The sequence below is a fragment of the Dendropsophus ebraccatus genome, chromosome 2 (assembly GCF_027789765.1).
Source record: "Dendropsophus ebraccatus isolate aDenEbr1 chromosome 2, aDenEbr1.pat, whole genome shotgun sequence".
Taxonomy (NCBI): Eukaryota; Metazoa; Chordata; class Amphibia; order Anura; family Hylidae; genus Dendropsophus; species Dendropsophus ebraccatus.
In genome coordinates, this window is record NC_091455.1 from 85,792,776 (window position 1) to 86,081,133 (window position 288,358).

Genomic DNA, 288,358 nt, shown 5'->3' on the forward strand with positions numbered 1-288,358 from the left:
TTTTAAATGCCTCAGTTTTCTTGAAATAATTATGGCAGCCATAGTTACTAATACTTTTCTTAGGGAACCCCTGCAGGGTCAAGAAATGCACGTTAGGTGCATAAACCCTTCTGGTTTTTGCACACTTTGATGGAGTGCTGCAGTTCTTCTGAATGTTTGTGTGGACTGAAACCTGAAACTGAACACCTGTTTCCTTTGGGTCATTGCTTTTGGTCTTCCAGTTTAGTTGTTTTGCTGTTCTATGTATTTATTGGTTATTGCATTGCATATGTTCCTATATTAAGAAATTATCTTTAAGAATATTTAAAATACATTTAATATGTGTTGAAAAAATATTCCTGATTTTAACTTCATTAAAGAATGCAATGGTGAAAATCCAGTCAGCAGAATCACAAGATGAACAGTGTACTTTAAAGAAATGGTGCATACGCTGTATGTGTCAAGCTGTAGTGTACTTCCATGATCAGTATTGCAGATACTGTGCGCACATGCTCATGTTATGGAGCTGCCACAATGTCTTTTACTGGTAGACCTTTAAGGATGTCAGACGCATTTTGCACAACTTTTTCAGCAATTCTTCTTCTTGTTTTATCTGTCCCATTTCCAATATGTGGTGTCAAAATAATATTCTTTGCCATCAACAAAGGATGATTTCTTGAAAAAAAAAAAAAAAAAGAATGGGCAAACAACTTTCCTTTAATAGCCTTATGTGATTCCTAACATACTTGTAGATCACTTCATGTGCTAAAATGACTTTAAATCAGAAAAAAATGCTTTAAATTTATGTCACTATGTGTCTCCTTTGCCTGAAATCTGCTTCTTGTTAGTGGAAATCCATCTCTAGTTACATCATGAACAATACATAACATAGGATTGGGGCATACCATGTACCCTGTGCAGGAAAGGGGGTGGTAGAAAAAGAAAGACTGTGTATCTGTCTGTGGACCATCTTTACTGTACACACAAGGCAAAGACTTCCCTCTTATCTTAGCACTAACAGGGTGTTTTGTAACTAGAGATGAGCAGAACTCGAGCATGCTCAAGTCTGATCGTTCAGTATATGAATAGCAGTGGCTAAAGAAGTTAGATACAGCCCTAAGGAATCCTGGAAAACATGTATACAGCCTATGGCCATGTTCAAATGGCGTAAGACACCGGACGTTCTGTGGCCTGGCCGGGTCACAGAATGGCCAATGTCAGAGAAGATCATTCCAGCCGGTACTGCAGTACCGGATGATCTTTATTTCTGATGAATTGGGATGCGGGCGCATCCGTGTGCACCCGCATTCCAAATCACCGCTGCACACAATGGAGCATGTGGCCGGAGCCGCACGCTCCATTGTGTAAAATGACAGGTTCTCTGTGGCTGTTATTTAATGAATAGCAGCGGCAGAAAACTGACATGTCATTTTTTTGCGGCACCACAAGCGATCCCAGCTGCAGTTTATACTATGTGAATACGTTCTATCTGGGATTCGATTCGTTCACATACAATGTGTGTGTTATATAAATCATGGCCATTGCTTCAAATTGCAACAACGGCCGTGATTTCTACAACACATATGTTGTGTGAACATGGCCTATGGCTGTATCCATGTTTTCCCGGACTCCCTAGGGCTGCATCCAACTTCTTCAGCCACCGCTATTCATATACTGAACGATTAGACTCGAGCATGTTCGAGTTCTGTTCATCTCCAATTGTAACCCTTTGCTTTTATTACTGCTTTTTCTGCACACTCAAGCTCCTATAGTAGTGTCAACGTCGGGTATGGCAAAAGGCAGTCTAACAAGACACGGACAGTGAGCCCTAAGCTGACCATGCCCACTGTCCCTGTCTACTTGCCACAAGGCAGTCCTAGGCGACTGTGGACAACCACGATGGCAGTCCCCATACTCAATAGGGTGAAACACAGAACAGCAATGAACAAAATAAATCCAAGGTCAACAATCCGGGTCTGTAACGGTGGGCAGCAAAAGTACAAAATTGGCAGACAAGTCGGGTAAACGAGAGCAGGCTATAAGACAGGACAGTTGGCAGACAGGATAGAAAGGGAACAGGCAAGGGGCAGAGAAACACACAGCAGATACCAGAGAGAGTATGCTTAGCCTACATTGCTCTAATAGGGTGGGTTCACACTACAGAATTCTCACGGATAAACTGTGCGGAATTCCGTCGGCTGTCCGTGCGCACAGCCACGTGCCTTTCCACCGGCTCCATAGACACCATTCTATGGGCCGGCGTATTTCGCTATCCGCCGAAAGAAGTGACATGTCACTTCTTTAGGCGGATAGCGGAATACGCCGGCCCATAGAATGGTGTCTATGGAGTCGGCGGAAAGGTGCGCGGCCGTGTAAGCGGACAGCCGACGGAATTCCGCAAAGTTTGGCTATGTTCACACTGCGTACGAGTCCAGCCGCATTTCGTATGCCGCCGTACATGTGCGGCTGAAACTACGGGCGTGGGAAAAATAGACATGCGGCCGGATGCGTACGAACCGCGAACATACGCCCGTAGTACAGTTATGCTTCCCTAGCTTGTTTCGAAGCGATCTGAGGCAGGTCATTTACTTGGAAATCTGCGCCCAGCCCCGTAAACCACACAGAACCTTTTGGATCGAAAAATCAAGTTCAATTTGGCTGAAATAAGTACTCCGTACGGGACCGCATTGAAATCCACGGCCGTGAGTTTCAACATTTCCGTCCTCAAACAATGGTCTTGTTCATTTTTCACGGCCTTAAGCTCATACGTACTGTGATTGTGCATTGTGCGGGCGTATATCGTATACTTTCAAGCGAAAGCATCAACCTCAAAACTACATGCGTATATTCGCGGTTCGCACTACAGCCGGAAACATACGCAGTGTGAACATAGCCTAAGGGTACAAACACACACGGCATATACGCTGCGTATTTACTGCTGCAATACGCAGCAGATACGCAGCAGATTAGATCTAAATAACTGAACACAGCATCAAATCTGCTGTGTATCTGCTGCGTATACGCTGTGTGTGTTTGTACCCTCAATCCGCGAGAATTCCGTAGTGTGAACCCACCCATAGCCAGCAACTAGCTGCTGGCCATGCTTACTACTAATGAGGACCAGGAGCCCGGTCCAGATTCCCATTGGACCGGTGCTCAGATCCACAAAGACCCTAACTGGTAAAGACACCTGCTTGTCAAGGGAAACACCACACTGCTCAGCTGCAGGAATCAAGCTAGCAGAGTTATGGTGCGTTTACACAGGCAGATTTATCTGACCAATTTTGGAAGCCAAAGTAAGGAATGGACTTGAAAAGACAGGGAATCTTAGACTTTCCTTTATGACCTGCACCCTGTTTATAGTCTGTTCCTGGCTTTGGCTTCAGAAATCTGTCAGATAAATCTCTCTGTGTAAATGCACCATAACTCTTGCATTGCCAGAGGCTAATGGTGTGTTTACACAGAGAGATTTATCTGACAGATTTTTGAAGCCAAAGCCAGGTACAGACTATAAACAGGGTGCAGGTCATAAAGGAAAGACTGAAATTCCCTGTCTTTTTAAGTACATTCCTGACTTTGGCTTCCAAAATTGGTCAGATAAATCTGCCTGTGTAAACGCACCATAAGAGGCAAAGCGGGTGTGGCTGAACAAATAAAAACAGAACTTTGTTCAGACCAGGTTTAGTGCCTTCTGCGCTGCACAGCCTGAACTGAGGAGCGCAAAGGCACATTCCTGACAAGTAGTGTACTGTAAAAATCACCCCCCAGCATGGGACACTGCTTGCTGTGATGCTAATTATTTTATTTCTGCTCACATAGCACTTTACAAAGCTAGTGCAGTCAGTAACCCCCTTTTCCTTTCATAGGCCACCTATATCAACATTAATATTATACTGGGGTAAGTGTAGATTCCCACTAAAAATAGTTGTTACATATTTACAGAGTGGCTAAGAATAGTCCGATTAACATTGGACTTTATTCTGGATGTATGGACAGAGTATATTTGCAGAATCTTACCTTGGCAGCGGTTCTGGGAACGTGACATCTAAAGCCGCAGCCTTTATTATTCCTTTATTCAAGGAATCTGCCAGGGCATCTTGGTCAATTACCTGGCCTGAAAAATAGTTATGTAGATATTTTGCTTAGAGTGAGATTCTTTTGATTCCGTTATAGATTATGAAAAGTCAGACAAATCAGCAATAGTTAAACATAGTTTATTGAAAATATAATATTTCACTTACCACACTGTCACACTTCATTGATGATTTCCGAAATGGGTATCTTCAGGAAAATTTCACCAAGCCTTAGCGAGAGGTCACTTCAAGCAGCTTTAGGCATCCCCAATCACTGCTGTTAAATGATGTACACAAAGGCGTGGCAATATTTAACATCTGATGGGGCATTTACACAGAAAGATTTATCTGACAGATTTTGGAAGCTAAAGCCAGGAATGGATTTGAAAAAAGGATAAATCTCAATCTTTCCTTTATGACCTGGTCCCTGCTTATAGTCTGTTCCTGGCTTTGGCTTCCAAAATCTGTCAGCTAAATCTTTCTGTGTAAACGCACCATTATATACCCTTATCTGCGTCATTAAAAGTAGGCAGTTACAGATGTGTTCACATCTGGCATGACTTATTTTAATGGGATGTTGTCCAGCAAAATGGGCAAAATTCCACTGGTTAGTTTTCCAGAAGAAATACGCTTCCCAGAACATGTCGTTTGACAGAGTGCAGATATGATACTGTATCCAAGATATTGCTTAATATATAGGTGAAGTTAAAGGGGTATTCCCCCCAAAAACCTAGCTAGCCTTACTCGCCGAGTCCCCCTGAGTATTTTGAGCCATCTCCCATCTTTCTAGCTGCTGCTGTTCCTGAGTTTTTCTAAAAGATGGTCTATAATCAAGATAGGAAACTAGATTTCCCATCATGCAAAGCTAATGCCTGATGATGGTGAAGTAGCAGAGCTGAGATGATGATGGCGATGATGATGGTGTAGCAGAGCTGAGATGGTAATGATGGTGTAGCAGAGCTGAGATGGCGATGATGGTCTAGCACGAGCACTAGTGACGAGCGGATGAGCCCAGCTGGGAGGGGGGGGGGGTACTGCGGGTAAGCGTCGAGAGCGAGTCGCGGGTGAGGGGGTGCCGCGGATGAGCCCAACAGGGGTGAAGCGGGGGGGGGGGGGGGGGTTAGGGGTTCCCGCGAGGGGGGGCGGTCTGCGGGTAACTGACACACAGTGGAGGTGGGGGGGGCACAGTCAAGGGGAACAGTGTGGGTGAGCGCATGGGGGCACAGAGTACGGATGGCCTCGGGTGAGCTCTGGGGCTGGGGGGGCACATGGTGCGGGTGATGAAGGGGGCTGCTGTTAGTGAGGGAGACACCGACAGCTGCACTGATCACTGTCTCCCTCTCTAACAGCAGCCACCCCCATCAGTGTCCTCCTTCACTTCAGTTTGGCTGCCCGGCCGCTTCCTGGTCTCTGACGCGGGCTTGAGACGTGATGTTTCAAGTTAGCTAAGCCAGTCAGTGACGGAGGTGGGATCCCACCTCCGTCACTGACTGGCTGAGCGGACTTGAAACGTCACGTCTCGAGCCCGCGTCAGAGACCAAAAAGCGGACAGGCAGCGGGGACCGGAGCGCCGCGATACGGGACCCGCCGCTAGAACCAGGGAGGTGAGTGGACGTCGTTACCCTCAGCCACCTTCTCCCTGGCCAGATCGGAAAAAAGCCCCCCCACCAGAGTACCCCTTTAAGGTTACATGAGCTGGCTTCTGAATCGCCCTGTTGTCTTACAGCAGCCATCTCTGTATGGTTCGGCGCCATTTCGTGTTGGTTCACCGCCATTTTATTTGGTTTGGTGGATATTTTGTGTGCTCCAACAGCCATTCTATATGCTACGGCAGTCATTTTAGCTTTTTTTTTTTTATCTCAGTAGAATACAAGTTCAGGTTATTATGAACAGGAAATTCAGCTAATTTATCTCACAACCAAAGAAACTAGTTAGCTGTTTTCGGTATCATTTTATGTATTGGAAGACTAAACAAGAATGGATTTGTTAGCTAATGGTCTAAAACAAAATGTCACACCATCATGTGAGCAGAACAATGAAAATAAAAGTGTCAGGGGATTTGTTACACAATGGACATAAACTACAACTGACAGACGTAAAGGGGTCTATCTAGTTTCTGGCATGGTGCCTAGCATTTCACTATACCAAATATAGCAGTGTTCAGGACTAATTTGTCCAGGATTTTGACAGAAACCAGGGTGAAGGACCCCAGCACAGCCGTGAACCTAGCCATACTATTACCTATAGTCAGGTATTGAGAAGTAGGGGACTGCAGGACAGGGTTACACACAAGTCTCTAAATAGCTGTTTACACAGAATCTTTGCATATTTTAAAGGGGTAGTGCGGCGCTAAACAATTATTCACTTAATAACACACATTACAAAGTTATACAACTTTGTAATGTATGTTATGTTAGTGAATCGCCCCCTTCCCCATGTTTCCCCCCACCCACACCAGACCCGGAAGTGTGGTGCTCTATACATACCTGCCTCTTGGCGACCCCCGTCCGCCATCTTGTGCCAATGATGTCATCTTCTGACGGCTGGCCGAACCGCTCCGACCGTCCTTAGTGCCGGCCGCCCTCCGCCGCGTCATCAGCTACTCAGCCGCGATTGGCTGAGCATAACTGTGCTCAGTCAATTGCGGCTGAGCAGCTGATGACGCGTGTCACGTCATTAGCTGCTCAGCCGTGATTGGCTGAGCATAACTGTGCTAAGCCAATCGCGTTCCTTTCCTCCTTGTGCATAGCACTTGCATTTTTTCACCTAGAGACCCACATGAGCCCTTATTTTTTGCGCCACTAATTGTACTTTGCAATGTCAAAACAAAAAAAAAAAAAAATCAATGTGTGGTGACATACAAAAAAAAAAAAACGCATTTTGTTTATTTGGGGGGTATGTGTTTTTGCACTGTTCACCCTGGTGTAAAACTGACTTGTTATATATGTTCCTCAAGTCGTTACGAGTAAAACGATATGTGACATGTATAACTTTTATATCATGAGATGGCTTGTAAAAAATTCAAACCATTGTTAAATATATGTTCCTTAAAATCGCTCCATTCCCAGGCTTATAGCACTTTTATCCTTTGGTCTATGGCGCTGTGTGAGGTGTCATTTTTTGTGCCATGATGTGTTCTTTCTATCGGTACCATGATTGCGCATATGCGATTTTTTGATCGCTTTTTATTACAATTTTTCTGGATTTGATGCAACCAAAAAAAGCTCAAATTATTATGTTAATTTGTTTTCCCTAAGACCCATTGGCATCACAACATATGGGGTAAATTCGCCCCTGCGAGCCCCTGGGACGAAGGAATATTTAATGAAAAAATAACAATTAAATTTTAATCCCCTCCTCCATGAGGTATAAATAGGCTCCACCTCCCCCTAGACCTCAGTCTTATTATAAAGAAACATAAAACACAGGGAGGGAGTCTTGTGATGCCAATGGGTCTTAGGGAAAACAAATTAACATAATAATTTTAGCTTCCCTTACGTCCCATTGGCATCACAACATATGGGGAATTAGCAAGCATTATCCCCAATGGGCGGGTTATTTATTACGTCCGCATTAAGAACAGATCTTGCAAAGGTTGTTCTTGACAAGAAAGAAGTATCCAGCCTGAAATATCTCACAAAGGTAGTCAAAGACGACCAGGTAGCTGCCTGGCATATGTCCTCAAGTGGCACAGCGGCACTCTCTGCCCAAGTGGAGGCCACAGCTCTAGTAGAGTGAGCCCTGGTAAATTCTGGTGGATCCAGATCAGCAGAGGAGTAACATAAGGCAATGGAGTCACAGATCCATCTGAATATTGAAGGTTTTGAAGCCTTTCTCCCCTTGTTCTTTCCTGTGAAAGGGATAAAGAAATTCTCGTCTTTACGAAAATCACCTACTCTATGTAGATAGATCTTGATAGCTCTGGATACGTCCAATAAAGAAAGATCCAAGTCTTCTTTAGATGATCCAGTAGGAGAAAATACAGGCAATACTATTGGCTGGTTGATGTTGGCAAATGAAGCCACCATAGGCAGGAATCCTGGAAGGAACCTAAGGATAACTTTGTCTTGGGAAAAAATCACGTATGGAGGTGCGGAGTCAAGGGCTTGAAGTTCTCCAACTCTCTTAGCAGAGGTAATGGCTAGTAAAAGAGAAACTTTCAATGTTAACTTGAAGTCTACTTCCTCCCAAGGCTTAAAGGGAGGAAGACACAGGCGTCTCAACACAAAGGATAAGTCCCATGGGTCTACCTGCTTTACCAGGTTAGGCCTAGTCTAGCCTTAACAAAATTCTTTACCTCCAAGATCTGAAAGAAACGTGAGTTTAGGTGTGCAGAGAGGGCTGCTATCTGCACCTTGATGGAACTAGGTTTTAATCCTTTATAGAAGCCTTCCTGTAAAAACTTCAATGACTGTGGAGTAGAAGGTTTAAGTCCATCAATACTCCTGCTTGCACACCAATCTTGAAAATCTTCCAAATCCGTGCATAAGATTTATTTGTAGTGCAACTACGAGCGTGAGAAAGAGTATACTATACCTTCTCAGAAAAACTAGAGTCCAATACGGTCCTCTCAGTCTCCAAGCTGTCAAGCTGAGGCTGGAAAGATTCCTGCACAGATGTTGACCCTGGAATATTAGATCCGGATGCAGAGGTAATCTCCAAAATTCCCCTCTGCTCATATTCATGGGCAGGGTGAACCATGACCTTTTCGGCCAGAAGGGAGTTATTATTATTACTGACGACTGATCTAGACTGATCTTCGTCAAACTGTGGGAATCATGGCTATGGGAGGAAAGATATACGCCAGCTGGTATGTCCGTGGTATTGTCATTGAGTCCACTACCGTGGGATTGTCTGCCCTGTAAAGGGAACAGAAATTCCTCAGTTTGGCATTGCTTGCTGATGCCATGAGGTCTCTCTGAGGAAGCCCCCACCTCTGGGTTAACTGAATGAACACTCTCCTTGAGAGAGACCATTCCCCCGGTAATGTCAGGCCTCAACTCAGTCAATCCGCCAATATATTGTCGACACCCCTGATATGAATCGCAGAGAGTCTGGTTATTCTGGTTTCTGCCCAACAGAAAAATCTTCTCTACTTCCCTGAGGAGAGAAGGGGATCTGGTACCTCCCTGTTTAGGTACGCCACACAGGTCATGTCGTTCATCTGGATTCTGACTGCTGTCTGTAAAATAGGAGGAGAAAAATGAAGAAGAGCTAGGTAAATCGCTCTAAGCTCCCTCACGTTGGACGGCAGAGCGGATTCCTGTTGACTCCAAGATCCTGCAGTCGTGATGACTGTCAGATGAGCTCCCCAACCTGTTCCTGAAGCATCTGTCGTGATGGTTATCCAGTGTGGTTCTGAAATAAAACTCCATGTTTGACTTGTCTCCACCACATTAGAGAATGTCTTGTTTGAGTCGATAGAACATGCATCGCATCCAAGTCCTTCAGTCCTCGGTTCCATACTGTTAGTGCTTCTCTCTGAAGAAATCTCATATGCCATAACGCCCATGGCACCGCGTCCGCAGCTGAGGCAAGGAGCCATAGAAAGCGCATTTATGTTCTTATGGATACCTGACGAGGAGGAATTAGGAATTAAGTCTGATTTCTCTATGTTCATAAGCCAACCTAATTGTTGAAGTATGTCCTGGACATAGTTCAACTGAACTCTCAGAAGATCCTGAGTCTGAGTCATAATCAACCAATCATCCAGGTAAGGGATAACTTTATCCCCTGTAAACGGAAGCGAACCATCATGGTGACACTACCTTTGTGAAAACAAAGGGTGCGGAGGTATTCCGGATGGAAGGACTTTGAATTGTAAGTGTCTTACCTTCCCCTGGATTTGGATGGCGAAGGCTCTCCTGTGAGCCTTCAGAATCGGTACATGAAGATATGCATCCGGTAGATCTATGGTGACCATAAAATCTCCCTCCTGGAGGATAGATTTTACCGATCTTATGTTCTCCATGTGGAACGTCTTCTTTACGATGCACCTGTTGAGATATCGCAAATCTATAATAAGCCTCCAATTTCCGGATGGCTTCAGCACTAGTAACACTGGGGAGTAAACTCCCTGACCGATCTCGGAAAGAGGAACATCCTCTAGAGCCTCAATGGAAAGGAGGTAAAGAATTTCTGTCTCTAGGACTAAGTGTCTTTCTGGCTTAAGATTTCTTGACAGAAGAAATCTTGGAGGAGGAAGAGATGATAAATGAAGGACATAACCATTTTGAATAATATTTAACACCCAGTGATCTTTTCTTAATTCTTCCCAGGCAGGGAGAAACAAACTCAGACGTGTTCCCACTGGACAGCTTCTGCGTCAGAAGTCTGGTTTCTTGTTGGTGTCCTTATTCTGCTGCTTCCCAGAACCTCTTCTGGAATAGTTTCTTCCTCGACCTCTGTACTGGTATCTCCCTTTGCCTCGCTGAGGAGATTTTGCTCTGCGAAAGGAATCACCGCTCTTATAGGACAATGGTAGGGACTTCCCCTCCTTGTCAGACAATTCCTCCATTAATTTATCCAGCTCAGAGCCAAACAGCCTACCTGGCTGGAACTCCATATTACAGAGCTGAATTTTGGAGTTAGCATCTCCAACCCAGGGTTTTAACCATAGCGCCCTTCGGCAGCGGTTGAGAGCGTACTAGTTTTTTTTTTTTTTACGCTAACCTGGTTCCCTGAGATGCATCATCGCAGAGGAAGTCAATGGCCATAATGACCTTTTTTAAGGAGCGAAGGACCTTGTCCCTGCTAGCTCTACCTTCCAAATTTTCCTGGACCTTGGTCAGCCATCTTCTTAGGCTTCTAGAAACCTCAAAAGAAGAAATGGAGACTGCCCCTTGGGCTGCCGCTGCCGTATATGATCTCTTGAGGGCTACCTCCACCCTTCTATCCATCGGATCCTTAAGATTGGATCCGTCCTCCGCAGGCAGCACAATACATTTCGACAGTTTGGCTATGGCCGGGTCCACCTTTGGAGGCTCAATCCAGTCCTTACATTGTTCTTCCTTGAGAACATATAAGGTCTTAAACCTCTTGCTCAAACCCGGAGCCTTTTCCGGTTCTTTCCATTGCGCCTGTAACATAGACAATGAAGTCTTACCCACAGAAAAAGCCCTAGGCTTTTTTGAGGAGGACCAATCCTATCCTCTTCTATTTCCTCAGGGTGTATTTCAGCTTGCACAGCTTAGCAGAGCTTGTGAATTCTATCAGCTGTGAAATACCCCCTGAATAATTCTTTCTCATCTTCAGAAGTAGAAGAGGTTTCAGAAGAAGATGATGAGTTAACTTCATCAATCACAGTAAAACTGAAAATGACCATAATCCTACAGCCATAAAGTAATATACTCACAGGCTGGGAGTAGAGAGAGAAATACTCCATTTGGTCTTTAACTTAGGACACGGGCGGCGATTCTCATTAGCCGCTAAAGTCTTTTGCACATAGTACTTGACCCATACAACTACATCCTGAACATCAGGCTCCTCATAGGTTTAGGTCTGCATGAAGGACAGCGTACTTAGGCATTATAAATATTTTTAGGCATTCATAAATATTTTTATGAAAGAAAGGATGAATCTTATCTGGAAAAAATGATCCTCCTACAGTATCCATAGCCGTCAGGTAGTGGAGTCTCACACTCGGCACATGAAGTGCTTCCTTAGAAGGTCTTTTACCAGCAGCAGGACTGGTCTCCATTTCAGACATCTGCAAATAATCAATGTATTACAATACATATAAACCACTAGCCTGGCTAGAGTGATATCGGAAAGAGACACTAGGTGGCAGCAACACTTACTTTTAAGTATATAGAAGAGAGATCACAGCACTTTGCACTCAGATGTTTTCTATTAGATCCAAATGAGCCACAGAAAATCCTTCCAGAGGAAGACAGCCAGACCTAGAGGTAGCAACAGCTTACCTTCTGCCTTGAACACACAGCTAATCCGGCATGCAGAGAGCGCGCGCCGCTGCCGGCCCCCGGAAGTGACATGACGCTGATGCCGCAGTGCTGAGACGCACGCAGCGCCGATGCGTTCCACAGTCGAATGCGACTGGATGAAAAGCCAGCGGCTCGGGTGACACGTAGAGTGCGTTCCAAGACGCACTAGGTAAGAAAAACTTAAAAGCTAAGACCTGCAGAAGCAAATATCAGGATACTACCTGGACACCGGCTCCAGCGGCATCCCAGCAATCATTACCTGGAGAGAAAACCTGAATGCAACAGGTTAACAAAGCATAAAAACGGAGGCGGGACAAAGTCCCCTAGGGCTAACAGCAACGAAGTAAAAAAAGACTGAGGTCTAGGGGGAGGTGGAGCCTATTTATACCTCATGGAGGAGGGGATTAAAATTTAATTGTTATTTTTTCATTAAATATTCCTTCGTCCCAGGGGCTCGCAGGGGCGAATTTACCCCATATGTTGTGATGTCAATGGGACGTAAGGGAATGCGCTTTTTGCGCTTACGCCGTTTACCGGGCGAGATCAGGAATGTGATAAATTAATAGTTCGGGCAATTACGCACGCAGCGATAGCAAACATGTTTGTTTATTTATTTATTTTTATTTATAACATGGGAAAAGGGGGGTGACTTTTATTAGGGGAGGGTTTTTTTTTCTAATATTAACACTTTTTTTTTCTTTTACACTTATACTAGAAGCCCTCCTGGGTGACTTCTAGTATATGCACACTGATCTTTCATTGATCTATGCTGTATATAGTAATACAGCATAGATAGATGATATAGGCACTCGATTGCTTTCGGCTGCTGCAGCCGGAATCAATCATGTGACGAGCCAGGATCAGCGCCATTACGGCGCAGTCCCCGGACCGCAGCAGATATGGAGATCGCTCCTCCAGGACAACGTCCCGGGGAGGGCGATCTCCGCCACTAGACTCCACCAGGGATAGGGCTGCATAAGTAATTAGATGCAGCTAATAGCCACGGTCCCGGGCTACATGCGGCACCCAGGACAGTGGCGGTTCAGAGCGGGGTCGCCGCGCGGCCCCCCTCTGAACTCCCTGAGGCGACCACAGTGCGTAAATATACGCCCTGTGTCGTTAAGGGGTACTCCAGCAAAAATCTTTTTTTTTTTCAAATCAACTGGTTTCAGAAGATATATAGATTTGTAATTTACCTCCTTGGCTTTTAAGGGCTATAGAGCTTTTATTTCTCCATCTATTTTTTTTTCAGGAATAGGTGTACTTTGTAATGGCACCTTTCAATTTACGATAAAATGTATGGCGGAACCCCAAAAATATTATTTATGGGCTAAAATTGTGAAAATAAATGCAAATTTTTTACATTTTGGGGGTTCCTGTGTCTATGTAATGCACTTTACAGTAAAATCAACTTGATATCTTTATTCTATACATCAGTCCCAACACAACAATATGCATATTTATATGGCTTTTCTTTTATAGAAAGCTTTTTATTGTTTACACATAATTATTAGTAAAATGGCTCTAATGTGACTCTATGTGACCTATGGGGCTGTTTGCGTCATGATCTGTAGTTTTTATTAGTACCATAGTTGTATAAATCGGATGTTTTAATCGCATTTTATAATTTTTTTTAATATACTGTATATAATGTAAATAAAAATTTGCAATTGTGGTGTTTTTTTTCCTCTTTTGGTCTACGCCGTTCACCGTTTGGGGGCAATATTGTTATATTTTAACCGGTACGTCATGCGTCCGCAAGGGGTGTTCAGAGTGGGGCCGCACGACGACCCCGCTCTGAACCGCCGCGATCCTGGGTGTTGTTATTAGTAAAAAGCCTCCTCCCCTAATAAAAGTTTGAATCACCCCCCTTTTCCCATGTTTTAAATAAAAATAAATAACTAAAGAAAGAAATAAACATGTTTGCTATCGCAGCGTGCATAATCGCCCGAACTATTAATTAATCACATTACTGATCTCGCACAGTAAATGGCGTAAGCGCCAAAAATTGCAAAATTGCAGATTTTTGGTCGCATCAAATCCAGAAAAAATGTAATAAAAAGCGATCAAAAAGTCGTATATGCACAATCAAGGTACTGATAGAAAGTAAACATCACGGCGCAAAAATTGACACCTCACACAGCCCCATAGACCAAAGAATAAAAGCACTATAAGCCTGGGAATGGAGCGATTTTAAGGAACATATATTTGTTAACAATGGTTTAAATTTTTTACAGGCCGTCAGATAAAAGAAAAGTTATACATGTTATATATCGTTGTAATCGTAACGACTTGAGGAACATGCATAAAAAGTAAGTTTTACCCCAGGGCAAATGATGTAAAAACAAATACCCTTCAAATAAAAGAAATGCGTTTTTTTGTTCAATTTCACCACACATTGAATTTTTTCCTGGTTTCGCAGTGTACTTTATGCAAAAATTCAGCTGGTCATTGCAGAGTACAATTAGTGACGCAAAAAATAAAGGCTCATGTGGGTTTCTAGGTGGAAAAATGCAAGTGCTATGGCCTTTTAAACACAAGGAGGAAAAAACGAAAACGCAAAAACGAACCTTAAGACGTTAATAGATCGGAAAATTACAATCGCTATGATATATAAAATGTTAAAAAAAAATTGTTTTATTTGTGTAATGGGTAAGGGGGGATTTTATTGGAGGAGGGGCTTTGAGGTATCTTTAAAACCATTTTTACTTTTTTAAATCCCCCTGGGGACTACTACATTTATTTACTACATTGGTAATACTGGTTAATGCTATGCCATAGCATAGCATTATTTAGTGTTATCTGCAATTTTCTCATACAGCCTGTCTGTAGCAGGCTTTATGAAAAGATTGCTCATCGGACCGCACAGAGGTGAGCAGAACTTCTCTGGTGGTCAGGCTAAATGAATGGGACCCCTGCAGTTACACTAATAGCAGCCGGTGCCCACCCGCCATGATACGTCCTGGGTAGGGATGGTCCGAAACTGCCAAACACTCGGCATCAGATTCCCGCAGTCTGCCCGCTCCGTGCAGCGGGTGGATACAGCGGGAGGACAGCCTGGAAAACTGGGATACAGCCTATGGCTATGGCTGTATCCCAGTTTTCTAGGCGGTCCTCCCGCTGTATCCACCCTCTCCACGGAGCGGGCAGACAGCGGGAATCATTTCCTAAAGTTCGGGTTCGTACGAACCCGAACCGAAGTAGGTTCGGACCATCCCTAGTCCTGGGTCATCAAGGGGTTAAAAATCTCAAGTCTTCCCATAGTTATTTGCTGCTGTATGTCCTGCAGGAAGTGGTGTATTCTTTCCAGTCTTTTTAGTGCTCTTTGATGACATCTCTGTCCAAGACAGAAACTGTCCAGAGCAGGAGCAAATCCCCATAGAAAACCTCTCCTGCTCTGGACAGTTCCTGTCTCAGCCAGAGATGTCAGCAGAGAGCACTGTGTCAGACTGAAAATAAAACAACATTTCCTGCAGGACATCCAGCAGCTGATAAGTACGGGAAGACTTGGGCTTTTAAATAGAAATAAATTACAAATCTATAGAACTTTCTGAAATCAGATGATTTGAAAGAAAGATTTTCGCTGGATAACCCCTTAAAGGGGTTGTCCGGCGATAAAAAATTATTCACAGAATAACACACATTACAAAGTTATACAACTTTGTAATGTATGTTATGTCTGTGAATGGCCCCCTTCCCCGTGTCCCACCACCCCCACCCGTGTACCCGGAAGTGTGGTGCGCTATACATTACCTGTCACGTGCCGACCACGGTCTCCGATCCTTAGCAGTGACGTCTTCTTCGGGAGGCCGGCGGATCTTCCCGAGTGCCGGCCGCCCTCTGCAGCGTCATCCGAAGCTCAGCCGCGATTGGCTGAGCATAACTGTGCTCAGCCAATCGCGGCTGATGACGCGGCCACGTCATCAGCTGCTCAGCCGCGATTGGCTGAGCACAGTTATGCTCAACCAATCGCGGCTGAGCTTCGGATGACGCTGCAGAGGGCGGCCGGCACTCGGGAAGATCCGCCGGCCTCCCGAAGAAGACGTCACTGCTGAGGATCGGAGACCGTGGACGACACGAGATGCGGTGAGTATAATGCACCACACTTCCGGGTCTAGCATGGGTGGGGGGAAACACGGGGAAGGGGGCCATTCACAGACATAATATACATTACAAAGTTGTATAACTTTGTAATGTGTGTTATTCTGTGAATAATTTTTTATCGCCGGACAACCCCTTTAAGAGGGAAGCTTTGTTCTTCAACTGTTATTTACAGCTTGATACAGAATTTTGAGGATAAGGAATAGCTGATCTTCTGGAGCACATATATACAATAGTTTTTCAGCATATTCCATATTTTACTAAAAAGAAATACAACTTACAGTTTTGTTACAATGTATCAACCACTTTAGTTAAAAATATCATTCACATTTTTGACATTATGTGTGCATTTTATGTATACCCCTATACTTGTGGTATAGGTAGACTTTCATACCTCTGCTAATGTTAATGAGAGTGGCTGTGGGCTTCATAACCTGAAGTTCTTCTCTTCCGATCAGATTGTGAGTGTCAGGTGTCAACTTGACAACTATCATTACAAAATCAGACTGCTGAAGCAAATCAGTCATGTTACCACAGTATTCAGCACTTACTGCCCTTTCATCTTCTACAGTCCTGTTTGAGAATCATTGGAATACATATATATATAAATGGTATTAAGGACACAACTTCAAGTCAGTAGGAGATTTCACTTAATAAATAATAAATAATACAATGCAGCCTGATTTAGATGGGTCTCCACAATATTTCACATGAATAACAGGAAACATACCAATCACTAGAAGGGTAAATTCACACGGGCAGATCCGCCGGGAGTCTTAAGCACGAAATCCGCCCGTGTGAATTTACCCTAAAAGCAATATCAGTAATGTTAATGTTGTGTCTAAATGTAGAACTTTTTAAAATCGAAAACAAAATTGAATACACTGTGAGGCTATGTTCCCACTACGTAAAAATCACGGCCGTCATTTTAGTGCCAAATGATGGCTATCTATTGGAACATTTTTTGTGACCGTCAACACCGATAGACAGCCATCCCTAAAAACGGCCATCATTTTTACATAATGGGAATATAACCTGAGACTTTATTTACACACCATCTTTTTTGGGAAGTTTGATGGACGGTTTTAGGATGGCAATTATTTGTACAAGTACGGCCATCATTCTAAAATAGCCATTAATTGGCATCAAATGGCCATGGCCTTATTGAAAAATTGTTATACCACACCCCTTTTATAACTCCCACCCCTTTTGCAAGCCAAATCCATTTGGGCGTACCACACTGCAGAATTCTTGTCTCAGTCTTTCAATCTTTCTCTTGGTTAATTGCACTGGGATCCCAAACATATACAGTGTATGTAGGCCATAACCCGGGCAGGTGCTTGGTACGCTGTCATGTAAGATAACAACAATGTTGTCTACACAATATGTACACTATTGTTATACAGGGTTAATGACGTCATAACGTCTGGTTATACACGATCACGTATAGACACATGTACTGTGTATGTGACTGTCACCATGGTGTCATTAAAAAGTGCTAGAAGTAATGGAAATCATCTGTTCACAGCACACTGTATCCATACTAGAAATACACAGTACATAAACAGTGGTTGCACCCCATGGCTTCCACAGTGCAGTGTGGTGTCCCATTAGGGGTGTTGCAATTATATACACCCTTCGCAAAAGTCTGTATTTATTGTATTCTTATTGTGATGAAAGTAGTACTAAAGTTCACCACTAGATGTTGCAATATTTTGTATACGTATATGGGAACTGCACAGCTGAAGGAAAGCAAAGGGTTATTGTTTTAGTGTGTGACCAGAATCTGTAGACCGGTAGAGTTCTGCTTTGTTCTTTCTTATCATCTCTCTCCTTTCTTCTTCTGTTGCACTCTTTCACCCACTCACAGTGCACCATACACGCTGGGGAGGAAGTGAGTCACACAAGAGACAGGAAGGGAAGAGTCTTTTCGTTCTGGACATTGTGGAGAAAGGACACAAGCTAGATAGCTCTCCACAGTGGTCCTATCTCGGCCCTGGTCCTCTGCCATGTCCCTGTACCCAAGTCAGTGTTAGTACCCAGCATGGGAAGGACAGCACTTCTCTCACAACTTCATCACGTTACACTCCAAAGCACTATGCACTGTTAAACTCTTAGGAGAGGACAAGCAAGAGGCAACCTCAAGCCACGCCAAGGACTAGGAGAGTCACAGAGCAGGACAGTATCTGCAATAGAGCCACAGAGCCAGTAACTGATCCGGATAGAGCAAAGTTGCAGTAAGCCTAGGAACTCTCGCAGCATGGGTCTCGCAGCGCGGGTGTCAGCAGGGAACCCTCACAATTCTGCTCATCCCAGGTAACAAGGTCTGGGGCCTGTGTCACCCATTAGAAAGGTTCAGCCGAGTCTAGTGGGCATAAGGTGGTGTGAAGACTGAAGTCAAAGGTCAATACACGGCACAGGTGTTCTTCTTATTCTTCTCCTTCTAAGTATTCTACCTCATCCTCCAACATCCTGGCAGACAACAGTACTACATGGGTTGAGACTCTCACGGCATCCTCCTCTTTGCTACTCTACTTCTTGTATTACTCAGCACAACGCAACCAACACGATATATACCCTACACTGCACTTATACTACAGATCTGGTCGTTCTATAGTCAAGTGTTTGTTTGAACATTAATGTGTGTTTCAGAGACTTTATCCAAGGAAACCTCAGATTGTCTATTTTGTATTACCTGCTGCACATTTACAAATAGTAAACCAACTCAACTTTATTCTCAGCCTCTGTGATAATTCGCCACCACCGACACACACCGCAACCTTGGGACATTCTCCCCTTTTCTGTGGGTGGTGGGTCCTACTATCCGGGGGGGGTCACTACACCGCTCTGGCCATCCGTGACTACACAACCCCAAGGGACCCAGTAGTAACCCAGTAGGACACTGACCACAGGGGAAGAGGGTACCGCGGACCTGATAAAATAAAAGCAGGCGTGCCATCACACCTGTGTACCCACCAGGCACTGGCGTCACGTGACAACATTCCAAAGGTCCGGTTGTATCTTGACCATCCACCATAGAAGTGGTGTCACACTACAACACCTAGCAAATGACCGGCAGGATTGGGGTTCTATGTTTTTTTTGTGCTTCTACCCCAAGAAAGAGTGAATCAATGAAACCTATTATGGTATTGGGGGGTGTTACCACACACTGAACATATTTTTTCTTAAAAAGGAGACGATGTACGAAAAAAATTGCTGTGTAAAAAAAAAAAAGCAAAGACCCGTTGTTACAAGGGTCAATAGGTAAACCCACATTTTAGCTTCAGTATTGCAGATGGAAGACCTGGCTGGACCCTTTGGGTCTGCCGATTGGATGCCTCCATAGGCAACCACTAACATATCTACAATGATCTGTCCTACGGCATTTTTAGAAAAAAGTTGATAAGCTGCTGTGGTGAAATACCTTGGCTCCCCCTTATAGGGATCATCACAGGATCACTGTCCCTGATACCAGACCATGATCATCACATCATCATTACCTATGCCATGTCTGGCCTGCTGATGGCCAACACACTGCCTGGGATGGGGTGAGGCTGGTTCCAGTTCTAGATATGTATATACCCAGAGTCCACACTCCGCACAGAACAATGAGGCAATGTTGCAGGAAAATGAATGGCACCGGACATGAATCCCAGAGCAGAGTGATGGGAAGCCTTGGTAACCGGATGCAGGGACATGGCTTGTTTATGAGCGGAATGGAGCGGCTATCGCGGCTGCAAATCGGCAACACAGACTGGATGATAAATGTCTCAGCCCAAGGCCAGACTTCGCTTACTTTCTTTATGCACCATCTTACCCCCTCCTTCAAACGACTGGTACCAGGAGACCCGAGCCCACTTAGTGCCTCCCGGTCCGTCAAAGGACACCCTTCCTGCACCAAAAGAAAAAACTGAGGGCCGTCCTAAAAGGCAGCAATCAAATGGCCAAAAAAAGATGTGTGTGAACATAGCCTTCAAACCGGCTATATATAACCATTGACAATGGACAAATGACAAACAACCTTTCTGGCAATATTCAGGAAATATGCAGAGTAATTTTTTCACAAAAGATTATTTTTTACTTAACAAACAATCTTTTATCTGACTGTCACTCAAAAATTTAAAACATGGCTGACTTCTTTTCAGAAGATAACAGTTGTAATTGTTCATTTAAAACTATTAGTGGTTAAAGAGGTAGTTCAGAAAAAAAAATCTTTAAAATCAACTGGTGCCAGAGATTTTTAATTTTCTTTTATTAAAAAATCTCCAGTTTTCCAGTACCTATCAGCTTTTTTATGTCCTGCAGGAAGTGGTATTCTTTCCAGTCTGGAGGACAGGAGAGGTTTTCTGTGGGGATTTGCTACTGCAAAGAAAACACCACTTCCTGCAGGATGTACAGCAGCTAGTAGGTACTGGAAGACGAGATTTATAATAGAAGTAAATAAAAAATCTTTGGCACTTTCTCGCGCCAGTTGATTTGAAAGAAAACTTTTTTGGTCACCTGCCCCTTTAAATACATGTGATGAAGGATTGTTTGGGTTAGAATCATTCACTTTGATCAACTTTAATCTAAGCAGTATGGGCACTGTATATCTGTATGTGGAATCCACGTTCAGATGAAAGGCTGCTTTGTTGCTTGTCTACATATACAAGATTGGGGGGAAATAACACAAAGATTTCCGCCAGCAACTTGAGTATCTGAGTTATAACGTGTTAACTTGCAGTTAGCCAATGAAATGGTTGTTAAACTGGGAAAATGAAATGGTAGCCAAATTAGACTTACCTTCTGTTCCTATTGTGGTAAAGAATTCTCATCCTGAAGGCTTTAGCTCGCTGAGCTATACAGTAGCCAATGCTTCCCATTCCAATGATGCCCAGTGTGGACTCTGTTATATCATCTCCCACCCAGTTGAAATCAAACTCTTTGGTGTCTGGTGAACATGATATTCTATTCCCTGTAGGAGAAAACATTTATCGAGAATAAACACGGATCCTTTATAGGACTAACACCACCCACACTGCTCGGTTTAATTATTAAACCTCCAACCAAGTGAATCCAACATGCCCATAAGAGTTGCAGGTAGGTGCCTCCATGATCGAATGGGGGGGGGGGGGGAGTTGGATCAATATTTAATTTAGTAGACAGTAATAGATTGTTAGTGAATATTATTAGGATGACTAAATTATGGAAAAACTAATAAAATTAGTACAGCCAAAAACCAGCAATGGCTGTATCAGCCAATGGTTGATGGCATCATCTCCACTTTTGAAGGTCTTTAGCTTTAGCCCAAGATGTGTTGCTACAAGTATGTTACAACAATAAATATTTATTTCCAAACTCGATTCTTTGGTCCTGCACTTATTTCTTACTCCATATGCTTTTTGTAATCCCAGACATGTGAAACAGAATTAGATATATTCACCTAAACAAATCAAGATATGCCTGAACACAGCTGCAATAACTTACCTACTACTACATTTTTGGCAGATGCCAACATTAGAGCCATTCCCATATCTGCAGTGGCATCATCTCCAATGCCTGGTGTATTACTGACTAGTATGCCGTAACTTGTGATCAACTTTAGGTCCAGATGATCTACCCCTGCTCCAGAGCTTGATATTACTTTAAGATTGGTAAGAGAATCGAGAAGTTCCTTATCAACAACAGGCAGGTGCCACCACACCAAGACAGCCTGTATCTTTGGAGCATACACATTTTTATTTTTGTAAAATTCTTCCATGTAGAGTATTTGGAAATTATTCTTTACAATAGTTTCATATATTTTTGGAAATCCCCTTGAACCTCCACTGTATGACATTAAAACGTACGGAAGTTCCTCCATGTTTTCTGTAAAATAACGAAGTGTATTATTGGCATTATAAAACATAATGGAAACAAGTGCACCAACTGGTGGTATCAAAGCAACCCTCTCCCCCAACCTCAAGTTGCCCAGAGAGTATGCACTGTGCATAGGAAGGAAAGCGTCAGCCAGGGTGGTGTAGACAGCAGCTAATGAATACGCCCGACTCAGACAACATATCACTTTCCTTCTATGCTGGACGAGGGATCAGTGGGTGTCAGTGCTGTTCACTAATGAAAGGCAATTCATGATGAGCAAAAATGATGGCCACCATAGGAGGGCGCTATGCATCAGCCACTATTTCCTTTGGTGGTGGTGTTAGTGGTGGTACAGTGTGGGCAGCGGTCTGAAGTCAGTACTGCCCTACAGTATAATGTATACAAGATCAGGTTGGCACAACCCCTTCTAAGGCGTCGGGCCCGTGCAGTCAACAGCAAAGATGGAGTGCCAATCTCTCAGAAGCAATAGTCTCTAGTGAACATAATTCCCAATGAAGAAATGAAGGAGGTGGCACTCACCATCGGATGAATTTATGGACTTTATTTTATCGTTTAAAAGGACATAACAGATGCAAACAACGATCTGGCAGACGCCAGCAGGTAGGTGGTAACAGTCTGTTTCGCGGTGAAATCGCTTCTATGGACCGCCTACCAAGCATGTGTCGTCACTCGGTTAAATAGTCATGTGACCGGTGACGATCATTAACAAATCATGTGATATAAGATACATATAATTAAGACATATAACAAGTGCTATACAAAGTTTTAAAACTAAATACACACGTACAAATATGTAAAATACATGAGACACACTACAGAAACTTAAATAAAAAAATTGCGATCTATTTTTTCATTAAGCCCGGCCGGGCCTTCTGCCTCTAATCGCAAGATCCATTCCGTTTCTAATCTCATGAGCATACGGTGTCTATCTTGCCCTTTAGAACTGTGAACTCTTTGTATACCAGCAAATTTTAAGCAAGAGGTATCGCCTTGATGCACGTCTCTCATGTTCAATGAGTCTAGGAGCTCCTGAACCCGTTTTAACAGAATAGAAATGTTCCTTTATACGTAAATACAAAGCTCTTTTTGTTTTTCCCTCATAGAATCTGCCACACAGGCAGAATATATAGCATATACTATGTGGTTAGTTTTACAGCAAATAAAATCTTTTACCTGTATGTCTAAACCATTGACAGTGAGAGACGTGCCTCTTTGCACCTGTTTGCATACTTTACAGTTCCCGCAATGAAAATTCCCGATTAATTCATTTCTTAGCCACATTGTCTTCCTATTTTTATTTGTAAATCTGCTACGAACCAAAATATCTTTTACATTAGTACTACGTCTAAATGTTATGAATGGCTTAGTTGCAGACCAAGCACCTAGAGCTTTATCATTTTCCAACAAGCTCCAGTGCTTGGAAATAACTTTACGTATCTGTGACGCCATAGGAGACAGTTTAAATGAAAAAGCAAAATGTTCACATGTAGTCTTTTGTTTGGGTCTAGTACTCCTGCGCAGTAATTCATTCCTATCTTTTTCTGCAGCTCTCTGTAGAGCGCTATTCAGACTACGTTCAGGATAACCTCTATTCAGCAGGCGAGTTTTTAGCTCATGGGCCTATTGCATAAAGGAATCAACTGAACTGTTTATACGACGCAAGCGCAGAAATTGGCCATAGGGAACGGCTTTTTTGGTAGCCTCAGTGTGGTAACTTTCATAATGTAATAGAGTGTTACATGCCGTGGGTTGTCTATAACCCTGAGTGGTGATCATTCCATTCTCTTTATGCACCATAACATCCAAGAATTCCAAAGAAATAGAATCAATCTTGTATGTAAAAGCCATATTCATAGTATTAATAGTATTGAGATGGGCCACAAAGTCTCTGAATTCATCGCTAGTTCCTGACCAAACTATGAATATATCATCAAAAAATTTGAAAAATATTGGATAAATTTTAAGGAACGGATTACTAACAGAGAAGATGTGGCGCATCTCAAAGTATGCCAGATACTGATTAGCAACACTGCAAGCCACCATGGCCACTCCAGAGACTTGCAGAAACCATTGGTCATTGAACTGAAAGGTATTGTTAGATAAGACCAACTTTAACCCTTCACGTACAAAAGAAATAAAATCTTCTCCTTTCTCTGCCCTCCTCAGAAAAAATTCTATACATTCAATGGCCATATCCTGAGGAATACGTGTTGTGGACAGGTCACTGGTAAAGTGCTCGAGGGGATGTACATCTCACCCAGGTTAATACATAGCGTGAGATGGTGAGTCCAGGAGGCATCTGTGCTCAGCAGTGTTATGCTGCTGAGCTATTATTTATTATTGCCGGGCCTGGACTTACATGGAATGGCAGGTAGGTTTTGGTAGTGGGACTTGCCATTCCCTTCCCCCCGATCCAGTATGGGTTTTGGGATCAGGTGAGCTCTGATCCCAATCAGCCTGAGAAGGCAAAAGGTGTGCTCAGTGTACAGGTCCTTGCTCTCAGCCAGGAGTGAACAGCCTGTGTGTGTTTGGTGGAAGCTGCGAATGCAGCCACTGCTGGAGCTTATATACACCCTGCGATATCAAGGTGAAAGACGCACTGTGATCAAGTGTCAGATAGGTGAGAAGACCTGTTAGTAAGCGCCCAGACGGGCAAGACCTTTTTGTTTGTTTTATTCTTAAGGGTACAAACCCACACACCGTATACGCAGCAAATACGCAACAAATACGCAACAAATACGCAGCAGTTTGATGGTGAAGATTTAATGCTGAGTTCAGTTATTTAGATCTAATCTGCTGCGTTTTTGTTGCGTATTTGTTGCGTTTTTGCTGCGTATTCGCTGCGTATCGCAGCAGTAAATACGCTGTGTATACGGTGTGTGGGTTTATACCCTAAAGCACGGTGCTGCTGTGTTTTGTTCTCTGGATTGTTTATGCTGCAAATAAACGCCAAGCTGTTATTTTACAAGTCCAAGTCTGCTGTGAACTGTGTCCAAACACACCATCCCCCGGGAAGATCCCTACAGTGTATATAAAGACTTCACGTCAATAGACGCAAGTAAAGAAGAGTCATCACATACACAATCTCCCAGGCTGACTAAAAACTCATTTGTGTCTTTTACTAGGGTAGGAACGTCCCTCAACATAGGCCCTAAAAGCCAATCAATATATTGAGATAGGGGTTCCAACACTGAGCCTACACCAGACACAATAGGTCGACCTGGGGGGTTGTGTATTGTTTTGTGAATTTTGGGCATGAAATACCAACATGGAATTTTATATGTGGTGGGGAACAGTTTGCAAGCTGTGTTTTCCGATATTATTCCTTTTTCAGTGTATATCCTTAGGAAAGTTTGTAATTTATCACATATTTTATTAGTGGGATCTGAAGATAATTTTTGGTAATTCCTAACATCATCTAGCTGTTTGTAGGCTTCAGAAATGTAATATTCCTTGGTCATTAGTACAATCCCCCCCCCCCTTTATCCACACTTTTTACCACTATATCTTCCCTTTGTTTCAAGCGTTGAAGAGCTGACCACTCCTCCTTTTTAAGATTATGGGAATCTACAGGGTAAATAAGAGCCTTGATATCCTCAATCACCTTCTTCTGAAAACAATCTAAATTGCTACCTGGTATAATGGGAGGGGAGAAAGTAGATTTAACCGTTTTGGTGAAAGCTTCGTCGTCTTAAATGAGATTCGGGACTGATGGAGGTTCACCTCCTGCTAATTCAGATAGAATGGCCAAACTAGCCCTTTCATCTGCACTGTTTAGATCAGGTGGAATAAAGCACAAGGGACCAATAGATATGCGTGTCTCACCTTCCTTTTTACCTTTATTAGTTAAACATTTATTTGCAAAATATTTCTTTAAGTTTAATTTACGCATAGCTTTTACCAGGTCAGCTTCAAATTCAACAAAATTAAAAGGTTTAGGAATGCAAAAGTTTAAACCCTTAGATAACACAGAGATAGTGGGGGGGGGGGTCTAAGACCAAATCAGTTAAGTTCACGATGTTAACTGTAGTACTGTCATCAATGAGTCCCACATTCAGTGTCTCCACGAGACATTTTTCCTCTTTCCCCTCGTATCTTTTTGCCAATGTCTTCCTTCTCCTCTGTTAAAACGGGTTCAGGAGCTCCTAGACTCATTGAACATGTGAGAGACGTGCATCAAGGCGATACCTCTTGCTTAAAATTTGCTGGTATACAAAGAGTTCACAGTTCTAAAGGGCAAGATAGACACCGTATGCTCATGAGATTAGAAACGGAATGGATCTTGCGATTAGAGGCAGAAGGCCTGGCCGGGCTTTGTATAGCACTTGTTATATGTCTTAATTATATGTATCTTATATCTATTTAACCGAGTGACGACACATGCTTGGTAGGCGATCCGTAGAAGCGATTTCACCGCAAAACAGACTGTTACCACCTACCTGCTGGCGTCTGCCAGATCGTTGTTTGCATCTGTTATGTCCTTTTAAACGATGAAATAAAGTCCAGAAATTCATCCGATGGTGAGTGCCACCTCATTCATTTCTTCATTGGGAATTATGTTCACTAGAGACTATTGCTTCTGAGAGATTGGCACCCCATCTTTGCTTTTGACTGCACGGGCCCGACGCCTTGGAAGGGGTTGTGCCAACCTGATCTTGTATACATTATACTGTAGGGCAGTATTGACTTCAGACCCCTGCCCACACTGTACCACCACTAACACCACCACCAAAGGAAATAGTGGCTGATGCATAGCGCCCTTATACAATACTGCCCTACACTTTGGAATGGTACAGGGACAAGCCCATATAATAGTAACATAATTATTTCAATCAATGTGCCTCTGCATGAGCAACACAGGCCTAATTTTTATCTTCATGGATGACAATGCTGCAGCTCATCCAGGTCCTATCATTAGGGAATGGCTGCTGGAGACCTAAGTACCTTAAATGGAGGGACCTTCACTTTCTCCAGACCTAAATCCCATAAAAAATCTATGTGATCAGCAGAGTCACTGTGTAGAGGCTGGTAACTTTGTACCCCACAACCTCAATGACCTGAGGGCAGCAGACAATCCTCAGGGCAGTAGCCTCAGCAGACAATCAACCTGTGAACAACTTGAGATGTCATTGTCAAGCTGTAATTGATGTTCAAGGGTACATGACAAGTTATGGAGATATTAATTTGTTGGGCTATACCCACCACTGTTGTCAGCTTTTGTTTCTATAAATTGTTTAAAGCGATTCTGTACCCACCATCTGACCCCCCCCCCCCCTACCCCAAACTACTTGTACCTTCGGATTGCTGCTTTTAATCCAAGATCTGTCCTGTGGGCAGTTCGGAAGGTGATGCAGTTATTGTCCTAAAAAAATACTTTTAAACTTGAAGCCCCGTGCCCAGGGCTGATTCTAGCTTTTTTGCTGCCTGAGGCGAGAACTGACAAAGCGCCCCCCCCCCCCCCCCCCAAATCCCCCCCGGGCGATATGGCCAAAAAATAAAATCTCTATTTTTTTTATTTTGAGACAATTCTCGATTTTCTATTTTTATGTTAAATAAGCAGAAAAAATACACCAAGACACAGATGAAGCAGAACTAGCAGCTGTACTTGAATGAGCTGAAAAATTGCATTTTAGCATTATATCCCTGTTCCCCCACATTCCCCCTACAAGATTATCATGCCCCCTGCCCTCCCCACATTCCCTGTAATATCACCATGCCCATAGTGCCCCTCACATTCCCCATACAAGAACTCCAGCACTCCCAGGTCCCCTCATTCAACATGATTAATGCCTCAGCTGAGTATGCTATCCTGTGACTGATAGCAGTCTAAACTGCAGGGACCTCAGAGCAATAGTCAGGGAGAGAAGATCCAGGACAGGCACAGTGCAGCATCGCAGTGTGTATGGGACACCACTATAGATAACCTCTGACCTCTGACATCAGGAGCCAGAGAAGAGCCATAAAACAGGCTGCTCTGTTAACTCTTTTAGTACTGCAGAATGTAGAGTATTACTGTGCATCACTTCCATTCCACTTCCATTAAAATCTGAAATCCTGGAGAAAAGAAAAAAACAAGTACATAACCTTACTCTGCAAGAACAAAAGGCTATTAAGTCACTTAAAGGGAATCAGGACATAAAAATAAAACCTGCTGATAAAGGGGGCGCAGTAGTCATCATGAACACCAGTGACTATATCCAGGAAGCAAACCGACAACTATCCAAACCCGTCCACTACTCTAAACTTGAAGGTGATCCCACAGAGGCCTACAAAAAACAACTCAAGGACATGATCAAGAAGTTTCCTAATAACATCCAGGAACAAATTAAACTACTCCTTCCAGAAGATCCCAGACCAGGCTGCTTCTACATGCTCCCCAAGATCCACAAAGAAGGCAACCCAGGTAGACCCATAATCTCAGGCATTGGGACATTGACAGAAAATATCTCTGGTTGGATAGAAAATATCCTAAAACCCCTGGTCAGAGACACTCCCAGCTACATCCAGGACACTACTGACCTCTTAAACAAACTAAAAGCCTTAGGCCCACTACCTGACGACACCATATTGGCCACCATGGATGTGGAATCCTTGTACACTAACATCCCCCACAAAGATGGAATTGCAGCATGTCGAAAATACCTGGAGAAACAAGACCTCCCAATAAAACCAATCACACAACTCATTCAATTCCTGCTAACCCATAACCATTTTGCCTTTGGAGATGACCTATACCTCCAGCAAATGGGGACATCAATGGGCTCAAGATGTGCACCCCAGTATGCAAATCTTTTTATGGCAGAACTGGAAGGAGCATACCTATCCACATGCACCATCAAACCTATGACTTACCTTCGATACATTGACGATATCCTGATTATCTGGACTGCAGGTGAGGAGGCCCTGCTTAAATTTCATGAAGACTTCAATGACTTTCACCCCACCATAAACCTTAAACTAAGCCATTCCCATAGTGAAATCAATTTTTTGGACACAACTATATGCATTAAAGACCACCGGATACTAACATCAATATACCGCAAACCGACAGACCGAACTGCTTACCTGAGAAGCGACAGCTTCCATCCCAAACATACAAAACAATCCATTATATACAGCCAGGCTATTCGATACAACCGTATCTGCTCAGAAAAAGCAGACCTGGACCAGCACCTCCTTAATCTTAGGACTGAATTCCTCCAATTGGGCTACAAACCAAACATGACGGACAAACAGATCAGCCAAGCAGCAGCCATCAACAGGGACACTCTCCTTACATACAAGGAGGCCCAAGATGAACCCCGAGTGCCCCTAGTTGTCACCTACAACCCACAGCTGGAGATCCTACGAAAGATTTCTAGGGAACTCCAATCTGTGCTACACAAGGACAGCAGACTAAAAGAAATATTCCCAGTCCCCCCACTGCTTTCATTTTGGCAACCACCAAACCTGCGACAAATCATTATCCGCAGTGCTCTGAAGGCCCCAACGGATAATGGCACCTCACCCTGCCTACAAAACCGGTGCAAAACCTGCACACATATCCATATCTCTGACAGTGTACCAGTCCCACAGTCACAGGAGGTACACACAATCAAGGGAACATTTTCGTGCAGATCTTCCAATGTGGTGTATCTGATCATGTGTGTGCGATGTCCCACTACAGGCCTCTATGTGGGGGAAACAGGGCAGAGACTGAGTCAACGTATGAACTCACACCGATTTACTATTAACAACGGCCGGACAGATCTCCCTGTGGCTGCACATTTCTCTGGAGAGGGACACACAGTAGAAGACCTGCGGGTTACAGTCTTAATGGGACATTTTAAGACACAAAGAGAAAGAAGGGAATGGGAATATAAACTAATGCTCAAATTTAAAACTTTGCAACATGGTCTCAATATCCATGCCAGCTTCATGTCGGCCTATGTGTGACCTGTTCTGGCTATAAAGACCATTAATTACTATTAGGCCATTAATCTGACAACAATCAGATAGCAACAAGAGATCACCATCCTCTTGTCACGCCTCATGAGCTATAGTTTATGGACCTGTTGTAAATAGCAGACCCTGTGTATATATTACATTTTGTTAATTCCAAAGTTTCCTAAAATCCTTTGATGAGTTCTGTTTAGTGTGTATATAAGTCTGTGATTTTTTTCAGTTCTGTATAACATCTTGTCTGACGAAGGGAGCTAGACTCTCGAAAGCTTACACTCAAATATACTCAGTTAGCCTCCAAAAGGTATCGCCTGATTTCTTCTCTATTCTACTGATTTCTATGGCTAACACGGTACAACAATACTCTACTAGTCACTTCCATTCTGCAATACAGAAAGAGTTAACAGCAGAGCAGAACATTACTTTTATGCCTCTTCTCCTGCTCTTGCACTATGCTGAGGTCAGCTCGGAGTTCGGCAGTGCAGAGAAGACATAATATAGCGTCCCCGCTGCTGTTAACTTTTTCTTTTCTACAGTGTGTAAGTGATGCAGAGTATAATAACTCTGCATTATTGAAAGGGTTAACAGCAGGAGACACTATATCTATGTTTTATGTGATATGAATACGAGGCTTCCAGTGCCTCCTCAGCCCTTCTCATGAGGCAACTGACAGGAAACACGGCCGGGCACTGAGCCGTAACTAGTTGTAATGACAAGGACACAGGACGTTGATGCCGCCCCCCTCAAGGGCTGTGTTATCTGCCGCCTGAGGCGAACACTTCACCTCGCCTCATGACAGATACGGGCCTGCCCGTGCCAAACGGGAGTATCTGTGCCCTAACTTTGCACAACCTCTCTGTCCCTCCTCCCCACCCTCCTCATCATTAGGAATGCTCCAGGCAGATTGCCTCCTATTCCCCACCTGTTCAGCATGGAGATAATGTTTCAGTGGCATCCCTAATGATGAAGAGCCAGAAAGAATTTTGGAGTTAACGTGTGCCTAAACTTGCAATAACCTTCTTACTCAACATAGTAACATGGGGGCCTGGCTGCCGAGGTCCCCACCAACTTTACAGCATTAATAATATGTTTACTGGTAGAGACAGAAGTGGCACTCACCGCTTAGGGCCAAACATCATCTTTATTGAAGTTGTGGGACACTCAGCATGGAAGGGGAAGATGGATAAAATCAGGTGTCTCTAAATGTTTAGAGGTGCACCTGCTTTTATCCATCTTCGCCCTTCCATGCTGAGTGTCCCATGACTTCAATAAAGATGATGTTTGGCCCTAAGTGGTGAGTGCCACTTCTGTCTCTACCAGTACTCATACTGTGCATTCAGCTGCAATTTTTGTTGTGCACCCCCGTGGGTCCACTCCTAGTCGTGGTTATACCTGCATGTGTTTGTGCTGCATTCACCTCCTGTTGTCTATAGTAGTGCCGGCTACCCACCGTCTCACCTATCCATTAATAGTATGTTACCTTTAGTCTATTGGTCAGTGTGATATAAATCATGCATTTTGTTAGGTTTTACTACTTCTCCATTTAAAAAGTACTTGCTATATTTGCTATATATTTTTTGAAGCCACATTCTGAGAGCCGAAACTTTTTATTTTTCTGGTAATAAGACCGTGTGAAGACTGACGTTTTTTTAGGTGAATGAGCCGTAGTTTTTATTGATACCATTTTGGAGTACAATATATAAAAAATATATTTATTTTTAATACTCTATTCATGTTAACTTTTTTCTTTTCCTTTTTTTTTCAGACGACCATGGGATCACTTTTTACCAAGTAGCATATTTCTCAATTGCAGTGTTTTAAGCTGTCAGTGTAATGCTGGCATGCATCCTATTAGGCTGACATTACAGCACTGAGACTCAGACTGTTAAAAATTATTAAAATGTCTGTTTCAAAGGGGTTTAAAGCACCCCCATAGTGCCACCGCTCACAGTCACCCACTGATCTCCTGTATTTCCTGGTCCTGTGATGTAACAGCCCTGTTTAGAAATGCCCACTCAGCCAATCAGTGACTGAGGAGGAACACCTATGCAGTCCCAGACTGGCTGAGTTGGTAGTTCCTGTGGTGTTGTGACAACACAGGAACCGGGAGGTACAGGAGACCAGAGAGTGACTGTGAGCAGTGGCTGTGTGGGCACTGGGATGGGTATCACTTCTTTATTTTGTTCACATGACCCCAGCCTTCCTTGTTTTTTTATGTTTGCCCAGACTACCCCTTTAGTGGCAGTAATGCTTTAAGTTATGATATGTTGTACACCTGTGTGATTTCACAGTTATTTATTGTGGCTCCTATGAACACCATAATCTAGTAATGCTGACAAAGAGCTGCAAAAGTACAAAAATAAATAAAGTCATAGAGACCCAGATGATAAGTACTTACCACGTTCTTCGTTCTTCACTCTCACTTCTCAGATATGGACTTTGCTGATGAAGTGGAAGAAGTTAATGAGTTGCTTGAAGAACCAGTTTAATAAATTAGACTATGGAGACTGGAATGTAGGTAGGTCACCTTGTCTTCAACTCAGCAGACCTAATGCATTCATTTTTTTTTTAAATGCAATGTTATAATATATATTTTTTCTGAAAGCAGAAACAGGTGTAGAAGAAACTGGTTTAACAAAAACATTTTTAGAATAAGCAACTTCCTGCGATAAACTCATGCAGATCATGGATGGTTCACCCTTCTCTATAAATATCACCTATGCCAATAAAACATTAAGGGTGTGTTCACACCTACAGGATCTGCAGCAGATCTGCAGCAGATTTGATGCTGTGTTCAGTTATTTAAATGAAATCTGCTGCAGAAAATCAGCTGCAGATCCTGTAGGTGTGAACGCACCATTAAGGAGTATTCAGCTCAAAAATAAGTTTTGATATGTTGCTGCCAAGGGGATGGCATTCTTACCTTTCCGCGCTCCTCCGGTGTTCTTCTATGGCATCTTTGGGTCCTAGGCGAGATGATCTTATCTCCTCCCCTCAGCCAATCAGTGGCCATGGCAGCACAGCGAAGCAAGTCTGTCTTGGAAATGAAGGTGGGATTGTTTTGGCAGGGATCCGAAGATGCCGTAGGAAACCACCGGGGGAGTGCAGAAAGGTAAGAATACACTGTTTGTTATTTTATGCCCATAATGTTATGTTATTTTTTAGTGGAATACCCTTTTAAAGGAGAAGTCTGGCTGGGGCAGAAGGGAACATAAGAAACAACTACTCACCTCTCCCCTTGCCTGCGAATCATCATGTCAGAAGGTCCGTGACACCTGCTAGAAGGGATTTTCCCCCAAGTTATGATGACGTGACGACTCAGGAAAATGCCTGACCCGAATAATAGGCGCCCCATCAGCCAATCAGTGACTGCAGCAGTGTCCTGCCCTGCCGGACTTTTCCCTTAAAGGGTCACTGTCTTTATAACTTTCAAAATCTAAATCAACAGTAGATGTGATATAAAGCAAGTTTTCTATTCATTCATTCAGTCATTATTTTTTTTATTAGTTATCACGGAAAACACGGCACTTCCTGTGTTCTGACTTTTTTTTTTTCAAAGAGTCTAAACAGAGGAAGTCTCAGGTTTCCCAGGTCATCTGAACACTCATAGGGAAGGCAGTGACTGTCATGTGACTAATGGACACATTGAGCCGTGACTCTCTGTAGTGGCTGGGACTTCCTGCATTTAGTCTTTTTTTCCACCAGCACAAGTCAGAAAATCTGCCTTCAGGAGAATGGACCTGGATTTCTGGTAAGTTCAGCTTTGTTTTACAGCAGGATAACTAAACAAATTGATTAAATGTAAATTGCAAACTTGCTTTATATCACATCTACTGTTGTTTTAGATTTTAAAAGTTATAAGGACACTTTAAGGGATTACCACACACCAGCTTTTTTTCTGGGACCTCAGCAATCAGGATCAGTGATTTCCTGGAGAAACCATACATATGGCATCAGTGAAGCTTCAGTTTTTACAGATCTGCAAAAATGGATAGGAGGGTAATAAATAGCCACCAGAAGAACCAGAGTTACCAGGCAATGCTTTAATAAGTATGGATGGGACCCATATGGTCAGTCCATTCTGCAAAAACAGACTGTATAAGTGAAGACCCTACTTTTATGCAGATGATCACTCTTCCTAAGAGTAGATTCACACATACTGAGTTTGCAGCGAATTGCCCACTCAGCCAATCAGTGCTTTGTCCCACCTCGTCACTCATTGACTGAGTGGGCCGTCAGTGAGGTGGGAGTCAGAGAAGCAGGCCAGAGTGCGGGCAGGTGAAAATAATCTGTTTAAGGCCCAGCAGCTACTTAGTTAAATAGGCAGTGACTGCATTCTTGCAGCAGAATGAAAGTCTACTGGGAGAATGCAGAGCCATAGGCCATACTGGGTATCATGGTACGTGTGGCTCTACCCTATATCAGGATCCTGATTTATGGATAGAAAAAACTGATATGTGGATGAGGCTGAATACACAAGGAGGGAGAGAGATACTGAAACATGTTCTATTTCATGATTGTAATTTTCTTCATTTTATTGTAGTACATTATTATTGGGTTAGCCAGGTTGCCTGAGCTTTTAAATGGGTTGTCCAGGAAAAACATACTTATGAGCTATCCACAGGATAGGTCATCAGTCACTGATCTGCCAATACAGGACAGTCCCACCAATTAGCTGTTCAGCAACCGCACTACACAGTTAGCCTGTGCAGAAGTGGGAACATAGCCTAACATTGGTTCACATCTGAGCATGACCCTCTGCATCACAGTCATTTCTCTGTTCTATTTTGCCAACAAAGAGATGAAAATAAATTGATGACTTGCAAACAGACATAAACAGAAAGCCTCTACATTTACGTCTGGTATCATTGATATCAATAAGAACTGATGTGTATCTCCATTTGTGGTACATATGCAAGCATGGATTAAAAACAGAGGACAACTGATCCCAATACAAATCCATTTCAATTTCATTTCCATTTATCTGTTGCCCAAATGTGGGATTAAGGCAGAGGGACAAACAGACATAAAAATGGCAAAAAAGGTGTCAGGAAAGTGTGCGGGGGCCCCTAGGCGTTTATAACTTTCCATATATTACTGGGGCTGCAGAGAATGTTAAACTCATTTGGCAGTGACAGCCTGCTCAGCCAATCACTGACTAGGCACTGTCCCACTTCAGTCAGTGATTGTCTGATCAGGCTGCTACTGCCAAGACAAGTCCAGAGGTAGTGGCCAGTAGTTCAGCTATGAGAGGAGGACTGGTGGGAGCAGGGTAGGTGAGTATAGGACGTTAATCATTGCCTGTGCACCCCCAGCAGTCTATACAAAATATGAATTTCTGACCAGAGTGCCCCCCCTAAACAGCAATCCCACCAGCCTAATGTGTGTTGGGGAGGGAGCTTGACAGATTCAGTAACTATAAGATGGCATTTCCTGAAGGTAAAATATCTATCTATCTATATAATGGGAACATATGTTATATGACCTTAATTCTGAATCATAACGAAGCCAGTAATTCAGCTTTTTCTTTGGCCCCGTTATAGCCGCTCATGTATACAGTGACAGTCACACACGTTATAGCCGCCCATGTATACAGTGACAGTCACACACGTTATAGCCGCCCGTGTATACAGTGACAGTCACACACGTATATAGCCGCCCATGTATACAGTAACAGTCACACACGTTATAGCCGCCCATGTATACAGTGAGTCACACATGTTATAGCCGCCCATGTATACAGTGACAGTCACACATGTTATAGCCGCCCATGTATACAGTGACAGTCACACGTTATAGCCGCCTGTGTATACAGTGACAGTCACACACGTTATAGCCGCCCATGTATACAGTGACAGTCACACACGTTATAGCCGCCCATGTATACAGTGAGTCACACACGTTATAGCCGCCCATGTATACAGTGACAGTCACACACGTTATAGCCGCCCATGTATACAGTGAGTCACACATGTTATAGCCGCCCATGTATACAGTGACAGTCACACACGTTATAGCCGCCTATGTATACAGTGACAGTCACACATGTTATAGCCGCCCATGTATACAGTGACAGTCACACACGTTATAGCCGCCCATGTATACAGTGAGTCACACACGTTATAGCCGCCTATGTATACAGTGACAGTCACACATGTTATAGCCGCCCATGTATACAGTGACAGTCACACACGTTATAGCCGCCCATGTATACAGTGAGTCACACACGTTATAGCCGCCCATGTATACAGTGACAGTCACACACGTTATAGCCGCCCATGTATACAGTGAGTCACACATGTTATAGCCGCCCATGTATACAGTGACAGTCACACACGTTATAGCCGCCCATGTATACAGTGACAGTCACACACGTTATAGCCGCCCATGTATACAGTGACAGTCACACACGTTATAGCCGCCTATGTATACAGTGACAGTCACACATGTTATAGCCGCCCATGTATACAGTGACAGTCACACACGTTATAGCCGCCCATGTATACAGTGACAGTCACACACGTTATAGCCGCCCATGTATGCAGTGAGTCACACACGTTATAGCCGCCCATGTATACAGTGACAGTCACACATGTTATAGCCGCCCATGTATACAGTGACAGTCACACACGTTATAGCCGCCCATGTATACAGTGACAGTCACACACGTTATAGCCGCCCATGTATACAGTGACAGTCACACACGTTATAGCCGCCTATGTATACAGTGACAGTCACACACGTTATAGCCGCCCATGTATACAGTGACAGTCACACACGTTATAGCCGCCCATGTATACAGTGACAGTCACACACGTTATAGCCGCTCATGTATACAGTGACAGTCACACACGTTATAGCCGCCTATGTATACAGTGACGTTATAGCCGCCCATGTATACAGTGACAGTCACACACGTTATAGCCGCCCATGTATACAGTGACAGTCACACACGTTATAGCCGCCCATGTATACAGTGACAGTCACACACGTTATAGCCGCCCATGTATACAGTGACAGTCACACACGTTATAGCCGCCCATGTATACAGTGACAGTCACACACGTTATAGCCGCTCATGTATACAGTGACAGTCACACACGTTATAGCCGCTCATGTATACAGTGACAGTCACACACGTTATAGCCGCCTATGTATACAGTGACGTTATAGCCGCCCATGTATACAGTGACAGTCACACACGTTATAGCCGCCCATGTATACAGTGACAGTCACACACGTTATAGCCGCCCATGTATACAGTGACAGTCACACATGTTATAGCCGCCCATGTATACAGTGACAGTCACACACGTTATAGCCGCTCATGTATACAGTGAGTCACACACGTTATAGCCGCCTATGTATACAGTGACGTTATAGCCGCCCATGTATACAGTGACAGTCACACACGTTACAGCCGCCTATGTATACAGTGACAGTCACACACGTTATAGCCGCCGGTGTATACAGTGACAGTCACACACGTTATAGCCGCCGGTGTATACAGTGACAGTCACACACGTTATAGCAGCTCATGTATACAGTGACAGTCACACACGTTATAGCAGCTCATGTATACAGTGACAGTCACACACGTTATAGCAGCTCATGTATACAGTGACAGTCACACACGTTATAGCAGCTCATGTATACAGTGACAGTCACACACAGGATCGGTTATGCCGCAGCCCAGGAAGCGGAAGCACTTGCACTATTTTCATTACATCCATTGGATGACGGCTCCAGTGTGCCCTCTGCTGGCCGCAAGCATTATAGCCTATGCGCTGTACGATCTTCTAGTTAGGTCTGAGCAGTCACAGCAGCCGATTGTCTATTCCCAGCAAAGCAGGAGAGCCATGAGGACGTGTGCTGCAGTTGTGTCCGGTCTCCTCCGTGTCTCCGCCTGTCCGCACGCTGCTAGGTCACTATGCCCCCGCCTTCTCTGTAATACAGACCGGCCATCCGCACAACAGCACAGGAGATGTGTTCACCTCTCTCCGGTATTCTCCGCCAAGTCCTTGCTGAGTAAATTCGCAACCAAATCCAAGTAAGCAGAGCGCCACCTGCCGGTGTCCGCGAGTAGTGTACAAAGCATTTCTGAATTAAATGTTCTGTTGCAGAGATGGGGAACCTTTGGCCCTCCAGCAGTTGTAAAACTACAATTCCCATCATGCCTGGACAGCCGAGGCTACAGCTTTGGCTGTCCAGGCATGATGGTAATTGTAGTTTTGCAACAGCTGGAGGGCCGAAGGTTCCCAATCCCTGTTCTATTGCAGTGATCTTTTTTTACCTATGTGTCTGAACAGGAAGAAGCCCTGGTATGACACGCCATCGTTTGTTAGGCCGGTAAGTACTGTGTGGCTGATCTTCTTTTATATTTACAGGGCGCCATAGTATTTAGTTATAAGGTTTTTCTGCTCCTAAGCTTTAGCTCCCTTAGCAGTACTTGCACCAGTGCTTCCCACTTTGTGTATTTGTTACACATATTACTATGTATTGCTAGGTCTGTTTAAAGTTCTCTGTTTAATAATCAGAGTAAAACTACAACCACCACCATGCCCTGGCAGTCTTTTTGGGGTATGCTGGGAGTTGTAGTTTTCCAGCAGCTGTAATGTCACAAATAGGGGAACAAGGAGCTTCAGCGTGGACATGTAGAGAGGAAGAGAATCCCAGTATCTCGGTACTACAGCATCCACATTATGACTATTGAGAACTCTGGGGTTGTAAATAGCCATATTACCGTTGTTGCTTAGTGTCACCAATTTTAACATAAACCTAAACATGTATCATGTGTATAGCTAGGTCACATATGTAGAAATTAATTAATGGAGACTGCTGCATCTCTAAAATCTGACTCTGGGTTACAGGGACCTTTCATACTTACCCTAGGCTCAGGCCTCTTATGTGTAATTAGTTATCCAGCCTGGATTGTATGTGGCTGATTTATTCACAATGTACGTGCTGGAGTGTCTGGTCTACAATTATTCCCTTTCTGTATCTAACTTTATAGTAAAGTTGCTTAGTGTACAGTATTAGTAAATGTACAGCGCCGTCTGTCCTCCACTACTCTTATATATGTCTATAGAGTACACAGAGGGTGAGGCATGATCTCATGCTCCTCCATGGTCAGCCATCTTCTAAACAGGATCGCTGTTAAAGGGGAACTCTGGTTAAGAAAGATTTAACCCTGTTCATTCCCCCCCCCATATTCTAAGCATGTTTCTATTAGGCTTCTATTATATGAATTGGGCTGTTTGTCGGCAGCACATCCTGACTCACACCCTAAGGCCGGGTACACACGGTGTATGACACCAGCTTTTCTGTGACCCGGCCATGTCACATAACAGCCGTTCTCAGTGAAGATCATCCCGGCCGGTACCGCAGTAACGGCTGTAAGATCTTCATTTGTGCTGAATTGGGATGCGCCATCCATGTGCACCCGCATCCCAATTCACCATAGCCGTCATCCGGCCACTATTCAATGAATAGTGACTGCACAAAACTAACATGTCAGTTTTCCGTGCGTCCGCTAGGAATCCCAGCCGTAGTGTGTACCATGTGTATACACTCCAGCTGTGATTCCCTCAGAAACCCTTAGCTCTACGAGGTACACCGGGAGCTTCTGTCAGTAAGTGCTGTGAGTACCCCTATTTATACTGTACGCTGGATAATTTTTATATAAAGTGGCCAACCCCTTCAATCTTATTAAAATTTACTTTTTATTATACAAATGGAAATAATTAAAACAACCAGGGGGAACTCCAAACCAAAAGAGGCCCCAAGGAAGGGTGGGGGGCACAGGGAGGGGGGGGGGGGAGTGTGTCTAGCCTGGTAAGATAAGGTGAGCCTTTTATATTCACATGATTCTACATATTGGATCGAATAAAACCATGTTTGAAGAAATCAGTCTTGGCGACTGTACAACTGAGCAGTTACGGAAGTCCTCCATCCGCTAGCCGGAGACAGTGGTGGGTTTCTGGTGCCTCCACAGTGCGAGATGTAGTCCAAGATATGTAGCAAAAAGAAGGCCGAAGAGTAGGGTGTAATCTGTAAAAGAGGGGGATATCCTCCGCACCTCCTGCCCTGACACCTCCAGCTTGAAGGAGAGACAGATGGGTAGATTCTATACAAGCACTTAGGGATATCGTACCATCTCAACAACAATTCTTCCATGTCAGTTCCAATCTTATAGCGTCACTGTAAAACTGCAAAACTTTTCACATGTCAGAGATGTTAAGTTTTGATCGGTCTGGGTCTGAGTGTTCAGACTCACACTGATCATGAGAACGAGTGGGGAGAGGACCATGCTGCAGCGCGTCCTCTCCCTGCTCTGTGTCATGTGATATCAGTTGGGCTCCATAGACTCACATAGGCAATCAGACAGAGCATGGCTGATCACGTGACACAGAGCCGGAAGAGGATTGTGCTTAGCGTGATCTTCTCCCGGCTTGTTCTCACTATAGGTCTGGGACCTATCAAAACTTTTAACATGTCTCTATGACATGTCAAAATTTTTTTTAAAATGACAGGTACACTTTAAATTGAATCTGTCAGCTGACATTGTTAGCTAGCTGTAAGGTCAGGAAGATGCACGGTACCTTTCATATACTAGTCTGTGCTTCCATAGAAGATGCTTTTCTTATCCAGTATTAGGATAGGGGTACTCTGGGCACAATGTATTTTTTTTTAATGTTATTACTTATGGGAAATGCACATATAGGGCTATTTCCCTTAATTTAGAAGATCAAGCAGGCTTACTTCCTCAAAAAAAAAATGTGACGTCACGTCTCAAGTGTGTGCACCAGCAGGGGGCGCATGTAGAAGTATAGAATTAGACGTAGATGAATCAGTGCCTTTCCCTCCCTCCCTCCCTCCCCATGCTTGTAATGTTCCTCTGTCCCATCCCACTGCCTGTCTCCCTTTGTGCTGCCCGGTCCTGATACACCCGTTCCCATGCAGCGGGGTGAGCGCTACTTATCTGCTGCTCACCCCCTGCAGAGGCCCCTCCTGCACCTGTCTGACTAGCTGCCCGAGCGCTCACCCGAGCGTTCCTGCACTCCTCCAGCTGCCCGTGCCCTCATAGTCATCGGAGCGCTCCCCCCGCCGCCCGGTCCCATGCAGAAGCGCTCACCCGGTCCGGCGGGGTGAGCGCTCATGCTCCTCCTTCAGCCATCTGCCCCTGTCCTCATAGCCCCCGAGCACTCAGGTCCGGTCCATAGCCGCCCGTCGTATGCAGCAGTGCTCACCTGGTGCCGGTGGGGTGAGCGTTCCTGCAGCTTCTCCCTAGCAGTTGCCCGTGCCCGTCCACTCTGAGCCTCGGTGGCAGATACACAGCACCTCCGTGCCTCGTGGCTGTGTATCTGCCGCAGCGGGGCTATGAAGACAGGGGCAGCTGGCTGAAGGAGGAGCATGAGCGCTCAACCCGCCGGACCGGGTGAGCACTTCTGCATGGGACCGGGGGGGGAGCGCTCCGACAACTATGAGGGCACGGGCAGCTGGAGGAGTGCAGGAACGCTCACCCCACCGGGACCAGGCGGCGGGATGAGCGCTCAGGCAGCTAGTCAGACAGGTGCAGGGGGGGCCTCTGCAGCGGGGTGGGCGGCAGATACACCCGGTCCCATGCAGCGGGGTATCAGGACCGGGCAGCACAAAGGAAGACAGGCAGTGGGATGGGACAGAGGAACATTACAAGCACAGGGAGGGAGGAAGGGAAAGGCACTGATTCATCTACGTCTAATTCTATACTTCTACATGCGCCCCCTGCTGGTGCACACACTTTAGACATGACGTCACATTTTTTTTGAGAAAGTAAGTCTGCCTGATCTACTAAATTAAGGGAAATAGCCCTATATGTGCATTTCCCATAATTAATGTATATTACGGATTTGCCTAACTTTCCTTATATAATAACATATAAAAAAAATACATTTTGCCCAGAGTACCCCTTTAAAGGCAGATTTCCTGCTAGCTGCAATGCTTTAGGAGCTTGGGAAAGTCTCTTTGGACTGGCACTACAAATTAGAAGCACAGACAGATCTATATAAGGTACTATATGTCTCCTTGACCTAACAGCTACTGTATCTATCATTGTCAGGAGTTTGGAACCTGACTGGTTCTCTTTAACATCAGTTTATTTAGTACCAATGGTTGCTAAATACACACAACAAACAGAAAAGTCCACAGTTACAGACACCATAAAATATGAATGTATTCACCACCTATGTGGCCCTTCCTCAAGGAATTGAGGCACCAAATGATCATGGCCTTAGAGTCAGCACTTCTCTGTGTTTTAATCTGAATACAGCACTGTCTTATGGTGTGAGACTTCTTTTTGGGATATTTATTCTTTACCACATTGATAGCGTTCTGCTAGTAAATAACTCTCCCTACTGATAGATACATTTTGTGTCTGAAATATTTTACATCCTGTTGTTGTGTTGCCCTGCAGGATGATAAGCCGCATGGGTTAATGAGTCTGATGAAGGCACAACAGAAAGAAAAGCGAGGAAGTAATGCACGTGTGAAGATTCTGAATTCAATCCTGTACAAAGCGCTGACCGGCCTGCTGAGCACGGCAGAAGTCACTGAGGAGGTGTTAGATCTTCAGATTGAACTATCAAAGGTAAGAGTGGTATTCTAAGACCTAGTGAGAGAACGGGGTACCACATCAAGACAATGGGGGAGATTTATTAAACTGGTGTAAAGTATAATTGTCTTAGTTGCCCCTAGCAACCAATCACATTCCACTTTTCTTTCCTCACAGATTCTTTGAAAAATGAAAGGTGGAATCTGATTGGTTGCTAGGGGCAACTAAGACAATTCTACTTTACACCAGTTTGATAAATCTCCCCCCTATGTTCTCATGTAGTTTTTGGACTAATTCATAATCATGACCCCTAATTTGGCATAGAAAATACAGTGTCATAGTTACATACCTACCTACAGGTCAGTCATCACCAGCTCAGACTCCAGCCTGTGTTTCACCACATGCTTTTTAAGAATCTGCTGATTTTCTTCCGACCAGCCAGACCTTTTTACCTGCAGCTGCATAGGAAAGGTATTACAAGGACAGCTCGCATATAATATACAGAGCAGATCTCCACTTAAAGGAGAAGTCCAGTGAAAATTTTTATTAAAGTATTGTATTGTCCTCCAAAAGGTATACAAATCATCAATATACACTTATTACGGGAAATGCTTATAAAGTGCTTTTTTCCCCTGCACTTGCTACTGCATCAAGGCTTCACTTCCTGGATAAGATGGTGAAGCCTTAAGGCAGTAGTAAGTGCAGGGAAAAAAAGCACTTTATGTGCATTTCCGGTAATAAGTGTATATTGGTGATTTGTATAACTTTTGGAGGGCAATACAAAACTTTAATAAACATTTCTCCTTTAAAGTGTCACTGTCGTTATAACTTTCAAAATCTAAATCAATAGTATATGTAAAATAAAGCAAGTTTGCCATATACATTCATTATTTTTGTGGTTGTTATCATGCTGTTAAACAAAGTTGAACTTACCAGAAATCTAGGTCCAGTCTCCTACAGGCAGATTTTTGGACTTGTGCTGGTTGTATAAAACAGATTAAACACAGTATTTCTGGCCAGTACAGAGAGTCACGGCTCAATATGTCTGTCAGTGACATGACTGCCTTTTCTCTGTGATGGCCTGGAAAACTTAGGACTTCTTGGTTTCTGGCTGTTTCCTGTTCTTTGAGAAAAAAAAGAGTCAGAAAACAGGAAGTGCAGTGTTTTCCATGATAACTAAAAAATTGCAAACTTGCTTTATATCACATTTACTGTTGACTTTAGATTTTGAAAGTTATAATGACAGTGACACTTTAACCTACCGGTACGTCATGCGCCCGTAAGAGGTGTTCAGAGCGGGGCCGCGCGGCGACCCCGCTCTGAACCGCCGCTGTCCCGGGTGACGCTTGTAGCCCGGGACCATGGGTATTAGCGGGCACGGTCCGATCGCCGCTAATACAGTAATCAGATGCAGCTGTTAAACATCACAGCTGCATCCGATTACCAGACGCAGCACTTCCCTGGTGTCTAGTCTCCTCCATTGTCCCGGAGGAGCGATCTCCGTTACTGCTGCTGGCCGGGGACCGCTCCAAGATGGCGCCGTCCCCGGCTCGGCACTCGTTTGTTTTCGGCTGCAGCAGCCGAAAGCAAACGAGTGCCGATCTCATTGATCTTTGCTGTATAAGTATACAGCAAAGATCTCAATGAGAGATCAAAGTGTATATACTAGAAGTCCCCCAGGGACCCCCCCAGTATATGTGTGTAAAAAAAAAAAAAAGTATTGTTATTAGTAAAAAGCCCCCTCCCCTAATAAAAGTCTGAATCACCCCCTTTTCCCAGGTTTTAAATAAAAGTAAATAAATAAATAAACATGTTTTGCATCGCGTAATCGCCCGAACTATTAATTAATCACATTCCTGATCTCGCACGGTAAACGGCGTCAGCGCAAAAAAATCCCAAATTGCAAAATTGTGCATTTTTGGTCGCATCAAATTCAGAAAAAATTTAATAAAAAGCGATCAAAAAGTCGTATTTGCGCAATCAAGGTACAGATAGAAAGTAAACATCATGGTGCAAAAAATGACACCTCATACAGCCCCATAGACCAAAGGATAAAAGCGCTATAAGCCTGGGAATGGAGCGATTTTAAGGAACGTATATTTGTTAACAATGGTTTGAATTTTTTACAGGCCATCAGATACAAGAAAAGTTATACATGTTATATATCGTTTTAATCGTAACGACTTGAGGAACATGCATAACAAGTCAGTTTTACCCCAGGGTGAATGGCGTAAAAACACATTCTCCCCAAATAAAAGAAATACAGGTTTTTTTTTCAATTTCACCACACATTGAATTTTTTTCTGGTTTCGCAGTGTACTTTATGCAAAAATTCAGCCTGTCATTGCAAAGTACAATTAGTGACACAAAAAATAAGGGCTCATGTGGGTTTCTAGGTGGAAAAATGCAAGTGCTATGGCCTTTTAAACACAAGGAGGAAAAAACGAAAACGCAAAAACAATAATTGGCCCCATCCTTAAAGGGTTAGGGTCCCCATACACCGTATACTATTGTTGGCTGTACCTGCTGCTCACAGTGGGTTTGACCATCAGTATAAGGTGTATGGGGCTCCTCCAACTGACCACCGATGTGGGAGGAGATGGGGGTCGGGTGTGATGAAAAAATGCTGCAACCAGAGCTCTATTCAGTTGCAGCTTATCCCTCCCTTACCTATAGAGAACGCAGGTACGCTTGGCTGTGCTGAACAATCATGTGTATGGCGAGAACACTGGCTGGATAACGAACATCTAAACAATTGTTCGGCTGTCGGTTATTAAAGGTGTATAGTTAGGGGCTTTTGGGGGTCCTATTGGTGTTTATGAGCTTACAGAAAGAACCCCCTTCAATGTTTAATCATTGTGTGCTTTATTTCTTGATAAATTTAGGTGTCTGTAACAGTGGATTTTTCAGTCTGTCGTGCATATTGGTTAACTAGCGGCAATAAAGAAACTGATGTGAAGATTGAAACCATTCTACAGCAATATGCTTTTCGATTTCGGTATTGTATAAAACTTTTCTGTCATTTTCATTAAAGGGGTACTACGAAGAAGAAAAACTGTTTGTAAATCAACTGGCACCCGGAAGTTATACAGATTTGTAAAGAGGTGGCAACAGACTGGAAAGAATACACCATTGTCCATGTCAGGAACTGTCTAGAGCAGGAGAGGTTTTCTATGGGAATTTGCTACTGCTCCGCACAGTTCCTGTCAAGGACAAAGGTGGCAGCAGAGAGCACTGTGTCAGACTAGAAAAATGCACCACTTACTGCAATACAGCAGCTGATAAGTAATAGAAGACTGGTTATTTTTGAAGAGAAGTAAATTACAAATCTGTATAACTTTCTAACACCTGTTCATTTAAAGGAAAAAAAATCCCTTAAATTATCTAGTGCCAGTGGCACTTGCCAAAGGTTTGGGTATATTAGGTAGCAAATGAACTGTCAGTTCTTTAAGTTGATGTGTTGAAAGCTGGGAAAATGGGCGAATTTAAGCATCTAAGTGACTTTAGTAAGGTTGGCTGAAGGGGTCAGTGCTTTTTCTTTTTACTTTTTACAACAGCAGATCTTATAGGGTGCTCCTAGTATGCCTTAGCCAGTACCTACCAAAAGTGATCCTACAGAGGACAACTGGTGATGGCATCATGGGTTCCCAAGGTCTCTTTCAGGATGATATTGTGCCCTGTCACCTTGCATGAATTCATTAGGAATGGTATGAGGAACATAACAAAGTTCAAATTGTTGATGTGGCCTCCAAAATCCGCTGATAAGATGGAAATATACCGTAAGTCTCTTAAATTGCCCGATGGGGCCTCCATGGTTTGACAATTGAAGGATCTGCTGCTAACATCCTAGTGCCAAGTACTACAGGACACATTCAGAGGTCTTATGGAGTCCATGCTTTGAAGCCTCAGAGCTGCTTTAGTGCCAGGAAGAGGACCTATATAATATTAGGCAGGTTGTTTATAATGTTATGGCTGGGTTTGTGTACTTTACTGATGTAGGTACTGGAGTCCAAATGTAAAAGGTTTTCCCACAAGTATCATGTATTGCTACAGGATCCTCATTAATCACAAAAACAGGGCTCCCAAATCCCCCATCCTTTCCTATTGTATGACCTTATGATGGAGCTTTGGCCAAGTGTGCACCCCCATTTAACATGTTTTGGGGCTGATAATTGTTGTGTATAGTTGTTGAATGTGGGGAAAACCCTTTTAGTATTTGGAAGTAGCTGATTTATTTGTGCTGTTGTGTATACATTTTACACAAAGAGCTATTGCTGGGGGTGCACAGGGACATTTTGCAGCATATACACAAATAATTTGGAAAATTTAAAAGGTTTAATTTATGTTTTCAGGCATCTCCTTATTACTCATCAAGTTCTCGGAAATGTCCCAGTAATTGTGTTTTTAAAAGACAAAGAAGATGCTAGAAGACAAGAGGTATTATTGTGTTCTTGGAGTGTGGGAATTAAACACCTTACCATGGCAGCTAGCCTTGACTTCCATGGATTATTGATTTTATTGTGCTTTTTTTTTTTTTTTTTTTTTTTTTTTTTCATCCCCACCTTCCAAGGGCATTTTTTATTTTTCCATTGCCAATGTCATATAAGACTCTGTTTTGTTTTTTAATATGCTTGCACAAAGGTTTTTTGGGTGGAAAAGTTAACATTTGCACTACTATGATTTTGGGGCTCATATGCAGTTTTTTCTTTGAGAAGCAGGATGAATGAGATCTCCAATTCTGACTGAAGCATACTAATTTTATAGTGCAGATTCTACAGATGTGGATGCAAATTTTAGAGATTATATTATGTGTTTTGGTGCTGTCATAAGATTTCATGGGTGGTAGCTTACAGAAGTTTTTAGTTGGGAGAAGACAGATGAGAGATGTTGGTCTGAAACACTCTGCCACAACATTGGGAGTAGGAGCCATATCTATAGGAGACAGTGTGCCCTTATATAAAAGGCTTAAACTTGTGCTCTTTTGATCACCGAATGGTAGGGGACCGTAACCTGGTAGTGCTGTGTGGTGTACATTTGGGTGACATCTGTAAGTATAAAGCCAAGGATGGTCAAGAGGTCACTCTGTGTGGTAGTGGCCTAGCCTATGGGGGCATAGGGTGTAAACTGATCTGTTCACAGGATAACCATACAGAGTTTACCAGATATTACCAAGGCAGTGCAGAAAACTATACCAGTTATATATTGTTAGCTTTCACCAGTTTCAACATGTAGCCTATTGAGAGAAATAACCTGTGACTGTGTTACCAACAGTCAGAAAAATCTTTTTTTGAAATGTTCAGTCAAGAAAAATAAGATGTTACACATGAAATGACGTATTATTTGCTTTACAGTGTGCATCCTTTCATAGGTATGAATGTGAAATGTTAAATTTGTTTGCCCATATAGATTGAAGACCTATTAGCAACTCTAGATTTTGGAGACAGTGGTGACCCGACAATCAACAGTGAGGCCATGCCCAGGTACGTTCTTAGTGCTATATGTTTCTGAAGTTACTTAGTATATGATGTGCAATGGATAGAGAGATGTAGAGAAATATGTATGTCTCTAGATTTAGAAATAAACTAATTATCAAATTTTTGGTCAACTACTGTGTATAAAACTTTGCTTTATTGCTGTATATTCCTCTTGTTTACATGTATCTAAATGGTCAATTAAATCTGCTTCGGACCCTGTATATGTGAACGCACCCTTAGGCCATATTCACACAACGTAAGCTCCGCAGTAATCACGGCCGTTGTTGCAACGCCAACATTGTTGCCGTACACTCCAATGTGTGCAGTGGGGAGTTCTGATGCAGGCGCGTTGAAGATCATTCAGCCGGTACTGCAGTACCGGCTGGGATGATCTTTTCTGAGATCGGTCATTCCGTTACCCGTCCGGGCCATGGAACACCCGCTCTCTTACAATGTGTGAACATAGCCTTAAAGTGTTTACATTTTGCTATAGGACAAAACATGTTCACCTTATTGAACTGCCAGACAGTCAGTTCAGACTCATGTCATAAGAGGAACCCCCTCCCCACACCTGCAGGATTTGTTTAGTCTATCCTGACACACACACACACACACACACACACACACACACACACACACACACACACACACACACACACACACACACACACTATATCTTTGCCTTATTCACTCAGAAGTCACCCCAGGATCAAGTAGGACATTACAAAGAAGCTGCTGAGCCAGATCTACTTTACACCAGTGTGATAAATAAGTCCCCTGGTGTCTGGCCATTTATGAAGGAGCTGAAGTTGGGAGAAGGAGCTGCGACCTTGCTACCCCAGCCCTGCTACTACCCTGTGGCCACATCACATACACGCATGCTTACAATCTGCACCATTACCAGTGAGGGTTCATGGAGGCATCAAAGAGGGTCACAGAGTTTGTACAGTTGTGCTTCTGCCTATAACTTATAGTATGAATACCTCCCTAACTCATCATTGAATTGGACAATAGTCAACCATAAATACAAAAGTGCCTAGTGACTAACCGGTTATAAATACCCCTCCCCCAAAATGTTATACTTTGATCTTTGTAGAAGAAGGGGTTCAGTTCCAGTTCTGTTTTTCTTTAATATATTTAATGTATTTTAGGAACCTGGATTCTACATCCCTTGCTAATTTATCAGCACCTTCAGCTTCTAGTATGTTTGGAATTGATCATATAGAATTTAACAAGAAAATTGCGGAGTATAAGAAAAGAATAAAGGAGGAGCAGACAGAAAGTGAAGCCACCGAATTCTCACAGAAGCAACAAGAACAGCTGGCAGTGATTAAGAAGCAAAGACTGCTGAAGATAAAATTAAAAAAGCAAAAGAGGGCTAAATGCAATCCTGTGGACCCTAAAGACTATTTATTGGCCGCAGACAATGACTTGGACTCTGACAATCAAGAGGAGTATGATACAGAACTTGAGGACACAGAGGAGAAAGATGATGGGAGCAAGTTAAACTGAGCATCTGGGAGTGCATGTTGTTGCATGAGCTGTGTATAAATAAATGTATATGACTTTCATACTATGAATATTTTGTAATTCATAGTGAAAATAGATAAAATATTTCTTAATTATTGTAAAATTTTAGGTCTATTTACTTGAAGGCAGATTTCTGAGAACTGAAAGCACTTAAATGGGCACTGTCATTACCAATAAACAATGTGAAATCATCAGGGGAGGTGATATACTACGTCTCTGCTACTTACTTGATTTGTTTTTTTTGCCTGTTTTCTATATGAAATACTGTACAATGTTATAAAATCAGCCACTAGGTGTCCCACTAGCTGGAAAACTAGTGAGGCTCTGTCACTAAGGCCAATTGGTCTTTTGTAACAGCAAAAAAAGACCAAATGCAGGAAGTGATGTTGGTTGTCCCTAGCTGACTAAACTAACTGATCTAAGGGCCTTCCCACCGCCTCAGTAAAACTCAGAAGCATGAGCAACACAATTTTGATGAAAACAGCTCAGAGGACTTGTAGTTTGGTCAACATGAAATTAAGCAATCCACAAAATCCTGATATTACATTACATTTACATTACATTTAATATTGGGTAGCCCCCATTGATTTATACAGTCTCAGCAGTGTTCTCCATGTTAAAAATTGCTGCAAAATGTACAACTTAAAATGACCTCAGGATACAATATTTTCAACATACAATGTTCCTTTCTGGACCATCGTAACTTGAGACCAGACCCAACATACAATGCTACAGTCAGTCAGGATGTTTGGTACATGTGAATAACTAGATGATCAACCAATGAAACTGGCAATTTTACTGGTGAAATGCCTGCACTGCTTGGCTGTCTAAAAGTGATTCTCCAGAGTATAGTGTGATACTACATGTCCTGTACGGCATACAATTTTGGCCTCAATATACAAATATTTCAACATACGATGGTCGTCCTGGAACCAAATATCGTATGCTGAGGGACCACTGTATTTTTATCTAAAAAATACTGTAGTCAAATTCAGTAATTATTTGATTGTTCTAAAGACTGCACATTCTCAGGTGTATATATGAATTCTGTGGGGGTATTTATTAATAGTGCATCTGCAATCGCAGTTATAAAAACACTTTTGGCAATTTACGTCCTGCTCGTCTGATGGGTGGGAAGGAGGCAATGCGCCCTCCTTCACCTGACTTTCACATGATTTATTTAGCCTTAGCAGATGTAAATCATGTGAAAATCTACACCAGCTACAAAGCCGTGTAGATTTCTGCGCCTGCTGCAGATTCACTGGATTTACTGAGAGGCGTGTGCATGGCGGCTGGTGATGTATGTGAGACCGTCATACAGTGCACCGGCCCAGATAAGTTCCCCCCTATGTGTCTGTGAAAGGAGCAGTACACTCCAGAGCTCCAGGTTTATTATGTGCTATAAACAATGGGCTTGGCATCCTAAAGTACCAATTCATTCCTCTTTTGTTGTGGTGAAAATGTAGATTGTTATTTTGTTAGTATTATTTTCTTTAAAGTGGTACTCCAGAGTTAACACTTTTTTTTTTTTTTTTATATATGTTGCCGTAGTTAGCGGATGCTATCTCACTGCGCCCCCAGGGGTCTTCCTGTCATGTCTTTGGGATCCTTGCTAAACAATCCTGCTGCTACTTCTGAGACTAGTCTTGACAGTGACAACCCACTAATTAACAAAGAAAAAAATGCCCAACACAAAAAATCCCAACGCACAATTCAATATACAAACAAAAGGGAGGTGTTTATAGGGAAAATATGAATATTCTTTATTGGTTTTTTTTTTTTTTTTTTTTAAAGTATTAAAAACACACTCACACAGACACCAACACTGGGGTCTGTGTAATGTCACATGAAAAAAATTTTGTTACAAAAAGGACACTTGACCATCCCATACAAATGCAAAAAATGGGATCCCAGAAGACCACCAAATGAATATATCTAGTGTAGTGATGTTGCCATCATACAATGTTACCCCTTACACATAGTATACATACAGCTAAAGTGCAAGTGCTCAAACCATCTAACACAGCTCAAATGGTTAATACAACCAATAGGCAGTAACATGAGGGGAAAGGAATACACATAAAGTATGCAGCATCACAAGGACAGGGGGGGCTGACAGTAAGGCACCAGTATGCCTATCATACATCCCTTGTCACAAACCTGTGAAACCAGCAATGGAGGGTCTCGGGTCCACAACCCGACGCATGTTTCACTACAATAGCTTCTTCCGGGGTGACAACCCACTAAGCCAATCACTGGCTCTGGCACTGTCTGGTCTCGGTCAGCGATTGGTTGAACAGGCTGTCACTGCCAAGACGAGTCAGTCTTGGAGGTGACAGCAGGATCATTCAGTGGGGTACTTGCAGACACCGCAGGAAGACCCCAGGGGAGCGCTTTGAGGTAAGTATAGCATCTTCATTTTTTTTTTCCTATATAACTAGCAAAAAATATAAAAAATTATCACGACGGACAACCCCTTTTTAATAGTTACGTGTAAACATCTAGTTCTCTTTTTGGTGCTGGTGATGGGCAGGGTTGATCGAAGGCCCTCTTCTGCCTGAAATGAACTATAGAAAAGTTCCTGCGCTGGAACACAGAATCTAAAATAAATGTGTGTATCTATATATTGATAAACACATGTTTTTTTAGGCTCCTTTCTCCAGTGTATATAGTGCTCCTGTATAGTATTATGGCCCCTCTGAGCCAACAAATAGTAGCAGCTAGCCCTTCTTTGGACTCCATAATAGTAGTTAGGACCCTTTCGCTCATCTCTACTGATGATTACTGGCTTTTTTTCTGGTTTTACAGTAGATGGGTAGACGTTGTGCTGCTACCATCAGCTTGTTTTCTGTGAAAATAATAAATCAAGTCCTCAAGCAACATCTAAGAAACGATGTGAATGCCTTTCAGGATAACTGGTCCAAGCTATTACCTTGAGTAGTATTTGTTCAGAACAACCATGTCTTCAAATCATCTGATAAATCTCAATTTGGATAATTGGAAAATATTCCAGACATCAAGATGGAAGTTCACAAGAATTTGGGGGCTGCTAAGAGTAGTGTTCATCACCAAAACCCAAACTTGCTTCAGGGTATAGATTCTTGTTGTTAGGCCCCGTGAACACAGAGCAAGAGCGGTGGAATTGTCCACTGTGGAATGCCGCCAGCCTCCGTGTCATAATGACACTGTATGGGAGGCTCGCGCGTTGCATCTCTTGGCGCTAAAGAATGAACATGTTCATTCTTCGGCGCGGAAGGATGCAGAGCGAGAGCCTCCCATACAGTGTCATTATGACACGGAGGCTGGCGGCATTCCACAGTGGACAATTCCACCGCTCTTGCTCTGTGTGCACGGGGCCTTAAAGGGGTTATCCAGCGTGGGGGCACTTTTTGGGGGCGACCGGGGAGGAGGTGGCTGAAATAAAAGGCGTCCACTTACCTCCCTGGCTCCAGCGACGGGTCCCGCATCACGCCGCTCCGGTGCCTGGTTCCTGGCCGCTTCCGGGTGTCTGACGCCGCCCGAGACGCTACGTCTTAGGGCCGCTCAGCCACTCGGGCGGCGTCTCAGCCACTCGGGCGGCGTCAGACACCCGGAAGCGGCCAGGCACCGGAGCGCCGTGATGCGGGACCCACCACTGGAACCGGGGAGGTAAGTGGACATCTTTTATTTCAGCCACCTCCCTCCCGGTCCCCCCAAAAAAGTGCCCCCACGCTGGAGCACCCCTTTAAAGTGGTGTATTCTTTCCAGTCTGACACAGTGCTTTCTGCTGCCATCTCTGTCCATGTCAGGAACTGTCCAGAGCAGTAGCAAATTCCCATAGAAAACCTCTCCTGCTTTCCAGACTGGAAAGAATACACCACTTCCTGCAGGGCATACAGCAGCCGATAAGTACAAATCTCTGGCACCAGTTGATTTGAAAGTTTTTTTTTGTTTTTTTTTGCTGAACTGCCCCTGTAATTAAGATTATGCAATAAAAAGTTCTGTCTCAGCTTGTTTGTTGTGCCTATGAACTATTCCAGGTACGACAGAAGATTACCTGTTTTCTTCTGTCTCCAGCTGGGTTCACACTATGTTTGGATGGTATTTCACAGAAATATGTCAGAATACCAGCAAAAAGAGTTACCAATATTTGCAGGGGCATAACCCAACACCTCAATTACCAGAAGCTAGTCTTTTAGTGACTATGTTAGGTCCATTTTCTCGATGTAAACAATGTAAACTGCTCCATTTAAACAATATGTGACTGCTAAACATAGTTCCCTTCTTGTCATTGGTGGGGGTCCAAATTTAGCCAGCCACCAACCAATTAGACATTTAACACCTCCTTAAAGGGAACCTGTCACCCCCCGTGCCGGGGTGACAGGCTCCCGACCCCCCGTTAGAGACCCCTATACTTACCTCATCCCGCCGGGTCCCGCTTCTGGATTCGGTCGGGTCCCGGAGATCTCAGCCGCTGCAGCCCGGCGCGCGCGCTGACAGATGAGTCCAACGCTCATAGAGAATGACGGAGCGCTGGACTCTCCTGTCATTCTCTATGAGCGTTGGACTCATCTGTCAGCGCGCGCGCCGGGCTGCAGCGGCTGAGATCTCCGGGACCCGACCGAATCCAGAAGCGGGACCCGGCGGGATGAGGTAAGTATAGGGGTCTCTAACGGGGGGTCGGGAGCCTGTCACCCCGGTACGGGGGGTGACAGGTTCCCTTTAACACCTATGCTGTGGATAGGTCCTAAGTTGTCATTGTCATGAAAGACCGTGAAAACTAAAAATAAGATTGAAAACAAACTCACATCAGGAATCACTGACTAAGACAAGATGTTCTTAGTCATAACTTGATATCCTGATGCACCAAACTCACAGAAATAGACCAGCAGTGGATCTCCCCCTATGTGTTTTGTATAATCGTATGTTACATTGTGTTAGAGAGGTCAATTTGTCTAAAGTAAGAGTTTTCAGTCTGCTTCCTTGTTCTCTGTGTAAACTGTATTTCATTGTACTATGTATGAGATGCTACAGTAGTTTGTTGGCCCTATTATTTATCTAGTTTTATTATATATAGATGCAATATATAACTAAATTATACATTTAATAGATTATGTGCTAAGCATGTCCGAGAGCGCTGCAGCCAGGACAGCTGAAAAGACTAGACATGGCTGGGGGAAGAGAGAAGGGGGAGCACAGCTCAGCAGACAGAGCACAGAGAGTGAGGAGTGAGGAGACAGTGAGGGGGAGAGGAGAGAGTGAGGAAGAGATGAGAGATTGAGGAGGAGAGGAGAGATTGAGGAGGAGAGTGACAAGGAGAGGAGAGATTGAGGAGGAAAGTGAGGAGAGATTGAGGAGGAAAGTGAGGAGAGAGTGAGGAGGAAAGTGAGGAGAGAGGAGAGAGTGGGGAGGAGAAAGGAGAGAGTGAGGAGGAGAGGAGAGAGTGAGGAGCAGAGTGAGGAGGAGAGGAGAGATTGAGGAGGAAAGTGATGAGAGATTGAGGAGGAGAGAGTGAGGAGGAGAGTGAGGAGAGAGTGAGGAAGAGAGGAGGAAAGTGATGAGAGATTGAGGAGGAGAGAGTGAGGAGGAGAGAAGATTATTAAGGAGAGTGAGGAGAGAAGAGATTGAGGGGGGTGAGGAGGAGAGTGAGGAGGAGAGGAGAGATTGAGGAGGAGAGGAGAGATTGAGGAGGAGAGTGGGGAGAGAGGAGAGATTGAGGAGGAAAGTGAGGAGAGATTGAGGAGGAGAGAGTGAGGAGGATAGGAGAGATTGAGGAGGAGAGTGAGGAGAGATTGAGGAAGAGAGGAGGAAAGTGATGAGAGATTGAGGAGGAGAGAGTGAGGAGGAGAGGAGATATTAAGGAGGAGAGTGAGGAGAGAAGAGATTGAGGGGGGTGAGGAGGAGAGTGAGGAGGAAAGTTAGGAGAGAAGAGATTGAGGGGGGTGAGGAGGAGAGTGAGGAGGAAAGTGAGGAGAGAGGAAGGAGGAGAGAGGAGAGAGTGAGGAGGAGAAAGGAGAGAGTGAGGAGGAGAGGAAAGAGTGAGGAGCAGAGTGAGGAGGAGAGGAGAGATTGAGGAGGAAAGTGATGAGAAATTGAGGAGGAGAGAGTGAGGAGGATAGGAGAGATTGAGGAGGAGAGTGAAGAGAGAGTGAGGAAGAGAGGAGGAAAGTGATGAGAGATTGAGGAGGATAGAGTGAGGAGGAGAGGAGATATTAAGGAGGAGAGTGAGGAGAGAAGAGATTGAGGGGGGGTGAGGAGGAAAGTGAGGAGGAGAGGAGAGATTGAGGAGGAGAGGAGAGATTGAGGAGGAGAGTGGGGAGAGAGGAGAGATTGAGGAGAAAAATGAGGAGAGATTGAGGAGGAGAGAGTGAGGAGAATAGGAAAGATTGAGGAGGAGAGTGAGGAGAGAGTGAGGAAGAGAGGAGGAAAGTGATGAGAGATTGAGGGGGAGAGAGTGAGGAGGAGAGGAGATATTAAGGAGGAGAGGAGAGATTGAGGGGGGAGTTAGGAGGAGAGGAGAGATTGAGGGGGGGTTAGGATGAGAGGAGAGATTGAGGATAGTGAGGAGAGATTGAGGAGGAGAGTAGGGATAAAGAAGAGATTGAGGAAGAAAGTGAGGAAAGATTGAGGAGGACAGAGGAGAGATTGAGGAGGAGAGTAGGGATAAAGAAGAGATTGAGGAAGAAAGTGAGGAAAGATTGAGGAGGACAGAGGAGAGATTGAGGAGGAGAGTGAGGAGAGAGGAGAGATTGAGGAGGGGAGTGAGGAGAGATTGAGGGGGAGAGAGTGAGGAGGAGAGGAGAGATTGAGGAGGAGAGAGTGAGGATGAGAGATTAGGGGGGAGTGAGGAGGAGAGAGGAGAGATTGAGGGGGGGAGTGGGGAGGAGATTGAGGAGGAGAGGAGAGATTGAGTGGTTGTAAAGAGGAGAGGAGAGATTGAGGAGGGGAGTGAGGAGCAGAGGAGAGATTGAGGAGGAAAGTGAGGAGAGAGTGAGGAGGAGAGGAGTCAGGAGGGGAGTGGGGAGGAGAGGAGAGATTGAGGAGGAGAGTGGGGAGAGAGGACAGATTGAGGAGGAAAGTGAGGAGGAGAGATTGAGGAGAGGAGTGAGGAGGAGAGGAGAGATTGAGGGGGGAGTGAGGAGGAGAAGAGAGATTGAGGAGGAGAGAGTGAGGATGAGAGGAGAGATTGAGGAGGGAAGTGGGGAGGAGAGGAGAGATTGAGGAGGAGAGAGTGAGTAGGAGAGGAGACAGTGAGGAGGGGAGTGAGTAGGAGAGGAGAGAGTGAGGAGGGGAGTGAGAAGGAGAGGAGAGAGTGAGGATGAGAGGAGAGCATGAGGAGCATGAAGAGCACTGAACCCCCAACCCACTTTTACCACAGAGTTATTGGGGGGATTTATCAATCATATACACTGATTGTTTGGCAGGAAAAAGTAAAAATGTGAGTTTTTTTTCTTAGAAATGTACGCTGCTTACGCCAACTTTGACCAATACCACTTGTAGGCATTATTGACAACCACAGCTATCTTGTACAGCAAGTTTACTATGTGCAACTTTTCCGCATTTTTCGCAACCTTGTTGCATACTGACTCCACACAAGTGATGGGGCATTTTCCAGTATAAGGCTATGTTCACACAACGTATAAAGAACGGCTGTTGTTGCAAAATGTTCACGATCATTAATAACTGCGGTTGCCTAGTGTTAAATGACGGCTGTCCACTAAAGAACGTCCGTCATTACTACGTTGTGTGAATATAGCCTAAAACATAACTCTATGAGAGAAGAGGCATCCGTTATTTTAATTGACCTCCATAGAATGACAGACGCTAAATGCACACAGTGTATTAAATAACGGATGTTTTCTGAGCGGACGTCAAAATAATGACCATGACAATTATTCTCAGGCGTGTTTTGCTAACAACGGCCATTAGCTATGTGCCTTTTTTTTAATTTAAGTTGCTCAAAAGACAGTGGTCTGTTACCTACACTGCAGCAATAGACAACACACAAGAGGACAATGAGTTAGCAATGGCAGAATGTACAAGCTGTATGATCCAGTCACCCAGCTCTATGAACCAGATCCTACTAGAAACCAACACTGGAGAATGAATCTCTATCACATGTTACATGGTGACTGAGCTGCTGGTCTGAAATATAACATATATATAAATATAACATTCTATATGGCTCAACCAAAGCAACAATGTACAAGACTTCCTACATCATGGCTGAGGAGTTGTATCAATTGTAGAAAGCCATGAGTTATGTCCATCAAGTCTCCCTCCTTCCATCTTATTCCCATGGAGTGATGTATGGGGTGTGCGGGAGGAATCTAGATGTCTACTTCCATCAATACAGATTGATTCACCATAAGGAAATGATCCTGGCGCAATGTCTGTATTCCAGGGAAGTTATGGGAAGAAAAGCTGCAAGATTTCCATCCCTTTTCTTTAAAATTATTCAGTTTTATTACAGGAAAGGATAAAAGTACAATGGTTGTATAATAGTACTAGTATAGGTCAGCTACATATCCAGCCATAGACCTGCTCCTAGGATAGGCTCCTTTATAGTTCTGCGTCTGTCTCCTTTAGTCACTATATAGTCTTCCCATTCCAAAATCTGTCAAATCGGAACTATGGACCACTCAGCTTTCCCAGGACCAGAGAGAGCTGGAGACGTGTACGTAGCCACAGAATACTCCATGCTTCTCATCCATTGTTCTCCATACAATGATGGCCTCCCAATGGATAACATATGGGCTCTCTATGTCTGCAGGAGGTTGGATGGTGCGCCATCACCTTATGTACTGAGGTCATTCATGTTATTGTGAGCTCACACTCATTACAGCAAATGGAAAGGCATGACCATCTTCTTATTGGTAAGAAGAAAGTCATTTTTTTTTTAAGTTGGTTGAAGTGAGGTGACCTGTCCCATCACATACAATGCTATGACTACGCCCAACACTTCTAATGTGACACCAATTATATATATATATATATATATATATATATATATATATATATATATATATATATATATATATATATATATATGACAATCTGTTGGCTGCTGAGATTTGCTAACAATCCAGAGTGGTTCCAATAAGAAGAAAACCTCCCACACACTCCACTCAAGTATTTTCTTATTGGCTGTACATGTATGGGTGGAGCTTCAGCGCACCGCCCACATAATTTGCATAAAAGAGGCGGGAATGGATACAAACCACGTGACTTGTTATCGTCACCGTGACGTCATGTTATCCCGCCCCCCACTGTGACATCACTGGGTTTGAGTAAGTCACGCGAGACTTTCTGATGATAAGCTCAGGACTGGGCACAATAGAGGGTGTGGGGCAGGGTGATGTAGGGGTGCACATACAGGCTTTATGGGAGCCCCCAAACTTGGTGAACCCCTAAATCTTACATTACACCCTGAAATAGTGGCCTGACTGTAACCCTAGATTTTTGATTGTGAAGGGGGCGTGGCTTGATTGGACACTAAGTGTATGCAGATTATAGGGTCTCTGACGTCACTTCCTAGCTATATACCCGGCCGCCATTTTCTGGCGGTGAGACAGTTAGGGGGGACGGCGCACCGGTGGCGGCAGAGGAGCGGACGCAGTTTCCTGGACAGCACGCCCACCCACACGCTGACTGGTGCCGGTCATAGCGGAGGGAGGGGAGAGCGGCGGCTGAAGCCCGCGGAAGGAATCGGCGGCGGGAGGCGGCGCCCAGGGCCGGGCCGCTCATAGTCGGAGCAGCTCCCTCTGCAGCGGGGCCGGGTAAGTGCAGCACGTGCGGCCATTGTGTGCGCGCCGCTCCTCAGCTACACCCCACAGCGCGGGACGGGGGCGGCGGACGCCGGAGCGCGGGCTCTCAGCGCCGCTGACTCCTCCCCTCACTGGCTGCTGATGGGGGCGCCATGTTTCCCGGTGCACACCGGGGCTGTTCCGTGCCTATAGGCTGCGCTCATACGCTGCCCCCTAGGAGGCTGTCTATGGAAGACAGCCCGCCCGGAGTCCTGTACCGGGACAGCGCCCCCCGGCGGTGTGCGCCCGTCATTAACACAACTTCTCATCACTATAATAGCTGGCGGCTGTGCGCTGTCCCATCCTCCCATTACATTGGGTATAAGAATACACATTGCAGGGCCCGAGCACACCTAGTGCTGCTCACACTTCCTTTATGTACGGCCTGTAGTGCTGGGGGCGGGGCCTGAGCTGGCTGATAACAGAAAGTAATGCTAGTCCTGCGCAGCCAATGAAGCTAGATATTCTAATGCACCATTGCCCATGTAGCTGTCCAGCTCACAGCCAGGCATTGCCTATTGATTATTAGTGTGGCTTCAGTTCAGTGACTGAAGGGAACCTGCTATCACATTCATGCTGCCTGAATCAGGAGTCATGGGGCCGGTCCCTCACCCCGCCAGCGGCTTCTCCTCACCCCGCCAGCGGCTTCTCCTCACCCCGCCAGCGGCTTCTCCTCACCCCGCCAGCGGCTTCTCCTCACCCCGCCAGCCCTGATTAATGTCCCCTCCCTGTTTGGGTATTGGGGTAGGCAGAAGCCCCCCCATGGCTGGTGGATCACGCTGCATGAAAGTGGTGGCGGGTTCCCTTTAAGGCTCTGACCTCATGAATAAAGTGACATCTGGCGGGTAATTATGACAGGTCTTGCCATGTTATGGTGACCTCTGTTGGGTTTCCATAGCTTTGACTGCAACGAATAACACTGCATGTCGGGATATGACAGAATTGCAGGAGTATGCATGGAAGGAACCCGACACTTGCCAGATGAATATGAGCTTATTTGTTCAGTGCGATATGCATCACGTTACATCAAGTACACGTTTTGCCCAGACATGGCCTTCATCAGCTTGGCGTGTCTGGCCGAAGCATTTCCTTGTTGTAACATGATGCATTTTTGCGCTCAATAAATAAGCTCATATTCATCTGGCAAGTGCAGGGTTCCTAATATGCATTACCGAATCTGTCCACCTCATGCACCACTGACCAGCGGAGTGCCGTCCATACTCTCTACAATGACAGAATTGCAGACTGTGACTGTAAATATCATCTGTCTGTACACCACCAATCTTCATAACTTTCTGTCTACTTTAGAGGTGTGCAAACCTCGAGCACGCTTGGGTTTGTCAGGGTTTGGTATTTGATTACCAGTGGCCGATGAAGTTAGATGCAGCCCTAGGGAGTCCTGAAACATGGCTATGGCTACGGCTACAGGTTGTATCAATGTTTTCCCAGGCAGCCCTAGGACTGAACCCAACTTCTGCAGCCATAGGGAATGCTGAGTGCTCAGGTCTGGAGAACATTGCTGAACCCAAACAGTTTGAAAGGTTTGTGAAACACTACTGATTCCTAGACGTGAATGCTAGTGAATGAGGCTGTTGTATAGCAAATACCCTTAGGCTATGTTACCACACAGTATTTTGCTCAGTATTTTTCAACCAAAACCAGGAGTGAATTTAAAACACAGGCTATATTAACACAATGTTAAAATTGACTGGATGGCCGTCATTTATTTGCAAATAAGTTGTTGTTTTAAAACAACCGCAGTTTTGAATTAACAGACATTATTCTAAGCAAAAATGCTGGGTGGGAACATAGCTTAAAGTGACTGTACCACCAGGCCCAGGCTGAAGCACGAGGCGGGCCGACCTACCCTTAGTGGAAAGAAACCACAGCCCCTCCATGAATTGACTCCATTAGAATCAATGGAACCCTATGATAGAGGAGCTAGGGTTTCCTCCCACTAAGGGTGGGTCGGCCCGCCTCCAGTGCTTCAGCCAGGGCCTGGTGGTACAGTTACTTTAAATATGATTGCTAGGTGGGGCCTGTACATAAGTAGGAGTGGAATAAGAGGTGTTCCAGCACAGTCTGTGCAGCGCAGCTGCTCAGTCTTTTCATTGACTTTTACATGTGACATCTGTCAGTGATGGAGCTAGGATGTTCCTCCAGTTGACTTGGCTGAAGCCATAATTACATGTGGCCTATCCACCCGATGGTTCATTGTTCACTTATAATGGTTATGTATATATATTTTAGAATTAAAGCTAAGATGGTAAAATGTGGGAGCCGTAGTGGTCATATGCTCATAAGTAGGGCCGGATTAAAGGGAGGGCACCAGGGGCACGTGCCCCGGGGCCTCCACCACTAGGGGGCCTCGACCAGCCCAAACCTGAAAGTAGGGTTTGTGGAAAAAAGCAAACAGTAGAGGATACACAACCTCACACAGAGTGTTGTGTATCCTCACTGTTTGCTGCTAACCATGGCTGCAGCAGCCTGTGTGTCCTGTGACCGTGATATGGCTGGGAGACAGGAAACCAGGGCAGCTGCAGGATGGGTTACCCTTCTCAGTGTGAGCTAGAGGACCTGTGGTGATGTCAGGCCCATGTGATGAGGGAGGAGCCAGACTCTGCAAGCTGTCGGAGGGGATGTGTATGGAGAGGAGCTCATGTCCATATGAGCAGGTAACCAGCCCTTCAATGTACACACACACACACCTGCCTGTTACACATACATATTTTTTATGAATGCTCACACACATACAGCTCTGCTATCTATACTTGCACACTCTGTACTCTCCACATTGCCCCCTAATGCCATCTTTATCCCCCCCCAAAGTTTCCACATAAATGCCCACATTTTGTGGTGAGACCCACTACCCCTTCAGTGGCACAGTGCACAGTATTGCTGTACTGCTGGACAAATAGCCTCTGTCCCCATTACCACATGATGTCTGCCATGTTGCTGTTATATAGTATCCAGATTAACCGGCTGAAGTTGGTTTCTTATTCAGCAGTTTCTTATTTAGAGGATTTTTATTTTTCCTGTTTTAGCCATTATTCTTACAAGCAGGTTATGAATATTATACATTTTCTGTAAGTGAGGAGCCCTGAGGGGATTGGTGATAAATATGGCCAAAAGGACCCTACGGTTGGCATAAAAATGGGCATCAAAGTAATATAACACAAAATTATGATTTCAAAATAAAATTGATTTTGGATCACACTGATAATAGACAGAGAGGGGGGACCCCACATCACACTGATAATATACAGAGAGGGGGGACCCCACATTACACTGATAATATACAGAGAGGGGGGACCCCACATCAACCTGATAATACACAGAGGGGGACCCCGCATCACACTGATAATATACAGAGAAGGGGGACCCCACATCACCCTGATAATACACAGAGAAGGGACCCCGCATCACACTGATAATATACAGAGAAGGGACCACGCATCACACTGATAATATACATAGAAGGGACCACGCATCACACTGATAATATACATAGAAGGGACCCCGCATCACACTGATACTACACAGAGAGGGGGGGCCCCGCATCACACTGATAATACACAGAGAGGGGGGACCCCGCATCACACTGATAGTAGACAGAGAGGGGGGACCCCACATCACACTGATAGTAGACAGAGAGGGGGCACCCCACATCACACTGATAGTAGACAGAGAGGGGGGACCCCACATCACACTGATAGTAGACAGAGAGGGGGGACCCCGCATCACACTGATAGTAGACAGAGAGGGGGGACCCCGCATCAACCTGATAATACACAGAGGGGGACCCCGCATCACACTGATAATATACAGAGAAGGGGGACCCCACATCACCCTGATAATACACAGAGAAGGGACCCCGCATCACACTGATAATATACAGAGAAGGGACCACGCATCACACTGATAATATACATAGAAGGGACCACGCATCACACTGATAATATACATAGAAGGGACCCCGCATCACACTGATACTACACAGAGAGGGGGGGCCCCGCATCACACTGATAATACACAGAGAGGGGGGACCCCGCATCACACTGATAGTAGACAGAGAGGGGGGACCCCGCATCACACTGATAGTAGACAGAGAGGGGGGACCCCGCATTACACTGATAGTAGACAGAGGGGGGACCCCACATCACACTGATAGTAGACAGAGAGGGGGGACCCCACATCACACTGATAGTAGACAGAGAGGGGGGACCCCGCATCACACTGATAGTAGACAGAGAGGGGGGACCCCGCATCACACTGATAGTAGACAGAGAGGGGGGACCCCGCATTACACTGATAGTAGACAGAGGGGGGACCCCGCATTACACTGATAGTACAGAGAGGGGGGACCCCACATTACACTGATAGTACAGAGAGGGGGGACCCCACATTACACTGATGGTACAGAGAGGGGGGACCCCACATTACACTGATGGTACAGAGAGGGGGGACCCCACATTACACTGATGGTACAGAGAGGGGGGGCCCCACATTACACTGATGGTACAGAGAGGGGGGGCCCCACATTACACTGATGGTACAGAGAGGGGGGGCCCCACATTACACTGATGATGGTACAGAGAGGGGCCCCGCATGAAATTAAATGAAAACTGACAGTTTTCAACACTGAATTTGAAAGAAATAAAACATCTACAAACATTTTCACTACAATTCATGAAGAGCTCGGTGTCACAGCCATGTATAATGTTCATGAGCATTATAAATACCCTACAGTAAGGCAACAATTTGTATGGATGACTGTATAGCTTTTTTTTTTTTGTGTGTGTGTGTGTGGGGGGATGAGAGGCCCCAAACAAAATTGTTGCCCAGGGCCTCCACCAATCTTAATCCGGACCTGCACATAAGTGGGACAAATCGGTATATCAAGTCAATAAACTATAAATGTTAATAATTGGGAAACTGCAAACAACGTGTAGGTGCCTTTTTGCCCATGTCACACTGTACTGTCAAACCTTACAATATGCTGACACTATTTTGTTTTTCACCATGTTTCATTTGGCTTAAATTTTAACACACTTTTGGTGAATTTTTATATTTTTAAACTTGCAAAATTACACCCACTTTGTGCTCAGTTCCATCCATCTGTCGCACATGGGCAACTTTAGGTGTGTAAGCTTAGTATCTTTGGGGCTTCAGAACCAGTTACCAGTTGTCTATTAAGTTTTGATCTCAAGATACAATATTTTCAATGTTGGTCTTGCTGGAACCAGTGATGCACGGTTATAAAGCTGCTTTGTATAGTATCGCTATGTTCACATGATGATTTTTCTTTTTGTTTTAATCTTATTAAATGTCTAAAACGAGTTCTAAATTAAGTCAGTCATTTTGTGTTTTGGCCACCCATCATTACAATGATGGCTGTTGGTACACTATTCTAGTTCATGCCCCTTTGGGTGGTGGTCTTTTTTTCTGAAGGTCCATTGAATTTAATAGTAAAGACTGGAAAAGGATGGCAAAAAAGTCTCTAAACAAAAAAAACAAAACATCAATTGCTTGCAAAAATGTTTGCAAATTATCATGGAGATTATTTGGATGATCACGCAAAAAGGTCCATTATTTAACCCATGCACGGATGTCTAGGTCACAATTAAGGCGTGCTTTCCTCCTCTGCTTCTAAGAGCCATAACGCTTTTATTATTTCACCTACAGTGCTGCCTGGTTTATTAATTTTTTTTTTAATGTATTTTTATAATGGAAAAGGAGGTAATTTGAAACTTTTATTGGGGGTTTATTTTAGAATGTTTTTTTTTTTTTTTTTTAATTTACTTTTTTTTTTTTTTTTTTTTTACAGTTGCATATGCAATTGGATTTCATATACACATTAATGCTATGCAATTGCATAGCATTGATCAGTACGATCGGCAATCTTCTCATAGTCTGCCCTCAGGCAGGCTCTATTGGAGGATCACCGATCTAACAACATGGAAGTGAGTGTTTTTCCTCTGTCTGTCAGGGAAACAGTTTGGGACTCCTGCAGCATAACTGCTGGGTCCCAATCAGTCAGTGACTAAGGGCCCTATTCCACCGGACGATTATCGTTCAGATTATTGTTAAATCGTTCGAATCTAAACGATATTCGTTCGGTTGAAATGCAGTTAACGATTAACGACCGAACGAGACATCGTTGATCGCTTTATAAGACCTGGACCTATTTTTATCGTTGCTCGTTCGCAAATCGTTCGCATTGAATAAGACATCGTTCGGTCGGTCGCAATAGATACGAAAGCAATAGCGAATAAATAGCTAAGAAAAACGATTATCGTTCCATGGAAATGAGTGAATGTTTTCAGGTCTTTCGCAATAGCGGTCGTTTGAAATCGTTAACGATTATGCAAACGATAATTGTCCGGTGGAATAGGGCCCTTAGTTTAACGCTGTGATCACTAAAGATTGCGGCATTTATTGGGTTAATGACAGGCAGCTGCATGACTAAGCCTACCTCTGGCAACACTGCTGTGTGGGGAACGGCTCACTTTAAAAGTCCCTTCACTGTAGGAACATACATGTACGTTCCCTCTGCACGGGGCATGGGGACGTGGAGGAGTTAATACACTGCATTGGGCGGCTGTTATTCCATTGATATCAAGTAAAATGCAGTAATCATGGATATTATTTTAAAAAGAGTGGACTCCTTTTTCTCTTTTTTTTTTTTTTTTTTTTTTTTTTTTTTTTTTTTTTTGTACTTAGTTTGAACATAGCCTACAGGTTTCTGTTCCCATCCTTCTGAGATTCCATTGTTTTTAATGCAGCATTATTTTTAATTAATTTTTTTTTCTGTCAAGATGACACATATTGGTAGAGCTCAGCAGACCCTGTTATGGGGCCTGTCATGCATTGCTAGCGTCCTTCATATGAGGTTCATCTGGCAGAGCCTTGTTGCTTTCATATTAGACAAAGGCCACAGTGACTGTGTACATTGCGACAACTGACAGGAGGGACTTGATGTGAAATCTTACATCTTGAGCAATAACAGGGACCGAATATAATTTTTATGATAGTATGGTATATAAACCAAAGGTTACATGATTTATTTTTTTCTACTCCTGCCTAGTGCCGACAAAATGTTTCAAACGCCTGTCAATAATCTTGAGAAAATAAGGAAGGCACGAAAGAGAGTGAAGCAGTTGTTGCTGCAGATTGGTCTAGAAACTTGCAAAGACTCTCTGGAGGTAAGGAACGCTAGCATTTCTATGTGTGGTTGCTGGACCCAGAGACACTGTTCTATTGAATCTAATACCATGACACCAAGGAAATTCAATGATTAGAACAGTGTGCCTGTTCATATATCCTTCCATTCCCGAGATAATGTGGGTTTATAATTTGTCTGACAATTTAGTTAATAGTCGAGGGGGTGCAAACTTAATTTTAATAATGGGAGTAAATATCAGCTGATTGGAGTGATTACACAGTGAGGGGGTGTGAATGCCCAATAGACTATCTGTATAATCACACCATTACGCATTCTCCTAAAAAAAACTCTTTATGTTGAACACTGGTGTTTGCTTCCTCCTGTTCTTTCATTTCCAGTTGGCAGACAGTAACCATATGTGGAGATCTTACTCTGTAAGGGTACACTACGGAATTCTCGCGGATAATTAGACCTCAATCTGCCTGAGAATGGAGTTTGTAAGACGGGGAGAGTCGGGTAGGGGCTTGGGGGATGAGCGGTGAAATCTGCGATAAGTTATCAGCGAGAATTCCGTAGTGTGCATATACCTCAGACCTAGTTCACATCTGCATCAGTGGCTCTGTTTGGAACCACTTCTGCAGTACCACTACGAAAAAACACTGTGCTGTCAATGGGGTTGGGCATGTTTGGTGTTCATCATGCAGCAGCTAGGCCCTGAATGTGTGAACATAGCCTGCATGTTTTTTTTTTTTTTGTGTGTGTGTGCTCTTTGTCTGCTGTTTTTCAATGCAATTGTGGAAAAACATTATTTCTTAGTCTTTTAGGCTCCTGCTTCTTAACCTTTTAATAAACATACTACTTTGTACAAATTCCTTGAAATTGTTTTTAAATTGTCACTGTTATAACTTTCTAAATGAACAATGAAATAAAGAAAGTTTGCAATTTACATCTATTTAATTTAACATCATGCTTCAAAGGGAACCAGTTTGCACCTAACAGGCCTCTTTGTCTGTCAATCATCCCTGAGAGAACGGTGACTAGTCACAGACAGAATATTCCCCCCCCCCTCCCCCAGATGACTAGTTACCGCGCCTCTCCTGGCCTCGCACGGCAAGATAAAAGTACTTTCTCCTTACTGCGGCAGACAGGGCTGATACATGCACAGTAGCTCTATACTTATTATTTTGGGAACCGTATCAGGGCAATCTTACTGATTGGTTTACTTTAAAATAATGCTATACTTGTATCCAGGTCCAGTCTCCTGAACTCTGAAGCTTTTTAGTCTTGTGCTGGTTAAAAAAGAGACTAAACGCAGGAAGTCTTAGCCAGCACAGAGAGTCACAGCTCAATGCGTCCATTATTGAAATCACTGCCTCTGTGAGCGTGCAGATGACTAGGACTTCATGTGTTTAGTCTTTTTTTTTTTTTCCCAGCCAGCACAAGACTAAAATCTGCTTCAGGAGACTGGATCTGGATTTCAAGTAAGTTTTAAAGCATGATAACTTTGAAACATTATTGATGTATATTGCAAACTTGCTTTTTATCACATCTACTGTTGATTTAGACTTCGAAAATTATAATGACCGGTTCGATTGCAATAGGTATTTGTTTCTGGAACCTATACCCTTTTAATATCAATTTTTGTAAGAGTAAACTGTGCGTTTGTACATTTCAAATCAGATATTAATGTTCACCTGTAGCAGACATGCTGTGGACTTTTCTCTTTATTTTTATTTTTTTATGTTTTACTACTTGGAGCAAATCTGTTTCGTCCTTAATGAGTCCCACTTCTTAAGATAACATGTCTCTCTTTTTGTGTTATGACAATTTTACTTATTAAAGTGACATTTTTTTTCAATTTTGAAAAACTAGCCTTTTTTGAAAATTTTAAATTCTCTACTTGTTAGAAGTCCATGCCACATAAATAAGTTATATAAGTTATATAAATGTCATTTTACTCTTTTTATAATGTTAGACTGTAAGTTTAGCAGCGACTTGGGGGGGGGTACCAAAAACTTTTTGGGACATGTTGACATTTTCATTGGTACCATTCTGGGGTACATGTGACAGATTTTATGAGCTGATATGAATAAAAAAATCAGCAATTTCTGTGCTGTATAAATGACTACGGAATCCCAGGTGCAACCTGCTGATACCTGATTTTTATATGATAATATTTATGCCATAGACTATTTTGCTAAAAAATCTGATTTATTTGTTTAGATAGAATCATAGAAGTTTGTTGCCAAAAAAAGACCCACTGGGTCCATCTAGTCTGCCCTTTTAGTATTTCCCTGCTTATAATCTTAGGATAAATATATGTTTATCCCAGGCAGGTTTACATTCAGTTATTGTAGATCAATATCAAATCGCTCTTATAATATTGATGATGCAGATCATTCTCTGCCTTAGGTGGAGGCTAATTGGCTTCCATGGCAGAGACCTGCAGGGTGCAGATGACCCTAACCCTAATCTCTAGTGCTGAGAGTTTTGGCAGGTGCATGGCAATATGTGACAGCTGGGTCCCACAACAGGTGACACCTGCACTGCAGATGGTGACAGTTAAAGGGAAACTATAAGGTTAGACAGATCTAACCCGCTGATAGCCCCCTATAGCGCCTGGGACGCTGAGGAGGAAAGTCTGTGTCTCACCTTCCTCCTCAGCGCAGGTCCTGCAATGTTAGTTGGGGTAAACTCTGTTCCAGACCACTGCCTCGTCACCTGCCCCACCCCCTCCATACAATGTAAAGTGAAACTGCAGCATTATTTGTGGGGTGAAAAAACCCCACAATGTTGCAAAAAAAGTCCGTATAATTCCAATGACACCCGATTTTAGCTTTTGTTTTATTTTAGTATTTTAAATATATTCTCAGGCTTATTTTTTTTTTTTTTAGACATTATCTAAACTATAGTTTCGACCTTTTTATTTTTGTATTCTGACCCATAATGTAACCAAAATGGTATGTTTACTATTTACATCATTCAAAGTGTAGGATTAACCCTTAGGGGACACAGACAGTTTTGGCATTTATGACACAGCCAAATTTTTCAAATATGATGTGTCACTTTATGCATCTGTAACTTTGGCCGATAACTTTACCGATCCTTGTGATTCCAAGATTGTTTTTTCGTGACTTATTCTACTTTGTTAGTGGTAAATTTGGATCGATACCTTTTTAGCATTTTTTGTTAAAAACTCCAAAATGTTGTGAAAAATGTAAAAAATTATTGCATTTCTCTAAATTTGAGTTTATGCCAATAAGGAAGATAGTTATACCACATAAATTGATTAATTCATATCTATAATATGTCTACTTTATATTGGCAGCATTTGGTGAACATGCTTTAACTTTTTTTTTGGATTTTAGAGACTCGAATTGTTTAGTAGCAACTTACAAAATTTTTGTGTAAATTTAAACTCCGATTTTTTTAGGGACCAGATCAGTTTTGAAGCATATTCTAGAGGCCTGTATACTAGAAAACGCCCATAATTCATCCCATTTTGAAATCTTCACCCTTTCATGTATTCAAATTGACATTCATACAGTTTTTTAACCCTTTACGCATATCACAGGAATAACTTCAAAGAAAGTGTGAAAAGTAAAAATTTCCACTTTCTTTGCAGAGATTCTAATTCAATCCTATTTTTTTCATACCAAACCAGCTATTAAAGGAAAATGCAATAAAACATTTATTCCTCTGAATCTGCAGTTTTTATTATCACCCCATTTGTGGACATAAAGTGTTGCACAAGCGCACAACATGGCTCAGAAGAGAGGGAGCACCCTTTGGATTTTGGAGCGTGGATTTGGCTGAAATAAATGTAGGAGACCATGTTACAGAGCCCCCCCCCCCCCTAGTACTGAGACAGTGGGAACCCCCCACAAGTGACTCCATTTTGAAAACTACACCCCTTAAGGAACGTAACAAGTGGTACAGTGGGCATTTTGACCCCACAAGTTTTTCAGTTTTTTGCAAAAGGGGCCCATGAACATTAAAAATCAAATTTTTCACACTTACACGTTAGTGAAACCCCAAATTTTCCAAATTCCAAATAGCTTGGAGAAGCAAAAGCCCCCCAACATTTGTAAAGCAATTTCTCCTGAGTAAGAAAATACCCAATTTGTGAACGTAAAAAATTGTACGGTCGCACAACACTGCTTAGAAGAGAAGGAGCACCTCTGTCTGTGTGTGCACTCCTACTATAGCAGTAAATGCAACGACGTTTACTGACACCAACGGAGGGTGATGTTTATTAACGGACGCTGAATGACACTGACATTAAAGGACGCTGGCGCTTACTAACGGACGCTGGCTGACGCTTACTAACGGACGCTGGCTGACGCTTGCTAACGGACGCTCACTAAGATCTCCCTTATCACTGGGAGATTACAGGGGAGGGGGTATTTATTATCTGTGTGTGTTTTGTGTATACACTATGTGTATGCAGGCTCTGATCTCCTTACATAGCATTCAGCTAGTGGGGGGTCAGACCCTGCATCCAGCCTCTGTGGTCCTCACTGTCAGACACTGTGATTGACAGCTCTGATCACAGAGCTGTCAATCACAGTACAGAGAAGCAATGTGACCAGCGTCATTGGACAAACGCTGGTCACATGCTTCCCAGGAGGAGGCCATCCCTGGATCCCTGAGCTCAGGGTGAGTCCCGGGACCAGGGAGGCGTGGCTATCGTGGGTGGGGGTGCCGCGGGAATCGCGGGGGGTCGCCGATCGCGGGGGGTCATCAGAGGCAGGGGAAGAGGAAGAAAAGGAGGGATCTCTGCCCCAGCTTCCCCCGGTCCCGGACCTCAGCAGGTTACCGATCCCCTGATGCCGGTGATTGCCTTTCCTGGACCACTGCTGGGGGCCAGGAACGGCTTCACTAAACTGTCAGCTATTAGCTGACAGTTTAGTTTCGGCTCCCGGGCACTGTTTACATAAACAGTGAGCACCGGGAGCGGGGCAGTTATAGTACATCCTGGTGCGGAAACTAACCTCCTGCCAGGACGTACTATAACTGCATGGTGCGGCTAGGGGTTAATAACATTATGTTATGATAGTTTGCAACAGTTGCAAAAAATCCATCCTTGGTGAAGCTTTTTGTTCTCTGATGGCATGTGACAGTGACCGGCTTGTGATGTCCGTGATTTGTCTAGGTGCCCTATTCTTGGACCCTGTGAAGCGCTTCACAGTAAGGTGAAATTTCTTTTAATACAATTGTCCTGTTTGATGCATAGGAGATTATGAGGCCAACAGAATAGGAGTAAACGGGCCACTGATCACATCACTCCATGCATTCAGTTTGCAGCAAGATTTTCAAAAGAAACTGGCTTTGTGTTTGTTTGACGTGGTTGGGCTACACCTAGTATTTCTTTATTTTGCCTTATTAAGTTGGGAGGGGATCTAAGCAGAGATCTCCACCTTTTCTTTCATTTTCCTCAATAGGAAATGGGTTAAAGCTGTGGAGCACCCATTTTAACGTTAAAATGTGTCCAGGTTGCATAATAGTTGCATGCTATTAGACAACGTGCCCATCTGTTCTATTCAGCTACATCATTGTGTTCTGTTGAACCCTGCATATGTGTAATGTAGTATAAACTTGCCTAGGGTCATGTGAGTCCTCTTAGGGCCCTATTATTAGGGGGCAATTATAATGTGAAAAATTTTATCATTTGAATTTAAGTGATAATAGTTTTGTGTTAACGCAGGCAAAGATCAAACAACCAACGAGGAATCGCTTATGTGCCATTGATTTTGTGCAGACACCATTGTTGTACTCCCATCCATTCTTCAATGATTGCTGCAAGGAGACCCAGCTCATGCCGGGCAGTACAGCTGCCAAGGAAACCATCCGAGTTTTGTGCATTAGTCTCTGCATCAGAAAAGGGTTCATGCACAAAACCTGCCAGGTAGCAGACAGTGGTCCAGTGTAAGCTGCATTTTCCCGCACAGATCTTTGCAGAATGGGTATGAGACCAACACTTAATATCCACTTTATGGGGTTATTGAGAATTAGAAAAAAAAAAACCAGTTGATACCCCCCACCCCTCAGACATGGAGTTGTAATATCATATACATATATAGAAAGAGATAAAATGAGGAGAAATGTTGGCTTTAAGAAAGACTTGAGGCCTTACTTATCCAAAAGATCCTTGTTGCCCGTAGAAACCAATTGGTTCAGCAGTTTTTATTTATCCCCCCTGCAGTACCTGCCTGGTTAACATCACTTCCTTTGAATTGTAATACGGGCACATTCAGGTGTGCCCACATTCCAATTAACTATAGCAGATAACGTAAAGTACAGCCAAGAGTCGTACTTTACATTATCTGCACAGTCTGTTTCGTGTGGCCGATGTTCAATGAATAGCGGTCGCACAAAATAGACATATTAGTTTTCTGTGCGGCCGCATCAGGGATTAATGCAATCGGCTGCTGTGATTTAAGCAACGTCTGTTGTTGCAAACCTGCAACAACGGCCTTTGTTTAATTAAAAAAATTCATTATATGAATGTGGCCTAAACATGCATTTTGTACAACAGATTTTACGTAGCAATGCCCAATGTTCTGTGCATTTGGGGTTGGTCACATAAAATCTATTTCGTTTTGTCATTGTTTTAAGATCAGGTTAGTACTATTTTGCTCAATGCAGCATGGCACACGATAGACACAAGAGGTTGAGGCTGAGAGGATTGCAGTTCAGATCACATTGTGTACAGAAACCACTGCTTAGCTGGGTTGGCTCCTTTCAGAAGTGCATGACTTTTATTTGGAGCCACAGGAATGCTTGCAATACATTAAGTATCAAAACGTATATTCTTTTGTTTGTTTTTTAGGAAATCAACACTTATAATCCAGGAGACACACATTTTTCCAGTACATCATGGGAGGATGTCTCGCTTTGGGAAGCTTTTGGACGCAGAAATGTATGTCTAACGATAGCTGTTGGAAAATAGTGTAGAACAGGTTTTATCAGTATACTGGTCTGTCTCTTATGCACACATAAGGATTTGCTGGAGATAGACATGTGATTTTTTTCCTGGAAGGTCTCTGTGCATTATTTTATAAATCGTATACCATGTAACAATCTCCCAAAGACTTTATTTGTACATAATAGCAGATTATCCTCTGTGTTGTAATTACAGCAGTAAGGTCTACCATGTGCAGGCTGCATGTTATCTAGTATTTTACATTTCATCCATAAGGAGACGTTAAAAATATATTTTTTCAAAAACTTATTTGGATCCTCCCTTGATGTCACTGCCTTCTGTAATGCTAGTACAATTCCTCTTCTATTTGGTGTTGGTGCTTATTTTTAATGACAGATTTTATTTTAAAAAAAAACTATTAGAGGCACTGCTGCATTTTTTTTTTTTTTTTTTTTTTAAGAAATCAACAGGTGGTGTGGTTGCAAGCAGTTTTCCAATATATGCTCAATATTTTTACGTTTTCTATGTTTAAATCAATATTATACATATGGCTACTGGGTCCCTTTCTGTCAAACAGCAGTTCATGCTTCCTATTATATTTGGTCTTTTCTCTGTTTGAAAAGAGACCAAACATAGGCAGTCCCAGTCCTTTGCACGCTCAGATACAGCTTGGTAACATTTGCGCATGGAGCGGGACAAGTCTTCACTACGCTGGTGTACAGTTGCTGTGCGTGTACATTTAGTATCGGAGAATCCTCGTGTGCTCACATTGTATGGTCAGCTCTCCTGTCACAAAGCACCAAAACCTTTGTTATGCAACAGTTCAGTTAGTATAATGTCACTGTGTGGTTGCAAAGCGTTTTCTCCTGATATGCATGCAGAGTTAATACAGTTAGCAAAAGTTATTAATTTGCCTTAGTTGCCCTCAGTTGATATACAATCGGCATGATGGACAGGTGTCTTTCCCTGCATGAGTGTACAAAGGGCTGGGACTTCCTGTGTTGTGTGTGTCTTTTTTTTTTTTTAACAGAGAAAAGACCAAATCTCTTCATGGAGGGAACATTTACCATAGTTTGGCCGTATGTATAATGTCGATTTAAACAGAAAAGAAAATGCTTGAGATCAAAACCCTTGTTTACTTCTGGCTTCAGTTGCATATCTAGCAGGACCTCCTTTAAAGGGGTTGGACACTTTACAGTAAAATAGTTCAGTATTTATAACTATACTGTATACTAACAGCAGCTCCTTATTACCTTATAAAGCTAAAAACAGACTCCCTTCCTCCAGGCTGTGCTGCCCTGCTCTGTTGTGCGTTTGTCCATAAGATGGCTGACAGGGAGGAGCATGTGACCATGCCCCCTCCCTCCCCAGGGTAAAAGCCCTGTATTCATTAGGGAATTTACTATTAATTACTAAGCTAAGCCTGCTGATCTCAACAAACCAGCCTCTGACTCTTTCCTTAATACAGTGGTAACTTGGATTACGAGCATAATTCGTTCCGGGACTGTGCTTGTAATCCAAATCCACTCTTAAACCAAAGCAAATTTTCCCATAAGAGATCATAGAAATGCAAACAATTGGTTCCACACACCCAAAATAATTTATTGATCAGAATAACATGTAAAACAAATGAAACAAATATTCAGAAACAGCAGAATATGTGATGTTATAAGTTACTGTACAGTAATGGAGAGGATGGGGAATACAAGGGCTGACAGACTGCAGGGTATATGAAGGAATGAGCAGGACATATGTGGGCACAGTATAGCAGCGCTCTCTGTTTGGGGAGAGAGGGGTTACAGCTATGAAGAGATTACCTCCACAGTCCTGTCCCCTGATGTAAGCCCCAGTCTGAAGTGGATCTGCTATGATTTGGAAGGTGAGGGAGACTTCCTGGGTCAGAGTACAGGGCTGTAGACCCCGCTATGCAGACCATGCCCCTCCTCCCCTCGCGCTCCCAAGCTCTTAAACCAAAGCAATGCTCCTAAACCAAGTCACAATTTTGAAAAACTGTGAAAGCTTAAAGCTGAGTCCAAAGCAGGGTCTGGGATAGGAGGGGAAGTGAAGAAGCATTACAGCTCTTATTACTCTCAGTAAAGGGCGTAGAAAAGCCTCTTTGATACTTGACACAGGAGAATAAAAGCATTTTTCTACATTATAGAAGCAGAGATGCAGGAAAAATAGATGTAGATATACACACATTTAGGGTTGAGGCAGCACCTCCTGCATTGCAGCATTTGTTTATTTGCTGAGGCAAGCCCTTTTATTTATCATGCTAACTTTAAATAACTTTGCAAACATTTTTACCTTCTGCATTTTTAGTATGTGTTACAGTAAATCAAACACTGCATGTTTTTATTACAATACATGTAGGTTAGGTTATAATGGACACATCCACAAATGGTGCCAAACCTAGTGGAATTGTGGGCCTGCAGACTTTCGAATATGCAGAGTATCTGTTGTGTAGCAGACTACTTGTGGATTTTTTACACCTCAAAATCCACATATAAAATATACAGAATTTGTTGTTGATTTGCAGTGGAAAGTCTGCAGTCTGATTTTACTCTTCTAGTTCCGTGCTTCAGGTACTGAACAAGCAGGAAATGATAACCGGTTCTTGCTCTTCAATATTCAGATTTGTGAATGCAGCAATGAAAGGCTCGCTGTAACACAAGAGTGGGGAAGTGCTCATACATTGCTTTTCACTCACTTAAATTTATTTTCTGTAAACTTGATCCTGTAATGTTTTAAAATGCAGAAACCTTTTGGTATTTTTAACTTTTTTTTTTCCCCTCTGTTTCTTTTTAGGGTTACAGATCAAAACAGTACTGCTGTAGTCTCTGCAAATTTTCCACTAGACTGCTCTCTTCATTTAAAGCCCACCTGCAGCGCTACCATGAAGATGAGAAGGACCAGGAACTCATGTCGGCTTGTCCAAGCTGCCCCTACACTTCACAAACAAAGAATGTTGTAAAGCATATGCGAATATTTCACTCTAGTATTCGTAAAGTTCCACCTGGAAAAGAGAGTCCAAGTACAGTAAACTCAGTCAGATTTTCTTGTGCAAAATGTAACTTTACTGACACACTGTATTATAGTTTAAAAAGGCATGTTCTTCTGACCCATCATCAAGCTGAACTTGAAAATTACTTTGGGGAGAAGTCTGAAGAGGAACTCAAACGTTCTTCTGTATTCAAGATCTGTCCAGACAGTAGGTGGTATTGCAAAAAATGCAATTGTATAACAAGTAACCGTGATGCTTTGATGTACCACATTTTAACATCTGATAAGCACAGAGATCTGGAAGTTAAACTTAGATATGACATTACTGATGTTAGTCGAACAAATGTTAAAAGACCATACAAAAAATTCCTAAGTTCCTCTTTAGCTCATCCACCTAAACCACCGCTGCTGCTGCCAAATGTTGCAGCTGTAGTCTCTCCCACCAAGCAAGATGTAAAAGTACATTCCCTTCAACAGAATGGTCCTAATACACCTTTATTGGGGACACCCAACCCCTCAATTCAGAAAATTGCGCCAGCATCTACAGTTTCTAATCCTGCAACAGGTTTGGGCCAAAAAATATCTACTACACTTGCTCCTTCTGCTCAGGTTGGGTTTGTTACTGCGCAACTTCCTCAAAACCAGAGCATTACTCTTCAAGCTTCCCTTCCTCAGTCTGTCTTCCTGTCTCCAAGATTTCCCTTGAATCAGCCTGTTACTGCAACTGTCCTTCCTTCAGGTGGTCAGGTTATTCCTGGTACTCAAGCTGGTGTGAGATCTGCTGTTCTTCCCATGAACCAAACTTTGGCTTTAAATCAGCAAGCAGTTTTAACATGTCCACAGGCCTTGCAGTCTGCTGTAATAAATGTGAATCCAGCAGTGAGGCCTAACAATGTTGCAGGCAATCAACCTGCCATTGCTCCAAATACCATCCTAACTGCCCCCATACTTAGACAGCTGATACCAACAGGAAAACAAGTAAATGGCATACCGACATACACACTGGCTCCCATCTCTGTAACCTTGCCAGTTGCCCCATGTGCTATACCAGCTGTGACTCCACCAAAAGTGCCAGTACAGTTGTCTCAGCCTGATAAAGTGGTTCAGGTTTCAACTTCTCCAGCTAGTGCACCATCTCCTCCTGTTGTACAGGTGCCACAAACTGCATCACAAAAGCCCACCAATTCTACTGCTGCAAAAGGTCAAGTCATTGCTCCAGCCAGGGGCAAGGAGGCTAAGCAGTGGAAGACTTGTCCTGTTTGCAGTGAACTTTTTCCTCCAAATGTGTATGAGGTACATATGCAGATTGCTCATATAAAACAAGAAAATAGTCCTAACAAACCAATAGATTCTTCCGCCACCAATGAGGCAAAGGAAACTGTAGTTGTAGCAGCTCAAGCATCATTTTTAAAAGTCCTGAAGGAAAGATCCATTAGATGTCTCACATGCAAAACATTTACTCAAGAAGGTGAGGTGCTAAAACACTTACTTATGCATGGCATGGTATGCCTCTACTGCAAAGCAGTGTTCCATGAACTAAGAAATTTTATCTATCACATGAAAATTCTGCATGTAGGCAAAAAGAAGGTGCATGGTGATTTTGTCAAGAAAGGTATTACTATATCAAGTGATGCTAATGGTGATGCACTTTTTCCCTATTTTGACTTTACCTTTAACGTATCTAGAGAAGAAATTGGAGACAAGGATATGCATCTTGCTGTGGTTACTGGAGCTAATGCAAACACTGCTTCTCCAGTTTATATCAAAATACAATATAGACCAGAATCTTATGGTTCAGGAGGTCAACAGGCCTCAAATTGTCCATTTTGCAACTGTGCTTTGTCTGAGCCATATGAGACACATTTGAAAGAAAAGCATCATATAATGCCCACCGTGCACACAATACTAAAGACTCCTGCTTTTAAGTGCATCCATTGCTGTGGTGTTTACACTGGCAGCATGACCTTGTCTGCTATTTCAGTTCATCTTCAGCGTTGTCGCAATGCTCCGAAAGACAGTACCTCTGGAGCAGAGTTGGTTTCTGAAAATAATGGTAAGCATAAGGGAGGGGAGTATGTAAAAATAAAGCAAAATACTGCGGCTGATGCTCAGGGAGCCTCAAGTGAGTCAAAGAACAATTACAGATCTGGACCCTATGCATCAAAAGAACCTCCATCTAAAAGGAGGAGACTTGACATGAAACCTGATTCTTCAGAATCTCTGGAGACATTGGAGTCTCTTGACATGCTTGAGATGATTCCAGACAGCAGTGCAACAGTGTCTCATGAATCCAAGAAAGAGTTCTTGTCAAAGTATTTCCACAAAAAACCATACCCCAGCAAGAGAGAAATAGAACTGCTCTCAGTTGTACTTGAAATGTGGAAAAGTGATGTTGCCTCATTTTTTGGTACAAAACGTTATATGTGCTTGAAATTTCTCAAAAATCACAAACAGAGAGTATTGCTGGGATTTAAAATGGCTGAGCTCAAAATAGTGCAACATGACATAGAACTGCAGGAAGACTATTAAATACATTGTAAGGGGCCTATTCCACAGTAGCGATAATCGGCCGAATCGGGCAGGTTCGGCCGATTATCGCTCCTGTGGAATAGAGAGAACAATCAGCCAATGATCGTGTCATCGGCTGATCGTTTATTTAGGTTCAGACCTAAAATCGTCGTTCGCCACCAGCGCATCGCTACGGTTGAATAGCGGTGCGCGGTGGCGACCGTCAATTTCAGCATAACCATACATTACCTGTCTTCTCCCGGTCCCGCGCCGCAGCATCGGCTTCGGAGCGGGGCGGTCTGAACTGACAGACCGCTAAGCCAATCACTGGCCGGGACCACCGCGGCCAGTGATTGGCTGAGCGGTCTGTCAGTTCAGACAGCCCCGCTCCGAAGCTGCTGCAGGACAGGGAGAAGACCTGCGCCCGGACAGGTAATGTATGAAGCAAGGGCTGCAAGGACATCGGTAACAATGTCCCTGCAGCCCTTGTTTCACGATCATCGGGGCCGTGGAATAGGCCCAGTAAACGAGTGCCGATCTAGCAGATCGGCGCTCGTTTACGTCGTTGATCGGGCCCTGCTCTGCCCATGGAATAGGACCCTAAGACACATGGCTGCAGTGACATATGCCTGGACAGCACTCGTGTTCTGGGACGTTATACTGAAAGTTTGAGGGAAGTTTAGATGCTAACACTTTTTAAATTTGTTTTCCCCTGTTCTGGTGCTCTGAATTATCAGCCCTTTTGGTGTGCACTTTCTAAGTGACCTCTGTATTCGCTTATTCTTGTCAATAGGAATGTTCTATTTTTTGAATATTCTCTTCAGTTTCCCATGTTGTACATTTTGATTTTTAAAGCGTTTTGTCATTTGTATTGTCGTCCTGTTTGTAGTTAAAACCATGTTTGACAGCTCTCACAATGTGTGCACACCTCTGAGGGATAAAATGTATATTGTAGACAGTGGTTTTACTATGCAGTGTTGATGGATAGTGGAAAGTGCACTCAAATCTGCACTCTGTAATGGGCATATCAGGGTAAGGAACCAGTATCATCTGTATACTGTGTAGTCCCTACAGCACATATTGATAGTCTTGAGTACACTGTTCTTTCCTCTATAGTACACAGTAGTTGTTTAAGGTCCCCATACACCCAATATTTTTGTTTGGGTGTCAGTATGAGGTATATGGGGCTTTCCTGACAATCTACCAACAGATAAGATCGGTTGAAATAGGGGCGGGCGTGATGCAAAATCACTGTCACCTTTGTTCTCAGAGAGAGGCAACAGCTGTCTACCTGCGGCTTACCCCTCCCCACCAAACATTCCTGTGTATAGGGAGGACGGGCGGTTATAGAAGGTGTATGGTCACTTTTAGGCCTTTTGTATATTAAAACTGGCAATTTCCTCCTGTTGTAACAAACATTCAGCCATAATGTGTTCCTGTGTGTTTGTTTTTCCCCGTCTAATTAGAAAAAAAAATCTGGGTGAACTTCCCCCATTAAAGGTCTTTAGTAGCTGTGTTGTACTTCATGTATTGGACTAAGCCTCTTTAGGCATTTCTTCAGATGGCATTAGGATAAATTCATCTACACACTGGGTGGAGCATGATTTCTGCATCATTTTGGGTGTACCTAACGAGAATTTTTTTTTTTTCCAGTTTGGAAATTCTAATTCCAATTCTGCAATTTAGTTTTTAATGTGTGATACAGGACACTTTTATATACATATATAAATATATAATTTATTAGTAACTTTGGGAAATCAGGAACCCCTAGTTGTAGAATATGTATCTATGGTGCCAGTTGGGCTCCCTCATTTCTACTCTTAACGTATTATGTGTAGAAGAAAGAAAATGTTACTTTTTTGCCAATTTGGACTTTTGTTTAAAATAAACCTTTAAAGTCAATTTGAATGAGAATTGTTTTTGTTCAATCTGTTGTTGCCCTATCTTGTGTATACATTGCGTTATTCAAAGATCATGCCATAACTGCAATTTACAATGGTAGTATATATTGGACACGTGTATGACTTTGCTAGACATGTTTTCTTTTAACTTTTCTAGTACCTTGTCCCTCCAAATCACAACTGCCTTCTAACTGCAGTGTGGGAGGGAATTAAAGGGGTTATTCAGGATTTGAAAAAAACAGCTACATTCTTGCAAACACAGAACCACCCCCTTTCTCCAGGTTGTGTGTGGTATTACAGTTCAGCTCCATTCACTTTATTGGAACAGAGTTGCAAAACCCCACCGAAACTAAGGACACGAGTGGTGCTGTTTCTGGAAGAAAGCAGACATGTTTTTCTGAGCCTGGATAACTCATTTAAAAGGATTATTCAACATTAGAAAACATGGCTACTTTCTTCCAGACACAGCACAACTTGTCTCCAGTTTGGGTTGGGTTTTGCAACTCTGTTACATTGACGTGAATGAAGCCTAATTGCAAACCACACCTGAAATGGAAAACTAACCGGTAATTTCTTTGAGCCCATGATTGCACCTCTGGAGAGGTCCATCTACTCCCATTGGACAGTTCTTAGCAAGGATCTAGGAGTGAAACTTATGAAGCCTTGTGGGGAAAATAAATGAAAAAAATATAAAAATTATTTATATATTATATTTATCCCCCCCCCCCAGACCCCCCCACACACACAAAGCTTCATAAGCTTCACTCTTAGGTCTTTACTAAGAACTGGCCTTGAAGGGGTGTTCGCTTCTTTTAAATTGTTTCTGTCGTTATAACTTTCAAAATACAATTCAATGATGGTTGAAAATAAAGCAGACTTCCGTCCAGTACAGAGAATCATGGCTCAATGTGTCAGTCAATCTCATGACTGCCTTCTCTCTGTGCGTGCTCAGATGGCCTGGGATACACGGTATCCTGTTTTTTGAGGGGAAAAAAAGTCAGAAAACAGGAAGTGCTGTGTTCTCCATGATACAAAAAAACAAAATAAAATAATGAATGTATATTGCAAACTTGCATTATATCACATCAATGGATTGCTACTCAATCTCCACCCTTCAGCAAACTAAATAGGGTAGTATGGCCCGTATGACATTTTAAGCTGTGGAAATTCATGATCATCAGCAGAGTTCTCGCAGAAGGATGGAAGAACCACCTCCTGTGATCTATGAAAATCTAGGACCACCTTGAGTAGAGAAGCCAAGTCAGGAGGGAGAATAATCCTGTCTTCTCTCATAGACATATAAGAAGGGTGGATTGAAAAATGCTCTGCTCTGGTTTCTCCTACTCTTCTGGCTTAAGTAATGGCTAGTAAAAAGGCCAGCTTCCATGACAGAAATTTAATGTGGCAATCTGGAAATGGCTCAAAAGGGACATGAGTTAAACCTGCTAAATTCATGTACCAAAGAGGTGGTCTGGATTTTAGGATAGGAACAATTCTTAAAGAGGCTTTAACAAATCTCTTAACCCAGGGGTGATCTGCTATTTTGGAGTCCTATAAAACACTAAGGGCAGAGATTTAGACCCTGATGGGGCGATAGGCCTGAAGTGTTTGTCGAGCCCTTTCTGCAAAGAAAAAAAAAAATCTAAAATAAGAGGGTTGACTGGTGGAGCGAAGACAATAGGTCTGTCAGTAAAAACGACAAAAGGCCTTCTGGGTTCTAAGGTATATGAAAAATGTTACTTTTTCCTGACTAGCTAATACGGTGGAAATAACACTAGCAGACAACCCGCTATCAACAATTGCAATTTAAGGGCCTGTCTGGGAAAACCCATGGGTTGGTCACAGACATCATCCTGAGCAAAGAAAACCACACCCTCCTTGGCCAGAAGGGTGCCAATAGGATAATGTGAGCCCTGTCCTGACAGATTTTCTTTTCTTTTTTTTTTTTTTTATTTATTACTCAGCTAAAGACTGACCAGGGAGACTGGAAAGAGAAGGGCAAAGGGAATAGAATTTGGGGATCTTCCTGTTTTTCCAAAAGACAAAGAGGTCTATCACCAGGGTCGCCCAGAGGATGCAAATCTAAAGGAATATCTCCTGACACAGTTCCCATTCCTCCTGGTTGAGATGGTGTCTGCTTAGAAATTTGCCCTGGAGTGGTCTACCAACTTTAGGTGAAGAGCGGAAAGGGAGAGATGATGAGGTCCTGCCAATCTGAAAATATAGTGAGCTACTCTCGTGAGATCTCAAGACCTCATGCCCCCTGATGATTGATATACGACCCTGCTCAGGCATTGTCTGTAAGGATTCTAACGAGATGAGCGTGCTCGAGTCCATCCGAACCCGATCGTTCGGCATTTGATTAGCGGTGGCTGCTGGAGTTGGATAAAGCCCTAAGGCTATGTGGAAAACATGGATATAGTCATTGGTTGTATCCATGTTTTCCAGACAACCTTAGAGCTTTAAGTGCTGAGTGGAAGCCTCCCAAATCTATCAATATCAATAGGTTCCTTAAGGGATTCCAAATCCTCAAAAGGTAGAGCATTTTTTTCAAATTCTGTCTGATACAGTAACTCTGTTGGTCTTCAATCTCCATTGTCTCTCCCCGCCTTAACTAGTCAATCAACAAAGTTGGCAGGAAGCAAAGGTCTGGCAGATTCTCCCCCAGAGTTACCTTATTCAGCGGTAACAAGTTCCACTGGTTCCTCTAACCTGACAACTGGTCTTCCTCTTCTCAACGGATGCTGGTGGAAGAGACCTGCTAGGACCTTGGAGATAAGAGAGGCCTTCAGAAGACAAAAAATATAAAACCATGCAGCTACTAGGGGATGCAGTACCACCCTCCCAGTGCATGGAGGCCCTAGTGCTCCTCCCCTTGATGCTGCAGAGCACAGAGAACTCGCCTCTGGAAATCACAGCTAAAGATGCCTGGGACACAGAAGAGCAAGGGAGGCAAAGGGGACCTCCATCAGGAGGTATGGGGCAGGCACCAGGCTTGAGCAGCAGCTTCAGGTGCGGAGGCTGACCAGGGATGCCGGTATATAAATGATCCTGGGAGAGGTGGTAAACCCACCCCCCATCCTCTCCTGCTCCTAAGGAACAGGAAACAGAAACTGCTTTTGATGAAGCATTTGCTTCTTTTAAGGATCCTGTTTCCTGTCCAATGGAAGTAGGAGATGGACCTTTCCAGGGGTGCCGACATAGGGCGAGGAGAGAAACCAGAGTTGTTTTTTCTAGAAGAAAGTGGCCATGTTTTTCTAAGACTGCATAACCCCTTTAAATACTCAGGAATTTTCCTCTGCATTAGACCCACTGCAATTATCGGAATGCCTCCCAATGCATGTATTGGGAGGATGAACGTTGACCATTTTATAAGGGACTTATTCTTTAACAATTAGAGGTTCCCTGCATGGAAATCAGATGTGTCAGCCGAGTGTAGCATAAAATCAAGTGAACAAGTTTTCTTAATTTGTTTTAGTGTAAATCTGCATTAGGCTAGTTTCACACGTACAAAATCTGCTGCGATACTCTCTACTGTTAGACTCCGCCTACTTAACCCATCAGCTGCCAGGCTTTAACAAGCATATACATTACATGCCCACGCTCCCACCTGCTTCTCCGGGTCACTGACGCCCTGCTCAGCCAATCAGTGCGCTGTCCTGCTGCACTCACTGCTTGGTTGAACAAGACGTCAGAGAGTAAGGAGCTGGAGAAGCAGGCGGGAGCATGGACAGGTAATGTATCTAATTACAATCAAAAATTGGGAATCCACAGCTCCATAAAAATTATAGACTTTATTGTAGGTACATTAAAAGCTTCACAGTTAAAAAAGTGCTTTAACTGTGTGAAGCTTTTAATGTACCTACAATAAAGTCTATAATTTTTATGGAGCTGTGGATTCCCAATTTTTGATTGTAATTGGATACAGAGTACGGCCCACTCTATTGTTCCACACGCTCCAAACAGTTAAACTACACAAAGGAAAGCATTGCTGAACAAGGGTGAGCTGAAACCTTTTTCGTACTTGAGGTAATGTATCTGCTTGTTAAAAGCTGGAAGGTGATGGGTTAAGTAGGCAGTGGCTACATTTTATAGGCAGAATAAAAATCCACTGCCAGAATGCAGAGCTATAGCCCATTTTGCTGCAAAATTTGCAGTGTGAAATCGGCTGCAAATCAGTTCATGTTAAAGCCTAATAATGGAAAGATCCAGTGAGCCTGCTTGGGACTCAGCTTCCAGGTGTCAATCAAACAGAGTAGAGAGCAGCTGGCAGCTTTTTAAGAGCTTTGAAAAGTCTCTTTGACAGTGCGTTTACCCAGAGAGATTTATCTGACAGATTTTCAAAGCCAAAGCCAGGAACAGACTATAAACAGAGAACAGCTCATAAAGGAAATACTGAGATTTCTCCTTTTTAAATCTATGGCTGGCTTTGGCTTCAAAAATCTGTCAGATAAATCTCTGTGTGTAAATACACCACAGAATAAAGCCATTTTCTACATTCTGGAAGCACAGACAGATATACCGTGTGTCTCCTTAATCTAAAAGCCATCTAACAGTGTCAGCAGTTTTAAACATGAATTACAGCTAACAGATTCCCTTAAAGCAATGTGGCAAAGTTCATCCTTCCATAGCAGCAGGGCAATGCACAAGGGTGGCATGTTGCAGGACATGGACACAGTTTGAAAAATCTAGGCCTTATTTTTTATGATTTTTTATGTTTTCCTTCACTAATTTAGTTGTATTCATATTTTAGGTTATTAACCCCGTAGGGACCAAGCCTATTTGGGCCTTAACCCTTTGAGGACCAGGCCCAAAATGACTCAGTGGACCGCGCAAATTTTGATCTTAGTGCTTTCGTTTTTCCCTCCTCCCCTTCTAAGAGCTCTAGCACTGTCAGTTTTCTATCTACAAGCCATGTAAGTGCTTGTTTTTTACAGGAATAGTTGTACTTTGTAATGGCGTCATTCATTTTACCATAACATGTATGATGGAATTCCAAATATATTATTTATGAAGATATAAATAGGTGAAATCGTAAGAAAGAATGCAATATGGTAACGTTTGGGGGGTTCCTGTGTCTACGTAATGCACTATATGGTAACAGCGACATGACACTATTATTCTATAGGTCAGTCTGAACACAACCATATGCCGGTTACACAGATTCTCTAATGTTATATATATTTTTTTTTATGAAATCCTTTTTTTTGGCAATTAAATATTAATAAAATGGGCCTATTGTGACGCTTATAACGGTTTTATTTTTTCACCTACGGGGCTGTATGGGGTGTCATTTTTTCCGCCATGATCTCTAGTTTTTATTAATACCATATTTGTGAAGATCGGACGTTTTGATCACTTTTTATTGATTTTTTTAAATATATAATGTAACATAAAATCGGTAATCTGCGCACTTTTTCCCCTCTTTTCGTGTACGCTGTTTACTGGTCGCAATGACGCTTGTTATATTTTAATAGATCGGACAATTACGCACGCTACGGTATATTATATGTTTATCTATTTATTCATTTTTATATGTTTTATTTATATAATGGGAAAGGGGGGTCATTTTGACTTTTATTGGGGGAGGGGTTTTGGGGTTGTGTGTTAGTGTTTTGAACTTTTTTTTTTTTTTTTTTTTTTTTTTACACTTTTGAAGTCCCTTTGGGGGACTTCTACATACATTACTTTGATTTCTACACTGATGAATGCTATGCCATAGGCATAGCATTGATCAGTGTTATCGGCGATCTGCTCATTGAGCCTGCCTGTGCAGGCTTAGTGCAGCAGATCGCCGATCGGACCGCACGGAGGCAGGTAAGAGACCTCTGGCAGTCCGTTTCAACGATCGGGACCCCCGCAGTCACACTGCGGGGGTCCCGATCGGTAAGTGACAGGGGACTCCCCTTGTCACTTACACTTAAACGCCACTTAAACGATCGCGGCGTTTAAGGGGTTAATGACACGCGGCAGCGCGATCGCTGCAGCGTGTCATTACCGGTGAGGTCCCGGCTGCTGATTGCAGCCGGCCCCCACCTGCTATGAAGCGCGCTCCGCTCCGGAGCGCGCTTCATAGCGGGAAAAACACCCAGGACGTAAGGTTACGTCATGGGTCGTCTGGGGACAGACTTCCATGACTTAACCCTACGTCCAGGGTCGTCTAGGGGTTAATGACCAGGCTCATTTTTCAAAATCTGACCTGTCTCACTTTATGTGCTTATAGATTAGTGATGCTTTAACGTATGCTAGCGATTCTGAGATTGTTTTTTCGTTTTTTCGTTACATATGGTACTTTATGTTAGTGGCAAAATTTGGTCACTGTCTTGTGTGGGGTTTTTTTTGTGAAAAACCTCAAAATATTGTGAAGAATTTGAAAAATTTGCACTTTACAAACTTTGAAATTCTTTGCTTCTAAAAAAAGAAAGTCACATGACAAATTAGTAAGTCACATTATCAATATGTCCTCTTTATTCTGATTTTATTTCGTAAACATATTTCACTTTTTTAGGGTGTTACGGGGCTTAGAAATGTATCAGCAAATTATCACATTTTCATTCTTTTTTTAAGTTGATTTAGGAGGCTTGTTTACTGGGACCCCCATAAGTGACCCCATTTTGGAAACTAGACACCTTAAAGAATTAATCTAGGGGTATACAGGGGCTGGAGGAAAGTATTCACAATTAGGCCGGAAAAAAATGGAAAATAGAAAATTTCCAATAATATATTTGTTAAGATTAAAGTATCTCATTTTCATAATAAACATGAGAGAAAATGCACCTCAAATTTTGTAACGCAGGTTCTCCTGAGTACAACGGTACCTCATATGTGGGCATAAACCACTTTATGGGCAAATAGCAGGGCTCCGAAGGGAAGAAGCGCCTATTAGCATTTCCAGTTGCTGAAGAAGTTTCTGAGCGCCAGGTGCGTTTGCAGAGCCCCTATAGTGCCAGCAAAATAGATTCCCCCCAAAAGTCACCCTATTTTGGAAAGTACACCCCTCAAAGAATACATCTTGGGGTGTGGTGACCATTTTGGCCCAACAGGTATTAGAGGAAAGTAATCAAAAGAAGACAGTAAAAATGAAAAAAAAAATAGAATTTTTCCAATAATATGTTTTAGTTTGAAATTTCTCAATTTCACGAGGAACAGGGGAGAAAAAGAACCCCAATATTTTAACGCAGGTTCTCCTGAGTACAATGGTACCCCATATGTGGGCGTAAACCACTGTATGGGCACACAGCAGGCCTCGGAAGGGGGTGCCGATTAGCATTTTCACTGCATGATTTTTCTGAAGAAGTTTCTCAGCGACAGGTGCGTTTGCAGTGCCCCTATAGTGTCTGCAGAATAGAACCCCCCAAAAGTCACCCCATTTAGGAAAGTGCACCCCTCAAAGAATTCATCATGGGGTGTGGTGAGCATTTTGACCCCACAGGTATTGGAGGAAAGTATTCAAAAGTAGACCGTAAAAATGAATAAAAATTTTACCAATAACGTTTGTTTAGTTTGAAATTTCTCAATTTCACTAGGAACAGGGGAGAAAAAGCACCCCAACATTTGTAACAGAGGTTCCCCTGAGTACAATGGTACCCCATATGTGGGAATAAACTACTGTATGGGCACACAGCCGGGCTCAGAAGAGAAGGAGTGTTATTTTAGCTACAGGTAATATGTGGGTGTTTACTGGCTATCTGGGGTGGTAATGGACAATCTCGGGGTGTTTACTGGGTATCTGAGGTGGCGACAGGCAATCTGGTGTGGTTATGGCCAATCTGGGGTGGTTATAAGCAGTCTGTGCCAATCTGGGGTGGTTATAGGCAATCTGGGATGGTTACGGGCAATCTGGGGGTGTTTACTGGCTATCTGGGGTGGTGGCGGGCAATCTGGGGAGGTGATGGGCAATCTGGGGTGGTTGCGAGCAATCTGGGGTGGCTACAAACAATTTGGGGTAGCTACGGGCAGTCTGAGGCAATCTGGGGTGGTTACAGGCAATCTGTGGTGGTTACGGGCTGTCTGTGGTGGTTAAGAGCTGTCTGGGGTGGTTACGGGTTATCTGCGGTGGTTACGGGTTATCTGCGGTGGTTACGGGCAATCTGGAGTGGTTACGGGCCATCTTGGGGGTTCCGGGCAATCTGGGGGGATTACGGGCAGTCTGGGGTAGTTACAGGTAATCTGGAGTGGTTACAGGCAATATGGGGGGGTTACAGGCAATCTGGGGTGGGGTTACGGGCAATCTGGGTGGTTACGGGCAATCTGGGTGGTTACCGGCAGTCTGGGGTAGTTACGGGCAATCTGGGATGGTTACGGGCAATCTGAGGTGGTTACGGGTAATCTGGGGTGGTTTAGGCATGATGGGAATTGTGGTTTTGCAACAGCTGGAGGGCTGCAGTTTGTAGAACCATGCACCACAGAGTCAATCCAGTTTCAAAGGAATGTGTAATAATGACTCAGTGAAACTTGCGCCTGACTTTTGCACAACGTGCCTGGCATATGCCCAGCTCACCTAATGGGCAGCCGGAGGGGGGAGCTGGGTGAAACATTTTATGTGTGACAATGGTTTGCTGCTACTACTACTACTTTGGAAAAAAGTTAAGTGTCCAGTAAAAAATACAGTAACAACCCAATTTTTACACAAAAAATTACATTAGAATAACCTACAAGAACAAAGACCAATACTAATACTGATTTTTATTGGAAGACTCTGATATTACAGTATATACAAAATTAAGGTTTCTTTTTCAAGAACTTCTATCTGGAAGACTAGTGTGTAACAGTGATCAGTCTGATGTAAAAAGTGCAATGCTGTATTGTCTATGGCAGTGCCCTGATAATGAGCTAGCACAGTTCCAGTCTTCTGCTGCTTAGCTGCTGTTTGGGAAGTAGTCTTCAGTTCTGAACACTGTGGGAGGCTCATATCTTGCTGGCTGAGTTCTCTGAGGAGATGCTGCTTTCTGTATTGACAGTAAAAGAAAACATAATGTATATAACATATATACATGTCAGACCTATACTTATAGAAGATGTTGAAAAAAAATCGCTGTGCCCGCTACTTAAAGTGACACTGTCACTTCTCTACACAAGTGTAAAGGGTAAATTTAGCAGTTTTCCTACCCTATTTTATATCATACGTCATGGTGCTTGCTCCAGTAAAAAGTCATCTTTTATCATCTTCGAATTGTGCTATCTGGGCAGGGCTTTGCGGGCCCAGTGCCACTTAGCCCCACCCACATCACTGACATAGCCACAACCCTATGTGACATCATCAGCTGCCATTGGAAGGGCCGGCCTAAAGGTTTAGGCCCCACCCTCACTAGGTAGGCCCATACCAATGACCGCAGAGGGGCAGGGCCTATGCGGCAATGATGTCAGAGGGGTCGGGGATATGTTGGTGATGTGGGTGGGGCTAAGTGGCGCTGTGGCCAAAAAGACCCGTCCCAAGTAGCACAATCCACAGATGATGATAAAATCACTTTTTACTTGAACAAGCACCATGACGTATGATATAAAATGCAAAAAGGGGGTGACAGTGTCACTTTAAATGCAGCTGTCAAAACTGACAGTAAACACCCAAACTAGTAAATTATCACATGATCAAAAAATGGTTATTTTAAGGGTAAATTCACACGGGCGTCTCGCATAAGAAATCCGCAGCTAATCCGCAATACACATATTAATAATAATAAGAATAGTATGTGTATTGCGGATTAGCTGCGGATTTCTTGTGCGAGACGCCCGTGTGAATTTAGCCTTAGTCACATCAAAGCTAGAAAAATTTTAATAAAAAGTGCATATACACAAGCAAGGTAGAAAGTACAAATCATGGTGCAAAAAATTATACTCCGCACAGCCCCATAGACCAAAAAAATGTTATAAGGATGGTAATAGGGCATGGAATGAACATTTAGTTTTTTTAAAAGGTTTTAATTTTTTAAAAGCTGCCAAATAAAATAAAAGTTTTACAAGTTCCATATCATTGCTATTGTACCGACTAGAGGAACATAGATAAAACTGTCAGTTTTACCATAAGGTGAACGGCGTTAACATAAACCCCCCCCCATTTAACCCTTTGAGGACCAGGCCCAAAATGACCCTGTGGACCGCGCAAATTTTGATCTTTGCGCTTTCGTTTTTTCCTCCTCCCCTTCTAAGAGCTCTAGAAGGGGTTTTTTCCTCCTCCGCTTCTATCTACAAGGCCATGTAATGGCTTATTTGTTACAGGAATAATTGTACTTTGTAATGGCGTCTTTCATTCTACCATAACATGTATGAGGGAATCCCAAATATATTATTTACTAGAAAATGTACCCGGCGCTGCCCGGGTATAAAGTGTCAGTGTGTTAATTAGATTTGTTCTAAGGTGCCCAGGAGGCCAAGCTAAAGGTATTGTTTCATCTGAGTTAATCAGTGGAATTAGTGTATACCTGTAGTGCATAGTTGAAGGGGTTCTGTATACTCACAATGTATAGTTTTTAGGGGTCTCGCATATCTGTAGTGCATAGTTGGGGGGGCTGTATACCTTTAGTGTATAGTTGGGGGGGGTCCTGTATACCTGCAGTGTGTAGTTGGGGGGGCTGTATACCTATAGTGTATAGTTGGGGGGGTCCTGTATACCTGCAGTATGTAGTTGGGGGGGCTGTATACCTGTAGTGTATAGTTGAGGGAGGTCCTGTATACCTGCAGTGTACAGTTGGTGAAGGTCCTGTATACCTGTACTGTATAGTTCGGGGGTCCTGTATACCTGTAGTATATAGTTGGTGCTGTATACCTGTAATGTATAGTTGGTGGAGGTCTTGTATACCTGTAGTTTATAGTTTGAGGGTCCTGGTTACCTGTAGTGTATAATTGGTGGAGGTCTTGTATACCTGTAGTATATAGTTCGGGGGTCTATATACCTGTAGTGAATAGTTTCAGGGTCCTGTATAACTATAGTATAGAGTTGGTGAAGGTCCTGTATACCTGTAGTGTATAGTTTGGGGTCCTATATACCTGTAGTATATAGCTGGTGGAGTTCCTGTATACCTGTAGTATATTCGGGGTCCTGTATACTTGTACTATAGAGTTGGTGAAGGTGCTGTATACCTGTATTATAGAGTTGGTGTAGGTCCTGTATACCTGTAGTGTATAGTTTTGGGGTCCTGTATACCTGTAGTGTATAGTTTGGGGTCCTGTATACCTGTAGTATATAGTTGGTGGAGGTCCTGTATACCTGAAGTATATAGTTGGTGGAGGTCCTGTATACCTGCAGTGTATAATTTTGGGGTCCTTTATACCTGTAGTATATAGTTTTGTGGAGGTCCCGTGCACCTGTAGTGTATAGTTTTGGTGTCCTGTATACCTGTAGTGTCCTGTATACCTGCAGGGTTGTATTTACCCGTATGGCAGTGTTATTCAGTCACAGTGTGTCGGTATTGGTCATGTCTGGTATGGCGGTGTTATCCAGTCACAGTATGGCGGTATTGGTCAGGTCTAGTGTGGCGGTGTTATCCAGTCACGGTATGGTGGTATTGGTCAGGTCTGGCATAGCGGTGTTATCCAGTCACAGTATGGTGGTATTGGTCAGGTCTGGTATGACAGTGTTATCCAGCACAGTATGGCGGTATTGGTCAGGTCTGGTATGACAGTATTATCCAGCACAGTATAGCGGTATTGGTCAGGTCTGGTGTGGCGGTGTTATCCATTCACAGTATGGCAGTATTGGTCAGGTCTGGTATGGCGGTGTTATCCAGTCACAGTTTGGCGGTATTGGTCAGGTCTGATATGACAGTGTTATCCAGTCACAGTATGGCGGTATTGGTCAGGTCTGGTATGACAGTGTTATCCAGCACAGTATGGTGGTATTGTTCAGGTCTGGTGTGGCAGTGTTATCCAGCACAGTATGGCGGTATTGGTCAGGTCTGGTGTGGCAGTGTTACCCAGTCACAGTTTGGTATACCTGTAGTGCCCTGTATATACATGTACTGTATGGATGGAGTAGGGGGCCCTGTATATACATGTTCTGTATAGATGGAGTAGGGGGTCCTGTATATACATGTACTCTATAGTTGGAGTAGGGGGCCCTGTATATATATATATGTCCTGTATAGATGGAGTAGGGGGTCCTGTATATACATACACTGTATAGATGGAGTAGGGGGTCCTGTATATACATGTACTGTATAGATGGAGTAGGGGGTCCTGTATATACATGTACTGTATAGATGGAGTAGGGGGTTCTGTATATACATGTCCTGTATAGATGGAGTAGGGGGTCCTGTATATACATGTACTGTATAGATGGAGTAGGGGGTCCTGTATATACATGTACTGTATAGATAGAGTAGGGGGTCCTGTATATACATGTACTGTATAGATGGAGTAGGGGTCCTGTATATACATGTACTGTATAGATGGAGTAGGGGGTCCTGTATATACATGTACTGTATAGATGGAGTAGGGGGCCCTGTATATACATGTACTGTATGGATGGAGTAGGGGGCCCTGTATATACATGTACTGTATGGATGGAGTAGGGGGCCCTGTATATACATGTACTGTATGGATGGAGTAGGGGGCCCTGTATATACATGTACTGTATGGATGGAGTAGGGGGCCCTGTATATACATGTACTGTATGGATGGAGTAGGGGGTCCTGTATATACATGTACTGTATGGATGGAGTAGGGGGCCCTGTATATACATGTACTGTATGGATGGAGTAGGGGGTCTACCAGTTATTACTGTGGATGTTGTGAGGCAGCTTCCCTAGCAACCATTGCTCCCTGTGAAAATGAAAGCAGTAATCCTATTGGTTGCTAAGGCTCCAACTGCCGTGTCTGCTGCAGCTAATTATATCACCTGTGTTTGCAGTGAGGAGATTTTCCCATTCATCTCTATGGGGCGCTCTTTCCCCTCCCCCTTCCCTCCTGTACATCTGGCGGGGACGGGACCTTCGCAATAACCTTCCCGGGCACCCAATGTATCTGTGTGCCAAATTTGGGGTCAAACGGTTCAGGCGTTTGGAAGTCTATAGAGGACAGACAGAAGGACAGACAGACAGACTTTGATTTTTATGATATAGATGAAGATATAAATTGGTGAAATCGTAAAAAAGAATGCAATATGGTAACGTTTGGGGGGTTCCTGTGTCTACGTAATGCAACATATGGTAAAAGAGACATGATGCCATTATTCTATAGGTCAGGCAGAACACAACCATATGCAGGTTACACAGATTCTCTAATGTTATATATATTTTTTTAATGAAATCCTTTTTTTTGGCAATTAATTATAAATAAAATGGGCCTATTGTGACGCTTATAACAGTTTTATTTTTTCACCTACGGGGCTGTATGGGATGTCATTTTTTCCGCCATGATCTCTACTTTTTAATAATACCATATTTGTGAAGATCGGATGTTTTGATCACTTTTTATTATTATTTTTTTATATATAATGTAACATAAAATCGGTAATCCGCGCACTTTTTTTCCTCTTTTCGTGTACACCGTTCACCGTTCGCAATGACGCTTGTTATATTTTAATAGATCAAACAATTATGCACGCTATGGTATATTATATTTTATATGTTTTATTTATATAATGGGAAATGGTGGTGATTTAGACTTTTATTGGGGGAGGGGTTTTGGGGCAGTGTGTTAGTGATTTTAACTTTTTTTTTTATACATTTTAAGTCCCTTTGGGGGACTTGTACATACATCAGTTTCATTTTGTACACTGATCATTGCTATGCCATAGGCATAGCATTGATCAGTGTTGTCAGCGCTCTGCTCATTGAGCCTGCCTGTGCAGGCTCAGTGACCAGAGCGCCGATCGGACCGCACGGAGGCAGGTGAGAGACCTCCGGCGGTCCGTTTTAACGATCGGGACCCCCGCAGTCACATCGGTAAGTGACAGGGAACTCCCCCTGTCACTTACACTTAAACGCCGCGGCTGTGTTAATGTCACGCTGCAGCGTGTCATTAACGGTGAGGTGCCGGCTGCTGACTGCAGCCGGCCCCCACCTGCTATGAAGCGCGCTCCGCTCCAGAGCGCGCTTCATAGCTCAGGATGTACCGGTATGTCCAGGGTCGTCTGGGGACAGACTTCCAGGACGTACCGGTATGTCCTAGGTCGTCTAGGAGTTTAAAAAAATGTGTTTTATTTTCAATTTCACCACGTTTTGGCTAAATATTTTATGCAAAAATTGTCTGACATTGCAAAGTACAATTAGTGAGTAGTGCAAAAAATATGGGCTCATGTGGGTCTGAGGTTGAAAAAATTCAAGCGTTATGGCCTTTTAAACACAAGGAGAAGAAAACGAAAGCGCAAAAAAATTAAAATTGGCTCAGTTCTTAACCCCTTCAAGACAGAGCCCTTGGATGCACAAAAGTCCGGGTCAAATTAATGCAATGTTCCTCCTTGCCTTCTAAGAGCTGGTTGGGGTGTAATTTTTTGCACCATGATCTCTCGTTTTTATTAATATCATATTGGTGTAACAAAAAAATTTTGATCACTTTATTTATTTTTTTTTCTGATATATAATTTAATAAAATCTGCAATCCTGGTGTGTTTTTTTTTCCCTTTCAATTACGCCTTTCACCGTGTGGGAACAATAATGTTATATTTTAATAGATCGGACAATTCTGCACGCTACGATTTGTAATAGGTTTATTTATTTATTGTTTATTTATATTTAATGGGCAAGGGGGTATATTCAACTTTTATTGGAAGGGGGTTTATAAGGGGTTTTTAATACTTTTAAAAACTTTATTTTATTGCACTTCTTTTTTACACTTTTTTTCACTGTAAAAGATGCAATCATTAGATTGCATATACTGATCTATGCTATGCCATAGCATAGATCAGTGTTATCGGTGATCTATGCATAGAGCCTGTCTGAGACCAGACAGGTAAGAGGCTTACCCTCGTCCACCGATACATGCGATTGGGTCCTGATCACTCAGTGACAGAAGCTTGTTATGTCACTGAGTAACTTCAACGCCGCGATCGCTATAGGTCGCAGCGTTTAAGAGGTTAATGAGACGCAGCTGCCTCTCATTACCTCTGGCCCCGGACACACTGATGTGTGTGGGACTGCTCTCACTGCAGCAATCCCACACACACATCAGTAAGCCCCTCAATCAGGAATGTATTTATATATTCCTACTGCACAGGGTATGTGCAGTAGGAATGTATATATACAGATTGCTGACGGGAAGGGGTTAATGGGTTATGGTAATTCATAAGATCTAACATTTGTTCAGATACTCACAGAAGGAGAAAACAGAGGTGAAGAACTGATATTCTGGAAGATTTTCTTGAGTGGATTAGGAAATGTCCCAAGGTTGGTTTCAGCTTGTGTGACCTGCTCTTCCATCTGTGCAACATTACTTCCAATCCGCTTCACAAAGGCCTGTTAAGAAACAAAATAGCACAATATTTTTTGTGAGATGCCAGGCGTTGCTTCCATAGAAACAATGTCTGCACATAAAAAAAAAATAGATTTACAATTTATAACATGGAAACGGCCTCAATGTCTGATCAGTAGGTGTCCTACTAGCCAATACCAGGAAAAGTCAAAAGACCATTTTTCTGATTGAGTATCTTTCTGAATTTAGTTTGTTACGCCTACTCACATTGTAACAGCAAGGTTACATAGTCACATGTCCTAGATCCATCTAAGCATTACAATATTTCTACAATAAAAAAAGTACTGCAGGCTATACTTGTCACTTAAAAATAAACTTTTCACGTCAGGTAAACACAAGAAACTACCTATATATGTCTAGATTTTTCCCTCATATGTCACAACACCAAATTTTATGGTAACATCCAGTCCATACCTCAAGCAAGTCAATTTTCTGGTACAGTTTTCTCATTTCTGCAGCTTTCATGTATATCTGAGGCACTTTTTCATTAACTACTTGAGAAGTATCATTTCTAATCTGGTGAGAAAAAAAAAACTATGTTAGTATTACATCAAAAAATTAAGTGGCACTCAAATGGCCTAAGTTGCTATTAACCCATTAACTCGGCAGCCACTTTTGGCATTAATGATCGGGCTGTATTTTTAAAATCTGACCTGTCTCATTTTCTGGGATAATAACTTTTGTGAAACTTAAACTTATCCAAGTTAGTCTGAGATTGTTTTCTTGTGACAAAATGTACTTCAAGTTAGTAGTAAATTTTGATTGATACCAAAATGAGCATGACTCGAGCATGCTTGAAGCTGATCGTTTGGCATTTAAATAGCAGTGGTTGAAAAAGGTGGATGCAGCTCTAGGGAGATCTGGAAAACATGGATACATTAGGCTGTATCCATGGTTTCCAGGACTCTGTAGGGCTGCATCCAACTTCTTCAGCCACTGCTATTTAAATGCTGAACTATCAGACTTGAGCATGCCTGAGTAATGCTCATCTCTTGCATGTAACAAAGAAAGTAATCCAAAACAAATTAGATGATCGTTCACATTTACAATGTCTACTCTGTCACCATTATTTGGTAACGGTCTTTTTACTTTTTATGGATGCTATAGGGCTTACTTTAACAACTATTTTTTTTAAATTTTACATACAGTAACAGCAACGATTATGAGGTACAACAGAAGCAACGATCATATACACGAACAGCTTTGACAATTGGGTACACTAACAGGAGCAATAATTCATACATTGACAAGAAAGAAGATATATAGACATATACATTAACAGGAGGGCAAATCATGTACACTAACAGGAGCGACAATCAGGTACACTAACAGGAACAAAGATCATATACACTAACAGGAGCAAAGATCATGTACACTAACACAGGCAAAAATCAGATACACTAGCAGGAACGAAGATCATATACACTAACAGCAGGGCAACTCATTTACACTAACATGAGGAAAGATCATATACACTAACAGGAGCAAAAATCATGTACACTAACAGAGGCAATAATCAGATACACTAACAGAAACCAAGATCCTATACACTAACAGGAGGGCAGTTCATATACACTGCCAGGAGCAAAGATCATATACACATACAGTGGCAACAATCAGATACACTACCAGGAGCAATGATCAAGTACAGCAACAGGGGACAGGGATAACTATTGGGTACAGTAACAGAAGCGACTATAGGTACAGTAATGGAGGATAGAAAAGACTATCAGCGTGGACAAGAAACATTAAGTATAGCAACCAAGGTCAGGGATGACTATTAGATACAGCAACAGTGGACAGGATAACAATCAGTGTAGAAAAGCCTTAATTTGAATACCCCCTTTAAGGCATTTTTTACTTTAATATAAATGGACAAAGCAGGGTGGAAAATCTCCAAGGCAATGTATTAAATACATAAGTGAGGTGTGTAAGATACTATACAAACAGTTTAAACCTCAAGTATGTTCGAGACTTACCATATCCAGCATCCCAACAAACTCATCAACTCGTACAAGTAAATCTTCCAAACTCTTATCCAAATTCTCAATCTGAAAAAAACACAGTATGGTTAGATAGTATGGTCAGCCGACCACATTATGAGGGCTTCACATGCCATTTTTGTCTTCATCTATCCATTTTACTTAAAGGGATTATCCAGAATTTGACAAAGCACAGCTCCTTTTTTGCAAAAACAGCACTGCTTCAGGTTGTGTATGGTATTGCCATTCAGCCCCATTTACTTCAAGGAAACCAAGCTGCAAAATCCCACCTAACCAAGAGTAATGTTTTTTCACGTAAAAAGCCGGTTTTGTAAGCATGAAAAACCCCTTTAACATGAATCTGTCAGGTGCAATTCATATTCAAAACTGCTGATGCTGTTAGGTCAAGACACATGGTACCATTTATAGGTATATATGTGTCTAAGCTTCCAAAACACAAAAAATTGCTTTTATTCTCCTGTCCAAAGTGTCAGAGAGGATATTCTAAGTGCCTGAAGTGCAGCAAGCTGGAATGCCTCCTAGCCCCGCCTCCAATGCCTGAACCTGCTTGATTAAGGCTGCATTCACACGTTCCGTGTGCTGCACGGAACACGAACATAGAATGCATGAAACGGACTTCCCCCGCCCGGGCAATATCGGTGATAAGATGCTGGGAGCGGAGGGAACTGTACAGATATGCGCCGCGCTGTCATTACAGCACGGTGCATATCTCTACACTTCTTCTGCTCCCAGCATCTAATTACAGATGCTGCCTGGGCGGGGTAGAAGTCCGTTACAGGAATTCCGGAACATGGAACGTGTGAATGCAGCCTAACCGTCAATTGTGAGAGGAGCCTCAAGCAGGGTCAGGAATAGGAAGGGGAGCAAGGAGGCCTTTTAGCTTGCAGCTATCCAGCTAATGGAAATCCTCTTTGATACTGTGTACTGGAGAATAAAGCAGTTTTCGACTACAATGTACCTCATTGACCTAACAGCTATCTAACAGTGTCAGCAGCTTGGAACATGAGTTGCAGCTGACTTTTAAGTGTATCCTTTGAAAAGCTATTTTGCTTTGTTTCTCCTTCATAGCCTCTACAGTTTGCTATTTGAGCCTTTTTCTCTCTATATTTGTATGCAACCTATATAATTCACCAAACAATTCTGCAAACTACCTTATGTGTTTTCTCTCTCTTTGGGTTCATTCACACAACAGAATCCGCAGGGAATGTTCCGTGGATTCTGCCGCTCACCCCTGCTTGAATCTCCGCCCACCCCATAGATTCCATTCTGTCCAAAGAATTGACATGTCAATTTTTTGAGCGGATGGCAGAATCCGTCTGAGCATAGAATGGAGTCTATGGGATGGGTGGACATTCAAGTGGGAGCGTGTGGGGGCAAGTGGAGGAGTCCGCAGGAAGTTCTCTACGCAGATTCCGAAGTGTGAACACACCCTTTCTCCAGGCTGAGCAAGCTGTCTTCTAAAGGGGTACCCTAGAGACTTTTTCACTAATATTTGGCTTTAAACAAGTTATATTACTTTGTAATGTAACTTCTTTATAATAAATGTATAGTTTTTATATAAAAAAAGCAGGGCTCTGTTCCCCCCCTGTACTGTATGCACTTTTATTTATTCAATACCCTGGAGAAGCTGTGTGCGGCAGCCACTGCACAGTGAGCGCTGATGGAGATCAGCGAACCAGATTTGTTGTGCTTTGTAGGAAGTAAAACTTACCTGCGCTGGTATCCCTCAGGTTGCTGGCTCTGTGCAGAGGGAGGATACCGCCCGGGGCCACCTGAAAATATGGTTACAGCCACAGCTCTATGCACGTTTTCCCAGTGGTATCCTCCCTCTGCGCAGAGGCAGCAACCTGAGGGATACCAGCGCAGGTAAGTTTTACTTCCTACAAAGCACAACAAATCTGGTTCACTGATCTCTGTCACCACCTACTCAGCTAGAGTGAGCGGAGATAGCAGAGGGCATACTACCATGTATTAGTCCTAAGACTTTAAGGGCCAGTTCACACTGAGCAATAGCTGCAGAATTCCGAGGCTTTTGCTCCAAGTGAACTGGCCCATAATAGCCAGGCGGCTCCTCTTGCTATCACAAATGGTGACCAGTCCATGGGCCTCCACCTAGTGTGGGTGCACCTGGGGTGATGGGGCAGCTAGTAGACAGGGACTAGCAGGACTGATCATCCCCATACGGTCAGCACTAAATTACATTTATTTGTGCCATAAAATGGGTGAGTGGTTAGTATGGAGCCAAAGCCTTTAGAAGTGGCTGAATAGCCCCAGGAGCCGCCCATCATCCCTTATTACCCAAGCGCTCGGTAAACACAACGTGACGCACAGGTCCAGTCACATGATCCCTCCATGCCACGCCCTCACCTCGGAGCTCTGCTGTACGGGCAGGAGGTAGGTGGACAGCTGAGTTGCAGTAGATCTCAGGACGTCGTCACGTGACTCTGCAGCGGCCACTTCCTCATCGTTCAGAAGCCCCACTGAGGCCCCGCTGCAGACGCTTTGACTCTGGGAGACATGACCGCTGTCCCCGGGACTCCCGCGGGGAGCACCACCCCCTGCCTCCTCTAACGGCTCCCACTGCCCCGCAGCAGCCGCCAACTCCATGCGACCTGAATACCAAGCTCGCCGTCAGCCGCACGTGACACAGCCGTGAACGCATCCCGTACAGGCGCCGAGGTAGCTCAATCTTGTACAGAAGGCGTTTGTCCCAGGGCTCAAAGCATGTGACCATTGATTAACTGAGGGCCATTCTGTGAAGTAGTCACGTGTAATCTTACATGATTAGTGCAGCATTACAAAAACATTTCTGCTTTTAAAACTTCCAGCAATCCTGGCACCATACAGAGGTGTCCTTTCTTACCTTTGCCACAAGTTTCAGTAACCATGAGTTCTGTGGTGCAAGATGACCAACTATATAACATCAGGCGGTGGTGTATAGCATGGTCATACTCTCTTCATGGCTGATTATCTTCTGCCACTCATCTCTGGTGATCAGCAGGAAAGGTACAGGACTCAATAGCCCAGCACACAGTGTTACCGAGGTATACCACTGGTATATGCTAATGGAACGCAACTAGTGTTGAGCAAACCCAATGAAAGTTTGGGTTCTGCAACGTTCGTCTGAACTCAAACACTCTGCATTTGACTTCCGGTGTCTTTATAAGTTGGATGCCGCAGTCCTAGGTAGTCCTGGAGAACATAGATACAGACATAGGCCATATCCATGTTTTCATGGCAGTCCTAGAATGGCATCCAACATTTCCATACCCCAGGAGTCAAATGCTGAGTGTTTGGGTTCAGGTGGCCATTGCCAACCTGGGGCGGATCAGTGCAAGAGTGGTAGTCCCACCTACAGAGTACCACACCCCCTAATTAGCATATGGATTAGACTACAAAGTACATGAAAACAGCATGAAGGTAAGAAATGTACCTTTATCCTTAGTGCCCAATGCACAGGCTGTTCCTGCTATTAGGCCAAATTGGTTTATTGCCTCAGACGGCAGATTTGCAGAATGCCTTGAGGCCCTATTCCACGGAACGATTATCATCCGTATTCGGCCGACATCGACCGCTATGGACGATAATCGTCCCATGGAATAGAGTGCAACGATCAGCCGACATCGTTCATGTCAGCTCATCGTTGCAGTCGCTTGTTTTTCAACATGTTGAAAAACAAGCGACTGATACAGCAACGATCTGCTGCCGTTGCTCCGTTGAATAGGAGCATCGGCAGCAGACGCTGCTGTATCCTATGGGCTGCCCGGATGATCAGCGATCACCTGGGCAGCCCCCCCCCCCCTGCAGCTCCCCGGCGCCCCTCCCACACACCTGCCGCCGCAGCGAGCGGGGAACAAGGAGCAAACGAGCGCTGAGAGCCATTAGGGCCCTATTCCACCGGACGATTATCGTTTGCATAATCGTTAACGATAAACGATCCAAACGACCGCTATTACGAAAGACCTGAAATCGTTCGCCCATTTACATGGAAAGATAATCGTTACTTATGATCATTCTTGCGGTCGTCGCTATTGCGTTCATCACTACTGCGAACGACTTCTTATTCAATGCGAACGATTTGCGAACGAGCAACGATAAAAATAGGTCCAGGTCTTATTAAACGATCAACGATTTCTCGTTCGGTCGTTAACGGCTATTCAAATGAACGATTATCATTAAGATTCAAATGATTTAACGATAATCTGAACGATAATCATCCGGTGGAATAGAGCCCTTAGGGGTGGCATGTCCCATGAAGTGGCCTTAAATCTGTCTGCTACACTATACTGACCTCAATGACCCCCTGACCTGTAAATGATAATTGTACAGAAACATGGAATCCTAGGAAGTCAGGACGGCGAGGGGGGTGAGGATGAAAGAAGTAACATTATGTCACATCGCCTGCTCCAGCGCTGATACCGGTATACCACAGCTCCAGTCCTGCCGTTTCTGGGTCTGAGTAGGGATCTGGGACATGACATATCAGGCTTGGTCAGCCAGTCAGCAGCCGAGGTGGGACCCTGGTATGGCTACTGGATGGCTGATCGGGCCTGGCACGTAACATCACCTCTCTTATCAGGAAGCAGCCAGAGATTGCCAGCATCAGTACTGTAGCGGTAAAGGTGAGTGTGTGTTCATTCATCCTCCCTAAGGAGTTAGATCAGGGATTTATTCTGATTGTCATCGGAGTCGGGAAGGAATTTTCTCCCTGTGATGGGGCAATTGTCATTTGCCTCATAGGGGTTTTTGCCTTCCTCTGGATCTACAAAGTAGGGTTTCTCTAGGTTAAACTCTTGTCGTCTTTCAACCGTATTAACTATGTTACTATATTAATAAGTGCATACACAATCAAGCTCCACCATACATTACCCTGTTCAAGCACTATGTTCCATCCTTGGTAAGGACAAGACAGAAAAAGTCTCAAAGTTTCCAAATCCACCAGTGTGTAAAAAATTTGGCAATCTTTATTGCTTTAACCCCTAGCCGCACCATGCAGTTATAGTACGTCCTGGCAGGAGGTTAGTTTCCGCACCAGGACGTACTATAACTTCCCGGCTCCCGATGCTCACTGTTTATGTAAACAGTGACCGAGAGCTGAAACTAAACTGTCAGCTGATAGCTGACAGTTTAGTGAAGCCGTTCCTGTACCCCCAGCAGGGGTCCAGGAAAGGCAATCACCGGCATCAGGGGATCGGTAACGATCCACTAATGCTGGTGCACAGTCATCAGTAACCCCCGGTCCCGGTCTCTGCTGAGGTCCGGGACCGGGGGAAGCTGGGGCAGAGATCCCTCCCTCTCCTCCTCCCCTGCCTCTGATGGCCCCCCCCCCCCCACGATCGGAGCCCCCCCCCCACACTTGATCGGCGCCCCCGCGATTCCCGCGTCCCCCCCCCCCCCCCCCCCGCGATCGGCACCCCCGTCCGCGGTAGCCACGCCCCCTGGTCCCGGGACTCACCCTGAGCTCAGGGATCCAGGGACGGCCTCCTCCTGGGAAGCATGTGACCAGCGTTTGTCCAATGACGCTGGTCACATTGCTTCTCTGTACTGTGATTGACAGCTCTGTGATCAGAGCTGTCAATCACAGTGTCTGACAGTGAGGACCAGAGGCTGGATGCAGGGTCTGATCCCCCACTAGCTGAATGCTATGTGAGGAGATCAGAGCCTGCATCCACATAGTGTATACACAAAACACACACACACATAATAAATACCCCCTCCCCTGTGATCTCCCAGTGATAAGGGAGATCTTAGTCAGCGTCAGTTAGAAAGCGTCAGTCAGTGTCCGTTAGTAACCGTCAGTCAGTGTCTGTTAGTGTCAGTCAGTGTGCATTAGTAAGCGTCAGTCAGTGTCTGTTAGTAAGCGTCAGCCAGCAATCGTTAGTCAGTGTCCGTTAGTAAGCGTCAGTCAGTGTCCTTTAGTAAGCGTCAGTTAGTGTCAGTCAGCGTGCATTAGTAAGCGCCAGTCAGTGTCTGTTAGTAAGCGTCAGTCAGTGTCCGTTAGTAATCGTTAGTCAGTGTCCGTTAGTAAGCGTCAGTCAGCGTCCGTTAGTGTCAGTCAGCGTGCATTAGTAAGCGCCAGTCAGTGTCTGTTAGTAAGCGTCAGCCAGCGTCCGTTAGTAATAGTTAGTCAGTGTCCGTTAGTAAGCGTCAGTGTCCGTTAGTAAGCGTCAGTGTCCGTTAGTAATCGTTAGTCAGTGTCCGTTAGTAATCATTAGTCAGTGTCCGTTAGTAAGCGTCAGTCAGCATCCGTTAGTGTCAGTCAGCGTGCATTAGTAAGCGCCAGTCAGTGTCTGTTAGTAAGCATCAGTCAGCGTCCGTTAGTAACCGCCAGTGTCTGTTAGTAAGCATCAATGTCCGTTAGTGTCAGTGTCTGTTAGTGTAATTCAGCGTCCGTTAATAATCACCACCCTCCGTTGGTGTCAGTAAACGTCGTTGCATTTACTGCTACAGTAGGAGTGCACACACAGACAGAGGTGCTCCTTCTCTTCTGAGCAGTGTTGTGCGCCCGTACAATTTTTTACATTCATAAATTGGGTATTTTCTTACTCAGGAGAAATTGCTTTACAAATTTTGGGGGGGCTTTTGCTTCTCCAAGCTTTTTGGAATTTGGAAAATTTTGGGTTTCACTAACGTGTAAGTGTGAAAAATGTGATTTTTAATGTTCATGGGCCCCTTTTGCAAAAAACTGAAAAACTTGTGGGGTCAAAATGCCCACTGTACCCCTTGTTACGTTCCTTAAGGGGTGTAGTTTTCAAAATGGGGTCACTTGTGGGGGGTTCCCACTGTCTCAGTACTAGGGGGGCTCTGTAACTGTAACATGGTCTCCTACATTTATTCCAGCCAAATCCACGCTCCAAAATCCAAAGGGTGCTCCCTCTCTTCTGAGCCATGTTGTGCGCTTGTGCAGTACTTTTATGTCCACAAATGGGGTATTAATAAAAACTGCAGATTCAGAGGAATAAATGTTTTATTACATTTTACTTTTTACAGCTGGTTTGGTATGAAAAAAATAGGATTGAATTGGGATCTCTGCAAAGAAAGTGGAAATTTTTACTTTCCACACTTTCTTTGAAGTTATTCCTGTGAAATGCGTAAAGGGTTAAAAAACTGTATGAATGTCAATTTGAATACTTGAAAGGGTGAAGATTTCAAAATGGGGTGAATTATGGGCGTTTTCTAGTAAACAGGCCTCTAGAATATGCTTCAAAACTGATCTGGTCCCTAAAAAATTCTGAGTTTAATTTTTCACAAAAATTTTGAAAGTTGCTACTAAACAATTACGGTCTCTAAAATCCCCAAAAAAGTTAAAGCAAGTTCACCAAATGCTGCCAATATAAAGTAGACATGTTATAGATATGAATTAATCAATAATTTATGTGGTATAACTATCTTCCTTATTGGCAGAAACTTTCAAATTTAGAGAAATGCAATAATTTTTACATTTTTCACAACATTTTGGAGTTTTTCACAAAAAAATGCTAAAGGTATTTATCCAAATTTACCACTAACATAAAGTAGAATATGTCATGAAAAAACAATCTTGGAATCACAAGGATTGATAAAAGCATTCCAAAGTTACAGAGGCATAAAGTGACACGTCATATTTGAAAAATTTGGCTGTGTCATAAATGCCAAAACTGGCTGTGTCCCCTAAGGGTTAATGAAGTCAGTGGTTTATAGCAGACAGTATAGTTTGTGGCCACTCCATAAAATCTGCCGCTCTCCAAAGCTGCCACCAGAGCAGCTAGTCTCCAGCCACCATGTCCTGAACAACTCAAAACTAAGCTAGATGGACCAGGAAGTCTTTTTCTGCTGACAATCTTTTATATTTCTTACTAATCATCCACCATACACAAAGAAATACTGCTAACAATGCCAGATATAACTGATTAAGGGCTCGTTCCCACTGAGGAAAGGTAGCGGAATTCCGCGACGGAATTGTCCGCCGCGGAATGCCGTTAGCCTCCCGCTCATAATGGGAGTCTATGGGAGGCGCGCGCTCCTGCCCTGTCCGCGCTGAAGAATGAACATGTTCATTCTTCAGCGCGGACAGGGCAGGAGCGCGCGCCTCCCATAGACTCCCATTATGAGCGGGAGGCTAACGGCATTCCGCGGCGGACAATTCCGTCGCGGAATTCCGCTACCTTTCCTCAGTGGGAACGAGCCCTAAGGGAACTGCCCAGAGCAGGAGAGGTTTCCTTAGGGGAATTTCCTACTGCCCTGGGCAGTTCCTGACATGGACAGAGGTGGCAGCAGAGAGCACTGTGTCAGACTGGAAAGAATACACCACTTCCTGTGGGACATAAAAGGGCTGATAAGTACTGGAAGACTGGAGATTTTTAATTAAAGTAAATTACAAATCTCTGGCCCTTGCTGGCACCAGTTGATTTAAAAGGAAAAAAAAATGTGAACTACCCCTTTTAACTATCCAATTTGTTTCATGGTGCAGATCTGTGACTGGTCCAGCTGATCAAGCCCATAACAGTGTGGTAGACTTGCCTGCCTTTTAATCCAACAAACTTGGAAAATATGGTTTTATCGTGCAAACCTAATCCAATAAAGTTCTCTGCAAGTTGTGGCAGAGAACAATGTGTGAAGCATGTGTCATGTAAAGCTCTTGGCGTGTACGGGTTAAAAATGTCAAGTCTTTAATTACTTATTAGCTGCTGTATGTTCTGCAGGAGGTGGTATATTATTTCCAGCCTGACACAGTGCTCTCTGCTGCCACCTCTGTCCATGACAGGAACGTTACAAATCAGGAGAGGTTTCTATGGGGAGTTGCTACTGCTTTGGACAGTTTCTGTCATGAACAGGGTGGCAGTAGAGAGTCAGTCTGGAAGAATACACCACTTTTTGTAGTGCATACAGCAGCTGATGAGTACTGGAAGACTTGAGAATTTTAAAACAAATCTATATAACTTTCTCCTCTCGCCCTATGACGGCACCCCTGGAGAGGACCACCTCCTCCCATTGGACAGGAAACAGGACCACTGGACCTTTAAAAGAAGCGTCTCGCCCCATTCACGCCAGTTTCTGTTTCCTGTCCATGGGAGCAGGACGTGCAGGAGAGTATTTCCTCCTGCTCGCTGGTTTCTCTTTTTAAAGAAGTTCTTTTTTTAAGACTGGGGCACCCGGCGTACCTATGTTGCCGTCATCCCGGCTGTTTAAGTCTCCGCTGTAGGAGCCGCGGCCAAGTCTGTCCTCCGCCCCAGCACCTCCTGGGGGGGTCCCCGTGTGACCCCGGCGCCTCCAGTCCCGAGCGGCGCTGTCTCCTCTGGGTGTTGGGTCCTGGTTGTGCTGCTGGGCGCAGCCGCGCGCGCGCGCGCCCTGGTGGTTCCTGGCGCCACCGTCGCCGTGCGTTCGTGGCGCGTTTACGTCACGACGCAGGACACTGGCGCCCCGTGATGACGTCACGCGCCTCGGGCCTGTGAGTTGGATATCCTGCGGCCTTGCCGGCAGCATCCGGGCTTCGGCCTGTCGGGGGTGGGTTTCCACACACACGGGAGGGTGTGCCGCATCAGCGCCGCGGCGGGGGGCGGAGCCAGCCGGTCTTCTGTCAGCAGGTGCCAGAGATAAAAGCTGGATTCTGTCTCTGAGGCAGTGTACATCCAGGAAAGCTTGCTGCTAGTACAGGTGTACTCAGCCACTGTTTGGTGGTTTTTTCTCTCTTTACAACTCCTTAAAATTCCAATAAGAAGAATATCATGGAGTCACAAGGCGCTGAACCTTCTGATAATCCTCAACCTGAGACCATTGCGGTATGGTGTGGGTAAGAGGGGTTCCCCCCAATGAAAACTTGTTTTTTATTAGAGTCTAAATAGGTTCTTTTCTCTCTCTCTCTCTGTGTATTAATCTAGGAGGTTGCTAGAGCCAGAGCTAAACCTAGGGATTGCCCTATATGTAAGAAGAGACTAAGTAGTTCCTACACAAAGACCTTATGTGGTGGCTGCATGAATAGAGTGCTGGATGACCAGGGACCCGCATTCTTGAGAAGTATGAAAGGGTTAATTAAGAGGCAGATTCGGGTAGGTGTATTAATTCTTATTTTAAAAAAAAAAAAAAAGAGAGAGAGAGGGATCGTTTATAGTGGATTTTTTTCTGTGTATTTCAGGCCTCTCTCCCTTCCACATCCACTTCTACTCTCCCCTCAGTAGATCCCCTGGTGGAGATTCCTCCTCCGGAGATCCCAGGCCCTAGTGGAGAGGCTCCGAGTATTCCCTATGAGGAGGTGGAGGATGAGGAGGAGGAAGAGGCTGAAGGGGATGATCAGCTATCTGGCCTGGAGGAACCAGGAGAGCTTTTACAGACTATAAGATCCCAAGGGGAGGATACGGCAAAAAAGCTCATGCCAGTTGAGCTGGTCGACAATATTGTGAAGGCTGTCAGGCAGACCATGGCCATAGAGGACAATCCACAGCCTAAGTCCATTCAGGACATCATGTTTGAGGGTCTGGCCCCCAGACAGCGCCCGGTCTTTCCTATACATCAGAGTTTAAAGACATTGATTGCAAACGAATGGGCTCGCCCGGATAGAAAGTTCTTTGTTCCTCGGGCTGTAAGTTCCACAGATTGTGGGTTTTTTTCTTACAAGAAATACCTGATATTGTTCCTTGTACTTACTTAAATTTTTTTTTTCCTTTCTTAGTATAAGAGAAAATATCCGTTTAACGCTGAGGAGGTATTAACGTGGGAGTCTGCACCTAAAATTGATCCTCCGGTGGCAAAATTAACAAGGAAGGATGCTTTGCCATTTGAGGATTCCGCATCCATGAAGGACCCTATGGATAAAAGGGCGGAGGTCTACTTAAGGAAAAATTGGGAAGCAACAACTGCCACATTCAAACCTCTCATAGCTACTACCTCGGTAGCGAGGGCTACAGAAATCTGGGTGGCACAACTAAAGGAGCAGATTAGATCGGGGGCCACTACAGAGGATTTACTGGACAAATTTCCCATCATAGAGGGTTCGGTTTCCTTCATGGCGGAGGCCTCTGCGGACGCTTTAAGATTGTCGGCCAGGTCGGCAGCCCTTTCCAATTCTGCGAGGAGGACCCTATGGCTTAGGGACTGGAAGGGAGATGTTACATCCAGAGCTAAGCTCTGTGCGGTCCCTTGTGAGGGCAATCTCTTATTTGGCTCGGCCTTAGAGAAGGTACTAGAGAAGGCCTCAGACAGGAAGAAGAGCTTCCCACTAGTCTCTACACAAACAACCAGGCCTTCTAGAGGTAGAGGCAGAAGAGGCAGAGGTGGCACCCAAGTAGGAAGAAAGGAGTGGAGGCCCCCTAAAAAAGGTAGAGGTCTTATGTTTTCAGGAGGGGATACCTCTAAAAAACAGTCACAATGACGCCAGATTCCTGTGGGAGGGCGATTACAGTTTTTTTGTTCAGAATGGTTTGCGATTTCGAACAGTTCTTTCGTGTGTGACATAATAAAATCTGGACTTAAGATTTCTTTTTTGTCCTCCCCAGGAGAAAGATTTATTATTACTAATGTTACCTTTAATCCCGAGAAACATACGGCCATGGTGACGGAGGTCAGGTCCCTAATAGATAAACGTGTCTTAGTTCCGGTTCCGGAAGACCAGAAAGGTAGAGGGTTTTATTCGACCCTCTTCTTGGTTAAGAAACCCAATGGCTCTTTTCGGACCATTATCAATCTCAAGCCCCTTAACCAAGTTCTCTCCTACGAAAAATTTAGAATGGAGTCCATCTCCACGGCTATTCTAAACTTATCCCAGAATTGCTATATGGCCACAATTGATCTTAGGGACGCGTATTACCACATCCCCGTTCATCCAGATCACCAGAAATTCCTGAGAGTAGCAGTGAATATAGAGGGATCGGTGTTTCACTATCAGTACACGGCCATGCCATTTGGTGAAAATCCTAGGCGCCTGGGAAATACCAAAGTTATGGCTGAGGTTATGGCCCATGTCAGAGAGAGAGATATTATTATTATCCCATACCTTGACGATTTTCTTTTGGTCGGTGAGTCCAGGGCCTCAGTGACAGCAAACATCTCTATAGTGGAGGAGGTGTTCTCTAGGCTAGGATGGGAAGTAAATGATGAGAAGTCTAATAAGACCCCATCACAGTATTGTAAATTTCTTGGAATCTGCCTAGATTCGGTTTCTCAGAGATCCTTTTTGCCTGAAAATAAGATACTGTCGGTCATCCGAAAGGTCCAGGAACTAATAGACCACCCGGAAGTTGCTATTAGAGGAGCAATGTCAGTTTTGGGACTTTTTACCTCCTGCATCTTGGCAGTTCAGTGGGCCCAGTATCATTCAAGGACCTTACAATTACAGATATTAGAGGTATGGAGTAGAGAGACTGACAATCTAGACGATGTGTTTCTTTTATCTCCACAGACTCTCAGGTCGCTATCTTGGTGGACAGAGAGAAGCAACTTGAACAAGGGTATGCCTTGGGACGTACAAGAGTTACTAACGATAACTACAGACGCAAGCCCGTACGGTTGGGGGGCTCACTCAGACTCACTGGTTCTTCAGGGGGTATGGAACCCGGAGCACTCCAGACAGTCACAAAATGTGAGAGAACTAAGGGCAGTGTTTCTGGCACTATCGCAAGCACTTCCAGTCATCAAAGGAAGAAATGTGAGAATCCTCACGGACAATGCAACAGCAGTAGCCTACCTAAACCACCAGGGGGGCACCAGGTCAGTGGAACTAATGAGGATTTCCCACTTTATATTCAGGCTGGCAGAACTTCACCTTCTCTCACTGTCAGCTCTACATCTCAGGGGCGTAGACAACTGCAGAGCAGACTTCCTGAGCCGACATCAGCTGCACCAGGGGGAGTGGGAGTTAAATCAGGAGGTATTCCAGCAGATTTGCCTTCTATGGGGCTATCCGCAGATAGACCTGTTCGCCTCCCGTCAGAACAAGAAGACCAAAGCATTTTATTCCCTATGCCAGTCGGACAAGCCACTAGCGCTGGACGCGCTTGCACAGTCATGGCAGAAGGGTCTACTCTACGCCTTCCCGCCCATTCGACTCCTACCACGAGTCATCAGGAAGATCAGGCACGACAAGGCACATATAATATTAATTGCTCCATTTTGGCCCAGGAGGGTATGGTTCACTTGGCTCCGCAAGATGTCTCTGGCGGATCCCTGGGTTCTACCCGAACGAGTGGATCTCCTGAACCAGGGCCCAGTATACCATCCAGGAATAAAGAGCCTCCATCTAACAGCCTGGCTTTTGAGAGGCAGTTACTGAGAGACCGTGGACTCTCGGACGAAGTAATATCTACTATGCTGGCTAGCAGGAAGAAGGTCACTTCAGACATTTACTTTAGAACCTGGAGGACCTTTCTCCGATTCGTTGGTCATCCCATTAACGTCCTGGAACCACCCAACATCCCTCTGGTTCTGGATTTCCTACAAGAAGGTCTCAAAAAACACCTCAGTCCAAGTACTATTAAGGTACAGATTTCTGCCCTCAGTGTGCTATATGACTTTAAGCTGGCAGAGCATCCTTGGGTCAAGCGCTTTGTTAACGCAGCAGTGAGGCTCCACCCGTCAGTAAGAAGCAAGCTGCCGCCATGGGATTTAAATCTGGTGCTCTCAGGACTAACAACATCCCCTTTCGAGCCAATTGCAGAAATACAGATCAGATTTCTTTCCTGGAAGGTGGCATTCCTTCTAGCAATCACTTCCGCTAGAAGAGTTGGAGAGATCAGAGCTTTCTCCATCACTCAGCCCTACATGGTTATTAGAGACGATAGAATCTCACTCTCCCCGGATCCGGCCTTTCTTCCTAAGGTAGTGTCAGAATTTCACAGATCTCAGGAGGTTATCCTTCCTTCCTTCTGTGTAGATGCATCTAATGATATGGAGGCTTCATTTCACACGTTAGACGTTAGACGTGCTATAATACACTACCTTGAAGTTACCAGGGAATGGAGGATAGATAACAACATCCTGATAGCCTTCCAGGGGAAGAATAGAGGTAGGGCAGCCTCTTCACAGACTATATCTAGGTGGATTAGGCAGGCCATCAAGGAATGTTATAGAGGTAGTAATAAGGAACTTCCTACCTCTATAACAGCACACTCTACTAGAGCAGTCTCTACTTCATGGGCTGAGAGGGCCGCAGTGTCTATAGAAGAGATATGTAGAGCAGCTACCTGGAGTTCCCCGCATACATTCTTCAGACATTACAGGTTGCAACTCTCTCCTTCGGAGGATCTTAGCTTTGGCCGTAGAGTACTACAGGCGGTAGTCCCCCCCTAGGCGGATATTCCTAGTCTACTCTCCAGGGGTGCCGTCATAGGGCGAGAGGAGAAAATATAAAATTACTAACCGGTAATTTCTTTTCTTTGAGCCTATGACGGCACCCCGCCTATACCCACCCATTATAAGTTATTACACTTAATTAAGGTTATGCACATAGAAAGATAGTTATATATTCTGAGATACTTTCACTTTCCTAGCACACATGTGTTACACTTGTTGCTGTGTGTCCTTTTCTACATGTATGTTTGTTAAGCCTTCGCTCCTAGGTTCTTGCTAACAGACTGGCGTGAATGGGGCGAGACGCTTCTTTTAAAGGTCCAGTGGTCCTGTTTCCTGTCCAATGGGAGGAGGTGGTCCTCTCCAGGGGTGCCGTCATAGGCTCAAAGAAAAGAAATTACCGGTTAGTAATTTTATATTTTTTGACATCGGTTGATTTAAAAAAAGAAAAAAAAAAGAAAAAAAATCGCTGGAGTACCCCTTTTACCATTTACCATATCAGCACCAGAGATGAGCAAACCTAGAGAATGCAGCATTTGATTACTGATGGCTGAAGAATTTGGATGCTGCCTGGAAAACATAGTTACTGTAGTCTGTATCCTTGTTATCCAGGACTCCCTAGGGCTGCATCCAAATTCTTCAGCCACCGCTCAGGTTCAGATGGACCTGAGCGTTCTCTAGGTTTGCTCATTTCTAATCAGCACCACTTATGTGCACAGTGGAATTAGGTAAAAAACAATGCCAACAATCATACTAATCTAATCCAAAGAGTCTTCCTGTGGACTTTTTAGTACATCTAAATTAACAGCCCTAAGAATGCTGTGAAAGCACAGTGAAACTAGATGGGCAATACAAAAGGTAGCAAAACCCTACCATTCAAGCTTTGTATTCAGTGAGGTCTCTTTAAAGTGACTCTGTACCCATAATCTGCCCCCCCCCCCAAACCGCTTGTACCACCTTATAGCTGCTTTTAATCAAATAGCTGTCTTGTGATCATTTCGTCAGGTAATGCAGTTATTGTCCTAAAAAACTACTTTTGAACTTGCCTTGTGCCAAATTGGTGTGGCCTGCCGAGTGCCTGTGCTCTAGGATTACACTGCCTCTCCGTCCCTCCTCCCCCCCACCCTCTTCATCATTAGGAATGCCCCAAGAACATTTTCTCCTATTCATCACCTGTGAGAACACTGCACACGAGCTGGATCGTTAAAGGGAACCATTCACCCCGTGGCCCCCGTTAGAAACAGACATACAGTGACATAAAGGTCAATATACTTACCATATCGCTCCCGGTCCCGTCCCGGATCTCGTTGTTGACACGGAGAAATCGCCGATTCTTCTTCTCCCGCCCATTATGGTAATGAGCTGAGATGAGTCCAACGTCCATAGGAAACGACGGACGAGTCCAACTTATTCATGAGGTCCTCTTCTCGTCGCCGCCCATCCACGCCTCCTGGAACTTGATTGACGTCTTCAGTCTTCAGTCTCCTCACGAATTCCCGCGCAGGCGCCGTTGCGAAGGTCTCGTCATCTCTTCTGCGCCTGCGCGGTAAACAGGATACGTGCTCGTGACGTTCCTGTGTACCGCGCATGCGCGAAGTCCAGCACGTCACTTCAGCTCTGACAATCGGCGCACGCGCAGTAAACATTGAAGCTGTGGAGCGGCTTCAATTGTGAACTGCGCATGCGCCGAAAACGACCGTCACGGCGCCTGCGCGGGATCCGGCGAGAAGAAAGAAGACGAGGAGGAAGAAGACCCGGCGTCAATCAAGTGTCGGAGGCGGGGAGAAGGCTGGACTTCGGGCCGGCGGCGCTCATTACCATAATGGGCGCGAGAAGAAGAATTGGCGATTTCTCCGTGTCAACAACGAGATCCGGGACGGGACCGGGAGCGATATGGTAAGTATATTGACCTTTATGTCACTGTATGTCTGTTTCTAATGGGGGCCACGGGGTGAATGGTTCCCTTTAAGGCACCTTTGCAGTGTTCAGGTGATGAATAGGAAAAATCCTGCCCGGGGGAGTTCCTAGTGATTAGGAGGGTAGGAAGGCGTTGCAATCTTAGGGCAGACACACACTCTAGGCCAGTGATGGGCAACCTTTTGAGCTTGGTGTGTCAGTTTTCGGCAAAAAAAACGAGTATAACTCGGTTGGTGTGTCACTTCGCAAAAAAAACACCATAATTTTGTGTTATTTATAGTTTAAATAACTATAATAATTAATAACTATTATAATAATTACTGTGTGAAGTAAACTAAAAACCACAAACACATACTACCCCACCTGACCCCCATCCCTTCCCAAACACAATACCCCACCTGGCTCCATCCCTTCCCAAACACAATACCCCACCTGACCCCCATCCCTTCCCAAACACAATACTCCACCTGGCCCCATCCCTCCCCACGCAAACACAAACTTTACTTATCACCTGACCCATCCCCCGACCCCCATCCCTCCCCACAAACACTTACAATCTTGCTGCCGTCCAGGATCATGCTGTGGCACCAGGAGACGACACTGCAGGCAGGAGCAGGCGGGGCTGGAAGCAGTAGCAGGCGGAGCTGGAGCGCGGCACCGCTCTGGCCGGCCGTACGCAGCTATTGTGTCGGGTGACGTCACAGCTGTGTCCGGGCGGTACGTGGGGCGGGGAGTACGTGGGGTCAGGGTGCACTGTAAGGACGCTGAACTACCTTGGAGCTTGTATGCGGCTGCATACAAGCTCCATGGCAGTTCAGCACACTTTTCTCTATGCATGGCGGCCGCGTGTCAGCATCTATGGCTACGTGTGTCAGAGCTGACACGCGTGTCATAGGTTCGCCATCAGGGCTCTAGGCCATGCCGGTTTGGCACAGGGCTGCAAATTTAAAAGTTGCTTTTTAGGACAATAACTGCATCACCTGCTAAACGGACCCCAGGACAGATCTTGGATTAAAAGCAGCTATCTGAAGGTACTAGTTTGTGGGTAGAGTTGCTTTAAAGCATTCTGTACAAGATTTTCCTTCCATATCTTCCCTCTGTCACTGCTGGCTTGCCAGAGTGTACTGCTATACAAAGAAAGTTGAAGACACAACAGATGGGGGTCTAGCACTAAGTACCCCTATAGGGAGGGCCCTCAGATGCCACTGAGCTTAGAACTGATCTGGCAAGTGCAGTCTGTTCTGAGGAAAGTCTATAATATTTTATGAATGGTCCTAACATATGTTTTCCAATGCAACTGCACATCTCTCTGCTCAGAAAGTGGATACGGCCCTTTTTTTAAGTCTGGTGGTTCTAGTCCTGCTTCCACATAGCATCAGGTTCGGGATAGTTTTCGCTTTTGTGCTTTCGTTTTTGACTCCTCATGTTTAAAAGGCCATAGCACTTACTTTTTTTCACTTACAGACCCACATGAGCCCTTATTTTTTGCACTACTAATTGTACTTTACAATGACAGACTTAATTTTTTTTCTCTGGTTTTGCAGCATATTTTATGGAAAAATTATTTGCACGGTGAAATTGAAAATAAAATGTCTTTATTTGTTGATCTGTGTGTGTGTGGTGTCTTTTTTTTTTTTTTTTTTTTTTTTTTGCGCCATGATCCATACTTTCTATCAGTACCTTGCTTGCGTATATATGCAACTTTTTGATCACTTTTTATAATTTTTTTTGGATTTGGATGTGACAAACAAAAATCAACAATTTTGCACTATTATGTAGTATACATAATACAGCACTGATCCATTAGATCAGTTCTGTATAACTCTGGTCTGCTGCATACCAGATCTAACGATTACCTAGCCGGGATCAGCGTCATTCTGACGCTGAGGCCTGTCCGGGTAAGTTGAACGGACCGCCCCTCTGCAAATCTCGCCTATTATTAATATCTTTTACTGAGGATAGGCAATCATTTCTGATAAGGCTGGTGAACTCCTTTACTAGACCAAGTGAACACAGCGTAGTAAGATTATACTTTTGTGTTCTACAAATAAAATGTATACTGTTGAGAAACGGATCATAAAGTATGTAGTTACGAGTAAACCACAATTGGTTTAGTCTATTGCCATGCTGCTGGTAGCAACGGTCACAACATTTATTGGTGTTAAACGGGTGATCTGTGATTAGAAAAACATGGCCATTTCTTCCAGAAACAGCATGATTCTTGTCTCCAGTTCAGGTGTAGTTTGCAATTAAGCTACATTCACTTCAATGGAATTGAGTTACAAAACCTCACATAAACAGGAGACAAGAGCAGTGCTGTCTCTGGAAGAAAGCATCCATGTCAGAGGCAGAACAACCGCCGTAGCTCCCGCTACAGGGCTCAGGCCCCCTGAGATAATCTCATTTGTAGCATCCGGCGGCCTCCCGGGTTCTGCAAATTGCGTCCCGGACCTCTCACTTTAACTGCAAACACTCCTGGTGAACTCTCACAGTTAAATGCCGGGCTGTGATTGACAACGTAAGGAGCCTTTGGCTCCCTACCCTGCCAATCACTCTTGTGTCCGGAGGCAGCATTTTGCCGCCATGGGGAAGGGGGGGAGGAGGATATCTTCATTGGGGAGGGGGTTAATTACAACGGATTGTCTACATGGAGGGGGGGGGGGGAGACTCCTCTGTGAACAAGCGGTACGCAAAACGTGCGTTAGAGGTGGTAGCACACAGCTCATATCAGGTACTGTCTTTCTCCCCATTTATTGGAACTTTGGATGGCATTATAATTTCACAATATTTATTAGTCTAGTCAATTCATCTGGGTTGAGTGCAATACTGGACAATTAGCAAGTACACGGCAGAACATAGCAGCCAATGTAACTGTGCAGGGTTATGGTTTAATATATAATTATTGTGTGTATTTCTGTATAGGCTACTATAGATCTCACTAGATTTTACATAGACACACTGCTTACACTTATATGTTACAGTGCATCTGGATGGTACCTCTCGTGCATAATTTTACTCCATGTTGTGATTTTAATTTTTTTTTTGTATTAATAAAGGATGTTTATGGTTTAATACAGTATTAGCCTTCTTTTGTTTAGGAATTTGTTGGTAGTGACCTTGGCAGGTCAGTTGGTCGTTATAGGTTCTATATATATATACTATATGGGGGGTAGAGAAGGGTCTAACTACTTAATGAGGGACACAGTGGTCTAACTACTATGGATACAGAGAGGACTACTATATGAGGGAACAGATGGAGCAAATAGATGTGTAGGATGATGGGGCATGAGTGAGGAACCTAAACTGTTTGTCTGGCAGATCCTACTGAGAGAAGTCCTCATGGTGGTCCAGGCTGGATGGAGAAGGGGGGAAAAAAGTGAGCAACTCCAATTGGAGAAGACGCCTCCAGTGATGCACTCAAAGAACACACCCCCTGTGAGTTATTGGCTGTAATTGCACTGTAATCATTTATGGTGTGTAAAGCCTGTGTGGAGCTTATACATGCCACTATATGGCCACTGGTGATATTGCACTGTGGATTTTATTCTATAGCAATGGTAGAATTATTGAGAGTGTGGGGATTTTAGTCAGTGAGAGGTGGTAACATTTGTCTCATATAAACTAGTACTGTTTGTATTATTCATCTTAACATACTGGATTTGGTTGGTAACAATATAGTGGTAATGGCAGTGGTCATGGTGCTTATTGCTCTCTCTTCACGGCTTAGTGGTCAGTTGTTTGGGGGGGCCCAGCCAGTTCTAGTTACGCCTCTGAACCATGTCTTTTCTAGTTTGGACAGCCCCCTTTACACACCAGAAGCATGATGTAAATGTGGTACAGCTGTCTAGGCTCCTTGCAACCAAATAATTGGAACATCTAGCTCCTTGACATGACATTTTAAATGATTTTCAGTAAGTGTATGTGTCTCTTACAATTTAAGCATTAAAAGACACAGTAATCCTGTTTTTACATTGATTATATTCTGTCAAAGTATACAGAGATTTAACCCATAGACAACCTAGGATATACAATTACACCACAGCCGCCTGTCACCAGACAACCCGCGATGTACCAGTATGTTCAGACTGCATATATCACTATGAAACACACTCAGGAGCTGAGCACACTTCATAGCGAGTGAGGGCCCTCACTAATAATGACAGACCGCAGTGATCACGCTGCAGCCTGTGATTAACCCCTCAAATACTGCAATCATGGAGTTAAAGGGTGACAGGAGCAGCTCCTGTCACTTACTGATTGGGACCCCTGCTGTGTGACTACGGGGGTCCCGATTGCTTTCCCGGAACGCCAGAGTTCTCCTTACCTCCTTGTGGTCCGGACGCTGTTCAGCTCATAGAGCCTGCCGATAACACTGATCATTGCTATGGCAACTCACTGCCCCATCTGCTGGTGTGATGACATTGGGAGCTATCACATACAACAGCTGACTACCTCTAGCAGTGATATGTGTGACACTAACAGCTCAGATATATGTGCAAAACATCCTAGGGTCTAAATGCCCCGCTGAAACATCTGTGGGCAAATGTGCCACAGAATGCCATATGGACCCTGTATAACTACATGCAGTTCTTTATCTGTTCTTGTTTCCAGACTAGAGGGCTTAAGGCCCTATCACACAAGACGATTATCGGCCGATAATTTTCTTGTGTAATAGAAGGCAACGATCAGCCAACATGAACGATATCGGCTGATCAATGCAGTCTTCTGACTTTCAACATGTTGAACGACGAACGACTCATATAGCAGCGATCTGCTGCCGTTGCTCTGTGGAATAGGAACGGAGTCAGAAGACCTCTGCTATGGGTTGCAATGCATGGCATTTTTTTTTCATTTGTTTGTGTTGTTTCTGGAGTTTTGGATTTTGTGTGAATCATCTTTCTTGTGGTTTAGGTGTCTGTGTGCACCAAGACGACAGAGCATCCTTTTCCCTCTGCCAACATATTAGTCAAAAACGCCAGGGGGGAAAAATGCAAAAGAACGACATGCGCCTAATTGTGTTTTTTTTTTTTTTTTTTTTGGAGGCCAGAAAATCACCACAAAAAAAAGTTCCAGGGTACACTTAGGGTCCTTTCACTTGTACAGTTTACTTTTACTCTAACATCTAACAATATATAAAACGTCTTAGGTTTTTGAGCATATTTCTAATATAATCAGTGCTATGGATTTATAGTTATTCACAGGGCAATCTTTAATTTTCAGCAGTCATAACTACAGTGTCCAAATGGCAAACATTTAGCTTATTTTTCTTATGTTCCATTGTTCAGCAAGTAAATTCTTTTCTTAACCTGTCATGTTGGTACATTTATATTTGTAGAGTCCAAAAAATAGCTAAATGAAGTGAAATAGGCAAGAAAAAAGTGCTCCATATAATGTATTATCCTAACTTAGAAAGTAAGCTGTAAAGTCTTGGCCACTGGGTGTCTCACTTACCTTCCAACTGTTGCCTGTTACTGGAATTCTATCTTTACTAGCAGAGAGACCAAAACAGCACACATGAAATATTACCTTTACTGCTTAGACCAGCGCTGTTTCCTTACTATGATTCTTTCTTCTTACATGGCAAATCTAGTGCATCAATAACCCCCTTTGTCCACATGTTGCCTATAGTGCTGTAAATCATACCCCAGTGCGCTTTCTCATGCACTCTCTCATTGAATGGCAGAGAGAAGCAGGTACTATTTTGTGATTGGTCAGAGAAGTAAGGGAAAGAAAGTCCACATTTAAGTACTGCGGTAAACAGCCGAGCTTTGATCCTGTTACCTGGAATGGAAGGAATGACAAATAGCTATAGAAAGGTAATTACCATTCTGCTTGTGCGGCAGGATACCTTCTTAAAACTCTGCCAGATAAACAGTTTGCTTCTAAAGCAAGCAGTCTACAGAACTGACAGACTGCTGGACACTTTCTTAAAACTCCAAGTATGTAGTCTGCTTTTTAAGGAATCAGTGTACAGAACTGCAGTGTACAATACAGTCTGTGGGCTTCTGGCAGTTCCGTAAGCCGCTCCCTTAACCCTTTAAGGACATGGCCTATTTTCGTTTTTACGTTTTCGGTTTTTCCTCCTTGTGTTTAAAAGGTCATAGCACTTGCATTTTTCCACCTAGAAACCCACATGACCCCTTATTTCTTGCGTCACTAATTGTACTTTGCAATTACAGGCTGAATTTTTGCATAAAGTACACTGCGAAACCAGAAAAAAATTCAAAGTGTGGTGAAATTGAAAAAAAAAACGCATTTCTTTTATTTGGGGGAAATGTGTTTTTACGCCATTCGCCCTGGGGTAAAACTGACTTGTTATGCATGTTCCTCAAGTCGTTACGATTAAAACGATATATAACATGTATAACTTATATTGTATCTGATGGCCTGTAAAAAATTCAAACCGTTGTTAACCAATATACATTCCTTAAAATCGCTCCATTCCCAGGCTTATAGCGCTTTTATCCTTTGGTCTATGGGGCTGTGCGAGGTGTCATTTTTTGCGCCATGATGTGATCTTTCTATCGGTACCTTGATTGCGCATATACGACTTTTTGATCGCTTTTTATTACATTTTTTCTGGATTTGATGCGACCAAAAATGCGCAATTTTGCACTTTGGGATTTTTTTGCGCTGACGCCGTTTACCGTACGAGATCAGGAATGTGATTAATTAATAGTTCGGGCGATTACGCACGCTGCGATACCAAACATGTTTATTTATTTATTTGTTTACTTTTATTTAAAACCTGGGAAAAGGGGGGTGATTCAGACTTTTATTAGGGGAGGGGGCTTTTTACTATTAACAACACGTTTTTTTTTTTTTTTTACACATATACTAGAAGCCCCCCGGGGGGACTTCTAGTATATACACTTTGATCTCTCATAGAGATCTCTGCAGCATAGATATGCTGCAGAGATCCATGAGATCGGCACTCGTTTGCTTTCGGCTGCTGCAGCCGGAAACAAACGAGTGCCGAGCAGAGGACGGCGCCATCTTGGACGCGTCCCCGGCCGGCATCAGTAACGGAGATCGCTCCTCCGGGACAAGGTCCCGGAGGAGCGATCTCCCCCACTAGACACCAGGGAAACGTTGCCTCCGGTAATCGGAGGCAGCTGTCAACTTTGACAGCTGCCTCCGATTAGCTAATTAGCGGGCACGGCGATCGGACCATGCCCGCTAATAGCGGCGGTCCCGGGCTACACGCGGCACCCGGGATCGCGGCACTTCAAAGCGGGGCCGCCGCGCGGCCCCGCTTTGAAGTGCTAATGAGGACATAGGACGTACCGGTACGTCCTATGTCCTTAAGAGGTTAAAGGGGTAGTGCAGCGGTAAAAAATTGACAGAATAACACACATTACAAAGTTATACAACTTTGTAATGTATGTTATGTCTGTGAATCGCCCCCTTCCCAGTGTCCCACCACCCCCACCCGTGTACCCGGAAGTCTGGTGCGCTATACATACCTGTCACGTGCAGACTCGTCTCCGATCTTCAGTCTGCGATGTTGTCTTCGGACGGCCGGGCCAAATCCCTCCGAGCGTCCTGAGTGCCAGCCGCCCTCTTCAGCGTCATCGGCTGCTTAGCCGCGATTGGCTGAGCATAACTGTGCTCAGCCAATCGCGACTGAGCAGCCGATGACGCATCCGCGTCATCAGCTGCTCAGCCGCGATTGGCTGAGCCAAACTGTGCATCTGAGCCAAACTGTGCATCTGATGACGCTGAAGAGGTCGGCCGACACTCAGGACGCTCGGAGGGATTCGGCCCGGCCGTCCGAAGAAGACATCGCAGACTGAAGATCGGAGACGAGTCGGCACGTGACAGGTATGTATAGCACACCACACTTCCGGGTACACGGGGGGGGGGGGGGGGACACGGGGAAGGGGGCGATTCACAGATGTGTGTTATTCTGTCAATAATTCTTTACCGCCGCACTACCCCTTTAAGAAGCAGACTGCATACTTGACAGTTTTAAAAAGTATGGTGGGTACACTTTAAGGCTGGGTTCACACTATGTATATTTGAGGCTGTATTTGTGAGGCTGTATAGCAACCAAAACCAGGAGTGGATTGAAAACACAGAAAGGCTATGTTCACATAATGGTGTAATTGAGTGGATGGCCGCCATTTAATGGCAAATTTTTGCTGTTATTTTAAAACAACGGCTGTTATATTGAAATAATGGCCGTTATTTACCGTTATATGACGGCCATCCACTCAATTTCAACATTGTGTGAACAGAGCCTTTCTGTGTTTTCAATCCACTCCTGGTTTTGGTTGCTATGAGGACCTGACTTGAGGACCAAATACTGCCTGAAGTATACAGTGTGTGAACCCAGCCTAAAAAAATAGGTATAATCCATTGCTAGTATGTAGGCAGAAGTAGTGGTATAGTACTTCCAGTGTACAGAACTGCTGTAAATCCAACATACTTCCATTAGTTAATTCTGTAGAGTGCTCTTTATAGCTGAGCAGTGATGAAGGGGCACAACACCCACTGCTGAGTCATTTAGATCATGGAGCCCTCTTCCCAATACAAAGTGTGACTATCATTAAAAATATTTTTGCAGAAATCAATAGTACAAGTGACTTATACAATTTATTCATTTAAGATTTAAAGTCTTAATTACAGAGAAGCAAAGTGAAGACGGGTTTGCTGTGTCTATTATAACCTATGGAGGTGTGCTGGCCTGAGGGGGATGAGTGGGCAGGAAGTGGAGAAAACCAGCCCTGCTGGTCTGAGAACTTGGTGAGATAAGTTTACAGGATAATATGCTGTGCAGGGCTGCCTTTTATCCTCTACGTGCTCACTCTACCCCCTCAAGACAGAGCCCTTTGATGCACGGATGGCCGGGTCAGATTAATGCAATGTTCCTTCCCGCCTTCTAAGAGCCATAGCGCTTTTATTTTTCCACCTTCTGGGCTAGTTGGGGTGTCATTTTTTGCTCCATGATCTCTAGTTTTTATTAATATCATATTGGTGAAACAGAATTTTTTTTACTTTATTCATTTCTTCTGATATAATTTATTAAAATCAGGTGTTTTTTTTTTTTTGTTTACGCCGTCCGTGTGGGAACAATAATTTTATATTTTAATAGATCAGACAATTCCGCACGCTACAGTATGTAAATGTTTATTTTTTTATATTTTTATAATTTTATATTTTAAACTTTTATTGGGAGGGGGTTTATAAGGTTTTTTTTTTAATACTTTTAAAAAAATTTTTATTACACTTATTACTGTAAAACATGCAATCAACAGATTGCATGTACTGATCTATGCTAGCACAGCATAGATCAGCATTATCGGCAATCTATGTATATAGCCTGCCTGAGAGCAGACTCTACACATGGATCACCGATCCGACAGGACGGAGGTAAGTGGCTTAACCCCCCCCCCGTCGGCACAAGCGGTCGGTACCCCCATCACTCAGTGACACAGTTCCTTAAACACCGCGATTGCAGCGTTTAAGGGGTTAATGAGAGGCAGCTGCCTCCAGACCGCTCTCACTGCAGCGGTCCCGCACACATCAGTAACCCTGTCAGTGCAGGAACGTATATATACACATTCCTACTGCACGGGGTACGTGCAATAGAAACGTATATATACATGTTAATGACAGGAAGGGGTTAAAATCACTTGTACTATTGATATTTAATTTCTTAAAAGTGACATTTACACTTTAAAGGGTAGCTTCACACCGTATCGCAGAATATTTTCTGCTGCGGATACGCAGCAGATTTGATGTAAATAACTGAACACAGCATCAAATCTGCTGGAGAACTGCTGCACATCGGTCATGTGTGTTAGCACCCTGAAGTGTACCCATCACTGTTTATGAAAAAACGTGTAGGTCCAAGCTGGTTTTTAGTTCTTAACAGAGAAGGAATGTATTTCCATTTGTATCAAATCTGTAAAATGTTGTTAAAAAAACCTGACAATTCTATAATGGGCATTTATTTTAGCAGACACCACAAGCAGGTTCATACACATATAGACAAGTTTTGACCATTCAAAGTTAGTGTTCTGACTTTATTTAACATCTTTTAAAATACAAATGTATAAAAACACTGGTAGCTATCCATTTAGATTTGAGGCCTTAAATAATAATAAAAAAAAACCTGGAATGTATTGTATATATTTCATATGATTTAGTCCTTGTTCTCAACCCACAACATATATAGGTTTTTAAAGGCAAATGCTCTGGGAGGATGTAATGACACAAGTGGAAAACAATATTTAAAATGATCATTCTTATATTTAGTGGTTTTGTAAAAGCAGATAATTTTAAGATGAATGAAGATGAAAATAAACACATAATTTTATGTTTAAAACAGGAAAAAAAATGATGGTACCGGATCTGCCTGTTAACTGTATGTAAACAGGACTGGCTTAGTCTAGGTTTTATTGTAAGTCTTCATATTCTACCACATTTTCTGGAATCTCAGTTCAACCATACTCTTTCCAACACCAATATTTTGGCCATTTTACAATTCCTATTGTCCCAAGGTGTAACAAAATGATATTTATTGTATATGAAAACACTGTAAGACGCACTAATTCATTATTTAAGGGATGATCTTAGCGAGACTTAGACAAGATTTGATGTAGGCAGCATGACATGATTCGCAAACCACAATATTCACAGGGAAAAGAGCATAAATGTGGCGCAAGAAGCAGTTTTCTTTAGGTATTATAGCTGTTTTTCTTTCATCTCCAAGTCTACCATGGTTGACCAGCAAGTGGAGCTGTTGAGCCAAGTAACCAAGATGCAGTTTGCACTGGCTCCCTAGACTGAAAATATACAGTGAAGCTGCTTTCACACAGCATTAACAGTGCATGTTCAATTTAGGTGTGAAGGAGACTCCCAGCACATACCTCATAGGCCCCCATTCACTCTACGGAGACCTAAATACTGATATCTCTTTAATTCCTACTGTATAGGTCTGTCTGCTATACCATACAGACATTTAGTTTAAAAAAGAAAAAGAGAGGAGCCCAAGGATAATGTATAAGTATACAGTAATTAGTCATAGGCATCAGTCGGGAAATCCTCCTGAAATATACCTGACAGACACTGCAAATGCAATGTGAAAACACCCTTAGAAACTTATAGGGTATCGGTCCCTATGCTCCTCTCCACAGTCCGACAAAGGACACTGGCCTGTTTCAGTCCCCATACACATCCAGTGGGTTTTATACATGAGCCCTTATAATTAATATAGGGCTCATGCATTCACCTCAAACTGTGAAAAGATATTGACTGATGCCAATTAAATGCGGAGGGAACTCTACAGAAAGCTCTACAAATTTTGCATACCTGTAACAGGTGTTACGGGGAAGTTACAGGCCACCACATAAAGAACGTACCACAGAAATACTGAGTGGTTTTAGATTAATAACCAGATGCTATTACCTGATTCTACTTACCATTTAACAGTATAAAGCCCTGCATTTATTAGACAGAGAATGAACTACACTTTCTACTTGTGTGGACTGACTATGAAAAGAAAAGCTTTGGTAATGCACCCCATGAAGAAGCAGAAGCTGACAGGTCGCTTCAACCAGGCACAAAACAGCGTCCAAGCAAATGACTTTCCAGTACTAGCATGGAATTCAGAATCATACTTAGGAAACATAAGGTACCATTGAACTGCTCAACATTAAAGTCACAGGAAAATGTTCAGCTTTAAGCATTTCTCTTTTAAAGACATGTACCCTGTATGTAAGGGAACACACTGATGGACATTGATACCAGTCAGATTGTCTAAAGTGTAATCACAGTGCCGTCCTCCTCAACACCTCCCTTGGGTATCACCAAGCTATTCCTTGGGTCAGCCTTTAAACTACTCAAAATCTTGTGGATGCTTCCATTACTCTCCCGACCAGAATGGTTAAGAGCCAAGTCTCTTTCCAATCTGTGGCTGAGGCTGCTGCCATTGAGTCGGGAAAGGCTTCCAGAAGGTAGACTGTGAGATTTGGGAATGTTGCGAGGCTCAATGCTACCTTCAATGACAATATCGGCATCATCGTCACTTTCCATCTCATCAGGGTTAAAATTCTGTAACAGGTGAGCAGACGGTAAGCTGTGGTGGCTGGCCGTGCTGTCTGTCGATTGCCCAGAGCTGCCAGACATCCGGCTACTCCGGATAACATTGTTTCTTTGGTTTGCAGGTTTAACAGTAATAATTAGATTGTGGCTGTTGGCAATCATCATGTCTGTGACCTGGTCAAGAGTCTTTCCAGCTACCTCAATACCATTGACTTCTAGAACTTCATCATTCACAGCTAGCAGCCCAGTGCTTTCTGCCAACCCTCCTGGAACCATCCTAGAAATGAATATCCCTGGTACTTTCTCCAATCCATGAGGGGTAACTCTGACACTAGTTCCATCACGAATATAGAATCCCAGAGGTTTTTCACATCCATGCCTATACAATCTCACGCGTCTATGTGTCTCCGGAAGTATGTCCACATCAATGATGGAGGAGACTGGTCTAAAGTCATGAGGCATGCTGATGTTAATATGAGGTTTCTTGTGGCGAAGGCTATCATTCCGTAATGCTACCAAAGCATTCTTCTTTTTTCTGTTCAGTGTTGCAGAGCCAAAGGTGCTGTAGTCAACTTCCTCTGCAAATGGAACAAAACATGAATATTAATAAAATACAGTAGATTAATGTTCTAAATTTATATTAGTCGATTGAAAAGAGCCTATCTAAAGGTATCGGTGGGGTACCAAAGGACACGCCACAATAGAATTATAATAAAGTGGGGGACCTCAGTGTCTTCAGCAAGGATCCATATATTCTTAAATGGGAAACAGCGCTAAAGTCCTCATTTTCACCACAAGAATGGACACAGGCGTTCCGCTGGTCCCTTAAGTCTGTGTTAAGCATCCCATAAAGAGAGAATGTGGTAAGCATCCCACAAAGGGAGAATGTGGTAAAGTGCCGCCTGAGCTGGTACTACACACCGCAAAGACTCAATTTAATATACCCATCGTCAGATCCACTTTGCTGGAGACGCTGCGGTCAAGCAGGTTCATTGATACATGTACTATGGGAGTGTCCTGTACCCCGCTTGTTCTGGAGCCAGGTATCAGACTTGTTGAATTCACTGTTTGGGACACAACTCGCCCTCTCTCCGGAACAGGCACTACTATCCTTACGATTGCCCCAGATCCCGGCCCGACACAAACCTATATTTTGCAAAATCCTGACTATAGCACGTCTATTAATCACCAGAAAATGGAAGTCTAGAGTCCCTCCCCTAGCTATGGATGTCATAGCAGAAACCAGAATGATATACGCCATGGAATTATATATAGCTCAAGGCAAAGGGACTGTTAATTCCTTTTCTGCGCAATGGGAGGTGTGGACTAACAGTAAACACCACACTACCCCTGACCTCACATAGAGACATACCCATCCCCCCCCCCTCCTACGCCAACGCCCTATGTTGATAACCTCATCTACGGGTGCAACTAATCTACGAAGTACTAGCTACCTGACCTAACCCCCCCTGATTGTGCACAATACCTACCCTACATGCCTGGAGACGCTGCCCTGCCTTACTATCTGTTTGGTTGATTTGTTTGACCTGATGACAGGTCGCCTTGTTTATAAAGTTATAGTTACCTTTTTTATTTGATTGCTGTTGGTACCTAGCGGGACCACCTACAAGGAAGCCATTATCGCCCCGATCTGCAATACCATATGGATTACAAGCAAAGGCGATACTCTATCCCCATCAGGGGGGGGCGTTGACCCATGGACTCTGCTGGTCCCTGGACCTTACTTACCAATTTATGATATGGTGGCTCCCACTTCTACCTATACCTATGTACTCTTATATCTTTATTGTTTGTGTACAAAATTTTCTGTGTGAAAAAATCCTTTCAATAAAAATCTTTGAAACGTAGAATTATAATAAAGATAGAAAAAAATATTATAATATTATTAAAGGGGTAGTGCGGCCACGTCATCAGCCGCGATTGGCTGAGCATAACTGCTCAGCCAATCGCCGCTAAGCACAGTTATGACGCGGCGGAGGGGGGACGGTAGCAGCGATTCGGCCGGCCGGCCAAAGATGACTTTTGGCACAAGATGGAGGACATGCGCGACACGGATAAGGTAATGTATAATGCACCAACACTTCCGGGGACACGGGAAGGGGGCGATTCACAGACATCACATACATTACAAAGTTGTATAACTTTGTAATGTGTGTTATTCTGTGAATAATTTTTTAGCGCCGCACTACCCCTTTAAAAGTGTTATCCAGGATTAGAAAAACAGAGCTACTTTCTTTCAGAAACAGCCCCTCTCTACCTCAGATCATGTCTTACTATTAACCCCTTCACATCCACAATCTCTATATATACATTCCTACTGCCCATGCCTTAGGGTGGTATTACACGGAACGATAATCGGCCGAATTGGCCCGATTCGGCCGATTATTGCTCCGTGTAATAAATGCAACGATCAGCCGATGACAACGATCATCGGCTGATCGTTGATATAATTTAGAACCTATTTTCGTCGGGCGCCGACCGCGCACCGCTGCGTGTAATAGCGGTGCGTGGCCGGCGACTAACGATATACATTACCCATCCACGTTCCAGGGCTGCTCCTGCCGTCCGCTTCTCCTTGCGTCCCGCGCGCGCTCTAGCGTCACAGAGGCCTGTCAGCTGATAGGCCGCTCAGCCAATCACAGGCCACGGCGGTCCCGGCCTGTGATTGGCTGACCGGCCTACCAGCTGACAGGCCACTGTGACGCTAGAGAGCGCGCGGAACCCCCGGGAGAAGAGGACGCAGGAGCAGCCCTGGAACGTGGATGGGTAATGTATGCCAGTTTAGCAAGGGCTGCAAGGACATCGGTAACGATGTCCTTGCAGCTCTTGTCAAACGATTATCGGGCCGTGTAATAGGTCCAGTAAACGAGCAACGATCTAGCAGATCGCTGCTCGTTTACAGGTATTATCGGGCCCTGCTCGGCCCGTGTAATACCACCCTTAGTGTCGCTGGCGGTAATGACAGGCAATCCCTTAAATGCCACAATCCCTATGATTGCAGCGTTTAAGGAAGTCAGTGACAGGATAAGCACCTGTCACTTACTGATCAGAATCCTCGCAGGTCCGGATCACTTACACTGACAGGCGGGAGTAGAATACTTACCTCTCGCAGACTCTATGCACAGATTGACAATAGTACTGATCAGTGCTATGCAATCTAAAGATTGCATATTTAACGTTAAAAAAAGGTTAAAAATATATTTTAAAAACCCTTATAAAATTAACCCCAATAAAAGTTTAAATTACCTCCTTTCCAATTTTAAAAATAAAAATATTTAACATGGTGCAAAAAATAGTGGTGCTGTTTTGGATAAAAGTTATTCTATTTATCCAAGACTGGATAACTCTGTTAACTACTGGAAGCAAACTTGATATTTTATTGCTTTAAAAAAAATTATGAATAGAAAAAAAAGAAAAGAAAACATACTGCAAAAGACAGGGAAAAACACAGCTGACAGAGGTTGGTGAACAGGGTAGAATTTCATTGTTAGCAGAGATTTTATCAGTTCCTCTGTCAGGTCCAGTCATGTCACCAGCACAAAGACACCACAATGTGGATTAGCAACCGCACAAAGGCATGCTGGCACACAGAATACATGGAATAAAAAGTAGTAATGGAATGAAAGATGCATGCACATATGCTCTAAGAGAGGATGTATGGATTGTAATATTACAGACTTCGTACCAATATTGGACATAAGCATACTGCAGACCTAGCTGCATGTCTACTGAGGCAATTTCTCTAAGTTGTAAAACCATCTATATGCAGTGTATGCCATTGTATATACCGACAAGGTACCCATTAACACAATGTCAGCAGACATAATACAAAGCAATAGTAAGCAATGACTTTAACAGAAGTTCCCCAAGTAGAACTTAAAAAAAAAAAATATATATCCACTCCTTAAAAAGACTTGATTATGGTAGAAACATTATCATATTTAGCCTGCATGGTAGCCTTGTGTTGTCTTAAAGTAGTAAAAGAAAAAAAAAAAAAAAAAACTATATAAATTTCGCATTGCTATCATCAACCCTAAGAATAACGGTTATGTCTTTTATACTATACAAATTAATAATAATGATATTATTATACTATTCCGTAACAACAAACCTCAAACACACAAATCCCCTCCCCCAAAAAACTGTCTCTCACAAGGCCCCTTAAAGGGGTTATCCAGTCCTACAAAAACATGACCACTTTCTTCCAGAGACAGCCCCACTCTTGTCTCCAGCTTGGGCGGGGTTTTGCTGCTCAGTTCCATGAATGTTCAGTGAATGGAGCTTAACCCTTTAAGGACAGAGCAAATTTCGATTTTTGCGTTTTAGGTTTTTCCTCCTTGTGCATAAAAGGCCATAGCACTTGCATTTTTCCACCTAGAGACCCACATGAGCCCTTATTTTTTGCGTCACTAATTGTACTTTGCAATGACAGGCTGAATTTTTGCATAAAGTACACTGCGAAACCAGAAAAAAATTCAAAGTGTGGTGAAATTGAAAAAAAAAAACGCATTTTGTTTATTTGGGGGAAATGTGTTTTTACGCCATTCGCCCTGGGGTAAAACTGACTTGTTATATATGTTCCTCAAGTCGTTACGATTAAAACGATATGTAACATGTATAACTTATATTGTATCGGATGGCCTGTAAAAAATTTAAACCATTGTCAACAAATATACAACACTTAAAACCGCTCCATTCCCAGGCTTATAGCGCTTTTATCCTTTGGTCTATGGGGCTGTGTCAGGTGTCATTTTTTGCGCCATGACATGTTCTTTCTATCGGTACCTTGATTGCGCATATACTACTTTTTGATCGCTTTTTATTACAATTTTTCTGGATTTGATGCGACCAAAAATGCGCAATTTTGCACTTTGGGATTTTTTTGCGCTGACGCCATTTACCGTGCGAGATCAGGAATGTGATTAATAGTTCGGGCGATTACGCACGCGGCGATAGCAAACATGTTTATTTATTTACTTTTATTTATAACCTGGGAAAAGGGGGGTGATTCAGACTTTTATTAGGGGAGGGGGATTTTTACTAATAATGACATTTTTTTTTTAACTTTTACACTTATACTAGAAGCCCCCCTAGGGGACTTCTAGTATAAGTGCTTTGATCTCTCATTGAGATCTCTGCAGAATAGATATGCTGCAGAGATCCATGAGATCGGCACTCGTTTGCTTTCGGCTGCTGCAGCCGGAAGTAAACGAGTGGCAAGCCGGGGACGGCGCCATCTTGGAGCGGTCCCCGGCCGGCTTCATTTACGGAGATCGCTCCTCCGGGATAACATTCCGGAGGAGCGATCTCCCCACTAGACACCAGGGATGACGCTGCGTCCGGTAATCGGATGCAGCTGTCAACTTTGACAGCTGCATCCGATTACTTTATTAGCGGGCACGGCGATCGGACCGTGCCCGCTAATACCTACGGTCCCGGGCTACACGCGGCACCGGCGCGGTTCAGAGCGGGGCCGCCGCGCGGCCCCGCTCTGAACTCCCTTACCGGCATCAGGGCGTAAATTTACGCCCGATGTCGTTAAGGGGTTAATTGCAAACAGCACCTGAACTGAAGACAAGAGTCGTATTGTCTCTGAAAGAAAGTGGCCATGTTTTTGTAGCACTGGATAACGCCTTTAATCCCAAAAAGTTTTATTTGAATAAATTATATGTATCCCAAATGGTGCCTTAAAGAAAAAAAAGAAAGAAAAAACTTGTAACAATAAAATAGGTTAGGGCTCTGAGAAGGCTCATACAGTACCAGCCTAGACATTACATTGTTAACTAATTGATGGCCTCTCCTAATGATAAATTATGATTTACATAACATCCAAATCAATGCTGTGGTCCTTACATTCTCAGGATCAGTGGGAGACCCAGATGTTAGACCCCCAATGATTATATAGTTAAGACATGACTTTATACCCAAAGACTAGCGTGGGCTGCGGTTCTAAATGGCCTTAAAATTTTACGTTCTGGAAGAAATCTACTAGGTTTCACATTAAGGCTATGTTTACACTCCAAAAAATACGGCCCCATTTTCAATTTGGCCAGCAGTGCACACACTGTATAGAATCAGGCCTCATGCACGGTCCATAAATATGGAGCTGGGGACTCACAAACCGTTAAACCTTTTTGGGCACAAAAATAAATGCACAACCCCCCCCCCCCCCCCACACACACACACACACACACACACAATATAAAAACCAATAATTAAGATGGATACATGGGTCATTTGCATTAAGTTTGTATTTCTTCTGGGTACTTTTTATGTGTGTAAGAAACTCGATTGTGAGCCCTACTGGGGTACTGGTGCGATTGTGAGCCCTACTGGGGTACTGGTGCGGACAAGAGAAGTGATCTCACAAACAGGAGCAGAGTTAAAAGAGAAATCCAGCGAAAATTTTTATTAAAGTATTGTATTGACCCTCAAATGTTATACATATCACCAATATACACTTATTACTGGAAATGCACATGAAGTGCTTTTTTTCCTGCACTTACTGCTGCATCAAGGCTTCACTTCCTGGATAACATGGTGATGTCACGCCCCCCGACTCCCAGAGCTGTGCGGGCTGTGGCTGCTGGAGAGGATCATGGCAGAGGGATGCTCAGTGTCCCTCCAGTGCCCTGTGTCCCTCAGTGTCCCCCTACCATCATCCTCTCCAGCAGCCACAGCCCGTACAGCTCAGGGAGTCGGGTCGTGACATCACCATGTTATCCAGGAAGTGAAGCCTTGATGCAGTAGCAAGTGCAGGAAAAAGCACTTTATGTGCATTTTCCGTAATATGTGTATATTGGGGATTTGTATAACTTTTGGGTGGCAATGCAATACTTGAATTTAAGTTTTTGCCAGACTTCTCCTTAAAGTGTTTTACCATGCATTACCTATAGGCTATTATTGCTCTATTACAGTCTCACTTAAAATGTGATTTCCTTCTCCGGGATATAGGTGTGGTACAGAAGAAGTGTAACGCTAGGTTCGAGAAGAAGTGTAAGGCTAGGTTCACACACAGTAATATAAAAGCCACAATTCACTCCTGGTTTTGGTTGAAAAATACTGAGCAAAAACACAAGTGTGTAAACATAGCCTTAAATCATAATCTACACAGATATTTGCACAGATTTGATTTCTGCACTAAAATTCACATGAAAACTAAATGGGACCTACAGCACACAATCCTGTAACGAAGGATCAAGTATGGAGGGAAATAACTGCTCCCACAACCATTTCATCAGGACAAAGCTGCCGGATAGGTTTCTATAAACAGCCTTCCACAGATTGTCAGGTTCTTACAGGGACACGCGGTCTCAGAACCACAGACTAGTCTATGAACTTTCCTTAGGGAACCAAAGAACACTAATTGACAGCTCTGGAAAACACTTCAAAGACATTAGTGCTTCCAAGAAAAGGAAAAAAATCTCTTCAGACAGTTTAGGAGTCAGGCCAATCTAGAGGTGTCATCCCTTTAAACTACAAATAACTGGGCAGTGTCAAGATTAGGCAGCGCTTTTCCCTATAGTTATTTTACACTAAGTGTTACTTAGACCATTAGGAATGATACACACCTCACACAGCCCACGTTTAGCAGAAGTAATCTATATATCAGGCTCTTTAATGTTTAAGCTTTGTGTCAGATCACTTACATTATTACGAGAGATGAGCGAACCGGGTTCGAGTCAATCCGAACCCGAACAATCGGTATTTGATTAGCTGGGGCTGCTGAACTTGGATACAGCTCTACGGTTGTCTGGAAAACATGGATACAGCCAATGACTATATCCATGATTTCCACATAGCCTTAAGGCCCTATTCCACAGAACTTTTTCAAACGATTATCGTTCATAAAATCGTTCAAACGACCGCTCGTTAACGATATTCGTTCTGTGGAATAGCAGTAAACGAGCGAACGACAACAGCGAAATCATTGTTGAGTCGTTCACAATTTTTTTTCAACATGTCGAAAAAAAATCGTTGGTCTTTCAACAATTAGCTAATCTTTTCGTTGAATAAAAAATCTTTCAGTCGTTTTTGAAATGTCTACATACATTTCCCCACGTTTTAAACGACCATGTAACGACCGCAAAAAAAATCGTTAAGTGCTCGTTAACGAGCGGTCGTTGGAGCAAGTCTATGAACGATAATCATTCCGTGAAATAGGGTTATTAGGGCTTTATCCAACTTCAGCAGCCACCGCTAATCAAATGCCGAAAGTTCGGGTTCGGATGGACTAGAGCATGCTCGAGGTTCGCTCATCTCTAATGATCATTTCTGGGGGGTAGACAGAATTATAGTGAAGAAGAAGCCCAGCCACTTTGCTTCTTTATAGAAATATAACGTGTAATTTCTTCTAAACAAAATGTACAGATTCCAAAGAAGAAAAAATTGTGGTAAAGCGTAAAAACTGTATTTTAAGTGATTTTTCAGACTGTTTTGTCAATCATATGTTGTGTACCTGCACTATATGCATCATGTACGTTGTAAAGTCGGATTGAGCCGGATTGAGAACAGTTTTATATTGTCACATGCCATATATCCGCTACCACTGCAAGTGCCAAAAAAAAAATCTGACTTTATCCTAAGGCTTCACTCACACTTCCATAATCGTGGACTGCAGTACGAAGTAGTACTCCGAAATTCATCGACCACTACATAGAAGATCGTGATCCGTGATGAAAATGTGGGTCCTCACTACCTGTCCTTTTTTCTTTTTTTGCAGCACAGATCACGGGTGAACAAGGCCATTGAAATACACTGATCGTATGTCTGCTACTCCGGGTCTGCAATTGTCTGGTCTGAACTAAGCATGTGTAAATAGGACCTTAGGAGTCTACAAAAGTTGCATATAAATTGTGCAAAGTGCTGTTTGTATACACAAAAAAGCTGAGAAAATACAATGATTCAACGGCTCCTCTGCTTGCTTTCAAAATACTTTAGCAGCCAATAAAGATATTTCCAGTTTCCATCCGTTACAATCCATGATCATGCAGTCCTCGTGTAGTTGATTGGAGTCATCTATACTGTATTAGAGACACTTCTACACAATATTACATGGTTACATAGTATGAGCACATGAGGTTATTTTATTCCCTCTAACCATATAACATTTTCATATTTGCAGTTTCAACTTTTCCTCCTTGGCCAAGAGCCATAACTCTATTTTCCATTGGAGGAGCAACCTGAAGGCTAGTTTTTTGCAAGACCAATTGAATTTTTTAATGGCATCCTTCATTTTACCATAAAATGGCCATGTGTGAAAGGCAGATCATGAACTTCCATTGACTACCAGTTAACATCTGGCAGCAGGCATTAAAAAAAAAAATAAAGCCATGCCGTTTTTGCTTAAAAAAGAAGCAGTGTAAAGGCGGCCTAAGGGGTCTTGATATTATGCAGTTTGCAATGCAGTAAAATTTATGAGTTATATTTTTTTTCTGTGACTTCTTTATAAGGGGAGTTTTTTTTTGTATGTTTCAATGTCATGTGGTAGCTGGGACATTTTTTTTCCTCAGTCATCCTACCTGCATGAATGAAACACCAAGTATTCAAATCTGCTCCCTGACCATTGAATAGGGCTAAAAACTGCTGAGAGACTCCCTTGAAGCATATGTCTACATGTGGTGAATATGCTAAGGATTTGTTGCAGATTTACTGCAGATTTTAAACTTTCTATTTCAGGGCCAGTTTATGCAGAGTAAAATTGGCGTAATTCCGCAACTCTCTGCTGCAGAATCCCACCAGTCTCCGTGTCATACAGGATGTCTATGAGAGGGCTTGTACACCTCTCTGCTGAGAGAATTGGAGGGCGAAATTCCGGCTCTTTTACTCCGTGTGAACTGGCCCTAAGTTAATAAAAACAAATCTGCAAAAACTCTGCACTGTATCTATATACCCTAATGTGTAAATTTAACGTATAGGAAGGTAAGAGCAATGTATATGGTATGTGAATTTTATATGGAGTATAGATCATACAAGAGTCAGGACTGTCCATGGGTCAAACCTTCCACTGATCACTAGCTATCAAAGTTCTCAAAAAGCTTTAACCCTACGATAGATACTAATATTTCACACTTTCAGTCTTCTGAAAGTCTCTGAATTATAATAGATTGCTTTCAGCACACAGAGTATAAAACTGCTCTGACAGAAGGTATATTGGGTAGGGGAAGGATACAGTTTCCTTTCTGCAGCTCTGCAAATCAATCAAAAGCATTAGAGAATTATTTATAGGTGTGGGTTTAGCAAAGGTGAATCTACACTTTAAAGCGCTAACCACTACCACAAGTTGTCTAGTAAATTTACATTTGATTGCATGTACGTGGCAGGCAGCCCTCTGATGAAAGTGACTGGGTGCCATTAGCTGATTGCAGAACATATACATGAATAATGCTTGTTGGACGTCTACCTTACTGGTTTCCCTAGCTACACAATAAAAGGGAAGAGGATTAGCAGCCTCTCTCCTACGCACACTTTCATATTTCCTCAGAAAAGCTAACAACCCATTGATAATGCAATTTTAAAGAAGCTCAGGTAAATAATTTATTGGCTTAAAATTCTGAAAGCTGACGGAGCAAACTAATATAATGATCTGTTCATTATTCTGTCTGCAGAGCATTCTAATTTTGGCCGAAGCCATTAGAAGTGCTTCTTCCATTGCTTATAGCACTAAACACTTTTTACATCACGAACAATAGATCAACAGTATAGTAAAATACAAGCCTCTAACATATGGCATGAGGGGAGCAGCTCTGGCCACAGGCAAACATTTTCCCTGATATCAATGCTCCAATATCTTTGAAAACCAATATGGCGGCACTTTAATTTGTTGCTTTTGCAAAACTGTCCTTCTATATAAGAGAATTGATTAACTATAGATACTTTTCTAACCTCTGGTTTACTAATATATTGTTTTTAAATAGGCACTGCCGTTTCAGCAAAGTTTTCCTAGATCAATAGTATACACAACTTTAGGAAACTTTGTAATATATGTAATAAAAAGAAAAAAGCCATATACAAAATTAATAATGGTCATATATAGTGCTATTCCTCATCTACACACAGCTTATCCTACAAAGTCACCTGATATGACAGCTACGTTTTAAGTTATTGGTCACATTGTTACACTTGCCCACTTTTTTTGCTTCCAATACATCAACTTTACCATCTTCCCGTTCACGTGCTGCCCATGACAGGAGCCACTGTCAAAATGTTCTTCAATCCACCTGTCAGTGATTTTAAGGTTATGTCTGATCCTTGTATATAACAAGTATCTTTGTAGCTTCCAATACAAAGTATTTAAATACCACAAAATGATATGAAACAGCTGAAAAATCTCACTGCAAAATAACGCCTGCTGGGGTTTGTTCTTGGCCATCTGCCAAATGCAACAACAAGAATCTTGCTGCATGTAATGTAAGGTGTGCCGCATGTCCTTCAGCACTGCAGACCAAGATCCGTATATGAAATAAGTGAGTTGTAAACTTCTACATCTGCTTTATGCTCTGTTTACGGTGGACTATTTAGAGCAATATAAAATAACACTTAACAGCTCATTTATGTCTCCAGTTTTGCCTTTCTTTCATTTAGAAAACATAGTCAGTGGAAAAAGCTTTGAGGAAATTACGCAATGTTGTGAGCCAGATCAGAAGGGTTCCCACACTCCACAGCACAGCGTCGGCACCTGCCCAACCAAGTGAGATGCTGGAGGCAGGTTTCCAGCTGGCCTTCCACACAACTGGAATTCCATACAGTCTATAGTCGCACAGTAGCCTGGTGACAGGCCCGGAGCAATGTATCACTGTGATGAAGAACCCACCAGAGACTTGCAAGTGGTTGATTTTGTGTATGTGTATATATATATATATATATATATATATATATATATACACACACACACACACACAAAAGGACTTCCGAATATCTAAATGTTCTTATCCACAAATGTCATTCCAACCCGAGTTATGTATATAGAGATCATCCTAGGGGTATGGCGGGGGATCTCCTGCATAGAGAGATTTCACACCTGGAAAAAAAGGCATGCTCACACTAAAGGCCCAATTACACGAAGCAATTATCAGCCGTATTTGGCCGATTAACAACCATTACGGATGATAATCGCTTTGTGTAATAAAAAAGGCAACAATCAGCCAACATGCACAATGTTGGCTGATCGTTGTCTTTCAATGTGTTGAGACACAAAGGATTAGTATAGCAATGATCTGCTGCCATTGCTCCTCTATCTCCTATGGGCTCCCTGGACCATCTTTAGTCCCCCTCCAGCACTCCGTGCCACCCCGGCACTTACTGGCTTGCTGTCGGCGCGTGTAATCGCGTCAGCAGAGAGCTGGGAATGAGGAACAAGCTTGCTCCTGGAGATCACCCCGTGTAATAAGGGCTTAAGTAATTTTAGGCAGATTCCACGTGGATTTTCATGGACTCCACCTCAAAATCTATTGAATTCAATGGTAAATCTGACAAGAATTAAAAGGGGTAGTCGGGCGCTAATCTTTAATTTACAAAATAACACACATTACAAAGTTATACAACTTTGTAATGTGTGTTATGTATGTGAATGAATGTTTAGCGCCGCACTACCCCTTTAAAATATCCACCTCAAGAACAGACATGTCAATGTGTAATTGTGCCCAGCACAAGTAACTAGGCTGCATTACCAAGGTAAGCCTTCTTCCGGGGATCTTACTGAATGGTAGGAGGGGTTGGCATCCTCTCAGGGAGAGAAGTACTCCTTTGCAATGCATTACTAAACATTGTTATCTACTTCAGTACTGTGGCTTACCATTGTTATCTTGTTCATTTCATGTAAGTATAACATTTTGGAGGTTTATAATATTTAAACTAATGTCTTTTATCCAATAAGATTGTATGAAACAAATAACCAAACAAATAAGGGAGTTGGTATATTTTTATCGTTTAATAGTGTAATAGTTTAATAGATAACATTATGTGTGAACATACCCTTAGGGCCCTATTCCAGTGGACGATTATCGTTTCAGATAATCGTTAAATCGTTCGCAAAGAAGCGATAATCATTTGGTTGAATAGCAGTTAGCGATTAAACGACGAACGAGAAATCGCTGATTGCTTAATGAGACCTGGACCTTTTTTATGGTTACTCAATCGCAAATAGTTTTCATAGAATAAAACGTTGTTTGGTCATTCGCAGTAGCGACGAACGCAAGAGCGACAACAAGACGACCGCAAGAACAATTATAAGTAACGATCATCATTCTGTGTAATTTTTATTTGGGTGAACGATTTCGGATTGTTCACAATAGCGGTCGTTTGAGATCGTTTATCGTTAAAGATTATCCAAGCGAAAATTGTCCCGTGGAATAGGGCCCGTAGTAACACTCTATAGTATGTCTAGGGCCTGTGGAGGCAGTAGTGCCTCATGAAGAGACTATTTGGAGTTCTCTGTATCCTTGTGTCATGCACTGTCTCTTTAGGCCTGCATTATGTGTAGTACACTGTGGGAGGCATTTATTAAAGGCTGGCGTCTCAGACACCGCTCGTTACTAATCCCCCATCAGCGCACAGGCATGCTGGATTTATGTAATGGCACACGCCTTTGTATAAATCCAGGCTCATCTGAGCTGCCTGTACGCCATTACTGAAATCTACGCCAGATGTATTTCAGCTACAATTTACGCCTGTGTGTAGGCATAAATGATAATAAATAATATGTGAGTGGCAGCCACGCTCCTCCCGACCCACCATCCCACATAAGCAGCCATATACACTGCGCTATTCCATATCGAGGCATCCAGAGGTAGAAAAACGAACAAAAACCTCATGGCATGGTATGTTTTCTTTTTCTACAGTGGAAGCCTATATGTGATAGATACCTCTTTCTGCCTATACAGCGACATCTGATGTATCACACTGAAAAGCACCACAGAACAATGTAAAAGTACCACATTTTGGTGACAGCCTCAGTAGTTAGACCCTCATTCCCAGTAGGTAATGGCATATTCTAGTGATATGTGATTTTTTATTTTGGTGGCAATATCCCTTTAAACATTATAGGCCACATGACAAGCTGATCCTCATGTCATAAAAGCAAATGTACAAGTTTGTCTTCTGTAGTAACTTTACTCCCTCACTAAATTACAGGTTAGTAAAAAGACTCATTCCAACGTCCTCTCCCATCTGCAGAAATCTGATGCGAGCTCTGGTGGACGGTTCCCTGTGACACATACAAATCAATGTAGACGCAGGCCCGACACCAGGGTATTGTCACATTTACAACTAAATGGCTCTGCTCAGAAATGTCATGTTGTACATCAGTATAATTACAATGTATTCAGCTCAATCACACAGTGCTTGATGTATCATCCTTGTGGGATGTAGGCAGCACTCTACATGCCTATACAAGAACCACCTCCCCTTGAAAAGCAAAGTGCAGAGGCAGCCCACACAGCTGTAAAGCACTCACAACCCTTCCCTCCAGACACAACCTGCCTGGCTACATATGAGATGCATCTAGGGCATGCTCTGCATATCTTACAACACATAGCTTCACAGGCCCCAGAAGCAACCATTGGGCCAGGTTGAACAAGGTCAAGAAAATCTTCAAAATATTGACAAGAAAACTCTTATTCAAACACAGTGCTCATCAGCTTTAGTGCTGCAGTCCATTAGTCAGCAAGGAAATGCAGCCCCGTCTGCAGGCAACATGTTATAGGGCCGGAGCAGCCGAGAACATCAATACATGGTTTGGTTAGTGTTGTCCTTTAATCAGCTCATTCCGCTATGTAATGTTCCAATGAGTAGTCCTAAAGCTTTGCCACTATCTACAGTACATATAAGATTCAGAGAGGCTTAAAAGGGAACCAATCAGCTCCCCCTAGAATACCAGCTGTGACTGCCGGGTTCTCTTTATATGAGGGAAAAAAAAGTTTCAATTCTGGCGCTCAAGGCTGGGAAAGGGGCGGCAAGGAACAGGAAGATAGTCCGCTTAGTAGCCTCTTTGCCTGTAAATCATCCCTGCAGAGGACGCTGGAAACTGGCAGAAATCTTTTGACTTTTGACATGATCTAGAGACATGTAAAACATTATATACAGTATATATAGTTCATATACCAACACTTTTTGTATAAGGAGTTGATGTTTTCATCTACACCAACAAAACAGACCCCAAAAAACTGAAAAGACAATAAAAAAAAAACCCCTAAAGCTAGCAGGTAAAATGAATGAAATAACTCCGGAGGCAGCTCATATCCCCTGTGGTGAGGAATTAGCATGTTAAAAGCCATCAGCTTCATCATTCTCATCCCTGCTATCTGCAGTCAGGGGAAAGTCTTTAGGGGCCCCCCGCCTTACACAAGGCTGGTCCTGCCAAAATAAGTGGGTTTGGTTGACACTAGAGAGGAGCACAACTCACACGAGTCCAAACATTTGCCATTTAAATACTGGTGGCTGAAATTGGATGCAGCCCTAGGAATCCAGGCTGCATCCAACTTCTTCTGCCACCGGTATTCAAATGCCGAACAATCGGACTCAAGCATGCTCAAGTTAAGCTCAACTCTAGTAGTATTTCTCTCCCCACAGGATAGCTTATAGATGTGTGATTGCTTCAGATTCAACCAACCAAGAGAGCAGAAGCCCAATGCCTCATTCACGGTCTATAGGTCTGACAGCAACAGCCAAGTGCAAGTCAGTTTCATAAAAAGTCATGGTCAGGTAAGCACACTACTGTTCACCAGGGGCACTAGGAGACCACCTTTCCTATGATTAGTGGACAGCCAGTGATCACATGTCTGTTATTTAACCTGTGGACAGGTGATACATGATTTTCGTGGGCCAACCCCTTTAGCTGTATTGCCAGCTGTAGGCATGTTTCAGATGATGTGTCCTGGCTCAAAGAATGAAAATACTGCAGTGTAAAAATGGCAGCAATTCTGGAAATTAACACTTGTGCTAGAAATTCACTTTGTGGTTTCCACAGAAAATCCCAGCCTCATACTGTACTCACTAAGCCTACATTCACATTAGCGTTTGACCATCCGGCACCATTACGTCTACCTTTTCCGTTTTAGAGTAGGCAAAACGGAAACTGTCGGATCCGTTAAAATCCCCATAGATTCCCATGCTATTTTAGTGTGCTCCGTTTGCCCTAATTGTGCTCCGTTTGCATGCTATCCGTTCAAGATCCGTTTTTTTGAACGGAAGAAAAATTGTGTTTGCAGTATTTTTCTTTCCGCTTAAAAAAAGGATCACGAACGGAAAGTGCACTTACGGGTTTTTTTACATTGTAGTCAATGAGGACGGATCTAAAACGGAAGGTATTTCCGTTCACATCCGTTTATGCACTGAGCATGCGCAGAAGCAGCAAGAAACCAAAGAAGAAAAATAAACTGATAGAAAAACGGATGCTGACTGATGCAAACGGATGCAAACTGATGTACAAAAGTCTGTTTTTTTTAAGCTAAAACACAAATGGACCATTAAAAAAAGATGAACATTTTGCAATCAGTTTGCATCAGTCTGCTCATCAGTTTATGCTCATCCGTTTAATTAATATAGACGGATCCGTTAGAAACAAAGAAAAAGGCTAGTGTGCCCGAGCCCTAACTTTAATGCAAATCCTCAAGTAGGTGATGGAAATGCTGCAGCCAAACTCGCATATTGTGAGAAGGATTATTTATGACCATAACAAACTGCTTTGTGTTCAGGACCTCACCAGGAACTAGTAAGTACTCTACAGCAGATAGAAGCCACACGCTATACCATTTTTTTAAACAAGTGGTAATACTAATTTAGCTGAAGCTTCTGCCAAGAAATTTATTGCCAAAACTCATAGTGGACTTCCGCCTCACAAAATAAGGCCGATTTTTTTTCTTAATTAATCCAAATAAATATTGTGGGCAAAATTATATAAAATTTTTCCTCTAAAGCAAAACTAAAAGCAATATTTCTTTTTTTCATATAATTCGGAATTTATAAAATTTTTCAAACAAAATCAACAGGCGCAACAAAAATACAATTGCCATCATAACACGTGGTATACACACTAGGATTTGAAATTTCATTGCAATGCATACTCGTGCAAAACCCATTGATTCTACTCTTTTGTCTTGATCCGTACTGTATTTCTGTTCTGATCATTACTGTATCTTCTGCCATTTCATTTACTGTATCACTGTGGAACATCATTGTTGCTGATGAAGACGCAAGTGAGCTACATAGTCATGGCAGAGTTATACATTCTTATAATATGCAGACACATGAACTACCACAAGAAAACGTAACCAGGAATGAGGATTTACTGAGAACTGTAGGTACCTACATATTCTGAGGAAGTCAATGGAGGATAAGAGGCAAAGCTCATCAGATAAAGAGGGGCCGAGCTGCAGTGCCAGGCACAGCCACAACCATATCTACCATCCTAAACGCTTTATGAGGTGATCCAGGATTCGAAAAACAGCTGCACCAAACGTGTTCTCAGGTTATGTGCGATATTATGACATAACTTGACTATGTTCATTACAATAGAATTCACCATGCATAAACTGAGGACAGGAGTGGCTCTGTTTCTGGAATAAAGCTGTTATGTTTTTCTGAAAACCCTTTGGGAACCAATCACTGCTATAAGGCTGTTAGCAGCTCCTAATAGAGCTGCTACAGCGTTCTCTTATCATACTTGGTATACCATCTTGTCCTAGGGTATGTAGGAAAAACATTGTTATATTCCAGTGCGTCCTGAAGGGAGAGATGCCGGAACTAGTCATCTAGGCGGAGCCAGCCCATAATTAGTCACTATATTATAGTGTATACTGTATAGTATATCTGGTCTGTAGTATATTATGTTATATTAGTATTTTTTTCTGGTGTTTATCCCCTGCAGTTTTTCCCATTATTAGTCAGGTGATTTTTTTCATCATGTGACTCTAGTGTTTCTACAATGCAACAGGATGATTTTCTTCATCACAATATAGTTAAAGAAGTCCAGCGACAATTTTTATTAAAGTATTGTATTGCCTCCCAAAAGTTATACAAATTACCAATATACACTTATTCTGGGAAATGCTTATAAAGTTTTTTTTTTCTCTGCACTTACATCTCTCTGCATCAAGGCTTCACTTCCTGGATAAAATGGTGATGTCACGACCCGACTCCCAGAGCTGTGCGGGCTGTGTCTGCTGGAGAGGATGATGGCAGGGGGACACAGGGCACTGGAGGGACACTGAGCATCCCTCTGCCATCATCCTCTCCAGCAGCCATAACCCGCACAGCTCTGGGAGACGGGTCGTGACATCACAATTTTATGCAGGAAATGAAGCCTTGATGCATTAGTAAGTGCAGGGAAAAAACACTTTATAAGTATTTCCTGTAATATGTGTAAATTGGTGATATGTATAACTTTTGGGGGGCAATACAATACTTTAATAAAAATTTTCGCCAGACTTCTCCTTTAAGCATGTGAGGAAAAAATAACAGTTAACATGCAAATCACTAGTGCAGGCTATGAGCAGACATTGTACACCTACAAAAAATGCTTTTTATGGGTGCGTTCAGACGTACAGTATCTGCAGCAGATTTGAAGTTGCAGATTCAAAGCAAATCAAACCTGGGCCATCAAAACTGCTTCAGATCCTATATGTGTGAACGCACTCTATAAAAGCATTTATTTTGTAGGTGTACGTGTCTTTTTTTTGTTTTTTTCCTGCTTATATTGTATATAGTGAGTTTCTAAATTTATTTCTGCCAGTATAGGTGATCTTTATGCAGGCACTGGCCTGGATTTATCAATTTGACACAAAAAATCTCACACAAATCGAACTGATCACAGTTTAGCTTTGGTTTCTCAAAATAAGCTGTGATTTGTTTCTTTCCGTCTATGGTGCGTTTACACAGGCAGATTATCTAACAGACTTCTGAAGTCAAAGCCAGGAATGGATTTAAAAAGAGGTGAAATCTCAGTGTTTCCTTTATGACCTGTTTTCTGATTACCGTCTGTTCCTGGCTTTGGCTTCAAAAATCTGTGAGATAATCTCTGTGTAAAAACACAGAGGACCCTTATGGTCCTTTTACATGTGGTGATCTGCGGCCACAAACAAGCACAGATGGTTTACAAGGCACGACTAATCACACGGTCGGGCCGCACAATCACCGCATGTGTCCATTAACATTCACTGTAATTGGTCGCACATCCCCTGATGACAGACAAATGTGCAGTCGATAATGATAAATTTTACTGCCAGTCAAATGAGGAAACAAGCCGATGAGCCGTAAGACAAACTTGAGACATTTTGTCTCAGACAGACTGATAAAACTGGGCCATTGAGCTGTATGATTTGAGCTCAGAAGCTTGCTGAGCTGGGAATGTAGGCTTTACCTCAGGGTCAGTATTATTAACCAAGTGCAGTTACTGAATTTTGTATGAAGATGTAAACTATAAAGTGTTTAAAAGGGAATTCATCATCTCTGTATCATGTTTGGAGCTGAAGACATGGGCAGACAGCATATACGGAGGTAAAACATATGATCTCTTCAATTTCTTTGATGGCTGTTTGCACAACAAAAAAGAATCATGTTTTCCTTAAAAGTGTTATAGAGGTGGTGCCAAGCTGCAGCATGCATACTCTCTTTCTCTCCCTCCCTGCTTGGCTTCAAGCACTGTGGCATGCACATCAGTCAGGAAGGAGATGAAGGAGGTGTGCATGCTGCAGCTCAGCACCGTTTCTATGACACTTGAGCTTGGAAAGAAAACGTGATTTTATAAACTTTGCAAACAGCCATCAGCTAGGAGACAGGCATTTATTTATCTACCAGCTATCTTCCCACGTTTACAAGTCTGAGCATAATATAGATCTGACATACACTACATAGGTTTTCAGAGGAAAGTGAATAGCTGTAGTGTTCATGTGGGTACTTTGGCTTCAAAAATCTGTCAGATAAATCTCACTGTGTAAACGCACCATAAGGTGCAGCAATGATGTGCAAAGCGGGGAGTGGATTTGAACAGAGGAGAAATCTCAGTTTTTCCTTTATGACCTGTTCTCTGTTTATAGTCTGTTCCTGGTTTTGGCTTCCAAAATCTGTCAGATAAATCTCTCTGTGTAAATGCACCAATAGTAAACAAAATATGCAGGGGATCAACCGGGGCTGTGGTGCTGGGGCTACAGAGGATGTATTGCTGATGTGTTAAGTAATGCTTTAGTGATTTTCTCCTTTTATTTAGCCTATTTATAATCAGAAAAATTAAAATATTCTGGAGAAGTTTTTTTTGTTCTATTCAACTGTGGTCAGGGCACAATCAAATATATAGAAATAACATTAACCCCTTTAAGACCAAGCCCATTGATGCATGGATGTCCGGGTCAAATTAGTGCAATGTTCCTCCTCGCCTTCTAAGAGTCATAGCGCTTTTAGATTTCCACCTACAGGGCTGGTTGGGGTGTCATTTTTTTGCATCATGATCTCTAGTTTTTGTTAATATGATATTGGTGTAACAGAAAAATTGATTGCTTTTTATTATTTTTTTCTGATACATAATTTTTTTCCCGTTTACCGTGCGGGAACAATAATGTAATATTTTAATAGATTGGACAATTCCGCATACTGCGATATGTAATATGTTTATTTTTATTTATTTATATTTTTATAATAGGCAAGGAGGTATATTAAACTTATTGGGAGGGGTTTATAAGGGTTTTTTTAATACTTTTAAAAACTTTTTTTATTACACTTTTTTTTTATTCTTTAAAACATGCAATCAATAGATGCCATAGCATAGCATAGATCAGAGTTTTCAGCGATCTATGCATAGAGCCTGCCTGAAAGCAGAGACTATGCATTGATGGCCGATCCGACAGGACGGAGGTAAGTGGCTTACCCCCGCCCATCTGTACAAGTTTTTGGGACCCCCACAACAGGCTGCGGGGGGGTCCCGATCACTCAGTGACAGGAGCTTGTCCTGTCAATGAGTACCTTAAACGTCATGAACGCTATAGATTGCAGCGTTTAAAGGGTTAATGAGAGGCATCTGCAGGGTCGCAGCTGCCTCTCATTATCCTCAGCTCCCAGGTCACTGATATGTGTGGGGCCGCTCTTACTACAGTGGTCCCGCAGACATCAAACCCACAGACATCAAACTTCACAGTTAGGAACGTATATACATTCCTACTGCACGGGGTATGTGCAATAAAAACGTATGTATACAGATTGCTGACGTGAAGGGGTTAAAAATACTATCCCCCCCCCCTTGCTGCCATCTTGGTGATGGTCCCTTGCTGCGCTGCACTTCCTTATGGACTTTCTCAATCAGTGGCCACAGTGGCGTCCCTCCCCAACCACTGATTGGCTGTGTGGAAAGGACCTTGTGTGACACAAGGAATTGTAGTACAGTTAAATAGGGAAAAATTTTGTCAGATTTAAGCTTTTACAATTGTTGGGGTTACAAATGTGTTTTTTTGTTTTTTTTTTTACAAACAAAAAAATTGTAATAAGAAATAGCACCAAGATCCCTGCATTCCTGTGAAAGGTGAGGGGGAAGATACGCCTAAAGGGCCTGTCCTCAGAGGATGACACTGGTTCAGATGTTTCCTGCACTTTAATGACTTTATGAGGCAAGGGACACTCGTGTCTACTTGCTAAAATCTGAGCTCTCAAATATTTCAGAAATTACACAACCACCTTCTGTAAGTTTTTTAGCAGTGGAGTTTAATGTTTTAAGAACAAGGAGAACAGGATCAACGGGAAAGAATCCAAGATAAGGGATGAGTCAGGGTGTGGTAGGAGTTTATATCACCCTTAAAGCACATCCTCTAAAATATATTAAGAGCAACTTTTATCCAGGCCAGAGATTTTACACTTCTTCCTAGATAGAGAATACATATGCAAAAAGTATTGTTTTCGGAAAAAAATTCCATGTACTGATAAATGCTTTTTAAGGGTATAAACCCACACACCGTATATGCAGCAGATATGCAACAAATACGCAGCAGATTTGTTGGTACAGATTTGATGCTGTGTTCAGTTATTTAGATCTAATCTGCTGCGATTTTGCTGCGATTTTGCTGCGAGTTTGCTGCGTATCGCAGCAGTAAATACGCTGCATATATGGTGTGTGGGTTTATACCCTTATCATGTCTAATATCTTTTTTGTAAATACAATTGTGTTCACTCCAAAGTCATTTTTTTAAATATAATTAGGGAGAAGACATTGCAAGGATAATTCATCTGTTTAGGCATTATATCATTGATGCTTCCATCACCCCATAATCTACTTGTTTATAATTACTTACAGATACTTTCTGCTCTCTCCATTACCTATGCCAATCATGGTAGTATATAGTGACCCAAGGTGTATCCTAAGTGCAGCGCTGTTGAAACATGCTATTGCAGTAACAAGAGTTAAAATGCCAGTAGGGAGCCATGGCCTCTGAGAGCTTGGGAATGCTGTAAAGTCTATAGGCAAGCAGGTTATAGAGCAATATAGTAATGTATGCTTAAATAAGAAATCTTCCAGAAAAAAAACTTCCACAAAATAAAAACACTGCTTTCCCCCAAAAAATATATATTTCCCCTTACATAATATACTTTCTATCATGTGTGTCCATAATGACCTGAACAACATTATTTTAAAATCTATCCTGCACAGTGAATCATATAAAAAAAAAACTTCCAAAAAGCAGAAATGTTATCAGAAAGTTACATGTATACAAAAATGGTGCCAATAAGTTTTACATAAAACAAATAGCCCATTAGACAAAAAATAAGTGTTAATGAAAGCGGAACAACAAGATATATGAACCCCAAAATGGTTGTAGCACTCAAGTTACTGTCTTGAGAGGTGACACTGGAAAAACAAAGAACATTGCTTGGGTATTAAAAAGGTTATCCAGTGCTACAAAAACATGGCCACTTTTGCCTGCTCTTGTCTCCAGATTGGGTGGGGTTTGAAACTCAGTTCTATTGAAGTAAATAGAGCTTAAAGGTGTTTTCCAGCGCTACAAAAACATGGCTACTTTCCCCCCTCTTGTCTCCAGCTCAGGTGTGGTTTGCAATCAGGGTGGATAAAAATCAATGATTTTTTTAAAAAAATCAAAAAAATCGGATTTTTTTTATTTAAATCGGATTTTTTTGATTTAAATCGGATTTTTTTCAATAAACTGCTTTTTGAGGAAAATATTTTACCATCCAAAGGTTCTTCCATCATGAGATAAAGCTGAGTTGTTTAACTCAGTAGAATAAAGGCTGTATATGTTCTCAAATGTTACAACATGAACAGAGTTGAGAAAAAGACCTTAATCCTATGGTTCTACAAACCTATGAATACAGAATCATCCCCATCAGTACCAAGTCCAAGAAGTTAGACAATATGTTTCTGATTGTTTGGACTATTTTTTTTTTATTTATTTTTTTGTTTAGCCAAATTAGTTAACATGGATGTTTGTTTAAGCAAATAACGTATGCTGTAATGTTATTTCAGTTGAATAAATCCATTTAAATTGTTATTAAGTTCAGGATTATTTTTCTCCTTCCTAAGTACAACAGAACAGTGGTGTCCAAATATGAATGATTAACCCATTAAACTTGGGAGAAAAAAGTAATATAAAAAGTGATTCTAAAAATCTTCATCTACTTGCATGTTAAAGTAGCAAGAACTAGTTTAGGTAGAAACTTTGATTTAAATCACTGATTTAAATCAAGCCTTCCGGACTAGTGATTTAAATCGTGATTTAAATCGTGATTTAAATCAGTTTGATTTAAAACAAATCCACCCTGTTTGCAATTAAGCTCCATTTATTTCAATGGAACAGAGTTCCAAACCGCACCCAATCTGGAGGGGGAAAAGTGGAAAAGAGAGGAGGAAAAGAGGCTATGTTTTTGTAGCGCTGGATAACCCCTTTAATTGCAAACCACATCTAAACTGGAGACGAGAGGGGGAAAAGTGGCCATATTCTTGTAGCGCTGGAATACCCCTTTAAAGTGACTGTACCACCAGGCCCAGGCCAAAGCACTGGAGGCGGGCCGACCCACCCTTAGTGGGAAGAAACCCCAGCCCCTCCATGACGTGACTCCATTAGAATCAATGGAACTCTATCATAGAGGGGCTAGGGTTTCCTCCCACTAAGGGTGGGTCGGCCCGCCTCCAGTGCTTCTGCCTGGGCCTGGTGGTACAGTAACTTTAAGGCCCAGACTGCATTACAGGGAGGAGGTTAACACACACATTCCATCAAAATAAACTGTCAAACTACAAATGTCATAGCTAGAGTCAGTGAAAATGAGCAGGCCAGCAGAAGAATGAGCAAATTCCTCCAGGTTGACTGGAATCCATCTCCACTTAGATAACAGATAAGGATGTCAGGCAGTTCTTTGGTGATAAACACAGACCTCAATGAGACTCCATGGGAGAAAACAAGAAGAGGAGAAAACATAGATCACTTGTGGTTTCACAATTAGCCAGTTAAGAAAAAAAAGAAAAAGTATGAGGGATAAACGGTCCCAACCAGAGCAGTGTCTAAAAATTTAGGTATTGTGGTGGAGAGGCATAATTTGCTTTTGATGAGGTTTTATGGTTTGAAGGGGTTTTCCCACCAAAACATGGGTGATCCATTGATCACTAAATATGTTAAATGTGCCGTGCACTTAACTTTTTTGTTATGTTTTAAGTCAGTTGTGCATCTGATTAAATTAAAATAAAATTGCAGTACAAAACAAAAAATGCCATGTGTGAACACAGCGAAATTGTGAAATTATACGTGACCACGGACAATTTCAGGGGACGTTGAATCCTATGCCTCTATTCATATGATCCGTGCACCGAAAAAAACAGGACATGTCCTAGTGCAGAGGTGTAAAGTGGAAAATATCCCAATAGAAGTCTATGGGATCTGTGTTTTTCACAGATTCCACGGATGCCACATCCGTAAAATGCGTGAAAAACAGTAATCCCATGTCATACCGCCTCATACCTGGCAGCGCATTACCCACCGGAGAGCATGGAGCTGCCGACTATCCTTCTGCAACCTGCCACCGTTAATCCCTTCACTAACTGGAGTGGGGGCTCCCTGTATGGCGGCCCTTGGGGGCTCTCGTCATCTTCCTCTGCCTGAGGCTGGAGACAGGCTGGACACTGGAGACTAAAGTGTGGCTGCGGATGCGGCTACCATCTGCCTATGCTGGGGGCTGGAGGCAAACCAGGCATCAGAGACTGAAGTGAGGGTTCTGCAATCTCCCTATGTTGGGGGCCGTGGCTGCAGGCGGGCCAGGCCCTGCAGACCAGAGACTGAAGTATGGCTGCAGGATCACAAGATCTGCATAGGTGACGATGGGGGGGGGGGGGGGGGGGGGTAGAGGGGACTACAAGGCTCAGCACAAAAGGGGAGGGGGACAACATGTTATATACGGGCGGGCTATGCCTACACATAGTGGAATACATACTGGGGTGATGTGATGCACATCAGTGGGAAAAAAACGGACAAGGTTGCAATCACAGACGGTTTTCCACGGATCACGGATTTAGCTAGCAGACTAAATAACGGTCCTTAAAAATCACTGGACGTATGAATGGGGCCTAAGATGTTTTGTAACAGCTTTGGGCAGGGAACAGGCAGGAATGCTGGAGGAGGGGAGTAGGCAGAGTGGGAGGACTGTGATAAAGAGCTGAGGGAAAGCAATACATCCTGAGAATTCAGAGAGTGATGCATTGTCTATGAAGAGAGGGAGAAGCTGGGGATCTGTAGACAACACTCATTTTGCAGTTATTCATTTCCTGTCAGTCATGATTCACACAAAAATGCTGAAGCCATGACTATTAGTGATAACACTATATTAGTAAGTTATATACCTTGGGATGATCATTTTGTTGAAGAATAATTTTTTTATAATGAATAGCCCCTTTAACCCCCTAGACGATCTAGGATGTTCTTGTACGCCATAGCCACCTGTTACCAGACAACCCTGGACACACCCGTACGTCCTGAGCAGCTACTTTGCTATGAAGAGAGCTCAGGAGCTGAGCTTACTTCATAGCGAGGTTGGCTGCTATCATCAGCCGGGCCCACAGGCTGTAGCAATCATGCTGCAGCCTATCATTAACCCCTTAAACAATCGCAGCTGCGATCGCAGCATTTAAGTTTAAGAGACATGAGCATCTCCTGTCCCTTACAGATCGCTTTTCTAGACTGCTGGAGGTATTTTCTTTACCTCTGTGCAGTCTGATCTTTGGTCTTCTCTGTATGAGTGTCAGGTTCTATGAGAAGATCACAGATAACACTGATCAATACTATGCTGTGGCATCTAAAAGTCCCCCAGGGGACTTAAAAAGTGAAGGAAAAAAAAAAAAAAAAAAAAAAAGGAAAAAAAAAGTTGTTAAAAACATGACACAGCCCCTCCCCGAATAAATGTTCAAATCATCCTCTCTTTCCCATTATATAATAAAACATGTAAAAATTATTAAATAAACATGTCATATACCGTAGCATGAGTAATTGTCCGATCTATTAAAATATAACAATAGCAGAAGTCCCCACTCCTCCCTCTCGGCTCATGTGGGCAGAGGCCTTTAATTCTTTGATAAGGATGGAGGCACTGGGAGTGGATGAACACAACACAAGCAAAAGATTCACAACTAGGTGGAGGACTTGGTTCTCGTAGTCCTCGCCAGAGATGGCTAGCTGGAGAGTACTAATCAGGTGGCTCGGGGGTGCAGTTGGCTTATGGCTGCTCGGCTGATGTATAAGGGGCTGATATTTTAGAGCATGTGGTAAATTGTGGTGGGGTCTTAGTCTACACCTTTATTTACTCCATACTCCTCCCTTATTCACATACAGGGAAGCCTGATCACCGCCGCTGTCACCAATGACTGCTTTCAACAGGATTTAAATATAGCTGTCAGTTTTGATAGCTCCATTTAAATGTCTAATTAGCAGGTGCGGTGATCCGCCCAGTGATAGCTGCGGCCCCAGCACATAGCAGCTCATTTCAACTCTCTTCATTTTGGGCCGTCAAGATTGATTTCTGCTTGTTTCATACTGCTTGTATTTCCTTCTGAAAATCTTTAATAAAAAAAAATATATTGACCCTTAAAATATAACAATAGTCTTCCCGTACAGCACGGTGTAAACGAAAAGAGGGGGGGGGGTATGGGGACACCAGAATTGCTAATTTTTGTGATTTAAAAAAATGTATATAAAAAGTGATCAAAACTTCCTATCTACACAAAAATGAAGGGGAAAAAAAAAAAAAAAAAAAAAAAAATCACAAAAAATTACACCCATACTGTCCCATAGGTTAAAATTTAAAAACGTTAGAGTCACATTAGAGCCATTTTAATCACAATTATTTACCCAAAAAAGTTTTACTGCAAAAATAAATGAAACATTAGAAAAGCTATATTGACATGCATATTGTTTTCAGACTGGTGTAAAGAATAAACACATCAACTCAGCTTTACCATAAAGTGCATAACGTAAACACAAGAACCCCCCAATGTTACAAAATTTCACATTTTTTTTTTTTTTTTCAATTTCACCCAATAAATAAGATTTTTTGGGTTCTGTCATACATGTCATGCTGGATTGAAAGGTCCCATTAAAAAGTACACTTGTTTTTTAAAAAAAACAAACAAAAAAAAAAAACACAAGCCCTCACATGGTCCTGTAGATGGAGAAATAAAAATGGGGGGCGAGGAGTAAAAAACAAAAATGCAAAAATGAAAATCGGCGCAGTCATTTATGCCATTTTGGGCTCTGTCATGAAAGGGTTAAAAAGGGTATAATCTGTAATGTGTCCACAGCATGTGAATGGGATCAGTGAAATCTCCAATGCTTGGATGCCTCTGTAACCAGCTACAGATCATGCCTGTGCAAATCCACAGCTAACCATCACAAAGTTTCCATCCTATGTAGATTCATCCTTATTGCTGCAATCAATAACAATGAAAGCATTCTCATTAATCTCACTGTCAGAGATCAGAAAACAGTCATCACAGAAAACATCAGGGTCAGTTACAACAATCCCTCTTGTCCTGACCAGGTGTTCCCAAGCGAGGGGGGGGGGGGGGGGGGGTCCCAGGAATGCCAGATGCTACAAGGGATCAGACCAAAGCTTGGAATAACACACATTTAAACACATATTTATTGCCAAACAAGATGAAAAGTAATAAAGTGAAAACAAGAATGTGATCTTAGGGCCCGAACCCGGACAAGAATGCGGAGGATTACATACAAGATGTACTTCAGTAGCCACAGCCCTACTCTCACAGGAAAATGGTCTGTTTATGTAAGACTTCAATTATCCCAAAATAAACCGGCATAGGAAAACAGTAAGTGCTCAGACATAATGATAAACCATGATCTGGCTGTTTTCTTATTTAAAATTCAACTGTCTTTATGAAACATTCCTGGGCACAGTATAATCTACGTAGCAGGAAGCAACCACCGTAACCATCAAGTCTTCAAAACATAAATTCTAATGTTCACTCACTGTAGTAATACTTTGGCAGAGTATTCAGACCCTTTGCCATCACACTCAAAATTTTGCTCCGGGACTCTCATTTCTGATCATCTCTGAGATACTTGTCACTGATGGACAACTCAGTTGACTGAAGCCAGGTTATTTGGAAAGACACAGCCCTGTCAATAAGAGGCAGTTCAGCATCTGCGATGGAGCTCCATTCGGGGAGCAGAAATTAGATGGTAACCCAACAAATCCTATTAAATTCAACTTTCTGACAAAGAACCCAATGGTCACTTTGGCTGAGCTCCTAAGTACGGATGAGAACCAGTTCCAAAAGGTCACCCATCACTGCAGCACCTCACCATCTGGGCTTTATGGCAGTGGGCAGAAAGAAGCCTCTCATCAGAAAAGGCCTTATACACATGTTCTATGTTTCAGTGCAGAGCAATGACAACACAGGAATGGTTTAGGGATAACACCCCTGAATGGCGCAGCCAGAGCACACAAAAAAAACAAACAAACAAACAAAAAAAAAAGACAGATTCTACTATGAACCCACAACTGCGGCATGGATCACTATTTTGTAGAGATCCGCAGACAAATTACAAACTGCATTACGGATGTGTGAATGAGGCCTAACACTTTTTATACATCTATTAAGAATATTTGCAAAATACAGAAACTTAACTGAAAAGTTATGAGGGTTCAGAAATTATTATTGCCCAAATCAAGGAATGCAAACCTTGTGGCATCACTCTCAAGATGACTGAAGACTGTAACACTGATAAAAAGGTTCTCCAACCAAAAGGTCCTCACACACCTAAAGTAGCTGACGGATGATTGTAAATGAATGTGTATGGCTACCTTAAAGGGGATATGCAAATAGAGAAAACTTTATAACGTGGCAAGTTCATATAAAACAATGAAGAAACTATGCTTAAAGGGAACCTGTCACCCCCCGTGCCGGGGTGACAGGCTCCCGACCCCCCGTTAGAGCCCCATATACTTACCTAATCCCGCCGGGTCCCGCTTCTGGAGGTGGTCGGGTGATGAAGATCTCAGCCGCTGCAGCCCGGCGCGCGCGCTGAGAGATGAGTCCAACACCCATAGAGAATGACAGGAGAGTCCAGCGCTCCGTCATTCTCTATGAGCGTTGGACTCATCTCTCAGTGCCCGTGCCGGGCTGCAGCGGCTGAGATCTTCATCACCCGACCACCTCCAGAAGCGGGACCCGGAGGGATTAGGTAAGTATAGAGGGCTCTAACGGGGGGTCGGGAGCCTGTCACCCCGGCACGGGGGGTGACAGGTTCCCTTTAACTCTGCGCTCCTCGGGTGTCTTCCTGGAGGTCTATGTCGTCCCCCGGAGGCAATCCCGCCACAACTTCAGAGACCGATCCATCTGGAAGGTGACTGCCCACTCAGCCCATCACTGTCCCTAGCGGGACAGCACAACACTATAGAGTACTGCGTAAAGGGTCTGAATACTTATGTCAATGCCAAATTTTAGTTTTTCCTCTTTTTTAAATTAACAAAGATTTCTTTATTGAGTGCAGAATGATAGGGGAGGGACTAGCTACAATAAATCAATACATTTGAAAAAGTCTACCTAAGCACTGTGTTTGAAATAAACATCTGCTGAAAACTCTATAGTATTGTGCTGTATTTCTTCATGCAGTCACCACTTATGAAGTTATTGGGGTTGGATGCTGCCCTTGACCTCAATGGCCTCACATAACATTCAATATCTTGAATTTCCTGATTATAATATAAATCAAACATTTATGGTGGATCAATTGCATACACCACAAAAGTGAACACATACTCTGCGACACTGTCAGGGAAATAGTCCAGCTGGTGTTTCCCCTACAGGCAGTCTTTCACTGTGAGGACCCATTGTACTTGCATCTGTTATGGGACTTTCACGTTAGCTGTAATAGTCACATGTAACACATCAGATAAAACCCTGCCTACTTGTAACTCGAGGAAAAGTCACATGGCTGTTGTATCTGGAACATGCAGAACAGTCTACAGATAGATGAAGATGTGACAAGCTTTCCCGTTGTTTACTATCGTCATTTACAATCCCAATATTCTCCCTTCCAGAGCTATAGTGTCAGGTGGTAAAAATCCAATACACATACACATCATCTGTTGGAGTCGAGAAGTCACCCTACATTTTTCAAAGTTGCCTGAATCTGTCAAAGTCCAAAGAGTATGGGCATGTTTAACTCATGGTGTTACCTTTTCATTATAAAAACAATAAAATGTTCCTCTGCCTCCACCTCATACACACAAACTCACAGTGGGGAAAAGAAGTATTTGATACACTGCCTATTTTGCAAGTTCTCCCACTTACAAAGAATAGAGAGGTCTATAATTTTTCATCATAGGTACAATTCAACTGTGAGAGACAGAACCTATAAAAAAATCCAGACAATCACATTGTTTATTAAAAAAGCATTTTATTACAATAGATACAATAGAAAGACAGAAGTTAATATTTGGTACAGAAACCTTTGTTTGCATTTACAGAGGTCAGGTGTTTCCTGTAGTTTTCCTGACCAAGTTTGCACACACTGCAGCAGGGATTATGTCCCACTCCTCCATACAGATCTTCTCCAGATCTTTCAGGTTTCAGGGCTGTCACTGGGCAATATTGAGATTTTCTAATGGGTTTCAGGTCTGGAGGCTGGCGAGGCCACTCCAGGACCTTGAACTCCTTCGTTTCCCTGGCTGTGTGTTTCAGGTCATTGTAACGCTGGAAGACCCATCCACAATGCTTCCTGTCACGATCCATCCTCCTTTCAATACAGTGCAGTCGTTCTGTGCTCTTGGCAGGAAAACATGCCCAAAGTTTGAGGTTTCCACACCCATGCTTCATTGGGGTTGTACTCATTCTCCTTCTTCCTCCAAACACGCCAAGTGAAGTTGATACCAAACAGTTGTATTTTGGTCTCATCTGATCACATGATGATCTTCCATGCCTCCTCTGGATTATCCAGATCGTCATTGGTGAACTTCAAATGTGCCTGGACATGTGCTGGCAAGAGCAGGGAGACCTTGCAAGCTCTGCAGGATTTTATTCCATAGCAACGTAGTGTGTTACTAACAGTAATCTTTGAGACTGTGGTCCCCACTCTGATCAGGTCATTGACCAGGTACTCCCATCTAGTTCTAAGCCAATTCCTCACCTTTTTTAGAATCATCCTTACCCCATGAGACAAGACTGACAGCCATCTTGTGATTCTTCCACTTTTTAAATTACTGCGTCAACAGCTGTTGCCAACTAAATATATAAAAAATATACAATGTTTTTTTTTTATAGATTTTGTCTCTCACAGGTGCAGTGTACCTACAACAAAAGTTACAGATCTCTCCATTCTTTGTAGGTGGAAAAGCTTTCAAAATCAGCAGTGTACCCAGTACTTCTTTTTCCCTACTGTACATACCTACTTTCCGTTTAAGCAATGTTGGGGAAAAGGATTCACATTCAATCTAGGTTAAAAAAAACTAAACACCTTTCATAGTTACCTGTCAACAGGTTACACCTGAGCTGGTCATTAAAACTATTGTGAGGTAATGATCCCCATGACACAGTCCTGGGATCACAGCTCCTAAGCTCTGAGGTTTGTTATTTTGTTTTCTTATTCTATAATGAGAACACTTAAAAATGAAGACAGTGCATAAATAATGCATTGATTCTCCATATGCTCCACTACACAGAGGGTACGGCCTTCCAGCATGTTTCATTACATTTGATCCACACAATATACACCGACTGACTATGAGGAAGTGTTAAATGTCGCTTTTTTACTATAGTTCTTTACCATACACTATGATAAAGTTGTAAAATATGAACCCTGCCCCAACATGCAACATAGTAACATAGTTAAAGGACAAGTGCCATGAAAAACTTTTTCCCAGTAATTGATGCACATTACAAAGTTATATAACTCTGTAATATGCTTCAATCACCTCCCTTCCCTGTCTTTTCCCCCCTCCACCCCCCACCAGGAAGTGTCCTAACTCACACAGACCTAATGACTGCCGTCACCGTCACCAGGCAGCTCCTTCTTGTGAGGATGAGTCATCAGCAGGAGGGCTGCTCTAGGTCCTGTTACAGCAGACCACCCTCCCCAGTCCAAGTGATGGCTTGCAGTTGTTCAGCCAATGGGAGCTGAGCAAGCTGAGTCACCTGACAAGGCAGGGGAGGGGGGGGGGCTGCTGTAACAGGAGAAGGAGCTGAGAGAAGAGATTGGTGACGGTGACAACAGTAATTAGGTCTTTGTGAGTTAGGACACTTCCTGGTGGGGGGTGGAGGGGGGAAAAGACAGGGAAGGGAAGCAGATAGGTAATTGAAGCACATTACAGAGTTATATAACTTTGTAATGTGCTTCAATTACTGGGAAAAAGTTTTTCATGGCACTTGTCCTTTAATAAGGTTGAAGGAAGACAAGGAGTCCATCAGGTTCAACCTAGAGGAACCCTACTGTGTTGATCCAGAGGAAGGCAAAAACCCCTATGAGGCAGATGATAATTGCCCCATCATGAGGAGAAAATTCCTTCCCGACTCCTGTGCAAGGGATGTGTTGTCCTCACACTCACCCCCACAACCATTTGATTTACTTTTCCTCACACACTTCAAGAACATACAGATAGTTTCCTAGATTGTGCTGTAATATGACACTGCGGAGCATTCAGACAAATACATAAGAAGGGACATTACAACATTAATCCTATTTTTTTTTTTTTTAATCAAATGGTTGCTTCCTATGTGCTCCCTCTCAGTGTGGCAAGAAGGGCAGGACTTCTGAAGCAGCGTATAAAAGGGAACAAACTGAACTGTATTTCCTTGGCTACTGAAGAGTAAGGGCTTATTTTCACATTCCGTAAAGCAGAGACCCTAAAGACAGATGAGCGAAGTAGTGGACCCACCCGGCATCATGTATCCACCAGACATCATGTATCAATAAGATGACAAGAACGAGAAAAGTGTTTAAATCTTTGTGGCACTGTAATGAAGCAACCGTGCGGCTGTATCATTACAGTGCTGCAAAGATTTAAACACTTTCCCCATCATCTCCTTGATACATGATGCCAGGCGGGGATAGAGCCCACAACATTGCTTGAATGTCCGTAGGTTCTGTGTTTTATGGAACATCAAAATAAGCCCTTACTCTTCCCCCTTACTGCTGTGCCTCTCATATGAGCTCCTAGTTCTCATCATCTTCTGTTTCAAAGACAAACAGCTCACCTCCCTACGACTCCTAATGCTCCACCTGAGTCTGTGTTACCAGCAAGCTAAAGTTGAGCTGCAGGTTGTAACCCTGGGTGACCAGCTATACACATTACATTATGGGCCAGTAAGAGCTAAGTGATTATATGGTAAACTACTCAAAACATTACTATATATTCAGGTTTTTTACGGTTTCTGTACACAGGCTTCAATTTCCTGCAGCAATAAAGGAGTTCAGGTTACATTATAGGGTCGCTCGCAGAAGGTTTAGCCATCAGTGCCCCTATTACAAAGGGTGACTCATTTGCTCCTCGTTCCCCGCGGGTAAGTGCAGGAGGGGCCACGGGGAGGTGCGGGGGGGCTGCCCGGGTTATCGCTAGATCGTCTGGGCAGCCCATAGAGGATAGCAGCAGTCTGCTGCCGCTGCTCCTATTCCACAGAGCCGCGGCAGCAGATCACTGGTATACTAGTCGTTTGCCTTTAACATGTTGAAAGACTAACGACAGCAACAATCAGCCGACATCGTTTATGTCGGCTGATCATTGCCTTCTATTACACGGGTCGATTATGGGCCATAACGGCCGGTAATCATTCCATGTAATATGGCCTTAAGGCGTATGGGGCCCCAGACCATCCACCATATTGGTGGAGATAAGGGTCAGGAGAGAACACACAGGCAGAGCTCTCTGGCTGCAACCTACCCCTTCCCCATAGAAAACACAGGAATGCTTGGCCATGCTGATCGTTCCTGTGTATGGGGAGAATGGTCAAGATAACGGACAGTCGAATGATCGTTCAGCCGTTAGTTATTGAAGTGGTATGGCCACCTTAACTCTCAGAGCCCATCAGGAGCTCAAATTAGCAGTAACAACAAGCGGGACACATGGTCAAAAAAAAAATAAAGAATAAAGTACGAAATTTATCTTTACTTTTATCACGTTTTGCTATTTTGCAATCTTGTGATAAAATAAGGAAAAAAAAAAAAAAAAGTACTTTCACCCCGTTATTCTGCACTCAATATCCCATGGACTGTATACTCAGCGGTCAAGTCAGCGGAAATGCAGAAAAGGACAAGAGCAGCAGGCAGCGGCGTACAACAGGCGGCTGATGGACGGCATTTGCGACTGAGCGGCATGGGTAGACACCTATGTCCCTCACAGCATCATGATATAGACATTTACACTGGACACCCCCTTTAAATTTCAAGTGTCACAGCAAAGGTTCTGGATACTTTTTTTCCATACAAAGTTTTCACGTTATTAGGTACAGAGTGCAGAATGACGGAGATGGTGTTTTTTTTTTTTTTTTAATTTTAAAAACAGGACCTTAAAGGGGAAGTCCGGGCAAAATAATTTTAAGATATGTTATTGCCCAACAAAAGTTATGAAAATTACTAATAGACACTTATTATGGGAAATGCACCTATAGTGCAGGGAAAATGCACTATAGGTGCATCTCTCATAATAAGTGTCTATTAGTAATTTTCATAACTTTTGTTGGGCAATAACATATCTTAAAATTATTTTGCCCAGACTTAGCCTTTAACATAACCAAAAGGGGAAAAAACTGAAAATGTCTTTCTGAATACATTGTAGGTGTTAGTTTCCAAACAGTAATGTCCCATCTAAGACTACCTATGGCAACCCTGCAACACAAACAAAAATACATGGCGGCTACTCGAATACTTATTGCTCACAGTAGGAAATGCCAAGCTGCCCCTATAACACTATGTGCCATATAATAGGGCGTATCGAAATGGCTCGTCTTTCCCCACCGAATGTGGGGAAGTTCATGTATTGTGCATATTCCTTATTACTATCCAGGTAACCTCTGGCTATTGCTGAGACCCCAGCAGGTTCACTTCTACAGCTTGCTTAATGTTACCTGACAAGACACTGCACTATGCTCCACTTATCAGCTAGTGTGTATGTGTGAAGAAAACAAGAAGAAATAACAACTCTCTGCAGGAACATTGTTTCTCAGCAGCGTTTAGAAGTGAGAGACGTGTCAGCACCCCCACTGTGGTTTACACAACCAGCACCATCATTGAAACAGCTCCAAATTCATAGGTAAAGATGACTGCACAATAACCAACCCACATTGCCACAAAAACACATCTGTTCTACACAATATCAGTTTACATCGCTAACACAAGCCTATGTTCCCCTGTTCATGCTTCCACCACACTTTACACTTGCCATACGGTTTTGCCGTTCTTATTTCGAGATCTGGCCGACTATGTTAAGGAATGTGACACATAGCCACAAATTCAATATATATATGCAAAGAATGTGCACTCCAGCTGTTCTGCTGCCGTGTTACTTAAAGGTCATCAGCTCTGCTAGCAGGACAAGGAAAGCATCGATACATGGAAGACACTGAACACGTCACTGTGCATGAATCACTTTCCGATACATCTGGAACATCAGCCGTCAGAGGTGCTGAAGAATCTGAAATATGAATTCATGGTTAAAGCACAAACTGTTCGGCGAACACATGGAGATGGAAACAAGGTGCAGACTGTCTCTGAAATGTACAAGCTCCATCTTCTACCATCTGGAGAAACTGGATATGAACATCTGAATTACTGATGTTGCCTGCTAGGAGTTGTGTCATTTGCAGCAGGTTTTCATTATATGCTAAAGGAATTCTGAACCTTTTTATCTAATCCGTCAAGAAATAGAGAAAGCCAAGTTTTTCAAGTAGTAAGGATGTTCCCAACTCAATTCTACTTCTTAGTCCCAAGGAGCAGCAAAACCAGAGTCAGCAACACTCAGGAGAGTCACTTAGAGAGGATATCCCATGAAAACCATTTATCACCTATTTAAAGGATTGGTGATCAATATGTATAATTAGTGGCCCCACAACTCACTTTACCTCACTGAGCAACCACAAGTGAGGAGGAGTGTGAATGGCAGCGGTCAAGCCTCTCCACTCTATGTCTATGGGGCTGACAGAAAACAGCAGTGTCCAGCACTAGGCTATATCCTGCAGCCTCAGAAAGCTCACTGCTCTGTGTGAACTCCTTCTTACTGCAGATGTGCTGCGAGGAAGGACGGAGAGCTCAATACCCCTGTTTTAGTCATCTGTAGGGGTTCCAGCAATGGTACATGTATCAGGAAAAAAAAACAGGGCCGCTTTAACCAGAGGGCACATGGTGCACGTGCATCGGGCCCACTGGTTAAAGGGGCCCACTCTGAGCAGGGCCGGCCTTTGCTCTGTGCGACCAGTGCGGTCGCACAGGGCTCCGGCCACCAGCCTGCCAGGGGGGCGCCATCGGGATGGGTAAGGTTACCCATGCATGGCGCCCCCTGCAGGTCCTCCCCCCCCCCGTGCTCTGCACTGTAGCTATGAGCGCTCGTAATAAGCGCTCATAGGTACAGGCAGCAGCAGCGTCACTGACAGGTCGGGAGCCATTGGCTCCCTCCCTGTCAGTCATCCTTATGGCTGCAGGCAGTGCTTTACCTGAGGTCACAAGAGGCTGCTCTCCTGTAGTGGTATCGGCACTGAGTGACGTCACTCAGCGCCGGCATCGCGAGAGGGGACGGCGGCCTCTTGTGACCGCAGGCAAAGCACTGCCTGCGGCCACAGGGGTGAGGTGAAGAGAAGAGGAACGCGCGGACCCAGGTGAGTATACCAGTTTTTTTTTTTTGTTATTTGCTATATGGGAGGCCAGGAAGGGGGAGCACAAAGGGGGGCTATATAACGGGGGCAGCACACAGCGGGGGTCTATACTACTAGGGGTGCCCTATACACTACTGGGGGGGGGGGATGGCATGCTCAGGGGGTATATATAATTGGGGGGGGGGGCACACAGGGTGTATATATATATATATATCGGGGAGCACATAGGGGGGTATATATAACTGGGGGGTGCACAGGGGGTATATATAACTGGGGGAGCGCAGAGGGGGCTATATACTACTGGGGACGCACAGGGGATAAATATACAACTGGGGGGTGCACTGGGGTATATATAACTGGGGGAGCGCAGAGGGGGCTATATACTACTGGGGGCGCACAGGGGATAAATATACAACTGGGGGGTGCACTGGGGTATATATAACTGGGGGTGCACAGGGAGGTATATATAATGGGGACCACACATGGGGGCTATGAAATACTTGGGGGCACACAGGATATATATATAATTGGGGGGTGCACAGGGGATATATAACTGGGGGGGTGCACAGGGGGTATATATAACTGGGAAAGCATACTGGGGCGCACAGGGGATATATATACTACTCGGGGGAGCACAGGGGATATGTATATACTACTGAGGGGTGCACAGGGGGTATATATACTACTGGGGGATATATATAACTAGGGGAGCACAGAGGGGGCTATATACTACTGTGGGCAGCACCTAGTGGTCTAAAGTACTAGGGGCAGCACACAAGGGGTCTATATACTACTGGGGGCCGCACCTAGTGGTCTATATACTACTGGGGGCAGCGCACAGGGGGTCTATATACTACTGGGGGCAGCACAATGGGGTCTATATACTACTGGGGCGGCACACAGGGGGTCTATATACTACTGGGGGCAGCACCTAGTGGTCTATAGCACTGGGGGCAGCACACAGGGGTCTATATACTACTGGGGGCAGCACACAGCTTTCTATACTACTGGGTGCAGCACACAGGGGGTCTATACTACTGGGGGAAGCACACAGGGGGCTATACTAACATTGGGGCTGCACAGAGGTGCCTTTATTATATAGGGACCTTACTACTATATTGGGGCACAAAGCATACCTAATTATTAAGTGGGAGCACAGAGTGGTGTAACTACTAAATAGGGGCACAGAGGGGGGGTAACTACTATATAGGGGTTCATAGGGGGGTAACTACTGTATAGGGGTACAGGGGACCTTGTTACTGTATGTTTTGGAGCCTAAAATGTTTCTCTGGCAGATTCTGGAGAGAAGATTCACAGCCGGGGGAGACATCATGGTGGCCCACGCTGGATGGAGCGAAAGAAAAGGTGAAACACTCTGATCAGAGAAGATGCCTCCTGTGAGTCACTGGATGTAACTGCACTCTCTTATAGGGTCTGTAGTGATAGTGGTCATGGTGTGGCGGTATTATGTAATGGTATCATTGATGATATCTTTATGAGGTTATAAGTAGAGATGAGCGAACCGGGTTCGAGTCGTTCCAAACTCGAACTTTCGGCATTTGATTAGCGGGGGCTGCTGAACTTGGATAAAGCTCTAAGGTTGTCTGGAAAACATGGATACAGCCAATGACTATATCCATGTTTTCCACATAGCCTTAGGGCTTTATCCAACTTCAACAGCCACCGCTAATCAAATGCCGAATGTTTGGATTCGGATCGACTCGAGCATGCTCCAGGTTCGCTCATCTCTAGTTATAAGGTAACTACTGTATGTATTGGGGCTCTTAATACAGTGTTGGGTCATTTTCAGGGCATTATACTGTGTGTGGAGCTCAGATTCTGATAACGTTGGGTTGGGGGGGGGGCCCACTCTTGAGGGCTGTACACTGGGCTCACCAATGTATTAAAACGGCCCTGAAAAAAACATCAACTGAAAAAAAAATGAGGGAACAGGTGGTAATATTTATAAAATAAAAAAGACAGAAATATCAGGCAGCTGAAAATAGTAAACACTTCCTCTATGGGGAAAAAAGGTTGTTCTTGGATGGCAAATTGTTTTTCCCTATGACATATTTGCTGCTGCAGCACTTTTGCTTAGCTCTGTTTTCTGAAACCTCTTCATTGGAAAATATTCAAACCCTCACTCATCCACTTCTAATAGGAGCTCCTGCATCCCGCCTTGAGTCACCGGCTTTAGAAGGATTAAGCATTATAGAAATGAGGCACGGCTGTGGCATATTAGATTTTCAAAACGCTTGTTGGTCCTTCTCAGAGAATACCAGGAATCCCAGCAATGTTCATTTCCTGATATATATTCTATAGATAGATAGATAGAGAGGGAGAGCTTCTTCTTTTGATCACTGCTCAGAGATCTTGAGGTTAAAGGGATTATTTAAAATTAGAAAAACATAGCAGCGCCACTTTTGTCCTCAGGTTTACTAGGAAATTACAACTTGCCTACATTAATTTCAATGAAACCAAGCTACAATACCACACATAACCTGAGAACGAGTGGTGCTCTTTCTGGAAGAAAGCTGTTTTGTTTTACTTTGTTTTTTGTTGTTCGGAAGATAAGGCAGAAATCTAACTCTACTCTGCCTACCTACCCCGCCATCTAAGACCCACCTACTGGCTCATGGCCATACTATACTTTAAATAGCTACTATAGAATAATTTAGCGTTTCAGTATTTTTCAGATGTATGGACAGCAAATGTAACTATTCATTGTTTATGTACAGAAGCAAAAAACATTTATCATCAGACTGTGTAGCTAGCCTGCTGTACTGTATCAGTGACCGTGAACTGTCCACATAAAGTGCTTATACTCTACAGGTCCTAACCAGTTTTAGGTCTCCGAGCTAATGATTTTTCCCAGCAGTAAGGAGTTAATACATAAAACACACACAGAACACCTCCCCACAAAACTGGGTTTGTGCCCAGCTCTACCAGGTGCTGCCACTGGCTTCCTCAGTCATGTTTTCAACCTACAGATTGAGGTTTTCAGCCTCAGAACACTTGGAGGACGACTTATATAGTATATGGTTATACTTGTGCCCATGTACAGTGATGCAGATGAGTGAATAAGCAGCTCAGATCTGCTTAATCTCTATTACAATACACCTAGGGATATGGAAAACACAGAGGTGCATGCGCCAGATCAGTGTAGATACCTAAAGTGCTGTTCCATATTTCACCTTGATTATCAAGGTCAAAGTAAATGAAGTGCATAAAGGGAGCCATACAACATGTATAATTATTCACCATTACACAAATATAAACTATCATTTAGTGTGAACAGGAACATAACATTTCCTGTCCCCAAAGAACCTCTACATAATGGAGACTACAAACACATAAAGGCATTTAAGATCAGTAAATATGACAAAGGCAAACAATGAAAGCCAACACAGTGATAAGAAGGTGATAATACCAACCTCCGCAATTTGTTTAGTTACTAGGTGAATTCTGCTTGAAGTGCATCACGTCTCTATACATAGCACAGTGTATGTATATCATGTGTGCAGAATACATTGCTTTCTGTTATCATTGCTAAAGATTTCTATGGGAGCTGGAAACTTCCTGTTCTTGAAACATTTGATACAGTAAAGCTATCAGTATCTAGGCTAGGTTTGCCCGGGGTTTTGGCTGTTAGTATCCTGCATAGAATGTGATGATGTATACTATGGGGTACGGCAGCAGGCAGGGTAGTACAGTATTTACAACTCATGTTGCCCAAGACACTCGATCTTAATACACCCCACAAGTGTAAGAAATGTTTCCTGAGATCTGTCACAAAGACGCAGCAAAATACGCATGGAGTTACATGTGGATTTTGTTGCACATTTACTATGGATCTCAACACTATAGACAGAAAGTAGTGAAAACCATCATAACAACAAAATAATAAGCGACTGGTAAATGTCACATTGGTTCTGGTTCTTGGGATCCCCGGAACAGGCCTCAGGGTGATGCGTCAGGCACTGCTCCACTCAGCCATCACGTGTTCGTAAGGCTTCTGCCTGGGGGCAATGTAAAAGATACCATTGCTAAAGAAAGCATCCAGCGCAGTGCACAAAGGGGGAGATTTAGCAAAGGGTGTAAAATTTAGACTGGTGCAAACTACCCACAGCGACCAATCACAGCTCAGCTTTAAGGCCCTATTCCACCAACAGATCTGACTACAGATTATCTGCCAAAGATTTGAAGCCAAACCCAGGAGCGGATTTGAAAAGAGGAGAAATCCAGTCTTTCCTTTATGACCTGTTCTCTGTTTATAGTCTTTGCCTGGGTTTGGCTTCAAATCTTTGGCAGATAATCTGTCGTCAGATCTGTTGGTGGAATAGGGCCTTTAGGCAGTGCTGAAAGGAAAGCTGAGCTGTGATTGGTTGCTGTGGGCAGTTTGCACCAGTCTAAATTTTACACCCTTTGATAAATCTCCCCCAATGTGTTAAAAACATTACTGATTCTAATTTTAATAAAATTAAAACTTCCTGCTTCTCATGTTAAGTATTTCAAAGTCCGGCAATGTAGCTTATATTATTTTGCTGTTGCAGGGAGACTGCAAGGAGGTGTATTATTAGTGAAACATGTCCAGGAGAGACCTGCTTCACCAAGGGACCATACACAGGACTATTTTGTGTCAGGGTCTGACCTCAGGGTTCCTGCATGCTGTCATGGACTCTCATGACCATCAACATGAGAGAGGTTACCATAAATAAACACTAACCAGAAAGCAGCCCGCACTTTACACGTGTTGCTACAACAATGGTTTCTTTTTCTGCCTATGGCTGGGTTCACACAATTGTGTTTTTGTTTTTTACATTTAGCATTTTGGTTGCATTGTAAATGTTTGTAGATAAACAGCATCATGAAAACCACATTTTTTTTGTTACAATGAATTGCCACAGTTTTGCAATGCGGCTACTTTCTCCACTCTTATGGTGAAAAATTTCGAATGCGTTAAAACTGCGCCATCAATAACCACATTGCATTTCACAGTAATACACATGCCCATGCCATTTATATAGCTTGTAGTCTTTTCAAGTGTACAAGATGAATAGATCAGCGGCACTCAGCCTTCTCTTCTAGCTTTATGTCAGTACAAAGATGAAGCTGTGTGCGCACGCAACGGTCCCTCGATTTGTGCACCTCTTTGTCCTCCCTCACCTGCATGTTACCTGTCATGATTTTTATGATCTTTGTACTGCAATAAAGCTAGAAGAGAAGACCGGGTGAGTGCCGCTGATCTATATTCATCTTGTATACCTGAATAATATTGTTGATCTGCAACTCTATACTGCTGAGCACCACCTGTATCTCCTTGAACCTCTCCGGCTTTCATATAAGTTTGTAATTGGAAACGCCGCTGCCTTGTTTTGTAAACCAGGTAGTGCAGGTCTTTGCATCTTTCAAGTGTATTAGCTGCTGTCACAAAAGGTATTGTACTGTAGTGGAGCACATTTTACTGCCCGTCGGACAATGTAATTTATGATGAAATAAATAGTAGAATAATGTGTCTGTAGACTTTGAGCATTGTAGTTTATGATGGTATAACAGTAGAATAATGCATCTGCAGACGTTGGGCTATGTATGGATGGCTGTAGGAACGCTGTGTAATATTCAGTTGTATTGTTTACATATGGTTAATCCCCCCCCACCCCCATATACTGTGCTGTTTGCTAGCAAAGCAAATAAAGTGATTGCCAAGTAATCTGAAAAGTTGTAGATTTATTTCTCCTGTGCAAGGAAGGAAAAGGTAAAGCTGTTCTATGACCTGTGATTGTTGTGGAAGGGATGCCAGAAAAAAAAGCTCATGGAAATAAAACCACAGTATCCCACATGACAGCGGAGAAAAGTCCAATTCTGAAGCTATTCTGGGGAAATAACCTCAATTCTCCATATTTTATTTCCATTCCTTCTCATTGTCTATCTAAAGAATATAAAAAAACAACTCAGCAGCAAGAAGATGATGGCCGCAGGCAGAAAACTGCATTCATTAGTACTCGGAGGAGGTAGGAAACACACTTTTAATAAATGCAAATGACATGGAAAAGGAGTAAGAAGCCTAAGATCAGCCAGGCATGGCCGCCCTACTAATCACTCTAAAATGTGAGCATGCCGTAGGTAGAACCCTGTTACCACATTGCTTATATTCAACTACATACCCTAACATATTGGCCAATAAAACAGAGGTGTACTACAAGTGCACACAAAAATTATTTGTAGATTGTAACTAGATGAATTATTAGACTATGAGGCTATATGCAAATTTTTTTACCCATATTTTTAGCCTTAAAACTAAAAACTCTGTTTTCTATGTTAAACTTATCATGTTAGACTTAAAAAGCTGGAAAGAGGAACATAAATTATAATTGTAATAGTACGGACATATTTTAAGGTTTTTTTTTATTTTTTAAATACAATATTAGTATCGAAATTAAAAAAAAGCTGGTATTTGTATCGAAATTTAAATTCTGGTATCGTGGCATCACTAGTAGATGCATGGCAAACCTATTTTCCAAATTATCAGTTTGATCAATAATTTATCTGTTGATCTTCTGAAACCCAATAAAAAAAGGACTTGTAAATTAATTCCATTACCATGTAGCTGCCTCCTCTACACCCCCCCTACCCTGTCTCCCCTCCCTCCCTGACTCCATTCCTTAAACTGTTTTATAACAGAAAAAAAATGCTAAAAAATGTAAGATAAATAAATAAAACTAAAAAAATGTATAGGCCCAGAATATTGCCAAGAAGGAAATGTGCAAGTCTTGCAGGTAAAATAGAAAGCAGAGCAGGGTTTATTAAATCTTACACACCACTCAGAGCAATAAATGTGAATTGACTTGTCAGATGAAAGGACCCTGATCCCTTTTCCTTGAACACACACAGAAATTATTCCCATGTCCAGAATTAATTGTTGGTGATAACATAGTAACTAATTGCTATGGGTAATCTCAGCTATCACATGACAATGTATTAGTGTTACACCAGAACACTAGGAATAGTAATCGAAAAAAAGGCTCAGCCCAACAAAAATAAACTCTTCCCAGAAAAAATATTTATAGTACTAACACAACAGTAATGTGCAAGTGCATGCTTCTAAACTCATAAATGCCACATGCCCCAAGTCCAAAAAATGTAGAGAGAAGAAAACATGGGTTTCTGAATTGTACTCCAGATGTTCCTTCAGGACAGGATAAAGCGTTTACGTTAGATTCTTGGGTATCACTCACTACATAGGCTTCTGAATGTGGCTTTATTGGCCTGGGAACACACAGTGACATGATTTCAACCAGTCAGTCGCTTTCGGCTTTGTTTATTTACTAAGGAGACATTCCATTTTAACATAGAGGTGACATAACTGGGACAAGTTTCGTTTTAGGGGATACAAATGATGACACAGTCATAGGATTAAAAAATGCAAGAAGAATAACATTTACAAGCAAAACAGCTTTAAAGAAACAAGGATAAAAAGATTTATTGAAGATGTCTGCCTGCTTAGACTATGACTATTCTGCACTGATGAGGGACAAAAACCCCGAAATAGCTATCTGCAGATGGGAAATCTTTCCTTTTCGAGAGATTGTTTGGCTTGGCATAAAATCCCCAGTCAATGTTCTAAGGCTCCTTGACTGAGCAAGACTTGACTTGAAGGGACATCTCTCTGCTCAAGAGGTGTGAGAGCTATTTTGCATATCCTTTCTTCCCAGAAATCTCAATAGTCTGTAAGTCTCCACACTTCTTTATGACGAGCTCTCCTTAAGGAGATCAACTACTCCTTTGACCCTATTCTTTAATAGTTAATAGTGACTAATTTTACAGTTCAAGGAAAAAGATAACTATTCACTATATAAAGAATTCAACTCCTTTAAGCCTATAAATCATAAAGTGACATTGTCATCCCCTTTTTGCATTCTGACTGCTCTACACAGTCATAGTGTTTGTTCAAGTAAAAGTGATCTCTCATCAACTGCAGATTGTGCTGGGTGGGGCTTCACAGCAACAGCGCCACTTAGCCCCACCCACAGCGCCACAGTTGGCCTCTCCATGACATCGCCACATAGACCCCGGTATTACCTGGGCCAACCTAGAGGGGCTGGGGCCTAGACCTTTAGGCCAGTCTGTTCCAATGGTTGGCAAGGGGGCGGGGCCTATGACTCTATGATGTCATGGAGGGGCAGAGCCAACGATGCTGTGGGCAGGGCTAAATTGTGCTGTTGCCATGAAGCCCCACCCACTTAGCACAATCTGCAGTTGATAAAAGATTACTTTTTACTGATACAAGCACCATGACGTATGATATAAAATAAGGTATGAAAACTGCTAAATTTACCCTTTGCACCTGTGTAGAGAAGTCAGAATGCAAAAAGGGGGTGACAGTGTCACTTTAAAGGTGATGCACAGCCACTAGAATTTTTATTTATTTGATGTCTCAGGATGGTATAAATTAAAGAAGTCATAGAAGTCATACCCGTGTTACTGATTCTCTGTCACTCCCTTTCCGGATCCTGCTGCTCTCTTTATTTCCTGTGTATTTCTCAGTTCCTCTTACCACTGACAAGTGACTGTTGCAGTGGGTTTTAGCTGCGGCCAGGGATTTGCTACAGCAGTCACATGCACATGTCTATGATGTCTATATACCCTTTTGAAGAGCAAAGGTAACATACTGGCTGCCTGCCTTCATGCTTAAAAGGGGTATTCCCATCTCAGCTAATATAGATAACTTGTAGGGCTCATCAAGTTAATTTTATTTTTGCAAATATATTAATTTATCAAACTTGTCTCCTTCTGATATGCTGCCGTTTCCCTCCCATTGTTGACAACTCATTGTCTAGGTTGACGACCACCACTTTACTCTAAAAGCAGTGGACTAGCTGGAGTATAGATACAGTAGCTAATAGATCTATCACATAAATACACAGGGGTGTGTAACCATATGCATCACCCCATCAATCAAAGGGGGTCCAGCACCCGGCAAACCCCACCGCTGGGTTCTGTGCACCATGTCCCTTAACTATAAGCATGTCTAATGTCTAACACACACTATAGCTATATAGAACAGCCAGACCACTACTTTTAGGGCACAAGCACAGTGGTGGTCAGTAATCTAGACCAGTGCTGATTCCAGTACTCTGGCCTCACCAACAGGTCATGTTTTGAGGATATCCCATACAGAGAACACCTGTAATACTTGATGTACTAACTATAATATATCACCTGTGGAATACTAAGGCAATCCTCAGAACACGACCTGTTGGTGGCCATGAGGACTGGAATTGAGAAGCACTGACCTATACAATGTGCTGTCCACAATGGGAGGGGAAGAGCAGGTATATCAGGAGAAGGAGGCAAGTTGCTAAAAACCTTTATCAGCTTTATAGTTCAACTATTCTAAGGATATGTTATTTTGTCTGATCAGCCCCCTGGAGGCATCAGGTTACTGCAGTGCAGGTCTCATTTACTTTAATGGGAGCAGTGCCGTAGTAGGACCCGCTCACACTGAGTAATTCTTGCAAAATTTCAAGCAGAGCCAATGCAGCGGACTCCGCTTGAAGTTCTGTCTGTCCTATTCATTGAATACAATGCCTGGTATGCCCTCCACTCTGCGGGGCCTTAAGATAGCACCACTAACCCCATTCATAGTGTATACAGCATGTGCAGGGTGGCTGTGGCTGCTCTGATTCTGATTGTCGGGGGGGGAAGGGGGGGGGGGTATCACCACCAAGCTGATCAGACATTCAGAATCCTAGTAAAACACCTCATGCATATGCATATATTAGATATATATATATATATATATATATATATATATATATATATATATATCTCATATGACACCAAGGACATATCACAAATAGATGGATGTTAACAGACAATTAACAACCAAAATAAGCCTGAAATGAAGGTGTTTCTAGGGGGGGGGGGGGGGGTTATTAGTACATTTCCCATTTTCCTGGATAACTAGTTAAACATACATGCCATTTCATGGCTTTTACAGCATATTATAGGTCAACTATATACCTTGTTTTCCTTGTAAAGGGGTCAGTAAAGGTCATGCTCAAAGGGCTTCAAGGAGATACTTTGGTGATGCATCCTACCCTGCCACACAAGCTGTGATCTGCTCACAAAAGCCTTGTAAATCTTTAAAGTAAATCCATGATGCTTTGTGTAGGCTACAAACAATGTCAAATGAACCAAAGCTTTGCAAATTGCTGCTCTGCTTCAGTATGCAACAGAGGTCAATAATACTTACCCTCTTAAACAGTTCTGCTCAGCACACTTAAAAAATGACTGCTAACCTGAAGGCATGGTCTTATCACCCAAATGTCACGTCCAGTTACACAGCAAGTTGTCGGAGTCAACCAAGGCTGCAATGGCCACTAGTTATCTAGATTTTAATCTTAATTACTTAAGTATAGGAAGCTGCAGAATAGAAGATCTAATCTTAAAATCTATGAAAAAGGTAGTATGTACTTCTTATAGTACAACGGTAAAAATTCTATAATCAGCCCTTTGAAATTATCGGGATGCATCGAGATCCAAATATTACACAGCACCAGAAAAAAAACCTATGCACTGTTAATTCTAGTGCAATAAAGTATTAGGAAAGCTGGGTACTTCTTTGGGCTGTGACACATACTAATAGCAAGTGGCTGGCAGTCTGAGATTAGGTTCCGATAAATGACGTTGCCAACTTGTCTACTAGAATTGACAGCGCCAAGAGAAGAGATGACAGATCTTGCGCGGTGAGGCACAGAAGCCAGAGAATTATTAAGATGCATGGGAAGAAAAAAGAAGAAACAGCTAGATACATATACTGTAAGTAAGAGCACCCCACAAGGGATATAACAAACCAAGTCAACAATGATAATTACACAAAAAAATATATGTTTATAATTTATTACAATTATACACAAGACACTGAGGGAATACAAATCAATGGTAAATCTGAGAGATGATCAGAAAAATACCTACAGGGAGCTATCGGCGGAGGAAAATAACTCAGATAGAAAAACATGGTCAAAGAATAACAATGATAGTAATACAGAGGGAACAAAACAATAATATAAGGAATATTATTTCTAGATACACTAAATGAGAATATTAGAATACTAATAGTATGTTGAATGTTGAAAAACCACATGACTCAAAATTACTGAAGACTAATATAAATAGTACTCAAGGTGCCTATGTAATATGCAAACGAAAAATTATAGATTACTGATAAACAAAGCCACCAAATCCCAACAAGGTAACTAGAAAAACATACCCTCCATGGAACCTAAAAAATCTAAGTGCAATACAGGACCATGTTGCAGCCTGCCCTGGTGCGAACTTGATGCATACAGCACTGGAGGGTGGATTTGTATCGCCTCAGAGGGTCTTAAGTGTTTTTAAAATGAATATTTGTATGTTGTTGTGTGTATAATTGCAATAAATAAACTATTATTTGTGTAATTATCATTGTTGACTTGGTTTGTATCCCTTTGTTATATCCCTTGTGGGGTGCACTTATATGTATCTAGCTGTTTCTTCTTTCCTCTTGGATTGCCTTATGTGATACAAAGTGGTACCCCCTAAGTTTACTGCACTTTCACCAACAAATCTCACAGGGGACAGGCTGGGCAGCATCAAAGTGTCACAGAAGCATTACAGAATGGTGCAGACCTGTGGCTCTGACACCTCATCAGCTCAGCCCTGGTCGCACGGTAATCAAGCCATGTAACAGGCTCTGTAAGTGATCTAGTAGATCAGCACTCTTGCAACTTTTGCCATTAAAAAGGTAGACAGTAAATAAGTAATCAGCTGTGGGGCAAGGATAGGGGAGGAAGGGAATCAAGCATTTGCCACTCATTGGCAAATTTAAAAATCATGGAATTAGTGGTTTTGCTTACTATGATAAAAACCTGACAGATTCCTGTTAATATTCATTGATTTCTTGACTGTTCATCGGCTTATCTCTGGCCCTTACATTACATGCTATGATATCAGACTGATTGGGCAGATAATCGGCCAGTGTAACACGACTGACCCCATAGTACACAATTTACAAGCAGGAGCAGTATACCTTTGCTGTAACACATTTTTTTAATGATTTGGAGGCGGAGAAAATTTTGCAGGGTGCCATCTATCCAAAGGCCAGCCCTGATTACATAGTCTTAAAGAAAGGTTCTCTGTGTGGCAGACCCCTTTAGTGGTCTGGTGTCAATTATTAATGGTTGCCAAAAAATAGTTTTTTGGTTATGTTTTGGATATCAAATTCTGGACTTTGTTCTTGGTGACACATAGAAGTTAATGGCCTACCCTTGTAAGTCTATGGTCTGTATGTACTAATAAAAAAAAAAAAAAAAAGAAAATGTTGAAAGAAAATGTATAAGATGTTCTGTGTGTGTGTGTGTATATCCATCTATCTACACTTCTATATCTTTATTAAAAAAACAGACTAGTTTTAGGAAGCCCAAGCATAAGGAGTACAATTGTAGAGATTTTACTGTGTCACATTTTAAGAAATAATTTACATGCAACAAAAAGTACGCTGTGAAAAAAGAAAAAGCAGCATGGTTTGTGTCTTCCTGGGTGGTCTAATGAATCCTTTTAAACCACAACCATTGAACACAAACATCCAAGTAGCATGCTAGCACTTAACTTGGCAGTACATCAAGCTGAATGTTCCTTAATGCTTTGGCCCAAATAATGTGAACTACCACTACAGCACCAGATACAGATGTTTTATATTACTTAAGAACCTTCCTCCATGTGAAGAATAAGGCTGGTCATCTTACCTTGCTTCTGGATAAATACTCGGAGCAGCGGGTTGGCACTTGAAACGGCCTTACAGAAATTGTCATCATTGTTAATTGGGAGAAGGTCACCATGGACATCGGCATAACCAAGCATAACATCTACATTGGAGATGTTGTGGATCTGAAGAAGGAGATTGTAGAAGTCCTCAAAAGTCCCAGGTTTATATCGATTTAAGGAGAATCTTCTAAACTCTGCTCCATACTGAAAAGAAAATACACCAAGTCCATTAAAAGTCCCTGATCATTGCTTGTGTTTGATAACAATTTTAGGATTTTTATTGTCAATGTTTTAACTTTCAAGTAGCATACTAGCACCTAACAATAGAAACTGAAGTTCAATGTTTTTAAATGTAAAATAATGACCTCATTGTGAGAAGGAATCTATCCAAATATCATATCGGCAGTTCTGTGCTGACAAAGACTTCAGAAGAGAAGGATTTAGGGGTAGCGAATTCTGACAGCCTTAAAATAAGTCACCTGTGCAACCAGGCGGTGGGGAAAGCAAATCATATGCTGGGCTGTATAGCTAGAGGTTTAACCAGTAGGAAGAGGGAGACAGATCTTGCTGTGAGACCACATCTGGAATACTGTGTCCAGTTCTGGGGACCTCACCTAGATTAGAGCGGGTCTAAACATGGACTATAAAATGGTGGCCAGTCTGAAGCGTAAAACTCAGGAAAGACATGAATGGCTACTTAAAGCAAGGACCTATTTTTGAGATATGCCTTAGGATGGCATATTTGAAAATGAGGCACATATACCTCCCTGGAGTCCCACGTCACTGCTGATATCTTCCCACTCCTTCCCTCTGTGTGGCCACAATGTTGCAGGCCTGATCCGCCACCGCGGGCTGGCTGGGCAGGCCTACAACATTACAGCCCTAGAACCTGGTAGCAGCCGCACAACGGAAAGACGTGATAAGATACTAGCAGCAGCGCGGGGCACCAGGGAGGGAGATGTGCGCTATCATTTTCAAACAAGCTATCCCCAGGCATATGTCAAAAAAGGCTCTTGCCCTTAGTACCCCTTTAAGGATTTAAATGTGTATAATATGGAGGAAAGATGAGAAAGGGAGGCATGATCAAAACCTTAATATGTTAAAAAGAACCCTAAATATGTTAACGGGTTTAATAAAGTTCAAGAGGGAAGTGTTTCTAATGAGACACTGAATACAAAAACAAGAGGACATAATCTGAGATTATCTTCTCTGTTTCTCTTTACAAAGGCACCCCGCACCTCAATGAAAATGAATGGTTTGCTTACAAAGGGTTTATTTAAAACATCATTTAATTGTCACTGTCATTCGTAAAAACTTTTGACAGGCCATAGAGGCATGTCAAAAGTTTTGATCAGTCCAGGTCTTCACATCGGTCCGAGTGTTTACACCCATACAAATCGGGAAAAGGATTTACACTCTGAACGGTGAAAACTTTTAACAAGCATCTATAGTACAGTGGTGCCTTGGATTACGAGCATAATTCGTTCCAGGACCGTGCTTGTAATCCAAATCCACTCTTAAACCAAAGCAAATTGTCCCATAAGACATTATAGAAATGCAGACAATTGGTTCCACACCCCAAAAATTATGATTTATTATTCTAAACATGTAAAACAGATGAAACAAACATTCAGAAACAGCAGAATATGTGATATTATAAGTTACTGTACAGTAATGGAGAGGATGAGAAACACAAGGGCTGACAGAGACTGCAGGGAGCATGAAGGAATGAGCAGGACAGATGTGGGCACAGTATAGCAGCACTCTCTGTCCGGGTAGAGAGGGGTTACAGCTATGAAGAGATTACCTCCACAGTCCTGCCCCTGATGCAAGCCCCAGCCTGAAGGGGATCTGCTATGATTTGGAAGGTGAGGGAGACTTCCTGGGTCAGAGTACAGTGCTGTAGACCCCGCTATGCAGACCAAACCCCTCCACCCGCGCTCCCACCCAGTACAGGGAGCTCTTAAACCAAAAGCAATGCTCTTAAACCAAGTCATAATTTTGAAAAACTGTGAGCTCTTAAACCAAAACGCTCTTAAACCAAGTATTTCTTAAACCAAGGTACCACTGTATGTCAAAAGTTTTTACAAACAGGTACACCTTAAATGCTTTTGTATATAAACCGCTTTTCTATATGATGCTAAACCTGCCAGATCGCCACTCTGTGGGGAAATTTTTCCTATTTAAGGCAGGTCAGTTTATATCTTTGGGGCATTTTTTACCCAAAGTTGTAAAGTTACTTTTACCCTTTTCCTTTATCCACATCTTCTCCCACCCAATGGCTCAATGGCCATGTGTCTTTCTCAACCGTTCTATGAAACATCCAGAAGGACATGCAGCATGTGTGCTCTTTCCCTGCCACTACATATTGATTTATCGTACACAGAAGAAAGGTCTGGCAGACAATCTCTGGTGATGTCCAGCAATGGCACACGCTTTAAATAGTTAAAAATATAAAAAGCCTGTAAAGATGTCAGTAGATGCACACATCTTGTGTGTTATATGGGAGCAACAACTTTGCAATGATATAATGGACTCACTAAAGTATAGGAAACTAACACTACAAATGATGCATCTCACTATCCCCCCCCCCCCCCCCCCCAAAGGTCAGTATGTATGAAACCAATAAGGATTTACAGCATATTGTAGTATGCAAGAATATGTACAGAAGTCGATAATATATGAACACTAGTGGAACCCTTCTTTAGCTTCTACATAGACCAGCAACTACAGAATATTTGAATATAGAATATTTTCGTGGGGTGCACAGAAAGAATCGACAATTGCATTTCAGGATTTCATAGTGGACAATTCAATAAACAAAATAGCTTTTAGACGGGAAGTATGCATGGATGTTACTACAATGGGCTTTGTGCATTCCCTTGTCTTCTTTCTCTCTATGTATATAATATCCTGATATAAGTAACGTCAAGATGTTTAGCCAAAGATTATTTTAGCATCTTGGAGCATTGCAAACCCAGAGTAGATAAATATAGTCTATATATAGAAAGAACTATGGAAAACAAATCCTAAACGAACGCTTCTCAAACTTTTTCTACTGGAGCCTCACCCGACAAACAAAATGATACCTGGGCCTCACCAGACTGACCAAGAGGAATAAAGACCAAAAAAAAAAATTTGCTGAAGACAGTTTTTTTCTTCCAAAAAAGTGCAAATTGCACTCTATATGCTCAAAAATTTAAAAATACGTATATTACACGAAACAATCTTCCTACAGAAGAAACATCCGAGCCAACTCACCAATTTTCATAAATAATTAATAAAGTTTATTGGAACAATTCTTTTGAAAAACATGATTATAAGCAACAATTTCATAAAATAGTCTTTATACAAAGAGGAGGACAACACAAGACTGAGAACACAACAAAAGGAAAGGGAAACCACACGGTTCATGCATGAGTATATTAGAAAAACAGAAAACATGCTTTGACCAGCGAATCATATATATCACAAGGTGCTGTGTGCATCATGCAATAGACAAACATAACAAAGGCAAAACATGCATAGAAAGATAAGACAATGGTGGTATAGTTTGGTTTCCTGAGGTGAAAAAATAGAAAAGTAAAGTGCAAAGTGACCAAGAGGATGCCGGGTCCTCACCATCTGTGATGGAAGTCCGTGCAGAACTTTTGCTTAGTTTACCCTTCATTTGTCTCCTAATGCACATTAAATAAGTGCAGAATGATGCAGAATGAGCCAACAATGTTTCATAACCAGAGATTGTTTCAGTCAGGGAAAGTTTGTGCAGCTTCACCGACAACTAGGGGGCGCCTCATAGTTTGAGAAGCACTGCCCTAGTCTATGAAAGGCACAAAACTAGACACGGCTGTATCTATACATCAGTGACTTTAGCCTGTCAAGGTAGGAATTAAGTAGTAAGGCAAAACACAAAATAAATATATTTGGACTCCTTGAATAATGTAGAGTGAACTGTTAAAATTATGTCATGTTAGAAAGAGGGTCACGCTCACACAAAGCAGAGAATCTCTGTTGCATTAATGCCCCAGGGCTTTTGTAAAGTCCTCATTTCATTCATTGTATTGCATTTTAAATTCCAACCCCACACAAAAAAATAAAATGAAATCACAGCAAATGAATGCAACCTAAGGCTATGTTCACACTATGTATATTTGAGGCTGTATAGCAAACAAAACAAGGAGTGGATTGAAAACACAGAAAGGCTCTGTTCACATAATGTTGTAATTGAGTGAATGGACGTCATTTAATGGCAAATATGTGCTGTTATTTTAAAACAACGGCTGTTATATTGAAATAATGGCAGTTATTTACCGTTATATGGCGGCCATCCACTCAATTACAATATTATGTCAACAGAGCCTTTCTGTGTTTTCAATCCACTCCTGGTTTTGGTTGCTATGAGGACCTGACATGAGGACCAAATACTGCCTCAAATATACATAGTGTGAACCCAGCCTAAAGGGGTATTCTGACGTTTATTTCATTTTTCATGAAGGGAGTTCAGTATCCATCACTGTGGACAAAGAAAGGAATCAGAAAGGCATTAGGAGATCATCTGCTAGCAGCATTCTAGCCTGTAGGGGTTTACAGAAACTGCACTGTTTCCATATGGCTATGTTCACACTACGTATATTTGAGGCTATATGTTTGAGGCTGTATAGCAACCAAAACAAGGAGTGGATTGAAAACACAGAAAGGCTCTGTTCACAATGTTGGAATTGAGTGGATGGCCGCCATTTAATGGCAAATATGTGCTGTTATATTGAAATAATGGAAGTTATTTACCGTTATATGGCGGCCATCCACTCAATTACAACATTATGTTAACAGAGCCTTTCTGTGTTTTCAATCCACTCCTGGTTTTGGTTGCTATGAGGACCTGACATGAGGACCAAATACAGCCTCAAATATACATAGTGTGAACCCAGCCTAAGGGTGCATTCACACTGAGCAAAATCAGTGGAATTCCGAAACAGAGCCTTCACTAACATTCCAGCTAATTTTTTAACATACCCTAAGGGCCCTATTCCACGGGACGATTATCGTTCAGATTATCGCTAAGTCGTTCGAGATGAGATAATTGTTTGGTCGAATAGCAGTTAACGATTAACGACTGAACGAGAAATCGTTGATCGTTTAATAAGACCAGGACCTATTTTTATCGTCGCTCGTTCACATTGAATAAGACGTTGTTCGGTCGTTTACAGTAGTGACAAACACAATAGCGACACCAAGAACGATCATAAGTAACGATTATTGATCCATGTTAATGGGTTAACAATTTCAGTTCTTTCGCAATAGCGGTCGTTTGGATCGTTAACGATTATGCGAATGATAATCGTCCCGTGGAATAGGGCCCTAACTCTCAATAGGCTGTAATTGAGAATGCTGCTCACCGCTTATGGGTGCCGCACTGCTTCTTCTCACCTTTACAAAAGGCTCTATTTATTGCACGCACAAGCATATAAAATACTGGGATTAGCTCTAAATACATCATAGCTACTGTTGTAAATGATTTTACAGCTATGTAGGGGCAGCATTAAGGTGGTCATACACCTTCAATAACTGATGGCCAAGCTTTCCTGTGTTCTCTTTGGAAAGGGCTAAACCACAGCATGAGAAATCTCTCTGTGGCTTATCCCCCCAGCACAATGGTGTTAGGCAATGACTTTCCATCACTTCCGACCCCAATCACCACCAACATTAATTTGTCTGTGGTTGTTTGGGAGAGTACTATACACCTTAGATCGATGGCCAAATCCGTTGCAAGCTATGGTTTTGGCCGGCAATAATCTAAGGTGTATGGGCACCTTTAGGGCAGGGCAGACACAAAGGGAGAGCAAACTAGACAAGTGCCCAGGGCTTTCTTTAGTTATTTTGCCCCTTGGACATGCAACTTAACTTTTAAAGGGGGTATTATATATAACTAACATTGTTGAAATTGTTGGGCTTGACAAAATAATATTTTATTATTAACCCCTTCAAGACAGAGCACTTTGATGCACAAAAGTCCGGGTCAAATTAATGCAATGTTCCTCCCCGCCTTCTAAGAACTATAGTGCTTTGGGGTTGGGGTGTCATTTTTTGCGCCATGATCTCTAGTTTTTATTAATATCATATTGGTGTAACAGAAAAATTTTCATTGCTCTTTATGAATTTTTTTGTGATATATAATTTAATAAAATCAGCAATCTTGGCGCTTTTTTTTTTTGTTTTTGTTTCCGTTTACGCCGTTCACCGTGCAGGAACAGTAATGTTATATTTTATTAGATCAGACAATTCTGCACGCTACTATGTGTAATATGTTTATTTATTTATTTATTTATATTTTTATAATGGCCAAGGGGGTCTTTTAAACTTTTATTGGGAGAGGGTTTATAAGGGTTTTTTTTTTATATTTTTAAAAACTTTATTACATTTTTTTTAAAAACACTTTTAACACTGTAAAATATGCAATCATTAGATTGCACATACTGATCTATGCTATGCCATAGCATAGCATAGATCAGTGTTATCGACGATCTATATATAGAGCCTTCCTGAGAGCCGGGGTCCCGATCACTCAGTGACAGATTCTTGATCTGTCACTGAGCACCTTAAATGCCGCCATTGCGGCGTTTAAGGGGTTAATGACAGTCGGCTGCAGGATCGCAGCTGACTCATTACCTGCGGCCCCGGAGACTGATGAGAGCGGGATTGCGCTCACGCTCTCATCAATAACCCAGTCAGTGCAGGAACATATATATACATCCCTACTGCACAAGGTCCATAGAGAATGACTGGAGCATAATGCGCGCGCAGGGCTTCCGACGGCGATTTCTCGGCAGCAAGACCGGGCCCAGTAGCGGGACTTCGTGGAAGGGGAAAGTATATGGCGCTCCGCCCCGGCAGCCGGAGTGACAGGTTCCCTTTATTAATTATTATTATTGTATTTTTTGCAAATGTGTTCAGTGGTGATTGGTGACCTAGATTAGTATTTCTCAACTCCAGTCCTACAGTATCCCAACAGGGAGTGGAGGACTGGAGTTGAGAAACTCTGACTTGGACCACAAGCCATCCACAATGGGAGATAAAAAGCAGAAAATCAGAAGACAAGTTTATTAAATCAATGTATCTGCAAAAATGACCCACCTATTGTGGACCTTGGCAATTTTTTTTTCAGTTCTACAATGTCATATAAAACCTTACACACATAACTTATATTTATATGGAAGTACACATAACACATCTACACACAAGTAAAACACTGACATGAATTTAATTTACTTTTTTAAAACAACCCATTAAAATGAATTGCAGACTAATTGAGACGTATCTTAAATGTTAGAGAGCTGCAGAAATAAATTCTCAGAATGTGTTCAGTCTAATAAAATAAGAAAAAAAGGCAAATCTGCTATTAGTTTCATTCAATTTCACTTAGGTTTAATTATCTCTTCATCTGGAAGTTACATTGAATGCTGGTCCCTAAGGACAAGTTCACCACAGGGCTGAAAGCTATAAGCTGAATCACACACATAACAGAAACTAGCCTGGGATTTCCCTCTGATGTTGAAGAAATTTGATACAAAAAAAGGCCATGAATACTTAAAAAAAAAAAAAAAAAAAAAAAAAAAAAAGTGTGCTAGCTTACGAACAATTGGATACTCGAGTAACAACTATAAGGAAGTACTCAACGCTGTAATTCAGAATATGTTGGCCTACTCACACCCTTTAACATAAAACCAGAAAAATACATGTCCATTTAAAAAAAAACATTTCTGAAACATTTTTTACAAGTGAATTTTGGAAGCAAATAATTTAAAGGGAAACTATGAGCAGGTCAGGAGCATCTAACCTGGCAATATCTCCCTATAGTGCACACAGCACTGAGGATGAAGGGAAGTTTCTTACCTTCATCCTCAGGGCCATTTCTGTGATATTAGGAGTTTAATCCATATGTCGTCATTTTGGTGCACTCTGGGTGGGACTACCAGCCCCAGTTTACCAATCTGCCTACAGACGGCCCACCCCTTCTAATGCATATCAGCAGAGCGGGCCAGCTCAGGGCACTTCCGGTGGTAGAGAGGAGAGAACAAGATTTTTTTTTTTAAATAAGGGAAGCAACATATAAAGTTTTTAAGTGCTGGAAGACCCCTGTAAGGCATATTACATGTATTTTGGAGCAGAATGCATGTGTATACATGTGAAGGAATTGCTCAGGGTCCCCTGCATTAGCCAAAATAAGGAGATGCTGCAGGTAGTTGCCCTCCCACTGCATGGTCCCTTTAGACTAGGCTGTTCCCCTGGTGATAACAGCCAAAGTTAAAATCCCTTCAACAGCCATTTTGTTTTTAATTATTCCAGTCCAGCAAAACTGCCATATGTTTAGTGCTGGGTAAAACTATAATTATACGCCATGTTAGTAGCAGGTTGTACCTGTCCCCCCAGGAACTACCTGCTAAGCCAATCAGTTACTGAGGGGGTCAAACGGGAAGAGGACAAGGTCAGTGCAAGACCAGCAGGGTCAGCATAGCAGCTGCAGGAGATTGATGGAGATACATAAAGTATGCTCAATATTTTAATACAATACCCAGCCCAGGGGAAAATTATTATTTTGCCCGAGCAAACCCTTTAATTGTATGTCCATAAAACAGCCATAACATTAATACAGGTGTAAAACTGACTTACATAAGCAGTAGCATCACAAGGCAATATTTTGTTCTGTTTAGGTAGATTTTCCATGATCCCCAAAGATTCTGGCAAATAAATCTGTTCATCCACCCTGAAATAACCATCATCAGGCTGCTTGGTAGCTGCATTCACACGTCTGTAGACTTTGCGGCCCTACCGTCTGTCAATGCCTGTAATGCATCCCCTTCAAAGGCAAGTAAAAAAAAATCAAAAGACTAACACATGAAAGACTAGAACAGAACATGATGTGTAGCCAAGAGCATGGATCTTTAGCTCGAAATTACACAGAAAAAAAAAAACCAGTAACCAAATCGTACAGTATCATACCAGTAACCAAATCGTACAGTATCATACCAGTAACCAAATCATCCGGTATCATACCAGTAACCAAATCGTACAGTATCATACCAGTAACCAAATCGTACAGTATCATACCAGTAACCAAATCGTACAGTATCATACCAGTAACCAAATCGTACAGTATCATACCAGTAATCAAATCGTACAGTATCATACCAGTAACCAAATCATACAGTATCATACCAGTAACCAAATCATACAATATCATACCAGTAACCAAATCATACAGTATCTTAAAGCATACCTGTCATTTCAGGTAACTTTTCAGGATATGTTGTCACGTGTGTGTACATAAGGAGCAGCTTTATTTCTGCCCATTACATAACAATCTGTAATTTTCAGTTGTCCCTGAGCTAGTGGGTGGAGTCTAGTTTCTATGATGTCTCCCATACACTGGTTAAACTGAAGAGGAGTCTGTCCGTCTGTCTTTATAATACACTATAAAAGGCAGCTGTATAAGGGCTAACAAAGTGGTAGTGGGCAAGCGGTGAAGTCATGGGATGGGATATATTACAGCAGGGTCATACTTTACAGCTCAGGCTGTACTAAGCAATCAAACGGAATAGATCTGTCACAAATCTGTCAAAAACTGCATGTATCACATGCAGATTCACATGCATCCACAACATCATTTACAATACGGTCAGCACCCTAATAGGTGCGCTCTGTGGTACAATAGGTAACCCTCAACATCCAGGATAAAGCAACCACAGCAATCTAACCCTATCAAGCTTGATTTTTTATTTGTAGAAACTTAAAGGGGAACATCTGGCAAAATAATTTAAAGATATGTTATTGCCCAACAAAAGTTATGAAAATTACTAATAGACACTTATTATGGGAAACACACCTATAGTGAATTTTCTCTACACTTACTACAGCATGGCGTGTTCAGGTCTCTGTAAAGTTGGTGATGTCACGTCACGTAAACTGCCAACTCCTGCTGCAGCGGTGGGACAGACTGGAGCAGCAGGAGCCGACAGTTTATGTGACGTGACATCACCAACTTTACCTGAACACGCCATGCTGTAATAAGTGTAGAGAAAATTCACTATAGGTGCATTTCCCATAATAAGTGTCTATTAGTAATTTTCATAATTACTTTTGTTGGGCAATAACATAGCTTAAAATTATTTTGCCCGGACTTCTCCTTTAAGCACAGTATGCTGCAGATGTATATAGGTAATATCCGGCCTGGGAGATTATTATTTTGATACATATTGAGAATGTTGCAGGCCACAGACCTAACGCAGCAGCTACATTAGAAGTATTTTTTGCTTAATTTTCCTTAAGTGTTGTCTCCAGTGACTTGTGGCAAACATGGCGCTGACTTTTATACGCCATACACTTATAAAGTCTATGGAGCTCTCCCGACAGAGAATATTTTCCATCTAGCCCAACCCCTTTTCTGTAAAAGCATATACAATTAGACAAAGGCAATTCATAAATAGTGCCAATGGCCAAAATAACATTAAAAAAAAACAAAACAAAAAACACATAGTCAAGTCACATTTATTATTCCCAATTTAAAAGTTGTTAGGGAGTAGCTGATAAATGAACTGTGTCCTAATCTGGCTTGGTGGGTATATAAAGGCAAGAAATTTACTGTCTGCACATATCCCTTATTGCCGTCAAGGGTAAAAGAGGCAATTTGTCAAAGTTGCTCAACTAAATGATTACTGGCTTTCAAGAAAAAGGTGGCTGTAGGTCTGAAACTGTGCATATGTGTTGCTGTAGTGAAAGTGTATTGCGAGTGGACAAATGTGATTAAAGGGGTTGTCCAGCGAAAATCTTTTTCTTTCAAATCAACTGGGGTCAGAAAGTTATAAAGATTTGTATTTTACTTCTATTAAAAATCTCAAGTCTTCCCCTACTTATTAGCTGCTGTATGTCCTGCAGGAAATGTTTTATTTTCAGTCTGACACAGTGCTCTCTGCTGACATGAAAAATGAGACAGAGTTCCTGTCTCGGCCAGAGATGTCAGCAGAGAGCACTGTGTCAGACTAAAAAATTAAACATTTCCTGCAGGACATATAGCAATAAGTATGAGAAGACTTGAGATTTTTAATAGAAGTAAATTACAAATCTATATAACTTTCTGACACTAGTTGAATTGAAAGAAAAAGATTTTTCGCTGGACAACCCCTTTAAGCTTCACAGAAACTATGGTGCACCATGCTCCTTTGAGGAGTAAACCAACACGCTACAGTGGAGCAGTACCTGACAAAATGAATGGGGCTCCTAAGAAGACGGATAGTTACTGCACCTTTGCTAACAAAATCGTATCCACAAAAAAGGCTTAAATTTCCACATAAGTATTGGAATTGGACCTCAGATGATTGGCAAAAGGTTGCCTTCTCTGATGTGTCACATCTTCTGCCTCATCAGACAGAAGGATGATGTTGCGTCAAGTGAGAAACACAACAAGAATCCAATTGAGTATTCGTAGGACGACCTTGATTGTCGTGTTCCCTCACACACCCTACAGCAGCACATTAGCTAATGGTCATAATAATGCTACTCAACTGGGTAGCACTTGCCTTAAAATGTACCTGTAGGTATAACTTTCAAAATATAAATTAACAGGGGATGTGAAATAAAGCATGTTTGAAATTCACATTTTTTCTAGTTATCATGCTTTAAAGGGAACCAATCAGCCCGTTTGGGCTGATATGGTTCCCTTGAGCATTGTATAAAGCACCTGGAGCGGCCCCGGCACGTACCGGCCGCGGCCGCAGCAGGTGCTTTATAACGGAGAAAATGAATTTTATTCCCAGGCTCGTGACTAGATACGAGCGGGGAAGTAGTTATGGTGGGCGGCTCCCCGCTCGTATCTAGTCACTGCGCTCTGCCTGTCAGCGCGCTCAGAGGGGATCATTGACAGGCAGAGAGGTCCGTTACTGGCCTCTCTGCCTGTCAATCATCCCGCCGAGCGCGCTGACAGGCAGAGCGCAGTGACTAGATACGAGCGGGGAGCCGCCCACCATGACTACTTCCCCGCTCGTATCTAGTCACGAGCCGGGGAATAAAAGTCATTTTCTCCGTTCTAAAGCACCTGCTGCGGCCGCTACGTGCCGGGGCGGCTCCAGGTGCTTTATACAATGCTCAGAGGAACCATATCAGCCCAAACGGGCTGATTGGTTCCCTTTAAAACAAAGCTATACTTACATGAAATCCAGGTCTCCTGAAGGCAGCTTTTTAGTCTTGTGCTGGCTGAAAAAGAGAAACTAAATGCAGGAAATCCTTATTCACTAATTGCTCCCAGAAAAAATGTACCATGCCACTAGCAGTAAGGGTAAGAAAATGTATAAGAAAACCTGGGAGAAATGGTATAAGTAATAGGTTGCTGATTAATGTGTTTGTTTCTCTTATTTTATTCTTATTTGGGTAGTTATTTATACTTTTCATTTATTTTTTTTCTTTCTTTCTTCTCCACTCGACCCAGGGAGGGAGGGAGGGAGGGAGGAGGGAGGGAGTAAGAGGGAGGTGGGGGAATAGTAGGGGAAAAAATTTCTTTGATTTTGTGGAATGGTAATGAGTTGAGAATTGGTAGTTAAAGTGCATTGTTGGAATTTGATTATATGTATCCGTATTTTCAACTTGTTTTTATTTGTTCGCTTGGAAGAAAATAAAAATAAAAAGATATTAAAAAAAAACAAAAAAAAAAAAAACACAGGAAATCCTGGTCATCCGCACACTCAGAGAGAAAGCAGTCATTTGATGGACAGGTGCTTTAAGCCGTGAGACCCTGTACTAGCTGGAACTTCCAGAGTTTAATCTTTTTTTTTTCAACCAGCACAAAACTAAAAAGCTGCCTTTAGGAGACTGGACCTGGATACAAGTATGTATAGGTTTGCTTTAAAGCATGATAACCATAATAAAAATAATGAATGTAAGCTGCAAACATGCTTTATATCGCATACGCTGCTGATTTAGATGTTGTAAGTAATAAGGACAGTGGTAATTTAACCTCTTCCCGCTTGAGGGAGTAACAGTACGTTCTCATGCAGGTGGGGGATTCAGAGGGGGGCCGCCCAGCGACCCCGCTCTGAACCACCGCGATCCCGGGTGCCACTTGTAATTAGCGGGCACGGTTTGATCGCCATGCCCGCAAATTAGCCTTTTAAATGCAGCTGTCAAAGCTTACAGCTGCATTTAAAATGCTAAATTTCCTCTTCCCTGGTGTCTAGGGGGGGGGGGGGGGGCCAATCACCCCCTTTCCTTATTTTATAAATAAAAATAAATAAACAAACATATTTGGTATTGCCACACGCGTAATCACCTGAACTATTAAGTCATCACATTACCGATCTTGCACTGTAAATGGCGCACGCGCAAATAAAATTCCAACTGCGAGATTGCGCATTTTTGATCGCATCAAATCCAGAAAATTTGTGCTAAAAAGCAATCAAAAAGTCGCATATGAGCAATCAAGGTACCAATAATAAGTACAGATCATGGCGCAAAAAATGACACCTCACACCCATAGCCCCACAGCCCCATAGACCAAGGGATAAAAGCACTATAAGCATGGTAATAGAACGATTTTAAAGGAACATTCATTTATTAAAAAGGATTTTAATTTTTTAAAAGCCATGAAATAATGTAGTTAACAAGTTATGCAAGTTACATATCGTTGTATTCGTAACATCTTGAGGAACATGCATAACAAGTCAGTTTTACCCTAATGCAAACGGCGTAAATACAAATACTCCCCAAATTTAAAAAATGTGGGTTTTTTTTTCAATTTCATCACACATTTAATTTTTTGCTGGTTTTGCAGCGTACTGTATGCAAAAATTAAGCCTGCCATTGCAAAGTACAATTAGTGGCACAAAAAATAAGGGCTCATGTGGGTCTGTAGGTGAAAAAATTTAAGCGCTATGGCCTTTTAAACACGAGGAAGAAAAAACAAAAGCGCAAAAAAAAAAATAGTCAGGTCCTGAAGGGGTTAAGTGATGGAATAAAAATGTATCTGACCAAATATAACCTCTGCATAGAAATTGAAAAAGAGTGTTTTAGATTCATTCGCTTACATGATGATCCTGTGCGTCTCCACTTCATTCCAGATAACATATACAGCATTAGTCCCAACTGTACACTGTAATACTGGTCTTGAAGTTCTACTTATAAACCTAACAAGTGCACCTTAATAAAACAAATGTCCTCCTATTATTCATCCCTGTCTCTTCTATATATAGCTTCTTCTCTGTGCCTAATGCCGACCAGTTTCCTGACATCTATTTTAAGAGAGTAATATGTCAAAAAAATCAAAAAGCAGCTAATGACAGGGGCACGTTTTAGGAGTTACGCTGGCGACAGATGGGAAGATCACTGAAACGGAGTTCCTTGTGTCACAGAGGGCAGGGTGAAGTGAAGATTAAACAGTTGATAAAGTCTATAATTCTGAGGTTGTTTGAAACAAACATTTCTGTAAAGAACACAGTAGGGTGGTATGCGTACCAGAGAAAAAGATCACTTCTTGTAGTCTAAACAATCTTTCATTGTACAAATCCTTAGCCCACTGGTTGCAACTCTTTTGACCTATAAGGAACTGACAACCTGACAGAACAAGTCACACAAGAAGATTACTTGAGGACTACGGTGGCCTTTTCAATTGTCTCGTAATAAAACCATCTGTCAGATGGGAAGCAATTTTGGTCAATAGCTTTTCAAACATATAAAACACTGCACAGACAAAGGTTGCGTAAAAACTGCAACTCCCCATTGGTGCTCTTTTATAATAATTGTGACATTCATATGATTTAGAAATCTCTTGTCTACAGCAAGGTTATGATCTGCATGGATTAGCAGTCATTACCAGTTAATGGGGACGTATTACATTCTGGATACCCCTCTAGCGGCACACTTAAGAGGATGGCTGTTCAATCAAGCAGAAAATTAAAATAACTAAACAGACTGGATTTAAGGAAAACTATTGACCAGAAGACCTGTTTTAGTTCATAAATTCTTCAGCTTGCTAAATATATATATATATATATATATATATATATATATATATATAAATATATATATATATATATATATATATATATATATATATATATATATATATACATATATATACATACATATATATACACACACACATACTGCCTACACATTCTACAATTTGAGGAATCTCATTTCTATTACATTCTAAATTGTTCAGATTAGGAGGGTATCCACACATTCAGGTTTTAAATTACGGAATAAAAAGTCAGAAATAGATTTGGAGAAAGAAACCTCAGTCTTTCCCTTATATTCGTCTTCTATTTTTGGCTTTGTACTCAATAATTGCAAATAAATATCTGAACGTGTGAATACCCTAAAGATATTGATATTTTATTAGGTATAACAACCAACAAGTACATGGTACCATATTAGGCCTTAAAGCGACTCTGTTCCCACAATCTGACCCCCCCAAACCGTTTGTACCTTCAGATAGCTGCTTTTAATCCAAGATCTGTCCTGGGGTCCGTTCGGCAGGTGATGCAGGTGCTGTCCTAAAAAAAACAACTTTTAAACTTGTAGCCCTGTGTCAAACTGGCGTAGCCTAGATTGTGTGTGCATTAGGCTGTAACAACCTCTCTCTCCGCTCTCTTCATCATTAGGAATGCTCCAGGCAGATTGTCTCCTATTCATCAGCTGTGAGAACACGGCACAGGGGCTGGATCGTTAAGGCACCTGTGCAGTGTTCACTGTAGAGGAACAGGAAACATTCTGCCAGTGGCATTCCTAATGATGAAGAGGGTGGGGAGGAGGGGTAGTGCAAGATTGGGGCACAAAAACTATAGACCACAGCCAGTTTGACACAGGGCTGCAAGTTTAAAAGTTGTTTTTTTACCACAATAATTGCATCACCTGCCGAACGGACGTCAGGACAGATCCTGGATTGAAAGCAGCTATCCGAAGGTACAAGTGGCTATGCAGATTGGATAGAAGTTGGTTGAGGGTTGGACAGCCATTGAATGAATGACCATTTGATGAATGATAATTTTGCAGATACACAGATTTTCATCATACTGGCTGTTTCGATTGTTGAAACTGTCCATGCATGATCAATAACGGCTACAGAAGAATGATCAATCTTTGGGAGAACACTTAGAGAACATGCTATCCTGGAAGATCTTTTGTCTGGCTATCGACCAAACATTTTCAACACAGGTGACTTTTTTTTCTAGATGATGACAGATTATTGATACATTTCAACTGAAAAATGATCCTTTGGTTGAAATCATCCATTTCCATGTTTGTTTGGCGGTGAGGGAAGCCATTATCCGATACTCCTGAGCTATCCAGACAGCACTGTATATCTTTACAGAATAATCTAAAGTGTCACTTTCACTTTAAATCTTTTGAGTTATCAATGACATGTCAAAAGTTTTATTTTTAAATAAGTGGAGATCCAGTACTCAGACCCCCACAGATGACTAGAATGAGCAGGAAGAAGCGCTCAGCTAATCACTTCTCTTTTCGTCTCACTACAAGAGACAGGCTCCATAGATGTACTATGCGGTGCTGACTTTTTCTTGATGTATTTTCTAACCTCTATTTTTCCTACATGTTGTTTGTGATGAATCACTGCCCTTCTATCAGAGGTGACTGAATCAGTTACATTTATTCTGGTTGAGAGTGAAGTACTGCTCTATATTATTAAATTATGAGGCAAGGAACATTAATTCAGAAGTCTACATGAGGTCTTCCTGACGCCCATAGCGCTTTATTTATATGCCAATATCCTGCTGGACTTTTCCACTGTTTTGCTACAACAATTTGCCTCAAAGTTATTTGAAATATCTCCAAGTTTACCTCAGACAATAGATCAAAAAACTCATATTTTAACATTTCTTTGTTCAGTGAAACATACAATAAGAGAAGCTTTGAGGCTGTACACCGCTGCCTACTGAGAAGAAATAAAGCAATAGTACGTAGGTCACAAAGCTCTAGTAGTCAAAGTTTAAAGTTAAATACATAGAAGGTTAGCCTATGTAAAGTGACATACATAGACTACAATGCCAAAGGTAATACCACTACTAACTAGTTAGTTCTATTACTGTGATATGGCAATGTCTGAAAGCAGCAACAGCTCAGCCAACCTTGCTAACCCAAGATTGCAGAATGTGACAGTCAAGTGTGGAAGTTGTCAGTTCTCCGCTGTAACACTACCAAGTTCTCAGCACCTTCATGGATTCATTTTCACAACCTGTACAAGACGTAGACAGGCCTGAGAATGCCTTAAAGCGTAACTGTCATTTCAGGGTCATTTTTCTGAAAACATTAACCCCTAGACGACCCAGGACATAGAGTTACGTCATGGAAGTCTGTCACCAGACGACCCTGGACGTAACTCTACGTCCTGGGTGTTTCTCCAGCTATGAAGCGTGCTCCGGAGCGGAGCGCGCTTCACAGCAGGTGGGGGCCAGCTGCAATCGGCAGCCGGGACCTCACCGGTAAAGACACGCTGCAGCGATCGTGCTGCCGCGTGTCATTAACCCATTAAACACCCAACCACGGCGTTTAAGTGTAAGTGACAGGGGGATTCCCTGTCTCTTACCGATCGGGACCCCCGCAGTGTGACTGCGGGGGTCCCGATCGGTAAAACGGACCGCCGGAGGTCTCTTACCTGCCTCCGTGCGGTCCGATCGGCGATCTGCTACACTGAGCCTGCACAATGAGGCTCAATGAGCAGATCGCCGATAACACTGATCAATGCTATAGCAATGGTCAGTGTAGAAATCAAAGTATTGAATGTAAAAGTCCCTCAAAGGGACTTCAAATGTGTAAAAAAACCACTATTACACTACCCCAAAGCCCCTCCCCCAATAAAAGTTGAAATCACCCCCCTTTCCCATTATATAAATAAAACATATAAAAATAAATAAACATATAATATACCGTAGCGTGCGTAATTGTCCGATCTATTAAAGTATAACAAGTGTCATTGCGAACGGAGAATGGCGTAGACGAAAAGAGGGAAAAAAAGTGCGTGGATTACCCATTTTATGTTACATTATATATATAAAAAAATTCAAAAAAAGTGATCAAAAAGTCCGATCTTTACAAATATAGTATTAATAAAAACTAGAGATCATGGCGGAAAAAATCACGCCCCATACAGCCCCATAGGGGAAAAAATAAAACCGTTATAAGTGTCACAATAGGGCCATTATAATATTAACTAATTGCCAAAAAAAAAAGGATTTAATAAAAAATATATATATAACATTAGAGAATCTGTGTAACCTGCATATGGTTGTGTTCGGACTGACCTATAGAATAATGGTATCATGTCGCTTTTACCATATAGTGTATTACGTAGACACAGGAACCCCCCAAACGTTACCATATTGCATTCTTTTTTACGATTTCACCTATTTATATCTTCATAAATAATATATGTGGGATTTCATCATACATGTTATGGTAAAATGAAAGACGCCATTACAAAGTACAACTATTCCTGTAACAAATAAGCCATTACATGGCCTTGTAGATAAAAAAACTGAAAGTGCTGGAGCTCTTAGAAGGGGAGGAGGGAAAAACTAAAGCGCAATGATCAAAATTTGCGCGGTCCACTGGGTCATTTTGGGCCTGGTCCTCAAAGGGTTAAATATCAACAGTACAAGCGATTTTAAGAAACTCTGTATAAGGTTTTATGTACTAAAAGAGTTTCCTTCTGGACTGAAAAAGCAATCTCCCAGCCTCCCCCCTCACTGCAGAAGAAGCAGGATTTCTGTGTTCATTATGTAGCTATGGAGAGGGGAGGGGCTGTTAGGAGTGACTGAGCACGGAGCAGTCCTGAACAGCACAACACCCTGCAATCTTTTCTCAGTAAGTTCATAGATAAGCACTGACCTTTCTGACACCTGAATCCAGTGTTTTTGGTGCCCAGAGTCTACAAACAGCTGACCTTCATGTCACCTCTTCCTGCTCCCTCATCTCCCTCAGCCCCTCCCCCCTTCATAGGCTTACAATGGAGAGAGCAGAGCCCGTCTTCACTGGCTTCTCTGTAATGAAGACGTGTTTGCCTGATAAGAAGTCAGGGGGGAAGGCTGGGAAATTGCTTCTTGAGTACAGAAGGAGGCTTTTTTGGCTGATGAAACCTATTACAGAGTTTCTTAAAATCGCTTATACTACTGATTTCTGCAATAAAAAAAAAAACATGACAGTTACGCTTTAAGAAATACAAAGCATTGACTACAATGGTGTAAAGTGTACAAAGCAGTGGACTGTGCAGCAGGGGAAATGTATTTTCTGGAGTTATAATTGATGTTTGAACATCTGGCAGGCCGATTGGATGGAGGAATATGTGTTTAATGGATGCCAGTGCCAACTGTTTAGTTTAATGGAGGAAAAGTAATAGTCTTGGGCTGGTGACTGGGTGAATCTAGAACCATTAGCTTCAGCGAAGGGAATAACATAAAATGCTCTACTATACAATGTCATTCCACAATTGTGCAGCAAAAAAGTACATAACCCATGCTTAGGCTGGGTTCACACGTTTTTGCAATCCATTTTGTGCAAAAAACAAATGAAAAACTGATGAAAAAAAACAGATGCAATTGTGTGCATCCGTTTTTCAACTGACTCCCATTATTATTATTATAAAAAAAAAAAAAAAAAAAAAAAAACAAAACCTTTTTTTTTTTTTTTTTTTTAACAGACACAAAAATGAGGTCGACCAGGTTTTTGTGTATGTTAAAAAAAACGGATCCGTTTTGATCCCTTTTTATTTTTTTAACAATTTTTTAATTTTATTTTATTTTTTTTTACAAAAAACGGATTGCAAAAACATAGTGTGAACCCAGCCTATGTTCCTACACAACCAAAACCAGAAGTGGCTTGAAAACACAGAAAGGCTATGTTCATACACAGTTAAAATTGAGTGGATGGCCGCCATTTAATGGCAAATAACGGACTTTAAAAAAAAAATGCAATTATTTACATTAAATGGCGGCCATTCATTCATATTCAACAGTGTGTGAACATAGCCTTTTCTGTGTTTTCAATCCACTCCTGGTTTTGGTTGGGAACAGAGCCTGAGGGTATGTTCACACTTCAAGGCCCTATTCCACCAACAGATCTGACGACAGATTATCTGCCAAAGATTCAAGCCAAACCCAGGCAAAGACTATAATCAGAGAAGAGGTCATAAAGGAAAGACTGGATTTCTCCTCTTTTCAAATCCATTCCTGGTTTTGGCTTCAAATCCTTGGCAGATAATCTGTCGTCAGATCTGTTGGTGGAATAAGGCCTTAAGTAATATAGGCGGAATTACCCAGGGGAACTCTCTGTGCGGAATCCCGCCTAAATTATTCCGTGTGATCATACCCTTAAAGAGGATGTACCACCAAACAGCTTATATTGAAATATACATACCACCGTGTAGGCACTGTAATGTATAACCCAGTGATACGGAGCTTTTTTCAATCCGTCGCTGATGAAGTAATATTCTAATGACCTGTGCTCAAGCACAGGAGGCTGACCCTGCTACGGGTATTCACATCCCTCTCCTCCCCCTCCTTGACGTGCCAGCTTCTCCTCATGCTGGCACGCCTCCTATTCTAATGCTGAAACACCTCCTATGCTATTTCCCGACCTCCTGCTGATGGCGCTCGTGATCCCGGCGCTGATCACGTGATGACTCTGAGGACAAGCAGAAGAGATGCTGCGGCCGGGGAGAAGAGATTAGGAGGTGGGGCTGTGCAGCAGGAGGTCGGGAAATAGCATAGGAGGCGTTTCAGCATTAGAATAGGAGGCGTGCCAGCATGAGGAGAAGCTGGCACGTCACGGAGGGGGGAGGAGAGGGATGTGAATACCCGAAGCAGGGTCAGCCTCCTGTGCTTGAGCACAGGTCATTAGCATATTACTTTATCAGATTGAAAAAAGCTCTGCATCACTGGGATATACATTACAGCGCCTACACGGTGGTATGTATATTTCAATATAAGCTGTTTGGTGGTACATCCTCTTTAAAGAGGTTGTCCAAGAAAAATTAACTTTTCCCCTATCCACAGGATAGAAGAAAAGTGAGAGATTGCAGGGGGTTGGACCTCTGTACTCCCCAACCATCTCCGTATCTGGCCACCAGAGAGAGCCAAGTAAGCCGGAAGAGTACGTACTCGACTTTCTCCGGCAGCTCAATAGGAATAAATAGAGCCAAGGGTCAAATTGTGGTTTAAACTAATATTTGCAACATTAGTATGACAAAAACCTGGCACCTTAATCCATTCAAAGTGGTTTTCACTATATTGTGCATTTTCCAAATATAGAGGTTGATTTTCATATCACAAATATCTGCCATAGATGTGGAGGATGAAAGATACAAGAAGGACCAGAGAGATTACATTTTTAATCCCCAATAACCCTATAAAATAGGAAGCAGCAGCATTTTTTTTATGTCTAGTATGGGAAGTATATCATTCTGCGTACACCCAGTCACACCAAACAGTCACATTCTAACCTTCCTCGGCTCTGCAGTGAATAATGTGTTCAGACATATCATTACTATCTGAGATTTATTACCTGCCGTAAGGCTGCAAAGAAGTATTTGTCAGCATTCAAGACACTGAGAAAACACTCCATATTTAAAGGCATTTGTTCTTCCGGCTACACTACTTAGTGGCTTCAGTTTGTAAAAAAACAATAAGGGTAAGGCTGCATTCAGACCACATTTTTACCTCTATGGTAAGGTTGTCTATCGGGATCCTGTCAAAAAGGGATGTGGACATGCAGCCAGACGTGCTGCCGAATGGCCCCTAAACTTCAATGGGCCCCGTGGCAAGACACAGGGCAGCATGACGACATCCTAACATTCTGTCAACATTCAGCCCAATGGAAGCCGCAAAAAATCATGTGAATAAGAACTAAGGATTGCATTGAAATGTAGATGTCTACAGAACACAGGTCAATATCCATGTAGTCATCTGTAAAGTTTCATCCAGTGGCCTTCTACTGTACTCCAGATTACTGCAGATTTTAACAACGCAAATAAAAAGGGGAAATTCTAATACTTCTCAATTACTTCTAAGGATATGTTTATGGTTTTTTGAGAGATCTGCCAGATTTTTGAAGCCAAAGCCAGGAATGGATTTGAAAAGTGGAGAAACCTCAGTCTTTCCTTTATGATCTGTTCCCTGTTTATAGTCTGTTCCTGGCTTTGGCTTAAAAAATCTGTCAGATAAATCTCTCTGTGTAAAATCTCACACACACACACACACACACACACACACACACTTTGGACATGAAAAATTTCTGCATCCAAAATAGAATGAGGTCACCGCTCTAAACCCACGTCCCTTCTTTTTCTGACGCAGAAGCTCCTACTGAGGTCACTCAGCTGAAAACCAGTTACAAAGAAGTGAGTGCAGTTGTTTCTGCAGCCTGTGCATGGATGTGTACACATGATTTCCACATGACTATAATACCAAGTCACCAACAGCAGAATACAACAGGCTAAGCAATATGCCACGTTTTAGAAATCCTCAGAAAGGGAAATGAAGAAATTGATTTCAGAAGTTAACATCTTCAAGACTTGAACTAGATCATATTAAAACAGGCGGCACGTAAAAGCAGAATTTGTAAATGTTTCAAGTACAGGTGTCAATAAACACAATACAAGTCTGGGCATGCAATGAAAGCCATGAAGCTAATGGTTTAGGGGACAGCAAATAATATACGCAGCAGATCTGCAGCAGATTTTATGGTGCAGATTTGATGCTGTGTTCATTTATTTAGATCTAATCTGCTGAGTATTTGTTGCGTATTTGCTGCGTATTGCAGCAGTAAATACGCTGTGTATACGGTGTGTGTGTTTATACAAGAAGAAAAGAATACTCTAGATTAGGGATGGGCAACCTTCAGCCTTATGCTGTTCTTCCGCCAGCTCAAGTAAATCCCTATTGTTGGAAGAAAATACCACATGTGGGGATAGTTTAGATGGTTCCTTTAAGAGAAAAATGAATGTATTTAGCTGGATTTTCTACATTGTTAACAGCATAGGGACATGATGTATAAACCATCTCTAAGATGTGTTGCCAATGCATCTGTGAGGAGCGGAGACCATAGAGAACAGGTATAGCACCACCAGGGCTGTGGAGTAAGCCGCAGCTCCGACTCCTGAATTTTATCAGGACCGACTCAGACTCAGACTTCTTCATAAATGGGCAGTCATATACCAGGAGAGTTATTTATCACACTGGCTTAGCAGCTTCTCCTTAATGTCCTACATGATCCTGGGGCGACTTCTGAGGGAATAAGGAAAGGTATAAAGCAGCTTCTCCTGTGTGTGCAGTGGATGCAGCCAGTCTCCTGCCCCCATGTCCTGCGCAATTCACAACTAGACTAGAAGGAGCAGGTGGTCTTTTAGTTTCTAACTAAATATTCACTATACACACAGAAACACTGCTAACAATGCGAGATACCTGTAATATAGAGGGGGTCACACATAGTAATATAGAGGGGTCACTGTGGGTGTGGGGGTATGCCATAGTGCACGCACACACACACACACACACACACACACACACACACACAACCAGCTGCAGCCATAGTACATACACACAGGTAGCCTGCTGCAGCCATAGTACATACACACAGGTAGCCTGCTGCAGCCATAGTACATACATGAGAGGAAAGGGTGTAGAAGTCGGCACTCCGGGACGTAGAAACTTAAAATTTAACTTTTATTCGGGCATTTAAAATGCCCGAATAAAAGTTAAATTTTAAGTTTCTACGTCCCGGAGTGCCGACTTCTACACCCTTTCCTCTCAGCTATACCTTGCATAAGGCGTCTGGCCAACGCCTTGAAGATCGAGCACCCTCTCCAATCCTGCCAGCTGCCACAACATTCATCTACTGGTGAGCTGTATCTCCTTTTTATTTTGTTTTTTCACGTTTGCTCATAGTACATACACACAGGTAGCCTGCTGCAGCCATAGCATACACACACAGCCTGCTTCAGCCATAGCACACATACACACAGCCTGCTGCAGCCATAGCATACACACAGCCTGCTTCAGCCATAGCACACGCGCGCGCGCGCGCGCGCACACACACACACACACACACACACACACACACACACACACACACACACACACACACACACACACACACACACACAGCCTGCTGCAGCCATAGCATATACACACGGCCTGCTGCAGCCATAGCACACAGAGTCCTACACACACACAGCCTGCTGCAGCCATAGCACACATACACACAGCCTGCTGCAGCCATAGTACATACACACACACAGCCTGCTGCAGCCATAGCACACATACACAGCCATAGAACACTGATGAAAAACACCACATTGAGGACAGAGGTTACTGCTACACTATTTATGTATTCTCCTCCTCTATATTACCCAGGATATCTCCATATTACACTGCTGGCCTCTTCCAGATCTTCCAGAAACAAACTGCCAAATAGTGACTGACAACTTTTCCACGACCCCCCCCCCCCCTTATCTAATAGGGCCAGTGTCCTATTACTGATATATTCCCCGACCACCCTTATCTAATAGGGCCAGCGTCCTATTAGAATGTTGCTCATAATATATATTGATGAGCAAAACTTATAAAATCCATATCAAAACTCAATTCTAAAGTGTTCTAAGAATTTTTTTTAAAGCTGGAGTCTGAGTCGGTACATTTTTTCCGACTCCGCGACTCTGACTCCGCTGCCCTGTATAGCACACTGCTTCTAAATGGATTATTCAACAATCTATTTAGAAATCTAGTTAGAAATAAAAAATAAAAAAAAATAGTAAAACAGCAAGATATTAGACAGAAAGGGCAGAGGGGAACATAATAAACAATCACTACTTAACCCTCATTGTGCCCGGGCGCCTGGTTACAAGCTCCGGGAACCCTGCTGGAAGGTATCCCACCCCCCGGAGTTCTGATGAACGAAACACCCGATGGATTGCTCGCTCAGCCAATCAGTGACCGCGGTGGTGCCCCACCCCAGTCACGGACTGGGTGAGCAAGCAGTCCATCAACTGGGTCGTAACATTGGCTAGATAATCCCAGAATGGCAATCCCCCACTGGGAGAGGTAAGTAGTGACTGATTATTATGTGTCCCCCCCCCCTGCGTTTTTTTAATCGCCAGACTTCTCCTAGGCCCTTGGTGTGTTGTTATATGGTGCATCATACAGCACCGAATTGGAAGGTATGCTCCTCCAAAGCTATGCCTCCAAGGGAGAATATGCTTGTTATGTGACAAAGTATGCCACAAATTGCTTTCTCATTTTTTATGAAATCAGCCAGCAACCGCGGTGGTGCCCCACCCCAGTCACTGACTGGGGGAGCAAGCAGTCCATCAACTGGGTCGTAACATTGGCTATGAAGATAATCCCAGAATGGCAATCCCCCACTGGGAGAGGTAAGTAGTGACTGATTATTATGCCCCCCCCCCCCCCCCTGCATTTTTTTAATCGCCAGACTTCTCCTAGGCCCTTGGTGTGTTGTCATATGGTGCATCATACAGCACCGAATTGGAAGGTATGCTCCTCAAAAGCAATGCCTCCAAGGGAGAAACAAAGTATGCCACAAATTGCTTTCTCATTTTATATGAAATCAGAAAATCAGGGGCATACAAAAGAACAATGAGATCTTGTACAAATTAAAAAAAAAAAAAAGGACCAAAAATAGCCAACTTGGTCTATTTTACTTTTTCAGCTATTTTTTGTGGTTGGTCCATGTTTTCGAATGCAAACATAGAAGATCGTCAGACAGAAAAAGACCACCTGGTCCATCTAGCCTGCCCTATTGGTATTTTTTTTATTATCTTGGGAAACTTATATATGTATATCCTAGGAATGTGTTAATTCAGTTACTGTAGATTTACCAACCACATCTGCTGGAAGTTTGTTCCAAGCATTATTTTCTTGCGTTGTTTCTAACCTTTCCCCAAACTAATCTCTGACTGTGTCCTCTTGTTCATGTGTTTTTTTTAGTTTTTTTTTTTTAATTAACCCCTTAAGGTCAAAGCCAATTTTCGTTTTTGCGCTTTTGCTTATTCCATTTTAAGTTTAAAAGTCAACAGCGCTTGCATTTTTTCACCTAGAGACGTATATGAGCGCTTATTTTTTGCGAAACCAATTGTACTTTGTAATGACAGGCATTATTTTTCCATAACATATGCTGCAAAACCGAAAAAAAATCATTTGCGCTGTCAAATTGAAAAAAAAACGAATTTGTTTTGATTTCAGGGAGTTTTGCATTTACGCCGTTCGTCCCATGGTAAAACTGACTTGTTATGCATGTTCCTCAAGTCGTTACGATTACTATGATATATAACATGTATAACTTATATTGTATCGGATGGCGTGTAAAAAAATTCAAACCGTTGTTAACAAATATACGTTCCTTAAAATCGCTCCATTCCCAGGCTTATAGCGCTTTTATCCTTTGGTCTATGGGGCTGTGTGAGGTGTCATTTTTTGCGCCATGATGCGTTCTTTCTATCGGTACCTTGATTGCGCATATATGACTTTTTGATCACTTTTTATTACATTTTTTCTGGATTTGATGCGACCAAAAATGCGTAATTTTGCACTTTGGAATTTTTTTGCGCTGACGCCGTTTACCGTGCGAGATCAGGAATGTGATTAATTAATTAATAGTTCGGGCGATTACGTGTGCGGCGATACTAAATATGTTTATTTGTTTATTTATTACTTTATATTTATAAAATGGGAAAAGGGGGGTGATTTGGACTTTTATTAGGGGAGGGGATTTTTTATTAATAAAAACACTTTTTTACTTTTTTTTTTACATGGACTAGAAGCCTCCCTGGGGGGCTTGTATATAGACAGCACTGATCTCTCATAGAGATCAATGCTGTGTATATACACAGCAAAGATCCATGAGATCGGTCATAGATTGCTATGGCCTGCTGCAGGCCATAGCAATCTATTGCCGAGCCGGGATCAGCGTCATTCCGACGGCGGGGGGGAGATTCGACCCACTAGACACCAGGGATGTTGTGCATAAAGCACTTCAATGCAGCTGTCAGGTTTGACAGCTGCATTGAAGTGCTTAATTAGCCGGCGCGGCAACGGGACCCGCGCCGGCTAACAGAGGCACTGCCCGGCTGCACATGTCAGCCGGGATCAGCGCCGTTCAGAGCGGGGTCCCGGCGGGACCCCGCTCTGAACACCCCCCGCGGCACCATGACGTATCAGATACGTCATGGGTCGCTAAGGGGTTAAAACACTTCCCTCCTGAACCTTATTTAGGCCTTTAACATATTTAAAGGTTTGAAACAAAAAAAACTAAAGAAAGCAAGACCAAAATATATAAATTTAAATTTTTATTGATATATCATAGAAATTAGATTAAAAATTTTTTTTCATATATCAAAGGAGCTGGAGCTATACAAATCCCCAAATCATCCTTGATAAAGCAACATGCGAAGCGTGCGTCGGGTGAATGGTGTGGTGGACTCCTATACTAAGGACATGTATGGGTAATATTTATTTTTCTGTTTGATGGTGTTTCTGTCTGTATACTCACTTTGAGATTCATCTATTTTGTGCAATATTTACCCAGTGCCCAGTATATGTGTATACACTCACCGGCCACTTTATTAGGTAGACCTGTCCAACTGCACGTTACCACTTAATTTCTAATCAGCCAATCACATGGCGGCAACTCAGTGCATTTAGGCATGTAGACATGGTCAAGACAATCTCCTGCAGTTCAAACCGAGCATCAGTATGGGGAAGAAAGGTGATTTGAGTGCCTTTGAACGTGGCATGGTTGTTGTTGCCAGAAGGGCTGGTCTGAGTATTTCAGAAACTGCTGATCTACTGGGATTTTCACGCACAACCATCTCTAGGGTTTACAGAGAATGGTCCGAAAAAGAAAAAACATCCAGTGAGCGGCAGTTCTGTGGGCGGAAATGCCTTGTTGATGCCAGAGGTCAGAGGAGAATGGGCAGACTGGTTCGAGCTGATAGAAAGGCAACAGTGACTCAAATAGCCAACCGTTACAACCAAGGTAGGCAGAAGAGCATCTCTGAACGCACAGTACGTCCAACTTTGAGGCAGATGGGCTACAGCAGCAGAAGACCACCCGTTACTAGCATGGTGTACCTAATAAAGTGGCCGGTGAGTGTATAATATATAGGTTCCCTTTATTGTCATTTATTATGTGATATTATGTGTAACTCCATACATGATGGAACCCTATGTCCACCGTCTTGTTGGGGATTTGTATAGCTCCAGCTCCTTTGATATATAAAAAAAAAAAATTTTAATCTAATTTCTATGATATATCAATAAAAATTAACATTTATATATTTTGGTCTTGCATTCTTTAGTTTTTTTTGGTTTCAGTAATTAGGGTGCGCATAGACCGCACTATTTGAGCCTTAGTTGTGTATATTTAAAGGTTTCAATCATGTCCTCCTTTCCCTTCTTTACTCCAGACTATACAGATTAAGAGTATAAAACCAGACATCGTATACGCAGCGTATTTACTGCTGCGATCCGCAGCAAATCCGCAGCTAATTAAATCTAAATAACTGAACACAGCATCAAATCTGCTGCGTATTTGTTGGGTATACGGTGTGTGGTTTTGTACCCTTAGTCTTTCCTGATATATTCTGTGCCTCACACCCTCCACCATTTTTGTAAGCCATCTTTGGACCTGTTCTATTTTATCAATATCTTTTCGTACGTGAAGTTTTCATTACTGGACACAGTATTCCAGATGTGGTCTGATTAGAGCTCTATACATCCTTCTTCCTACTGGTTATACCTCTAGCTATACAGCCCAGCATACGATTTGCTTTCCCCATGGCCTGGTTGCACTGGTGACTCATATTTAGGGTGGGTTCACACATAACGGAATCGCAGCACACTGATGGCTGAACGGGACACCAGGGAGCCGGGAGCCACAGAACAAGCCAGAGCACGGACCAGTAATGTATGTACCGGGCCATGTTGAACCCACCCTAAGGCTACGTTCCCACGCAGCAAAATTGACAGAATTCTCCGCCACGGAATGCCACTAGCTTCCCTGTCATAATGGCAGTCTATAGGAGGCTCGTGCGCCTCCTCTCTCAGTGCTGAAGAATGAACATGTTTATTCTTCAGCGCGGAGAGAGAAGCCGTGTGAGCCTCAGATAGACTGTCATTATGACAGGGAGGCAGGCAGAATTCTCCGCCCATTCCAAAATATTGTGTGTGAACAATATGGCTCTGTACAACTTAAAGCCCTGTTCCGGCCCTCAAGAACCACCATTAAAAGGTCATGTTCTGAGGATTTCCTAGTATTTCACAGGTGATATAATGGTAGTCAGTGCATCAGGTATCACCACAGGTGTTCGCTGTATGGGATATCCTCAAAACATGACCTGTTGGTGGTCCTTAAAGGGGTAGTGCGGCGCTAAAAAATTATTCACAGAACAACACACATTACAAAGTTATACAACTTTGTAATGTATGTTATGTCTGTGAATCGCCCCCTTTCCGTGTCCCACCAGCCCCGCCCGTGTACCCGGAAGTGTGTGGTGCATTATACATTACCTGATCCGTGTCGCGCATGTCCTCCATCTTGTGGCAAACGTCATCTTCGTACGGACGGCCGCGATTGGCGTCATCAGCCGCTCGGCCGCGATTGGCGTCATCAGCCGCGATTGGCGTCATCAGCCGCTCAGCTGCGATTGGCTGAGCATAACTGTGCTCAGCCAATTGCGGCTGAGCACAGTTATGACGCGGCAGAGGGGGGACGGCGGCAGCGATTCGTCCGTCCGAAGATGACGTTTGGCACAAGATGGAGGACATGTGCGACACGGATCAGGTAATGTATAATGCACCACACACTTCCGGGTACACGGGCGGGGCTGGTGGGACACGGAAAGGGGGCGATTCACAGACATAACATACATTACAAAGTTGTATAACTTTGTAATGTGTGTTATTCTGTGAATAATTTCTTAGCGCCACACCCTTTAAGGACTAAAGTTGGGGAACAATGACTTAGAGGATCTACAGAATTATAAGGATGGGGCTACACAGCAATTCCTGGTCACACGACTTAACCACTCACATTAGTGAATGGGGACAAGTGGAAACTGACAAGTGGCTGTGACAATGGGTTGTGGCTGCTACAGAATTGCAATGTAACTCCATTCACTTCTATAAGCAATGGAGCTGTGTCATCAGGCAGTGCAAAACAGTGATTCCTGGTCACACAACTAGCAATCACTGTATATCCTAAACCTTATCCAACCTTGTCCATGACACCTAAAGTTGCAAAAAGAAAGAATCCAATTGATACTTATTTCCTGCATAAAACCACCCTTTAAAGGGTAAACAAATCTCTAAACAATAAGTTCAAGTTTCTGTCTGTAGCTGCAGGTGTCTCTTTTACTTTACAACCCACTTCAATTTGACTGATGTATGTAATGCCAGTCATAATAAATCTCCCCCAAGGCGTCCTTCAAGGGTCCACAGAAGGGGACACTACAGTAAAGTTACAGGTAACTTATAGAGAGGCTGCATTGGATAAGGATTTATGTCCTGCTGGGAATTAAGAGGTGCATAAGTTTTTATACTGCGCTCATGATTATGGTGCATGTACTTAGCAGCAACAAGATACTCTTTCATATGAGGCCTTACTAGTCATGTTCATTCACTTTTTCAATAAGTGTTTCACACCACAAGGAACAATAATACAAAGGAATTACACAAGTCTTAGTATACAGAGGGTTATATTAAAAGACTATTTGTTTCAGGGCAGCTGCACTATTCCAAAGTACACCATGGTTTGCTGCTGTATATAAACTCAGAATGCAGCACTAACCCAGAGCTACATCATTCTCATGGTCAAGACCACTACCAAACAAAGTCATGCCATATCCTAGCCAGGGCTGTGGAGTCGGTAAGCCGCAGCTCCGACTTCAACTCCGACTCCTGAATTTTATCAGGACCGACTCAGACTCCCGACTCCTGCTCTTTCATAAATGACCAGTCATATACCAGGGGAGTTATTTATTACACTGGCTCAGCAGCTTCTCCCTAATGTCCTACATGATCCTGGGGCGACTTCTGAGGGAATAAGGAAAGGTATAAAGCAGCTTCTCCTGTGTGTGCAGTGGATGCAGCCAGTCTCCAGCCTCCATGTCCTGAACTACTCACAACTAGACTAGAAGGAGCAGGTGGTCTTTTCCTGCTGACAGTCTTCTATGTTTCTAACAAAATTTTCACCATACACACAGAAACACTGCTAACAATGCCAGATACCTGTAATATAGAGGTCACAAAGAGAGGGGTCACACAGTGATAAAGAGGTCACACAGTGATATAGAAGGTCACTGTGGGGGCACGCAATAGCACGCACACACCACACACACACACAGCCTGCTGCAGCCATAGCGCACACACACAGCCTGCTGCAGCCATAGCTCACACACACAGCCTGCTGCAGCCACAGCACACACACACAGCCTGCTGCAGCCATAGCGCGCACACACACAGCCTGCTGCAGCCATAGCGCACACACACACAGCCTGCTGCAGCCATAGCGCACACACACACAGCCTGCTGCAGCCATAGCGCACACACACAGCCTGCTGCAGCCATAGCGCACATACATAAACACACACACACACACACCCTGCTGCAGCCATAGCGCGCACACACAAAGCTTGCTGCAGCCATGGCGCACACCACACACACAGCCTGCTGCGGCCATAGCACACACCACACACAGCCTGCTGCGGCCATAACACACACCACACACACAGCCTGCTGCGGCCATAACACACACCACACACACACAGCCTGCTGCGGCCATAACACACACCACACACACAGCCTGCTGCGGCCATAGCACACACCACACACACAGCCTGCTGCGGCCATAGCACACACCACACACACAGCCTGCTGCGGCCATAGCACACACCACACACAGCCTGCTGCGGCCATAGCACACATACACACAGCCTGCTGCTGCCATAGCACACATACACACAGCCTGCTGCTGCCATAGCACACATACACACAGCCTGCTGCTGCCATAGCACACACCACACACAGCCTGCTGCGGCCATAGCACACACCACACACACAGCCTGCTGCGGCCATAGCACACACACCACACACACAGCCTGCTGCGGCCATAGCACACACCACACACACAGCCTGCTGCGGCCATAGCACACACACCACACACACAGCTTGCTGCGGCCATAGCACACACCACACACACAGCCTGCTGCGGCCATAGCACACATACACACAGCCTGCTGCTGCCATAGCACACATACACACAGCCTGCTGCTGCCATAGCACACATACATACAGCCTGCTGCTGCCATAGCACACATACATACAGCCTGCTGCTGCCATAGCACACATACATACAGCCTGCTGCAGCCATAGTGTGCACACACACACACAGCTTGCTGCAGCCATAGTGTGCACACACACACACACAGCTTGCTGCAGCCATAGCACACATTCACAGCCTGCTGCAGCCATAGAACACTGAAGAAAAGCACACAATCTTCTCCCAGAGAGGAAACACCCCACTGAGGACAGAGGTTACTGCTACACTACTTATGTCTTCTCCTCCTCTATATTACACAGGATATCTTCATATTACACTGCTGCTCATATACAGTCATCCAGCATCCAGGAAGAGAACAGCACAGATCTCATCCCCCCCCCCCCCCACACACACACACACACAATGGACTCTTCCAGCTTAGAAACAAACTGCCAAATAGTGACCGACAACTTTTCCATGACCACCCTTATGTAATAGGGCCAGTGTCCTATTACTTATATATCCCCCGACCACCCTTATGTAATAGGGCCAGTGTCCTATTTAGAATGTTGCATATAATATATATTACTGAGCAAAACTTGTAAAATTCATATCAAAACTACTCCACAGCCCTGATCCTAGCAATATCTTATCACTTTATCAGATGGAATAGCCCTTTAACTTAGAGCACCGACATATCCTGCAGTGTGTTACACATCTGGGATGTAGGAAACCAGGAAAAAACATTTAACAAAAAATGATATCATAAACTGTCATTTGAGAACACTGGACACCCAAACAGAAGACAGGACATTTTGGAGAGAGAGATTTATTAAGTTGCCAGCAGTAGACAGGAATCTGACGTCTTTCTAACCTGGACTTTTGAATCATCATATTTGAGGCACAAAAATATTGCCCAGTGCAAAATGGCAGAAATCATATGGGGGGGATTAAAGTTAGCGATTTGTGAAATATCCAAGAACACCACAATCTCTGTTACATCACTGCGGGACATGTTAGTGCTAAATAATAAACAGGACACCACTGACCAAGTTCTGATTGTTTTCCCAAAGTGGGCATTGCTTTCACACGTCATGGCCCATTCAGTTATTTTTTTGGTAGGCGCAACAGTGTCCAGCCAGCTCTACTGGAACACATACACCAACTACAAGGACACACAACTGAGGCCCCTTTTGGTGCCCAGGCAGCATTCCACTTCATATGGCCTCTGGTAAACAGAAGTGAAAGATGCTTCAGGTATTACACTAAAAAGGGTTTGTCTATCAATGACAGGAAAACACATCCCGCTTAGTATGATTTGTTATGCATGATGTCACGCCTGTCCTATCACGCACACTGATTTAATGATGGGAAACATCACTCTGCCTTACCAATAAAGAAAGCAAGAGCCTAGAAAACTGCTCCGAGCTTCGGCTGCAAGTTGTAACAGGACAGGAGATGAAAGCTTAAGCGATGAGTATACACTGAACCTGCACTGACTCACTGAGGTGTGGAAGGAGGCTGCTGGGCTCCACAAAATCCCACTTTATGATCAGCACAAAGCTCACATTAAATGGTTTTACAATGACTAAGGTGGCTGAACCTATATACTGGGTGTACGGGCAATGTGTGTGCTGAATTGTGCCTCCTGGTTGTGGTGAAGGGGCTCTCGCCATTCAGCAATCTTCCAAGGCCTTTCCCAAGCACGGCTCCCCACCGTCCTCCAGGCGTTCTCAGCTGCCAGCCTATAGCACACATCCCTTAGACCACAACATGTGCATGCTGTTAGCGCCAGGCATTCCCACAGAGGAACAGCCCCCAGACCCAGGAAAACACACAATCCTGCAGCCAGCTCCCAGAATGAAAGGACAATATCAGCTCTGGGAATAGAGTAGCCTCAAATAACTCACTTCTGGCCATGTCACGGGGCTGCGAGACTGCAGGAGCTTATGTAATAGTCACCAATATAAACCCAGTACAGAATCTATCATTCTACATAGCCCTTGTAGTGGGTGAGGAGATCTGCACTGCCCCAACATACATCCAGGTACCCAGGGGAAGCCCAGCTTGTCAGTAGTAGCTGGCACATGGAATAAGCACTATACATGTATGGTACCATCCTGCTCACCCACATCAGTGTACCCTCAATAGTAACAGCCATCCTTACATGCTGAGGCTTACTAACCATACTGACACTTGTACTGACACTCACTACTCCCTGCAGTCACATGCTGATCACTTAGTGTGAATTACGTTGTAGCACATGCCCCGGGTACATGGAGGCTGCCAGGCACAGGGCGCCCATGCCCCGGGTACATGGAGGCTGCCAGGCACAGGGCGCCCATGCCCCAGGTACATGGAGGCTGCCAGGCACAGGGCGCCCATGCCCCAGGTACATGGAGGCTGCCAGGCACAGGGCGCCCATGCCCCGGGTACATGGAGGCTGCCAGGCACAGGGCGTCCATGCCCCGGGTACATGGAGGCTGCCCGGCACAGGGTGTCCATGCCCCGGGTACATGGAGGCTGCCCCGCACAGGGTGCACATGCCCCGGGTACATGGAGGCTGCCAGGCACAGGGGGCACATGGAGGCTGCCAGGCACAGGGGGCACATGGAGGCTGCCAGGCACAGGGGGCACATGGAGGCTGCCAGGCACAGGGGGCACATGGAGGTTGCCAGGCACAGGGGGCACATGGAGGCTGCCAGGCACAGGGGGCACATGGAGGCTGCCCAGCACAGGGGGCACATGGAGGCTGCCCAGCACAGGGGGCACATGGAGGCTGCCAGGCACAGGGGGTACATGCCCCGGGTACATGGAGGCTGCCCAGCACAGGGGGCACATGGAGGCTGCCAGGCACAGGGGGCACATGGAGGCTGCCAGGCACAGGGGGCACATGCCCCAGGTACATGGAGGCTGCCAGGCACAGGGGGCACATGCCCCGGGTACATGGAGGCTGCCCAGCACAGGGGGCACATGGAGGCTGCCAGGCACAGGGGGTACATGTCCCAGGTACATGGAGGCTGCCAGGCACAGGGGGGTACATGGAGGCTGCCAGGCACAGGGGGGTACATGGAGGCTGCCCAGCACAGGGGGCACATGGAGGCTGCCAGGCACAGGGGGCACATGGAGGCTGCCAGGCACAGGGGGCACATGGAGGCTGCCAGGCACAGGGGGCACATGGAGGCTGCCAGGCACAGGGGGCACATGGAGGCTGCCAGGCACAGGGGGCACATGGAGGCTGCCAGGCACAGGGGGCACATGGAGGCTGCCAGGCACAGGGGGCACATGGAGGCTGCCAGGCACAGGGGGGTACATGGAGGCTGCCCAGCACAGGGGGCACATGGAGGCTGCCAGCAGTGTGGAGCAGGAATTCTTCACATTCCCTAAGTGAACTAGAAACAAAAGAGCTGGATGAGGAGGAGAGCAGCCCGGCCGCCCCATCCTCGCTCTGTGCGCGGCTCCATTCATAGCAGGACAATACACGGCGGCACCGGGCAGGGGGGTGGAGACCACCTGGACCGGGACACAAGCAGCTCGGGCTCACCTTGCTCTTCACCTCCACGGCGCTGCTCGCCACATAGCGCAGAGTCTGGGACTTACTAAAACTTCGATTCATCTTCACAGCTCGCCCCCCCTCCCCAACGCCACCCAGCCAAGTTATCCCCAGACTGTAGTGTGGGGGCTCCGGTCCCGGCTTCCCCGGCTCTCCGCGGAGGATCCCCACGGACACACAGCGGCTCGGAATCTTCTGTTCCCAGTCCCGGCGCTCCGCTCCCACAGCCCCGCAGTCCTCTCAGGCACAGGCGCTCGCTCTGCTAACAGCGCCGCTACTGCTTCTGTTTGGAATGAGCACTGGGATTGGAGAGCTACAAGAGGCCGCACAATCCCGCTCTTCTGTGTCTCCTGCACTGGGGCTGCAGCGCCATCTTGGCGGCGATAATTGCTGCTACATTGTAGCTGTCACTGGAAGGAAATGATAATGCTGCACATAACTCCCAGGGCTGAGCCTCGCGCTGGAGTAGAAGGGTACATACATGCAGTGCTATATCTTACTATCATTTACAGCCTGCAATGTAACTTACTATATTAAGAGAAATACATTAGATATGTCTATAGGGGTCTATAGCGTTCATGTGGCCCCTGATGTAGCTTTCTGCATAACAGATGTCTGATACATATACCAGCCACAAATACCTATAATAATGCAGCAGTCTCTAGAACAACAAGAAACCACAGATGTCAACTACAGATGCACCTATACGTGAATGGAACTGGATTAAAGGGGTTCTCCGGGCATTCATATATATATATTTTACATAATTCTGAGGTTGCAAAAGGTTACCATGGGCCCAGGATTTTTTCAAGTTGTGGGCCCCTTGCTAACCATGCGAGTAGTAGTAGGCAGCAGCATTATAGTAGATAAGGGGAGACACATGTACTCACATGGCCCCTAGTGTACTGTGTCATCCTCTAATCTGTAGCAGAACTACAACTCCCATTATGAGATCTAGTCCTGTATACTACTCCACACACCATGCTGGGAGATGTAGTCCTGCATATTACCACACACGATACTGGGAGATGTAGTCCTGTATATTACAACACACCATGCTGGGAGATGTAGTCATGTATATTACCACACACCATGCTGGGAGATGTAGTGCTGCATATTACCACACACCATGCTGGGAGATGTAGTCCTGCATATTACCACACACAGCATGCTTGGAGATGTAGTCCTGCATATTACCACACACACCATGCTGGGGGATGTAGTCCTGTATACTACCCCACACACCATGCTGGGAGATGTAGTCCTGTATATTACCACACACACAATGCTGGGAGATGTAGTCCTGTATATTACAACACACCATGCTGGGAGATGTAGTCCTGTATATTACCACACACGATACTGGGAGATGTAGTCCTGTATATTACCACACACCATGCTGGGAGATGTAGTCCTACATATTACCACACAACATGCTGGGAGATGTAGTGCTGCATATTACCACACAGCATGCTGGGAGATGTAGTCCTGCATATTACCCCACACACCATGCTGGGAGATGTAGTCCTGTATATTACAACACACCATGCTGGGAGATGTAGTCATGTATATTACCACACACCATGCTGGGAGATGTAGTGCTGCATATTACCACACACCATGCTGGGAGATGTAGTCCTTTATATTACCACACACAGCATGCTAGAGATGTAGTCCTGTATATTACCCCACACACCATGCTGGGAGATGTAGTCCTGTATATCACCACACACCATGCTGGGAGATGTAGTCCTGTATATTACCCCACACACCATGCTGGGAGATGTAGTCCTGTATATTACCACACACCATGCTGGGAGATGTAGTCCTGTATATTACCACACACCATGCTGGGAGATGTAGTGCTGCATATTACCACACACCATGCTGGGAGATGTAGTCCTTTATATTACCACACACAGCATGCTTGGAGATGTAGTGCTGCATATAACCACACACGATGCTGGGAGATGTAGTCCTGTATATTACCACACACCATGCTGGGAGATGTAGTCCTGTATATTGCAACACACCACGATGGGAGATGTAGTCCTGTATATTACCACACACCATGCTGGGAGATGTAGTCCTGTATATTACCACACGCCATGCTGGGAGATGTAGTCCTGTATATTACCACACACCATGCTGGGAGATGTAGTCTGTCCTGTATATTACCACACACCATGCTGGGAGATGTAGTCCTGTATATTATCCCACACACCATGCTGGGGGATGTAGTCCTGTATATTACCCCACACACCATGCTGGGAGATGTAGTCCTGTATATTACCACACACCATGCTGGGAGATGTAGTCCTGTATATTACCACACACCATGCTGGGAGATGTAGTGCTGCATATTACCACACACAGGGCCGTTTCTAGGTAATTTGGACTACAGGGCGAATCTTGCTAAAAGCGCCCCCCCCCCCCCCCCCCAAAAAAAAAAAAAAAAAGAAGTAATTCCGTGACTTACAGGTGACGTCTTCTTGGATCTGAGGCGTCACTTCTCTTTTCCTTTCCTTCTGGCCCAGACCTCCATGATGATTTCTTCCAGCTACAATTCGTCTCTTCTGAACCTGCCAGACAAACATCTTAGGCTCCGAACTTTAACAACAACTTCCACTTTTTTGTGTCATGTGCAGTGAAGTCAGTAGGTATGTGGGTTGCCCCCTGTATGTAGGATCCCCTGCTGTGCCCCCATATAGTAATAATCCCCCTGTTCTTCCCCCCATAGTATTAATCCCTCCCTGTGCTCTGCCCCATAATAATAATCGCCCTGTGCTCCCCCCATAGTAATAATCCCCCTGTGCTCTATCCCCATAGTAATAATCCCCCCTGTGCTCTATCCCCATAGTAATAATCCCCCCTGTGCTCTATCCCCATAGTAATAATCCCCCCTGTGCTTCCCCCTATAGTTATAATCCCCTCTTTGCCCCCCAATAGTAATAATCCCCCAGTGCCCCCCATAGTAATAATCCCCCCTGTGCTCCCCCTTATAGTAATAATCCCCCCAGTCTTCCCCCTTATAGTACTAATCCCCCTGTGCAGTACAGATAGTAATAGCCCCATACAGGATAGCCTTCCCCCCGTGTAGCCCCCCACAGTAATTCCCTCCCCTCGGGTAGACCCCCAAAGTATAGCCTAGCACCCCAAAGTATATCCCTCCCCCCAAGTAGCCCCCATAGTATAGCCCTCCCCCTGAGTAGCCCCCCATAGTATAGTTCTCCCCCTGAGTAGCCCCCCATAGTATAGCTCTCCCCCTGAGTAGCCCCCCCATCCAAATAGCCCCCAATAGTATAGCCCTCCCCCCATGTAGCCTCCCCCCCCCCCTGTAGCCTTCCATACTATTGGCCTCATTGTAGCCCCCACATTCTAGCAGTTATGAGAAGAAGAAAAAATACACTCACCTCTCCTGGATCCTGCGGCAGCGTCTCCCTCTGTCTGGCAGCTGATCTTGTAAGTACAGTAAGCTTCCGGCACAGGCAGACTGTCACACACCTGCCCGGAAGCTCACTGCTGTAGCCCCGCAGCGCCCGGACTTCTCTCCTCAGCGGCGGTCATGTGATCACGTCACATGTCCACTGCCAAACAGAAGAGAGAAGTCCGGGCGCTGTGGGGCTACAGCAGTGAGCTTCCGGGCAGGTGTGTGACAGTCTGCCTGTGCCGGAAGCTCACTGTACTAGATCCGGCTGCCTGGAGGGACCGGGCCGGGGGGGCGCACACCGGGCGGGGTGGCGGCGATCTGGGCAGCTGATGGGGCGGGCGGCCGGGCGGCCAGCGCCCCCTAGCTGTCGGCGCCCTGTGCGGTCGCCTGGCCCGCCCGCCACTAGAAACGGCCCTGACCACACACCATGCTGGGAGATGTAGTCCTTTATATTACCACACACAGCATGCTTGGAGATGTAGTGCTGCATATAACCACACACGATGCTGGGAGATGTAGTCCTGTATATTACCACACACCATGCTGGGAGATGTAGTCCTGTATATTACAACACACCACGATGGGAGATGTAGTCATGTATATTACCACACACCATGCTGGGAGATGTAGTCCTGTATATTACCACACGCCATGCTGGGAGATTAGGGGCGTAGCTAATGTCTCCTGGGCCCTGGTGCGAGAGGTCAACTTGGGCCCCCCCCCCCTTTCACGACCAAGTGATGCTACTGGTAGGTGTATGTGTGTGTATGTGTATGTATATATATTATATATATACACACACACTCCAAGACAGATATTACCAATAACATCAGCATATAGGAAGTGAAAATATTATCACCATATATATTACCGCCATACTGTTACTGTATACTGAGACCAATATTGCCAATAATACAAGTATACAAGGGGCAAATATTAACGCCACACCACAACCACTACCATCACCACCACATTGTTACTGACCAAAACCAGTATACTGAGACTAATAAAACACAGTACCGGATAACAAGTAACAAATATTACCACCACATACTGACTAACTGCCACATACCGACTAACACCGCCACATACCGACTAACACCGCCACATACTGACTAACACCACCTCTGCTACTGAATAAGATCCACTGTACACAGATCACTATCACCTCATACAGTCATATAGAGGTGGAAGCAGCTCCACACAGGTTGTATACACCATATACATTACAGCGCAAATATATCAGGTGACTCACAGGGGACGTCTTCTCTGATCGGAGTTCTTTCCTTTTCATCTTCTTCTCCATCTGTCCTGGGCTGTTATGAGAACTTCTCCGAGCCACGAATCCACAGAATCTGCCAGACAGACATATTAGTTTCCTCACACTGACACCATCCTCATCTCTATACACACTGCACATCTGTACTGTCCCCTTTACACCCTTATTTGGTGGGTAGCCCTGACTCTATGTGACCCCCTTATAGTATATATAGATGGCCCCCACTGCATGTTGCACCCCCCTTCCCCTTATAGATGACCCCTCTACCCCCATTATAGATGCCCCCTCTCCCCCCCCATTATAGATGCCCCCTCTCCCCCCATTATAGATGCCCCCTCCCCTTATAGATGACCCCCTCTACCCCCATTATAGATGCCCCCTCTCTCCCCCCCATTATAGATGCCCCCCTCCCCTTATAGATGCCCCCCCCCCTGAAGATGGCCCCCTCTTCTCCCCCCTTATAGATACCCCCTCCCCTTATAGATGGCCCCCTCTCCCCCCCTTGAAGATGGCCCCCTCTTCTCCCCCCCTTATAGATACCCCCTCCCCTTATAGATGGCCCCCTCTCCCCCCCTTGAAGATGGCCCCTCTTCTCCCCCCATTATAGATGCCCCCCCTTCTCTTCCCCCCATTATAGATGCCCCCCCTTCTCTTCCCCCCATTATAGATGCCCCCCTTCTCTTCCCCCCATTATAGATGCCCCCCCTTCTCTTCCCCCCATTATAGATGCCCCCCCTTTCCTCTATGCTAAGCAGTATTTAAAAAAAAACAAACACACAAACTCACCTGAAAACCCACTCCCCCGGCGATCCTCTTCTTCTTCAGGCGCTGTCCCCGGCTGATACGCGGCTGCCGGGGGTGTCCCGTCCTATCCCCGGCAGCACGCGCATCAGTGAGCTCCCTGTACGCCGGGGCTGTGACTTCTGACACAGGAAGCATCTCTGACGTGCACTACCTGTGCCGGAAGTCAGGGCCCCAGGCAGCTCACTGATGCGCCGCACTGCCGGGGATAGGACGGGACACCCCCGGCAGCCGCGCATCAGCTGGGGGCCCGGACGAGCACGCTCTTGTGACCGCAAGCAAATCAATGCTTGCGGTCACAAGAGTAATTTAAGGGGGGAGCAGTGCAGTGGCAAGGGCCTCTGGCGACCGCTGCGACCCTGGTAGCTACGCCACTGTAGGAGATGTAGTCCTGTATATTATCCCACACACCATGCTGGGGGATGTAGTCCTGTATATTACCCCACACACCATGCTGGGAGATGTATTGCTGCATAGTACCACACACAGAATGCTGGGAGATGTAGTCATGTATATTACCACACACCATGCTAGGAGATGTAGTCCTGTATATTACCACACGCCATGCTGGGAGATGTAGTCCTGTATATTATCCCACACACCATGCTGGGGGATGTAGTCCTGTATATTACCCCACACACCATGCTGGGAGATGTAGTGCTGCATAGTACCACATACAGCATGCTGGGAGATGTAGTCCTGCATATTATCACACAGCATGCTGGGAGATGTAGTCCTGTATATTACCACACACCATGCTGGGAGATGTAGTCCTGCATATTACCACACCATGCTGGGAGATGTAGTCCTGTATATTACCACACACCATGCTGGGAGATGCAGTCCTGTATATTACCACACACCGTGCTGGGAGATGTAGTCCTGTATATTATCCCACACAGCATGCTGGGAGATGTAGTCCTGTATATTACCCCACACACCATGCTGGGAGATGCAGTCCTGTATATTACCACACACCGTGCTGGGAGATGTTGTCCTGTATATTACCCCAAACAGCATGCTGGAAGATGTAGTCCTGTATATTACCCCACACACCATGCTGGGAGATGTAGTCCTGTATATTATCACACACCATGCTGGGAGATGTAGTCCTGTATATTACCACACACCATGCTGGGAGATCTCATCGAATGGGATAGGGGGACCCCAAGCTAAAATCTTGCACCAGGGCCCACCTGCCTTTAGCTATGTCCCTGGACCCAGTTGTACTAGTCACATGTATTGAGCTGTAAAAATCTGCAACACATCCCCCATGTCTGAACTCACCCTACATCATTCTGAGAGGCCATAAAAGCCTATTTCAGTGCTAGTTCTAATTCCTCCAAAGACAGAGATTCTTCCAGTATTGTGATATTGTATAGTGGGTGACATGGCTAAGACTGCAGTGCAATGTGCCCCAACCTGAAACAACAACTTCCATCATGCCCTGACAACCTGTCAGGGCATGCTCATGACATCAGAGGTAGAGATGAGCGAACCTGCCGAGGTTCGGGTTCGTATGAACCTGAACTCTCGGCTTCTGACTGACGCTGTCTGCCCGCTCTGTGGAGAGGGTGGATACAGCCTAAGGACGGCCTGGAAATGGCTATGGCTGTATGGCAGTTTTCCAGGCGGTCCTCCGGCTGTATCCACCCTCTCCACGCAGCGGGCAGACAGCGTCAGTCAGAAGCCGAGAGTTCAGGTTCATACGAACCTGAACCTCGGCAGGTTTGCTTATCTCTTATCAGTATACAACAAGCAGTGACATCAAGTAAGTGACATAATTGGTAATGTCATCCCAGGGCCCTAGAAAAGAAGGTGCCGAGCCAGACTCTCTGTCATGAGAGGCTCCACACTAGTGAACACACTGTCTGTAATGCCTGTGTAAACTGCCTGCATATACTAGATTGACAGAAATCTTGCCATTTTGGCAACCTCCTGTGCTATGCGGTTACAATCTTGGTGGGCTGTCTCTCCACCAGACAGACTCTCACCTTGATTGAAACCTTCAGCAACCCGCTGAACTAGGGCAACTCCATCAGCGACCCGCTCAGCTGGGACAACATCACTAGGGGCCTGCAGAGGCTGAACACTACCATCAGAGACCAGCCCAGCTAGAACATTACCACCAACAACCTGCAGAGGCCCAATTCCACTACCAACAAACTGCAGTGTAGCAATTCCAGCACCTTCAAAATGCAGAGTCCAAACACAACCATTAGAGACCTGCTCAACTGGAAGATGACCACCAGTGACCAGATCAGCCTAATCTCCATCAGCATCCATCTGCAGAGTGTGGCAACCACCTTCATTGGCCTTCTTGGTTGGTTCAGCACTATTAGTGATGTGCTCAGCTGGATGCCTACCACCAGCCACCTGCTATGCTGCATTTTCACAAATAGCAATCTGCTAACTTGGATCACAGCTGCTGTTGAGCGCTCTATATGTAAAAGTCTATGGAACTGTACTTTATATGCAACTGTATGTAATGTATCACAGGGACACAAGGCATCTCCCTCTCTCCCTGTGCTGCCGATTACCAGGCTCACACTGGGAGAGAGGGAGATAGATGGCACCGAGCAGGGAAGAAGAGAGGTGCCCCTACATCTAACTACCTCCCCCTCCCTCCCTGCTTGGTGTGTGGGACACATACACTCAGTACTACTCCACTACTCCTCTTATCATCTGCTAGTAGGAGCAGATGATGGGGGAGTAGTAACAGACCGATCCCCATCACCATAACCACCCCACATACATCCCTCCGTCCACCACCCGTCACCACAACACCCTCCCCCCCCCCCCGCGCGCGCGTGCATGGGCGGCGCATTCATGAGAGCCACACTTACCCCCAGCAGATTAGCGCCCTGCCGAGAGCTGCATGATGTTCCCGCGGCAGCTCTCAACATCTGCCGGGGCTCTCATGAGTGCCGCGGGGGAGGGGGGAGCCGGCGGGTGGGGACGGGTGTAGGATGGAGGGATGTATGTAGGGTGGTTATGGTGATGGGGATCGGTCTGGTACTACTCCACCATCATCTGCTCATAGTATGAGCAAATGATGGGAGGAGTATAACTGTGTAAATGTGTTCCACACACCGAGCAGGAAGGGAGGGGGGAGGTAGTTAGATGTACGGGCACCTCTCTCCCTCCCTGCTTGGTGCCATCTATCCCGGTGTGAGCCTGGTCCCTCTCTGCTCTGTGTCCCTGCGATACATTACATACAGTTACAGTTTCTGTAAAGTGTGTAGAGCTCTTGGCACGGTCTTTACTTTGCACTGCAGTGGGGGTTGCTGGTATGCAATCCTAGCATGTATGATGTATACAGCACTATAGGTGGTGCTTTGCGGACAGACCATCCAATATATAAAGCGAAGAAACCAGAGCGAGAAACGGCAACTCACCAGAATCTGTAGACCAGTAGGATTTCTGCTTTCTTCTTTCCTATCATCTCCCTCCTTTCCTCTTCTGTTGCTCTTTCACCTACTCCCAGCGCACATTACACGCGAGAGAGGTTAGTCACATGGGTGGAGGAGGAGCAAGGCTTTTCGTTCAGGACGTTGTGGAGGAAGGACACAAGCCAGATAGTTCTCCACAGTGGTCCTATTTGGGCCCTGGCCCTCTGCCAGGTCCCCGTACCTACAAGCAAGTCTAGTCTTAGTCAGTACCCCGCATGGGAAGGACGCAAGACAGCACACTGTCACCAACTTCTTTACAAGTAACACATTTCAAAGCACTATGCACTGTTAAACTCTTCTTAGGAGAGGACTAGCCAGAGATAACTGAGTCTAGTGGGCATAAGGTGGTGTGAAGACTGAAGTCAAAGGTCAATACACGGGCACAGGTGTTCTTCTTCTTCTTCTTCTTCTTCTTCTTCTTCTTATTATTATTATTATTACAAGTATTCTACCTCATCCTCCAAAATCCCGGCAGAGCACATTACTACATGAGTTGAGACTCTCACGGCATCCTCCTCTCTGCTACTCTACTTTTTGAATTATTCAGCACAACTCAACCAACACGACTATATCCTACACTGCACTTATCCTACAGATCTGGTCGTTCTATGATCAAGTGTTTATTGGAATTTTGTCAAGTGTGTTTGAGAGATTTTACCTAAAGGAACCTTATACTGTCACTTCTGTATTACCTGCTGCACCTTTACAAGTAGTTAACCAACTCAACTTTATTCCAAGACTCTGTGATTATTCGCCACCACCGATTATTTGCCTACACCCCTCTGGCCATCCAAGACATAACCCCAAGGGATCCAGTAGCAACCCGGCAGGACACTGACCACAGGGGAAAAAGGTACAACCGGCCTTGTAACATAAAAGCAGGCGTGCCATCACACCTGTGTGCCCACCAGGCACTGGCGTCACGTGACAACATCCCAAGGACCAGCTGTATCTCGACCATCCACCACTGGAGTGGTGTCATACTACAACACCTAGCAAGTGACCGGCCTCTCCTCCAACCAACATCACTGGGGGTACACCACATTTACCCTACTTTACTAGGTGTCCTGAACAGTATAATTGGTAGGTAGGTCAACCCAGTAGGTAGGTAGGCTTCGCCTGTAAGTAGAGAGGACCTTCAATTACTGTAGGTAGATTCCCCAATAATTGATTTTTGCCTTTAACAGATATAAAATGACAGAACATCCAGATTCAGTGGGAAAGAGTCAAAGTCCGAAGCCTACCCTGAGGAGAATATTGGAAGTAGACATAGAGGAGAAGGATGAGGGTGAAGGACATTGATGTTCCAGAGGACAATAGGAATAATAGTAAGTAGTGCATGAAGGCTAAGTAGGAAGATAGAGGAAGGCATGGAGTCTGAGGAGGAGGATGGAGGAGGGCATGGAGGTCAAAGAGTAGAATGGAGGGCACTGAGACATGCAGGAGAGAATAGAAAATGAGGAACTTGGAGGAAGGCATGAAGGCTGTGAAGGAGGATGGAGAACGATAATAAGGCTAAGGGAGGAGAATGGAGAAAGGAACTAATGAGGAGGATGGAGGAGCACATTGAGGCTAAGGAAGAGGATGGACAAGTCTTGTGCCCTAGAGTTCCTGTGACAATATTGTTCTAGTACATCTGTGTTAGGTATTATATGTGTATTTCTATGCTCTGGACTGATGGTTGCCTTCTACTTTCCATGTTTATGGCACAGCTGAAGGTATTACAAGGGTTAACTTTGCACTTATTCTATGTTTGGTTGCCTCAGTGTTGTCCAGTCTTTGAGCAGGGTACCACACACACTTCCACCTATCACACACCGAGTTGTAGTTTGTACCTGAAGCCCTTGAGACCTTTGCCTTAGTCTGGGGTGACTATTCTTCTGTCTAAAAACAAAAGGAGCAACAGCAACAGCAACCCACAGGTGCAAGGGCTTACTGTATATACTCCTCCCAGCGTACACACAGTAAGCATCTGCTCTGTAGATATTAAAAATTAAAATATAAAAAAAATTATTATTTTTTTTTTTTTTTAGAAAAGTGAGGATCTTAGCAAACTATTTGATCAAACAGAGTGTACCATGTCGCCATGTTAAGGCGTCCTCAGAGACACGGTCCCTACTCTAGCATTTTCACACTAGCAATGGCCTCTCCTGGGCTCAGTAAGCCTACAACTGGGCAGATAGGAGCCAAATGATCTCTTTTATAGCATCCTTGGGACATGGGTAGAGTGCAGGCCAACAGGAGGTAGCCACACCCCTCACATGCAACAGAAAAAAAGGGAAATTTTGGCAGCACATCAATGACTCTGTTCACACTGCAGGTTGCACGCTGCTTGTGGCTTAAGTACAGACAAAAAACAAAAGGTGCAACAGCAACCTACAGGTGCAAGGACTTACCGTATATACTCCCCCCAGCGTACACACAGTAAACACCTGCTCTGTAAATATTAAAAATTAAAATATAATTTATTTATTTATTTTTTTTTTAGAAAAGATCTTAGCAAACTATTTGATCAAACAGAGTGTACAATGTCGCCACGTTAAGGCGTCCTCAGAGACAGAGTTCCTACTTTAGCATTTTCACACTAGCAATGGCCTCTCTGAGGACGCCTTAACGTGACAATACACTGCACTACTACTGACAGGCAATCTGCTCAGCCATACCGCTGGCATGGCTGTACAGATGCATATACATGGTAATCCTGGGGGCCATTAATAGGTCCCCGGTTTTACCATGGAGACCATCGGGAGCTGGACCTCCGATCACTTGAGTATACCCGCGGCGGCCACCGGAACCCTTTACATGCTGCTGACATGATTTGACAGCGGCATTTAACGGGTTAAACTACAGGGTAGTTACAGGGGGAGATCTGCTGTCATACTTATATCTGAACCCACTGCCCTGCCAGCACATTAGCGCAGCAGAGCATTGATTTAATGGCGCATGTATCGGAATAAAGCCCATTAGTGACCGCCATTAAAAGGCGTATTGGCCGTCACTAACAGTTTAAAAATGCAGTCCAATTTAAAGGCAATGTGGTATAGAGCAGAAGGAGCTTAGCAGATTGATATATAGTTCTGTTGGAATAGTTCCAGCATAGTGTGTCATTTATTCATGTAAACATTTGCTTGTTTTAGGCTAGGTAGCCAAGCGGGCGGTTCTACCCATTATTTGTCGGTTTTCTCTATATTCACACTTATACACAGATTGCTGTCACTGAGTAGGACTGCCCATTTTACTACTTAGCCCAGAACAATCAAAGGTTCACATGAATAAATTACAAGCTATGCTGGAACTTTTCCCACAGAACTATATATCAATCTGCTCGGCTCTTCCTCCTCTACAATGTGTATCAGCCACTATAACAATCTGACAACCATGGATACTCAAGGTCCCACACGTTCAGCTGGAGGCAGAAAGATGTGTGTTGGCCCCTTGTACTGCTGCCCCTGATTTGCAGAATTTTACATACCCCTGATGCCCTGCCCTAATGGAAACATTTTAACTAGTAAATTAAATGTATGAGTGATAAGAAATTGCAGATTCTTAATATAATATATAAAGCGACCCAATAATCCAGCCAAGTGTTTGGTCCCTTGAGATGGGGAGGATAACAAGCTCTGTGCTCTTTAGGCCTTATGCACACGTTCAGTAATTTTTTCTGGTCGTGAAACAACCCGCTAAAAATTATGGATTCGACATCTGTATTGCATCTGTATTCCATCCGTATTGCATCCGTATTTCCGTAAATCCATTTTTACTACTCCAATGCTTTTCAATGCACTTCATCCGTATTTTTTTGCGGAAATACGGATGCCAACATGTTACAATCCGTAAACAATCCATAAACAATTGATTTCAATGAGAGCATCCGTAAAAAAATCAGGGTCCGCACCGGGTCCGTACTAGGACATGTCCTTTTTTTTTCATGATTAATTTTTATCCATTTCTGCTACTGATAGTGTGAATAGCCCAATAGACATCAATGTGCACTAACTCGGATCCGTAAATACGGATCCGTAAATTACGGAACGTGTACATATGGCCTTAAACGTTTGCTTAAGCTTTCAGCAGGTTGTCTCCTAATGTCCAGTAGCAGAGAGAGAGATTTCAGTGATACTTACCCTAGTAATCAATAGAATACACTGCTATGTGTTAACTAGTGCTCAGTGGTGGCTCAGATATATGATATAAGTCATGGTGATGAAAGTATGGACAGGTAAGCATGGCACAAAATTTTGTTATGTGGTAGGGCAGTGGTTCCCTACCTGCGGTACATGTACCACAAGAGGTACACACTACAGGCTGACGGGGTACGTGCAAAGCGATAAAGAGAAATTAATTAGCACCAGAACATTGTTGAGTGCTATAATTCGTCAATGTGCTGAAGTACCAATCAATGCTGCTAAGACCAAAGGCCTACCTTTCCCCAGGAGGTTCATCAGCCCCTGCCCGCACTGAACCTACCCTCCTCCAGCACCTGCCACCAATTGTCTGCATGGCATACTGGTGGCTCCAGCTGCCTGTACAGGTAATATGTCACACTGCTTATAGTGGGGCTTTACTGGTCACAGGGGGCATACTTGGTTATAATTGGCATGACTGGCTACAGGGGCATATATGGCTACAGGAGGCATGACTTGCTACAGGGGCATATATGGCTACAGGAGGCATGACTTGCTACAGGGGCATATATGGCTACAGGAGGCATGACTTGCTACAGGGGCATATATGGCTACAGGAGGCATGACTTGCCTGCAAGGGGGTATGACTAGCTACAAGGGGACAGATTTGGCTTCAAGGGGCATTGTATTTGGCTATAGGGGGCATATCTGATTATGGGAAGGTTTACCTGGTAACACTGGGTATATCTGACAGGGGAGCATGACTAGCTACAGGAGGCATATCTGGCTTCATGGGGCATTTTATTTGGTTACAGGGGGAATGCCTGGGTATATGGGGCATTGTTTCTGGCTAAATGGGGCATTATTACTGGGTAATGGTGCGTTTACACAGAGAGATGTATCTGACAAATTTTTGAAGCCAACGACAGGAACAGACTATAAACTGGGAACAGGTCATAAAGGAAACACTGAGATCTTAAAAAATCTGTCAGATAAATCTCTCTGTGTAAAAGCACTTCTGTGGAATAGGAAATCCCTGCATGCACTAACATCTTCATTTAATGATGGAATGTCTGAACTACTCTGCCCAGCATGCCTATTTGCTAGGTAGCTTACTAAGGGTCTATCAATGTAATGTTATATATTATTCAACATGTGCTTTCAGTGTTAATGTACATTATTTATGTAGATGTATTACATGTGCTTATGCATTAACTTTAGAGTTTACGTTAGTAATAGGCAACCTGTGGTTCCCCATCATGCTGTGAAAGCCAGACAGTTTCACCTTATATAACCCACAACTCCCATGAACCTTGGACAATTGAGAAATTTCTTTCATTGTTCAGAAAAAAAATATATATATATTATTCTCGCTATCCCAAGGGTGTACACAGAATTTTCTTAAGGGGTAAGGGGGGGAGGAGGGGTAAAAAAAATAAAAATAAAATAAAGTAATAATAATAATTCGACCACACAATGTCCACATATTATAACAATACTGTTACAAAATTGTATAAAAATTCCATACACAGTAATGTATAAATAAATATAATAAATGAACAGTAATAGCACAGTGGCTCAGTGGCTAGCACTGTAGCCTTGCAGCGCTGGGTTCCTGGGTCAAATCCCACCAAGGGCAACATCTGCATAGAGTTTGTATGTTCTCTCTGTGTTTGCGTGGGTTTCCTCTGGGTACTCTGGTTTCATACCAAAACATACAGATAGTTAGATTTAGATTGTGAGCCCTAATGGGGACAGGGAGCAATAATTGGCAAAACTATGTAAAGTACTGCGGAATTTGTGTGCGCTATACAAATAAAAGCATTCTTATTATTATTATTATTAATGGTGTGCTGCAGACTAACGTGAATGGGTAAGTGGGTTTTTAGGAAGTGGTGAAAACACCCACTGCTAATGTCTCCAATGGCATGATAAGAGGGGCTGTGCTGTTAATACAAGCACATGGTAATTGGAGATTCACTAGGCTGCTGGTGGGGATTTAATACAGCACACCCCTTTAAGTCCCCTTCTTTGATCAATCTTTCCTCAGGTTTAGCAGTGGCATGGACTAAACAGCTGGCTAGTTGGAGCATGAGCTACAAAGTATTTACACAGGGATGCAATATCTTCCCTTTCTGGTATCAAAAATTGGTAGAATCAGAGTGATCTGCATCTGTCCTAACTTGTAAATGGATCCTAAGACATTCTATTCTTTGGTCCCAGAAAAATCTGAACATTACCACCAGGTGAAAGTGAAAGACTCTGTGAGGGACATTTAGGAAGACTTGTATGCCACTCTTAAATTAGGCCCCGCCCCAGTTTTCACACTAGATTTACTAAAAGGCGCAGGACTCTTAGTGAAACCTTCCTGGCCTGCGCCTGCTGTACGGTGGACACAGAAATCTAGATTTATTGCCATGATTAAGGCATAAATCATGGTAAATCTGGCACGAGGGAAGGCCGCCCTTCTCCCTCTCTTGCCACGCCCCCCTGCTCGCCTATAGGGCGAGTGGGGGATATGGCTGGCATACGTCAGGGAGAAGGAGCGGATCTACACCTTCTCCCTGGCGTACGCCCGTAGTGCAGGTTTCACTAATATCCCCTAAGGTATTTAACCCCTTCTCCCAATATGATGTCCGAGAACATCATGAAAAGTAGGGAGTTCCCACATTATGACATACCCTGATGCCCTGCCTTGTATTCCACCCCCTTGCTGTCCCTTGAGGCGATTGGGCAGCAGCTGCCCGATCGCCTCCTCCTAGAATGACAAATTTTTGTTAATCTCACCCTCTAAAAAATGTAAAAAAAAACAATAAAAATGTCACATGCAGACAGAAAGTGTACCATTAAAAATTATCAGCTTATGCTGCAAAAAAAAACCAAAAAAAAAAAAAACCACATAACTCCATCGGTAAAAAAGTTAAAATATTACAGGTCACACAATATGGCAAGACACAAACAGTTTTTATAGTATAAATGTCGTAGCATAACAAACGCTATATAAAATGCATATCACTGTATTCGTAGCGACCTGACGAATAAAGAAAACATGTCATATGTGATGTATAGTAAATATTAGCTTTTTTTTTTTTTTTTTTAATTTTTATAACCTCATAAAAAAATTTAGTAAAAAATTATCAAGGTGTCACATGTCCCCCAGAAAAATTCTAAGGAAAACATCAACTTGCCTTGCAAAAATATTTTGGCACCTCAAGGTCTCTGTGACATGGTATAATGGCTGAAATAAAATAAAAAAAACGAAATAAAAGGAGGCACCAAAATTCACCAGGCCTCTGTCATGTGTGAACCCTGTGGTTGAATCAGGTGACGTACTGTGGCCACATGTGAGGTATTTCTTGAATAAGAGGATTCAATACTAAGTTGCATTTCTTAGTTAGTATTTGCTGCGTTAAGCTCTGTTCACACGGAGTAAACCTGGTGAAATTCTTCGCCACAAAACCCCACCAGACTCCGTGCCATACTGGCAGTCTATGGGAGGCTTGCATGCCCCCTCTCTCTGTGCGGAAGAATAAACATGTCATGAATTTCACTAAACAGCTAGCCCTTTTACATTTTCTGTAATTGAATCGTAGCAGGGACATAGGTAATGTAATCACACCAGTGGCGTAGCGACCGCTGTCGCAGCGGTCGCCTCCGCGACCTCCCACTCCCTCTTGTGACCGCAAGCAGTGTTTTGCTTGCGGTCACAAGAGGGAGGCTGGAACTGGCCCCCGGCTCTTTCCCATCCCAGCCCCGGCAGCACACGCACAAGTGAACTCTGTGTGCGCCAGGGAAGTACTTCCGGCACAGGGCGTGTCACTAACACGCGCCTCCTGTGTCGGAAGTAACAGTCCTGCCGCAAACAGAGCTCTGTGGTGCGTGTGCTGCCGGGGCTGGGGCGGGAAAGAGACGGGGAGCCGCGGGTCAGCCGGGGGCCAGTTCCAGCCTGCAGGAGAGAAGAGCCATGACGGAGGAGCGAGTTGTCAGGTTAGTTGTTGTTTTTTTTTTTTTTTTTTTATCTGCATTGCACAGACTAGGGGACATCTATAAGGGGGATAACTGGGGGGCATCTATAAGGGAGATAACTGGGGGGGCATCTATAAGGGGGATAACGGGGGGCATCTATAAGGGGGATAACGGGGGCATCTATAAGAGGATAACTGGGGGGCATCTATAAGGGAGATAACTGGGGGGGGCATCTATAAGGGGGATAACTGGGGGGGCATCTATAAGGGGGATAACGGGGGGCATCTATAAGGGGGATAACGGGGGCATCTATAAGAGGATAACTGGGGGGCATCTATAAGGGGGATAACAGGTGGGGAAACAAAAAGGGAGATAACGGGGAGGGGGCATCTATAAGGGGGATAACCAGGGGGCATCTATATGGGGGAAAACCAGGGGGCATCAATAAGGGGGATAATGGGGGGGACATCTATAAGGGGGATAACTGGGGGGGCATCTATAAGAGGATAACTGGGGGGCATCTATAAGGGAGATAACTGGGGGACATCTATAAGGGGGATAACTGGGGGGGCATCTATAAGGGGGATAACGGGGGGCATCTATAAGGGGGATAACGGGGGGCATCTATAAGAGGATAACTGGGGGGCATCTATAAGGGGGATAACAGGTGGGGAAACAAAAAGGGGGATAACGGGGAGGGGGCATCTATAAGGGGGATAACCGGGGGGCATCTATATGGGGGAAAACCAGGGGGCATCAATAAGGGGGATAATGGGGGGGACATCTATAAGGGGGATAACTGGGGGGGCATCTATAAGGGGGATAACCGGGGGGCATCTATAAGGGGGGTAACAAGGGGGCATCTATAAGGGGGATAACGGGGGGGGGGATATCTATAAGGGTATAACTGGGGGGTATCTATAAGGGGGATAACTGAGGGGGCATCTATAAGGGGGATAACTAGGGGGCATCTATAAGGGGGATAACATAGGGATGCCATCTATAAGGGGGATAACAGGGGGGGCCATCTCTAAGGGGGATAACATAGGGGGAGCATTTATAAGGGAGATAACATAGGGGGCATCTATAAGGGAGATAACATGGGGGGCATCTATAAGGGGCATAACGGGGGGGGGACATCTATAAGGGGGATAACCGGGGGGCATCTATAAGGGTGATAACCGGGGGGCATCTATAAGGGTGATAACTAGGGGGCATCTATGAGGGGGATAACCGGGGGCATCTATAAGGGGGGTAACCAGGGGGCATCTATAACGTTGGATAACGGGGGGGGGCATCTATAAGGGTATAACTGGGGGGGCATCTATAAGGGGGATAACCGGGAGGGCATCTATAAGGGGGATAACTAGGGGGCCTCTATAAGGGGGATAACATAGGGGTGCCATCTATAAGGGGGATAACAGGGGGGCCATCTCGAAGGGGGATAACATAGGGGGAGCATTTATAAGGGAGATAACATAGGGGGGCATCTATAAGGGAGATAACATGGGGGGGCATCTATAAGGGGGACTCCATGGAGGGTGTATGCAATATGGTATGTACTATAGTGGACTACACAGAGGGGGCATAAACTATAAGGGTGATCACATAGCGCCAGCCTACCCACCTAATGAGGGCACAAAGGGGACAAGACAGATGTGCAGTTTGTATAGAGATGAGGATGGTATCAGAGTGAGGAGCCTAATATGTCTGTCTGGCAGATTCTGTGGATTCGTGGCACAGAGAAGTTCTCATAATGGCCCGGGACAGATGGAGAAGAAGATGAAAAGGGAAGAACTCTGATCAGAGAAGACGTCCCCTGTGAGTCACCGGATATAACTGCACTGTAATGTATATGGAGTAAAGAACCTGTGTAGAGCTGAGGCTACCTCTATATGACTGGATGAGGTGATATTGGTCTTTGTACAGTGGATGTTATTCAGTAGCAGCAGTTGTATTAGTCAGTATGTGGTGGTATTATTCAGTATGTGGTGATGTTAGTCAGTAGCAGCGGTGGTATTAGTCAGTAGCAGCGGTGGTGTTAGTTAGTATATAGTGGTATAAGTCAGTAGCAGCGGAGAAGCAGGAGAAGAGAGACATGGCGGGGGAGCGAGTTGTCAGGTAAGTTGTGTTTTTTTTTTTTTTGCACAGACTGGGGGTCATTATAAGGGGGATACATGGGGGGCATCTATTAGGGGGATAACATGGGGGGCATCTATAAAGGGGATAACATGGGGGGAGCATCTATAAGGGGATACATGGTGGCCATCTATAAGGGGGATACATGAGGGAGCATCTATAAGGGGGATAACATGGGGGCATCTGTAATGGGGATACATGGGGGTATCTATAAGGGGGATCCATGGGGGGGCCATCTTTAAGAGGGATACATGGGGGGCATCTATAAGGGGGATAACATTGGGGCCATCTGTAAGGGGGATACATGGGGGGCATCTATAAGAGGGATAACATGAGGGGCATCTATAAGGGGGCTACATGGGGGACATCTATAAGGGGGATAACAACGGGCCATCTATAAGGGGGATACATGGGGGACATCAATAAGGGGCGTACATGGGGGGGCATCTACAAGGGGGATTACATGGGGGGCATCTATAAGGGGGATAACATGGGGGGCATCTATAAGGGGGATAACATGGGGGCATCTATAAGGGCTATATGGGGGGCCATCTATCAGGGGGACAACACAGTGGGGCATCTATAAGGGGGAAACATTGGGTGGCCATCTATAAGGGGGACTACACGGGGGTGTATGCAATAGGGCATATACTATAGTGAACCACACAGAGGGGGGCATATACTATAAGAGGGATCACATAGTGTCAGGGCTACCCACTAAATGAGTGCTTAAAGGGGCCAATACAGATGTGCAGTTTGTAGAGAGATGAGGATGGTGAGGAGTAAGGAGCCAAATATGTTTGTCTGGCAGATTCTGTGGATTCGGGGCTCAGAGAAGTTTTCATAACGGCCCAGGGCAGATGAAGAAGATGAAAAGGGAAGAACACAGATCAGAGAAGAAGCCCCCTGTGAGTCACTAAATATATCTGCACTGTAATTTATATGGAGTACAGGGGCGGTCTTGGCATTTCTGGGGCCCCAAGTGAAGTTATGTCTGGGCCCCCCCCCTCGACACGCGTTCCAAAACAATAGACCGCTGTGTGTTGCCCCCAGTAGTATATACCCCTTGTGCGCTACCGCCAGTAATATATACTCCTTGTGTGCTGCCCCCAATAGTATATACCCCTTGTGTCCTGCCCCCAGTAGTATATACCCCTTGTTTGCATCCCCAGTAGTATATAGACCCCTGTGTGTTCCCCCAGTTATATATAGCCCCCCGTGTGCTCCCCCAGAAGTATATAGACCTCCTGTGTGCTGCCCCAGTTGTTTATAGACCCCCTGTGTGCTGCCCCCAGTTGTATATACCCCCTGTGTGCTCCCCCACAAGTATATAGGCCCCCTGTGTGCTCCCTCAGGGGTATTTAGCCTCCCTGTGTGCTCCCCCACTTGGATATAGACCTCCTGTGTGCTCCCCCACTTGGATATAGACCCCTGTGTGCTCCTCCAGTAGTATATAAACCCCCTGTGTGGTTCCCCCAGTAGTATATAGACCCCCTGTGTGCTCCACCAGTATTATATAGACCCCTTGTGTGCTGCCCCAGCAGTATACAGACCCCTCTGTGCTCCCCAGTTATATATAGACCACCTGTGTGCCTCACAAGTAGTATATAGACCCCCTGTATGTTCTCCCAGTAGTATATAGACCCCCTGTGTGCCCCACCAGTAGTATATAGACCCCTGTGTGCTCCCCCAGTAGTATATATCCCTCCTGTGTGCTCCCCCACTTGGATATAGACCTCCTATGTGCTCTCCAAGTTGTATATAGACCCCATTCTGCTGCCCCAAGTAGTATATAGACCCCCTGTGTGCTGCCCCTAGTAGTATATAGACCCCTCTGTGAAGCCCCAGTAGTCTATAGCCCCCCTGTGTGCTCCCCCTGTTATATAGCCCCCCTCTGTGTTCCCCCCATTTATATAGACCCCCGATGTGCGCTCCCCAGTTAAACAGACCCCTGTGTGCTCCCCCTCCCATATAGTATATAACACAATAAAACAAACACTTATACTCACCTGGGTCTCCTCTTCTCTTCACTCTTGTGGCCGCAGGAAGGGTTTTCCCTGCGATCACAAGAGGCCGCACTCCCCTTGTCCTGGCGCCGATGCTCCAGTGATGTCACTGGAGCATCGGCGCCAGGACAAGGGGAGTGCGGCCACTTGTGACCGCAGGGAAAACCCTTCCTGCGGCCACAAGAGTGACTGACAGGAAGGGGGCCAATGTCTCCCGCCCTGTCAGTGCTGCTGCATGTAACTATGAGCGCTCATTACGAGTGCTCATAGTTACAGTTCAGATGGCAGCAGCGAGACGGGCAGCGGCCCTGTTCAGCGGTCTTGAGCACAAGAGCGGGGCGTGGGGGCCCCTCTGGATGTTGGGGGCCCCAAGCGATCGCTTGGGGTGCTTGGTGCCAAAGACCGCCACTGAGTACAGAACCTGTGTAGAGCTGTGTCTACCTCTATATGATTGTATGAGGTGATAATGATCTTTGTACAGTGGATTATTCAGAAGCAGCGGTGGTGTTAGTCAGAATGTGGTGGTATTAGTCATATATATATATATATATATATATATATATATATACACACACACACACAAATAGCATCGCTTGGTCGAGGAAGGAGGGGGGGGGGGGCAAGTTGACCTCCTGCACCAGGGCCCAGGAGACATTAGCTCCTGGATTACATATACACTACAATAGCCATCCTACAGGTGGGTGGGGTTTCAATGAGCCAGGATACTGCAAGTTTACCTCAGCAAGAAATAGATATAATGGTGACTGACATGAGGTGACGTATCCTCTCTACTCTCCATATTACAGACAGCAGCAGCACTGCCCTAACACAGTACAATAATAAAAACATAGGGGGAGATTTATCAAAGCTTGTGCAAAGGAACAGGGTAAAAATTGTCCATAGCAGCCAATCAGATTGCTTTTTCCATTTTTTAAAACAATTCTATAAAAATGAAACCTAGAATCTGACTTGTTGCTATGGGCAACTGTTACCCTGTTCCTCTGCACAAGTTTTGATAAATCACCCCCATAGTTTTTTCTATTTATACCTATATTCTGCAGTGCTGTACAGAGATTGTAGTCACCACTACACCTCACAATGTTTTGGAGAATGTGATAAAATCCTTCCAAACATTGTGGGACTTACATGCAGCTGTCATCTGAGGAACCCAACAATACAAAGCAACATGGCTAACCTCTGTGCCCTCCACAACATGGCTAAACTCTGTGCCCCCCACAACATGGCTAACCTCTGTGCCCCCCACAACATGGCTAACCTCTGTGCCCCCCACAACATGGCTACCAGCTCCTGGTTTTTGTCCATGTCATGCTGCCCTTACTGCTGCAGTTTCTACTGGGCTCAGATGTTAGCTCCTCCTACAGGGGTGGGGCTAAATCAGTGTAGATCCATAACCCCACCCACCTGATGACTCACTGTTCCCTCACTGGCAGGAACAGGAAACAGAAAGGGAACATGACATCACAGGAAGTAAAGAAAATGCAGGCAGATTGGTCATGCCTGAGAACACAATAAGTGCTCTAAATAAAAAATAGAAGTATTTAGCATTTTATTGCATGAAATAAGTATTTGATACAATAAAAAAACAGAACTTAATATTTGGTACAAAAACTTTTGTTTTCAATTACAGAGATCTGACATTTCCTGTAGTTCGCACTTACTTTGCACTTACTGCACTCTGTATTGGATTAGCATTATAGTTTAGGCATATACAAAAAATTTTAAATCAGATAATAAAAAGATAACAATCAGATATCAGAAACAGACAAAGAATGGACATTTCAGTACATGGATGTAAAAAAAATCAAGGTGACACATTACATAACTTTTGCTCTTTTTTCTTTTTAAATATCAGGGATAGGAAAAGATTATTTTGTAATATTAGAATAAGACACATTAGACCATATAACATGCATCACACTGACCCGGATTAGTGTTTATTTGTACTAAGAAGCATCAGTCATCTGTCAATAAGTGACTAAAATATTTTTGACAGGTTATTGTATCGATGAAACTGGCTATGTGACATTCTAAACTAGATTTGCTGAGTAAATATGCTTGAAATGTCTTTTCTGGAATTCATTAGACAAAATATATGACATATAGCATTACTCATTGCTAAGGTTATGTATGAGTTCAAAGTATCTATCTCTATCTATGTAGATCATGTATATCATGAAAGCAACACAAGATGTCACCACAGAAGATTTATACATGTGGCCTCTAGAGACACTCTTAAAGGCTGGAGAGTCTTTCCCAGGGATCTCTTGTAATTGTTGCTCTCTTTGAAGCAACGAAATAACTTGGATAACAAATCAATATCTTGGAAAGAAATATTTTGTGAGTGACACTTAAATAATAACTAGTACCTGCAACCTACAATACACTGGCATCTTTTGATTATCCAGATCCTTAAAGTGAATGTACCATCACACTGTTGCAGTTGATCCCGGTGAAGCAGACCTTTTTTCAAAATGCTGTCGGGTTCCCATTCTTGGTGCCATTTTTGACTTCAGCACCAGCTTGGCTCGAAGCACTGGGGGAAGGCCTAGACTTTCTGCAACGGCTTTGGGAGGGGAAAGGGCATGGTGGAGGACTGTGAGCTGAGGGAATCCAGGAGGTACACCCACAAAATACAGAACTATGACCCCCAAAACAAATAGATTCTTGGTAGTTTCAGCAGTAGGTCAGGTAGGCAAACAATGCTACATGCTTCTGCAAAATGTTTTTTTTTACCTCATATTGAAGTACACCTTTAACAGCTGGAGAATAGGAAAGGGGAGTTAAGGCCCTTTTACACGGGTCAATTATGCATTTCTCTACATGTAGGAACATTGTCTGAATTGCATTTTTCATGGTTTTTAACTGCTTGAAACATAAACAAATTTCCACATTGAATCAATGATTAGGGCAGTCTGCATATTGTCTGATGGAATTTTCATCACCACAGTATTGGTAGATTGGTAGGTAATAGCTCCAGGCGTCACATTTACCACCACCATACCAGACCTGAACAGGACTGCCATACTGTGACTGGATAACACCACCACACCAGACCTAAACAATACCGCCATACTGTTAGTAACACCCCCATACTGTGACTGGATAACAACACCATACCAGACCTGATGAATACCGCCATACTGTGACTGGATAACATCGCCATACCAGACCTCCCCCCCTCGAAAAGACACCAGATTTACTGGCAAGTCTGAACGGGAGGTGGGTTACAGCTATGAAGAGATTACCTCCACAGTCCCGTCCCCTGATGCAAGCCTCAGCCTGAAACTGATCTGCTATGATTTGGAAGGTGAGGGAGACTGCCTGGGTCAAAGTACAGTGCTGTAGAGCCCGATATGCAGACCATACCTTCCTCTACACAAGCTCCCAACAGTAACGGGACCTTCTTTGTGCCTTTAAAGTTATTTCCTTTCTTAACGCCTTATTCTGTGGTTAGGATCCCATTTGTAGTTGTGCCCCCTCTTTTTACCCCTATCTGTAGCTGTGCCCCCTCTTAGTGCGCATATCTGTAGTTAGGCCTCCTTTCTGCCCCTCATCTGTAGGTAAGCCCTTTTGGGCTTAAGCCTATAGTAAGGCCCTCTCTTTGTGCAAAAAGAACTTTGCCCTTATTAACTGTGCCACTGTCCCCCCCACAATAAACTGTCACTGCTCCCCAATAATCTGTGCCACTGCTCACCACTCCCAACAATAAACTCTCACTGCCCCCCAATAATCTGTGCTACTGCCCTCCAATAAATTATGCCACTGCCCCCCAATGAACTGTGCCACTTCCCCTAGATAAATTGTGCCATCATCCCCATAAGTTAGTGTTTCCCAACCAGTGGCTCGACAGCTGTTGCCAAACTACAACTCCCATCATCTCCTGCCAGCAGTGGATGATGGAAGTTGTAGTTTTGCAGCAACTGGAGCTGCACATGTTGGAGAACACTGCACTAAATAAACTGTCCTCCTAAATCTTTGTTTGCCAATCAGTGGCTTTTCAGCTGTTGCCAAACTACAACTCCCATTATGCCCAGCCAGCAATGTATGGTGGGAGTTGTAATTTTTTTAGCAAATGGAAGGTCATATGTTAGAGAACACTGCACTAATAAACTGTCCCACAAGTCACTATTTCCTAAGAAGTGACTCTTTAGTTGTTGTCAAACTACAACTCCCATCATGTCCTTCTAGCTGAGATGTGCAGGGAGTGCAGATCAGGCTGATCTACAGCACGGAGGACACGCGGGCAGGGAGGTGAATGCTCCCTACCTCCAGACAGTCTCAGTAAAGAAAGAAGGCAGCCCTCGCAGGACTGGGCCCCTAGGGATGCTGTGGGCCTCGGCACTTGCCCAGGTAAGCCAGGTGCTGATGCCGGCCCTGCTAGAAGCCATGCATCGGTAGCATGAGAAGGAATTTTATTGACTACATATATAATTATCTGACATATTGCTATAAGGAAGCATAAAACAGGAGACATTAAGACCGCTCTTGTAGTCAATAAAATACTATATTTAATAGCACACTGAGGCATTCTGAGATAAATACCACATTTCTATCTGCAAGTGACTTGATTTCAGCTTTTAATGTATTAACTGTTCCTGTAAAGTTTATAAAATTACTATTGTTATATCTGTTCTACAATGTTTTAAGCAACTTTCATTTTGTAGCTACAATATGTTCCAGGCACTCTGTGTAGTTGACCAGAACAAAGGAAGGACTGTTTCCACTTTGTGAACATTATAAACAAAACACAAAAAGAGAATATCTAACACCAAAGACAGATGCAAAGTTCAGCAGGCACCAACCCCTTGGAATAATGGTTATTGCTAGCCATGCCTATGGTGCTGCCCTCAATTACATTCCATTGTGTCTAATCTTACTGAAAAGAAAATAGTGTCAGAGCCAGAGATAGCAGGAGGGAAAACATGACCACATTCTGCTTATCACATATTCCATCACGTTCACAAACCTAGACAGGGACTTTTCTTTATGTGAACGAAAACAAAAGACAAGAGGACAGGGAATGTACCCAAGTGACTTGCTTACCCGTGGGTGACTGTCAAGAATGCATGGGACTGGGAATGTTTGTAATACATTTATTTTGCATCCTTGAACAAGAACACTAAAACAAAGACCCTTTCACAACTGATGAATACTCATAGTAAGAGCATAGGCATAGAAGACTATTTGTAACATAAAGCATATTGTTTAGACTACTGTTTATAAACAGTTCATTAGAATTAAAATACTTATATGGGCCCTTAAAGGGGTACCTAACATTAAAAAGTATATATTTATATTTTTTATATTTATATTTTAATATAACTAGTGTTAGAAAGTTATACAAATTTGTAAATTCCTGAGCAAACGCTGTGATCTTTATAAAAGGCTATTTTATGGGGTGCTTCTTTTGTTTTATACTGGTACTATCTATCTACTGGTATCGCCTTTTAGATTACAGATTACTTTGCAGCACTTTACCTATCACCACAGGACAGGAAGTCTCAGTTTAGCATCAAACCCAGTGGTGAGAATGAACACTACAACATTTCAGGATTATTTTATAATATAGACATTGAAATGGAAAATTAGAAAATATTACCCAAAAAAAATCTTAAAAATATGTAGCATAAAATCCTACTTTAACCCATAGCTGCACCAGGACTTTACTGAACGTCCTCGTGCCGCTATGGGAGTTCAGAGGGGGGTCGCGCGGCGACCCCCCTCTGAACTGCCGCGATCCCGGGTGCCGCATGTAGCTCGGGATCGCGGCTATTAGCGGGCACGGTCCGATCGCCGTGCCCGCTAATTAAGTACTTAGAAGCAGCTGTCAAAGTTGACAGCTGCTTCTAAATACTTGCTCATCTCCATCCCTGGTGGTCTAGTGGGGGGATCGCCCCGCAGCGCGATTGCAGGGGGGGGGGCGATCCCCGCATCCATCCCGGGCCGGGGTCTGCGCCGTAATGGCGCTGATCCCGGCTCAGCATTCTATTGCTTTTGGCTGCAGCAGCCAAAAGCAATAGAACACCGATCTCATGGATTCATGCAGTATAACTATACTGCATGGATCTCTATGAGAGATCAGAGTGTATATACTAGAAGTCCCCCAGGGGGGCTTCTAGTATATGTGTAAAGTAAAAGAAAAATGTATTTTTAATAACACAAAATCCCCTCCCCTAATAAAAGTCTGAATCACCCCCCTTTCCCCATTTTATAAATAAAAATAAAAAAATAAATAAACAAACATGTTTGCTATCGCCGCGTATGTAATCGCCCGAACTATTAATTAATCACATTCCTGATCTCACACGGTAAATAGCGTAAGCGCCCAAAAATCCCAAAGTGAAAAATTGCGCATTTCTGGTCACATCAAATCCAGAATAATTGTAATAAAAAGCGATCAAAAAGTCGTATATGCGCAATTAAGGTACCGATAGAAAGATTACATCATGGCGCAAAAAATGACACCTCACACAAACCCATAGACCAAAGGATAAAAGCGTTATAAGCATGGGAATGGAGCGGTTTTAAGGAACATATATTTTCTTTAAAAGGTTTTAATTTTTTACAAGCCATCAAATCAAATAAAAGTTATACATGTTACATATCGTTGTAATCGTAACAACTTAAGGAACATATATACCAAGTAAGTTTTACCCTAGGGTGAACGGAGTAAAAACAAACCCCCCCCCAAATTAAAAAAAAAAACATTTTTTTTTTCAATTTCACCACACATATAATTTTTTTCTGGTTTCCCGGCACATTTTAGGCAAAAATTACATCTGCCATAGCAAAGTACAATTAGTTGCGAAAAAAATAAGGGCTCATTTGGGTCTCTAGGTGGAAAAATGCAGGCGCTATGGCCTTATATACACGAGGAGGGAAAAACGAAAGCGCAAAAATGAAAACTGGCTGTGTCCCCTAAGGGTTAAACAATAGGTCATTTTCTGATGACACATTCCCTTTAAGCTGAACATGTATTTAAGGACCATTATAAGGATCCTAGCAATTGTTTTTGATAAATGTAGTGCCTATGCTTTAAAGACCAATTGACCTTGACTGATCTAAATCTACAATCTAGGTCACAACAGTTATTGAACATGTTTTAAATTTTTTACTGCTAGACAAAAACTACCTGGATGGGGGAGAGATGTGCGCAGGTGATTATCTTACATGACACTATCTATACTTGATACAACTGTAGCAAGTTCTCGACTATGATAAATATTAGGTATACAGAGCCCAATAATAACATAACAAGTACAGCCTGTTTATATATATAGTGGTACCTTGGTTTAAGAGTAACTTGGTTTAAGAGCTCATAGTTTTTTAAAATTGTGACTTGGTTTAAGAGCATTGCTTTGGTTTAAGATCTCCCTGTACTGGGTGGAAGGGGAGTGGGGGAGGGGCATGGCCTGCATAGCGGGGTCTACAGCACTATACTCTGACCCAGGAAGTCTCCCTGACCTTCCAAATCATAGCAGATCCACTTCACGCTGGGGCTTGCATCAGGGGACAGGACTGTGGAGGTAATCTCTACATAGCTTGTAACCCCCAGACAGAGAGTGCTGCATGTATGTGCCCACATATACCCTGCTCATTCCTTCATGCTCCCTGCAGTCTCTGTCCTCCCTTGTGTTTCCCATCCTCTCCATTACTGTAGTCACTTATAATATCACATATTCTGCTGTTTCTGAATGTTTGTTTCATTAGTTTTACATGTTATTCAGAATTAAAAAAATCATTATTTTTGGGGTGTGGAACCAATTGTCTGCATTTCTATGATTTCTTATGGGAAAATTTGCTTTGGTATAAGAGTGGATTTGGATTACAAGAGCTTCTAGTTAGCATGATAAGGGAACATTTAAAGGCAAAGTGCCATGGAAGGTCAAAAACTACAGGCAGGCTGCTGGGGGCAGGAAAATAATAAAGACCTGAGCTCACCAGTCCACATGCTGCCAATGCACGGCTCCCAGGTCCCATTCAGAGCAGCCAGCTGTTAGCTTCAGCTGGAAACCGGGTATAGCACGTACCCTGCTTCACCAGCTGAAATGTCACGGCCAGTCTGAGCGATCGCCTGCTCAGCCAAACAGGGTGTACATGATTGGCTGGATGAGCAATCATTGGCTGGGGTTATGACGTTGCAGCTAGCAGAGCTGCAAGTCGCTGGCTGATGAAAATGGGACCCCAGACCAGCACATGGCAGGGAAGGGGACAGGTGAGTTCAATTCTTTAATATTTTCCTGTCCCCACCAGCCAGCCTGCCGTTTTTGCCCTTCCATGGGACTTCTCCTTCAAAATTGGCCAGGATTATTGTGATAGAAAGTGGCTATTTGCTCAGGCTTGCTAGGGTAGCTTATACTGATCAGAAGGTTGAAAATAGTAAATGGACATTATTATTATTATTATTATTATTATTATTATTTATTTATAAAGCGCCCTTAGTTCCAGAGCGCTATACAATAGATAGGCAACAGGCAGGAACAATACAAGATCAGAAAACATTACCTGAAGGCAAAAGACAGACTGGTACATGGGGGAAGAGGACCCTGCCCGCGAGGGCTCACAATCTATGGGACATCTGCAGACGTTTGTGTGTTTCTTTGAAAAGTAACAGTAAATGAACATAAAGAGTTAAATAAGTCATCTTCTGTTATATGTGATCAATCACAATCAACTCATCATCCAATAAATGACAGATTGCAACAAATTAATGGTTAGAGATGGCATCTGCAACATACAAAGTATCACCCTGTTTGGGTAAAGGGAAAAATTTGTTACAGGCTATGAATATCTCTAATCAAGCTTTGAAAGAGGAACCATTGTATAAGGTGTTTAGTGACAGCTAGATAATAGGCCATCAATAGCTGATCGGCACGATGCCACACACAGAAATGGCCCAAACTTACTGGCTGTGTCCCAGACTGATGGCTTATGCTTAAGGCTGCATTCACATGTTCTGTGATCATGGACAATTCTATAGCCCATTGCTTTCTATTGGGCTATTCACATGTTCAGTTTTGTCATGGATCCGAAATCCATTACGTGAAAAAATAGGACATGTCATAAGTCGGATGCCACGCCACGGATTCCCCCATAGAAGTCTATCTGTGTTTTTCATGCATTGCACGAATCTGACATCTAGGCAATTCGTGAAAAACACGGATGTGACGTAATGAGTGTAATTTAAAAAACAGATCCTTGAAAAACATGGACACTGATACAAAACAGATGCAAAACGGATGGTTTTTCATGAATCACAGAGGTAGATAGTGGACTTTATCCACGGACCTTGAAAATCGTTGAACGTGTGAATGCAGCCTTACAGCTACAGTGACTTCTGTGGTTCCTGACAGCCTACAGTGTGAGGCGAATATATACAGGTCAGAAAGAATATGCAATGTAATTCTCATGGAGCCGGAAGAGGAGGATGTGTACCCACAGTACAAGACTGCACTCTACTGGCTCTCCTTGATCTATTTCATTGCAGTTTGCCTGACTCTCCCAGCAAGGCTGTTCTATACTGGTTCCATATCTCCTTGATCTACTTAATTGCAGAGTACCGTTCTTTAATGTCCATGTATTATCTATATATTTTTTTACTGATTAGAAGTACACAACATACTGAGACATGATCTTTGCTCTTATCTGTTTCTTTTTACTCCTTGTTTGTTTTTTATGCGTTTCGACCACACTGGTCTTTGTCAACAGCATGCTGTTGACAAAGACCAGAGCGGTCAGAACGTGTGCAGCTCTCATGCAATAAAGATTTATCACTTATGAAACAGTTGTGAGTGTCGGAATTTCTTCATCATTGCTGAGTAAATTACAGGGAGCATCTTCTCTGATTGGGTTCTCCCTTTTCCTTTTCTTCTCCATCCCTCAGACCATTATAAAGACCTCACTTTGCTTTGTCTCTGCCAGACAAACATTTTAGACTCTTTTCTCTCGCACCATCCTCATCTCTTTACAAACTCCCCAACTGTATTGCTACCTCTGTGCCCTCTAATAGTGGCCCGACTGTAAGTAGCCATATAGAATTAGGCTCCCTTTCTGCCACCACTTTACTGTGACTAAATAGCCTGATCTGTGCCGCCACCTTTTAGTAGATGTCCCCCTACATAGAGTCTACCTATAGTCAGGGGCATAACTAGGATTCATGGGGCCCCATAGCAAAAAACTTTATGGGCCCCCCCCCCCCCAATCTCAGCATACTCCTGGAAGGAACCCTGCCTCTGGCAACGTGTTGTGAGCCCTACATGTACACATGCACCCACATGGTCGCTAGAGTACTGTACCACCATCTCCCCCTCGTGTACCCTGTCATCGTCTTATCTTTTGCAGAACTGCAACTCCTATTATGTGATGTAGTCCTGCATATTACCCCACACAACATGCTGGGAGATGTAGTTCTACAGCCTACCTTATTCACCATGCTGAGAGTTGTAGTCCTGTATATTACCACACACCATGAGGGGAGATGTAGTCCTGTATATTACCACACAGCATGCTGAGAGTTGTAGTCCTGCATATTACCACACATCATGCTGGGAAATGTAGTTCTACTGTGTCACTGCCTCCCCCCCTCCTACATTATGTGAACCTCTAATCCATTGCAGAACTTCAACCGCCACTCTAAACCGTCAATAGGGCATGATGGGGGTAGTAGTTCAGCAATTTGAATGTCCACAGGCTGCTAAACTACAACTCCCATCCTGAACAGTTAGGAGGACATAGTGGGTGTTGTAGTTCTCTGGGAGTAATATCACCTGTCCTGGTTCCTGCTCCGTCCTCTGGTCCTGTGTGGCTTTTGTGCCTGCCTTCCTCTTCTCTTTGGTCTGTGGGGGGCAGTGATGGTAGGGGACAGGGACCCCGCAGGTCCTCTGGGACATTGGGGTGGTGGTGGCCCTGGCACACTGAGGGGATGGGGGGATTGGTCCTGGGAATCTGGGGGGGGACACTATATGGGGGGGAGCTGCTGGGGACACTATATCGGGGGGCTGTTGCTGGGAACACTATATCGGGGGGCTGTTGCTAGGGACACTTTATCGGAGGGCTGTTGCTGGGGACACTATATTGGGGGGCTGTTGCTGGGGACACTATATGGGGGGGCTACTGCTGGGGACACTATGGGAGGCTTCTGGGGACACTATGTGTGTGGGCTGCTGCTGGGGACACTATATGGGGGGCTGCCGCGGGGGACACTATGGGGAGGCTTATGGGGTCACTATATGGGGGGCTGCTGGGCACACAATATGGGGGGCTGCTGCTAGGGACACTAAATAGGGGGGCTGCTGGGGACACTATATGGGGAGGGGGCTGCTGGGGACACTATATGGGGAGGGGGCTGCTGGGGACACTATATGGGGAGGGGGACTGCTGGGGACACTATATGGGGAGGGGGACTGCTGGGGACACTATATGGGGAGGGGGGCTGATGGGGACACTATATGGGGAGGGGGGCTGCTGCTGGGGACACTATATGGGGAGGGGGGCTGCTGGGGACACTATATGGGGGGGGGCTGATGGGGACACTATATGGGGAGGGGGGCTGCTGTTGGGGACACTATATGGGGAGGGGGGCTTATGGGGACACTATATGGGGAGGGGGGCTGATGGGGACACTATATGGGGGGGCTGATGGGGACACTATATGGGGGGGCTGATGGGGACACTATATGGGGGGCTGATGGGGACACTATCTGGGGAGGGGGGCTGCTGCTGGGGACACTATGGGGGGCTGATGGGGACACTATATGGGGGGGCTGATGGGGACACTATATGGGGAGGGGGGCTGCTGGTGACACTATATGGGGAGGGGGGACTGATGAGAACACTATATGGGGAGGGGGGGCTGATGAGAACACTATAACGGGAGGGGGGCTGCTGGTGAAACTTTATGGGGAGGGGGGCTGATGGGCACACTATATGGGGAGGGGGGCTGCTGCTGGGGACACTATATGTGGAGGGGGGCTGATGAGAACACTATATGGGGAGGGGGGCTGATGGGGACACTATATGGGGAGGGGGGCTGCTGGTGACACTATATGGGGAGGGGGGCTGATGAGAACACTATATGGGGAGGGGGGCTGCTGCTGGGGACACTATATGGGGAGGGGGGCTGATGAGAACACTATATGGGGAGGGGGGCTGATGGGGACACTATATGGGGAGGGGGGCTGCTGCTGGGGACACTATATGGGGAGGGGGGCTGATGAGAACACTATATGGGGAGGGGGGCTGATGGGGACACTATATGGGGAGGGGGGCTGCTGGTGACACTATATGGGGAGGGGGCTCATGAGAACACTATATGGGGAGGGGGCTGATGAGAACACTATATGGGGAGGGGGGCTGATGAGAACACTATATGGGGAGGGGGGCTGATGGGGACACTATATGGGGAGGGGGGCTGCTGCTGGGGACACTATATGGGGAAGGGGGCTGATGAGAACACTATATGGGGGGGAGCTGCTGGGGACACTATATCGGGGGGCTGTTGCTGGGGACACTATCGGGGGGCTGTTGCTGGGGACACTTTATCGGAGGGCTGTTGCTGGGGACACTATTTCGGGGGGCTGTTGCTGGGGACACTATATGGGGGGGCTACTGCTGGGGACACTATGGGAGGCTTCTGGGGACACTATGTGTGTGGGCTGCTGCTGGGGACACTATATGGGGGGCTGCCGCAGGGGACACTATGGGGAGGCTTATGGGGTCACTATATGGGGGGCTGCTGGGCACACAATATGGGGGGCTGCTGCTAGGGACACTAAATAGGGGGGCTGCTGGGGACACTATATGGGGAGGGGGCTGCTGGGGACACTATATGGGGAGGGGGACTGCTGGGGACACTATATGGGGAGGGGGGCTGATGGGAAAACTATATGGGGAGGGGGGCTGCTGCTGGGGACACTATATGGGGAGGGGGGCTGCTGGGGACACTATATGGGGGGGGGCTGATGGGGACACTATATGGGGAGGGGGGCTGCTGCTGGGGACACTATATGGGGAGGGGGGCTTATGGGGACACTATATGGGGAGGGGGGCTGATGGGGACACTATATGTGGGGGCTGATGGGGACACTATATGGGGGGGGGCTGATGGGGACACTATATGGGGGGCTGATGGGGACACTATATGGGGAGGGGGGCTGCTGCTGGGGACACTATGGGGGGCTGATGGGGACACTATATGGGGGGGCTGATGGGGACACTATATGGGGAGGGGGGCTGTTGGTGAGACTATATGGGGAGGGGGTCTGCTGGTGACACTATATGGGGAGGGGAGACTGATGAGAACACTATATGGGGAGGGGGGCTGATGAGAACACTATATGGGAAGGGGGCTGCTGGTGAAACTATATGGGGAGGGGGGCTGATGGGCACACTATATGGGGAGGGGGGCTGCTGCTGGGGACACTATATGGGGAGGGGGGCTGATGAGAACACTATATGGGGAGGGGGGCTGATGGGGACACTATATGGGGAGGGGGGCTGCTGGTGACACTATATGGGGAGGGGGGCTGCTGCTGGGGACACTATATGGGGAGGGGGGCTGATGAGAACACTATATGAGGAGGGGGGCTGATGGGGACACTATATGGGGAGGGGGGCTGCTGCTGGGCACACTATATGGGGAGCGGGGCTGATGATAACACTATATGGGGAGGGGGGCTGATGGGGACACTATATGGGGAGGGGGTCTGCTGGTGACACTATATGGGGAGGGGGGGCTGATGGGCACACTATATGGGGAGGGGGGCTGATGAGAACACTATATGGGGAGGGGGGCTGCTGCTGGGGACACTATATGGGGAGGGGGGCTGATGAGAACACTATATGGGGAGGGGGGCTGATGGGGACACTATATGGGGAGGGGGGCTGCTGCTGGGGACACTATATGGGGAGGGGGGCTGATGAGAACACTATATGGGGAGGGGGGCTGATGGGGACACTATATGGGGAGGGGGGCTGCTGGTGACACTATATGGGGAGGGGGCTGATGAGAACACTATATGGGGAGGGGGCTGATGAGAACACTATATGGGGAGGGGGGCTGATGAGAACACTATATGGGGAGGGGGGCTGATGGGGACACTATATGGGGAGGGGGGCTGCTGCTGGGGACACTATATGGGGAAGGGGGCTGATGAGAACACTATATGGGGAGGGGGGCTGCTGGGGACACTATATCGGGGGGCTGTTGCTGGGGACACTATCGGGGGGCTGTTGCTGGGGACACTTTATCGGAGGGCTGTTGCTGGGGACACTATATCGGGGGGCTGTTGCTGGGGACACTATATGGGGGGCTACTGCTGGGGACACTATGGGAGGCTTCTGGGGACACTATGTGTGTGGGCTGCTGCTGGGGACACTATATGGGGGGCTGCCGCAGGGGACACTATGGGGAGGCTTATGGGGTCACTATATGGGGGGCTGCTGGGCACACAATATGGGGGGCTGCTGCTAGGGACACTAAATAGGGGGGCTGCTGGGGACACTATATGGGGAGGGGGCTGCTGGGGACACTATATGGGGAGGGGGACTGCTGGGGACACTATATGGGGAGGGGCGCTGATGGGAAAACTATATGGGGAGGGGGGCTGCTGCTGGGGACACTATATGGGGAGGGGGGCTGCTGGGGACACTATATGGGGGGGGCTGATGGGGACACTATATGGGGAGGGGGGCTGCTGCTGGGGACACTATATGGGGAGGGGGGCTTATGGGGACACTATATGGGGAGGGGGGCTGATGGGGACACTATATGTGGGGGCTGATGGGGACACTATATGGGGGGGCTGATGGGGACACTATATGGGGGGCTGATGGGGACACTATATGGGGAGGGGGGCTGCTGCTGGGGACACTATGGGGGGCTGATGGGGACACTATATGGGGGGGCTGATGGGGACACTATATGGGGAGGGGGGCTGTTGGTGAGACTATATGGGGAGGGGGTCTGCTGGTGACACTATATGGGGAGGGGGGACTGATGAGAACACTATATGGGGAGGGGGGCTGATGAGAACACTATATGGGGAGGGGGCTGCTGGTGAAACTATATGGGGAGGGGGGCTGATGGGCACACTATATGGGGAGGGGGGCTGCTGCTGGGGACACTATATGGGGAGGGGGGCTGATGAGAACACTATATGGGGAGGGGGGCTGATGGGGACACTATATGGGGAGGGGGGCTGATGGTGACACTATATGGGGAGGGGGGCTGCTGCTGGGGACACTATATGGGGAGGGGGGCTGCTGCTGGGGACACTATATGGGGAGGGGGGCTGATGAGAACACTATATGGGGAGGGGGGCTGATGGGGACACTATATGGGGAGGGGGTCTGCTGGTGACACTATATGGGGAGGGGGGGCTGATGGGCACACTATATGGGGAGGGGGTCTGCTGGTGACACTATATGGGGAGGGGGTCTGCTGGTGACACTATATGGGGAGGGGGGACTGATGAGAACACTATATGGGGAGGGGGGCTGATGAGAACACTATATGGGGAGGGGGGCTGCTGGTGAAACTATATGGGGAGGGGGGCTGATGGGCACACTATATGGGGAGGGGGGCTGCTGCTGGGGACACTATATGGGGAGGGGGGCTGATGAGAACACTATATGGGGAGGGGGGCTGATGGGGACACTATATGGGGAGGGGGGCTGCTGGTGACACTATATGGGGAGGGGGGGCTGATGGGCACACTATATGGGGAGGGGGTCTGCTGGTGACACTATATGGGGTGGGGGGCTGATGGGCACACTATATGGGGAGGGGGGCTGATGGGGACACTGCAGAGGACACTATTGGGGGCCACAGGGAGACACAGGTAAGGAGCCGCATGGGGACACAGGATGGGGCGGGAGCTGCAGGGGACGCAGAGAACGGGGGCCGCAGGACAGAGACGCAGAGAACGGGGGCCGCAGGACAGAGACGCAGGGTGTGGGGGCCGCAGGGGGACACATGACCGGGGCCGCAGAGGGACATAGGTGAGGGGCCGCAAGGGCCACAGAGAGCGGGGGCGGGGGACGCAGAGAACGGGGGCAGGGGACGCAGGACAGAGGCGCAGGGGGCGGGAGCCGCAGCGGACGGCTGGGACAGGGGCCGCACAGAACACCGCAACTTGGCATTTGAAGCACCCGGGAGGCGGCCGGGTGCTGCAAGTGTCTTTTCAGGGGGCCAGGTCCATTACAGGATCGGGCACCGTGCCCCCTGATACGGCGGGCCCCGTAGCAGCGGCTATGGCTGCTACGGTGGTAGTTCCGCCACTGTCTATAGTAATAATCCCCCCGTGCAGTCCCCATAAAAAAATACACACCTCTGTGCTTTAAAAAAAAAAATAAAAAATAGAACAACGTGGAAGTGACATCAGAATACAAAACAATCAACACACATGTTCAAAGTAAGGATATATCATATCACTGAATCTAGTGTATCAAAATACATACATCATGCACAACAAGTGCTTTATTGATAGTCCTCTAGTGTACAGTGTACATGTGCTTATATAAAATGAGTCCATATAAGAAAAAATACATTAAATGGAATCTATCGGGATACGATCTCACCAAGATGCCTCTGTATTCACATGGAGCGGATAGTGTGAGTGAAGACCAACAGTGCAGGCGTGAAGCTCAGTCCAATAGTAGATGTTATCGGCTATGACATACATGACAGTCCGTCTAAGTGTTTAACCCGATGTTTACGGGTCACTGTACCGGGCCTGATATAATAATACCGGGAGGCAGCAGAGATGATTGGGTAAGGCGAAGGACTTAAGCCCATAGACCTTTAAAGGGCAAAAGACCTTTCGCCTCGAGTGTCACGGTAGCCGGGAAACGTGTGACTCTGGGCTGCTGACAAAAATCGCACATGTCATCACTTGGTGTTCAGGGGGCACCACGAACCAATTAAGGAAACATGGGCACCCTTAAACTAAGTCCCAGGCATCCAGATCCACGATTTTCAGTGTGGTCTGTGAGGACATCATCCATATTGCCCAAAACCGCATGAGAAACGCTGGGTCTGAATCGGTACCAACAAGGTAGAATAAGGAATGTCCAAATTAAAGAGAGATCATCCAATAGTGATTCCACTTTAAAGATAGCTTGAAAATCTGCAAATCAAACCAAAATAAGGTTTGCCAGAGTGGGGATGTACGAATATGTCACCTTTCACAACAAACTTACAATTGATACATCTCTTACATGGGCCACATCCAGGTTTTAAAGGGCCCAGTAATAACTGGGAAGAAGTAGAGGTTGTTGAAGTATTAGCATGTATTAGATGATCACGCAGACTTGGGGCTTTTTTGTAGGAGAGGAGTAGTCTGTTCTGGAAACACTCCATATCAGGGAACCCCCTCCCCAGAACTCCCCAATGTTTCTGGATGATACGTGCTACCTGTCCACTCATGCGTGGTGGATCTAATTTTTTTCTGCAAAAGAGTAGCTTGTGGCATGTTAGAAACCTTGTGTGCAAACTGTTGCGTGAGTGTTGCTGGATAGCCCCTCCTATGAAAGTTAATGGCATATTTGGATACTGTTTGTAGATTTTGTGTGTCGTCTGTGACCTTTCTTCTAATTCGCATAAATTGGCTGTTAGGTAGGGAGCGTACCGTGTTGTGGGGATGGTTGGACTCGAATCTCAACAGGGTGTTTATGTCTGTTGGTTTTGTGTATAACTTTGTCTTGAACACATTCGCATCTCGGTAAACCAGTGTGTCCAAGAACTGAACTTAAGGGTCTGAATATGCAATGGTGAACTGGATATCTAGGTCTATATGGTTGAGGTACCTATGGAAGTCAAAAAGACTCTCCTCATCTGTCCTGTATGTCATAGCCGATAACATCTACTATTGGACTGAGCTTCACGCCTGCGCTGTTGGTCTTCACTCACACTATCCACTCCATGTGAATACAGAGGCATCTTGGTATGATCGTATCCCGGTAGATTCCATGTAATGTGTTTTTTCTTATATGGACTCATTTTATATTATCACATGTACACTGTACACTAGAGGTCTATCGATACAGCACGATTTGTAACATCTGTTATCAATTTTGTATGCTGTGTATTTATACACCTTCTTTGACATGTATGCACACCTACTGCTTGAAAAAGACCTCAGTGCGAGGTCGAAACATCACAAGTTGGGCACAATAAACCACTAAAAGTTTTTTTTCACTACCTTTGGAGTGATTCCATTTTTAATTACGCAACACCTGTGGTCGCAGGGGTGTACTCTGCTGGCACCCGCATATATATCTTTTTGTAAGAGTGCTGCACTCATTTTCTCTTTTTTAATATATATATATATATATATATATATTTAAACAAAATTCATAAATTATAAAATTATAAGTGGTTTGGTGTTCTCCCCACTGGGAGGCACCCCTTGGCAACAGGCTTCCTTCTCTGGAGAGAGGAACATCTGGCTATTTCCGTGTTTTGAGGCTCGCAACTGAGGTTCCACTGACCCCTTCTTTGCATATTCAAATTTTGTAGTAGGCAATCAGTGGAGACTAGAGATGAGCGAACCTCGAGCATGCTTGAGTCTATCTGAGCCCGAGCATTCGGCATAGCGGGGGCTGCTGAACTTGGATAAAGCCCTAAGGCTATGTGGAAAACATATCCATGTATTAATGTTTTCCAGACAGCTTAAGGGCTTTATCCAACTTCAGCAGCCCCCGCTATGCCGAATGCTCGGGTTCGGATAGACTCGAGGTTCACTAGACTCGCACGCTCGAGGTTCACTCATCTCTAGTGCAGACTCTTAAATGAGTACCCCATTGGACTTTTTTTATTGATCTCCCCAAGCTCAGTGATTGTTGTGTTTTGTTGGAATATATATATATATATATATATATATATATATATATATATATATAAAATCAAATTGGGTATCATGGTAATTATATTTGAAGGGTGTTTTACACAGGGTGTTGGCCCCACAAAAATCAAGTGCTTATATAAATCTGTAGATGGAAAAATAAAACTTATGGCTCTTAGAAGGAAAAGAGGAAAAGAACGACAATGCAAAAATTTTGTTTTCCAGTATCCTTAAGGGGTTAAATATTAAGGAACAGGAAGGAGAAAAAACATGAATGGGTTTATCTTGTATCTGTTCCAAATGTGATGCCCCTTTTCAAATCACATTGAAGATATATGATCAGCTATTGTCTATGCCTAAAATTTTAAAACTGCAATTTCCCTTTTTCACCACTAGATGTTGTACGTGATCTATTTATTCTGCCTTTTTGCCTCTCAGTCCCTGGTTTGTACACCATTATTAGAAAGCTGAGATTTTTCCTTCGGTTTTCCCTAATATACCTTCTTTTAGTCTTGTTCAAATAAGGCAATCAGCAAGAACTCTTGGGTCCACTGACAGACCCCATAAGTTAGATCTGGTCTGTACTTTTATTATTATTATTATTATTATTATTATTATTATTATCATTATCTTAGGATAGATATATGTTTAGCCCAGGTATGTTTACCGACTACATCTGCTGGAAGTTTGTTGCAAGCATCTACTACTTTATCAGCAAAATAATATTTTCTCATTGCTCCTGATCTTTCCCCAACTACCCTCAGATTATGTCCCCTTGTTATTGTCTTTATTTATTAAAAACACTTCACTTCTGACCTGTATTTAGTAATTTAAAGGGTTGTCAAGCTCTAGAAAACTTAATATAAAACTGTAAATATATAGAAAATAATAAAGAGCCTATACTTACCTCACTGCACTCCCCCCAGTGTCCTCCTGCACCATTTACTGCGGTGTCCTACCATCAGTGTTACAGTTATATACACCCTTCGCAAAAGTCTGTACTTATTGTACTTGTGTGGTGATGAAAGTAGTACTAAAGTTCGCCACTAGATGTCGCTGTATTGTATATGTATATTTGGAAGCTGCACAGCTTTAGGCTGGGTTCACACTACGTATAGTTCAGTCAGTATTGTGGTCCTCATATTGCAACCAAAACCAGGAGTGGTTTAAAAACACAGAAAGGCTCTGTTCACACAATGTTGAAATTGAGTGGATGGCAGCCATATAACAGTAAATAACTGCCATTATTTCAATATAACAGCCGTTGTTTTAAAATAACAGTAAATATTTGCCATTAAATGGCGGCCATCCACTCAATTTCACCATTGTGTGAACAGATCCTTTCTGTGTTTTTAATTCACTCCTGGTTTTGGTTGCAATATGAGGACCACAATACTGACTGAAATATACGTAGTGTGAACCCAGCCGGGGGCTGGGTTCACACTATGTATATTTGAGGCTGTATTTGGTCCTCATGTCAGGTCCTCATAGCAACCAAAACCAGGAGTGGATTGAAAACACAGAAAGGATCTGTTCACACAATGTTGAAATTGAGTGGATGGCCGCCATATAACAGTAAATAACGGCCATTATTTCAATACCACAGCCGTTGTTTTAAAATAACAGCAAATATTTGCCATTAAATGGCGGCCATCCACTCAATTACAACATTATGTGAACAGAGCCTTTCTGTGTTTTCAATCCACTCCTGGTTTTGGTTGCTATACAGCCTCACAAATACAGCCTCAAATATACATAGTGTGAACCCAGCCTAAGGATGTAAAGGGTTATTGTTTCTTTATTTGTCTCCTGAATCTGCAGAGCAGTAGGAACCTGTTTTTATTCTCTCCTATCAACTCTCACCCTATTTCTTCTGTTGCACTCTTTACCCACTCACAGCGCACGTTAGTTACGCTAAGGAAGTAAGTCATGTGGGAAACAGGAAGAGTAGGTCAGTCTTAGCTAGAACCCTGTATGGAAAGGACGCAAGACAGTTCACCTCTAACAACTTTCTTACAAGTAATGCTACACAGCACTATGCACTGTTAAACCCTTCTAAGGGCTCGTTCCCACTGAGGAAAGGTAGCGGAATTCCGCAACGGAATTGTCCGCCGCGGAATGCCGTTAGCCTCCCGCTCATAATGGGAGTCTATGGGAGGTGCGTGCTCCTGTCCTGTCCGCGCTGAAGAATGAACATGTTCATTCTTCAGCGCGGACAGGGCAGGAGCGCGCGCCTCCCATAGACTCCCATTATGAGCGGGAGGCTAACGGCATTCCGCGGCGGACAATTCCGTTGCGGAATTCCGCTACCTTTCCTCAGTGGGAACGAGCCCTAAGAGAGGACAAGCCAGAGACAACCTCAACCCCTGCTGAGGACAAGGAAAGTAACAGTGCAGGACAGTATTGACAAAAGCCACAGAAGCTAGGAACTGATCCAGATAGAGCAAAGTTGCGAAAAGCCTTGGAATCTTGCAGCGCGGGTGTCAGCAGGGAACCCTCAGCATTCCGCTCATCCTAGGTAACAAGGTCTGGGGCCTGTGTTACCCTTTTAGGAAGGTTCAGCCGAGTCTACTGGGCATAAGGTGGTGTGAAGACTAAGCAAAGGTCAATACACAGGCACAGGTGTTCTCTTCTAAGTATTCTACCTCATCCTTCAACATCCTGGCAGAGCACATTACTACATGGGTTGGGACTCTCACGTCATCCTCCTCTCTACTACTCTGCTTCTTTGTATCACTCAGCACACTACCCAGTCGACACGACTGTATCCTACATTGCACTTTTACTACAGATCAGGTTGCTGTATTGTAAATACAGATCAGGTTGCTGTATTTTAATTTAATTTAATTTATCTGGAACTATTGTCAAGTGTGTTCTCAAGTGCTTAATCAAGAGAAACCTCATACTGTTTAATCTGTATGACCTGCTGCACATTTGCAACTTCAAGTAAACCAGTCTTCCTCATGTTAAAGAGACTCTGTGATTTCTCACTATCCACCAACACTACACACACCGCAACCTTGGGACACTTCCCCTTTCTGTGAGTGGCAGATCCGATAGTCCGGGAGGGTCACTACAACACTCTGGCCATCCGTGATTACTCTAACCCAATGGACCCTATAGATCTACTTTGTAGCTCCCCTACCATACCAGCTGCGTCTAACGGTTATTAGAGATGAGCGAACCGTCAGACTTTTGGTCCGATGGCATCTTCGCTCGATTACAATACCTGGGATGCCTGCGATCCCGGGAGCCTAGATGCGCTCCAGGGAATCTGTGGGCAGGATCTTGGACCGCAGGCATCGCACTGGAGTGAGCGGCTTTCGGACTGAAAGTCCGAAATTTCCGCTCATCTCTACCGGTTATCTTTATATCGCGGAAAAATATTTTTAATTTCAGCGCACGAGGCAGAGAAAAGGACAGCAAATAGTCATCTGGGCAGAGAGCCGTCCCTGACTAGTTGCGGCTCTCTGTCTGTCAGCATGCCCTGCGAGGATGATTGACAGGCAGAGAGGCCACTAACCGGTCTCTCTGCCTGTCAATCATCCCTGCAAATCGCACTGACAGGCAGAGACACTAGGATTCAGTGGAACAAATTTACTGAGCAGTTCTTGGGCACAAATTCAATAATCATACAGTCTTGTACAGAACAAGATGGGGTAACTCCAGGGGTGCCAGATTTATAAATTCCCTCCCTGCACATTCCTGTTAAATTTTTAGTCCCTGAGTCCCTGTAGTGTGGTGATGGTGCAATGCAGAGGAACCTCAGAGTACAGGACAACTTTAACTACTTGAATAATTTACCTGAATATCTCTTTAAGGCACATACGCACAGGTACACTTAAAGGGGTAGTGCGGCGGTAAACATTTATTCACAAAATAACACACATTACAAAGTTATACAACTTTGTAATGTGTGTTATGTATGTCAATGGCCACCTTCCTCGTGTTTCCCCCCACCCACGCTAGACCCGGAAGTGTTGGTGCATTATACTTACCGCATTCGTGTCAACCCCCGTCCGCCATCTTGTGACAATGACGTCGTCTTCGGGAGGCCGGCCGAACCGCTCCATCCGTCCCACAGTTATGCTCAGCCAATCGCGGCTGAGCAGCTGATGACGCGGCATAGGGGGGCCGGCATGAGGGACGGAGGGAGCGGTTCAGCCGGCCTCCCGAAGACGACGTCATTGTCACAAGATGGCGGATGGGGGTCGACACAAATGCGGTAAGTATAATGCATCAACTCTACCGGGTCTAGCGTGGGTGGGGGGGAACACGGGGAAGGGGGCCATTCACATACAAAACACACATTACAAAGTTGTATAACTTTGTAATGTGTCTTATAGAAAGGTGCAAACACCGGCACTACTGCCATGTAGTTAGGACTAAATGCTGGATGGGTGGGGTATTCCCATGTACGGTTATGTGTGGTGCTCTCTTGCTGGAGATGAAGGTATACAGTCTCTAAAGGGCACTCACCGATCCGTACTTGTACTTTATTGTTCCATCTTGTTAAAACATGGGTTAGCAGCCAGCGAGGACGCCAAACACCTTCAGCATGAAAGCTGTTTCGCGTTTACACGCTCCGTCAGATCCCGCCCCTTCCTCTACGTCACAGGTATATACACCTACTTGTGTGACGTGTAGGAATTGGGTGTTACAGTGGGTCAAAAACAAAACATTTGTTAAAACATAATAGTTTCCACTACGTAAACGTGAGTTTTAGAGAAACATGCTCAGATCTATTCGGTTATTTAGACCAATATTACCTTGAGTGCCTGTTTTCATTATCAGGCGCGCTTCTTTCCTTAATAAGACTTTATTCACATCTTGTGCGTTTTTCCCTGTTACGCGTTCTAGACCTAAGAACTTTAACACTGTAACATCACCTTTATGTGCTTCATTTACGTGCTGTATTAAGTGTATGGCTCCTTGTCCAGTGCGTATGGAGCGTACATGTTCATAAAATCTCCTGTTTAGTGCGCGTGCAGTTTTCCCAATATAGAAAAGCCCGCACGGGCACGTTATGGCATATATAACCTGTTTGGTTTTGCAGCAGATGAAGTCATGAACCTTGTGTGTATAGCCTCCTGGGGTGATCTCTTTTTTGTTGTTGAGGAAGGAAGTGCACCAGTTGCAATTACCGCATCTGTAATTGCCTTTTAATGGATTACTATTTGTCAACCAGTTTGCTTTATGTTTGTTTCTAAAGTTATAATCTTCTGTAAAGTTACTCCTGACCAAATGATCCTTTATATTTTTCACTCTTTTAAATGACACTAGTGGTCGATCTGTATAGATCTTGGAATAAAAAGGATCCTGCTGTATGAGATACCAGTTGTCCTGGATGGCTTTCTTTATCTTATCTGCTATTGGATTTTACTTGAACGAGAAGGCAAACCGTGTCTGTGTTCTGTCCCTAATGTGCGATTTCTTGTTGTGATACAGTAATTTTCTCCTATCTATTTTAAAGGCTCTGTTTTTCGTTTTTTCTAGATGTTCTTTCTGATACCCTCTTTCCACTAGTCTAGTCGTTAATTCATCTGCCTGGCTGAGATATGATGCGTCTTCACTGTTGATTCGTCTTAAACGTAAGTATTGTCCATATGGGACTGCTTTTTTCACATGTATTGGGTGATAACTGTTGTGGTGTAAATAAACATTGGATGCAGTAGGTTTCCTATAACTGGTTGTTGTTATGTGATTATTTTTAATTTCTACTAAAACGTCCAAAAATTCTATTTTATCTTTTTTTAAATTAGGTAAAGGTCATGTTTAAATCATTAGCATTCAGATACTTTACAAAGTCCTTAAATTCTTCTGGGGTCCCTATCCAAATAATAAACACATCGTCTACAAAGCGACGATAACAACGTAAAAATGTGAAATAAATGGGTTTTTAGTTGTAAAGATCATTTGCTTTTCCAACAATGCTAGGTATAGATTTGCGAGGGTACAAGCGATGGGCGTACCCATCGCTGTACCCTCGCATTGCACATACCACTGTCCATTAAACTGGAAGTTGTTATTCTGTAAGATAAATTGTAGTGCATCACACACAAAATCTACAAAATGTTTGCTTTTATCTGTTTGTTGCAATAGGGTTCTTATGGCTTCCACTCCCTCTTTGTGCGGTATTCTTGTGTATAAACTTTCTACATCAATAGTCCCCAACATAGCCCCTTCTTGCCATTCTTCTTCTGAAATTATTTAAAAAAAAATCATTTGTATCTCTAACAAGTGAGGGTATGCTGTTTAACAAAGGTTTCAGGAGCCACTCTAGATATTTCGAGAGTGGTTCGGTAAGTGATCCTATGGCAGACACTATATGGCGTCCTGGGGGTGAATTGAGTGTTTTGTGGATTTTGGGGACGTGGTACCAACATGGATCTTTAGGGAATTTTGGGATCAATTTCTCTGTTTGTTTTTGTGACAGTATGCCTTTTTCTACATATGTTCTTAGTAATGTTTGTAATTTCTGTAATCGTCCTCGCTGGCTGCTAACCCATGTTTTAACAAGATGGAACAATAAAGTACGGATTGGTGAGTGCCCTTGCATTTTTCTATATGCTGACGACTTTGTAATGTGTGTTATTTTGTGAATAAATGTTTACCGCCGCACTACCCCTTTAATACTTTGAAACATGTTCACACAATGCAGTTTTCAGAGGAGATTGATTGCCATTGTTTAGGTATTGGTGTACACTGTAATGTAGGTTATACTTGAGATATAGATACTTTTGTTGCAAAAGTCTTTGAGACAGCCTTAGTGTTCAACTTGTTGTAGAGGCAAATGGGTTACTTTGTTGGACTTCCTGAGCATACTTGAATAGAAGAACAGTCACCCAGTAGCGGATTATAATAGGTCTGTTTTGGGCGGTGAAGAGAGGGATACAGGGTAAGCAGTCTGGTTGAGGGCAGGAGGTTACAGGGTAACCAGTCTGGAGTGGGTAGGGGGATACAGGGTGACCAGTCTAGGATGGGGCTGGAGGATACAGGGTGACAGAGGTCTGGAATAATGGGGGCAATTGAATTGGGAGGGAGAGGATAGTACATTATTTTATACTTTAACCCCTTGATGACACCTGTCTCCAGCCTTTGGCCCCATTCACGCTGAGCAAGAACATTGGTATTCTGCGGCGGAGCTCTCTTGCGCAGAATCCCACCGTGCTCAGTGTGCTGCTTTGAGTGAAGGAGAGGGTGCACGCGCGTCCGCTGCTCTTTGCTCGAAGGAGTGACATGTCATTTCTTTAAGCGGAGAGCGGTGTCTGCGGAGGAACGCACGCCCTCTCCTTCACTAACAGTGAGACACTGAGCAAAGGCGGGATTCCGCAGAGGAGCGCTCCGCCACGGAATTCCGATGTTCTTGCTCAGTGTGAACGGGGCCTTAGGCTAAAGAATAGCAATATACTAGGGTTCAAGCTGGAGATCCAAATTCACAGGTACAAACAGCAGGGAGCAGGGACAATAGTGTCTCTATTAAGATATTTAGGCTCCAAATTCAAAATAGAAGTAATTTAGAAGATGAAACATGAGCACAGTGCTACCTGGTAATAATTTTTGGTGAGTATATGGTGAATATGACATTATCTAACCTGTATGAGTATCAACGCTAGTGCTGCTATAGTAACAGTTTGGTGGGGGGGGGGGGGGCCAAGATTGGTGAACAGCCCGGGGCCTATGGTAAAGTTAATCCGCCCCTGCAGTCACCTCAGGCATAGACAGGTGCACTCCCTTTACTGGTAGTTGCCCCTCTTAGGGTTTAGCAGGCCATAGTTACTTGCTGATAGCATCTGAAGAAATTAGTCTTTGGCAGGTGTGGGCACTTTGCCACAACGGCCAATCCCTGTGGAAAATCTCTCACTCAAAAGCAGTCTTATCAGGAACACACTAACAGACTGACTAAGTTTGACCCAGAAATGTACACTACTCCCTACTTAAGGGCTAAGACTGAGCTTATCCCCTATTGATCAGGAAGAACTTAGGTAGCTTGACATCCCATTGGCGAGAACCTTCTAGAAGGTATCCCTGATAGGCTGTGAATGTGGGATGTGGCTGGCAATCAACTCCTGGCAACGTAAGATAATACAATGCAGACATAACATTTTCCAATTGACTCAATGTGCCAATGTAAACTCAATGTAAATAATATAGAGAAAACTCAGCAGCGGCATCTTGTGGTCAAAAAATAAAGGGGCAGTCTGGAAAATACAAAATGGTGCAACGCTGTCCCTTTAAGGTCACGGTGAATAGTAGATTATAGTATAAGGCTATGTTCACACTGCGTATGAATCCATCCGTAGTGCGAACCGCGAATATACGCTCGTAGTTTTGAGGTTGATGCGTTTGCTTGAAAGTATACGATATACACCCGCACAGTGCACACTATGTATGAGCTTACGGCTGGATCGTATACGGCGTCGTGAAAAATGAACAAGACCATTGTTTGAGGACGGAAATGTTGAAACTCACGGCCGTGGATTTCCATGCGGTCCCATACAAAGTACTTATTTCAGCCAAATTGAGCTTGATTTTTCGATCCAAAAGGTTCTGTGTGGTTTACGGGGCTGGGCGAAGATTTCCAAGTAAATGACCTGCCTCAGATCGCTTCGAAACAAGCTAGGAAAGCATAACTGTACTGCGGGCGTATGTTCGCGGTGCGTACGCATCCGGCCACATGTCGATTTTTCCCACGCCCATAGTTTCAGCCGCACATGTACGGCAGCGTAAGACCTGCGTACTGATTCATACGTCCAAGGAAAACAATGATCCAGCACGTAGCAAAGAAAGATGCCTTTATTTTCCAAATGCAGGTAAAAACATGTGAATCACCATAGTGCAGGGACCCCACAGAGACAGACGCGTTTTGAGCGCATGCGCACTCTTGCTCACTGAGGATTCATACGCAGTGTGAACATAGCCTAAGGCTGGGTTCACACACAGTATATTTCAGGCAGTATTTGGTCCTCATGTCAGGTCCTCATAGCAACCAAAACCAGGAGTGGATTGAAAACCCAGAAAGGCTATGTTCACACAATGGTGAAATTGAGTGGATGGCCACCATATAACGGTAAATAACTGCCATTATTTCAAAACAACGGCCGTTGTTTTAAGATTACAGCAAATATTGCCATTAAATGACGGCCATCCACTCAATTACAACATTATGTGAACAGAAACACGAACTGGAGAGAAAGGAACCGCTGCACATCCCATCTATGGCTGATACTAATGCTGCTAGGCCTATATTAAAAATTAACACCAGAGTGTCTGTATATGAATTGATCAAGCCATATTGCCCCGTGTACCACCGCGCAGGTCCTCTGGTCCACACGGGTCCCTAGGGATACTAGGGGCCCTAGTATCAGCCATAGGTGCGAGGTGCAGCGCTCTTTTTTTCTTCCCTGAACCGCATTATGTGAACAGAGCCTTTCTGTGTTTTCAATCCACTCCTGGTTTTGGTTACTATGAGGACCTGACATGAGGACCGAATACAGCCTCAAATATACTGTGTGTGAACCCAGCCTAAGAGAGTATAAGAAACTTTGCAATGTATCATATCAGAGAAAGGCCTTTTTAATCACTTATTTATGGTCACCCGCTTTCCTCAAACATATCATTCACTATGAAAAACCCACTAAATCTCCAGAGAGATGAACTTTCTAAACCTTTTAGGTCACTACTCTTAGAAATCTATGGAACACAAAATAACAGTGAGATTCTAACCACAAGAGTATATTTCCTTTCTTTCTACCCATTCTCCCCCATGCTATCTCTTTAAAAAAAAAATCCTGCCCACTATTTCTAATGCACAAATAAAAATATCATAGTTCATAGTTATTGCCTACTAGGGAAGGAAAGATAAGTAAAGTGCGCAAAAGTATCTGAAAGCGCAGCTGGCCTGAAATTTCCATATGCTGTTATAATTGCTGAGTGAATGTAGCCTTGTGTACTGCTAACTTTGTAATAGCCAAAAAAGGAACAGATTATCAGAAACAGTTAGCACTCAATGTGTCACACTCCCCTCTCTGTAGGGAGCCCTTGCTTATTAGGATACTTTTTTATGTCTCCCCCGATGTGCATGATAAGAGAATGTGGCTTGGTGACATTTGTAGAATGCCCAAATTATGTCCTACTTTGACATACTAATGTAAGGGTGCTTTGATGTTTCAGTAATGCTGTCATATTCCTCTGCCCTACAGTTTAACTGATTCAGTATCTTGGCCAGTCACTTTAAAAGACAAATGCAATATGCAAAAGTACATAAAGGCCTAGTCTCAATGCAATGGTACAGCTATAAATGTTAGGAAACTATTTGTTCCCAACTCAATTGTTACAATCAAGGAATAAAATATATGATTAGTATAAGAAGCTTGCACAGTTGGGAAACAGACTTCTATACAATTCTATACATAGTAGCCTATCTACTACGCAAACTGCACCAGAGTTCTGATAAAAAGAAACTGGTACACATTGTGGGAAACTGGTAACATTTATTATACATTTTAGACACTTTTAGTTTCTAAGAGTATAAATAAGTAAGAGCATGGCTAGGAGGAATTCTGAAATGTGCCAATTATATTAATAGCATTCTACAGTGACAATACTGGTCTAAAACGAGCCAACAAAATGTCTAGCATGTCTATAAGGTGCAGTAAATCTATCATCACAAAACTTGCAACACCATCACAAATTTGCACATATTCTTACTGTCTAGTTTTAAAGGGAACCTGCTATAATCCACTTTAAAATGTTTAGGCAATTCATGGGTTAAAACGCTGCTGGGAATACCTAATAATTGGGGCAATCTCTGTCGGCTGCTAACCGCTCCACTGGCCTTGAGTGACATTCATAACTAGATTTGCATTTCCAGGAAAATACATAGGGGGAGATTTATCAAACTGGTGAAAAGTAAAACAGGCTCAGTTGCACCTATCAACCAATCAGATTCCACCTTTCATTTTTCAAAGAGTCTGTGAGGAATGAAAGGTGGAATCTGGTTGCTAGGGGCAACTAAGACAATTCTACTTTACACCAGTTTGATAAATCTTCCCCATAGTGCTTCAAAAGAGCGCCCCTTTACAGTGACTTCCCTTTAAGAGAAACTTTAACCCTTGATACCCTTCCTTTAAGAGCGACTTTGGTAAGTCCCTTTTAGAGCAACTTTGGTAAAGTCCCTAAAGGAGCGACTTTGGTGACAACTCTTTGAGTAACCTATATACTGTTCCTTTAACACAGCTTAAGTACTGTCCCTTTAAAAAAGACTTAAGTACTGACCCTTTAAGGGCGACTTGGGTACCGTCCCTTTAAGAGCGACTTTGGTACCGTCCCTTTAGGAGTGTCTTGGGTACACTCACTTTAAGAGCTACTTAGGTACCGTCCCTTTAAGAGCGGGTTGGGTACTGTCCCTTTAAGAGCAGGTTGAGTACCGTCCCTTTAAGAGCGACTTATGTAATGCCCCTTAAACAGCGACTTGGGTGCCGTCCCTTTAAGAGTGACTTGGGTACCGCCCCCTTTAAAAGCGACTTGGGTACCGCCCCCTTTAAGAGCGACTTGGGTACTGCCCCTTTAAGAGCGACTTGGGTACCACCCCTTTAAGAGTGCCTTGGGTACAGTTCCTTTAAGAGCGACTTAATGCCCCTTTAAGAGCAAGTTAGGTACCCTCCCTTTAAGAGTGACTTGGGTACCGTCCCTTTAAGAGCGACTTATGTAATACCCCTTTAAGAGCGGTTTGGGTACCCTCCCATTAAGAGCGAGTTGGGTATCATCCCTTTAAGAGCGACTTATGTAATGCCACTTTAAGAGCGACTTGGATGCGATCCCTTTAAGAGCGACTTGGGTACCATCCCTTTAGGAGTGTCTTGGGTACACTCACTTTAAGAGCTACTTGGGTACCGTCCCTTTAAGAGCGGGTTGAGTACCGTCCCTTTAAGAGCGACTTATGTAATGCCCCTTAAACAGCGACTTGGGTGCTGTCCCTTTAAGAGTGGCTTGGGTACCGGCCCCTTTAAAAGCGACTTGGGTACCGCCCCCTTTAAGAGCGACTTGGGTACTGCCCCTTTAAGAGCGACTTGGGTACCACCCCTTTAAGAGTGCCTTGGGTACAGTTCCTTTAAGAGCGACTTATCTAATGCCCCTTTAAGAGCAAGTTGGGTACCCTCCCTTTAAGAGCGACTTGGGTACTGTCCCTTTAAGAGCGGGTTGGGTACCCTCCCTTTAAGAGCGAGTTGGGTACCATCCCTTTAAGAGCGACTTATGTAATGCCACTTTATAAGCGACTTGGGTGCAATCCCTTTAAGAGCGACTTGGGTACCATCCCTTTAGGAGTGTCTTGGGTACACTCAATTTAAGAGCTACTTGGGTACCGTCCCATTAAGAGCGGGTTGGGTACGGTCCCTTTAGGAGCGGGTTGAGTACCGTCCCTTTAAGAGCGACTTATGTAATGCCCCTTAAACAGCGACTTGGGTACCGTCCCTTTAAGAGCGACTTGGGTACCGTCCCTTTAAGAGCGACTTATGTAATACCCCTTTAAGAGCGGGTTGGGTACCCTCCCTTTAAGAGCGAGTTGGGTACCATCCCTTTAAGAGCGACTTATGTAATGCCCCTTTAAGAGCGACTTGGGTACCATCCCTTTAAGAGCGGCTTGGGTACCATCCCTTTTAAGTGCGGCTTGGTTACCGTCCCTTTAAGAGCGGCTTGGGTACCGTCTCTTTAAGAGCGGTTAGGGTACGGTCCCTTTAAGAGCAGCTAGGGTATCATCCGTTTGAGCGCCTTAGGTACCGTCCCTTTAAGAGTGGCTTGGGTACCGTCCCTTTAGGAGCGACTTATGTAATGCCCCTTTAAGAGTGACTTGGGTACCGTCCCTTTAACAGCGACTTGGGTACCGTCCCTTTAGGAGCGACTTAGGTATCGTCCCTTTAAGAGCGACTTGGGTACCGTCCCTTTAAGAGCGGCTAGGGTACTGTCCCTTTAAGAGCAGCTTGGTTACCGTTCCTTTAAAAGCGGCTTGGGTACCATCCCTTTTTAGAGCGGCTAGGGTATCGTCACTTAAGAGCGACTTTGGTACTGTCCCTTTAAGAGCGACTTATGAAATTCCCCATACACAGCGACTTGGCTACTGTCTCTTTAAGAGCAGCTTGGGTACCGTCCCTTTAACCCCTTAGGGACCAAGCCTATTTGGGCCTTAATGACCAGGCTCATTTTTCAAAATCTGACCTGTCTCACTTTTTGCGCTTATAGCTCACTGATGCTTTAGCGTATGCTAGCGATTGTGAGATTGTTTTTTCCTAACATATGGTACTTTATGTTAGTGGCAAAATTTGGTCACTGTCTTGTGTTTTTTTTGTGAAAAACATCAAAATATCATGAAAAATTTGAAAATTTTGCACTTTACGAACTTTGAAATTCTTTGCTTCTAAAAAAAGAAAGTCACATGACAAAAAATTTGTTAGTAAGTCACATTATGAATATGTCCCCATACCCCATATGTGGGCGTAAACCACTGTATGGGCACACAGCCGGGCTCAGAAGGGAAGGAGCGACAATTAGCATTTCCAGTTCAGATTTTGCTGAAGATTTTTCTGAGCGCCAGGTGCGTTTGCAGAGCCCCTGTAGTGTCAGCAGAATAGAACTTCCGCAAAAGTCACCCCATTTTGGAAAGTACACCCCTCAAAGAATACATCTTGGGGTGCAGTGAGCATTTTGACCCCATAGGTATTAGAGGAAAGTATTCAAAAGAAGACGGTAAAAATGAAAAAATAGAATTTTTCTAATAATATGTTTGTTTAGTTTGAAATTTCTCAATTTCACGAGGAACAGGGGAGAAAACCCACCCCTATATATGTAACGCAGGTTCTCCTGAGTACAATGGTACCCCATACGTGGGCATAAACCACTGTATGGGCACAAAGCAGGCCTCAGAAAGAAGGGAGCGCCAATTAGCATTTCCAGTTCAGATTTTGCTGAAGAAGTTTCTGAGCGCCAGGTGCGTTTGCAGAGCCCCTATAGTGTCAGCAGAATAGAACCCCCCCCCCCAAAACTCACCCCATTTTGGAAAGTGCACCCCTCAAAGAATTCATCTTGGGGTGTGGTGACCATTTTGACCCCACAGGTATTGGAGGAAAGTATTCAAAACAAAACCGTAAAAATGAAAAAATTTTATTTTTCCAATAACATGTTTGTTTAGTTTAAAATTTCTCAATTTCACGAGGAACAGGGGAGAAAACTCACCCCAATATATGTAACCCAGGTTCTCCTGAGTAGAACGGTACCCCATACGTGGGCATAAACCACTGTATGGGCACACAACGGGGCTCAGAATGGAAGGAGTGCCAATTAGCATTTTCAGTGCAGATTTTGCTGAAGAAGTTTCTGAGCGCCAGGTTCGTTTGCAGAGCCCCTGTAGTGTCTGCAGAATAACCCCCCCCCCAAAAGTCACCCCATTTAGGAAAGTACACCCCTCAAATAATTTATCTTGGGGTGTGGTGACCATTTTGACCCCACAGGTATTGGAGGAAAGTATTCAAAAGAAGACAGTAAAAATGAAAAAAAAATAGAATTTTCCCAATAATATGTTCCTTTAGTTTGAAATTTCTCAATTTCACGAGGAACAGAGGAAAAAACTCACCCCAATATATGTAACGCAGGTTCTCCTGAGTAGAACAGTACCCCATATGTGGGCATAAACCACTGTATGGGCACACAGCAGGCCTCAGAAGGAAGGGAGCGCCAGTTAGCATTTTCAGTGCATGATTTTTCTGAAGCAGTTTCTGAGCGCCAGGTGCGTTTGCAGAGCCCCTGTAGTGTCAGCAGCATAACCCCCCCAAAAAAGTCAACCCATTTAGGAAAGTACACCCCTCAAAGAATTCATCTTGGGGTGTGGTGACCATTTTCACCCCACAGGTATTGGAGGAAACTAAACCGTAAAAATGAAAAAATTTTGTTTTTCCAATTACATGTTTGTTTAGTTTGAAATTTCTCAATTTCACGAGGAACAGGGGAAAAAACTCACCCCTATATATGTAACGCAGGTTCTCCTGAGTAGAACGATATCCCATACGTGGGCATAAATCACTGTATGGGCACAAAGCAGGCCTCAGAAAGAAGGGAGCGCCAATTAGCATTTTCAGTGCATGATTTTGCTGAAGAAGTTTCTGAGCGCCAGGTGCGTTTGCAGAGCCCCTATAGTGTCAGCAGAATAGAACCCCCCCAAAAACTAACCCCATTTTGGAAAGTACACCCCTCAAAAAATTCATCTTGGGGTGTGGTGACCATTTTGACCCCACAGGTATTGGAGGAAAGTATTCAAAACAAAACCGTAAAAATGAAAAAAATTTATTTTTTCAATAACATGTATGTTTAGTTTAAAATTTCTCAATTTCACGAGGAACAGGGGAGAAAACTCACCCCAATATATCTAACGCAGGTTCTCCTGAGTAGAACGGTACCCCATACGTGGGCATAAACCACTGTATGGGCACACAGCAGGGCTCAGAAGGGAAGAAGTGTCATTTTAGTTACAGGCAATATGTGGGTGTTTATTGGCTATCTGGGGTGGTAATGGACAATCTCGGGGTGTTTACTGGCTATCTGAGGTTGCGAAAGGGAATCTGGTGTGGTTATGAGCAATCTGGGGTGGTTACGAGCAGTCTGTGCCAATCTGGGTAGGTTATGGGCAATCTGGGGTGGTTACGGGCAATATGGGGGTGTTTACTGGCTATATGGGGGGGTACAGGCAATCTGGGGGTGTTTACTGGCTATCTGGGGTGGTTATGTGCAATCTGGGGGTGTTTACTGGCTATCTGGGAGTGTTTACTGGCTATCTGGGAGTGTTTACTGGCTTTCTGGGGTGGTGACGGGCAATCTGGTGGTGTTCACTGGTGATCTGGGGTGGTGACCGGCAATCTGGGGTGGCGACGGGCTGTCTGCGATGGTTACGGGCAATCTTTGGTGGTTACGGGCTGTCTGCGATGGTTACGGGCTGTCTGGGGGGGGGGATTACGGGCAATCTTGGGGGGTTACGGGCAATCTGGGTGGTTACAGGCAATCTGGGGAGGTGACGGGCAATCTGGGGTGGTTACAGGTAATGTGGGGTGGTTACAGGTAATCTGGGGTGGTTACAGGTAATCTGGGGAGTCTGTTCACAGTGATGGCCGCCCAGTGAGAGGAGGGTCAGTGACCAGGTCACTAGGGTTAATTCTGGGGACGGGGGGGACATGTTTTCATCTCCTCTTACTGTGGATTCACTGTGAGAAGAGATGAAAGCGTTCAGCTGCGCTGGCAATGCCCGTTACCGGTGGCCGCCGTTATACTGGTAATAACGGCGATCGCCGGTGAGGGGACTGGCCGGGACTGACCCCACATTCTACCCCAACCCCTCAGCTACCTCCAATAGCTGAGAGGAGGGGGCTGCGGGCATTACCGGCGCTGCTGCACTAAAGAGCTGATGGCAGCAGAATAGAGCCCATTAGTGATCGCTGTAAAAATCCGTATCGGCGGTCACTAATAACATAAAACATGTATTGTCTGGGTCGCTACGGTTATGGCAATACCACATTTTTGTAGTTTTTTTTTAAACTATTACCGCTTTGGAGCAAAAGAAACTATCTTCCTAGCAAAAACCCACAAAAACTGTCGCCACATTGTAAGATCCATAGTGTTCTTATCTTTTGCGCAACAGAGCTGGTTTTGGGCTTATTTTTTGCGGGAAGATCTGTTGTTTCTATTGATACCAAGTTTTATATGTATATGACTTTTTGATCTTTTTTATAACATATTTTCTAAAGCAGATTGATAAAATACTGCTATTCTGGTACTGTTTTTTTTTTTTTTTACAGCGTGTGTCGTGCGGTGTAATTATTGATATAGTTTTATAGATTGGGTCGTTATGTATAGGATTTGTGTTTTTGATCACTTTTATGTAATAAAAACCAGAATAGCAAAAAGAAAAGCTAAATGGGGAAAACACCAATAAAACATAACTTTTAATAACGATCTTTAAAATAGATAACACCCCACACACATTCAATACCACAACCGTGGTCCTTACTAGAAATTTTTGCCACGCATCAATATCATGGTACTCTTTGGACTCAATTCACACCGAAACAATTTACAAGTGGATAGGAGAAAAGAATGATACAATCTCACCCACTCCACGATCAGTCTCAGAGTTCCTTTTCCTGGAGTCCAATATGATATGATGCAGGGGTACACAGTCTTTCCGGGCAGTCAGGATAACTCACCCTAAAATGCCCCTAGTTGTGTGTATATGTTGTCTACCCCTGCTCGCACAGGGTCTGTTGGGGCACTCGCCCTAACAAGGGCGACCCCTGCCCCGAACTACCCCTTTGGGATACAATCCCTATATACACCCTATATCCACATCCCGACGTGGCCCGTTTCTATTGGTTTTACCAAATATCATCAGGGGACATATTGGAAACAACAAAGGGTAAATGTATGTATAAATTAAACTATGCAATACAAAGAGAGTACCTACTAGTCATAGATCACAGTGGCGATCATAAAGTGACTCATGCAGAAAAATCGTGCAAAGGTTAAAGTGCTGTAAATAGTACCTATGCCAGTGGGCAAAGAGTAGAATATTGCACTAACTTGTAGCTAAAGTGCTATGTGCTGTATCAAAACCAGTAAAATAATACTTAAATGATACTAAGCTACTGCACTTGCTATGATACAATTCTGCTGAGGCACAGTCTGGTGCAGTGGCTAACTACAGACTATCCTAGTGGTCCCTGGTATCGTCTAGTGTGGGGCTACTTTTATAATTACCTGTTCCTGAACGCCATGCTCCACACTTCCTGGACGCCGGCTGGAGTTCCGGTCGACAATGACGTCACATCCGGAAAGCCGCGCGCATCAAACTGGCGGCGTCAGGCGTTGCCTAGGGGACGCGTGACCTCATCAACTCCGCCCCTCGCAACAAATATACAATAAATAAACGGGCCGTTACCTGGTTCTTTATATATAGCCCCCCGCAAATTAAATTACTGACACAAGTAAACAGAGGCACTTAGAGGTTTGTGTGAGAAGTTGTTAAACTAAGAAAAAGTTGAAATTACGAGTAAACACGTGACCTAGGGCAAAAACATGAGACCAGTTCCCCGGTACATGACTACATTATATGGATCGATAGAATAAATTGAAATTAAGTGAAGACCTGATTATTTATAAGGACACCCATAATGAAGGTACAGATTATTATATTAATATTATTTTACTTTTATCTTATAGGCAGTCGTTGCAGTGTCTCTTCTTTTCTGTACCTTCATTATGGGTGTCCTTATAAATAATCAGGTCTTCACTTAATTTCAATTTATTCTATCGATCCATATAATGTAGTCATGTACCGGGGAACTGGTCTCATGTTTTTGCCCTAGGTCACGTGTTTACTCGTAATTTCAACTTTTTCTTAGTTTAACAACTTCTCACACAAACCTCTAAGTGCCTCTGTTTACTTGTGTCAGTAATTTAATTTGCGGGGGGCTATATATAAAGAACCAGGTAACGGCCCATTTATTTATTGTATATTTGTTGCGAGGGGCGGAGTTGATGAGGTCACGCGTCCCCTAGGCAACGCCTGACGCCGCCAGTTTGATGCGCGCGGCTTTCCGGATGTGACGTCATTGTCGACCGGAACTCCAGCCGGCGTTCAGGAAGTGTGGAGCATGGCGTTCAGGAACAGGTAATTATAAAAGTAGCCCCACACTAGACGATACCAGGGACCACTAGGATAGTCTGTAGTTAGCCACTGCACCAGACTGTGCCTCAGCAGAATTGTATCATAGCAAGTGCAGTAGCTTAGTATCATTTAAGTATTATTTTACTGGTTTTGATACAGCACATAGCACTTTAGCTACAAGTTAGTGCAATATTCTACTCTTTGCCCACTGGCATAGGTACTATTTACAGCACTTTAACCTTTGCACGATTTTTCTGCATGAGTCACTTTATGATCGCCACTGTGATCTATGACTAGTAGGTACTCTCTTTGTATTGCATAGTTTAATTTATACATACATTTACCCTTTGTTGTTTCCAATATGTCCCCTGATGATATTTGGTAAAACCAATAGAAACGGGCCACGTCGGGATGTGGATATAGGGTGTATATAGGGATTGTATCCCAAAGGGGTAGTTCGGGGCAGGGGTCGCCCTTGTTAGGGCGAGTGCCCCGACAGACCCTGTGCGAGCAGGGGTAGACAACATATACACAAAACTAGGGGCATTTTAGGGTGAGTTATCCTGACTGCCCGGAAAGACTGTGTACCCCTGCATCATATCATATTGGACTCCAGGAAAAGGAACCCTGAGACTGATCGTGGAGTGGGTGAGATTGTATCATTCTTTTCTCCTATCCACTTGTAAATTGTTTCGGTGTGAATTGAGTCCAAAGAGTACCATGATATTGATGTGTGGCAAAAATTTCTAGTAAGAACCACGGTTGTGGTATTGAATGTGTGTGGGGTGTTATCTATTTTAAAGATCGTTATTAAAAGTTATGTTTTATTGGTGTTTTCCCCATTTAGCTTTTCTTTTTGCTATTCTGGTTTTTGTATATGATTTACCGTAAGGGGATTGGTTTGGTCATTTGACTAAAATTGGATTATCACTTTTATGTAATGTTTTATTGGGTATAGGGAATGTAATGCATCTTTATTATTGGGGGGGGGGGGCTGTGTTGTGTTTGGTGCACACTTTTTTTTACTTTTACACTAGTGTACATTGCTGTAAAATACATTACTGTAAAATACTTAAATCACTGATACAATACATTGCAGTACCTGATGTACTGCAATGTATTGTATCATGCCTCATGCTGACAGGCAATAGCCACAGCCACCCCTGTCAGCATGAGGCATCTCCATGGTGACCCCGGGGACCTTCATTAGGACCCCGGGTTCACCATTGAGACATCTGAGGACCGGACGGCGCCGCGGGACATCGCGATCACGTAAGTGACCCACGGCGCCATCCGGGATCCACCGGGACCCGTTAGATGCGCTGTCATGGTTTGACAGCGGCATTTAATCGGTTAAACTGCCCGGAGCGGAGAATCCTCCTCTCCGGGCAGTTATAGGAGGGTGTCAGCGGTCACACTGACCGCTGATCCCCTGTCCTGCAGCCACCGCTGGGCGGTAATTTTTTCCGATGCGCCCGCCGTTAAAAGGCGTACGCATCGGAATAAAGGCCATTAGTGGCCGCCGTGAATATGCGTGCGGCGGTCACTAAGGGGTACAGGCCCCTTTAAGAGCGGCTTGGGTACTGCCCCTTTAAGAGCGGCTTGGGTACCGCCCCTTTTAAGAGTGGCTTGGGTACCGTCCCTGCTACATGCCTGCCTCAGCTCAGCTCTGCTACTTATAATGGTAAAGATCATTGCTCGGTTACCATGACAATCTTACTCATGTCAGTGAGACCAAATCGTTAAGGATCTTCCATCTTCTACATCTTCTATTGGCCAATAGTGGACATGTGACTGTGTGGATGTTGTGATACATTGCCTGACAAGACCTTAGAGTTCCTATTGGCTGCTGTCGCCATTATTTCCAATGGGCCATTATTTTCTATGGGAAATTAGGGGTGTTAAAGCGTAAATTTCTTAAAAACAACAAATCCGATCGAAATGGAAAACAGATAGCACACCTTACACCGCCGAGGGATTCGAAACGCACATTGAACGGAGTCTGTGCGCATAGCGGTTCGGGCTGTATTAATCGCAGAAGAATGGCTGGAAGAAGAAGAAACGGAAGAAGAATACGGATTACAATATAGTGCTTTTTTAAGCACTATAAATAGGGAGAGATGTGTCCCTCAACAGGATGGGGAGAAGCTCCCAGGGACCGCCCCCTACAAGTTACCCTTTTTCCTAGGATTTCTTGTTTCAGAGGAAATAATAGTTTGTACTGTTACTGCGTCCTGTCTCTGTTTCATTTTGCCTGTGGTTTGGCAACCTTTAGGGCCAGTTCACACTGAACAAAACAGGCAGAATTTAGAGCGTAATCCGTGTCAATTTTCCACCCATTCTGCTCGAAATTCCGCCTAAAAATTAGCTGCAGATTGATTTCCCATTGATTTCAATGGGATTTTCGCTGTACTGTTCACACAGTGAATTTGTGCGGATTATCTGCGCGTAAAATTCCGCCGCGGATGCACTTTCCGTCAAAAGAATTGACATGTTCATTCGTAGAAAGCAATATGTTATTACTCACCCACTGTGTACTGTAAGTCAAATATACTGATATATATGTATATATATATATATATGAACTTCATGTGCATCATTCTGCTGTAGGGAATTTAATCCTAACATGAGGCTAGAAGCACAATAATAATCTTATGGTCTCCCTTTATTATGGTGCCCCTTTATGTGAGCAATTACAGTACTGTATATCATGTTTACCACTAAAATGTTAGGGTTCGGGCTACGCGTTTAGCTCCTAGCATTGCAGATGCGTATGTCCAAAGCATACCGCTCGGGCCAGTTGCTAGGGGCGCGCCGATGGCGTCCATAGCTCTAGACTGCTTATTAGGTTCTACTCTGTTATTCCTTGATGTAGCAGTGTCCAGTGTTTCACTCCCCTGGCTGATCAGCACTAGGTGTTTGTGATCAGAGTTATTTTGACTGACAATTAACACTGCCAATTAGCTGTCGGCAGGGGCATTGGTGGGGTCCTAAAAAAAACTGGGGCACGAGTCCTCTGAGTGCCATCATAAGCGGTTAGTGGAGGAGCCCAGTGCAGAAGCTAGTAACCCAAATGACCGCTCTATTAGCCCAGCTCTATTGCCGCCACTTATAATAACTGCCCAGGAAAACACCACTGCCCAGGCAGCTCCTTCACAGCTCCCCCTGTACACACAGCCTCTGGAAGGTCTGTCCAAGCTCCTATCCTCTAGGCCAGTGTTTCCCAACCTTTTCTACCTTGGGGAACTCCTACCAGATAACATTCTACAAAATGCAAAAACCTCATTCAGTGACTCACAGGTGATATCTTCTTTGATCTGAGATTTTCTCTTTTCCTTTTCCCCTCCATCTGGCCTGGACCACCATGATGATTTCTTCCAGCTGCAATTCATCTCTTCAGAACCTGCCAGACAAACATCTTAGGCTCCACACTTTTCCTTCAACTTCCTTACCTTTTCCCTTCCCTTCTCCTATAGGCTCGTATACAGTAGTAATTTCACTGCTTGGCGTTAGTGAGTAGGTAGGTAAGTGTGTTGCCCCCTGTATGAAGGATCCCCTGCTGTGCCCCCATATAGTAATAACATCCAGTGTTGTGCCCCATAGCAATATTGCCTCCTGCTGTGTTACTCCACATTGTAAAATGTCCCCTACTGTGCACCCTCATATAGTAATATTGTCTCCTGCTGTGCCTCCATATAGTAATAATGTGCCTGCTGTGCCCCATATAGTAATAATGTCTCCTACTGTGCCCCATATAGTAATAATGTCCTCTGCTGTGCTCCCATATAGTAATAATGTACCCTCCTGTACCCCTGTATAATAATAATGTCTACTGCTGTGGCCCCATATAGTAATAATGCCTCTTGCTGTACCCTCCATATAGTAATAATGTCCCTGCTGTGTCTCCATATAGTAATAATGTGCCTGCTGTGCCCCATATAGTAATAATGTCTCCTACTGTGCCCCATATAGTAATAATGTCTCCTGCTGTGCCACATATAGTAATAATGTCCCCTGCTGTGCTCCCATATAGTAATAATGTACCCTCCTGTACCCCCGTATAATAATAATGTCTACTGCTGTGGCCCCATATAGTAATAATGTCTCTTGCTGTACCCTCCATATAGTAATAATGTCCCTTGCTGTGCCTCCATATAGCAATAATATTCCTGCTGTGCCCCCATATAGTAATAATATCCCCGGCTGTACCCTCCATATAGTAATAATGTCCCCTGCTGTGCCCCATATAATAATAATGTCTACTGCTGTGGCCCCATATAGTAATAATGCCTCCTGCTGTGCCCTCCATGTAGTAATAATTTCCCCTGCTGTGCCCACATATAGTAATAATGTCCCCTCTGCTGTGCCCACACATAGTAATAATGTCCCCTCTGCTGTGCCCCCATATAGTAATAATGCCCCCTCTGCTGTGCCCCCATATAGTAATAATATCCCCTACTGGGCCCCCATATAGTAATAATGCCCTCTGCTGTGCCCCCATTTAGTAATAATGCCTCCTGCTGTGCCCCCATATAGTATTAATGCACTTGCTGTGCCCCATATAGTAATAATGCCCCCTGCTGTGTTTTCCATTTAGTAATAATGCACCTGCTGTGCCCCATATAGTAATGATGCCTCCTGCTCTGCCCTCCATATAGTAATAATGTCTTCTGCTGTGCCCTCCATATAGTAATAATGTCTCCTGCTGTGCCCCTATATAGTAATAATGCCCCCTCTGTGTCCTCCATATTGTAATAATGCACCTGCTATGCCCCCATATAGTAATAATGTCCCCTGCTGTGCCCACCATAGTAATAAAGTTCTCCTCCTGGCTACAATTGACCTGACCTCCCCACACACACACTACCCCACCTGACCCCATCCACACGCATACTATTACCCCTTCTGACCCCTGACCCCCATCTCCCCCCCCACATACTACTCCACCTGGGCCCCATCTTGACTCCCTCAACAAACACACATATTACTTCGCCTGGACCCTATCTTAACCCCCCCCCACCGACAAACACATGTACACACACACTACCTCACTTGAGACAACCCCCTCCGGGTTCGAATTTTCGTCTGCTTGCACCAACTTTCAAGTCATCCAGGTCGCTGTGATGTGAGGAAGCGCGAACCGCCGGGTTATTTCCTGGAGCACATCTGGCGGTACAAGAGAGGCTGTCCGCAGCTCACACATCTAATGTACAAGTGACGGGTGACAGCACTGACGGGTGACAGCACTGAAGCAGTGTCTGAGCGCTACAGGAAGGCGGGTAGCGGGTCAGGCCAGGAATCTGAGCCCGCCGCAGCTGCTGTTATTTCGGCAAATGGCGGGAGCAAATAACTTTTGGGGCTAGGCAGAATTCATTCGGGTCTTGAGCCCCGAATGATCATGCCTAGCGACACCACTGGCTGTCGGTATCTGGGCTGGGCTGGTACTCCTAGTACCATCACGTGTCTCAAGTTCCTTGCCTGTGATAGTGCCTAGTTCATCCTAGTGTTACTTGACCTAGCCTTTTGTCTGTATTTGATTTCTGGTTACCTGACTTCTGCTATTGACCCCTTGACTACCCCTTTGGCCACAATTTTGTACTTTGCTGCTTGGCTGGTTTCGACTTTGACTTCTGACTCTCCCTTTATTGTGTTGTGTAATGTCTTGTTTTGTTCAGTATTACATCTTAGTGAGATGCCGTCCAGTTGTCCGTTGCTATTTAGAGCATCTGAGGCAAGTAGGTAGGGACAGCAGTGCGGGTGCCAGCTTCAGGGCTCATTTGTCCTTGTGTCTTCCTGTCCCTATCCAAACATAAAAAAAACATTTAGCCATTTTGGTTTTACTAAATAAAAATATAAATTTTCTGCATCACTGTCTAATCTGAAATATTGTAGTTTTTCCCACAGTTCTTGAGTACTCCCTCTCATTCTGTAGTTTAAACTGTCTTTAGGCAGCAGGTGGCAGTTATCATATTATCACCTCAATAATAAAACTCAAGGAAGGTTAGGATCACATAAAAGTCATTGGGTGTTGGAGAGATCTCTGATTTGTCTGTCCTCTATGAGCATGCTCACAACACTATCCCAGGCCGTTGCCATTATGATTGTCTAAAATAAACAGGCTTGTAACACTGAAACAATTATTAGTATAGCTTATTTTCTGAAGTCAAGTCTTTATGTTAAACATTTTGTTTTTCTTGGTATTTTTTTTCTACAATTCCATTTTATTACTTATATTTTAACAAAATCCTGAAGTCTTGTTTTTTTCCTCCTGACCACTAAACCTAAACCTAAGCCAATACCTTCTGTTCTGTCTGTGGAGGGGATGCTTGAAAATGATAAGTGATGTGTATAGTCCCGTAGAATGGCCACTCTACTGATCACAGATCACAGAGCATGATTAGAATCCTGTCCCATACAAAAAATACAGTCTGGGGATGTTCATAGTGTCTATGTCCAAAGGACTTGCTGTAAAGTGTATCATTAAAAACAATTACAGACAAAACCCCCCCCAGAAAATGCAACAGCAACCCACAGGTGCAAGCGCTTACCATATATACTCCCCCCGGTGTACACAAGATAAAAATGTGGTGACATGGTACACTGTTTGATCAAATAGTTTGCTAAGATCCTCATTTTTTAATATCTACAGAGCAGGTTCTTATCGTGTGTAAACCGGGGGGAGTATATACTGTAAGAACTTGCCCCTGTGGGTTGCTGTTGCACTTTCTGTTTTTTTTTTTGTCTGGACGTAAGCCACATGCAACGTGCAAACTGCAGTGTAAACAGAGGCACAGAGGTGCTGCAAATGTTTCCTTTTTTATGTTAAAAACAATTACAATCAGGAAATTAGATTAAATAGAAAAATATATAAAAAAAAGTGTCAGGAAGATGCCTGTGCCATCTTCTCTTCTTATTCCAGTCTGTGCCTGTAAGACGTAAGACACCATCAGGCCACCCTTCGACACACTGTGTAGAGAGTGAAGCCAATCAGGAGAAAGAAGCTCTGCCATTTAGACTTAGGAACCACAGCTCCCCTCCAAGGGGAGCGTGCACACACTGCTAAGCCACATGTAGTATGATAAACATGTGAATCTGTTCTCCTTATGTTTACTATACTAGGCCATTGGGTTTTTGTGTAATATTTTTTTTTGATAAGGGGATTGTGCAATGAATCATTACAATAGTACAAATCTTGACACAGAACGTTGGTGCTGACAATGAGGTAGAACCAGTGCTTGTAGAAGTAGTAGGTTCTTTGCAGAGAGAGAGAAGAGTAGTTGCCAGAGGAGCCCTGCATAAAGTAGTGAATGTGCTCTGCGAGAACAGTTGTCTAAGTAGAAGAGATAAGAGATACTCATGGATACCAATAGTGGCTCTGAACTGCCTTATGACCGCTAGTTGCGAGGTACCCGTCCTAGGTGGGTAATATGAGCCCCAGTTGTTGGTTATCTGCGTGTAGCAGACTTGCGAGGTTTCCCAGTCGTCCTGTGCTGTGCTGTAGGATACGTAGACCGAGCACAGTAGCTTTGTCCTACTGGGGTCAGTTCCTCTTGCTTCAGGAGACTGCCCTGCACTTTTTAGAGAGGTTCCTGGCATGGGCAAGGTTATTCCTAAGTGGCTTCTTTCCCCTAAGTAGAGCTTAGCACTGCATACTTGTTTTAGTTACTTGGATAGAGAAAGTCTTATGTTTCTATCTTTGGTCCCTGTCAGGGTCCTAGCTTCCTCTCGCACTGAATACTAAGTCTGAAATGGACACACTTCCTTCCATCAAGCTAACTCCTCCTACAGTAGCTGAAACTAAACCCTCCTGTGAGTGGTGGGGCTGAGTGTGTGTGAGAGTAGAAAAGTAATAGGTTAGAAGAAAACAAGCATCTGTGATAGACAGCACCAGTGGTGGGACAACACATACTCAGAATGCAGTAATAGTTTGAGCATTGAGTACTTTTAAGCACCCCGATACTCCAGTGAATAATATACTCAAAGGTGTATACTTGCTCATCTCTAGTAATAACGTTACAAATAATGCAAACAATACATTCACTTAAAGTACTGGTTTCCTCCATACAACATTTTAGCTTTGTTCATTACAGTAGGGCTGAATTCTGCAGCGCACACAGGGATGACACTGTACTGCCTAATGCTGTGAAACAGGGGCACAGCTTGGATTCATGGGGCCCCATAGATCCTCCGACTGTCTTGAGTCAGAGGATCTTGCCGATGCGGGCAGTGCGGTTCAAGACGGTGCCTCTGTCCAGTGAGCGGAGGTGCTGCTCGTTGAAACCTCATACTGTCTCTGTTTGGAGGGAGGAGGCGGAGCAGAGGATCGATCCAGTGGCTGCCATTAGGCTGTTGGTATGCTGTCAGAGTGCCAGAAGGGCCACCAGTAGCTAGTACCATTCCTCCATGGAGGCAGGCCTCCATGGTAGTTAAGTTATTGCTGTGAAAGGATCTTGTTTCTCTGTTAATATGAATTAATTCTAGTTTTCAACCATTCACACACTGATGGCCTAGTTTAAGGATGGAACCTTAATATGGCATTTATGGTGATATAATTCTGCTTTTCAGAGTTGTATGTGAATAAATGAATTGACTAATGTAACTTGGAGGACTAGAGAAAATGTAATTGCTATTACACATGAGAAATATTGCAGTGAGGTACTTGCTAGTCTTTTAAAAGCTTTATTAATGACAGATGTTCTGCAGTTGAAAGTTTAATTACTTTTTATATGGTGGATGCCAGACTGGCTCTACTTTTTAACATTAAACTGTTAGCTCTCATAACCTTCTAAGAATGCTGCCACTCTATACATAACCTAACATAAATTGAGAACAGTGAAAAAATTATTGCATAACTAAGCGTGTAACGTTATGGAAACACATTTATATTGGCAATTTATTGGTCTGTTGTAGCTTGAAATGGTGTAAAATAAAAATCCATACTCACTTTATTGACACCTGCCTCTCCTAATCTTGCCTAGGTCCCATTGGTCTCTACATTTCCTGTTCCCTCTCTACATGGACATAAAGCCAATAGCTTGTTTTAGCAGATCACTGTTGCAGCCAGTGATTGGCTGCTGTGGTCAAATAATCATATTAGAGGGTTCAGAAAGTACAGAGACCAGCAGACCATGGATATAGCATCACATAAATGAAGGAGAATTTGTAAGCTGAGTATGCATTTTTATTATTTTACAACAATCTAAGCCATCATTAAATAATTTAGGGTGTTCAGGGTGCTTCTCATTTAAAGTCCACAGCAGGATCCCAGGAAAAAAACGTTGACAACTCTGTAGCCCATTGCCTAAAGTGAGTGGTATAAAGAAATGCCAAAAAACCCAGAGACTTACATAGGACTTTCAGCAACTCTGTATACCACTCATTTTAGCAGCAGACTACAGAGTTAGAATTTTTTCTTGGGATCCTGCTGAAGAATTCAAAGTACCTAGGCCACAGGTGGATTAAAGGGAACCAATCACGCCGAAAATCCATCTTAAGATAAGGAAACGTGCTGGCACATCACCCAGCACGTTTCCTAAACATCCCCCTGTAACCTCCGTGCCCCCCTCCATCAGTCAGTAATCTTACTTAGAAGAAGTCCCGCGCTGTATGTAAATTTCTGGCAAGTAGTCACGGTGGGCGGATTTAGTCAAGGTGGGCAGGATCAGTCACAGGTCCTGGGCGTCTGTAATGGCTGTAATCACGCCCAGAGGGGCGTGCTTGAGGTCTGCCTTCCATCCACGTAACCTGGGGGCTTGCGTTTCACGTCGGCGGGCCACTGACATCATCCGCACGCAGCGCAGATGTCTTTTGCAGTCGGCGCATGCGCAGTACGGCGGGAGACGCCGCCGACTTACTGCGCATGCGCGGACTCCAGAAGATGACGGCGCTGTGTGCGGATGACGCCAGCGCGCCGCCGACGTGAAACGCAAGCCCCCAGGTTACGTGGGTGGAAGGCAGACCTCAAGCACGCCCCTCTGGGCGTGATTACAGCCATTACAGACGCCCAGGACCTGTGACTGATCCTGCCCACCTTGACTAAATCCGCCCACCGTGACTACTTGCCAGAAATTTACATACAGCGCGGGACTTCTTCAAAGTAAGATTACTGACTGATGGAGGGGGGCACAGATGTTACAGGGGGATGTTTAGGAAACGTGCTGGGTGATGTGCCAGCACGTTTCCTTATCTTAAGATGGATTTTCGGTGTGATTGGTTCCCTTTAAGGGTAATTTGGGCTTGGGGATGTTCATAAAGTGTGGGACTCCTCTTGTCCACAAAATGGCAGTTATTTGTTGCAGGTTATCCACTTTTATAGCATTAAAGTGACACTGTCACCCCATTTTGTAATTTTTACGTTAAAATTTACCACATTTACCAAATTTACCAAATTTATTCATCGCCACATAGGCCACACCCCTTTGGTGTCATTGGTGTGGTGTGTCATTGGTGTTGGTGTGTCATTGGTGTGGGTCAATCTAGGGGGTGGGGCCTAGATCTTTAGGCTGGTCCTTCCAATGGCTTCTGAGGGGGCGGGGCCTATGCTGTGATGATGTCACAGATGGGGCGGGCTAAGTGGCGCTTCGGCCGCGAAGCCCCACCCACATATACCAATCCACAGATAATAAAAACCACTTTTTACCAGAACAAGCACCATGACGAATAATATACAATAAGTAATGAAAGCTGTAACATTTAAGGTCATTTTGTAAACTAAAACACAGTGACTAACTGATGCCTCATCTTGTTACTGATTAAAACCACTGTAGGCAGACCAGTATATCTCCATACAGTGCCTGTATGGTAGTAGATACCAGCTCTACCAAATGACACATATAATTATCACACAGTGACTGACTAATGCACCATACTGTTATTGAATGAATCCTCCCCCCAGCCATCCTCCCATACAATGCCCTTATAGTCATAGATACCAGTTCTACATCTCTGCAGACCATATCTTGTGTGACTTCTTCTCTGATCAGAGTCTTATTCCTTCCTTTTTGTCTCCATTTGGCTCAGCCATGACCCATTTCCTTGGCATCTGCCAAACATCTTAGCCACTACATTTTTCCAGCATTTTCCTCACCTCTACACAAATACCTCATCTATAGTGCACCAAACTGTAATAATATCCGCCTATGGATCCCAAAACAGAGTAAGCCAAACATGACCGACCCCTCTATCTAATGGGTAGACCACATTGTTGCACATAAATTTTTTGTTTTTCTTTACATTAGTATTAAAAGTCAGAATTATTAAGCATTTGTTTTGTAGAAAAAGAAATACTTTTGCTGCACCCCACTGTTCGTTTGTATAAAGAATTCACAGAATACAGCATCTGCAGAAGGTCACTTTTAGTTCTTGAAAACTGATAACAAACCTCCCATAGTCTTTGTATGTATGTACTTCATTTGATAGTATGCTGTCTGCCTTGTTCTTCTTTCTGACAGCTCCGATTCACAGAATAGGAACAGCCTTGTTAATTATCTGGTTAAAATGGGGAGCTACAAAGGCAGTAGCTCAGAAACAGAGAGAAAACAAGTTCCTGGCTAATCACAATGTAAAGCAACATTATTAGCTGCATTAAACAACTTGCATAGATTACTATAATTGAAATTTCCAATGTAAGTTGTACACTTCTGACATAAAATGGCATTTAGCCAATACACCCAAAACAGGTTTCATCTGTAACACACAGAAAGAGCACCTATAAGTAAAACAAATAGTAAAGAAATATGTTAGAGGTGTGACTTAACATGTCTTTTAACAGCTGTACAAACCACAATGCCAATCTTCCATAAATATATGACTAGTCTGCAAAGTTTTGTTTTTTTTATATTTGAATTAATCCCTTCCTGCACATGGTAATACATGTACGCCCGTTTTAGCTGTACCTAACTGTGGTTACATCCATAGGATTACACTGGCACAGAAGAAGTGCCTGTGTCATCCGCAGCGGGACCTGGCTGTCACGTATTGCCAGGCCACCTCCGCTACTGTCAGGACCACAGCTGTATTCCAATCCTGAGACATAATCCCTTTAGATGCGGTGGCCAGTGCCACTGCAGCATCTAGGCACTAAAAATAAAACATGAGGGACCACATACATATAAACACAAGGGGGAAGATTTATCAAAGGGTGTAAAATTTAGACTGGTGCAAACTGCCCACAACAACTAATCACAGCTCAGCTTCCAGCTCTGGTGAAAGGAAAGAGAGATGTGATTGGTTATTGTGGCCAGTTTACACCAGTCTACATTTTACACTCTTTGATAAATCTCCCCCCAAGAACTTCAGTGATTCGACCTCTGTTTCAAACACAGAATACACTATAGCAAGAAAAGAGAAACATAATGGTGCACCCACAAAAAAACATCAAATAGGCAAAAAGATATACATTTTATTTAAATCACATAAATAACAACAACTTCTGGACATACATTTAAAACAATAAAACCCCCAAAACAGGTGAATCATCACAAGAAGATTAGTATGAACGCACTGGAGACCTGCCTATATTTGTTCATCATACCAGAGACCCTGTTTACATATGATATTAGCAATGAATACACTAATGACTGTCACACTTGGGTTCGAGTGACAGGCTTCCATGGTGTACCGGTATGTCACATGTCCTTAAGGGGTTAATAAATCACATGCAGTAATAGCATTTATTTAGAACATCAATAATAGGAACCAGTCTTATGCCAAATAGTACTCATCTTTCTCTTGGCAGGGAAAGTGATTGCTTGAACAGTTCTTTCTATTTCATTTGTCTAGCACTTAAAAGGCTGTCTATTCCCCTGAGTGTCTGTCTTTTTATTCCTTCATGCTCTCATATTTCCTGGAAAACTGGTCTGGTCTGAATAGTAAGATGATACATACAGTTAAGGAAGGAGCTATATAAAACAAAGATCATATATATATATACTGTAAATTTTATACAAAAGATGTAACACTAAGTAAAATTTTTTAAAATTTAGGTTTTTATATGACTGGCTGATGATTTCAGTAACATTTAAAAACTTTTTCATAGCAAAACTGAATATGTAATATTTCAATTGAAAGCACTATATGGGAATTACCATTTCATTTGTCTGTGTTTCACTGTCCATTTTGGGCTTTTACTGGGGCAGACACAGACTGCAGAGAGCCCCCATAACCTAACCATGCCCCACTTTCCTTTGCCACATAAGGGTATGTTCACACTGAGAAAATGTGGCAGAATTCCGCAGCGGTGTCAAATGGCGTCTCTATGGGAGGGTTTGAGGTACGCGAGCCGTCCCATAGAGACACCATTTGACACTGAGGCAGACAGGAACTCTCTGCCGCAGAATTCTACCACATTTGCTCAGTGTGAACACACCGCACATGATTACAATAACATGAGTGAATCACAGGTGGCACTCTCTCTGATTTATGTTGTTCACTTTTCTTTTCTTCTCCATCCAGCTGGAGCCACCATGAGGACTTCTCCTGGCCAAGAATTCTCTCCGCAGAATCTGAAAGACAAACAGTACCCTCCTCAATGCTTTACAAACTCTCCATATGTATTGCCTGATACAGTAATTGTGCCCATTTTGTTGCCCCTTATATTGGGCCCCCTCTATGCCTTTATATAGTACTAAGCCCCCCCCCCATTATTTCTACCATATAGTAGTTAGGGCGCTTCTATGCCCCCATGTAGAATTATGCCCAACTGTGTCCTCATTTAGTACAAATGAGTAAAAAGCAGAAGATGGGTGTGAAGTCTATTCCTTATTCAATAGACAGATTCAGGATATGCAATGTCTGGAGAGGGACCATGGTGTTGGCGTCCTCAGCGAAGCACATTTCATGCTACATTAGCACTTTGTCAAGCTTTAGTGAGGGTCTCACAAAACCTGCATCCCGGAGGACGCCAAGACCATGCTCCCTCTCCTGGCATTGTGTATACTGAATCTGTCTATGAAATCAAGGAAAGACTTCATGCAATTTGGTGAGTGCCCATCTTCTTTCTACTTATTTGTTTGGATTTCTTGTTACAATTTTACAAGTTGCACAGCCATAAAGTGTTTTGACGTGTCTGAAACTGTTGCTAGTATAGGCATTATTCCTGGAGTCAGTAGTGCCGAGTCATATACTGTTGATGTCCCCATTTAGTAGTTAGGCCCCCTTTGTTCTCCAATATAGTAGTTAGACTTCTTTGTGCTCCCATACAGTATTAGGCCCCTCTGGGCTCCCATAAAGTATTATGCCCCCTCTGTGTCCCTATATCGTTGTTAGGCTCCTCTGTACTCCTATATTACAGTTCTAAGCCCTTTTTTGCACCCATATAGTAGTTATGGTCCTCTGTACCCTTAGATCTCTCTGTGCACCCATAAAGTAGTTAGACTTATGTGTGCTCCCATAGAGTATTAGGCCCCGCTGTGCCCCCATACAGTATTATGTTCCCTCTGTGTCCCTATAAAGTTGTTAGGCTCCTCTGTGCTCCCATACTACAGCTTTAGCCCCTTTTGTGCACCTATATAGTAGTTATGCTCCTCTGTGTCCTTGTTTAATATAACCTTTATTGTGTGCCCATATATAATGTTAGCCCCCCATGTGTCTTTATATAGAGTTAGGTCTGCTCTATGTTCCTATATAGAGTTAGCCTTCCCTGTGTTCTATATAGTAGTTATGCCCCATGTATGCCCTTATATATAGTGTTAGGCCTCTCTGTGCCCCCATATAGAAATAAGGATCTCTGTGCCGCCACATAATGTTAGGCCCCCTCTGTGCCCCATTATGGGCTCTTATGTCACACCACTCCCCTGCTTCTTTCCTATTGTTCATTAGCTGTCCTGGCTTCTGGTGCGAACAGTGTGGTATAGCAATGGTGTCTGTGTAAGGCCACGTTTTGCCCTTTAACTGGCCCTTTAACTGGCCCTGCAGCACAGCTCACTGAACCACCATAGGGGCTCACAGGAGGATCCTCTGGTGGGCCAGTCAGACAGTGGCTAAATGGGTCTCTCTCCCTGCCCTTGGAAAAATAAATGTTTGTCTCTAAATGGTTAATCTGTAGTTGTACACATTGGGGTTACCTTTATGGTTCTACTTTAAGCCAAAATCAGAAGCAGAGTCAAGTATCCTCTAGGCAGACTCGGACTGGTCCTAAGATAGAGGCACCCCTCTCCCCCCCCCATCCTCCTGCTCTTGGTTGGGTACACTTGGACGCTGGGTGCTGCACCTAGTCCTTTAACTTTAGGTTCTCTTGAGAAGCGCTTCCAGTTAAATGTGTCGAGTGAAGAGCCATTGCATCCCCACCCCCGGTGGTCCCAAGAGGTCATTTTCTCCCTCAGCACCCTGGCACATGATTGACATCACACAGGTAAACTGTGCTGGAGCCAGGCAAGCATGTGTATTTTTAAAGAAAGGTGATGTCTACACACTGTTGGCTAACAACTTGGGGAAGGGGGTACAGTGGGGATTACATACAGGGGGATGCCAACATGGTATATAGAGCACAGGAGGGACCTAAATACATAAACTGTATCCATGTTTTCCTGGCAGTGAAGTGATCCAAGCTGCGACAACCCCTTTTCAGTAGAGGTAACTTTATCTGGGCTGTGTATTTAAAGCAATATCAAAAAGGCTTCAAGTGTTTTTAGAGGCCCTCTAATATGCTACTGCTAAGAAAGTTACTAAGAGGATTGTACCCTTTTCTCTGAATCTAAATTTGTGTAAACTAAATTTTCATTTCTGCATTTTTGCTTTTTCCTCTTTGGGTCAGATTACACGATCACGCTGCGAGTCTGTCAGGTCCTGGCAGTTCACTGTCACTACATACTCGAGCTGTCTCCCTTGAGCAGTACGCCGGAACCCCGTGCAGCGAGAAGAGGTAATGTATACAGAGCGGGAGCCGGGCGGCAGCAGAAGGGTTTAAGGGGCTGGCAGAATTAGATACACGCAGCAGTCATTTAGACAGTAGTGTAGTGACAGTAAACTGCCAGGACCTGACAGACTCGCAGCGAGATTTACGCTGCGAGTCTCTACGTGTGAACTGACCCTTTGGCTTCTAAGAGCCATAACTATGTTTTCCATCTACAGAGCTATATAAGGGCTCGGATTTTTTTTAGACTAATTATACTTTGTTATAACATCTTTCAATGTACTATAAAATGTAGCATGAGACCCAAAAAATATTGTTTGTGGGACAAAATAAAAAAAACGAAACAAAATGAAAATTCATGAATTTGAGGGGAATTTATTTTACACAATGCACTTTACAATAAAACCGACATGTTATCTTCGTGCTGTAGTTATTCGTCAGCATTTTTAAAAGGCCATACCGCTTGCGTGGGGGGGAATTGAGAAATTTCGGAAGGTTCGTCCTTACACTATTAGTCCTGTGGCAAAACTGACATATTATCAATGTTCCTCAAGTCAGTTTGATTACAATGATGTTACAATGGCAATTTATATAACTTTTTTCTTTCACAACTTTAAAAAAACGAAAACACAAAAACACAAAGGGCGAAATGTATCATCCGGCGTACGGATGATTTTCGGCGGAAAGTGGCGATTTGCGTATTTTTTTATTCGCAAATGGCCGATTTGCGAATAAAATATTCGCATATCGCCACTTTCCGCCGAGTACGTCGGGGGGCGGGGAGGGGGTATGGAGGGGGCGTTACGGGGGGCGCGGATGCGATTGCATTGCGGGGAGCCAATCCCTCACCAGACCACAATGAAAGCTTTTTATTGCCATTCACTGTGCAAGATTGGTATTTTTATATTTGAATGGCTCAAATAATCCCATATGCTATGATACTAAATACAGTGTGTTTTTTATTTATTTATTTATTTAACACTTTGCTATTTGATAAATGGGAAAGGGGGTATTTTGAACTTTTCTTGGGGGAAGGGCGCCTTTAAAAAAAATAAAAAATATTTAGCAGATTTTTTTATGGCTTAATGGCTTAAAATGATGCCAAACGTAAATCTACCGTTACAAAATACATTTTACCTTTACATTAATGGTGGGGCTGGGTTCACATGCAGTATTTTTGTCTGTAAATGATCGTTTTTTCAGTTTTTTTTTTTTTAAGCTAAAATGAAGAATGGAACTGATACAGAGAAAAACTATAATGGAAATACACTTTGTTCTGTATTTTGGACCCACCTATGGTTTTGTCTGACCAAAAAAAACTCTAAATTGAGGGCCAAATACCGGCTAAA

General features: G+C 43.8%; 5 protein-coding genes across 11 annotated transcripts; 2 read left to right on the forward strand and 3 right to left on the reverse strand.

The window, feature by feature from the left end:
* Positions 1–366: 366 nt before the first annotated feature.
* Positions 367–32,526, reverse strand: LOC138783323 (glyoxylate/hydroxypyruvate reductase B-like). Its single transcript, XM_069957902.1, has 6 exons — positions 32,295–32,526; positions 21,563–21,943; positions 20,879–21,050; positions 16,491–16,669; positions 3,997–4,093; positions 367–654 (listed from the first exon to the last, which is right to left on the reverse strand). The coding sequence occupies exons 2-6, from the start codon at positions 21,936–21,938 to the stop codon at positions 498–500; spliced, it is 981 nt and encodes a 326-aa protein (XP_069814003.1). The 5' UTR covers positions 21,939–21,943; positions 32,295–32,526; the 3' UTR covers positions 367–497.
* On the forward strand, positions 14,246–49,681 carry RBFA (ribosome binding factor A). Of its 2 annotated transcripts, XM_069957900.1 has the most exons (9): positions 14,246–14,307; positions 32,327–32,414; positions 37,741–37,946; positions 38,206–38,245; positions 42,348–42,521; positions 45,371–45,483; positions 46,838–46,922; positions 47,892–47,965; positions 49,111–49,681. In XM_069957900.1, exons 3-9 carry the CDS (start codon positions 37,756–37,758, stop codon positions 49,469–49,471), a joined length of 1,038 nt encoding a protein of 345 aa, XP_069814001.1. In that variant the 5' UTR covers positions 14,246–14,307; positions 32,327–32,414; positions 37,741–37,755; the 3' UTR covers positions 49,472–49,681. The 2 variants fall into 2 exon arrangements, with proteins under 2 accessions (XP_069814001.1, XP_069814000.1); XM_069957899.1 differs by lacking the exons at positions 14,246–14,307; positions 32,327–32,414 and having other exon boundaries at positions 37,528–37,946.
* A 4,361-nt stretch (positions 49,682–54,042) lies between these two features.
* Positions 54,043–80,777, forward strand: ADNP2 (ADNP homeobox 2). 5 transcript variants are annotated; one of them, XM_069957905.1, is made up of 4 exons: positions 54,043–54,121; positions 66,362–66,479; positions 73,272–73,361; positions 76,173–80,777. In XM_069957905.1, the coding sequence occupies exons 1-4, from the start codon at positions 54,117–54,119 to the stop codon at positions 78,894–78,896; spliced, it is 2,937 nt and encodes a 978-aa protein (XP_069814006.1). In that variant the 5' UTR covers positions 54,043–54,116; the 3' UTR covers positions 78,897–80,777. The 5 variants fall into 5 exon arrangements, with proteins under 5 accessions (XP_069814006.1, XP_069814007.1, XP_069814008.1 ...); XM_069957906.1 differs by lacking the exon at positions 54,043–54,121 and adding an exon at positions 58,784–59,247; XM_069957903.1 differs by lacking the exon at positions 54,043–54,121 and adding an exon at positions 60,615–60,815.
* Positions 80,778–89,444: 8,667 nt separating this feature from the next.
* Positions 89,445–100,854, reverse strand: LOC138783326 (biogenesis of lysosome-related organelles complex 1 subunit 4-like). Its single transcript, XM_069957910.1, has 5 exons — positions 100,552–100,854; positions 98,161–98,232; positions 96,596–96,697; positions 96,025–96,165; positions 89,445–89,724 (listed from the first exon to the last, which is right to left on the reverse strand). The coding sequence occupies exons 1-5, from the start codon at positions 100,789–100,791 to the stop codon at positions 89,635–89,637; spliced, it is 645 nt and encodes a 214-aa protein (XP_069814011.1). The 5' UTR covers positions 100,792–100,854; the 3' UTR covers positions 89,445–89,634.
* A 23,461-nt stretch (positions 100,855–124,315) lies between these two features.
* Positions 124,316–212,689, reverse strand: PARD6G (par-6 family cell polarity regulator gamma). 2 transcript variants are annotated; one of them, XM_069957909.1, is made up of 4 exons: positions 212,388–212,470; positions 185,186–185,372; positions 176,500–176,722; positions 124,316–126,986 (listed from the first exon to the last, which is right to left on the reverse strand). In XM_069957909.1, the coding sequence occupies exons 2-4, from the start codon at positions 185,237–185,239 to the stop codon at positions 126,124–126,126; spliced, it is 1,140 nt and encodes a 379-aa protein (XP_069814010.1). In that variant the 5' UTR covers positions 185,240–185,372; positions 212,388–212,470; the 3' UTR covers positions 124,316–126,123. The 2 variants fall into 2 exon arrangements, with proteins under 2 accessions (XP_069814010.1, XP_069814009.1); XM_069957908.1 differs by lacking the exon at positions 185,186–185,372 and having other exon boundaries at positions 212,388–212,689.
* Positions 212,690–288,358: the final 75,669 nt, after the last annotated feature.

Bases quoted from the DNA above. Each gene is read 5' to 3' on its own strand.
- ADNP2 (XM_069957903.1), top strand. From the start codon at position 60,646: ATGAAGTTAGATGCAGCCCTAGGGAGTCCTGAAACATGGCTATGGCTA. The intron at 60,816-66,361 runs GTTTGTGAAACA...ACTCCTGCCTAG, and splicing joins GAACCCAAACAGTTTGAAAG to TGCCGACAAAATGTTTCAAA. The intron at 73,362-76,172 runs GTATGTCTAACG...GTTTCTTTTTAG, and splicing joins AAGCTTTTGGACGCAGAAAT to GGTTACAGATCAAAACAGTA.
- RBFA (XM_069957899.1), top strand. From the start codon at position 37,579: ATGCCGCAGCCCAGGAAGCGGAAGCACTTGCACTATTTTCATTACATC. The intron at 37,947-38,205 runs GTAAGCAGAGCG...GTGTCTGAACAG, and splicing joins AAATTCGCAACCAAATCCAA to GAAGAAGCCCTGGTATGACA. The intron at 46,923-47,891 runs GTATTATTGTGT...TTGCCCATATAG, and splicing joins AAGATGCTAGAAGACAAGAG to ATTGAAGACCTATTAGCAAC.
- PARD6G (XM_069957908.1), bottom strand. From the start codon at position 212,459: ATGAATCGAAGTTTTAGTAAGTCCCAGACTCTGCGCTATGTGGCGAGC. The intron at 176,723-212,387 runs GTGAGCCCGAGC...TTTTCTTTTCAG, and splicing joins CCGTGGAGGTGAAGAGCAAG to TATGGAGCAGAGTTTAGAAG. The intron at 126,987-176,499 runs GTAAGATGACCA...TTCCATTTGCAG, and splicing joins AGTATTTATCCAGAAGCAAG to AGGAAGTTGACTACAGCACC.
- LOC138783326 (XM_069957910.1), bottom strand. From the start codon at position 100,791: ATGGAGTTGGCGGCTGCTGCGGGGCAGTGGGAGCCGTTAGAGGAGGCA. The intron at 98,233-100,551 runs GTGAGGGCGTGG...TGTTTTTTTCAG, and splicing joins CCGTACAGCAGAGCTCCGAG to ATTGAGAATTTGGATAAGAG. The intron at 96,166-96,595 runs GTATGGACTGGA...GTTTCTTAACAG, and splicing joins AGAAAATTGACTTGCTTGAG to GCCTTTGTGAAGCGGATTGG.
- LOC138783323 (XM_069957902.1), bottom strand. From the start codon at position 21,938: ATGGAGGAACTTCCGTACGTTTTAATGTCATACAGTGGAGGTTCAAGG. The intron at 21,051-21,562 runs GTAAGTTATTGC...TTTCTCCTACAG, and splicing joins TGCCAAAAATGTAGTAGTAG to GGAATAGAATATCATGTTCA. The intron at 16,670-20,878 runs GTAAGTCTAATT...ATTCTCAAACAG, and splicing joins TACCACAATAGGAACAGAAG to GACTGTAGAAGATGAAAGGG.